Here is a 288358-nt window from a genome sequence, read left to right on the forward strand (position 1 = left end):
GGCTCAGAGGGCTGAAAAACTCACCCAAGTTCTCACATCTGAGAAGCCGCACTAGGAACATTCACTATTGTGACTGGCTCTGGGTGACATGACTAGGGCAGGCAATTTTGAGATTTTACCTACGATTTTTTTCTCTAATTATCCCTCTCCCTCTCCTCCTCATTGACACCAGTGGCTGGTTCTGCAATTTGTGTGTTCAAGGGACGTATGTGGCCAGGCAGAAAGAGCCTGCACATTTTCCCGGGAAACTTAGGTCTTGGGGAAAGGAGATGCCTGGGCCCAATAAGAGTGTCCAAAGAAGGCAGTATGGATAGAGGGACTTCCCACGAACCAGGAAAGGGGTTCCCTGGTGTGGTAGTTAGATTCAGTTGTCAACTTGGCCAGGTGAAGTTACCTAGTTCTGTTGCTGTGAACATGAGCCAGTGGTATGTGAACCTCATCTGTTGCTGATTACATCTGCAGTCAGCTAGGAGGCGTACCTGTTGCAATGAATGATGTTTGATTTAATTGGCTGGTGCTAAAATGAGAGAGCTCAACGTAGCTCAACCCAAGCAGCTCAGCATACCTCATCTTAGCACTCACAGCTCAACCCAGGCTTTTGGATTTTCAGAAAGGAATCACCCCAGGGAGAGTTGTTGGAACCCAGAGGCCTGGAGAGAAGGCCAGCAGAGATCACCCTGTGCCTTCCCACATCAGAAAGAACCTCTCTTGAAAGTTAGCTGCCTTTCCTCTGAAGAACTATACATTAACTAAATAAATCCCCTTTTATTGAAAGCCAATCCATCTCTGGTGTGTTACATTCTGGCAGCTATCAAACTAGAACACCTGGCTTGTGGTGGTGGAGACAGTGACAGAGCTGAGACTGTGCCCAGAGAGAGTGGAGGGCTCCTGGCAGCCATGGGGACAGAGCAAGCTGGGAGAGGGCCGGTTGCTGGGAGAGCCTGCACCAGGGCTTCTCAGATTCTCCAGGCAGACAAAGCACTGGGGGTGTCTGTTACATTTGATTCTGCTCCCATAGGTCTAGGGTGGGACTAAGATCCTGCATTTTTAACAAGTTCTCAGGTCATGCTGGTGATCCCAAGAACATACTTTGATTAAGAGTCAGAGTCAGACAGACAGGACCATGCACAGGTCCCCAAGCCCTGGAAGTGGCTGGAGACAGCACAGCTCCAAAATGGAGGGAGCCAGGGAAACCCAGGGACAGCAAGTGGGTCATCACCTTATGGAGACCAAAGCAGGAGGACCAATAGCTTGGCACTAGGTAAAATCAAGTGTTGTGGGGCAGGGTGTGAGCGGGGCAGGAAGACTAAGCTCCAGTTTTCCACCAGTCCCAACAAAATAGAGCCTTGAAAAAAGGCCTTGTCAAATTCGCTTATAAAACAGAAAGTCTTATTTCTTGCCCACCAGAGTAGGGACCGGACTTTTTACCTCCTTTTCCCTTCCCTCTCCCTCCACACCAAATGAAAGAGCTGGTGGGCAAAGGATCACCTGCTAGTCCAAGTCCCCAGGCCACAGGGCGATGGGCTTCTTTGGCCATGTGCTCCATGGGGCACCTGGCTCTCATCTGGGCCCCAGAGGGGTTGCATGGACTCAACTCTCCAACCGAAGCTTCTGCCAGGGACAGTTCCGACACCCTGCAAAAGGCTTGTTCTGAGACGTGGTCTCTCCCTTCCTGCCAGCTCCCTACAGGTCTGAGAGCCACAGTTCCCAACTCAAGGAAGCCCCTGGCCCTCCCAGCTTAGACACACGGAGCTCAGACACATGGAGCTCCCGTGGACCCCACCTGAGCTTCTGGCCTCGGCCCAGCCTACTTTGGATGCATATGAAATGGGAGGGCCGTGATCCTCTTCCAGGGCCCATTTACAGATGAGCAGACCAAGGGGCAGAAAGATTAAGTTCGGAGTCCAAGGTCCATTAGATCTGAGGACATCAGAGCTAAGGCCCAGGAGATGATCTCATCCAACAACTTCACTTTACAGTCAGGGACAAGAGGCCTGAGGCAAAGATGGGACTTGTCCAAGGCCACTGACTGGTCAATGGCAGAGCTGGGACTGTACCTGAACTCCCTAGAGCAGCCACCGAATCCACTGCAGGCCGCTGGTCCTGGGCCTATGGTGGTCAGCCTGCAGCCAGAGTCCTTCTGTTTGTGCAGCTGGGACTGTACCCCATGGCCCCCACCCCCACCTGGGCTCACCTTGTGCCCATCAACACCTACTTGCCCAGACACAACCCAAGTAGCTGTGACCAAAAATACTCCTGGGGCTTCAGGTAAATCCTATGGAAAGAGCAAAACCCAGCCAAGATTTTGAGGGCAGAGTAGGTATCTCCCCAGGCGGCCCCCTCCAAACCCTCAGCCAGCCTGCCTGCTCAGCCGCATGTCCCAGGACATCACCTTTGTAGGTGCACCCACAGCAGTGGTGCATGGGGCCAAGTCAGACTCCGGTTGTGAGTGAACAGCAGAGACGATCAGAAGTAGAGGGACCCTGGAAACCCTCTCACCCATCCCTCCCACTCTATAGATGGCAAAACTGTGAGGGCCAGAGGGCTCCACAATCAGCAAGCCAACAGTGGAGGTGGGAGGAAAACCAGGCCCTCAGACCAATGCCTGAGCCGCTTCCCCTGCCTTGCAGGATGAGCCGGTGAAGTGTCTCTTGCCCTCAGCTGCAGATTTAAATGTCTCGCTGAAGGGCTTGTCTCCACCCTTCACAATATTTATCCACATGCCCGCCACCCTCATCCCAGCTCTGCCTCTCCGTGTGGGCTGCTTGGTGACCTGCTGGCCCTCCCAGGCTGACTCCGCCACCTTGGGGCAGCCCCGCCTCTGGGGCATCAGCTGTCACCACCTGCAGGCCTAGACCCCACCTTTGGGCCATGATCCAAAGCCTCTTCTGCCCGTGCCAGGGAGCAGCAGGTAGCTTACCACTTCCCTGATGATTCTTTTCTGCCAGTCCTGCCTTATAGACAAGAGAAGAGGACCCAAGGACAGCAGAGATGGCAGGGACCTAAATCTTCTCAGCCTGGGGTGGCACAGATGTGGTTCTCTACCCAGAAACTGACCTGCTGTGTGACCTTGGATCAGTCATTCTTCCTTTTCTCCAGCCTGCCTCTAGCTTGCAGTCACGTCCTTGCCTTTCCGCCCCAGCCTAGCAGCAACCATGGGTTGACCACATACAAACAGCGTGGCTCTGGCAAGTCATTTAACATCTCTGAGCCTCAGTTTCTTCATCTGGAAAATGGGACCTCAAGGGGTGGTGATGAGGGTTAAGTAAAGTCATATATATAGAGGACTTGGCTACCCCAGTGGGGAGTTTGTGTTACCGCCCATGGGAATTGTCCCTAGCAGACTGCTAGGGACTGTATCCCTAGATGTGGCATAGAGTTGGCTTCAGTGAATATTTGTAAAATAAATAAATAAATGAGTGTCGCAGCTAACACATGTGTGACCTGAGATTTAAATGAAAGTCTATCTGACTCTAAATGCTATTAGAGATCCAGAGCAGAAAAATCAGTGGGATAGAACTGAAAGCCCAGAATCAGAGTTCAGAACAAAAGAATTTAATAAATCAATAATCAAGGCGGAAAAAGTTTATTGAACAAGTGATTTGGAACAACAATTTGGAGTAATTTGGAAAGTATAATCTCTGCGGACCTTTGCTTCTCACCAAAATGAATTCAAAATAGTTTTAAAAAAAATTAAATATGACCTTGAAACAAACCACGGAAAATCTCACAAGGATGGAATTGATGATGCATCATATTTGTGGGGGGTACAAAAGGATCAACAGATTTGACAGCACCCCACTCACACATCCTGCCCTTTCCTAAATGCGCAGCTCAGTTCTTCGTTCAAGGCAGGAGGCTAGTGAGGATTCTGGCCTGGGATCAACTACCAGGGCAGTGAGACCTTGAGTAAGTCACTGCCTTCTTAGGCTTGGATTCTCTCAACTGTAAAATCATAAGAAGCTGCTTAGTTCAGTGATGAAGGCCCCTGCATCCCAGGTTGGCTGCTGGTCAAATTCCTTCACCTCTTCTGATCCTCCATTTCTCCCCCTGTAAAACAGTAATATCAGTTCTGGATGTTTTGAGGCTTGATTGAGGCCATCAAAGTACAAGTTTCAGCTTATACCCTGTTGATTTAAGGCACTGGGTTGGAAGGATATTTGTCATTGCAGCAAAACCTGGCCTGTTCTGCCTGAGAAACCATAAGTAATAAGGGCCCAGCAAATGGTTCTGACAGCTCTCGCTTTCCCTGAGGCTGTGAGTCGTGTGTGCTACGCTCTCTGGTGAGTCAATAACTTTCAGCACAGCCTGTCTGATTGTATTCTCATTTGTTCTGTAGCACTGTTCTGAACAAAGAAAGAAGTTTGATCCTGCGAACTGAGTGAGGAATTGGAGTTCAAGAGGGGACTTTGGTTAATGACTGTGAGACACTCTGGTGGCCGTGTGAGTATCTGGAAAGATAACTCAGATGTTCTTTACCGGTGTAACCAAAGGTCTTCCATTATATCAAATATGTTCCCTAAGGAGAAGCTTCAGGCACCATGCAAGGCAAATGATCTCATAATTTTGACAAGGGAAATATAGGAGCCAATTAAGAATCTTTGATCCTGTGCTTATGAGATACCTTCCCAAGCAAGCAAACATTTCTGACACTTTGAAACGTCCTCAGCCAGACATCTCTCTTCCTTTTGGCACCAGCCTCAGTGTTTCAATGTCAAAGAACTGGGCTTTGAAAACAGTCACTTGCCCATAAAAGAATGTACATTTTAAAACAACTACTCACATTTTTAAACTTCAACTTGCAACCAGTATGTTTCCTCTGAGCTGTTCACAATTTAAAAGCATTTTTTAAAATTTATTTATTAATTTAAAAAATTTAAACAAAACAGAAAAGAAAAAAAAAAGATTATACCTACCATACCCCTTACCCCTCACTTTCATTGATCACTAGCATTTCAAACTAAATTTATTTAGCATTTGTTCCCCCTATTATTTATTTTTATTCCATATGTTCTACTCGTTTTTTGACAAGGTAGATAAAAGGAGCATCAGACACAAGGTTTTCACAATCACACAGTCACATTGTGACAGCTGTATCATTATTCAATCATCCTCAAGAAACATGGCTACTGGAACACAGCTCTACATTTTCAGGCAGTTCCCTCCAGCCTCTCCATTACGTCTTGAATAACAAGGTGATATCTACTTAATGCGTAAGAATAACCTCCAGGATAACCTCTATACTCTGGAATCTCTCAGCCGTTGACACTTTGTCTCATTTCACTCTTCCCCCTTTTGGTCGAGAAGATTTTCTCAATCCCTTGATGCTGAGTCCCAGCTCATTCTAGGGTTTTTCTCAATCCCTTGATAAAAGCATTTTTAAGGTAACTTCTTATTTGAGACAAAACATTACTTAACTTTCCCATATCTGTCCTCATTTCTAAGATGTTCAACATTTTTCAAATTCTTCTTCCCAAATCGAGTAAACAAACTTTCATTTTAGACCCAACATCTTTTTACACTGATAGGTAGAGGATTCTCTATAAATAGTTTCTCTGATCATGGAGCGTGGAGGATTCTTTTGTGGTATGGCGATAGCTTTCCAATCTACCATAGCCACCTGTCCTTTGGGGAGGTAGCCAGAAGCCAGGAAGGGGTTCCATGCCCCATCTGTGTGTCCGTGACATCATCCTCTGGCCACAGCCAGGTTTATTGTACTTTCAGGGAAAGTACCTGTCCATTACTGAAAAACCTGATCCACTTGGGGCCACTGGGCAGAGACCAGATCTGACTGAAAGTGGCTTCTCAAGGGCTGGCCACCTGCTTCTTCTACCCTCCTGCCTCTGACTGAGTCCTGGGCACTCGTTCACCAAAACAACTTGAGATCTTGGTGGCAGGAGAAAGCGTCAGGGAGGCCACCAATCCCCACTTATCGAGCCCAGCCAGCCATCAAGAATCTGAGTTTGGTTGTTTCCCATCCCAATTTCAAATGTTTTAGGATCAGCCAGATTGGGCCTAACTTCTATAGGGAACCAGATCTTACTTTGTTTTCAGTTCAAAAGAACAGAAATCATGCGATACCAGGAGCCCTTTACTCCCTGTTAATCAGGGTAGTGGTTTGAAGCTATTATGCACCCCAGAAAAGGGCCTGTTCTTTTAACCCGTTCTGTTGGTGCAGTCCTGTCGGAGGTAGGACCCTTATTAGGTTATTTCAATTGAGATGGGATTCCCATCCCATTCAAGGGAAGTCCTAATCTTTTTTTATAAGAGGATAAAGGACATGGAAAAAGCCCAGAGGAATCAGAGAGAAATACCCAGAAAAATTTAGAGGAAATAAAAAAAGACCCGTAAGAGCTGAGAGAGGAAGCCACTGAAGCCAGAATCTGAAAGCAATGACACCTGGGAGAGACGTACCAGCAGACATCAACTGTATGCCTTCCCATGTGACAAAGGAGTCCCAGATGCCTGTGGCCTTTCTTCAGAGAAGGTTTCATCCTGTAGATGCCTTAATTTGGACATTTTCAGGGGCTTAGGACTGTACATTTGTAAACTAATAAATTCCCGTTGTAAAAGCCCACCCGTTTCTGGTATACTGCATTCCAGCAGCTTTAGCAAACCTAAACAATCACAGTGCAAACTGCTGCACACGTGTTCCTGCCCCCACCTCCTGTCACCTGACAGCATCAGACCCCCAAAGTCTGTATAAATACACTTGGCAAACAAGCCGACAGGGATTGGCTACCCACCACCCACAGCCAAAGCCCCCCTGAAACAGCTAGGCTACTGGGGAGGCTGGGGGCAGGTTCAGTGTCACCCCCTTTCATTGTTTCATTCCAGGTAGAAATTCGGGATCTGGGGTGACATCACAGATAGCAGCATCGCCATTAAACAGAATAGGAAGCCTGACAGCCAAAGAGAGGGGAGTTGATGGAAAACATTTTAACAAACACTGCAGAAGTATCCAACAGAAAGATATTTTCAACAAAGGGCCTTGAGATGACATAATTCTCCTTCCCCATCATAGATCTGAACCAACTTCACGGAATGGGTGCAGCAATCTTTGTTTAAGTTTCTTAAGAACACTAGTCACTGGAAATCTTCCTAATTCCATCTGCTTCCCCTGCGAAAAGAATTGCTTGACAGGGACAGGGGATCTCAGGCTTCCTGGAAGTATTTACTGATCCTCTCTCAGCTTCAGTTGTAGACAAAAGGTGTAGAAAAAAGTTAGCTTTCAGGTAGGTGCTTAAAATCAGAGAAACTTGGATTCCCAGAAGCTAACAGTCAGACTTTCAGAACCAGCGAGAACCTAGGCCCTGAGAGAACAGTCACTCTCCCAAAGCAGAATTCCCTCTCCCGCTTGCCTTCCACATGTTTGTCCAGCTGCCACAATTCACACATTCTCCAAAATGGACAGCTCCCCGCCTTTGGGGCCCACCCTGGGACAGCAGCTCTCACAGAAAGCAGTTTCTTTACTTTAAACTCTCCCTTCTTGTTTCTAGTTCTGTGCTTTGAAGTCACACAGTATACGTACGTCTGGATTCTCTTTCTGTGACAAGCCCCTGATGATGTAAAAATTGTGATTGGGTCCTCCTGAGTCTGCTGTTCTTTAGGGTAAATACCCTGAGTGCATTTCATAGGTGGGAAAACTGAGGTCCAGAGAGAGCCTAAGACTTGCCAGGTCACCACCCCAAATTCACACCTGACAAACTCTACATCCAGGGTCCCTTTGAGTCTGACTAATGACCTATGTCTACTCCAACAGGGATGAGGGAAATCTCCCCCTCACGCAGCATCCAGTCCTGCCTAGGGTTAGGGTTAGGGATCCTGTGGCCAGCTCCCCTTCCCTTTTCTCTTCTTCCCCAGAGGGAGACCTTTAAATCGGTGATATCATCACCATGCCTGTTTTTGTCCTTTTACTACATATGTATGTAGTCATAGACAATACAGACTCTTATTTTTGTGTGTTTCAAATAATTTAACATAAACTGTATCGTACCATATCCACAAGGATGGCAACTTGATTTGGTTCAATCTCTATTGTGCTTTTAAGGTTATCCTTACCGATTCATGTAACTCTATTTAAATTATTTCAAACACTATAGAGTAGTTCTCTGCATAAACTTCAGGTTATTTATCCATCGTCAACTGAATGCTGATTCAGTTTTTTGCACTTTTTTGCTATTATGACAAAGCTACAGTGAGCATCCTTGTAGGTGTCTCCCCACGCACAAGGTCTGGGTTTCCCTGAGGCAAATGCCTATCAGTGGAATTGCTGGATCATAGATATGTTTATCTTCAAGTTTACCAGATTATGCTGGATTGAAAGGATGTATGCCCCCTAGAAAAGCCATGTTTTAATGTAAACCCCATATCACAAAGGCAGAATAATCCCTATTCAATACTTTATGTTTGAAACTGTAATCAGATCATCTCCCTGGAGATGTGATTTAATCAAGAGTGATTGTTAAGCTGGATTAGGTGACGACATGATTCCACCCATTTGGGTGGTCTTAATAAGTTTCTGGAGTCCTATAAAAGAGGAAACATTTCAGAGAACGAGTGATTCAGAGACAGCAGAGCAGAGTGACATAGCCATGAGAAGCCGAGTCCACCAGCCAGCGACCTTTGGAGATGAAGAAGGAAAATGCCTCCCGAGGAGCTTCCTGAAACAGGAAGCCAGGAGAGAACGATAGCAGATGATACTGTGTTCGCCATGTGCCCTTCCAGATGAGAGAGGAACCCTGATTGTGTTCGCCATGTGCCTTCTCACTTGAGAGAGAAACCCTGAACTTCATCGGCCTTCTTGAACCAAGGTATCTTCCCCTGGATGCCTCTGACTGGACATTTCTATAGACTTGTTTTAATTGGGACATTTTCTTGGCCTTAGAACTGTAAACTAGCAACTTATTAAATTCCCCTTTTTAAAAGCGATTCTGTTTCTTGTATATTGCATTCGGGCAGCTAGCAAACTAGAACGAAGATCTTGCCACATTTCCCTCCAAAGTGGTTTTCCCGTATACATTCTGTCAGAAACATGCTCACCAGGAGCTCAGCCTGTCATGTAAGAAAGACAGAAAAAGACACAAGTATCACAATGAAATCCACTACAGCGATGGCTGTGGTGGGTCAGCACTCTCCTTCCCAGTGTGCTGTCCCAGGGCACTGGCAACCAGGACTTAGGGTGTGATTTGGGTTCAGCCAAATTCACTTACACAGATTTGGAAAACAGAAGAGAGGTGGAAGCTGTCTTCCTGTCAGTTTTGACATTTTTCTGCTGGTGGCAGAGTTATGGAGACATTTACTTCTTCTGTGGCACAGTTGGTACAGATATGTTTTCCCCAGTTTAGCGGACATCAAAAATAGGACATAGACATCCATTCATTCTGCTCCCAAGGATTGTGGCAGGGTTGGTCTGGTACAGAGTAGTGACCTCCTGATGTTGGTGCCTTCTGGTTGTAGCAAAGGCGTTATGACTGTGGAGCCAGTGGCTTTCTGATTAGAGCAGCTCTCCTGAAGGTTTGGTTTTGGGAGATGCTGAAAGTCCAACTCAGTGTTTCTTAAGCCCTCCCAATAATTCTTTGAGTCATTTAACCCCCTGACAAATTCCTTCCCATTTGAACTAGTTAGCATGGGCTCTATCCTCTACAACTCAACCCTGGCTGAAACACTGGGTGATAAAGGGATGTAACTGCATTTTTAAAAAGCCTAGGAATGTTACAGAGGGTTCCAAAGATGAGTCAGTGATGGAACTGGATCTTGAAGAAAGAGTAGAGGTTGATAAAACAAATAGTAGCAGCAATAGCATTTATTCTGCACCTAAGATGTGCCAAGCTCAAGTGTTTTAGATACTTTACATGCATTAAAACTGTATGTCAGAATCAAACTCATCATATCTCCTACACACCTGGGCCTCCTCTGCTGTCACTTATCTTGATGAATAACACCACTATTTAAGCCTTTCACAGCCACAAGCCTTGGAGAAGAAGTTCTTGACACACAACTCCCTTGCCCATTTCCAATTCATCAGCCATACCTGTTGATGTCACCTCTAACGTATCTCCATCCATCTGTTTCTCCTTACCTTTACCACCACCCTTGTCCAGGCCACACTGTCTCTTCCAGGACTGCCACATAATCTCCTGCATGTTTCTCTGAATCAGTCCACTCTGCCATCAATCCATTGTCCACAAGGGAGCCAAAGCAAGCATTTCAGAGATTCAACGTGGACTTAAATGTGAAAAGGAAGATGATAAACCTCCCCGAGGAAAAAATAAAAGTATATATTTAGGGCCTTGGGAGAGGCAAAAATTTCTTAAACAGGACCAAATAAGCACCATAAAATAAAAGGTTAACAAATTGGACTTCATTAAAATTAAGAACTGCTACTCATCAGCAAACAGCATTAAGAGAGTGAAAGTTAAGAAAGAGACTAGGAAAAAATATTTGCAAAATATATACCCAACAAAAGACTCACTTCCTGAATAAACCCGACAAATCAGTAGGAAGAGAGACCACCCAATTTTTAAAAATTGGCAACAGAGCTAAACAGGCACTTCATGAAAAAGAATATTCACTTGTCCAATTAGTGTATGAAGCAGCGCCCTACAAGCTTGGTCATCAGGGATGCGCACATTAAGACCACAAGATACCACTACAGTCCTGCTCAGACTTCAGCTCCAGGATCATGTCTTCAAAGAAGCCTGCCATTCCCTTCCAGGCAGACTGCCCTCCTTGTTATAGACGCTCACAGCACTAGGTACCTTTCCATCTTAGCCCTTGATCCATTTACAACTGCACTTGTGTTTGTGCATTGAGTTTTTTTGTTCATCTTCTCCACTGGATCGTCAGGTCCAGGATGGCAAGCATGATTTCCGCTGCTGAGTGGTGCATCCCCAAAGCCTAAAACAAGGCCTGGCATAGGATAGGTGCCCAATACGTAGCTGGTAAATGAATGAATGAGGAAGGTTTTATCACCGCCATTTTATAGATGAGGTAACTGAGTCTCCACATTTTCAAGAAATTTGCTCAAAGCATATGTCATTACATACCTCTTATTCACTAACGCACCTCGAAGTTCATGTCCTACTAATAGATCAGTCATCCTGTGTTGGTTCCTGAATGTTGTAAAGATTCCTAGCTGGGTGTAGGCATCTTGCTAAGACTGTGGTGAATGATCTGAATAGAAAAGCCTGGGAAGTATAATAAGATAAGGTCAGTCACCAGGCTGGTCTGTGTTTGTTCTCCAGGCACAAGCCACATTAGGATTTTGTTGTCGTGACTCAACTCGGAGATGACAAGTACACAGCGCACACCCGGTTTCCTGCCCAGAAGACAGGCTGGTTGCAGCAGGTCCCTCTCTGGACAGCCAGAGGCCAGATGCAGTCTCGTATCAATGTGGGACGTCCACACATTCACAAACACACAATTCTAGATGTGGATGGAGTTAGCCACATTGTGTTTTTTTTGTGGGGTGACTATAAAAAAGAAACACTTCGGTTGGGGATGCATTCTTTATGAGGAGTTCCTCTGGGTGGAAAGATAGAGCTTAGGGAATGGATTCTTGTTCAGGAGGAACTTGCGGAATCCTGGAGAAGAGAAAGCCACAAGAGTAGGATGGTCACTAGAGCGATGAAAGGGACACTGGTTGGCCACTGCTGACATTACTAAGTCCTTTATTCTTTCATACAAATGCCAGTTTTTAGGGCATATGAATTAAATGTTTTTGGAAAGATGAAGGAGAAAGAAGTCACTATAGTTCACAAGCAGATACCTATTTGCGAATGAGCCCTCATCCCTGTTCACATCTTAAATTCCCCACCTTTAATGTAGGTGATCACTGACAAGCTTTCAGATTATGTGCATGAGCTGTCTTTCCGGGAATGCACAGCTAGGCAATAATCTCCCTGAGAACATCAGGAAATCCTCTTAGTTCTACTTCAAAATATATCCAAAATATAACCATTGGATTGTTACAAATATTCAATGAGAATACATTCAAATCATATAGGTAAGTGCTTACTTCATAGATTATACTCAATTGATACTTGTAATTATTATGATTAGTAGACACTACTTAATCCTAAACCCATTTTAGAGATGGAGAAACTGAGGCAAAGAAACGGTGAGCTGACTTGCCCAAGTTCACACAGCTAAAAAGTGGGCGGGGTGGATGAAAGTCAGGCTTGCATAGCTCCAGAGTCCCTGTTCTTTCTGTGACAGAAAGAAGGATACTATACTAACCCAAGTTCTGTCAAGAAAACAAAAGGCACTCCAAGAATTTCAAGTGAAAAGAAATTTAATACAGGGAAATGGGTGCCTGCAAAATGGAATCAGGAGTGAAGTCAGAAGCTGCTACCAGCTTTCAGGGCCACCTCACAATTAGTAGAGTCAGAACGTTGTTGCTGCCACCTGGAGGCAAGAAGCTGTAGCAAATCACGGCCCATGGTGCAGTCAGTGCTGCTCTGCAGTCCTGAGACAGGGGCTGGAGCCATCCAGCCACTGCAAAAACTCACGTGCTTTCCCTGAAGCCCACACATCTATTGCCACAGTCAGAGAAGGAGAATGGCTTCTATCCTTCTTCCACCTTCCAAATGTCACCTAAACCTTGCTAGCAAAAAGAGTCTGGAAAATGTACTCCACAGGCTTCCAGCCCCCATGACGCAGAGAACCCAGAAGGAGGTAGAGTGGCTGCTGGATGCCAACAGTCAAAATCATGCACAGCTTCCAAGGCAAGGTCTGCTTTGTGACCACCCCTGAGCTAAGCACATAGCAAGTGTAGGGTTGTCTGGAGAAACAGAACCAACAGGATATATCCATATGGGATATCCATATACATAGATATATACATATACATACACATATATACACTTGTGCATGTACGTTCACACATGTATATGCTTGCATTTATGTATGTGTGTGTGTGTGTGTGTATCTATCTATCTGTGCTTATGCAATTGTCAGGACCAGCAAATTTGAATACCACAGGGCAGACTGGGTGCTAGAAACTCCAGTAAGTAGGATGTTGAAGTCTTAAGGCTAAATTCAATCAGTCAACTGGTTGTAGATGTTAATCCCATTTACAAAATATCTCTACAGCAACATCTAGCTAGAGTTTGACTAAACAGCTGGACACCATAACCAGACCCTTCACCATCACAGGAAGCTATTCCTTTATTCTTTCAACTAATTATGCCACATTCAAGGTCCTGTGCTGAGCTCTGGGAATAGAGCAGTGAATGAGTCAATGCCCCTGTACTGGATATCCACCATGTCCAAGGGAGACAAAGCGGCCAGAAAGAGCTCATCCAACCTGGTGATTGTACAAATATCCTTTTTAAACCAACAACTCCATTCCTGGCCTCTCCCCTGCACACTAGACTCATATATCCAACTGCCTACTTGATATCATCATCATAATAACATTTATCTAGTACACACTTATACCAGGCACTGTTCTAAGCACTGCACATAGATTAACTCATTTAATCCTCACCAATCCTATCAAGTAGCTACCATCATGCCCATTCTACAGATGATGAAACTGAGGCAGAGAGAATTTAGACGGCTTGCCCATAGTTATATTTATTTATTTATTTATTTATTATTATTATTATTTCAGATGCATAGGCCAGGAAGTGAACGTGGTCCTCCCACTCGGCAGATGAGCGTTCTACTGCTGAACCCAAGCTGGCCAGTCTTAATCCAGAATCCCACTCCAAATGCCACTCTGAATCCCACTCCAGCTATTGCAGTCCAAGCTTGATTACCCCTCTTCTCTGAAACCTTCTTCCCTAGTCTTCCCCGTTGCAATAAATGACATCACATTTAACCCAGTTGCTCACGTCAAAAGCCAGGGTCATCCTTTATTCTTTTTTATTCATACCCTCACATCTATACCTTCAGCAAGTCCTATTGATTTTACCTCCAAAATATTTCCCAGTTCTGATCACAAGGTACCATGCCCACTGTTACTACACTAATCGGTCATCTCCTTCCTGGACCACTGTGGCCACCTCCTAAGTGGTCATTCTGCTCCCCTTCTCACCCACACCCCCACCTCAACAGGCATACACAGTTTCAGAAGCTATGATGGTATCTTAAAACATAAACTGGTTCTCATCGTGCCCCTGCTTAAGGCCTCCAATGGTCTTCAACCATACTTTGAATAAAATCTGACTCCTTACATGGCCGCCAAGGCTCTAAGTGATCTGATCCAGCCTATATCTCTCCTCGCCATGCCCGTACCCCACCTCCTTGCCCCCTTCCTCACTCTCTTCCAGCCACACTGTCCTTCCCAGAGCTCCTCAAACACTCCACGCGCCTTCTGCCACTTACCTTAAATTCTCCTCCCCAGACCTTCACATGGCTGGCTCCATCCCCTTCGGGTCTCATTTCAAATGTCATCCCCTCAAAGAGGCTTCCCTAACTACCCTTGGGCCAGTAGAAATCTTCCCATCACTCTCCATCCCTTTACCCTGTTGTACTTTCGTAGCCCTTTTCACTACCTGAAATTACCTTATTGATTCATTTGTTGACCTGTTTCCTTATATTTACTGAGTGCATACTTTGTGCTACCCTGTGAATGGCTGTAGCTCCAGCATGAAGAACTGAGCCTATCATTTAAACAACCCAAACACATGGAGCCCAGCATGAGAATGAGGGCTCATAATTCTGTATAGCTTAATGTAACACCCAGATACAACCCAGAGTATATTGGGCAAATAAAAGTATTGGCAAAGTCCCTTGAGGGATAGGAGAAAAAAAAAAATGAAACTACCACCGGGGAAACTCTAGATACTGTCCCAAACATTAGGGACCCCCAAGTCAATAGGCCAAGGCCTTGATCTTGAGGCTTGCTCTTGTGAAGCTTATTTCCGTAGTGGAGAAGCTAAGCCTACCTATAGTTATGCCTAAGAATTTCTTCCAGAAAACCTCTCTTGTTGCTTAGATGTGGCTTCTCTCTCCCTAAGCCCAACTCTGCAAGGAAAATCATTACCCTTTCCCTTATGTGGGATGTGACATTCAGGGATGAGCTTGGCCCTGGCACCATGAGATTGAGAATGCCCTCCTGACCAAGAGGGGGAAAAGAAATGTAGCAAAATAAGGTGTCAGTGGCTAAGAGAGTTCAAATAGAATCTAGAGGCTATTCTGGAGGTTACTCTTCACAGGCTTCAGTTAGATGCTGCTATTTTTCATGGTTTGCCAAACCAAAACCAAAACCATTCCTGTTAATCCTAAAGAATACTTAGGGCTCTGTCTGAGATTATACAGAAGTTTCATGCACTAAGTTTACTTTTCAGAAACCTACAACCTCCAGATAGGTTCCTAGGCCAAATAAATCCTGAAACACAGAGGGGCCAGCCTCTCCAGAGCATCAACTAGTTCCATCCCCCTATCCCATATTATGGACACCCTTTTCCAACATGAAAAAGTTAGAATGGGCATAGCCCAAATACCCCTAAAGCTTGGGAGAAGGATCAAAGGAGAAGGAGGAGTTGTAACAAAGAAGACAGGATTTAACAAATACATATGATTGCTGAATCATTGTATTGATATTTCTTTTAGTCTCCAATGTCTTGGAGCAGCTAGAAGGAAAAACCTAAAATTGTGGAACTGTAACCCATACCAAATTCTGATATCTGTTCTATAACTGCTTATTATGATGTACTTTGAAATTTATTGCTTTTTTGTGTATATATTATATGTTACATCAAAAAATGTAAAAAAAAAGTTCATGTAAATTTTTCCCTTTTAATTTTTTCCCTTAAAAGTTCAAGTAATTGGAATTTCTAACATTGTTTTAAAACCACGTTCATTTGGAAAAAGTATTGCCATCTGGAGAGTTTTGTAAGAATTAATTATATTTTCGTGTAAATACGTTGTCCATTAAATTGTTATGTATATTTAAATCAAAGAAAAAGAACACATGGTAATTGCCCCACTAAACATGTGTTAAGGGAGTGTGACTATAATCCAGGCAGAGACCGGACGTTGGCCAAGTCATTCCAGGTGTGGCAACTCTTGGAGACTGGGAAGCACGCAATGAGGGCTCAGTCTAGCCTGGAGCTCAGGACATTTGATCTAAGACCTGATCTTCAGGTGCAGAAACAGAAAGCCCTCTAGCTAGTTTAAACCTGGAGACTTGAAGGAACAATTACAAAGTTAAGCTCTCAGGAGTGACTCCCCAAATCACCCCCACGGAAGTGGGGGGTACCAAGCGTGCTGCCCCGGGTACCGGAACCTCAGCGCCCCTGCTGAAGCTACCAGGGAGCCCGTGCCTCCGTCACTGCAGAACCATGCGCGTCTGCCATGATCTGCACCACCGCGCAAAGCTGGTGCCCAGACCGGGAACTGGCCAGGGGAAAAAAGCAAATGTCCACAGACAATGTTTGTCATCAGAAACTGCAGAGGTAGCAGGTGCAGTCTTTGCCTCTCTTACACCTTCCAAAGGTCATGGAGGTGTCTCCGATTGGCCAAGCCTAAGCCACACCCCGAAAACCCTAGCTCTAACCGAAAGGGAGTCTAACAAATGTGCTTTCAACTTCCTGGCCTCTGCAGCAGGGGAAGCCACCAAGAAGGAGCAGGGAAAATGGATGTTGAGGGACAGTCCGTCACTGTGTATGTGTGTACGTGTTTGTGCATGCGTGGCATGCACTGGCAGCCATGCATATCATGTGTGTGTGTATTTGTGTGTGTGCGTATGTGTGTGTGTGTGTGTGAGATGGGGAAGCAAGAGGAGGGGTCACAGGCTACCAAGACCAGAGGGAAGGAAGCATAATCAAAAAAGACCATCACGTAATGGAGAGGCTGGAGGGAACTGCCTGAAAACGGAGAGCTGTGTTCCAGTAGCCATTGTTGTGGGGCGCACGGACGGAGAGACCACATAATTCAGAACTGCAAGCCAATTTGGAGTCTTTATTAACCGGCTGGCGACTGCCCCAGAAACTTCCAAGGAGGAAGATTCAGAGAGCAGCACCTAGAGGTTTTCAAGGTGTGCTTATAAAGACCAAAATTATGTTGTGGTTTTGCAGTTGCTAGCAAGCAAGTGTATCATAGAAGCAGAAAAATGCCGTTAGCTATTGCCAAAACACATCCCGTTCTCTCAGTTTCTTAACATTGGTTATTGTTTAACTCATGGGGACATTTCCGCCCCAGTGTTGTGGGGACTTTTCCTGCTTGGGCCTGATTAATTGCTCCTGTTTGGGCCTGATTGATTGCTCCTGGCCCTCCACAGCCATGTTTCTTGAAGATGACTGTATAATGACACAGCTTTCACAATGTGACTGTGTGATTGTGAAAACCTTGTGTCTGATGCTCCTTTCATCTACCTTATCAACAGACGAGTAGAATATATGGAATAAAAATAAATAATAGGGGGAACAAATGTTAAAATAAATTTAGTTTGAAATGCTAGTGGTCAATGAAAGGGAGGGGTAAGGGGTATGGTATGTATATATATTTTTTTCTGTTTTCATTTTATTTCTTTTTCTGTTGTCTTTTTCTTTTTCTGAATTGATGCAAATGTTCTAAGAAATGATCATGATAATGAATATACAACTATGTGATGATATTGTGAATTACTGATTATATATGTAGAATGGAATGATCAAAATAGGAATGTTTGTGTTTAATTGGTGCTTTTTTTGTATTTAAAAAATTAAATTAAATTAAATTAAATTAAAAAGACCATCACGAGAGGACATTGTCTCCCGGTGAGGCAGGAATTCAAGCACAGGAAGTCTGGGGATGGCTGGCAGCTGGCAGGAGGATGGTACAGAGTGTGGGGAGAAGGCATCTCCTGGCTGGAGCCTCGATTTTGGACTTTTCCAACCTTGTAACTGACTTGGCTTGGGAGAAAAGGTGGTAGTGAGACCAAATAAACAACTCTTTCAAAATGTCTAATGTGATGATAATGAGGTCAACTAAGGACTGAAGGAAAAGAGAGAATGGCTTTCCAAGACATTTAGAAAGTAGGCTACATGGAGATTTGGAAACATAAGAAAGAAAAGAGTTGAAGACTTTATATAGACAGACTATAATGAAAACTTGCCCTGAGAGGACATGGCTCCTAAAGGACATTCAGCCTCGGGGGGGTGGGGGGGGTGGGGACAGGGTGTACCTCTCAGACAGTCTCGTCCTATGCCCTTACCTACCTAGTGGGGAAGCAAGGCCAGAGGAGTTGTTTTCCCAAGGGCCCACAGCAAGCCAGTGACACTGGCCCAAAGCCCGGGTATGTGCCCCAAGGGCAGAGCCCAGACTTCCACTTGACCAGGTTCCCAGGAAGCGTTTTCTTCCAGGGAATACCCTGAGGTCACCCCAGCGGCCCTGGCCTCCACTGCCCTCTGCCCGCCCAGCAGGACTCGTATGCTGGTGTTTCCTGGTCTTGTGGGACATGTTCTGATGTGCTCTAATTACAGCAAACGTTGACAGACTCCAGGCCTGCTGTTTGCCAAGCCTGGGGAGTGGCATGACCACAGCAGTCAGGATTCTTCTCCTCGAGCAATCCCTGGTCTGGGGGGCGGGGGGTGGGGGGCAGTTAGTGACCTCAGCACAGTCAGGAGGCCAGCAAGGAAGCAGGGGGCGTTGAGGAGCATCCTGCCTGTTATCAATGGGGAAGTGGAGACCCAGAGAGGATGCCTGACCTGCCAAGGTCACACAGCCTGTCAGTGGCTGGGCCCAGAATTTGAACCCTAATATATTTGAATCCAAAACCAAGCTTCTAGAACCTAGGAGACAGCAGAGCAGAATGTGGACTTGAATGCCACATGGACCTGGGTTCAAATCCTAGGTTTGACCCCTTGCCCCTTTACTAGCTGTGTGCTTGGGTGAGTGGTAAACCTCTCCTTGTCTTGTTTTCCTCATCTGTAAAGTGGGACTATGAATATGTCTACCTCACGGAGCAGGTGGAAGGGTTAGATAAGATAACGGATGGGAAAGTTCAAGCTCAGTACCTGGCACATAGCAAGCCCTGGAGTACTGTTTGTTCTGTTCACCTTGAACCTTCAACTTGCCAGTCCCAGACCGCCCAGGCTGTAAAGTATAAGCAGAGGCGGGGGGCTTCTCTGGTGCACCCTCCAAGCGGAGTAGCCCTGTCTCTTTTGCAAGCTGACTGTGGCATGATGAATAACTGAGTGAGTGGGCGAGCTGTCCAGCATGACTCAGAACCAACAGTTAAAGAAGACTTAGCCCAACCCCTGTACTGAGTGCTTTGCATGCACGATGTCACTAAATCCCCCAACAACCCTACAGGGTAAGAACTCCTGGTATCCCATTTTAAGACGAGGAAGTTGAGGCTCTGAGAGGTGAGAAAGAGCGAGGATGGGAAACCAGGTCTGCCTGGCTCCAAACTCAGGTTCTGACCACCATGTGGTATTGCCCCCTCCACCCCACAGGCTAGAATGACGCTAGCCTGGCACCCCTCGGGGAACGGAAAGGTGAGGTCAGGCCGAGCCTGCAGCCCCCGAGGCTTTTCAGAGGAGGGCAGGCAGTCCCAGCCCTTCCCAGTCCTCCCAAGAGGCTCTTGCCTCCACCACACTGCAGCTGAGACGGCTCTGCACCAGGGGATACAAACTCAGATGTCTTCAGGCACCAGGTCACTTCAGTGATGACGTGGCAAATGGAAGCTGGGGAGAAGCACCAGGGACCGGAGTGGATGGAGAATGTACTCCAAAGCAAGGCATCACAATCTTTCATGAGGTTCTTGTTTTAAAGTCAGAGAGGGCCAAACCACACATGCCTTGGGTCTCCAGCCTATGACCCCTGACCCTTCCCACCTCCCCTACCTTAGCCCTCACCATGACCCTCCAGCCCCCCCTCCAGGACCCCTCGCAAGTCCTCAACATGCCATGGCCTCTGCCCATGCCGTTCCCTGCTGGGGCACTCTGCCCCAGCCCTCGGCTCTCTCCTATTCTGCAGCTCTTATTCTTCTGGAAATGTTCCTGTGCCCCTGCATACCTCAGTAAGGGAGCTGAGGCCTCTTGGCCCAGCTCAGGGCTCCTCCCCTCCTACTGCACTATAGGAATCTTCATCCCCAGGCTTTCCCGGGCCTGCCCCAAAGCCAAGAAATATTCATTCAACTAACCTGACTCTTACTGAGAATCTTCTCTCCACCAGATGCTGTTCTAAGCACTTGATAAACAACAAGGGTGGGGAGCTTAGGGGGAATTAGACAACATACTGATAATCACACAAATGGATACATAATTGCAAACAGTGACAAAGGCCACTTGGAGTAAAATAGAGTGCGTGAAGAGAAGCCAGTGGTGGGAGTGGCTGATTTAGACTGGAGGTCAGGAAAGACTAGGGGTCTTCATTCCCCCTATGGATTTGTTTCTCTGGACCAAAGGCTCATCTAGGAATGAGAGCTCCTGATTGGGCAGGATACAGAGGAAGTGCTCAATGAATATTGGCTCCTGTCATCATTTTACCCTCCACCTCTTGCCACCCTTCATTCACACCCACCTCCACAGGGGCAAAGGGCAGGTGTCCCTGAGGTAGAAAGACACCTAAGGTGTCTGCTCTGTTGGCCCAGCTTTCTGTCTCAGGCCCTGAGGACAGGTACAGAGAAAGAAAGGAACCACACACACACACACACACACACACACACACACATTTCTTGCCCAGCATGGTGCCGGGCCCTTTACGGATGAGCTGTTTTTGACTCCGGTGACATTCATTCTTCAGATGAGAAAACTGAGACCCAGAAAGGTCATGGGAACAAGGGGGCAAAGCTGAGATGAGAACTTGGAGTGCAGCCCCGCAAGCTGCTGGAGTAAACACTGCGGCTGGTGGTAGCCTAAGCAAACAAGCACAGAAACACTGAGAACGACAAAGATGCCCATCAAATGAGGATTAAATAAATGATAAATAACTGATAGAATTTATTCGATAGAATCCTATGCTGCTTGAGTTTGAAAAAAAAATAAAGTAGATAAATGCTTTTCATTCTCCTATACTGCTTGTGTTTGTATTTTGTTTTGTTTCGTCTTTTAAAGGAGTTTTAAGTTTTATTTGGGTATATGGGCCGGGAATCAAACCCAGTTCTTCCACATGGGAGGTGACCATTCTACCCACTAAACCACCATGCACCTTGTTTGTGATTTCTAAACCATTAACATGCATTATATCTAAACATTTTTAAGTGGTATGAAGCTCTGTTCATAAATGTACAGAAACACGGCTTCTCTTCATTTTCTTTATAACAACTTTCTTTCCATCCAAACTCCATCACACCAGATTGATAGGAAATCCAAACTCAACCATTCTTCCTTGTCCTCACTGACTGGGATAGTTAGGGTCAGGTGTCAACTTGGCCAGGTGATGGTGCCCAGCTGCAGTGTTGCTGTGGACTTAAATCATCAGCACATGAATTTCATCTGTGGCTGATTACATCCACTATCAGCTAAGGGGGATGACTTCCACAATAAATGAAGTTTAATTTATTCAGCTGGAGGCTTAACTGAAGTCAGAAGAGAGAGAAGCAGCTCAGCACAACTCAGCTCAGTGCTCAGAGGCAACACAGACCCAGATGTTTGGAGATGCAGAAAGGAAATGCCCTGGAAAAAGCTGCCTGAAAACAGAAGAGAGAGAAGGCCAGCAGACATCACCATGTGCCTTCCCATGTGACAGAGGAACCCAGATGAAAGCTAGCTGCCTTTCCTCTGAAGAACTGGAAATTTGTAACTAAATAAATCCCCTTTCTAAAAGCCAATCCATTTCTGGTGTATTGCATTCCAGCAGGTTTAACAAACTAAAGCATCAACTCATACCTGGTCCCCATCAAGATCGTGCAAGAGTCCTGGGTCTACAAGATGTCACAATATAGTGGGCAGAGCAGGAAAGGCTTAGTGTCATTGGACATGCATCCACACTAGCTCCTGCCAAAACACCCATGCGAGCATCTCAGGCAGGCTGGAAACTATGCTTCCATCCCTTTGAGGACTGGCCAGTTCTACTGGCTCAGTGTGGACTCGTACCCTTAACCTGGCTCATAGAACCCACAGACTTGTGCATCCTCTTCCAGTCACAGAGAACTTATTTGGGGTCTGGGAGAAACCCCTCCTCCTTCCTCTCTGAAAAAATTCCTTCAGGGGCTCTCAGTCTTTCCTTTTCCTCCAGGATGCACCTGAGCTTCCTGCACTATAGCATTCTCCCCAACTACCCTGGAGCTCTGCACTCTCTCCCACTACCTGGAGATCCTCAATGGAGTTTAGTTGTTTTTTTTTTTTTTTTTTTTTAACATGGGCAGGCACCAGTAATTGAACCCAGGTCCTCTGGCATGGCAGGTGAGCACTCTGCCTGCTGAGCCACTGTAGCTCACCCTGGATTTTAGGCTTTTGAAAACCAGAGTTAGGAAGTACATTTTACAGGTAACCTTGCTCCTGCTTTCCACCTCTGCACAAAGTTCCCCCAGACAAGGAGGTGAAGGACCATCTTCTTTTGTGTATGTGGCAAAAGAGAGAAAAATTAATATCTCAAAACCTATGCATCACAATTTTTCCTGCTACTAACATACATTATACGTTATATAATGTGCTGGTTTGAAACTATTATGTACCCCAGAAAAGCCATGTTTTAATCCTGATTCAATCTTGTGGAGGCCGTCATTTCTTTTAACCCTGATTCACTACTGTAGGCTGGAAATTCCTGATTAGATTATCTCCACGGAGTTGTGGCACACCCAGCTGTGGGTGGGATCTTTTGATTAGATGGAGATGTGACTCCACCCATCCCAGGTGAGTCTTGAATAGTTTACTGGAGTCCTTTAAAAGAGAACATTTTGGAGAGAGCCAGAAAAGACAGAAATGACAATGCTGACAGAAACTTCAGAGCAGAGCTGACACAGATGCCAGTACTTGGAGAACAAAGACACGGATATTTGCAGATGCTTGGAGCCCAGCAGATGCTGCCATGTGCCTTCTCATGAGATGTTAAGCAAGCCCAGAACCTTCAGAGACCCAAGGGAAGCCAAGAGATGAAAGCCAGCCCCAGAGAAGCAAAGTGAGGAGCCCCCAAAGGAACAGAGGCTGAAAGCAACAAAGCGCAGCAGCAAGAGACCAGCAGATGCCAACTGACAGAAGTGTTCCTGACCCATCAGCCTTCCTTGAATTAAGGTATCTGTCACTGGATGCCTTTGTTTGGACATTTTTATAGGTTTAGAACCATAAGCTTGTAGCTTATTAAATTTCCTTTTTAAAAGCCATTCCATTTCTGGTATATCACATTCCAGAAGCTTGCAAACTAACATCATATAAATATATAGCATACATATTATATATATGAATTCAGATATATAGATACAGACATCCATATACATAGTCATATATTTTTCTACCAACATGCTACACTATTCCTATGGTAAGGTTCATGTGTCAACTTGGCCAGATGATGGTGCCCAGTTTTCTGGTCAAGCAAGCATTGGCCTAACTGTTACTGCAAGGACATTTTGTGGTTGGTTAATAAAATCATCAGCATGTTGGAGGCGTGCGGGTACTTCAGTGGTAAAATTCTCACCTGCCATGTGGGAGACTTGGGTTCAATTCCTGGCCCATGCACTTCCCAAGCAAACAAAGAAACCAACAAATACAAACAAACAAAAAATTCAACAAATGGTGCTGCAATAATGGGGTTCTCGCATACAAAAAAAAAAAATCAGCAGCAAGTTGATCCCATCCATGGCTGTTTACATCTGCAGTGGCCAAGAGGAGTGACATTTCATAATTAGTGATGTTTAATTTAATCAGTTAAAGCCTTTAAAGGAGAAGTCAGAAAAGAGACTCCCTCTCTTTGCTTCAGCCAGCCAACCTCTCCTGGGGGATTCATTGAAGACTTTCATCAGAGCTACCAGCTTGCAGTTTGCCCTACAGAATTTGGACTTGTGCATCCCCACAGTTGTGTGACATTTTATTAAATCTCACATTTAGAGGTATCTCCTGTTGGTTCTGCTTCCCTAAAGAACTCTAACGCAACTATTAACTTAATAGTCCTGAAATATGGGAACAACTTTACTTCTCCATTATTTTTATTATTCTAAAATTAATCCCATCTCACATGTTATATCAGTTAAAAATACATTCAGCTGCAAGGTATATAATATCCAATTATCAGGGACTTTTAAATATATTGGGATTTGTTTTCCTCATATAAGTCTGGAGTCAGTTACTGCAGAGCTGACACAGCAGCTCAAAGGTGCATCAAGAACCCAGACATTTCATTTTCTGTGCTTCCATTCTCACCATATTGGCTTCTTATCCTCATGTTCTTGCCTCATTGTCACAAGATGGCTGCTGCTGCTCAAGGCCTCATGTTTGTGTTCAACTGGAAAAGGGAGAATGAACAGTGGCTTGTAACAGGAAAGCAGAAACTTTCCTATAAATGCTCCTTTGTACCTCCACTTAGACCTAATTAGTCAGAATGTTTTCGTGTGCCCGTTCATAATTCTCAGGGAAGCTGCAAAGTAATCTATTTTTCTAGCATTTGTGATGGAGGCAAGAAAGGGAGAAGGGAACTTGGGAATGTCTGTCACATGAATGCACAGTGCTTTACATTTTACAAAACAGTTCATGTTGTCATTTTACAGAAGATACAACTGAGGCTCAGAGAGAACAACTGACTTGCCTAAGACCATGCAGTGAAACAGTGATGCGGGCACAACTAGAACGGAGTCCAGGGCTCCTTCCAGTACAACACACTGCCTCAGTTTCTCCACACAATCTGCTCAGATATTCACTCCACAACCTGGGTCCAAAGATGTTCAGAATGGGCAGGGCTGAGGTTGCTGCTGGTATCTCTGCAGTGAGAACAGCCGGACCTAGGACGGGGCAACAAGTGTCCAGGGACAGAGCAGAGGTCACAGCCCTTGTCTGCCGGGACCTCCAGGTCAAGGGCAGTCCCTTCCCCAGCAGGGAAGCCCAGCCTGTCGGGGGCTGGCAGACAGGATGAGCAGGTCCACAGACCAAGGACAGAGGGGAGGTGATGAGGGACAGTGAGAGAAGAGAGAGGTGACAAAGAGAGGATGATGGAGAAGTGGAGGTGGAGGGAAAATGGGGGCGACGAAGGAATGGTGGTCAAGAGGCAGAATGTGTGGAAGTCACGATGCAAAGGCAGCAGGAGACAAAGGGGACACCCAGCAGGCAGAGTGGACTGCCCCCGGCGGGCAGCGGGTCAGGCCTGACGTCAGCCCGCACCTCCGCCTCCCCAGAGCCCAGGGGCCTGAGTGTGATCAGTGTCTCACTGGAGGGAAAACCGGGGGCTGAGGGAACCAGAGGGAAGGCCCTGTGGTCTGTCTGAGGGATCAGAGTTGGCTTTTCAGATGAGGTGGCCTCTAAACTCGAATCTGAACTCCTCGTTCTTCTCCACCAGGCCACCCCAGCCCAGGCCCAGGCTCCTCACTCACGCTTAGCCGTGTTTGTTCAATGAGTAATCTGAAAACTAAAGAGCAACAAGGATGCAAAGGCGGGACAGAGCTGCCCACTTTTACAAACGCACAAAAAATGTTACTGAGCAGCACAATGGAGGCTTTTTCTGCAAAAGGTGGAACGGGGGAAAATGAAGTCTGGTGTGTTGGGCAGAAAGATGCTCAGGCTGGGGCTCCTGGGAGAGGGCTCTCCTTAAGCTGAAAGGCTCCAGGGGACAAGGGCATCTGCAGGATCTGTCCAGGCCCCTGCTTCCCTCCTCCATGGGCCCTGGCGCCAACCTCCAGCTGCTCCACCCTCCACTCCATCCAGGGAAATGTTTCTTACATATCATTCTGATCACCTCACCGCCCTGCTCTAAACTTCCAGGGGCTGATCAGTGGATCAGCCTGCGACAATCTGCCTCATAGCCTCTCCCCTGCTCAAAGACCTCCAGGACCCCGTCCGTCCTCAGGGGCCTGCCTAACCCAGGCCTGGCCCATCTCTCCAGGCACCCCCGACCCTCAACACACACGCACGCTCTCTGCACCCCAGCCACCTTCCACATTGGCCCTCAAACCCACCCCCTCTCCTGTTCGTGTGCTCCTTCCTATGCCTTCAGCGGTTTTGTTCCTGCTGACCTGGCTGGCTCCTGCTCCCTCTCCAGGTCTGTTGTGACTCCCGACCTGTGTCAGTGACCCCACAGGCCCCTGTGCTGCCTCCGTCACCGACTCTCCCCCAGGTCCCAGGAGCTCCTGAGAGACAGGGGCCGTATCCCCAGCCCTCGTATTCCCAGCACTCAACCAACCCCCACGACGTTAAGATTTATTTGTTACACCCACAAATAGAGGGGCAAGTGGCCTGCAGATGCCATCACAATGTCCATCTTGCCAGGTGCCTGTCCCTCTTACGTCTCTGTGTGCTTTTGAAAACGGGAGCTGATGTTATTTTTTGAGCGCCTGCTATGCCAGGCACTTTGCAGAGGCTGCTTCGTTCGGTCCTCACGGGAGCCTGGAAGAGTGGTTTTATCCTGCGTGATGAATGAAGAACCTGGGTTTTCTCCTGCGTGATGCATGAAGAACCTGGGCCCAGAGTGGTGAAGGACTTATGGGTGCCCCACAGTTTCCAGGGCCAGCTCAGGTCCACATGAGCCTACCCAGCCCCAGAGCACATGCTGCTTCCCACCGCACCGAGAGGCCCAGGGCTCAGTAGGATTTACATTCGCATTCCCCAGGGCGCCTGGCCATGAAGAGGTACCAATGACTACTGCGGAGGCAGGTGGGGTATGAGCTCCTCAGCATCACCCACTCCTCTCTACCGTGGCTCTGGCCTCTCCACCCCACAGTGGACACTGCTCTGGTCTCCTGCTGGTCCTACTGTCTTTACGTCCCCTATTCCTCCCCTCTCCCGAGGGATCTTTCTAAAGCCCTGGTCTGCCCCTCTCTCCTTATACCACCAACCCTCCCCGCTCACAGCACATGCCCCGTGACCCAGAGAACGGAATCTACGTTCCTCTGCCTCGCCCTCAAGGCCTCTTGTAGTCTGGCCCCAGTGAATTAGCCTCCTTTCCCCTGTCATTCCTGTCCCAGACACAGTGGCCTGGCCCCAGATGGGACGGACCCACCCCCATTCCCCAGGCCCCAGGGTGAGTGGGCACAGAGCATGGAAGGCACACACTGGCTTGTTTATTGAGCAAAGTCCAAGAGACTCAGTAAGGCACAGTCCAGGGAGGGAGTGGGGTGCCCTGGGGGTGGGGTCAGGAATACCCATGCCTCAGTGCCGAGCACCCCAGCATGGCAAGTGCTCCATGTGCCCTGCGGGACCTCTCCTTCAGCCCCTTCTCATGGGGAGCCTGAGGACAAGGACAAGGGGGTCATTTTATCCCAAGAGGGTACTGGCAACCAGGGCAAGAAGGCAGAGGCTCCAGGGGTGTTGGGTTGGGGGAAAGGGAGCTCAGGCCTGAGCCTGACCCTTTTCAATCCAAAAGGCACTAAGAACGGAGGGGCTCAGCCGAGGGCCAAGCCCTGGAGGAGGGGCAGGGCCAGGCTGGTCGAGCAGCATCTCGGGGTAGCTGTCTGTCACTGCACCCTGAGGCATGGGTGAGCAGGCTGCAGGGGGCTGGCTCAGCTGAAGTCGCGGCTGGGCAGGAGGAGGGGGGCTACCAGGGTCCACAGGTAGAGCAGCAGCCCTGCCCAGCTGGCACAGATCTTCACCCACACAGCTGTCCACGTGCTGATCATCTTCCGGGCTTCACCAGGTCTACAACACACCAGCGTCCCCATGAGCCTTGTCCCCAATCTTGTGACCTCAGTCCTATGACCCCAGCTGGGACCCCTGACTTCAATTCCGGCTCTGTAGTCCCCACCTCTGACATTTTTGATCCTCAGTCTTGACACCTGGCTTTGTGACCCCAGACAGCCTTTGACTTTGTACTACAGACCTGACCCTGACCTCAGTTCCAACTTTCACTCCAGTCCTAGCCCGTGACCTTATGACCTCAGTCCTGGTCCCTGAGTCTGTGCCCTAACTCCTGGCCCATACCCTTGTGATTTCAGTTCTATGATCTCATTTGTGATCCCTGATCTTGAGAGTCTGGAGCTCCCGAATTTAGTCCTGACTTCTAGCCTTAATTCTGACCTTTGACCCTATGACCCCAGCCATGACCCCTGACCTTATGACCACAGTTCTGAAACTCAACTCAATTCTGACCCTTGGTCCTGAGATGCCAGTCCTGATCCCTGACCTTGTTACTCTGACCTTATCTTTGACCTTGCCACTTCAATCCTAGCTTCACGGCCTCCTAACCATAATTCCAACCAAATGACCAAATAAATATATGACTCTCTGACCACAAGCCCAACCTCTGATCTCATGACTTCTATCCTTGATACTATGAATTTGATCCTAACCTCTACATCCTAATCCTAGCCCTCCAACCATGAAACCCAAGTCTGACCCTGTGACCCAAATCACCCTCTCTGGTCCTGTAAGCCCAGCCTGTCCTGGACCACCCCACTTCCTGTTGAGCTCCACCTTTCAGGCACTTTATGAAGGGCCAGGAGGTGAGCAGGTAGGGCACCAGCAGGGGGACTGGGGCACAGATGGCACAGGCTCTAGGGAGGGTCTTAGACAGACATCCCCACCCCAAGCCTTGTTGAGATATCAGGAAAAACACAGGGATGGGCCAGAAGAGATGTGGGGCACACGCACCCCAGGCACTCTGGGCTCCATCCTCACCCAGTCCAGCTGCACATACCTGTACCAGTTGGTGAGTGTCATCATGATGTGCAGGGAGGCCAGCACCAGGCAGAAGTGGAAAAAGGAGTAGCTGTAGGTGACGCCATCCTGCTCATTGTCGAAGGCTCGGCCCTCGCAGGCCGCCACCTGCTGCTGCTGCGTGGCCTCCAGCGTGGGCACGCGCTCCTCCGTCTGCATCAGGCTGTTCACCTGCCGGTGGTCGGAGGAGCGCAGGCTGCAGAGGTGGAGGAAGCAGGGAGGGAGGAGGGCAGGCAGTCAGGGCTGTTGCCCCTGGCATGGCCAAGAGGCCAGGAGCAGGGACTTTACGAGCCTCAGGAGTCAGTGACCAGTAGTTAGGCCCTGGGCCAAGGAGGTAACCCAGGTAACCTGGTAACCTGGACTCCCAACTCAACCCCACCTCTCTGTGTGACTTTGGGCAAGACACAACCTCTCTGAGCCCTGATTCCTCATTTATAAAATTATGGAAAATAGAACCTTCCTTATAGCATTGCTGGGAGAACTAAAGGGAAGGGAAATGGAATAATGGAATTAAAACTCTGAGCACTCCAGCCGAGAGAGAAACCCTGACTGTGTTCACCATGTGCCTTCTCACTTGAGAGAGAAACCCTGAACTTCATCGGCCTTCTTGAACCAAGGTATCTTTCTCTGGATGCCTTAGACTGGACATTTCTATAGGCTTGTTTTAATTGGGGCATTTTCTCGGCCTTAGAACTGTAAACTAGCAACTTATTAAATTCCCCCTTTTAAAAGCTAAAAAAAAACCTAAAAAACTCTAAGCACTGTGCCTAGCATAGAGTATAAACCAAATAAGCCATTACTATTAAGATATTCATTTAATAATTCAAGAAATATTTATTGAATATCTACTACTACCAAGCACCACTACTACTACTATTGAATATCTACTACTACCAAGTACATTATTTAATAATGCTAATTAATAATGCTATTTTGGAAGATGCTAATATGGAGGGAGGGGCCAGGATGGCGGCTTAGCAACATGCGCATTTTAGTTCATCCTCCAGAACAACTACTAAATAACCAGAAACAGTACAGAACAGCTCCTGGAACCACGGCAGTGACCAGACACACAGTGTACCCCAGTCTGGACCAGCTGGACTGGCTGCAAGTCTCCCCAGAACCGTGAGTTCCCCAAGCCATGGGCGCCCGGCACCCCTCCCCCACAGGCGGCTTCCCAGAGGGAAAGGAAAGACATTCTAACAGTAGCAGGGACCGAGTCCAACCAAACACCAATTGTGGCATTAATTTAAAAATTCTGACTAAAAATAGGCTCCCAATCAGGCAAAACTGGTCAAGGCGGAGGTCGCTTATTGGGCTAACCGAAAAAGAGGAAAGGGGACGAAACGGAGGTTTTTGTGGCTGTTTCTACGGAGGCTTGGCTGCCTCTAGATTCAGCGGCAGGACTGCTCGGGCTGCAACTGCCCCAGGCATAGGCAGAAGCAGACTGCTTTCAGGGCTGTCTCCCACCTGTGCCTTCCCCAGGGGAAGGGTGAAGCCCAACTCAGGTGGAATCCCTCTCTCAAGGAATTCAGAACCCAGGGCTTGGCAATTTGAAGCCGTTAAAACCAGCCTACAACCTCTCCGCTGTCTCCACCACGCCCCCAGCAGGGAGAGCCTTCCAAGTTAAAGGAGCCACAACATCTTTTGCTGGTGGGACCCGCAGGCAAACAAGCACCACATACTGGGCAGGATAAGAAAAACAGAGCCCAGAGACTTCACAGGAAAGTCTTTTAACCTGCTGGGTCTCACCCTCAGGGAAAACTGACACAGGTGACTCCTTCCCCCGATAGGAGTCCAGTTTAGTCTGGCAAAACCCGGCTGGAGTCTATAATACCTATGTAGACCCTCCAAAGGATGGGGAGGGAAAAGGCACCTTACAAGCAGGGCAAGAAACAAGAAAACAAAAACTGAAAAATTATCCTCTGTTAAACAAAACCTAAGCTAGAGGTCCAGAAAAAGCTGAGCTGAAGGTCAAAGGACAGATAGACAACAAACTCATCTAGCAAGAAAACCCTAGGTAAGATAAGTGGAAGCAATTTCCAGAATAAACTAATTAAGGTAATTAAATGTCTAGACGCCAGCAAAAAATAACAAATCACACCAGGAAAATTGAAGATATGGCCCAGTCAAAGGAACAAACCAATAGTTCAAATGAGATACAGGAGCTGAAACAATTAATTCAGAATATACGAACAGACATGGAAAACCTCATCAAAAACAAAATCAATGAATTGAGGGAGGATATGAAGAAGGCAAGGAATGAACAAAAGGAAGAAATGGAAAGTCTGAAAAAACAAATCACATAACTTATGGGAATGAAACGTACAGCAGAACAGATGAAAAAAACAATGGAAACCTACAATGGTAGATTTCAAGAGACAGAGGTTAGGATTAGTGAACTGGAGGATGGAACATCTGAAATCCAACAAGGAACAGAAACTATAGGGAAAAAAAATGGAAAAATATGAGCAGGGACTCAGGGAATTGAATGATAATATGAAGTGCACAAGTATACGTGTTGTGGGTGTCCCGGAAGAAGAAGAGAAGAGAAAAGGAGGAGAAAAACTAATGGAAGAAATTATCACTAAAAATTTCCCAACTCTTATGAAAGACCTAAAATTACAGATCCAAGAAGTGCAGCTTGCCGCAAAGAGAATAGATCCAAATAGACATTCTCCAAGACACTTACTAGTCAGAATGTCAGAGGTCAAAGAGAAAGAACCTTGAAAGCAGCAAGAGAAAAGCAATCCATCACATACAAGGGAAACCCAATAAGACTATGTGTAGATTTCTCAGCAGAAACCATGGAGGCGAGAAGACAGTGGGATGATATTTTTAAATTACTAAAAGAGAAAAACTGCCAACCAAGAATTCTATATCCAGCAAAATTGTCCTTCAAAAATGAGGGAGAAATTAAAACATTTTCAGACAAAAAATCACTGAGAGAATTTGTGACCAAGAGAGCAGCTCTGCAAGAAATACTAAAGGGAGCACTAGAGACAGACAGGAAAAGACAGAAGAGAGAGGTGTGGAGAAGAGTGTAGAAAGAAGGAAAATTAGATATGACATATAAAATACAAAAGGCAAAATGGTAGAGGAAAGTACTACCCAAACAGTAATAACACTAAATGTTAATGGATTGAACTCCCCAATCAAAAGACATAGACTGGCAGAAGGGATTAAAAAACAGGATCCTTCTATATGCTGTCTACAGGAAACACATCTTAGACCCAAAGATAAACATAGGTTGAAAGTGAAATGTTGGGAAAAGATATTCCATGCAAATAACAACCAGAAAAGAGCAGGAGTAGCTATACTAATATCCAACAAATTAGACTTCAAATGTAAAACAGTTAAAAGAGACAAAGAAGGATAATATGTACTAATAAAAGGAACAATTCAACATGAAGACATAACAATCATAAATATTTATGCACCGAACCAGAATGCCCCAAAATATGTGAGGCAAACACTGCAAACACTGAAAAGGGAAATAGACACATCTACCATAATAGTTGGAGACTTCCAATCTAACTCTCACAATGGACAGAACAACCAGACAGAAGATCAATAAAGAAACAGACAATTTGAATATTACAATAAATGAGCTAGACTTAACAGACATTTTATAAGACATTACACTCCACAACAGCAGGATACACCTTTTTCTCAAGTGCTCAGGGATCATTCTCAAAGACAGACCATATGCTGGGTCACAAAGCAAGTCTCAACAAATTTAAAAAGACTGAAATCATACACAACACTTTCTCAGATCATAAAGGAATGAAGTTGGAAATCAATAATAGGCAGAGCGCCAGAAAATTCACAAATATGCGGAGGCTCAACAACACACTCTTAAACAACCAGTGGGTCAAGGAAGAAATTACAAGAGAAATCAGTAAATATCTCGAGGTGAATGAAAATGAAAACACAACATATCAAAACTTATGGGATGCAGCAAAGGCAGTGCTAAGAGGGAAATTTATTGCCCTAAATGCCTATACAAAAAAGGAGAAAGGGCAAAAATTCAGGAATTAACTGTCCACTTGGAAGAAATGGAGAAAGAACAGCAAACTAACCCCAAAGTAAGAAAAAGGAAAGAAATAACAAAGATTAGGGCAGAAATAAATGAAATTGAGAACATAAAAACAATTGAGAAAATCAATAAAACCAGAAGTTGGTTCTATGAGAAAATCAATAAGATTGATGGGCCCTTAGCAAGACTGACAAAAAGAAGAAGAGAGAGGACGCAAATAAATAATATCAGAAATGGAAGAGGAAACATAACCACAGACCCCACAGAAATGAAGGAGGTAATAACAGGATACTATGAACAACTTTATGCTAATAAATACAACAATGTAGATGAAATGGACAACTTCCTAGAAAGGCATGAACAACCAACTTTGACTCAAGAAGAAATAGATGACCTCAACAAACCAATCACAAGGAAAGAAATTGAATCGGCCATTAAAAAGCTTCCCAAAAAGAAAAGTCCAGGACCAGATGGCTTCTCGTGTGAATTCTACCAAACATTCCAGAAAGAATTAGTACCAACTCTCCTCAAACTCTTCAAAAAAATTGAAGTGGAGGGAAAGCTACCGAATTTACTCTATGAAACCAACATCACCCTCATACCAAAACCAGGCAAAGATATTACAAAAAAAGAAAACTACAGACCAATCTCTCTAATGAATATAGATGCAAAAATCCTCAACAAAATTCTAGCAAATCGAATCCAGCAACACATTAAAAGAATTATACATCATGACCAAGTAGGATTCATCCCAGGTATGCAAGGGTGGTTCAACATAAGAAAGTCAATTAATGTAATGCACCATATCAACAAATCAAAGCAGAAAAATCACATGATCATCTCAATTGATGCAGAGAAGGCATTTGACAAAATTCAACATCCTTTCCTGTTGAAAACACTTCAAAGGATAGGAATACAAGGGAACTTCCTTAAAATGATAGAGGGAATATATGAAAAACCCACAGCTAATATCATCCTCAATGGGGAAAAACTGAAAACTTTCCCCCTAAGATCAGGAACAAGACAAGGATGTCCACTATCACCACTGTTATTCAACATTGTGTTGGAAGTTCTAGCCAGAGCAATTAGACAAGAAAAAGAAATACAAGGCATCAAAATTGGAAAGGAAGAAGTAAAACTATCACTGTTTGCAGATGATATGACACTGTATGTCGAAAACCCTGAAAAATCCACAGCAAAACTACTAGAGCTAATAAACGAGTACAGCAAAGTGGCAGGTTACAAGATCAACGTTCAAAAATCTGTAGTGTTTCTATACACCAGTAATGAACAATCTGAAGGGGAAATCAAGAAACGAATTCCATTTACAATCGCAACTAAAAGAATAAAATACTTAGGAATAAATTTAACTAAAGAGATAAAAGACCTATACAAAGAAAACTACAAGAAACTGTTAAAAGAAATCACAGAAGACCTAAATAGATGGAAGGGCATACCGTGTTCATGGATTGGAAGACTAAATATAGTTGAGATGTCAATTCTACCTAAATTGATTTACAGATTCAACGCAATACCAATCAAAATCCCAACAACTTACTTTTCAGAAAGAGAAAAACCAATAAGCAAATTTATCTGGAAGGGCAGGGTGCCCTGAACTGCTAAAAGTATCTTGAGGAAAAAAAACGAAGCTGGAGGTCTCACGCTGCCTGACTTTAAGGCATATTATGAAGCCACAGTGGTCAAAACAGCATGATACTGGCATAAAGATAGATATATTGACCAATGGAATCGAATAGACTGCTCAGATATAAACCCTCTCATCTATGGACATTTGATCTTTGATAAGACAGTCAGGCCAACTCACCTGGGACAGAACAGTCTCTTCAATAAATGGTGCCTAGAGAACCGGATATCCATATGCAAAAGAATGAAAGAGGACCCGTATCTCATACCCTATACAAAAGTTAACTCAAAATGGATCAAAGATCTAAACATTAAGTCTAAGACCATAAAACAGTTAGAGGAAAATGTAGGGAGATATCTTATAAATCTTATAATTGGAGGCGGTTTTAAAGACCTTACACCTAAAGCAAGAGCACTGAAGAAAGAAAGAAATGGGAGCTCCTCAAAATTAAACACTTTTGTGCATCAAAGAACTTCATCAAGAAAGTAAAAAGACAGCCTACACAATGGGAGACAATATTTGGAAATGACATATCAGATAAAGGTCTAGTATCCAGAATTTATAAAAAGATTGTTCAACTCAACAACAAAAAGACAGCCAATCCAATTACAAAACGGGAAAAAGACTTGAACAGACACTTCTCAGAAGAGGAAATACAAATGGCCAAAAGGCACATGAAGAGATGCTCAACGTCCCTGGCCATTAGAGAAATGCAAATCAAAACCACAATGAGATATCATCTCACACCCACCAGAATGGCCATTATCAACAAAACAGAAAATGACAAGTGCTGGAGAGGATGTAGAGAAAGAGGCACACTTATTCACTGTTGGTGGGAATGTCAAATGGTGCAACCACTGTGGAAGGCAGTTTGGCGGTTCCTCAGGAAGCTGAATATAGAATTGCCATATGACCCAGCAATACCACTGCTAGGTATCTACTCAGAGGACTTAAGTGCAAAGACACAAACGGACACTTGCACACCAATGTTTATAGCAGCATTATTTACAATTGCAAAGAGATGGAAACAGCCAAAATGTCCATCAACAGACAAGTGGCTAAACAAACTGTGGTATATACATACGATGGAATATTATGCAGCTCTAACACAGAAAAAATTTATGAAGTATGTAACAACATGGATGGACCTGGAGAACATTATGCTAAGTGAGACTAGCTAAAAACTAAAGGACAAATACTGTATGGTCTCACTGATATGAACTGACATTAGTGAATAAACTTGGAATATTTCCTTGGTAACAGAGATCATCAGGAGATAGAAACAGGGTAAGATATTGGGTAATTGGAGCTGAAGGGATACAGACCGTGCAACAGGACTGGATACATAAACTCAGAAATGGACAGCACAGTACTACCTAACTGTAATACAATTATGTTAAAACACTGAATGAAGCTGCATGTGAGACTGATAGAGGGAGGAGGGCTGGGGACATAAATGAAATCAGAAAGAAATATAGATGTTAAAGATTGAGATGGTATAATCTAGGAATGCCTAGAGTGTATAATAATAGTGAACTGTACAATGTACAAATTTAAAAAATGTTATTGCATGAGGAAGAACAGAGGAACGTCATTATGGCAGGGTGCTGAAAATAGATGGTAATTAATATTTTGAAATGTCACCTTATGTGTGAGACTAAAGCAAAAAATGTGTATTTGTTACAAAATTTATATTTTGACTAGAGCATTTCCTAATATAACTTATGTAGATAGTTTGATTGAACGTCATAAGTACTTGGAATCAGGTAGCACATGAGATTTTGTTGGTTTGTCCAGAGTGGTGCCCCAATGAATTCCAGGGTGATTTGATCAGTGAGTAGAAAAGTATTTGCAAAGTCCCCATTGGGGAATGGGGAGAATGGGGAGAAATTCAACTTCCCCAAGTTGAATTCTTGATATTCTCACAAGCAGTGTGAACAACCAAAGCTATAGGCTGAGCCCCTAGTCTTGGGGTTTTTTCATATGAAACTTAACCCCACAAAGGATAGGTCAAGTCTACTTAAAATTTAGGCCTAAGAGTCACCCCCAAGAGAGCCTCTTCTGTTGCGCAGATGTGGCCTCTCTCTCCAGCCAACATGACGAGCAGTCTCACCACCCTCCCCCTCTCTGCATGGGACATGACTCCCAGGGGTGTGGATCTTCCTGGCAACGTGGGACAGAGATCCTGGAATGAGTTGAGACTAAGCATCAAGGGATTGAGAAAAACCTTAGAATGAGCTGAGAATTAACATCAAGGGATTGAGAGAACCTTCTCAACCAAAAGGGGGAAGAGTGAAATGAGACAAAGTGTCAATGGCTGAGAGATTCCAAACAGAGTGGAGAGGTTATCCTGGAGGTTATTCTTACGCATTAAGTAGATATCACCTTGTTGTTCAAGAGGTAGTGGAGAGGCTGGAGGGAACTGCCTGAAAATGTAGAGCTGTGTTCTAGTAGCCATGTTTCTTGATGATGACTGAACAATGATATAGCTTTCACAATGTAACTCAGTGAATGTGAAAACCTTGTGTCCAATGCTCCTTTTATCTACCATATCAACAGAAGAGTAGAACATATGGAATAAAAATAAATAATAGGGTGAACAAATGTTAAAATAAATTTAGTTTGAAATGCTAGTGGTAAATGAAAGCGAGGGGTAAGGAGTATGGTATGTACAATCTTTTTTTTCTCTGTTATCGTTTTGTTTTTATTTCTGTTGTCTTTTTATTTCTTTTTCTAAATCAATACAAATGTTCTAAGAAATGATGAATATGCAACTATGTGATGCTATTAAGAATTTCTGATTATATATGTAGAATGGAATGATATCTTAATGTTTTGTTTGTTGTTAATTTTTTTTAATTAATAAAAAATTTTTTAAAAATAATGCTATTTTGCTGTTAATGTTGTCTTCTTCTTTGATCTTTAACCAGCTACCTCCCCTTCCTTCAAGTTTATACTAAAAGCGATAATGATAATAATGATTTTACAGCCCTCTTTTTCTATAATGAGGTCTTAATTAAAACTATTTTAATTTTAATAATTAAAAGTATTAAATAATTAAAGTATTTAATAATTTGAGCCATATGAACAATTTTGAAAATTCAACTTACATTAAAAAAAAGGAAAAATGAAGGAAACCTGGATTCCAGCCCCACCCCATCAAGGTGAGGAATCACCCCTTGCTGAGCCTCAGCTGACCCCTGTGCCAAACGGGCAGAACCATCCCTTCGTGCAGTCACCAAGTATTCTGCCGGCGTCCACTGCCCAGATCCAGATCGAGGTGGTCTAGAGCTGGGGGAACAGCTATCAGTGGGCCCCGCCCATACAGAGCTGCTTCTGCTTCTGCTTTAAGGAGCATAGTTTTAAGAACTGTACTAAGGACAGACAGGCACCCCTGGGCTCTCAGAAGGGCTGCCCAGTGGACATGGCACAGGGAGATAGGAATATGAGAAGCATCAGAAGCATAGCTACCACGCAGGGTCAGGGAGGAGAAGGATGAAGGACAAGGGGTTAAGGCAAAGTGCTGAAGCCCCATGGCCTCTGCTGCTCATGGCCTCGGACATGTGGCTGCTCCTACCTGACTCTCAGTGTTCTCATCTGTAAAATGGAGCTAAGATGAGTCTTTCCAGGTTGAAAAAGGTATCAAGTGAATGACAATGAAGAGAGGTGTTTGTGAACTGCATAGACTTGACTTGGAGAAAATGTTTTGAAAAAGGCCAAAATGAGACAAAAGAAAATGTGAAACAGTCTCAGAATATTCCGACCCAGGGGTCTGGAGGCAGGGGTGCTGCTTTTAGGAAAACAAACAGCATGCAGGATGGCTGAGTAGGGGAGAGTGGAGAAGCAGGGCCAAAATTCTCTCTAGAGAATAAAGGGGAAACAGAGAAAGCGGGACTTGAGGAAATGTTGGGCCCTGAGGAGGCAAACTCCAGATCTGCCAGATTCAGTGTAAACAACAATTATACTGAATATTATGATCAGCAACTCTTAACAAAACAGCCCCTCACATTCACCCAGTTGTACCAATGTCCATGGTAACTTGTATAGCGCCTACTACTTGCCATGTTCCTTTCCAAATGCTTTATACTTATTAACTCATCAACAACCTCCAACAACCCAGTGAGATCGGGGCTATTTTTATCCCCATTTTTCAGATAAGGAAACTGAGGCACAGTATTTATGTGACTTGCCCAAAATCACACTGCTAGTAAGTGACAGTGCCAGATTCGAGCCTAGGCAGCCCAGCTCTAACATCCAACTGATAAACACCCACTAAGATCCCTCTTTAAAAAGAAGCTGCTGTGAACATGAAAAAGTTAGAATGGCCATAGCCCAAATACCCCTAAAGAGTGGGATAGAAAGATCAAAGGTGATGGTGGAGCTATACAGAGAAGGTAGGGTTCAACAAATGAATATGATTGTTGAATCATTAAATTGGTATTTCTTTTAGTTGCCAGTATCTTAGAGCAGCTATAATTAAAAACCTAAAATTGTGGAATGTAACCTATACCAAACTTTGAAATCTGTTATACAACTAATTGTTATGCTGTGTTTTGAAATTATTACTTTTTTGTATATATGTTATTTTTCACACACACACACAAAAGTCAATTGTGATGATAAAAAAATATTTATGCCTTCTAGCCTCCTTATTCTGGAGCAGCTAGGAAGAAAAATCTGAGAGGATGGTATAGTAGCCCATGACAAACTCTGGGATCTGTCCTGTAACTACTTGTTGAAAAGTGCTTCAAAAACTATTGCTTTTTCTTTCTTTGCTTTGTGTGTATATATATATATATATATGTTATATTATACAATTTTAAAAAGTTAAAAAAAAAAGTTTAAAAAAAAAGAAGTTTTTGTGTGATCTGAAGTGTGAGGCTGCCATCTCTCAGGTGACGTTGTGCTGTCACAACCATGCTGGCCAGCGGAGGCTCTGATCTTCCTTTCACGGAGAAGGAAGCTGAAACCCAGAGAGGCTGAGCCTCTTGCCCTGAGGCCACAAATCAGTAAGTAACAAAGCCTAGAACTGCTGGTCCAGGCCAGGAACTGCTGGCTGCAGCTGAGGGTCTTGCCCTGCCCACGCAGCCACAGGCACCCAGCTCAGAGCTTGGCACGGCAACCTGATGGGCAGGAAAGGACCCTGGGCCAGGAAGCAGGGAGGGGTTGACTTCTCGTCCCCCCTCTGCTGTCATTCGCAGTATGCCCTCTGCTGGACTCAGTTTCCCCACCAGCACAGTACAGGAGCTGGGCATGCTTGCTGAGGGCATCTTAGACCTTAGGGACGGACGCCTATGCCCTCCCCTCAATTCCAGCTCTGGGCCTCCTACCATAATCCCACCCCAGAGAGCAGCCCAGGCCATACCTGATGAAGAGGGTGCATAGGATGAAGACGACAAGCCCCACGATGCTTGGTGCATCCCACCACTGGGTCACGTCGGCCTCGGGGCCTGCCAGGACTGTCTCATTGCCCAGGGAGGTCAGCAGATGAGGGTTGCATTCCTGGTCTGGGGATGGGAGCACAGTCACCCTTGGCCCATGCAAGCGAGGTCAAGTTAGCCAGGTAGCCCTGAGTGTGGGCAGAGAGCCAACCCAAGTGGAGGGACAGACACATGCACACACAACTGACAACCCCATCCAGCAACAGACTGTGCTTACTCGACAAAATGACAGGGAGCTTCAGGAACAGACTGGGTCCCACCAACCTGAAGGACTGAGTCTCAAAATGGGCTGGAGCTGGGGGGTCTCTGACACCTGTGAAGGCTCCCAATCCCCTCCCCATCAGGTTGCAATAGCCCAGGATCAAGGTCAGGTCTCATACTCACCTGGGACATTGGACAGGGCCAACCAGGTGACAAACATGGTATACAGCGTGACGGTTGAGGCCTGCAGTAGACCTGAGTTGGGCTGGGCATCCTGGTAAGGGAAGGTTTATAGGTAAGACCCCTGCCAGACCCAATGCCACCCCACCCCTACCCAGCCCACTCACACCCAACCCTAATTTTCTCCTGATTCTGATAAAAACAACAACAACAAAATTGATGGCAACAGCTAACATCTGATTGACATCTATATGTCAGGCACTGTTCAAAGTGCTCTGCAAATACACTCTCAATCCTGAGACCAACTCCAGATAGTAGGTACTATTATCCCCATTTTACTTTTAAGGAGAGACACAGAGAGGTTCAGACACTTTCCCAAAGGCACCCAGCACACATGTGTGCATACCAAGACTCTAACCCAGGGAGGCTGACTCGGAAGCCCCATTCTTAACGCAAGCCTGCATGACTGAACACCCCTGCCCCAAGGTTCCATGGTCCCAGGGGTGGTTTCATACACCAAGGGGGCGGGGCAGGCTCACCTGGATCTTGGGCAGAACGGCAACAATGGAGACACAGACACAGAAGGTCAGGTTGAGGCCGATGAAGACCTTGCCCTCGTAGCAGGCACCAGCCCGGGTGTAGTAGATGAACAGCAGCACCACGGCCGCAACAGACAGAGCGTAGAAGAGGAGGGTGAAGAAAAAGAGGCCTGGGCGGGAGGGTCAGTAGGCAGGTGGGCAGGAGGCTCCCTCAAGGGGGCCTGCCGGGCAGTCCATCCCCCTCTCTGGGACTCAGTTTCCTCCTCTGAGGAATGATATCCGTGTTTCCTAAACTTCTGTCATTCACTGACACCTTGTGATTTGTGCCCCATTCATTTAACTTCTGAACTAAACGGATTTGCTCACTATAAATCAAGTAACCTTAAAAATAAATCCAATGAATACAATACAATTTATTTTAACAAGAAAACTGAGCTTGATAAATGATCTAAGGCCTGCTGTCTCTAGCAAAGATTAAACCAGCACCAGTGGTGCAACAGTGGCTCAGTGGCGGATTTCTCGCCTGCCATGCCGGAGACCCGGGTTCAGTTCCCGAGGCTGCCCATGCAAAAAAAAAAAAACAAAAAAAACCCCAAAAAACTAAGCCAGCACCTAAGTGAGCATTTCTTTTCTATTTATTCTGAACTCAAAGAGAATTGGACAGGTACTTCTGCCATGGGGGTTTCAGTGTCATCTGAAACATGGTCTGGGTACCCTGAAAAGGACCCGACCCCCTGTCTGAACTAACAAGCCCTGCAATGCCTTTCCAGCTCAGCTCTCCCCTGAGTCTGGGCGGGCAGCACTGACCTGCGTACCAGGCCCGCGAGTCACGCTCCTCAGCCTTGCACAGCCACCGCTGGTTCCAGGAATGTGCAAAGTCCACGAGCAGCACCAGCTGGACCAGGATGAAGAGGAAGGAGCCGGCAACACCAAAATAGAACCAGACTGGGTGCGGGGAGAGGGGAGTGAGGCGAAGAGGTTCAGCCATAGCTTAGGGAGTGGGTGGGGGGAGGCCAGCAGGGCCCAGGCCCCCAGGCCTCCTGGGACTGGCACCACCCCCACCCCCCACCCCAGTCTTTCTCACCCACATTTATCCATTTAGCAATTGTTTGCACCATGCCTGGCAGTGGAAACACTGAAAAGAAGCAAAGTCCCTTCCCCATAGGGAGCCCCCAGCCATGCTCAGAGTCACAAATAGTAGGGCAGGGTGTGGTTAGGGACGAGGCTGGCCCACCTCCACACCTCAAATTGCCTAAAGGCCACATGGCCAGCAGCACGGTGCTGTCTCGTGGTGGAGGGTGGGGGCAGCAGCCTGGGGTCTCTGTGTCAGGCAAAGGGCAGCCTCCCACCAGTGCTGGGGACCCCCCTCCCTCCCATAGCCCTGTCCCCTCCCCCTCCCCACAAACCACCTACTGTTGGAGAAAGAGCCATCGGGGATGTAGAAGGCGCCCACGGTGATGCCCACGAGCACCAGGAACTTAAAGAACCAAAACCTACGATGGAGGAAGGAGAGGAAGGGACCAGAGGACTGGGTGACGGGCCGGCCCCCAGGAGCCCCCGAAGAGCAGATGCTGGGTGAGGTGAAGAGGAACTTTCTGTCTGGTGGGTACAAAAGGTCCGATCGGTCCTAAACCCAACCCTGAGGGGCAGTGGGAAGAGCAGTCACCCCGCTTCTTGTCCCCGCTGGGTCACTAACGTGCCCGTGGGCCTCAGGCGAGTCACTGCCTTTTCTGAGCTTTATTTCCTCATTTGAGAAACGGGAAGAACCACATTCCTGGCTGCAGGGCTCCTGCATCTGAGGGTCAGGTCTGGGGCTCCCCAGAAGCAGGCGGAGAAGGGAGGAGCCCCTGGGGGAGGGGCAGGGGCAGGCGGGGCCCCTCCCTCACCCGTTCTGGACGGCGGCCCGGGGGTCCCGGCTGCTGCGCACGCAGACCATGAGCAGCATGAAAAGGAAGAAGAAGGCTGCCGTGGCGAAGCACATGCGGTAGACGGCGCGGTAGCCGAGCAGGGAGCCACAGTCGATGTGGCCCTGCAGGACGACGGGGGTCCCGGACCCCTCCTCACACACCCAGGGCAACTGCAAAGACAGACAGAGCGGCCTGAAGTCCCCGCCCCACGCGGGGTCCCGGTGGCCCCCGAGGAGCCCCCGCTGGCAGGAAGGAGGTGCTCCCAGCAGGGGCTGGGCCGGGCGGGCCACCGGCGCCTCCCCATCCATCTCATGGTGTCCTCGCATCCTGCTGCGATCTGTGTGTTTCCCTTTGGTCCCCACAACCTCAGTACTGACCAAGATTTCCCAAAGTGCTCTCCACCCGTCACCTAGATCAGAAATCACCTGCGATCTTGGAGGAAAACAGATTCCAAGGCCCCTGTCCTACAGAATTAGGTCTTTAAGGTGGGGTCTGAGAATCTACATTCCTAACCAACTCCCCAGGTGATTCATACCTTTATACACTCCAATCCGTGAGAGCCACTGGCCTAAGTCTCCCAGGGGTTTGTGCACAGCTATGAAACACGGAGATAAAGGGAAGAGCTGGAGCCCCAGGCTGGGCTGGAGCATTCAACTGGGGAACTGCACCCAGTGTCTGGGGGCCACGACGAATAACCACACCTTCCAAGGGGACCTTCATTTATGAGACCCACGTGAGGTTGAGGTCCAAGCTCTCCTCTTCACATGAAGAAACATCCCTGGTGCCAACCCTGGGTGCTCAGTGGGCCCAAATCCTCCTGCCCACCCCTTCTTGATTAGCCACGACCCCAAGCCCAGGTCCTCCGGCCTCTAGCAACCTCTCCCTAGAGACCCTGGCCCGTGTGCCCCGCAGCTGCTCACCTTGTAGAGCTGACTCTCCACGCCCGGGCTCAGCATGATGATGGACACCAGCACGCCGAGGAAGAGGAAGGTGGTGAAGATGAGGCGGCTCACCGTGGAGTTGCGGCTGGAGGGGCAGCAGCTGCACAGGACGCAAGGGGCCGAGCCGCAGAGGCAGGACGCCTGGGGCGGGGAGGGGTGGCACCTCTACTCCCTGCCTCCCTTTTCTTCCCCTGCCCGAGATGCAGCACCCACCACATGCCATCCAACGTTTCCAAACCCACCTGCACTGTGCCTGGCACACCTCATCCCCAAAACTTAACCCAACTCTCAAGCCTAGTGGGGAGGGGAGGCTGAGGAAATCAAGCCTCAGAGAGGCTGGGTCACCAAAAGGTACAGAACTGTGTGCAGAAGAATCCAGGTGCAAGCCCAGGTCTATCTCTGGTGTTACTGTGGCTTCAAGGAAAGCAAGTTGGCATCATGCAGTTTCTTATTTGGGGCGGGGGGGGGGGGAGGCAAAGTGGCAAAAAAAAAAAAAAAAAAAATAAGAAGCCAAGCCCAGCCCAGCTCTAGTGCTGGTTAGTTGCGTGACGTTGGACAACTTCCTCAACCTCTCTGAACCTCAGTTTCCTCTTCTAAAACAGGAATGATAAGGACACTTACTTCTCACAGGATGGCTGTGACAATAAAATAAGAATTTTCAATTGTAATCTCCTCAGGCTCCCTGTTCCCCTTCCCAGCTTAGATTCTTTGCATAAAACTTACTGTCATCTGAGAAGCTTTATATTCTACTTGTGTCTGTCACCCATTTCTAGCACTTGGGCTCCATGGGGGCAGGGGTTTTTATCTGTTTTGTTCACTTTAGTATTCCCAGAAATTGGAACAGGACCTGACACCTAGTAGGCGTGCAATAAATATCTGTTGAATGAATATAAAGTGTTTGGCACAATACCAGACACATGCTAAGACCTCGAGACGCAGCAAGTACAAAATAAACATCTGCTGAATGAGTAACAACAAACTGAGTGGCTATCCTCTCCTCACTCTGGGGCTATGCCAGCTTCCGACAGCAGGGGGTGGTCTAACCCTTTCCCTCTCCTGGGCCCTCTGCCCAGCCAGCCCTTAATGGGCTGAAATCATTTAGGGGCTGAGTGCCATTCATTCCCAGAGTCTCCTCTCTGGGAGCAGAGTCCACAGTCCAGCCTTTGAGGAAGGGTACCTGCATCTAACTACATCTGGTAACCTGCTCACCTTCCCCTACAGAGCCCCAACTCCTCGCCCAGGTATTTAAGAGCCTGGCCCATGGCTTTCCTTACGCAGGCGAGAGAGACACTAAAAAAATCATTACACATGCTGTAAATAAGAAAAAGTGCACGCTGCCACGAGGGACCACTGGTGTCCTCATTTCGAAAGGGGAGTGGCGGGCCAGGGAAGACCCTCCTGAAGAAGTGCTTCAGTGTCCACAAGACAAGTTGTCAGGAATCTACAAGAAAGCCTTTGCAGCCACAGCTTCGCGAGCAGGTGGCAAGCAAGGAGGCCAGACAGGCTGGCCCGGGTCAGGCCACACCGGGCCTGGAAGCCACGCACAAGACCCTGCAAGAGTTTTAAGCCAGGAGTGACAGGAATAGCCCCACATTTAAAGACTAGCTTTGCGGAGCGCAGGCTGAAAGGGTCTCTCATTCCTCTGGGACCATCACCCCCAGATATAAGGACAACATGGACGCTAAATGAAAGGCTTGCAGCATGAAATCATTCTTCACAGTCCAAATCATAACAGTTTGCCCCTCCAGCAACTTTCGGTTACATCTTGCAGCCCCCCTACCCCCACCCAAGCCCTGCCTTCCACCCATGGCCACCACTGGGAGGTGAGGAGACAAGCAAATGCCAGATAAGCGTTTTGTAAATCATAAAGAGTACTGTAGTTATCAGAATAGATTTTTATTCACATTTTATAGATGAGGAACTTAAGATCAGAGAGTTTAAGAAACACGTCACACAGCAAATTAATAGTGCTGGGGGTCCAAGTTATAGTGGTAGCTACCAATTACAAAGTTATTCAGTACCCAGTACTATGGTAAGCACTTTATATACATTAAGACTCAGAGAGGTAAACAGACTATGGTCATGCAGAAAGGGAGCTGAGGAGCTAGGATTCAAACTCAGGTCTGTCTGTGCCAAGGCCCAGGCTCTGTCTGCAGAGCTGCAGCCCTTCCCAGCCTGCTGACTCACTGATGGCAGTCTCATTTAATATCAAAACAACCAATGACAAAAATAACCCCTGCAGTGCCAGGGAAAACCAAGGGAGGCCAAGAGACGCTGACCCCAAAAACCAGGTACCCAAGCGTCTGGGTCAGGCCCTGGCTCTGGCTTGTTACATTTCAACTAGGGACATTTGAGACACAGGAAAAGCTGCCCAGCTGCAGTCAGGGAACCTTTTGATTTACTCTGGTTCTTGGAGATCAAAATCCAAGTTTTCCTGATACCTGAAACCTCTGGATTCCCAAGGGCCTGGCCGACAGCCAAAGAGACCAAGTCAGAGAGAGGAAAATACACACCAGCCCCCTGCTATTCTGATTTCAGCAAGGGGCCACGGGGTGGGGGCGGGGAGACGGGGAGTGGCGCATGCTTGGAAACGTCATACACTTTGACCCAGTCACTGCACCTCTGGGGTAGCTCCTACAGGAACTTCTCCCAGGAAACACCAGCCCCGGGAGTAAGAACACATATATACACACATGCACACAGTTTATTGTAATACTGCTAACAATCGGGAAATAACAGGGAAAAATTGAAAATGAGTAAATGCCCATTAGTACACCAAGATGCTCCCGTAATAGGGAATTCTCTGCCGAATGGGGCAGATGTACAGGTAAAACTTAAAGTGGATACATTTTATTGTAAATAAGTAGTATCTTAATAAAGTTGATTTCATAAGTACAAAAAATTAAAGTTTTAAATAAAGAAAAACACTTAAGTAGGCACAAAGCTTGAGGCTTTGTGAGCTCTCAGAATCTCAAAAAAACTGCAAATAACCTAATGCCCAACAACTGGGGGCAGTGGCAGCCCATTCATTCCCTGAAATGGGACTGAGGGAAAGAAACACAGCACTCAGCTGCCATGGAGCAACACGGACTAATGCTTATGACATAAGGTTAGAAGCCAAGGCAGATAAAACCTGCTCTAGCACTACGATGACAATCACCCTCCCTCCCACCTCAGCCCTGGCCCCCAAATGCACCAGGGGGGAAAGGCAGCAAAGGAAAAGTATCAGAATGCTAACAGCGGCTGAATTTCAGCACCAACCCAGATTCGGAGAATGGGGAACTCACTGAACTTACAAGTCCCGGGTCTTACAGTCTTAAACATACAAGGTTCTTCTTGATATTCAGCCAGTCTAGCCTTTCTCCAAGTAAGAAAAGGAAGGCAGCTGGGCATTTCTGCTGCCCGCACACTGCCAGTTACAAGGAGCTCACTACCTCCCAAAGCAAGCTCTGCCACTGCTGGACAGCTCTGGGGTCACGAGTAGTTTGGCATGGTGGGAACGGGCTGTCATGGAGTCATTCACACTCTCCAGGTTGCCCCGAGGGTCAGCGACACATGTTCTTGAACTCATAGGGCAACAGGTGGGTGGGGAGGTAGTGGAGGGCTGGACCACAATTTAGAGTTAGTTACATTTGTTTAGAACAAACTGGGCCCGGTAAGAATGGGATACAACTTGTGACTTTATAAACAAGCCCAGAACTGGCTGAGACACCCTAGGACAAGGCAAAACCCAGCCCCAAACTATTGAATTCATACTTCCCAAGGGCAGAGAACGCACGCCCTGGTCATGGCTCTGCCCCTCACTGGTTATATGACTTGAGGCAAGTCCCTTCTTCCGGCTGCAGGACTCAGTTTCTCATCTGTAAAATGGGCTCCCGGGTCAGGACAGCAAAATGGCTCAGAGACCAGGCTCTGCAGTCCAACAGCCCTACGTTCCACAAGCGTCACCACTTCCTCCACATGGTCGAAAGCAATTTATCACCCTGGGGTGTTTGTAGATGGGCCACACATGCCAGCTTCATGCTAACGTGTGTGCAGTCCCATTTAATCCTTGCAACAGTCTAAGAGGCAGGTCCCACTGGTGTCACCATTTCACATACATGGAGTCAGAGGCTCAGAGGAGAAAGTGCCCACAGTCACATGGCTGAAAAGAGGCCAAGCCAGAACTGGACCCAGAGGCCTCTTGCTCTCCCTGCCATCTGGAAGGCCCTCCCTAAAAGTGTGCTGATGGGCCAGCTCACCACGTGCTAGCTTACCTGGTGACTCAACCAACCTTTGTGGCTTCATCTTATCTCCCCACCCAGGGTGGGACTCACTTGCAGCCAAATATAAGGCTATTCCAGAGGCATGATGGGCCCACCCCTGAGTATGAAAATCTTCCCCAGGAAAGTTTTGGTAATGGATGGTAACGATGGGAGCACCACACTGGAAATGTAACTAGCACCGCTGAACTATATACTAGCAAATAGTTTAAATCGGAAATTTTGTTATATATGTTACCACAATAAAAGTTTAAGAAAAAAAACACAGAACATACGACACAAAGAATGAACTCTAATGAAAACTTTGGATTTGAGTTAAGAATATAAGTAGAATACCAGTTTATCAACTGTAACAAATGTACCTCACTAATGGAAAATGTTAATAATAGGGAAAACTGTTGGGGGGGCTCGACTTGCAGTATGATTTTTCTGTAAACCTACAGGTGCTCTAAAAAAAACAGCCTTCCGCACCAACCTGTGCATCCCAAAATGTTGCCCCTGAAGTTGCCTGGGGAACCCCCATTAAAACGTCACTCTTGCAGGGGCAAATCTTCAAGGAACAGGATGTTATCTATGTCTGGTAAAGCCCAGCTGCACCGCTTACTCCTGTGTGGCCATGGGAAAATCACCGTCCCTCTGACACAGTTTCCTCATCTGTGACATGGAATAATAGTAACTGGCTCTGTGAAGTGGGCTCACTGTGAGGATTAAATGGAAGCATATACGTAGCGCTTTCTATGGGGCTGGGCCTGTGCCAACGCAAATGTAAAAAGTACATTTACAGCGTAAAAAACACACTGTAAAATGTATAAAACTATGTCATGGGGCTGGGGGTGAGATGGCAGGGGTGAAGGACGAAGCACAGTGCCAGGTACACAGTAGGTGCTCAGTAAACGTCAGGGGCCAGAACCCCAATGGGAGGACACAGAAAGGAGGGCAGTTCCTTTGCAGGTATTAGATACTAAATTACTTCCCAAGTCTACCCGGGGCCAACCTTGTCCCTCAGACAACAAGGATGTGGGGACAGGCAGGAAGGCATGGGCAGAAGCCTGCCCCGGAGTCAGATTTTACTCCTGATCCTGCAGTTCCCCTTCCCTTCACTCTGCAGCCACAGGCAAGTCAGCTAACCTCTCTGGTCCGGAGTTTTCTCATCTGTTAAAGGAGGGTTTGGACAGGCTGCTCAGGTGCCTTCTGCTCTCAGCACTGTAGGCTCCTTGTGGGATTCTATGACTCAGCCCAGCTTTGTCTATCTCCAGAGGGAATTCTCCACTCGCCTTTCCTGGATGATGGCAGCAATAGCTCCTGTTTATGAGCACTCACAATGTGCCAGGAAATGTGCTGAGCACGTCACGTGCCTTGTCCCATTGACTCTTCACAACAGCACCATGAGGCGAGGTGCTATTACTGCCCCAACCTATAGATGGGGACACAGGGGTGCTGACAGGCCTCCCCTCAAAGGCCCAGCCCCAGGTCAGCCCACCCAGGGTCTGGGCCTCACCAGAATCAACCAGATAGAAAGTTGATCAACTCAGAGACGGCTCTCCCACCCTCACCAGGAAGCAAACCCTTCCGGCCACGGACCCAGCCCAAACATTGATTTCATCTGGGTGTGGAGGGATCCCAGACACCAGCTTTGACTCCTCCTCCTGTACACACGTGGGCATGTGCATATACACACACACCTCAAAGATGGGAAAGCAGAGGCCCAGAGAGGACGAGAGACTTGTCCAGGAACCCACTCTCCAGCTTCCCCATTCCCAGAAAACAGCTGTTAAGCAATCTCTAGATCCCCAGTTCCCTACCCCCACACTCCACACCCAGACACACACACACACACACACACACACACACACACACACACACACACACACAAATCAGGGACAAAGGAAAGCAAGTCCTGAGGCTCAGCAGCCACCAGGCCCCCCTCTCTCTCTCTGCTCCTCTTTGTGTGGGGCCAGAGGGGGTGGGGAATGGCGGGCTGCCTGAATGAACCTCAGAAAGATTTAATGAGGGGAAGACGGAAAGGAGACCCGACTGGGAGGCTGGGAAAAGGGAAAGGAGAAGGGGCCTCCCAGCCAGGGTCTGGCTAAAGCCCCTCCCCTATGCTGGCAGCAGCCCCCAAACAGAGGTAGGCCTCTTCCCAACCCCCCACTCAGGGTGCCCAGGCACTCCCCAGCTTCCTGACCTCCCCTAATTCCTGTCTCCCAACCAGGGTTTGGCCCAGGTGTTCGCTGGCAACTGGCATCAACCTCACTGGAAGGTGGCTGAGGAAAGCTCGGTGCTCCCCTACCCTGCCCCCATTTCAGCTCTGGGGCCCAGATGGAAAAGGTCTGGGGCTCTCTGGGGAAATGCTCAGAAGTTAACAAGAGCCAGACCGAAGGAGCCAGAGACAAGGACTCGCAGAGACAGAGGATGGACTAACAGAAGGACAGACACATGACAATAGAAGCAGACAATGACAAGCGGAGAGGCCATGGATAGACAAAGACGGGAAGAAACAAACGGACAGAGACGGATGATCTCACAAGTACAAACGGGCAGAACAGAGCGGGAAGAACAGAGGCAGACAGACGGACCGACTGACAGAGACGGTGAAGGACACAGGGCAAGAAGGGAGGGAGACCAGGTAGGCCACACAAAGAGTCCGAGCGCCGGGGAGAAGAGACGCACCCCGAGGACTCCAAAGTTGGGCGAGGTGGGGCCACAGGCGGGGGTGGGGCCCGCAGCGCTCAGCCAGCCGCACCCCGGGACCCGGGCTCTGGGCTTCGGTCTCCCCAATTCTTCGGAGCCCTACGGCGCACCCCAACCCCTCCCCCGCTCAACCCGAGCCCTAGACACCAGCCGCCGGGGAATGGCAGGGAGAGGGTTCGCGGGGCTGCGGAGAGGAGAAGGGGGCGCGAGGAGACGGGGTGCCGGCCGGGAAAGTCAAGTTTGTTGGAAAGAAAAAGAAGAAACTATCTGGAGCGAGAAGGTGAGAACAAAGTGCGGGACCAAAGAAAGCGCAAGCGGCGCGGGCGGGCGGGTACGCCGGAGTCGGGACTCACGCAGCTGAGCAGGGAGCAGGCTCCCAGGCAGGCCCCCATGGCAGCGGCGCGGCGAGCACCCGGCACAGCGCGCCGGCCCGGGGATCCGCGGGACTGTGGGCACCGCGGCCTGGCCCCGCCCCGGCCCCGCCCAGGCCCCGCCCCACCGTCAGAAACCTCTTACGCTTTCCGGCGGCGCTCGGCGCCGCCCCCGGCACACCTGTGGCAGGTGTGCGGGCGGCGCCCGTGGAGGGAGGGGGTTGCCACGCGAGCCGTCCCGTCGCACCCCAATCTGGCCCTGGCTCGCGTCCTGGTCCAAAGCGAAGGTTTGAAATAGTGAGACCTAGGTTCGAGTTCCAGCGAGGCCGTGTCGTGACCTCAAACTGTCACCCCTGGGGGTAGAGGCTGAGAGGTGGTCACCGCTGACTGCTCAGCGCTTGGCGCAGAGCCCGTGCTCCATGCACACAAGTTGAATGATGAATGATTGGATAAAGGACCATGGACAAGTCACTTCACATCCCTGGGCCTCGGTTTCCCCTCCTGTAAAAATGAGGGTATGCTAGTGCCTATCTCCTAAGGCTATTAGAGGGATACGTGGAATAACACACCATGGGAGTGCTAGTTTCTCCTAGGACTCAGGTCTCGCACTTTCAACCTGCCCCCACTCCCGTCCGCCCACCGTTCAAACCCTCCTGACTCCTAGCAACTGTCTTGGGCCACAAGCACCCATAGGTGTGGTTCACCACTCCCCAGGGATGCCTAATTGCTGGCCCCCGGTTAAAGAGATCAGAAGGGGTGCGTGTGGGTCACATTCCTGGCAGATCCAACCCCCCCACCTACCCACCCAGGGGTAGGTGGGAAAGACCTAGAAGAACGGCTCTGTAATTAATCTCAATTCACCCTCCAGCCCTTTCCTCGCCCAACTCTAGGCAGGATAATATTAGAAAAGGAAGTTTGGGTGCCTCACAGAGGGCCTCGGAGCCAAAGATCCAGCCTGACTGCATCCTTGGGTGATTCACTAGGGGCCAGGCTTGGCCAGTAATTGCTGTTCCGCAAGCACAACCTACAGTTTGCCTCCTCCACATCTTCGCCCACAGAATTTCCTCCTCCCAGAAAGTCCTCCCCATTATCCCCCTTTTTACCCTTCCCATCCCATAGCTTCTTGGTAAAGAGAACCTAATAAAACACCCTAACCTACTTACTGACCCCATTATGAATGATATCCTCTTGTTTCCAAAACAATAAGGGTCTCTCTTATGACCTCCCAAATAACCAAGGTTATCATGGAGCTTGAACCTGTAAAAACTCCTACCCCCACAAGCCCTACAACAGCCCTGAGATGTAGGTTAAACCCCCTCCCACCCAATTTACAGATAGCAAAACTGAGGCACTAAGAAGTAAAGTAACTTGCTGTACCAAAACTCAGCACTGAATAAATATTGGCTATGGTTTTTCTAGTCACTGTTGTTGCTCAAAGCCATGCCGCTAGTAGGGGACCAAGCTGGAGGGCCATCTGGTCTGGCCTTGACCTTAGACCCCAAGACCTGTCCTTGACATCTCACTATCTCTATTGGAAAGCTGAGGTCACAATATCTAGGCCCTCCTTTTTCTCTGTCCAGCAGCAGTCCACATTCAGTCCTTCCCTACTCTGGAGCCTTGAGAGACTTTGAGCCTCCCGGGGACGTTCCCTTCATCTCAAGCCCCCACCCCCTGCCCCCGCCCCGGATGCAGAACAGAGCCTGGCACATAGTAGGGCCATGAATGCTTTCTGAATGAACAAGCGTCCGAACTTGTACCACTGACGGGTCTGATCCAACAACAGCCCCTATACCAGTTTCCTCCTATCCAGCCTTTAAGGTTACCCTGTACCTAATATGCGCCGCTGGGTGCACTGCTCTGCCTTAAGGCCTTGTCCCCCTTAGAAATGCAAACTTTTTTGGAAAAATCATGCTTGTGTGAGCTGCTCTCCTTCAAGGTGTGCCCCTCGCAGCCTTTCCTGGGAGCAAGAGGAGGGAGAGAGACAAAGCGATCTTAAGGGCCAACCCAATAGGGAGAAATGACGGCATAGGGAAGCTGGGAAGAGACAGTTGAGCGTGGGTCCCCACTCCCAAGGCCAGCTGCCCAGGAGAACCAGGCGTTTCCCAGCTCGCGTGACTTCAGTGCAAACCAAGCAGTTTGAGGTGAACCCTTCTGACAACCTCCTCGCTCAGAGTCAGTTTCCTTTGTCACTTCTGCCCCAAGGGCCAAGTTTTCCTTCCCATAACCCTTCGCTTTGCCATGACAGCAGAAAGTGCCCAAGACCAAGAGGAGTGGCACTGAGATTCCCGCTCTAGCACAGCCGTCCTGGATGCATGCTTCCCTCTCTACGCCGCCATTCCCTCCTTGGACTGGCTGCCCTGCAGAGCAGCTGTGAGCATCCAAGAAAGCATTCTATGGAATAGCAGCTATCTGGAAGGATGAGGAATATAATGAAGTATAAAGAGACTGCACCTCTGGTTTGGAAATGTCATTTTCCAGTGCAAGATAATGTGCTGCTATTGCCTTGTCCTCATCCCATCCCAAGACCGAGGGGAGCAGGGCTCCTCACGACCCCCTCCTCACCCTACACAGAAGGGTGGACCCACTCTGCAGATAACTCACTGAGTGGCTTTCTTCCGGTGCCCCGTCTTCTCTCAGCCTCATGCTTCTCATCTGTAAAATGGAGATAATCACTTTCGCTCTGGCTGTCTCATGGAGCCAGTGCAGCAATGGAATGAAGAAATAGATGTGAAGAGGCTTCATGTCTTGGTATCCTGACTAGCCCATCAGCCCTTATCCCAGCCTTGAATCTACAGCTCTGGGGCCCAGACAACTCTGTGTCTCCTACCTCCAAGGGCAAAATCGCAGTGGGCAGCTTGGGAACCCACCCAACCTCCCAGCCTCACTGCAGGGTTAGGATTTAGGATTGCCAGAGCTCTTCCAACTAATACCAAGGAAACTATATGGATTGGGAGAAAAATCCAGGGTCATCCCTTCCATCCCCCTGTACCCATCACCCACCCACCCCCAGGCAGATGCTCAATTCTCTGGGTTCCAAAAGAAGCAGGCTCTGGCTTCATGGGTCACTTACCCTGGGGTTCTCTAATCTGATTTCATTGGGCCTCAGTATTCAAATCTGCAATAAGGGAAACAAACCCCTGCCCACCTTACCTGCCTGGCTACCCAGTGTCTCCCAATCCATTCCTGCCCCATCCCTTCTCACCATCCTCCCATCCATGAGGACTCAGATGCACTGGTTTGGAGCCTCCTGTCTCCTGGGCCTCGCTCTCTGCACTGGCCTCCACTTCCTGTTTCTGACCCATTTACAGAGCAAGGCTGAGGCCATCACTTATAAATACGCATGTGGGATAATGAGGGTTTGGGATTGGGGAGCATCTGGGGAGAGGCATTCACCATCCACTCTGTTCTCCCCATATGCGTTCCCCAACTGAAGCTGCTTACCCTCCCAAAAGATACACCAGAATTTGTGATGAAGACTGAAGTAATGACCAAGTAATAACGATAATAATATCCACAGCTACCTTTTTTTAAAAGTTGATATTGTTGACATATATGCAATATAAAATGTTCCACCTTAACCACTTTCAAGTGTACGGTGCAGTGGTATTGAATACATTCACAGTGTTGTGCTACCATTATAACCATCCATTACCAAAACTTTTCCATCACCTCAAACAGAAACTGCACCATTAAGCATTACCAGCTATGATTTTTAAGTGCTTACAACATGCTGGGCACTCAGCTAAGAACATTTCAGGTAAAATGCATTTGAGGTAGGAACTATTCTCTCCATTTAACAGGTAAGGAAATTGATGCTCCCTGAAGTTAAGGAGCTCTCACATGAATCACATACAGAACATGAACAGTGGTCAAGTGCTGAATGAGGAGCTGAGCCCAGAGTTTATCTGACTCTGGAGCTGGTATTCTTAACCTCTGCCACGCAGATGCACAGGACCAACCTCAGAGCTCCGAGCTCATGGTTCTGAGGCAGCATCTGAACCACATCTGAACTCTGTACCTGTGGTCCTCAGGAGATGAACCCACAGTGGCCTTAGGTAGGCAAGGCCTTGGAAAAGGATCCAGAAAGTCCTGGAAGTAACCTCCTCTAGAGAGCGGGGGTAAGCAGGTGGGTATTTGCAAATCTATGCATGTTCGCAAATGTACAGATACACATGTGATGCATATGCTGGCATGCGTGTGTGTTGTACTGTGAGGGCAGCGTCTTGCATATGCACTGTGTGTTGTGTGCACATGGATGTAAACATACGTGCGCGTGTGACAGGTGCCTCTGAAGCCTCCCAGTGTCTGGATCTCTGTGCTGCTTCTGTTCCTCTTTTCAACCAACACTTAGGGCCTGCTGGATGCCAGATGATGGGGATGAAGTACGAACAAGGCCAGAAGAATCCCTGCCCTCCTGGAGTGGACAGTCTGGTGGGCTTTGTTCCCCATTTGCAGTCACACTTCAGAAGGAATCCGTTTCTCTTTGTGGGAACTAGCTGGGAGGTGAGAGAGAAGACCATGGTAAAAGTGGAAGAAGTGGGGACATGCGGGGTGGGGAGGCCCCGGACGTTTGCCAGAAATTAGATATGGGGGCAAAGGAGGAGGACCTGACACAAACTCGGTGAGTCACAGGTCTGAGGATTCCAGAAGTTCTCCAGATGTTTCCCTCACAGGCATCAAGGGTTTGCCACAAATGTACGCATTGGTGGGGGTGGGTGCTTTACACGTGTGTCTACAGGTGATTGTATGTGGAATTTACACACGTGGTTACATGTGGGCATGTGTGTGGAGGGTACATGTGTGAGTTTGGGGACACAGGTAAATCATATGTGGTGCATGCACATATGGGTTTTCTACGTAGGTGTATGTGTGCATGTGTGTGGCAGAGCCTATTACTGTGGGGGAGAAGAAGGAGAGAAGACAGGCTCCTTTGGCCCATGCCTCATTTCACAAGCCTGAAAGTTAGACTAAAAATGCATCACAAAATGAGCATGGATGGGTGGATGGACAGGAGGTGGATAAAGGGACAGATAGATTCATGGTTTGATGAATGAGTGGAGAAAGGGATAGTTTGATAGAAGGATAGATATGTGATAAAGCCAATATTGCAAACGTTAATTGTAGATTCCTGATGCTAGGTTTATGGGTGTTCATGGAGAATTCCTTCAGCCTTTCTCGATGTTTGAAATTTTTTCATATTAAAATGTTGAAAAAATATACACTCAGAGGCACAGCTGGATCTCTAGTTCCAGGGACTCATGGACATGACAGAAAGAACTAAATGTACATCACACAATTTTAAACTTCTAAGCCATCACCAGACCACATGGCAGTCTGAACTCCTATTTTTTGACTCCTATAATGATCTTGTGACCCTCTTAACCACAGTGCATTGGATTTGTGTGTGTGTTTGTTAAAGATACTAATGTCTTTGATTAACAACATGTAAAATATACAATAATCGTGCCATCCTGTTTAGGCATTTCTTCATTTTTAACTTACCAGGAGCCCAGAGAACAGAAGCAGCGTGAGCCTCTCTCAGCCTGGGGTGGGGTGGGATGGGGTAGCGGGGGGTCTGTATGTGCAGCTGCAGGATGTGAGCTCATGTGGGTGATACCCACCCAGGGAACTCAGCCTCCTCCAAGGCCCTGTGAGGCCAGCACTGTTCCTGGGACAAGGGGGATGTCTTGGGATTGAGGAGGGGCGGCCACTAGCCCAGGGCAGTCTTGGGAACCAGAAGCTCTGTCATCTGAGGCTTGGACACGCTCAGACCAAGCGGCGTCCCCTGGCAAGCAGCAAGAGTGTGGGAGGCTGAGACTAGCTGTTTCCTGGAGATGGGTGGAGTAAATAAAGGCTCCTTCCTCTCCATGCATTTATTACCTCCTCTCTGGCCCTTTCTTCTGCCCCTGCCTGGTGCCTGCAGACCCAAGCCATCAGTATCTCCCTTTGTCCATATGTGGAAACCGAGGCTCAAAAGAAGGGAGCTGCCCATGCCATACTGAAAGTCAGGGGCAGAGCCAGGACTGAGATAACCTGAAATCTATTCCTGCACCAAAGGCCTTCCACCTGTGTCCGCTCCCTCAGTCCCATAACCCTGGGCTCGGACCCAAATGGCACTGCAGGAAATGGGTGTCCGTGACTGGGAGGCAGGAACCAGGTTCTAATCCCAGCTCTACTATGGACACTGGCAGTATGACATTGCATAGCTCTCTGCCCTTCTGGGATTAGCTCTCCATCTGCAAAATAGGCAGGCTTAACTATAAGCAGTAGCTTTCACATAATGCTTCTAAGCACAGAAGAGGAGCTGCCCTGGTCCAGGTAGGGTAGGTAGGTGAACCCCGTCCCTCGCCCCCGTTTAGCCCGTCATGCCCTGACCACCAAGAAGCTCACCAAGGAAAGCCCCACAGAACCCAGTGGATAAGAGGTCAGGTTCGGTACCAAACCAGCTCCCAATTCCCTCTGGGCCACTTACCTGGGTGAGGCTCACACCCTGGCCAAGGCTCTCCAAGCCTCAGTTTGCTTGTCTGTAAGATGGAGTGACAATGCCAACCTCCCAGGGCTGTGTAATGATTAAATGAGATAATTCACATTTAGTGCTTGGCACATGCTGAACATATTAAAACTTTAAGCAGTAGTAGCACCCCATCCCCCTACCCCCCAGAACCAAGCATATGTCCTCTGGCTTCACCATGAATTATAGCGATTGTTTCAAAGCAAATGCATTTGGCAGCTGCTACCCCAAATTCCTCAGCCCCACTTGTCCCTGCAGCTGCCTGGGAACAGCTGCACATGGAGGGGCTGCTGAGAGGCCAGGCCTGAGCCCTCGGAGGGGAAGCGTGGGGCTCCCTATAATCAAGCCAGGCTGGCTTCATCTGGACCAAGCCCCGGTCAGGCCATTATTAGCTTCCCACCCCCGGGGCCCCATCCTGACTGATGAAGCTCTGCAGAGAAGGCAGCAGGTATTTAGCAAAAGCCTTTCATTTCCGGGAACCCTCCCCAAACTCCCTTCTTCCTCCCCAGGGTCACGGGTTTCACGTGCCCTGCCTGGTGACACAAGCAGGAGGGAAAGGCTGTCTGAAGGCAGAGCCCCCCATCTGCACCCTGCCAGGCAGCAGGCTGCCCTGCCAGAGGACAGAGAGCCAGCACTGGGAATCCTATAGTGCCAGAACAGAAGGGAGCTCAAAGTCCTTCCAGTGCCTTCTCATTTTACAGATGGGGGCTGAGGCCCAGGCAGGGAAAAGGACTTCCCCGAGTGCACACGATGGGTATGTGTTGAGAGAAGTCCCTGGCTTCCTGCTCCTTCCTAGACAAGGCCTCCCGTGAGCCCCTCGACTGTCCGACTGCTCAATGGCCTACGAACTGGACACCAAGATTCCAGCCCAACCTTGCAGTCCATTGGCACACCCACCAGAGCAAGTTCATTCATCTTTTGAAAACTGATATGATTTCTCTGTTCTGGGTTTTGTTTCTCCACAGTTATGAAATAATACCTTCTCCACAGGAACAGAAACCTCATCTGGTTCACCACAGGATCCCCAGCTCCCAGCTGTCCACCTGCCAGGGGATTGCACAGGCTGGATAAATTACTTTTAGAAAACTGGGAAAATACAGGAATGCTTAAAAAATTCAAGGCATGATGCCACCAGAAAGTTGTACCATGTTGTAATCCCACCAGCCTTGGGGAGAGTTTCCTTTTCATCTTTCTTGCCAATATTATTATTCTTTTATTTTTCTTTTTTGCCAGGGTATTCTGACTGTATTTGTTTTAATTGTTTCATTATTAGGTGATTGAAATTTTTAGTTATTTGCATTGCTGATTTGGTGCCAGAATGATCTTTGTAAAAGAGACATCTGATCATTCCCTTGGTTAGAACTTTAGATGGTATTCATTGTCCACAGAATCAAGACCCAACTTCCTAACAGCCCCCAAGGTCTGCCTGGTTTGACTCCAGCTGCTTCTTGGCCCCTTCTCTCAACACTGTCTTCACAACTTACAGTTTCTGGAAAGAGCTGTGCAGCCTGGCTCCTCCTGGCTTTGGCAATGGTGGATGCCACCTCCTCCCCAGCCATCCCTAGGTTTACCCCTCCATACGCTGCCGTGATGGAGTAGATTGTTTACAGAGCCAACTTCACATGGGGGCCTGTGTTCAGTTTCATCCTCTGCTCTCACCATTTTGAAGTTCTTAATTTATGAACAAGGGGTTCCGCATTTTCATTTTGCACCGGGCCCCACAGATAATATAGCCCCTTCTGCTTATTTACCTTGTGCCACTCACAGAGGATAGTAAATTCATTGCCCTCAAGATCTGTCCCACTATTCCTTGTACCTGCAATGCCTGGCAGATGCCGAATGAATGAATGCACAAAATATGAGTGAAATGAATGAACGGATGAAATAGGAAAATGAATGAATGAAAAGAATGATGTCTGAGCTGTACTTTTTAAAGAATCAAATAGGAGGAATTTTCAATGAAAGCAAGAGTTGAAAGGGCATTCCAAGTGGAGGGAACAGCTTGGGCAAAGGCATCTAAGGGTGAAAATTCACCACAGCAGGACCAAGAGGTCCCAAGGTACCTGGTAAATGTACTTGCACTGGCCTGAGCTGGTTCCCCAGGATCTGGGGCAAGTGGGAGAGGTGGAGCCATGTCTTTTCCTGGAAGGAGCTGTTTCCCTGGCCGGAGCCACAGAGAAAGCCCTGCAATGCAGAAAAGGAGGTACTAATTAGCAAACCACCAGCTTAGTACCTCTCCTATCATTGTGGGATGGCAAGAGGTCAGGCCAGGAAGCCGAAAGTTTCAAGCTTGACTGAGGCTCAGGCCATCATGGCTAGGCGATCCTAATGACCCCAAAGGGCTCTAAACCACTGTCAACCACTCCTGCCTGGCCCTCTGCCACTGAAAGGGCTTTTCTTGGGCCCAGGCCCTCCAACCCAGTCCATGCTCTGGATGGTCACCACGATCCCAGGACCAGTAAGAGATTGGGAACAGCACCTGCAGTGGGTGCCCTGCCGCCTGTAGGGACAAAGTATTTACAGCACAGGGCTTGGCCCTGCCTGACACAGAGCAAGAGGCCCAGGTGCCTGCAAACCCATTGCAAAGTTTTATGCTGCTCACCAGAATGACAGATGTCCTTCATAATCTGGGTCCATCTACTCCTTCCCTCCCCTTCTACCATTCTCTCCCCTTCATTCCTCCCCCCTCAGCCACTGGGGCTTCCTTCCCAGCCCTTGTCCTTGTCAAGTTCATTCCCAGGGTCCTTGCACTTGTTCTCTCTGCCTGCAGTGCTCTCATTCCCCAGCCTCGACATGGCTTCTTATCATCAGGCAGGTCCCAGCTCGCACGGAACCTCCTCATTAAGAAGCACTTCGGTGTCCTTGCCCAGCCAGACGAAGAGCCAGCCCTTCTCTACCCCATGACCTTATTTTCAGGCTGCCTGGGTCAGAATCCTTTATCTATGAGCTCCTAGGTGGGGTAGGTCACTGACCCTCTCTGTGCCTCTATTTCCTCGCCTATTAAATGGGGATAAGCGAAGCACTTCTGTCATTGTGCTGCTTGTTTTAGTTTGCTAAAGCCAACACAATGCAATATACCAGAAAAGTGTTGGTGTTCACAATGGGGATTTATTAGTTTACAAGTTTACGAAGACCATGAAAATGTCCAAACCAAGGCATTAACAATATGATACTTTCTTCCTGAAGAAAGGCTGCTGGCGATCCAAGACTCCTCTGTCACAGGAGAAGGCACATGGGGGTGTGTGCTGGTCCTTCTCTCCCGGTTTTCAGTTTCCTTGCTTTCAGCTTCTGCCTGCTCCATCTGTGGCTTTCTTCCTGAGCTTCTGTGTGTTTCCCTTCCAGCTTCTGTCCCGTATACAGGGCTCCAGTAAGAGGATTAAGACCCACCTTGAATGAGATGGGTCACATCTCAACTTAGGATCCTACTCACCAAAAGATCCTACTAATAATGAGTCCACACCCTGGGAATGGATTAGCTTTAAGAACATGATCTTTTTGGCGGTATGTAGAGCTCTAAACCAACACACTGCCGGAAGGACTAAATGAGATGACACAGGGCCTAGCACATAGTAGGGCTCCATAAGCGATAGACAATATGACCATCACCGTCTGTTCCCTCCTGCCCACTTGAGAGCAGGGGCCATGCCTGCTTGCTCTTAGCTGCCACCTCAGGCCTAGAACAAGCGCTTTGCATATAAAAGATGTTCCTGTTTGCTTCTCTCCTTGTATTTTGCCCTTACTTTCTCCCTCTTCCAATGTAAGCAGGTGGTCTGTTATGTGAACAGGAGACAGGCTTCCCTGGCTGGAAAGGAAAGGGAGGAAGGATGGAGGGAGAGTGCTGAGGGCAGAGACATCCCAGCTCCCAAGTGACTCCTGCACCTACTCCCAGGGCAAAGCCTGGAGACAGTGGCCAGAGCCCAGGGTAGGACCAAGCCATGGTGTGACGCCTGCTCAGCAGAACGATTCCTACACCCTCCAGCTTAACATGGATTGGCTGACACTGGAAGGGCCGTTCAAAGCAAATGGGACAACAGATGTCTTGAAAGTGACTTATGTGGAAACATGACCAGGAAGCACATGGGCCTACCCAAACCTTAGCATCACATAATATTCATCTCCCCTCCCCAACCCCAATTTAGATACAACTCAGGATTGAAGAAAAGTGAGATTGTATTTATTTATTTATTTTTTTTAGAGGTGTGTAAGTTAGCAGAAAAAGCACGCGGAAAGAACAGAGCTCCCATATTACCCCAATCACATCAACAATTATTCCTGTTATTAATAGTTCACATTAGTGAGGTATATTTGTCACAACTGATGAACCAAAATTATTATAATTTTATTATCTAAAGTTCGTAGTTTACATTAGGGTTCCTTCTTTGTGTTGTACAGTTCTATGGTTTTCTTTTTAATTGTTCTTGTAGCAACATACAAACAACATAAAATTTCCCGTTTTAGCCCCTTTCCATATACAATTCAGTGCTATTAATTACATTCACAATTTTGTGCTAAATTCTGTTCCAATGAAGCTGTGGCTCCCCATTCACCACCCTCACCTCTGCCCCTGCCAACTTGTATTCTATTTTCGGACTCTATGAATTTGCATTTTCTGTTATTTCATATTTGTACTTTTGTGTCTGGCCTATTTCCCTCAACCTGATGTCTTCAAGACAACCTGTGTTTAAATGGTAGCATGCATCAGAATGTCATTCCTTTCTATGAATATGCCTTACATTCTATGTATATACCACACTGTTTATACATTCATCTGTTGATGGACACCTGGGTTGTTTCCACATTTTGGCTATTGTGAATATTTGCCATTATGGACATCGGTGTGCAAATATTTGCTGGAGTCCCTGCTTTCGATTCTTTTTGGGATATGCCTCAAAGTGGTATTGCTGGGGCATATATAATTCTACACTTAACTTCCTGAGAAACTGCTAAACTGTCTTCCACAGTGGCTGCACCATTTTACATTCCCACCAACAATGCCTGAGGATTCCTATTTTTCTGTATCCTCACCAACATTTATTTTCCTTTTTTTTTTTCTTTTTAATAATAGCCATTCTAGTGAATGTGAAGTGGTATCTCATTGTGGTTTTAATTTGTATTTCCCTAACGGCTAATGATGTTGAACATCTTTCCACGTGCTTTTGGGCCATTTGAATATCTTGTTTGGAGAAATGTCTACTCAAGTCCTTCGGTTATTTTTTAATTGGGTTGTTTGTCTTTTGTTGTTGAGTTGTAGGAGTTCTTGATAAATTCTGGATATTAAACCTTTATCATACATATGGTTTCCAGATATTTTCTCCCATTCTGTAGATTTTCTTTTATCATATTGTCACATGATAATATCATGTGATACACAAAGTTTTTTTTATTTTGGTATGGTCCAATTTATCTATTTTCTTTTGCTGCTTGTGCTTTGGGTGCAAAGTTCATGAATCTGTTGCCTAATGCAAGGTCCTGAAGATGTCCCTTCTCTTTTCTTATAGGAATATTATAGTTTTAGTTCTTAAATTTAGGCCTTTTATTCATTTTGAGTTCATTTTCATGTATGGTCTGAGGTAGGGGGTCTACTTTCATTCTTTTGCATGTGGTTATCCAGTTTTCCCAACAATATTTGTTGAAGAGGCTATACTATCCGCATTGAGTGGACTTAGCACACTTGTCAAAAATCAATTGGGCATAGATTTGTTTATCTCTGAATTCAGTTTATCTCTGAATTGTCAATTCCATTCCATTTGTCCATATATCTACCTAAAACCCATGGTGTTTTTAATTTCTGCAGCTCCCTAATTTTTTTTTTTTTTTTTGCTTTTTACCAAATGCTTGGTAAAAAGTTTTAAAATTGGGATGTGTGAGTACTCCAACTTTGCTCTTCTTTTCCAAGATGTTTTTGGTTATTTGAGTCCCCTTACCTTTCCATAATAATTTGGTGATTGGCATTGCCATTTCTGCAAAAAAAAAAAGGCTATTGGAATTGCATTGAATCTGTATATTGCTTTAGACAGAATTGACATCTTAGCAATATTTATCCTTCCAATACATGAACTTGGAATGTCCTTCCAGTTATTTAAGTCTTCTTCCATTTCTTTCACGATGTTTTGTAGTTTTCCATGTACAAGTGTGTATTAGTCATGATTCTCCAAAGAAACAGAACTGACAGGATATATATATGTAAATTTATGAAATTTATTATAGGAATTGGCTCACACTTCTATGGGGATTGGCAAGCCCGAATTCCATAGGGCAGGCCTCAAATTGGGAATTCTGATGAATTTTAATGAATCCCCCAAGAGAAACTGGCCCGCTAAATTAGAGATAGAAATTCTTCTTTTTGACTGCTGAATTGTTTGCTGTTTATTCATTGATTAGCAGGAAAGTCCAGGTAAAAGACTTATGAGAATAAATGTGGAATCATTAAAAAGGAGCCTGTCCTGACTGCAGCAAAAGTAATTCCAAAGAAGAGCTAAAGTTAGAAGTCAATGAATACTTTCTTGAAAACTTTATGATGCATTTATTGTAGGTGCTAGTATGTGTGAAAGCACTTTTTACATCTCTCTTATTTTTGTGGATTTTTCATCAGTTCCCCCTTTAAGACCTTCAGGTGCCTGGATGAGACTTCTCTCATTGCTGAAGGTAATCTCTTTTGTTGATTATAGATATAATCAGCCATAGATGCAATCAACTGACTTAATGATTTAAACCACAGAATACCCGTGAAGTAACAATCAGGCCATTCTTGCTTGACCAAACAACTGTATATCATGACCTGGGTTTGTTAACCATCATAAGTCGTTTACATCCATAGTTAAATTTATTCCCAGATACTTTATTCTTTTAGTTGCTGTTATAAATGGATTTTCTCTTTCCTTTTCAGATTGTTTATCTCTAGTAAATAGAAACATCATTGATTTTTGCATGTTCATTGTGGTAGTTAGATTCAGGTGTCAACTTGGCTAGGTGAAGGTGCCTAGTTCCATTGCTGTGAACATGAGCCAATGGCATGTGAAGCTCATCTGTTCCTGATTACATCTGCAGTCAGCTAGGAGGTGTGCCTGCTGCAATGAATGATGTTTGATTTAATTGGCTGGTGCCTAAATGAGAGAGCGCAATGTAGTACAGCCCAAGCAGTTCAGCATACAGCCCAGGCCTTTGGAGATGCAGAAAGGAATCACCCCAGGGAAAGTTGTTGGAACCCAGAGGCCTGGAGGGAAGGCCAGCAGAGATTACCCTGTGCCTTCCCACATAAGAAAGGACCTCAGTTGAAAGTTAGCTGCCTTCCCTCTGACGATCTATACATTAACTAAATAAATCCCCTTTTATTGAAAACCAATCAGTCTCTGGTGTGTTGCATTCCAGCAGCTAGCAAGCTAGAACATCCATCTTGTACCCCAGGACTTTCCTGAAGTTGTTTATTTGTTCTAGTAGCTTTATTGTGGATTTTTCAGGATTTTCTTTATGTAGGATCATGTTATCTACAAATAAAGAAAGTTTTACTTCTTCCTTTCCAATTTGGATGCTTTTTATTTCCTTTTCTTGCCTACTTCCTCTAGCTAGAATTTCTAGTACAAAGTTGAATGGCAGTGGTCAAAGTGGGCATTCCTGTCTTGTTGCTAATCTTAGTTAGAAAGATTTCAGTCATTCACTGCTGAGCATGATATTAGCTGTGGGTTTTTACATATATGGCCTGTTTTAGTTTCCTAGCCTACTCCAGCAAATACCGTGAAATGGTTGGCTAAAACAATGGGAATTTATTACTTTACGTTTTGAGGCCAGGAAAAATGGCCAAATCAAGGCATCTTGTAGGCAATGCTCTCTCCCCAAGACTGTGGTGCTCTGGGGTTGGCTGCTGGTGACAATTGGTCCTTAGCCTAACATATGGCAAGGGACATGGTGATGTCTCCTGGTCTCTTCTTTCTCGTCCAGGTTCTGTCCCAGTTTCTTGCTTCCTATGGTTTTCTGTCCCTCTGTATTAATTCCATTTATAAATGACTCCAGTAATAGAATTAACACCAATCCTGAATAAGGTAGTCTCATCAAAAGTCCTACTTTTAATGAATTCACACTCACAGAAATGGATTCAACTTGAGAACATGTTTTTCTCTATATTTTCTATATACATATAGCTTCAAACCACCACCTTTATCTTATTGAGGAAACTCCCTCCTACTCCTATTTTTCTTAGTATTTTTATCAGGAAAGGATACTGAGTTTTGCCATCTGCCTTTTCTGCATTAATTGAAATGATCATGTGGGTTTTTCTTTTATTCTGTTAATGTGGTATATTACATTGGTTGACTTTCTTATGTTGAACCACCCTGCATTCACAGGATAAACCCCACTGGATTGAATTGTATAAACTTTTTAATATGTTATTGAATTCAAGTTGCTAGTATTTTGTTAAGGAGTTTTGCATCTATATATGGAATATTGGTCTGTAATTTTCTTTTCTTGTGATATCTGGCTTTGGTATTAGGGTGATGCTGGCCTTATAGAATGAGATAGGAAGTGTTCTCTCCTCATCATTTTTGGGAAAGAGTTTAAACAGGATTGGCATAAATTCTTTGGATGTTTTATAAAATTCAACAGTGAAGCCATGTGGTCCTGGATTTTTCTTTGTTGGGAGGTTTTTGTGTGCTTTTTGTTTGTTTGTTTTTTAAACAGTTTTATTCACATAACATACTATCCATCCAAAGTGTGCAATCATTGGTTCTCCATATAATCACACAGCTGTGCTTTCATCACCCCAACCAATTTTGAATATTTTCATTGTTCCAAAAAGAAAAGTCTCACGACCCTTTTATACCCCTATTATTGACACTTAGCTTTGGTATGGTACCTTTATTACCATTGTTGAAGAAATGTCAGAATTTACTGTTAACTATAGTCCATAATTTGCATTAGTTTTTTTTTTCCACATACTACCTGTTCTAGTTTGTAAACTGCCAGAATACCACAAACAGAATGGCATTTTTTTGGGAATTGAACCCAGGTCTCTGGCATGATAGGCAAGAATTCTGCCACTGAGCCACCATCACACCACCCAAGAACAGCTTTTAAAAAAGGGAATTTATTAAGTTGTTAGTGTACGGTTCAAAGGCTGAAAATGTCCAAATTAAGGCAAAGCTATGGAAATAGCCAATCTAAGGCATCCAGGGAAAGATACCTTGGTTTAAGAGGCTGATGATGTCCAGCGTTTCTCTCTCAACTGGAAAGGCACATGGTGAACATGGTAACATCTGCTAGCTTTCTTTCCAAGCTTCTTGTTTCATGAAGATCCCCCGAGGGCGTTTTCCTTCTTCAAACTACAAAGGTCTCTGGCTGGGTGGGCTCTCATGTTTCTTGCTCTAAAATGTTTCCTCTTTTAAAGGAGTCCATTAAACTAATCCAAACCCACCTGGAATGGGTGGAGTCACATCCCCCTCTAATCAAAGGTTAATAACCACAATTGGGCATGTCACATCTCTGTGGAAATAATCTAATCAAGTTTCAGCCTATGGTGCTGATTAGTGATTACAAAATGGATCAAGATTAAAACATGACTTTTCTAGAGTACATCCTTTAAAAACAGCACACTACCCCATTATTAACACTTTGTAATAGTGACATACATTTGTTCTAGGTCATGGAAGAATATTGTTTTATTTGTACTATTAACCACAGTCATCATCCAAAATAGGGTTCACTATGTTATACAGAACCATATTTTATTCTCTAGCTTTCATTCTAGTAACATATGCAACCCTAAACTTCCCCTTTCAACCACAATCACACCCATAATTCAGCGCTCTTAATTACAATCACAATCATGTGCTACCACTACTTCTACCCATTTCCAAACCCTACAATTAACCATATTAAAAATTCTGCGCAAATTAGGTGATCAGCTCTCCATTCTCTACCTTCATTCTTTCTCCTGGTAACCTATAACTCTAGATTTTAACTCCATGAGTTTGCTCATTATAATCAGTTCATATTAGTGAGACCATATAACATTTGTCCTTATGTGTCTGGCTTATTTCACTAAACACAATGTCCTCAAGGTACGTCCATATTGTTGCATACATCATACATAATGCATACATGCATTAACTAGTAGTGGGCTTGCCAGATCATTTTGTAATTCTATAGATAGCTTCCTGAGGAACCAGCAAACCATCCTTCACAATGGCTGCACCATTTTACATTTCCACCAGCAGTGAATAAGTGTTTCTATCTCTCCACATCCTCTCTAACAATTGTAGTTTTCTGGGTTTTTTTCAATAGTAGCCATTCTAGTAACTGTGAAATTATAGCTAGTGATGTTGAGCATCTTTTCGTGTGCATTTAGTCATTTGTATTTCCTTTTTGGGAGTGTCTGTTCAAGTCTTTTGCCCATTTTTAATTGGGTTATTTGCCTTTTTGTTGTTGAGTTGTAGGATTTCTTCATAAGTTCTGGATATTAAACACTTTTGGTTATGTGGTTTCCAAATATTTTCTCCCATTGAGTCAGCTGCCTTTTCACTTTCTTGACAAAGTCCTTTGAAGCCCAGAAGTATTTCATTTTTGAGGAGTTCCCATCTATCTTTTTGTTTTTGTTGTTCCTTGTGCTTTGGCTGTAAAGTCTAAGAAACCACCACCTACCACAAAATCTTGAAGATGCTTCTCTACAAGTCCTTCTAGGAGTTTTATGGTCCTGGCTCTTATATTTAGGTCTTTGATCCATTTAAAAATAATTTTAGTATGAGGTATGAGATAGGGATTCTCTTTCATCTTTTGGATATGGATATCCAGTTCTCCCAGCACCATTTATTGAAGAGACTGTCAAAAATCAATTGACTATATACAATGGGTAATTAGAACTGAAGGGTTACAGACTGTGCAACAGAACTAGATACAAAAACTCAAAAATGGACAGCACAATACTATCTAATTGTAATGTAATTAGGTTAAAACACTGAATGAAGCTGCATCTGAGCTATAGTTTTTGTTTGTTTGTTTGTGTTTTTTGTTTTTTTCCTTTTTTATATACCTTTTAATTTTAATTTTTATTATTATTTTTATTTTTTTCTCTATATTATCATTCTATATCTTTTTCTGTTGTTTTGCTAGTTCTTTTCTGAAATCGATGCAAATATACTAAGAAATGATGATCACGCATCTATGTGATGATATTAAGAATTACTGATTGCATATGTAGAATGGAATGATTTCTAAATGTTGTGTTAGTTAATTTTTTTTAATTAATCAAAAAATCAATTGACTATAAATGTAAGGGTCTATTTATGAACTCCCAGTTTGATTCCATTGATCAATATATCTATCTTTATGACAGTACCATGCTGTTTTTTGTTGTTTTTTTTTTTTGGATGACTTTTTTTATTATTTATTTATTTATTTTTTATTAATTAAAAAAAAATTAACTAACACAACAGTTAGAAATCATTCCATTCTACATATGCAATCAGTAATTCTTAATATCATCACATAGATGTGTGATCATCATTTCTTAGTACATTTGCATCGATTTAGGAAAAGAACTAGCAAAACAACAGAAAAAGATATAGAATGATAATATACAGAAAAAAATAAAAATAATAATAAAAATAAAACATAAAAAATCTATATAAAAAAGAAAAAAAAAGGAAAAAGAAAAAAACAAAAAACACAAACCAACCAACCAACCAACCAACAAACAAACAAAAACCCTATAGCTCAGATGCAGCTTCATTCAGTGTTTTAAACTAATTACATTACAATTAGGTAGTATTGTGCTGTCCATTTTTGAGTTTTTGTATCTAGTACTGTTGCACAGTCTGTATCCCTTCAGCTCCAATTACCCATTATCTTACCCTGTTTCTAACTCCTGCTGGTCTCTGTTACCAATGACATATTCCAAGTTTATTCTCGAATGTCGGTTCACATCAGTGGGACCATACAGTATTTGTCCTTTAGTTTTTGGCTGGACTCACTCAGCATAATGTTCTCTAGGTCCATCCATGTTATTACATACTTCATAAGTTTATTCGGTCTTAAAGCTGCATAATATTCCATCGTATGTATATACCACAGCTTGTTTAGCCACTCGTTTGTTGATGGACATTTTGGCTGTTTCCATCTCTTTGCAATTGTAAATAATGCTGCTATAAACATTGGTGTGCAAATGTCCGTTTGTGTCTTTGCCCTTAAGTCCTTTGAGAAGATACCTAGCAATGGTATTGCTGGGTCGTATGGCAATCCTATATTCAGTTTTTTGAGGAACCGCCAAACTGCCTTCCACAGTGGTTGCACCATTTGACATTCCCACCAACAGTGGATAAGTGAGCCCCTTTCTCCGCATCCTCTCCAGCACTTGTCATTTTCTGTTTTGATGATAATGGCCATTCTGGTGGGTGTGAGATGATATCTCATTGTGGTTTTGATTTGCATTTCTCTAATGGCCAGGGACACTGAGCATCTCTTCATGTGCCTTTTGGCCATTTGTATTTCCTCTTCTGAGAGGTGTCTGTTCAAGTCTTTTTCCCATTTTGTAATTGGGTTGGCTGTCTTTTTGTTGTTGAGTTGAACAATCTCTTTATAAATTCTGGATACTAGACCTTTATCTGATATGTCGTTTCCAAATATTGTCTCCCATTGTGTAGGCTGTCTTTCTACTTTCTTGATGAAGTTCTTTGATGCACAAAAGTGTTTAATTTTGAGGAGCTCCCATTTCTTTCTTTCTTTCTTCAGTGCTCTTGCTTTAGGTTTAAGGTCCATAAAACTGCCTCCAATTGTAAGTTTCATAAGATATCTCCCTACATTTTCCTCTGTTTTGTGGTCTTAGACCTAATGTTTAGATCTTTGATCCATTTTGAGTTAACTTTTGTATAGGGTGTGAGATACGGGTCCTCTTTCATTCTTTTGCATATGGATATCCAGTTCTCTAGGCACCATTTATTGAAGAGACTGTTCTGTCCCAGGTGAGTTGGCCTGACTGCCTTATCAAAGATCAAATGTCCATAGATGAGAGGGTCTATATCTGAGCACCCTATTCGATTCCATTGGTCGATTTATCTATCTTTATGCCAATACCATGCTGTATTGACCACTGTGGCTTCAAAATATGCCTTAAAGTCCGGCAGCGTGAGACCTCCAGCTTCGTTTTTTTTCCTCAAGATACTTTTAGCAATTCGGGGCACCCTGCCCTTCCAGATAAATTTGCTTATTGGTTTTTCTATTTCTGAAAAATAAGTTGTTGGGATTTTGATTGGTATTGCATTGAATCTGTAAATCAATTTAGGTAGGATTGACATCTTAACTATATTTAGTCTTCCAATCCATGAACATGGTATGCCCTTCCATCTATTTAGGTCTTCTGTGATTTCTTTTAACAGTTTTTTGTAGTTTTCTTTGTATAGGTTTTTTGTCTCTTTAGTTAAATTTATTCCTAGGTATTTTATTCTTTTAGTTGCAATTGTAAATGGAATTCGTTTCTTGATTGCCCCCTCAGCTTGTTCATTGCTAGTGTATAGAAATGCTACAGATTTTTGAATGTTGATCTTGTAACCTGCTACTTTGCTGTACTCATTTATTAGCTCTAGTAGTTTTGTTGTGGATTTTTCCGGGTTTTCGATGTATAGTATCATATCGTCTGCAAACAGTGATAGTTCTACTTCTTCCTTTCCAATTTTGATGCCTTGTATTTCTTTTCCTTGTCTAATTGCTCTGGCTAGAACCTCCAACACAATGTTGAATAATAGTGGTGAAAGTGGACATGCTTGTCTTGTTCCTGATCTTAGGGGGAAAGTTTTCAATTTTTCCCCATTGAGGATGATATTAGCTGTGGGTTTTTCATATATTCCCTCTATCATTTTAAGGAAGTTCCCTTGTATTCCTATCTTTTGAAGTGTTTTCAACAGGAAAGGATGTTGAATCTTGTCAAATGCCTTCTCTGCATCAATTGAGATGATCATGTGATTTTTCTGCTTTGATTTGTTGATATGGTGTATTACATTAATTGATTTTCTTATGTTGAACCATCCTTGCATACCTGGGATGAATCCTACTTGGTCATGATGTATAATTCTTTTAATGTGTTGTTGGATTTGATTTGCTAGAATTTTGTTGAGGATTTTTGCATCTATATTCATTAGAGAGATTGGTCTGTAGTTTTCTTTTTTTGTAATATCTTTGCCTGATTTTGGTATGAGGGTGATGTTGGCTTCATAGAATGAATTAGGTAGTTTTCCCTCCACTCTGATTTTTTTGAAGAGTTTGAGCAGGGTTGGTACTAATTTTTTCTGGAATGTTTGGTAGAATTCACATGTGAAGCCGTCTGGTCCTGGACTTTTCTTTTTGGGAAGCTTTTGAATGACCGATTCAATTTCTTTACTTGTGATTGGTTTGTTGAGGTCATCTATTTCTTCCTGAGTCAAAGTTGGTTGTTCATGTCTTTCCAGGAACCCGTCCATTTCATCTAAATTGTTGTATTTATTAGCGTAAAGTTGTTCATAGTATCCTGTTATTACCTCCTTTATTTCTGTGGGGTCAGTGGTTATGTCTCATCTTCCATTTCTGATCTTATTTATTTGCATCCTCTCTCTTCCTCTTTTTGTCAATCTTGCTAAGGGCCCATCAATCTTATTGATTTTCTCATAGAACCAACTTCTGGTCTTATTGATTTTCTCTATTGTTTTCATGTTTTCAATTTCATTTATTTCTGCTCTAATCTTTGTTATTTCTTTCCTTTTGCTTGCTTTGGGGTTAGTTTGCTGTTCTTTCTCCAGTTCTTCCAAGCGGACAGTTAATTCCTGAATTTTTACCTTTTCTTCTTTTCTGATATAGGCATTTAGGGCAATAAATTTCCCTCTTAGCACTGCCTTTGCTGTGTCCCACAGGTTTTGATATGTTGTGCTTTTGTTTTCATTCACCTCGAGATATTTACTAATTTCTCTTGCAATTTCTTCCTTGACCCACTGCTTGTTTAAGAGTGTGTTGTTGAGCCTCCACGTATTTGTGAATTTTCTGGCACTCCGCCTATTATTGATTTCCAACTTCATTCCTTTATGATCCGAGAAAGTGTTGTGTATGATTTCAATCTTTTTAAATTTGTTAAGACTTGCTTTGTGATCCAGCATACGGTCTATCTTTGAGAATGATCCATGAGCACTTGAGAAAAAGGTGTATCCTGCTGTTGTGGGGTGTAATGTCCTATAAATGTCTGTTAAGTCTAGTTCATTTATTGTAATATTCAAATTCTCTATTTCTTTATTGATCCTCTGTCTAGATGTTCTGTCCATTGATGAGAGTGGTGAATTGAAGTCTCCAACTATTATGGTATATGTGTCTCTTTCCCTTTTCAGTGATTGCAGTGTATTCCTCACATATTTTGGGGCATTCTGGTTCGGTGCATAAATATTTATGATTGTTATGTCTTCTTGTTTAATTGTTCCTTTTATTAGTAGATAGTGTCCTTCTTTGTCTCTTTTAACTGTTTTACATTTGAAATCTCATTTGTTGGATATTAGTATAGCTACTCCTGCTCTTTTCTCTTTTCTGGTTGTTGTTTGCATGAAATATCTTCTCCCAACCTTTCACTTTCAACCTATGTTTATCTTTGGGTCTAAGATGTGTTTCCTGTAGACAGCATATAGAAGGATCCTGTTTTTTAATCCGTTCTGCCAGTCTATGTCTTTTGATTGGGGAATTCAGTCCATTAACATTTAGTGTTATTACTGTTTGGATAATATTTTCCTCTACCATTTTGCCTTTTGTATTATATATATCATATCTGATTTTCCTTCTTTCTACACTCTTCTCCATACCTCTCTCTTCTGTCTTTTCGTATCTGACTCTAGTGCTCCCTTTAGTATTTCTTGCAGAGCTGGTCTCTTGGTCACAAATTCTCACAGTGACTTTTTGTCTGAGAATGTTTTGATTTTTCCCTCATTTTTGAAGGACAATTTGCTGGATATAGAATTCTTGGTTGGCAGTTTTTCTCTTTTAGTAATTTAAATATATCATCCCACTGTCTTCTAGCTTCCATGGTTTCTGCTGAGAAATCTACACATAGTCTTATTGGGTTTCCCTTGTATGTGATGGATTGTTTTTCTCTTGCTGCTTTCAAGATCCTCTCTTTCTCTTTGACCTCTGATATTCTAACTAGTAAGTGTCTTGGAGAACGCCTATTTGGGTCTATTCTCTTTGGGGTGCGCTGCACTTCTTGGATCTGTAATTTTAGGTCTTTCATAAGAGTTGGGAAATTTTCAGTGATAATTTCTTCCATTAGTTTTTCTCCTCCTTTTCCCTTCTCTTCTCCTTCTGGGACACCCACAACACGTATATTTGTGCTCTTCATATTATCATTCAGTTCCCTGATCCCCTGCTCAAATTTTTCCATTCTTTTCCCTATAGTTTCTGTTTCTCTTTGGAATTCAGATGTTCCATCCTCCTGTTCACTAATTCTAGCCTCTGTCTCTTTAAATCTATCATTGTATGTATCCATTTTTTTCCCATCTTTTCTACTTTATCCTTCACTTCCATAAGTTCTGTGATTTGTTTTTTCAGTTTTTCTATTTCTTCTTTTTGTTCAGCCCATGTCTTCTTCATGTCCTCCCTCAATTTATCGATTTCGTTTTTGAAGAGGTTTTCCATTTCTGTTCGTATATTCAGAATTAGTTGTCTCAGCTCCTGTATCTCATTTGAACTATGTGGTTTGTTCCTTTGACTGGGCCATATCTTCAATTTTCCTGGCGTGTTCCATTATTTTTTGCTGGCGTCTGTGCATTTAATCAGATTTCCCTGGGTGTGGGACCCAGCAGGTTGAAGATTTTCCTGTGAAATCTCTGGGCTCTGTTTTTCTTATCCTGCCCAGTATGTGGCGCTCGTCTGTCTGCGGGTCCCACCAGTAAAAGATGCTGTGGCTCCTTTAACTTTGGAAGACTCTCGCTGTGGGGGAGGGTCGCCAGCTGAAGCGGCTTGGGGTAGTGCCGATTCAAATCTCCCAGCCGGCCCGGGAATCCACGGGTGGGGGGGGGCACCGGCCTCCGCGGCTTGGGGGAGTGCCGATCCAAATCTCCTAGCCAGCCGGGAAGCCAAGCGTGGTGGGGGGCGCCGGCTGCTGCGGCTTGGGGGAGTGCCGATCCAAAGTTCCCAGCCGGACCAGGAAGCCACGTGTGTGGAAGGGACCCTGGTCGCCGGCCTCCACGGCTTGGGGGACCTCCGCTCCAAATCTCCCAGCCGGCCTGGGAGGCTGCGCGTTGGGGGTGGGGCGCCGGCTGCCACTGGTTGAGGAGACTGCCTGTTCAAATCTCCCAGCTGGCCCGGGAAGGAGGGAGGGAGGGGCTCCGGCTGCCAGCTGCCACGGCCCGGCGAAGCGCGCGCCCCTCAGGGATCTCACTGCAGCGGATTCCCCCAGCCGGTTCAGCCGTTCCAGAATGGGGTACGCTGTCTTTTTGGTCTCTGTCGTGGCTCTGGGAGCTGTTCTGTACCATTTCTGTTTCTTTAGTAGCTGTTCTGGAGGAGGAACTAAGACCCGCGCGTCTTACTAAGCCGCCATCTTCTCCGGAAGTCCTACCATGCTGTTTTGACCACTGTAGCTTTGTAATATTTTTTAAAGTGTGACTCTTCCAACTTTGTTCTTTCTTTTCAGGATGTTTTTGATACTTGGGGCTCCTTACCCTTCCAAATAAATTTGACGATTGGCTTTTCCATTTCTGCAAAGTAGGCTGTTGAAATTTTGAATGGGATTGCATTGAATCAGTAAATCAATTTGGGTAGAGTTGCATCTTAATGATATTTAGTCTTCCAATCCATGAACATGGAATATCCTTCCATTTAGTTAAATATTTTATTTATTTTAGCAATGTCTTGTAGTTTCCTGTGTACAGGTCCTTTACATCCTTGGTTAAATTTATTCCTAGATATTTTATTCTTTTAGTTGCTAGTGTAAATGTAATTTCTTTCTTGATTTCCTCCTCAGATTGCTCAATACAAGCATATAGAAACATTACTGATTTGTGCATTTTGATCGTCCATCCTACCACTTTGCTGAACTCATTTGTTAGCTCTACGTGTTTTATTGTAGTTTGGGGTGAGTTTCTACATATAGGATCATGTAATCTGCAAATAGTGAAAATTTTATTTCTTCCTTTCCAATTTGGATTCTTTTATTTATTTTAATTGCCTGGCTTCTCTGTTTAGAATGTCTAGCACAATGTTAAATACAGTAGTGACAGTGGGATCCTTGCCTCGTTCCCAATCTTAGAAGGAAGCTTTCAGTCTTTATCATTGAGTATGACATTAGCTCTGGATTTTTCATAATTATCCTTTATTATGTTGAGGAAGTTTCCTTCTATTCCTTCCCTTCAAAGTGTTTTTATCAGAAAAGGTTGCTGGATCTTATCAAATGCCCTTTATATGTCAATCAAGATGATCATGTGGGTTTTTTTCCCTTCAATTTTTTAATGTGGTATATTACATTAATTGATTTTCTCATATTGAACCACCCTTGAATACCTGGGACAAAGCCCCCACCTGATCGTGGTGTATAATTCTTTTAATGTGCTGCTGGATTGAATTTGCTAGTATTTTGTTGAGGAGTTTTGCATCTATATAAGGAATATTGGTCTGTAATTTTCTTTTCTTGTGATATCTGGCTTTGGTATTAGGGTGATGCTGGCCTTTAGAATGAGTTAGGAAATGTTCTTTCCTTGTCAATTTTTGGGAAGAGTTAAAACAGGATTGGCATAAATTCTTTGAATGTTTTATAAAATTCAACAGTGAAGCCATCTGGTCCTGGACTTTTCTTTTTGATCACTGATTCAATCCTTTTATTTGTTATTGGTCTGTTCAGGTCTGTTTCTTATTGACTCAGTTTATGTAATTTTTCTGTTTCTAGGAACCATTTCATCTATGTTATCTAATTTGTTGGCATGTGTGCTGGTTTGAAAATATTATGTACCCCAGAAAGAAATCATGTTTTAATCCTGATCAGATCTTGTGGGGGCAGTCATTTCTTTTAACCCTGATTCAATAGGGTAGGAGGCAAACTTTTTATTAGATTATTTCCTCAGAGATGTGGCATGTCCAATTGTGGGTGTAACCTTTTAATTAGTTGGAGATATGACCCCACCCATTCCAGATGGGTCTTGATTAGTTTGCTGGAGTCCTTTAAAAGAGGAAACATTTTGAAGAAAGCAGAGCTGACAGGCAAAGCTGGTGTAGATGCTTGGAGAACAGTTGCTTCAGAGCTGACAGTGACATGGATGTCTGGAAATGCTTAGAGCCCAGCAGACATCACCCTGTGTCTTCCCATGAGATGTTAAGGAAGCCTAGAACCTGAAGAGAGCTGAGGGAAGCCAAGAGATTAAAGCCAGCCCTGGAGAAGCAAAGTGAGGAACCCCCACAGGAACAAAGGTTGAATGCAATGGAGCCCAGGAGCAAGGGATCAGCAGATGCCAGCCACGTGCTTTTCCAGATGACAGAGGGGTTCCAGACCCTTGGCCTTCCTTGAATTGAGCTATTTTTCCTTGGATGCCTTAGTTTGGGTGTTTTTTCAGCACAGAATTATGAACTTATTAGATTCCCTCTTTGGAAGTCATTCCATTTTTGGTATATTGCATTCTGGCAGCTTAACAAACTAATGCAGATTTTGGTACCAGAAGTAGGGTGCTGCTGTGGTTTGCAAATACCAAATATGTTGGAATGGCTTTTTAAATGGATAAAGTGAAGATTCTGGAAGAGTTGTGAGGAGCTTGAAAGAGAAGGCCTAGAATGTTTTGAAGAGGCTGTTGATCGAAATGTGAACTTTAAAGATACCTCTGAAGAGGCCTTAGACAGAAATGAGGAATGTGTCTTTGTGGGTGGAAGGCAGAATTTGAGAGTAACAAATGCAGATATTCAGCAGAAGAAATTTCCAGACTAAATGTGGAAAATGTAGCCTGACTGCTCCTTACAGCCTATAGTAAACTGTGAGAGGAAAGAGATAAGTTAAAAACTGAACTCTTGGGTACAAAGAAAACAGAAATTGATAGTGTAGAAAGTTTTGGGCTTCCAAAAAGTAAGACCCCAGTAAATAAGGCACCATGTGAGGACTTAAACAAACATGGAAGCAGTCAACCAATTCAGAAAAAGCCAGTATTGGAAATGGCATTATCCAGAAAGCATCTGTGGAAAGTCCTATTGTCTGATGGCTTTGATCCTTGTGTACTATACGGAAAATCAACGATTTTTTTTTGTGAGATCTGCATGAATAGACCCACTGCAAGTCCGGATGAAAAGGGACAAATTAAAGGAAAAAGGGCTTCAGAGGAAGAAACATGGAAGGTAAGGTCAGGAGCCAGGAAATCTCAGATGAGGAGAGTGGACCCATCCATACACGTGGATATGGTGAGTTTGCCCCAGAAACAGAGGGCAGGCCTTCTGCTTCATTGCTCAGGAAGAGTTGTGCCACCTCAGGCCTCAGAGAGGGTGGAGCACATAAACTGGGGATTTAGGGGAGCCTGGCTGCCACTCCATTGTTCTGAAGGTTTTGAGCATGTGCCCCAGAGATGGCAGAAATCTCAGGTGTTGCCCTGATGTTTGGATAGTGTGGAGCAGAGAAAAAGGTGGTCCCCCAATGACACTATTGCAACTCACCCCTGCATTTGGAGAGAGAGCAAGAATGCTGTGTCGGTCCAGAAGTAACTAAAGTAGGTCCTTGGAAAGGGTGGGACTGACAGTTTCTAAAGCTCCAAGAATAAATGACTTTTGGACTTTGAAATCCAATGGAGTTTGCCTTGCAGATTTTTGGAACTGTTTGGGTCTTGTTCTAGTTTTCTAGCTTCTGGAATGCTATATACCAGAATGGCCTTTAAAAGGAGGAATTAATTAAGTTGCAAGTTTACAGTTCTAAGGCTGCAAAAATGTCCCAATTAAAGCAAGTCTATAAAAATGTCCAACTTTAAGGCACCAACAAGAGGTTACCTTCACTCAAGAAAGGCTGATGAAGTTCAGGGTTTCTCTCTCAACTGGAAAGGCACATGGCAAACATGGTGATGTCTGCAAGCTTTCTCTCTGGCTGTGTGGGCTCTGATAGTTCTCGTGGCTATCTCATTTCTGTAGGCTCTCGTGTTTCTTGTGGCTCTGAAGCTTCCTCCAAAATGTTTCCTTTTTTAGTTACTTCTGGAGGACCTCTTTTTGTCAGATGTGGTCTCACTCTTTCTAAGTCCAACTCTGCAAGTGAAACCATTGCCCTGCCCCCTACATGGGACATGACATCTAGGGGTGAAAGTCTTCCTGGCAACATGGGAGATGACTCCCATGGATGAATCCAGACAGGAAACATGGGATCAACAATTCCATCCTGACCAAAAAGGGGAAAAGAAGTGTAACTAATAAAGTATCGGTGACTGAGAGAGTTCAAATAGAGTCGAGAAGTTGCTCTTACACAAATTTCAGTTAGACATTGCTACCTATCATAACCTGCCAACCCCCAACCAGGACCATTCCAGCCAATCCTAAAGAACTCGTAGGGCAATATATAAGATTCCACAAGGATTCCATGCACTAGAGTAACTTTCCAGCAACCTACAACCTCCAGATGGGTCCCTGGTCCAGATAAGTCCTGAAACCTGGAGGACCCAGCCTCTCCAGAACATCAGATAGTTCTATCTACCTATCCCATATTCGTGACAGGCCCCTCCAACATGAAAAAGTTAGAATGGCCATAGTCCAAACACCCCTAAAGAGAGGGATAGAAAGATCAAAGTTAATGGTGGAGTTATACAAAGAAGATAGGATTTAAGAAATGAATATGGTTGCTGAATCATTAAACTGATATCACTTCTAGTCTCCAGTATCTTAGAGCAGCTAGAAGTAAAAACCTAAAATTGTGGAATTGTAACCCATGTCAAACTCTGAAAAATGTTCTTCAACTAATTGTGGTGCTGTGTCTTGAAACTTATTTCTTTTTAGTATTTATGTTATTTTTCACAAAAAACGAAAGAAAAAAGTCGATTTTGGTGATAACAAATATTTAAGCCTTTTAGCCTTTTTTATTCTGGAGCAGCTAGAAGGAAAAATCTGAGAGGATAGTATGGTAGCCCATGACAAACTCTGGGATCTGTCCTGTAACTACTTGTTGAAGGGTGCTTTGAATACTGTTGCTTTCTTATTTCTTTGCTTTGTATATAGGTTATATCGTACAATAAAAAAGTTAAAAAATATATATATATTTGTCTGGGGTGTCCAAAGTCTGGTCTTCTTTGTTGATGGTTTCTGAATTTCTATTCTCTTCCTTTGGATGGACCATCATTTCTTGTTTCTTTTTTTGTCTTGTAATCATTCATTGCGCGTTATATATTTTAATGTGTTAACTTGCAATTTTGTCCCTGAGGTGTCTGTTTCTTAAATTTGTATCCAGTTAGTGATATGATAGAGATTTTCTTGAAGGCCAGAAGCTAGGAACAACAAGTAAACAAGTGTAAAAACCACTTCTGACAGTTAGATTGGCTGTGTGTTAGCGGTGCTCTCCTTCAGAACTTAGCCCTCCTACCAAAGATGCTGAAGAATGACCTGACAGATTGAGAAAACCTTCTGGACCAAAAGGGGGAAGAGTGAAATGAGACAAACTGTCAACGGCTGAGAGATTTCAAACAGAGCCGAGAGGTTATCCTGGAGGTTATTCTTATGCATTAAGTAGATATCCCCTTGTTATCCAAGATGTAATGGAGAGACTGGAGGGAACTGCCTGAAAATGTAGAGCTGTGTTCCAGTAGCCATGTTTCTTGATGATGATTGTATAATGATATAGCTTTCACAGTGTGACTGTGTGATTGTGAAAACCTTGTGTCTGATGCTCCTTTTATCTACCTTGTCAACAGATGAGAGGAACATATGGAATAAAAATAAATAATAGGGGGAACAAATGTTAAAATAGATTTAGTTTGAAATGCTAGTTATCAATGAAAGGGATCAGTAAGGGGTATGACCTGTAAAATTTTTTTTTTCTGTTTGTTATATTTTTCTGTTGTCTTTTTATTTCTTTTTCTGAATTGATGCTAATGTTCTGGGAAATGATCATGATGATGAATATGCAACTATGTGATGATATTGTGAATTGCTGAGTGTATGTGTTGGGAATGTTTGTGTTTCTTGTAATTTTTTTTAATTAATAAAAAATTAGGGCGGGCCGCGGTGGCTCAGCGGGCAAAGTGCTTGCCTGCCATGCCGGAGGACCTCGGTTCGATTCCCGGCCCCAGCCCATGTAAAAAACAAACAAACAAACAAAATACAATAAAACAAGAAAATGTTTAAAGATGTTTCCCTTTCTTCCTTCCTTCCTTCCTTCTCTCTGTCTTTCCTTCCCTTCCTCCCTCTTAAAAAAAAAAAAAAAAAAAAAAAAAAAAAAAATTAAAAGAAAAAAAAAAAGAATGACCTGACAGCAAAAGCACAGGGGCTCTCTGGTCTTTCCTGAGTATATGACTGAGCATGGTGAGGAATTCCTTCATTGACAGGGATCCAAATGCCCCTTCTTCTCCCTGTGAAATAGTCTTTCCTCAGGGTTTAAGGCACGCTATTGTTTATCTTAGAGCCTTAAAGCCAATCATCTTTCCCCCCAGGCCACTGTAATTTGATTGTTTCTTATACTGATTTAGCTATCTGCCTGTTGCTTTTGCATGCAGGGCAAGTTCTGGGACAAGGAGCCAGAGATGAGGAACCTGCTTCAGTCCTGCATTGCCACCAAATAGATTGGCACAGACACACATGCAGCCCAGTATGCACATAGAGGTGACTCTGCTCCCTCTGGAAGCAGGACCAGGAACTTGCACTGAGAGCAAAGGCTGGCTCTACACTGAGCCTGGGTGGGTAGAGGGAGCAGCCGGCGAGGGTACCATGAGATTTTTTTTTACCATATTTGTGCTGGTTTGAAAGGATGTATGTACCCTAGAAAAGCCATGTTTTAATCAAAATCTCATTTCGTAAAGGCAGAATAATCCCTATTCAATACTGTATGTTTGACTCTGTAATTAGATCATCTCTCTGGAGATGTAACTCAAGGTTGGTTGTTAAATTGAATTAGGTGGAGACGTGTCTCCAATTTGGGTGGGTCTTGATTAGTTTACTGGAATCTTACAAAAGAGGAAACATTTCAGTGAATGCAAGAGATTCAGAATGAGAGAGATTCAGAGAGAATAGCCACGAGAAGCAGAGTTCACCAGCCAGCGACCTTTGGAGATGAAAAAGGAAAACACCTCCCAGGGAGCTTCATGAAACCGGAAGCCAAGAGAGAAAGCTAGCAGATGTCACCATGTTTGCCACATGCTTTCCAGATGAGAGACAAATCCAGACTGTGTTCACCATGTGCCTTTCCACTTGAGAGAGAAACCCTGAACTTCATCGGCCTTCTTGAACCAAAGTATCTTTCCCTGGATGCCTTAGATTGGATATTTCTACAGATTTGTTTTAATTGGGACATTTTCTCGGCCTTAGAACTGTAAACTAGCAACTTATTAAAGTCCCCTTTTAAAAGCCATTTCGTTTCTGGTATATCGCATTCCAGTAGCTAGCAAACCAGAACAATATTTAAGTGACACTTCTTGATTTGGTACTAGAACCCTTTAACTGTTTTCTGGAGCTCTGAGAAAAGTGGCTCTGACAGTTTTTGCTAGTTGTTCAGAGATTCCTTGGTGGGAGTGGAATCCTGGAGTGTCTCACTCTGCCATATTGATTCTAAAGGTGGGTTTTTTATACCCTTGAGTCAGGGCTTATCAATCCTACCTGGCACCCAAATGTATAAAATAACATTAGTGTTACTTTCTATGTGATCTCTCTGAACTAAGGCATCCAGGAAAAGATATCTTAATTCAAGGAAGGCCGACAGTTTGGAACACCTCTGTCAGCTGGGAAGTCACATGGCTGGCATCAGCTGGTCCCTTGCTCCTGGGCTCCGCTGCTTTCAACCTCTGTTCCTGTGGGGTTCCTCACTTTGCTTCTCCAGGGCAAGCTTTTATTGGCTTCCCTTGGCTCTCTCCGGGTTCTGCTTGTTTAACATCTCATGGCAACATCTGCTGGGCTCCAAGCATCTCCAAATACCTGTGTCTCTGTTCTCCGACTGTCAGCGCTGCTCTGAAGTTTCCACTGACTCTGATGTTTCTGTCTCTTTCCAAACGTTTCCTCTTTTAAAGAATTCTAGTAAACTAATCAAGACTCACCTGGAATGGAGGGTGTCATATCTCCCCATAATCAAAGGTCACACCCACAATTGCGTGTGTCACAACTCTGCAGAGACAATCTAATAAAAAACTACAGTATTGAATTAAGATTAAAAGAAATGGTTGCCCCCCACACACAAGATTGAATCAGGATTAAAACATGGCTTTTCTGGGGTACATAATACTTCCAAACCAGCACAGGGGCTTATCCCATGCCTGGGAAAGGACGGAGAGATGAAGGCATAGCACCTGCCCTGAGCAAGCTTTCCATCTGCGGGAGACAAGATTCCTGCCCCTCAGAGACAAAGACTGGACCCCAGCACCAAGGGGAGACTGCCTTACGCGGAGAGCTCCAAGGAGGGTGGCTCATCCAGCACCCAGTGGGTGAGGGGAGAGGTGGGGAAATAATGCACATTTCTCTAGCACCTCCTGCCGGCCCCATGCTTTCGAGCATGACATAACTTTAGGTTTCTCAGCTTCACCATATGCCAGGTGTTCCCTTCAATCTTCCTGATACGCCTGAAAGGTGAGTGTAATTATCTCCACTTTACTGATTGTGAAATCAGGATCAGAGAATAAAAAATTGGATGAGCACGATTTGAACCCAGTCCATTTGACTCCAGCACCTGCAATTTTCTACCATGTGATGCTCTCAGACTTAAACAGGGCCTGGAGATAAGGGGAATGGGTCCTCCAAAGCTGACTCCAGGCACCTGGGCCACAGATACCTCCCCTCTCCCCATACCTTCAGTTTCTCATTTTCTCTGGTCTTGAATCTTCAGTCTTGCCTCTTTTCCCTGAAGTTGCTTTAACCTCATTTTCTTTACACCCACCCTACTCCAATCCTTCTGAGCCCTTCTCCTTTCCCTCTCACATTAGCTCTCTTACTCATCCTGATTTACCGCCAGCCACCTGGGAAAGGGGCCATAGGTCAAGTGAGGCAGAAAGCAGGACCGGCCAGAGTGGCACAACAGGATGGAGCTGCAATGCTGTCTCTTCCCAGGAGGGGGCGTGCTGTCCTCTGAGGATGAACCAACTACCCTCCAGGGTGTTCAGCCCTGCAGCGAGTGACCCAATTCCAGAGCCAGGACTGACATCTAATCTTCACAGTCACCTGGCAGGGAGGAGGGTAAGTGATGCCCAGCTTCCAGATGGGGAGAGCAAGAGGCACAAAGGGGCAGTGATGGCTGGAGGCCTAAGGTCACACAGCAGCTATGAGGCTGAGCCCTGCCTCAAGTCACCTTGAATTAAAACAAGTCCCTTCCCCCGAGGCCTGGAAGAGCTCCGCCTTGCTATGAGGGGAGGAGGCTCCAGGTTGGGCTCCCTCTGAAGTTCCTCGGCCCAGGGGCTTTGCTTGGGCCACCCATTCTTGTACTCCCTCCAGATTTGACCCTCCTTTCTTTCTCTCCATACCCTTCTTCCAGCATCATCTATATCAGCTAAAACACGGGGTTTGAAGGAGAGGGATAAAAGGGCACAATTCATACTGCTGGCTGCCCTAGTCGGATATCAGCCCCTAAATGGATGCTTCAGCTCACCCAGGCATCATCTGCCCCCAGAACATACCCTTCTCTTTGAAACTGGATTCAGCTTTGGGCCCCACTCTGTGCCACTTGGTATGTGTCAGCTCACTGTACCCCCACATGCGGCAACTGAGGCTCAGTAATTTGCCTGCACAGCTGGTGAGTGGTGGAGCAGGACTTAAACTTAGGAACTCTAATCATAGAGTAAGACTTTTTAACCACTGACAGACCTCTAGTCCCCTGAGATCCATTCTCTCCTTTTCCTAGAGTCTCCCTTGCACTAGGTGTGAACACATAGCTAAGCCCTGGCCAAGAGAGAAGTGATATATACAGGTGCCGGTCATACCTTTAATCAGGAAATGTGTGTCCCCTCCCCTTTCCCCTTCCTGCTGGCCACACCATGGGCCTGGGCAAGCTGCCCTGGACCTTGCAGACTAGTCTTGCTACCACAGACTCCTAAGCAGTCTTCAGTTCAGCTGCCACGCAACAGCCAGAGACCTCTTTGCAAATTATGAATCCTGCCATAGTGACCCCCTGCTCTAAACCCTCCAGGACTCCCAGGTGCCTTCAGAAGAAAGGTCATCCCCCCAAATGACATGCAAGGTCTTTCCCTGTCAGGCCTCAAAGGAACTTTCCATTCTTGTCACTTGCCACTTTTATCCTCTGCCCTCATGTCAGGCCAACCACCAGGGATAGCTCATCTTTCCTCAACTATTCCCCCTTTCTCTGCCTTCCCAATTCTTCTCCCCACACCTAGCAAACACCACCACAACTCTCCCTATACCTCCTTCAAGGCCCAGTCCAAAGGATATCCCTTGTGTGAAGATTTTTCTGGTCCCCCTGGCAGAATGAGTGACTCCCCCCTCTGGGGTTTTCCATGGCAGAGAAACAGCCCTTTGTGACAGTGTTGTCCTTTCTGAATTCTCATTGTCCGTAGATGCTTCCATTTCTCCACCTCAAAGAGGGCAGGGACCAAGTCTAGGTTCTTTATTGGCTGTCAGTACACAGCACGCAGCCAGGCACCAAGCCAATGGCAGTCAAGTTCAATGAGTGAGTGAATGTGTGTGTGTGTGTGTGTGAATGGCTTGGCTGGAACTCCACGCCAAGGAGATGGGGGACATCTAGAAATAGCTCCATCCCCAGGCCCCAGCCCAGACCTGATGCCCAGACAAACTGACCTTGCGAATGGGGTGGGGCCCAGGAAGAAACTAAGGACTGTGGGTCAGGCTGGCTGTGGCCCTGCTGCCTGGGTCATCAGCTCTTTGGGGTCTGTTAGCCAATGCAGGATGGACCCTGCCTGAATGTTGTCTGGAAAGTCCTGGTATTTGGATCTCAGTGACCCTTAGTGACCAGGGAGTATTTCAGGCAAGGGCTGAGCATCAGCTGCTCCCTTGGCCTCACAGCTTATAGGGCAAAGGGGAGCCTGCCAGCCTACCCACTGATGATGGGGCAAGGTTGGGGCAGAGACATTGGAAAATTTTGACCTCTCCTCACTCTGTTCCAACTTGCATACACAGCCCCTTCCTGCCCTCTTCCCCACTTGGAAGGCCCCTCCCTGAACTGCCAACTGCCAGAGCTTGAAGGACTGAAGAGACCATCTGGCCCAACCCCCTACCATGGAGTCTGGGACACTGAAGGGAGGAGACTGACTCAAGGTCACAGAGTGAGGAGGTGTAGAGTAGTGGTTCAGCCAATCTGCCTGGATTAAAATACTGAGTCTCTACCTGTTAAGTGGGAATGGGTACAATAGTACTTGTGTCATTGGGTTGTTGTATTCCACAAGTCAAAAGACAAAAAGGCTAAATTCTGTGCCCGGCACCTGGTAAGTGCTGCATCAATGCTAGCAATAGTTCCTTGCAACACATTTAACCGCATGCAAAGCTTCTCAACACTCGCAGCCTCATTTGGTCCTTCCAACAACTTGGCAAGGTGGAGGTTACAGTCCCCTTCACACAGAGGAGGAAACAGGCACACAGAGATTAGATTGACTCACTCGAGGTCACAGCACTGGTAGCACATGTAGACAACATCAGGTCTCCCAAGTTCCCTGCCAATGTTCTTTTCACCCAGCCGCAGGTCATACATGGGTTCATCATATGGAGAGAAGGTGTATGGTATGAGGGGCATGAGCCAGCCCTCAGCTCCTGAGGCTGCCCTGGGTTCTTCTTACGCCTGCGCTGGAGGACCCCATTCCAGAAATGACAACGTTACTCATCTGACCTCATCCCCATCCTGACCCTGACCCCATCCTGATCCTGACCCCGTCCTTCCAGCATCTTGGTCTCCCAGCTCTAGGAACAGAAATCTCTCACCATGGGCTCCAGTCCTGACCCACCCCGGCCCAGCCAGTCCTTCCTGCAAATGGGGCTCCTCCCTCTCCCTATTCAGTGCCTTTGTTCACTACGGACCCCCATTAGCCTTGAAACTAGTGCAAGGATGCTGACCCACCTTCCACAGCTGACCCCCTGGCTAACTCCCTAGATCCAAGGCCCCTGAAACCCCAAGCAAAGCTGACAGCCTTGGCTTGTACCTGTTTTCTGGACACATCTGCCCCCAGATTCCTGAGGATTACCCCCTAGTAGCCTTCCTGTCAGGACTTGTCAGCTCTCCTCATCTGGGTCACCTGTCCACACCAGCCAGGCTCAGGAGGGCACGTGGAGAGGCCTAAATCCCTCCAGGACCTCAGGCAGGCTGCTCCTGGGATGGAGTGGCCAGGTGGGCAAAAGGCACCCCGCTGAACCACCTGTTTGTACCAGGAAAGGGAATAGGATTCCTCCATACGACACAGCATGTCCCAGAGCTCAGGGAGTAAGGTGCTGGTTTAAAGCATTAGGTTTATCTTTCTAATCATATTTTTGCCTATTCCACATTATACATTATTTATGTTTTTGCAGGTATAAGGTTTTCATTCGACAAAAGAGGAAACTGTAGTTTGGGGAAGGAGGCTGGAGTATCCCCAAAGTCTGGGGCCTGGTTTGATGACTTTCTGGCAAGGACGCAGAATGACCCCAAAGAGAGTCACTGCTGTGACCCAGGCTGCCCCATACACCTCGGAGGGCAATTCTCACCCAGGAGAACTTGGGACCCACTGCATGTTGGAGACGGCCCAGTCGCCTGGCCCTCGGGAATGGAGCGAGAAAGAGGATATAAGACAGGATACTTTGGCAGGAAGAAAGTTGGGAGTAATGGAGAAGGGGTGGAGCAGGACTAGAATTTTCAAACAAAGGAACAGTGAAGAGGACAAGCGGCTTGGCTTTGCTCTAGAGCAGAACTGTTAGTCCACTCCACAGACACTTGCTAAGCTCTGGGGACATGGCTTTGAGCACCCCGGCCTGGTCCCTGCCCTCGCAGAGTGTTCTAGTTTGAAAGATGCTGGAATGCAATATACCAAAAACGGAACAGCTTCTAAAAAGGGGAATTTATTAAGCTACAAGTTTATAGTTCTAAAGCTATGAAAATGTCCAAAATAAAGCAAGACTATAGAAATGTCCAATCCAAGGCACCAACAAGTGGTTACTTTCATTCAAGAAGGCCGATGACGTTCAGGGTTTCTCTCTCAACTAGAAAGGCACATGGCGAACATGGTGACATCTGCTAGCTTTCTCTCCAGGCTTCTTGTTTCAGGAAGCTCTCCCAGGGTTGTTTTCCTTCTTCATCTCCAAAGGTCTCTGGCGGTGTGGGCTCTCATGGCTCTAATGCTTTTTCCAAAATGGTTCCCTTTTAAAAGGCTCCAGTAAGCAACCCCACTTTGAATGGGTGGAGACACATCTCCATGGAACCATCTAATCAAAAGTTACCACCCACAATTGGGGGTCGTATCTCCATGGGAACAATCAAAAAGCTCTCACTCAGCAATACTGAATGAGGATTAAAGGACATGGCTTTTCCGGGGTCAAGCACAGGGTTTTATAGGTCTTATAGGAAAGATGACTTTAAAATGAATGAGGCATTAATTAGAAGAATGTAGGGACTGGAGAGGAAGAGCATTTGAACGAGGCAAACAGCCACAAGCAAGAGAGAAAAAAAAAAGGGATCTTTCCAGGTACAAAAAGTAGTGAGCGTGACTGCAGCATGGAGATCTTTGGGGGTGGAGGGAGGGGGGCACAGAGCCTGGGGGTCATAGGTAGCCAGGGAAGGCTTTCACAGACACATAGGTGTTGAATAGAGAAATCACTGAACTTTCTACAGCGTCCCCAAGGCATCCTACATCAGCTTCCCAGAGCCCTCAGGGGCTGGCTAGAAGGGCATAGTGATGTGCTTTCTGCCTAGGAAGAAACCCATACCCAGTAAGCTCATGACTGGCCCAAGGTCAAGTAGCAGAAGCAGGATTGGAACCCAACTGAGCCTCACTCCAGAAGTCCTACTCTGGAGCAGGAGATTCACTCATTCCCTCCCTCATTCATTCATTCAACATACTAAGCCTTACTATATTTGTCAGGAACAGTTCTTGGAACAGAAATTCAGTAATAAAAATAGACCAACAAACCACATGAGACTAGGCTCGAGAGTTTTGGGCTTTCTTCTGTCAGCCACAGGGAAGACAGCTGTTTTCTGGGAAGGCCAACAGAGTTAGACTGCCCCTCTCACTCTGAGCAGCAATCTCTTGCCCCAGGCAGTGAGGGCTCTTCCTCCTTCTTCCTGGCAGCCATAGGCAGCAGTTTCTCAGGAAGTTGGTGTTGAGTAAACCTCCATCTTCTGCCATCATCTTTTCTCTCAGACCACAGTACTGAGAACTCTTGGGGAACAGGGAAGCAGATTTCCTAGTGTTAGGAAGAACAGTCTATTCCATTCCCGTTGCTGAAATCCCCCAACTCTGTGAGGGCAGAGGCTGCAGCCCTCGTTATGCACAGCGCCTGGGCAGGTGCTCCATGGAGACTGGTGGAGGGATGGGTTCTTGAGAGAGAAAGAGAGAGCAGGCAGAGGGAGAGAGGGAGAGAACGGGAGGGGGAGGGAGGGAGGAAAAGGGAGAGATGAGGAAACTTATCTGCAATATCTGAAAGGAACTCCATTGCTTCATGAGAAGGAGCTAGTCATATAATCAGATCCTTTGCAAATCAGGGTCTCAGAAGTCTTTGGCTCATTCTTCTGCACCTCTGGGACAACTGCTCATAGAAGGAGACCCAGACGAGGGAAGGGAGTGACCATTCACTGAATACTCATGTGCTAGATTTTCTCTATGTTATCTCTAGTAATCCTCACGACAACTCTTGAGGAGTAAATGGCCTTCCTCCATTTGGGAGAAAACCAAGCTCTGAGGGGGAAGGAGCTTGCTCCGGGTCTCTAGCCAGTAAGTGGCAGGCCTGGGATTTATACTTTTTTTTTTTTTTGTATGCTGTATGGAGGGATCACATTTCATTATTTTTCCATGTGAGTATCCCATTATTGCAGCACCTTTTGTTGGATTTCTGTTTATTTGTTTGTTTCTTATTTGTTTTGCTTGTTTGTTTGGTTTTTTGGGAAGTGCATGGACTGGGAATTGAACCCGGGTATCGAACCCAGGTCTCCCAGATGGCAGATAAGAATTCTACCACTGAACTACCCTTACACCCCAGGCCCAGGATTCAGATATACCCGGCACTAACATACAGAAGGTGTGGGGGGAAGGAGTGTCTAAGATTTGATGACTATATGGCAGGCAGACAGTGGAGTCTCACCACCATTACTAGTAAAAGAGAACAATTTCCATTTGCAGGTATTAGAGGCAGTGGGGGGAAGGGGCCCCTGAGGGGAGGGGTCAGCATTCACAGACTTAGTCCCTGAAGGGACAAAAGGTGGGCCTCTCTGTCTCTGGATCAGTGGAGCCTCCAGCCCACCTTTTTTGACCTCTACCTCTTGGATCTCTCCTGGGGCTAGCAGTGAATTTCCTAGCAGAGGCATTGGGGTGGCAGGGAGGGTCTAGGGAGGAGCTAAAGATGCTGAGCAGGCCTTCCTCTTCCCTCCTCCCCATGGTCCCACGGATCACCCGGTGCTGCTGGCCCATCTCATTGGCTCTCTTCTGGTTACTCATCTCTCCTCTTCTCCATCTTCCCAGCCTGTGGTTACCATGGAAACACAGCATGGTGAGCTCACCATAGGGTGAGAGCTGGGGAGATGCTGCTCTTGGCAGAGACTGGTTTTCCTCCCTGCCAGATGTTATATCCACATCTGGATCTGACAAGAGGAGCAGGTAAAGGGACAGGGCTCACAATTCCTTCCTCCTCTCCCTTTTCTCCCAAATGTAGGGAACGTAACTGGGCAGGAAAGATACAGATATTCTGAAGGATGAGGAGAGGACTGTGCATACTTGAAAGGAAGGAGAAAGATGAAAATCAGGCAGAAAGGAGATGGAGGTGTGGCTTAGGAGTCAGTCTTAGTGACTGAGGTCTGAGCATGGTGGGAAAACGGGGGTAGGGAATGAGGACAGTGGGCCTGGGGTTTGTCTGGAGTTCCTCAGAGCATCATGCTGCTCAGTGGAGGTCGGGCTAGTGAGGGAGCAAAGGACTTTGTGGCAGTTTCACTCCAACCCATCTTGCATTTCATGGCTGCAGCCAGTTCTAGTCCAGTCTGTGAAATGAGAAAATTGAGCATCAGAGAAGTGAAACAGAGGTCTTGGGTGACCAAACAGATGAGGAGCAGAGCTGAGACCAGGTCTCAGTGTCCTCCACTGTCCGTGGAGATGAGAACCGTGCAGCTCACACTTATTAAGAAGTCCATTATGCTCAGCATTTTAAATGCATTACTTCATTTGATCCCTGAATACCTCGATGAGGTAAAAACTGTCATTATCTCCATATCAAAGATGGGGAAATTGTGTCTCAGAGTGGCTTAAGTGCAGTAATTGCCCAAAGCCACACAGTTCGTATGCAGTGGTATGAGGAGTGGGGGGCAGAGCTGTCCAGCCTAAGCTCTCCACCACTCCTTTAGAAGAATGGTGCACAGCTCTAGTCCCTGGCTCCCAAGTCACTTGTCCTTGAAAGCAGATGCCCGGTGTCTAAAAGCTGTGCCCTTGAGTCAGAAATCACCCAGCCCACTCCCCTCCCCTGCACCTGCTCCAGCAGTGAGGTCACCAGGGCTCAATGCCCAGCCCTGAGGCCTGTCCCTGTAGCTTTGACAGAAATGGGCTTCTCAGTCTTTTGGCAGCTGGACTTGTCCAAAGGAAGCAAGACCCTCTTGGGGGAGGGGCTCGCCTCTCTGCCCTCATCCCAGAAGAGTCCCTGAAAGGGAGGAAGTGGCTCTCTACTTCCACATGGAGAAGAGGCCCGGGAAGGAATGCCCACCGCACAGCGTGGGGCGCCAGCGCTCCCGTGCTGGCTCCTGCACACCTGTCCTGGACACACCTCTGCCAGCTGAAGTTCAGCTCAGCACCAGCCCCTTCCGTGCAGGGCCTCCTTCTACTCATGGAATTTGCTTACATCTCACCTCCTCTGGGAAGTCTTCCCTGAACCCCAGGTCAGGACCGTTCTCCCGTTTTTGTGTCTGGACCCTATTCCCATGCCTGCATGTCTTGTTCACCACTGTCTCCCCAGTCCAGGGCCCCCACAAAGTGAGTGATTACTCACTACTGAATTCAGAAATGAATGGTCTCCTCTAAGCTTCAGTTTCCTTTTCTGTAAAACAGGGATAACAATACCTACCTCATAGACTTTGTTCTAAAAGTTCAGTGAGACAATGTACCTAAAGCCCTCAGCATGTAATAAAAAAGCAACAGGAGATGGGTCTTACTATTATTTAAAAGTGTTTTATAGGGTGCATGAGTGGTTCAGTGGTAGAATACTCGCCTTTCATGTGGCAAACAGGGGTTCGATTCCTGATCCATGCATCCAAAAAAAAATGCTTTGTAAGCTGTAAAGTGTGAGACATCCACACTGTAGGCTCTTTAAAGGGGTGACTTAAAAGTTCTAAGTGAGCACAGGCTCACTTTGCAGCACAGAAAGCGCAGAGGTTAGAGAAAGGGCTGTAGTTGGGGTGGTAGCAGTAAGAAGGCTGTGGAATAAACTCTGAGCAAAAAGCCCAGGGCTATGTATTTCGGTCAGAAAAGCCTGGAGTACCTGCAGGAGTCGGTGGGGGAGCTGACGGCAGAGATATTCTGCAGGGAGGGGTGAGCATAAAAGGCAGGGACCAGGGGGGTCATACTTTAGCCCAGAGCAGCTCAACTGCGGACACTGCCTATTGTGACTATCCCACTACTGGTTGGAGGGGAGGGAAGGGAGAGAGCAAGATTTGGAGCCAGCTAGACCAGGATTCAATTCACCCCCTTCTACTTTCTCCTTGTGACCTTGTCAATTCCCCACTGAGCCCCTGCTGCTCACCTGCATTAAATTAGGACAATTATACCTGTGCCACAACAAGTCAGCCGGGGGCATCAATCAGTTTAGCTGTTCTGTTTCTTTATTCTCTGGTCTCTGCTCTGACCCCAAGCCCGGGGAGGGACTGGGGATGGAAGATGTCCACGGTGTGCACCCTAGCTTGGGATACCCTGCCCTCAGCCTTTCTTCTCAGGTTCTGACCAGCGCCTTGAGACTAGGAAAGGGTGCAGATCCTGCTAACCAGGGGCAGGGACTTGGAGGTCAAGCACCGACGCCGAGGCAGGCAGGCGGAGTGCCACAGCCAGGACAGCTCCCCCTTGGAGAGCTGGGGGCTGGGAGGCCAGCTCCTCGAGGTTGCGCGTCAGCCTAGGGCTTCCTATTTCGGGAGCCAGGGGCGTGGGCCACATCTCATCATGTGATCCAAATGCTATTTAAAGCTGCAGCGCGGGCAGGGGAGCCGCCGGTCCTGGAGTTGTAGCACGCTTGCTCTCTTCCATCGCTTCTCTCCCTACTAACTCAGCCTCACCATGGTGGACGCTTTCCTGGGCACCTGGAAGCTAGTGGACAGCCAGAAATTCGATGACTACATGAAGTCTCTCGGTGAGCGAGCCTCGGGTCCTGCATTACTGGTACCCTATGCTCAGGCAGCATCCCTTCTGGTCAAGGTTTGGGGGTGGGGGAGGGGTGGAGGACTGTGGCATGCCGTGGCTTATTAGGAGCGGGCTTTCACGGTCCGAACCTGATGACGGAGAGGGACAACTAGGTAGGCTGAGGAAGGAGGCAGATGTGACACGGAGCTGCTTTCTAGGAAGAAGAGTGTAAGCTCTGGAAGTAGAGGGGTGGGGGTTGGACAAAAGGAGAGCAGACCAGAAAGTGGAAGGTTAACTAGGAAAGAAACAAGGAGTGACATGGGTTGTTTAGAAAATCGGAGGAGACTGAATACGGCAAGGGGAATGGGGCAGACAGGGAGTGTACCGCAGCCTAAAGCAGGAAATGCCTAGTACGTGGGAGAGGGAGGAGTAGGGAGTGGTGAGTTGATATGGGGAGGAGGTGATAGGGATTTACCCAGATTAGCAACGGTTTGCCTTTCCATGTTGGATTAGGGATGAAGATTGTTGCTGGAGGATGCTATCTTTCTCACCAGTCAGTCTCTGACCCTGTCCTGCAGTGATTGTAATTAGGCTTTAATCATTGTCAGTGATCTTAGTGGTAGGGTGAGGCCTGTTCACCAACTGGCATTTCTTACATCCCAAGGCCCAGCCATCCCTTGGGGAGGGGTAAAGTGGAGGTAGCCCACAGCAGAGGGTCCCACATAGCATCAAGGCCTGTTAAAGGCAGGGAAGGTCATTGTTCTAGGAGGGTAGGGATAGCTGTATAGTGTTGGGAATGGGTGAGAATAAAGATTCAAAGAATCTTACAGAAGGTGAGGACCTTGGTGGGCTTATATGTTGCCTTGCTCAACAGATGGGGAAACTAAAGGCCAGAGTGATTAGAAACATCTTAACAATTCCCAATAGAAAATGAAAACAGGTTTCTCAGATATGACATCCAGAGTTTTTCCACGTAAGAGTGGTAAAATTGCTTAACTAATGATGGACTTCAGCCCTTCTGCTCCTGTTTTGGGCAGATGGAGAGGGTGACATGCTTTCTCCGAAATCTTTAGGTATGAGATTATCCTAGATCAGGCTGGGGCAAGGGAAAACAGAATGGTGCTCATGGTTAAGAGCCAGGCTCCATGCTTGCTTCCCTGGGCAGAGGACTGGGTTGCTTTAAATGCCCAAAGAACTGGCAGGGGGGATTAGACACCTCATCTCTGCTTCTAGTACTTTTCTGAAACACAAGTGTAGGTCAAAGCTTTCAATTGCTCCTACCCTAATTTGGCACTATGTCCAGAGACTTCATTCTTGGAGAAGCAGGGGCCTTGGCAGCTGTTGGGGAAGTTGGAAAGCCCTAGTTCGTCCTTTCAAGCCTCCCCCCGCCCCGCCCGTGAACACTGGACCCAAAGAGCCAAGTGTTTGAACTGGGCTGCAACATTCTTACCAGTTTTGTCCCCTTATTCTATTTCAATTTGGGTTAGGGGGCTAGTTTCCCTAAAAATATACTGCCTTTGGGCAACTCCTTATGTTAGGGGATTAAGATTCTATCCAGCCTACTCTTCTCATTGTGCAGATAGAAAGGCTGAGGCCCAATACATGGGAAAAGACCCTCCTTAGCAAGTTCAGTAAATAGCTTTACCTTCTTTCTAAGTAGAACTCAGCTTTTCCGAGTCTCTTAAATTCTGTCAGTCCATTTTGTTTTAGTTTCTTTTGGCTCACCCAAAGGTGGTTTCCTTCCTCGAACACTTCACACCTCTGGGTAGGTGCTAGGCAATCACAGCTCCTGGTGTAGGCCTTGCTCTGTGCTGGGGCGTGTGGTTACTGACTCACTTTGAGGCCAGGGGCAAGGCCAAGTCCCTTACTGGCCAAGCAGGGTGGGCTGGCATCAGCACAGCCCTCTCGCTCTAGACCAAAGATTCTCAGGAGCAAAGAAGCTCAGCCTGGCACCAGTGACTGAAAGCACATCTGGTAGGTTTGGTGCCTGGATTATATGCTGGGAGTCAAAATAGCTCAGGGGTAATGGTGAACATTTTAAAGCCAATTAAACCCAGATAATTCACTTACTCTGTTTGACTTCAGGCAAGTCACTTCACTCTCTGAGCCTCATTTTTTAAATAGGGATAATAAAACCTACCCTTCAGGGCTGTTATGAGCACTAAGTAAAACAATCCATGCAAGGGTTGTTTGTTTCCTTAACAAACAGCAAGCACTTACATGGTAGACATTTGGAGACCACACATACCATCTCACCTCTGCTTTAGAGGACAGTTCAGCTTAGGCTGCTGGGGCAGGACAGTAGTTATGATGGGACATTGGTGACCAAAGGACAGATGCCTAGGGAAGCCACAACCTGAAGAGGTAAAGGCTTTGCCTAAAAGGTCTCTTTCTTCCTCACCCAGTGCCAGGTCTCTTAGGACCTTAGCGGAGCCATGCTTGTGTCATAAGGGTCCCCACATGGCAGGGGGCTAGAAATCGGGAGACTTGATGCACTAACTCATTGTCACTATCACTTCACGGCCTCCTAAATACATACAATGGGAAAAAAATCTTTTTGACCTCCTCCCAGGTCATGGAAAAGAGGTTTTGAAAATGCCTTATTATCATGCCTAGGGTCAAGGGCATCAGTGCTTCTTAGGTTTTGGGACAAAAACTTCCAAAGGTGGAAAATACTTGTTCCTAAGGTTCTGATAGGTAAAGTCTGCATTTCTCTTCTTTCTTCATCTTGTGGTGAACGTTGATGTTCACACCACAGGATGCTAACGTGACCTCAAAGGGAATTCCTGTGCTTCAGCCTAGGGAGGCCACAGAACTGAGCAGTTAAGAGAGCTCTAGAGTCAATTCTGGGTTTGAATCCCAGATTTATGACCCCAGACTTCAATACAGTGTTAATGTTTTCATCAGTAAAATGGGGTTGAGTCTCAACCATTCAGAAAGGCTAGAAGAGTTGAATGAGTCAATGCAGGTACAGTTCTTAGCACACAGAAAGCACTCAAAAAATGGTAATTTATTCTAATCCCAGCTCTTCCATGGACTTGCTATGGCATGACTGTTCTTTAGTTTTCTCATCTACTTAATGGGGTCAATAGTATCTGTTCACTGAGCTAAGAGAAAAAGTGAATTTAAAAACATGGCTACACACAGTGAATAAAGAAGTATTTGCAAAATCCCCTTGTGGGAATGAGGAAAAATGGGGCAATATTCAACTTCCCCATTTAGAGAATTTCTGATAGTCTCACAAGCAGTGGGGGCAATCATATCAAGAGGCTGAGCCCTCGATCTTGGGGACCGCCCCTATGAAATTTATTCCTGCAAATGATAGGCTAAGCCTACATAAAATTAAGCCTAAGAGTCACCCCCCAGAGAACCTCTTTTGTTGCTTAGATGTGGCCCCTCTCTCTCTAAGCCAGCTCGGCAGGTGAACTCCCTGCCCTCCCTTCTATGTGGGACATGGCTCCCGGGGTGTAAAGCTCCCTGGCAACATGGGAGAGAAGTTCTAGGATGAGCTGGGACCCGGCATTAAGGGATTGAGAAAGCCTTCTAGACCAAAAGAGGGCAGAAAGAAATGAGACAAAATAAAGTCTCAGTGGCTGAGAGATTTCAAACAGATGAGAGGTTGTCCTGGAGGTTATTCTTATGCATTGTATAGATATCCCTTTTTGGTTTATGGTGTATTGGGATGGGTGGAAGAAGTACCTGAAACTGTTGAGCTGCGCTTCCGTAGCTCTGATTCCTGAAGACAATTGTGTAAAGATACAGCATTTACAATGTGACTGTATTTGTGAAAACCATGTGTCTGATGATCCTTTGGTCCAGGATATGGACAGAGGAGTAGAAAAATATGAATAAATGAATAAATAATAGGAGGGGCAAATGGTAAAATAAATTGGGTAGATGAAAATAGTCGTGGTCAATGAGAGGGAGGGGTGGGGTGTGTGGTAGGTATGAGTTTTTTTTGTTTCTTTTTTTTGGAGTGGTGCAAATGTTCTAAAAGATGATCATCATGATGAACACACAGCTATGTGATGACATTGTAAGGCACTGATTATACACCATGTATGGAATATATGTATGTGAAGATTTCTCAATAAAAATTTTTTTTAAAAAATGACCACACAAAGGCTTTCCACACCCTCTTCTCCACATCCAGTTCTGTTTCTCATTGTACCCACCTAACCACTCCAGCTCATACACTCATAACCTTCTTCCTTCCTCAGGTGTGGGTTTTGCCACCAGACAGATGGCTGCCATGACCAAGCCTACCACAATCATTGAACAGGATGGAGACACTATTACCATAAAGACACAGAGCACCTTCAAGAGCACAGAGATCAGCTTCAAACTAGGGGTGGAGTTTGATGAGACAACAGCAGACGACAGGAAAGTCAAGGTGAGTCAGGGAAGCAGGCATGGAGGCTAAGGGCATTGAGACCCTGAAGAGGAATAGGCTGGTAGTCTCGATGCCTTGTCATGGCATGTGAAGGACAGGCTATTATGAAGGATTTAAATGAAAAAAGTTCCATAAAAAAGCCTGGGCTGGGTTGCAATGTCCATGTCCCAGGTACCTAAACATATATTCTCCTGCCTCTAAGAGTGCTAGGATGAAAATCTTAGCCTTATGGGCAGCAGAGAGTCAGAATGTTGTTCTGACCTGTGTCTACCTCAGCTCCAGCTGGGTGGTGACCTTGTGGAAGGCACACAACAGTTCTGGGTTTCTTTCCCCTTCCATAGATGGGGGAGTTATGTGGGCCATGGCTGTGATCTGAAGTACTTTGGGAATCATGCCCAGAAATATGGGCCTGTCAGAGTGAACAGGTCAATCCTGGCCTGCAGCAATACAGAATGCAGCCAGGACAAGAGACTTAAGATTTAACTTCAATGCTTCCTCCTCTTCAAACCCCAACTCCTGGGCTTGGCCAATGACCCTGTTTCTAATGCTGCCAGCTGACAAGCAGGAAGAGCTAAAGGTTACAGGACAGGACATTCATATTGTCTGGAGTATGTTTGTGTTTCTTTATACCAAGTCTCAGACCCCCTACCTTCTGGTGGGGGGAGGGACAACCTACCCCCCGTCTCAGGGCTCTGTCACCTTGTAGTGGTTCTATGTATCTTGACAGCTTGTCGCAGGCCTCCAGCTCTGGGCCAGGCAGAGAGAGAACAAAGGGAGTTTCAACCTTTACAGGGTGCCCCTACAGGAGTCTTCCCCACCTTCACCCTCTTGTCCAGCACCTATGCTTTTTCTTCTTCCTCAGCAAAGACAGGGTAGAGTCTGGCTCCTTACAGAGGAAGAGAACCCAGAACCCAGCCCAGGATGGCATAGGAGTCTGGCAGCAGAGCCTGGAGATGGTGCCCAAAGCTGGCAGCTGGCTAAAAGTGGCCCCTACCTCCTTGGACCTGCCACCTTCTTGAGGGGCAGGAACCCCAGTAAAACACACTAGTAGTCCTCTGGGGTGCCCAGGCCAAAAATAATCTGCTGTGAGAGGGCAGAAAGCTGGGGGAATGAGAATGAGGAAAGTGGGCATCAGTACCTGAAATAGTCTTCCTGGATTTCCTTACTGAATGCAAATTCAGCCATGGTCCCAGAGCCTGGCTCAGAGCCCCCAAATTCCTCCAGAAGAGAGGCCTGGGAGAGCTGCCAAATGAGAACCAGTTGATGCAGAGTGGCAGAGCCCAGACGACTAAGTGGGCATTGGACCAAGGGATGTGGAACACTTCAAGGGCACTCAGTCCCAGGACCCTGTAATTGCTGCTCACTGGTCAACTGAAGGAGTCATATGGTATAGACAAGAGGGGCAGGAATAAAAGGAGGCAAGTCAAATTTTCCAATACTTCTAATACCAGGGGGAAAACTGTTAGACACTATGTGTGATAACCACAATACTGGAGAGAGATTCTTAGGACTACCACACCTCACCCAGGTTTTCCAGGGATATAGACTGGTACATGGCCACTAAGAGAAATGAGGCTAAGGGACACCCCTGCATATTGGCTAAGTGCCCATCTCAAAAGCTTCTGAGAACCCTGCTGTCTAGCTCCATCACACTGCCTGCCTCTCCCTTACTTGGCCCAACACTTGGCAGCAGTGGAGCAGAGGGTGGAGGTGAATTGGACATCCTGCAGCTAGGTGGGAAGTAGGGTGCTTGAACTCTGGTTCTAACGTCAACTAGCTTGGGTCAGAGGCTGAGTCTTCTGTGGCCCCAGGGTAAGAGACCCATCCTGTCCCCCTGATGACAGCTCAGGCTCCTACCCTCTTTCCACAGTCCACTGTGACACTTGATGGAGGCAAACTTGTCCATGTGCAGAAGTGGGATGGACAAGAGACGACACTTGTACGGGAGATAAAGGATGGGAAACTCATTCTGGTAAGATCAGCAAATTTGGAGCCTCACTAATTGGTTACGACTATTCCCCTTGACCTGGACCTGTTTTAAAAAGCAAAAATTGTAACCTGGAACCAAAAGATGGGACACTGGAGGGGAGAGGCAGGGGCTGGATGGTATTTAAGTGGGAATTTTCTCTGTAGTGGCTTTGGAATCACACAGGCTTAGATTAAAATCTTAGCCTATAAGCTACATGACTTTGGACAAGTCACCTTCTCTGAGTCCAACTATAAAATGGGTAGGGCTGCTGTGATGTCTAAGGGAGACATTTTTGTGCATAGCACAAAGAACCAGCATGGTATCAGGTGCCCTATAACCTCAGATGAGATTCTTCCTTCTATCTTGCTTCCTTGCCTTCGCTCTAGTTAGAGGTAGAAACCAGAGCCAAATCTGACTCCAGACCCTCTAGCAGAGACTCCTACCTCTTATCACAGCATTCCCTTTTCCCTAGGATTGCACTGTCACACGTAAAACCTAGGGAAGGCTGGTGGCTGATCCTCCAGACCCTTTCCTTCCATTGCAGCCCTACCTCCTCAATGCTTTCCATGTGCTGACTACTATAAGTACTTGACTTCAGTCTGGGTAGGAAGTGACACAACCAGGCTGGCAAGTCTTTTTAAAGGACAAGCTTGTTGACTCCACTTGGAGAATGTAGCCTTGACTGAACACCTCTAGATCCTGGGGCAGAAAGAACAGTCACCTGTGGTCTCTGCCTCCTAACCCTGTGGGTTCTAAGCTTTTCACCTCAGCATCTTAACTGTAGACTTCCTTGGGTCAGTAAACACAGCTTACTGCATCCTTGCACTCCCACAGGACAGAAGACCCTACAGAATTAGGAATATTTTGTTGGGGATGTGATCTGCAGTCCCAAATATTCACTTGGTAATTGGACTGTATTTTGACAGGAGGCTATGAATTTGGCTTTAATATACCAGATTAGATGGTGGGGACTTGGGGCTCTAGCTCTGGCACTACCATAAGTTAGAGGAAGAATGAATGGACAGCTGGTGGCTTACCACAGCACTTTCCCACGAATTTTCAGAATACTTTTATTTATCTATTTGTTTACTATGTGCTGGACACAGTCTCAGGCACCAGAGATGAAGTAGAATGGTACAAGAGGCAGAAACACACTCTGGAATCTAGACCAAGTTACAGCTTCTTTCCAGATTCACATTTCCTCATCTCTAAATTGGAGAGTTGGTGTAAGGATCAGAAAAATATATATGTAAAGTACCTGGCCATTGTAGGTACTCAATAAAGATTATTATGAAGGTAGAGAGCTGTCCCCATCATAATGGAGAGTGCTCCCAATACCTCTCTTGCCCCCACACCTGCCCTAATATAACTCTTTCTTTCCTTCCAGACACTCACCTATGGCAGTGTAGTTTGTACTCGCACTTATGAGAAAGGGGCATGACCATGCCTGCTCCATCACTGCCTGCTCCTCTGCCAATCGGCCACCACTGGATTCAGCACCAGATTGACTCATCTTTTCCTCTAAGATTTTGTATAAGTCCACTTCGGTGAATTTTCTTGGGTCAGGTGGCACCAGCCTGGATCCAGTTCCAGTTCCCATTGTATGTTTGTTTTTAACTGCATCTAAAGGGTGCTCTGAGGTCAATAAAGCAAAGCCCAAGGCCACCCGTTTGACTCTTTGCCTTTGGTTGCATGACTCTGAAAATCTTTTTCTCCTGTGTGCTATACTGCAGAAATGACTGCCTAGAGATCACCCAGAGAGAGAAGCACTGGAGAAGAGACTAGAATGAACAGTCTCAGGGATACTGGTAATTAGCACTGAATGGGGAAGGGGAGAGGTCTTTCACTTTTTATTTCCTGTAATTCTGTCCAATTTGATGCCAGTCAATTCACATGGTCAATAATAAAACATCTGTACCTAACACTTGCCTTTACACTGTCCTCTCTGAGTTGGCCCAACTTGGATAAATCAGTGGTGGGGCTTCCTCATGCTTGGATACTGAAAGTGCCTTTACTACACAGAATGCTTGTGGGGTCTGTATAGTCGCTCTTCTCTTGGGATGCTGTGTTGTTCCTTTTCCAGAACACAGGCTCAGGATTTGTTGTCCAGGCTTGTGTTACAGTGTGGTGGAAGAAGAGAATCACTGGCCAAGATGACCATTGAGCTCCCCTCTATGCCCCAGACCACAGTTCATGATTACAAACTCTCTAATCAGTTCTGGGGGAAGAGGTCATTTGATCACTGCAGAAGGGAGGGCTTAAGAGTGATCTCCTAAGAAAGCTGTGACGTGTTAATGTTTCTAGCTTTGTAACTTAGCTGGGCTTCTAGCCAAGGTCTAAGGTAACATTTTAAATGGTTTTTTTTTTGGGGGGGGGCAACTAATGCAGGTTCACTGACTTTTAAGTCTGTAATATTAGCCAACAAGAGGGACTAAAGGAACACAAACTTTCAGAAGGTTTAAAATCAAACACACTGCCATTAAGTGCCAGAAATTTAAACAGAGACTGGAAGTGGAACTGAAAAGACTCACACTAGTAAATCAATGTACAGCAATGATCTTGGATTGGGCTGTCTGGTTCAGTGGTCTGGAGGAATGTCACATATAAGCTTAGTCACTGGATGATTATTTTCTGGTGTGGCCATTAGCTGTTACTTCTATATAGTAGAACCATGTTGGGAGACTGGAAAAAGTGAGCACCACTTCTTAACCATACTCCCCCCTTATGCTACCAAAGAAGGGGCTCTTTCCTCCTATAGTGGATGCAGCAGGGGTGGGGCAATTGCTCTGTTCTGCAACGACTCATGTCCACGGCAGTACCTGTGGCTGTAGCCTGGGAGCCAGTACAGGAGTCCAGCTCCAGCAGTGGCAGCTAGAAATGGCAATGGAACTTCCTGCTGAATGAAGTTGAGTGAACAAATGGGTGAGCTGCAGAGATCACCTGCGAAGGGACCAGGAGTGATAAGGAAACAACAATTCAGGCAGCTGCTCTTAACATCTAACTCTCAAACCTGCCTGCTGCTATCTCCCAAGGGAGAAGAGTCAATGGGGTGGGAGGCCATACTCTTGCTATTGAGTCTTTCCAGGAGCCAGGGCTTCAAGGGATACGGTTCTGGGTACTTTACTTTCTCAACCACCCCTCCACTCTCTACTCTCACTCCTTATGTTTCTTCTTGTGCTTCTTCTTTTTTTTCTTCTTCTTTGCCCCCTTGCTGTCTTTTGATGAATGCCTTGTCCTCTTGCCTGTATCACTTTCAGACTCTGAGCTATCAGAGTCAGATGACTTCCTGTCTCTATGTTTCTTTTTCTTCTTTTCCTGAAAAGAAAATTTAAAAACTAGCATTAAACATGTATATTTACTTTAAAGAATCATGGCACATAATCAATATAGACCATTTAAATAACAAGACTTTTTTGCAATGGAATAAAACATTGTTATTAAACTTAATAAAATAAATCATTAAGTACTAACTATTAATAAATGGCCAAAACAAATTAAATTACAAGTCATATACAGTATATATTGTAGATTTTAGTGCATTTAACATATACATATATATCTATATATTTGTGTACACACAATGTATGCATATATATAAATATATTTATATACCTGTATATGTTCAATATACAGAAAACACTGGAAAGCACACACATCAAATTGGTAACAAGTATTACCTTAGGAATGAACTGAATGGGGAAAGGGAGAGGTCTTCCACTTTTTATTTAGTGTAACTCTGTCCAGTTTGATTTTTTTTTTAACAAACATCTATTACTTTCATTTTTAAAAGCCCAGGATATACAAGCGTAAGGGATCCCTGAGAGATCACCCAGTCTATCTAGAGACAGTGACTTAATCATTTAAGGTCACAGAATAAAAGAGTAATAGATTTAGGACTTGTAACTCCTCAATTGGCTTTGATTAGACACTGCTTCTAGGGAAAATAATTGTTATTAATTAATGAGTCTCTAACTGATACCCTTGAATATTTATTATCATTAACCTTTACACCATCTTACGAGGTTATACACAGGAAGAACAAAGCTCAGAAAGAACTTTTCCCAAAAAACATCCACATAACAGGTAGGCAACCTGAGTTTGAAGGCAGGCGTGTAGACTCCAAAGAGGGATCTTCCCATCATAGCTTGTTCCAAAGTGACAGTAGAAAGAATGGAAGGTAGACTTCGAATCTCCTATGGGGTGTTCAGGGCAGTTTTTAAGCATTACTCAAGCCTTTTCCTTGGACTCCAAATATCTAAATAGGGTTTCTAGGAAGAGGGAGAGCACTGGAGGAGGAAGGGAGAGCACAGAGGATGGCGCGCCTGTTCTTCCTGTGGGCTAACAGTCAGTGCCCTGAGAACCGTGAGTCTGCCCGAGTAATACATGGAGGTCTTCGCAGACGGCTGTGGGAAATGGTGGAAACCCTGGACCAGGTGTCAGGCAGGCCTAGATTTGTGTTCTGGCTCTACCACTTACAATTCTGTAGCTGTCACTTCATTGAGACCTAGACTCGCCAAATATAAAATGGAGAGAAGAAAAATAATACTTGTCTCATAGGTGTGATAAAGATTTAATGAGAGTATAATTTATATTCAGTGAAATTCACATATCCCTTGGCTATTATTAGTTGTTTTAAATCACTAGTCTGCCCCAGGGGCCACAATAAGGGACTCGGGACACGAGAAGGCCTGCACCACCCATACAGTGTGCTCTCTGAACACAATGCCGATGAACTGGAGGTCCTACCTAATTCTGAGAATTTACACACACTTGGTGTTTTGCCACCGAACTGCCATTACCACTGTGAGGTAGAAAACACTATGCCCATCTTACAGTGAACAAACTGTGGTATAGAGAAGTTGAGAACCACATACTCCAGGTGAGGGTTAGGATTTGAATGTAGAACATGTGCTAGAAATCTCCCAAATTGTCCTCTATAGTGCAGGCCCCTCTTCCTATATACCCATGGTAGTCAGAACAACGATTCTGGAATAAGATAAAATAATTCCAATTCAGTCACTTATTAGCTGTGTGACAGAGAACAGTGACTTAACTTTGAACCTCAGTTTTCTTCTCAGTAAACTGGGAATAATAAATACCTACTTCAAAGGAAGCTATAAGAATTAAAGATTAGCACTTACTATAGTGCCCGATACACAGTAGGCTCTCAGAGGAAGCTAAAAGTATTTTTCTCTCATTTTAGGAAAATCCCAGGGTATTCAAGGTATTCTGATAGACTAGTCAAGTATCTATAGCAGAAGAGTCAGTGTTCTGAAAGGAGTTTAAACCAAAATTCTTTCCTGGAGTTTTTATTACTACATTACCAAGTTGTAGGAACCTTGACTAGAAGTGCTGACAGCTGGCAAAATTCCCTGGTTTATGGTGCTGCATCCTCCAGGATGGCAAGCCCCTAAAAGCTCACCACAGGAAATACGGCTCTGGGAGCTTCATGAGGTTCTGCCCCTGAGGGAGGGCAGAGTCCCAGGAAAGTAAACCAACACAGAGTCTGGGACCAATATCCTCTAAGCCTGACCCACCTTGGATAAATAAATAAGGAAGGAGAGTAATACTGTCTCACACCCAAATAGTGCTTTAAATTCTAGAAAGCTTTTTGCATTCCTCATCTTATTATGGTAATAATAAGATAGTTCCTAGTGGAACTAGACCTCTAGCTATCGAGGAAGATTTGAGGATATGGTCTTCTCCTAGACCTCAGTTTTGATACAAAAGAACTTTTGTAGCCTGAACAAAGAAAATCCCATCTCCAGCAGGTGGTATCATTTTTCAGTTTGTATCTAGCCTTGAGCTAAAGACAAAGAACAATAACTTCAGAAGTTGTACTTGAAGAAGAAAGCTGGAAGTAGGGGCTGGGGGAGGAGAAAAACAGCACACAAAGGGTAAAAAAATAACTTAGGGGTTGTGAGCCAACGACAAGATGCCCGAGCAGGCGTGGGAGAAATGCCAGTGCTCTAGCAAAAGCACATAAACCTTGCTAGAGCAGCCACCCAACCCATTTTCTCTGGAGTCCTGAAAGGGGACAACAGCAGCCTAACACAGGAGAAAAACAAAAACCGAGAAAGGAGAGTAACAGTAACTAATACCAGGTACTTTATTTGCTAGTTCCTGGGTTGGGCACTTTGCATACTTATCTGATATAATCTTCACAACAAATCTATTAAGTGGGCACAAGTATCCCTATATCTTCAGGGAAAGAACATTATAATAACCTCAAAGGGATGAAGTGACTCACCCAATATCACAAAGTGATGGAACCTGGATTTGACTCAGATTGGGTCCCAAAGTAGGTGCTCTTTCTAGTCCTGTTTTTATATCAAAGGCAGCACCTTACTTAGCATCTCCCAACAAAAAAGATTTGACCAGAAATCAAGCAAGCATTACTCATTCATTCTTGAGTTCTTGATTCTCTAGGGAAACCTCTGAGATGTGGGATAAAGGCGATTCCAGGCTAGAACTTGCCTGACTAGCTTCCCAAAGTTTGAAAAGGTAAAGGTAAGATTAAAAAAAAAAAATCAACTTACAAATATTTACTGAACTTTACTACCTACAAAGCACTGTGGAGAGCCATGGTTACAATCTTGCTTAGGTGATAAGGACATACAGATTCTTAATGTAATTCAGACGAATAGAAAGCACCCATTAGTAGAAAGCACTACACAGGTGCTAGGGTGATGTAAACATACTCAAATAGTGGTGTCTGTCACCATTCCCTCCAAACCTAAGTCAACTTTATGAAACAAGGGAAAGAATAATACCTTATGACCGTAGAGTACATATATTCAACAAATATTTTAGTATTTTCCATGAGCTAGGAATATCCATTAATTAGTCTTTTGTAATAGTTGAGTAAGGTCAGAAATCAGGGATCATGAGCCTTTAAGGAAGAAATTATCTTCTTGAGGAGAAAGACTAAGATACTAGACAGCCTATGGTATATGGTGTAAGAAAAGTACAAAAAAAGTGCCATGGTATACAAGGGAAAGAAATAAATTTGGTCCAAGGCTGGCTTCACCAAAGATATGAAATGCGTTGTGTTTTTGAAGCATAATGGCTTTGAAGCACAGTATGGTTTTGGCAGGTGGAGCAGTGGTGGTGGTGATGATAGAAGGGAAGTGAGGGCCTGTAAGTCAGATGAGAGAGAGGATAAGGCAAAGGATCAAAAAATCTTTCAGGGAGTGACAAATTATCCTGAGTGGCTTCTTTACTATGCACCGAATCCTATTCCTTCTCTCCTACTCAAAGACATTAGTCCAGGAATTGTCCCCTTTCCTGCATCAATTTTTCCCTCTTTACTGGCTCATTCTTGTCAATAATAAAAAATGCCATAATAGTTCCTATTTACAAAACACCAAATCTTCCTTAAAAATTATAATCAGGTTGTTGCCCCACCACTCTACTGAAATAGCTCTTGTCAAGATTACCAGTGGCCTCCACATAAACAAATTCAGTGCAATTCTTGGGCACCTTCAAACACACTCCACATTCTCTTACTTGTCTGTCTACATCTCTGGTTGCTCTTTTGCTGGTTTATCTCATCTCCATAATCTCTAAAAGCTGAAGCACACTAGGGCTCAGTCCTCAAACCCTTTCTCTCGTCTATGTTCACTCTCCAGGTGATCTCATATAATCTCATAAATTTAAATACCATCTATATGCTATATGTAGAAGACTCCCAAATTTGATCTCTAGCCTGGACTCTCTCTTGAACTCCAAACTATATCTACAACTAACCACCTGGAAATCTAATAGACAGCTCAACTCCTATATCCCAAGTCACCCCCCCCCAACCCCCAATTCTTTCCCATCTTTACAGACAGCAACCCAAACTAAATTCCTGATTGCTCACCACTCTCACATTTACCTTCTTTCACATCTTAATTCAATTACTCCAGCTGCTAAGTTCAGACATCCTGGAATCATTTTCAACTCCTTTCTAGCTCACATCCAAATCCTTAACAAATTCTGTCAGCTCTTTCAAAATCTACACCAACTCTCTTCGTACCTCAACTACTATCATTCTAATCCAAGCCACCATCATTTCTCATCGGGATTACTGAAATGGTCTCTTCACTATCTCGCTGCTTGCTATCCTTGCTCTCTGACAGTCTAGTTTTCAAACTGCAGCCAGAATAATCCTTTTAAAAGGTAAGTCAGATCCTCTACTCAAAACCTTCACTGTTATTCATCTCACTTTAAGTAAAAACATGGCATATGATAAGTGAAAGAGGCCAGCGAAGTGCAGACCCCAGGTTCATGGAAAGGTTACCCAGGCCTTTACTATAAAAACTTCTATTCCTCCTTTACCAATCACTTCATACCCCATTTCCAGGCAAATACAGTTTCTTCTTGTTTTAATTATGCCCAACAAAAATGATGTGCAGTTTTCAGATATTGGGGAGAAAATTATCTTGGGTACTGAATAAGTATATAGAACTAAACTAATGCATACTAGATTTTTGGATAAGGGCATGTATTCAACACATGCCCCTACTCCCCTCATTCTTATTCACCATCAGAGCAAGAGTCAGTCCCTACTACTTTCTAAAATGAGATGTCTCACTGAGTGAAGGAGCCTGATAAGCTACAGATAGAAGGGATTTAAGTCTATCCATTCAAAGGTAGTTAAGTGCACGCCTATTATGTTAGGCATTACTTGGAAAAGGTGACATTCTTTCTCTATCCTGGGCCATTTCCTGGCTCCCCAAGATGCCCAGTACTCCATTTCAGAGGCTCTGCATTAGTCATTCTCTTCCACCATACCACAGAAAGAAATGGGACAGACAAGCAGACTTGTGAAAAAGCAGAGATGAAAGCCGAACAGCCTCAGTTTCTTACTTTCTGGTTTCAATCCTGGTTGGCCGGCTATGCTTTATTGCCTGCTCTTGGATGTTTAGGAGATCCAGTAAGCCCCCTTTTTATTTGGACTAGTTTGAATGAATTTCTGTTCTTTGCTACCAGATACACCTTGGCTGCTTAGCCTTCTCCACAGGCTATTAGCTCCTTGACTGTAGGTGCTGTGACCTTTATTACATGTAAATGTCTATCACGTGAGCCTTCCATACATCAGGTATTCCTGCTACCCACTGAGCAGTGCAAAAACGTGGATTATTGAAGGATTTCCTTTCAGATGAACCTATTCAATTCTACATTCAGCTTCAAGAGCTGACTAGTGTTGGAAAAAATGCCTGAATCTGCTGCTTTCACAATACTCCAAAAAGTCAATCTCAGGTAAAACTTACTACTGGTAAAGAAAGCCAACTTCCTACAGGAATTAAAGATTTACAGGGTGAAAGGAAACAGACTAGAAGCCTGGAGTCTTGGTTTATGGCAGTGAACAGAAACAGATTAATAATAATGTCAGATGGCTGGTAAGGGTAGCTGGTAACAAAGCAAAACTAGCAAAGAAGTGACCTTATGAGTCCTAATAAGTCTAGCACATAAATCTAACACAATGGTAGATATATGAGACATGCAATACACACTTGTTTGTTAATAGAATACTGAAGAACCGAATGAATGGTTGAAGTCTGGTGAACTTTTGGAAAAGAATACTGAATTTGGAATCTGAAATCCTTATTTCTTATTTCGGTACTATTTTTAATAGCTGTTTGACTTCAGGTGAGTCAGTCAATTTCTCTGAATTGTCACTTCCTTCATCTGTAAAATTGTGGGAGAGTAATACTGGCTCTGGCCAGTATTTAATTCATAGGATAGCATAAGGATAAAAGAAAATAAAAAATTTGAAGACATTTTATAAACTGTAAATGCTAAACAAATACAAAGCATAAAAGATAATGAAGGGATTAATAATGAGGTAAAAGGACAACAATGCTAGATTATATCTTGGTAAAAAGATTTTAACTTTTTCAATATCTAGAGAACTTTTTAATCAGAGTTCATGTGAATAGAAAGCTCATATACACAAAAGTAATTTTAAAAGTTTCCCAGGGTGCTCTATCTCTTAACACAAATTAGACAAATATGATAAATGAAATAAAAGTAAAACAGCACTTACCTTCTTTCTTTTCCTAGAATTCTTCATGGGGTCAGGCTTCTCAAACTCTGATGACTTTGACTCTTCCTTCTCCTCTTCCTCATCAGGTATCAGAGAATATTTAGTTCCACCTGGTTGCATAAAACAATCCTTTGCAAAATGGCCTGCAGAAGAGAAGTAGAACAGGTAGAAAGGAAAGAGCAACCAGTCTCTCCTCTCAGCAAGTGGATCTTTCCTACAGGGTCATGAAAGGGGCTAGCTGGTTCGGAAGGAATTACTGAGTTGATTCAGAGCAACTGTTTGATTCTGAGCAGATCTTCTGTCACTTCAAGATGGCAATGCTCACTCAACCAGAGCCAGATTAGCAGCTGGTCCTAGAGCTGTGGGGAACATTTATGCTGCTTAGGAAACGGCAGAGGATGGGAAGATGCAGACTTGGACTGCCCTCTGTTAGCACTGGGGCTTATTAATTTTTAAAGATCTATTTTGGAACATATTCCTGACAACGAAAAAGGCCACTCCAGAGAGAAGAATAATTAACAGAGGGGGCCAAGTGGCAGTGTAGGAAGTTAGCTCTTAGACAACTGGCAGGAACGGGACACTCACATCCAAGCTAACACAGAGAGAGACAGGCAGTCACCTAGGGGCCCTGAACATTCACAGATTGTCAGCTCTGGCAAGGGTCTTAGAGATGATCAAATCAAACACACTCCATTTGCAGAGGATATGATGACCCAGAGTAGAGACGTAGCTCAAGGTTATAGAGAGTTGCAGAACTAAAACTTATCCAAGGTCTCATGCCTCCCTGCCCTGTGCTCTTTCTGTTACACCAAAACCAACTACCTTTGGCATTATCTTTGCTGACTGGGCCAAATTCCATCTTTCAGTCTTCCTCTACTTCAAGTAACACCTGGTGGACAAAGCTGAAGGTAAGAGGACCCCGCCCTCTCTAAGCCTCTAACGTTATTAAGGGGTCCTTTGACAAATACTATGCTCTACAGAGCTGGCTTTCTTTAAGCTTATCGTAGATTCTGCCTCAGGGGCACAGAGTAATTGTATTAGACAATGAAAAAGTTATGTGTAAACTACTTTGCACCTGTGGGTCCAGAAGGTGAATGGTGCCTGGGAAGGGAAATGCAACAAAGAGTTATCTAAATATCTGGAATGCTCCCACAATTCCCCTTAGTTTTTCTCTCTCTCAATTTTATTTTCCCTTCTTCCCTCTACATTAATGATAAACAGGGGCTTAAAACTCCCCAAATTCAACCTGAGCACAAATCTGCTACAACTCATTGTAGAAAAATCAAAAGAACAAGATGAGTAAAAAGCTAGGAAGGAGTGACAAATTTCGGTCACTGAAAATGAGAACTGGCAATCCCTCGCTCATTATAGTTCTAAGAAAGGGAGTCAGGCTGAAACACCTCTTTAATATTTGAGAAAGATCAGAAGAAACCTGAAGAAATAGAGCTAAAAGGGAAATGAATATTCCCTGTTCTTACTACTAAAAGGATTTGTATTCAAAACTCTGAAGTTAAAGAGATGAAAATGATGAAGAAAGGGTTTAACTTGGATCCCTAAGGAATCTATTTTCAAGTTTCTTAATTTTTGCAGCAGAATAATAACAGTCCCAAGAGATAAAATTTAGAGTGTATCATAATCCAATATTCTTACCCCTCCTGGAATAGTAAATGGGGACCTTGCGCAAGGCAAGGCATCAACAGTTGCAGACAGGATGTTGTGGTGATGACAGTGGTGAAGCATCTGGTAGAAATGAAAAAGCATCATGCCATACTTCCGGTGTGAGTCTAGTAGGAATAAATAGGTGAGGCCAATACCTGACTAAAAAACAGGGTAAGCTAAATTCAGACAAGGCTGCCTCCTTCATCCTGTAAACTGGTCTAGCCACAAGGAGAGAAAGCCTGGGATGGCAGAGAATTCACCTTACCTTTACAGCCACACTTCTTGCAGGTAGTGTTCAGGACGGCCTCAAGGGTAATCTTCTGCCCAGTGTAATCCTGGAAGGACCGCCTCCGCCGCTCTTCTTGCCTATAATGAAAAGGATACTGACTGCTGGCTGTCTTAAGAGATGTGGCCAGAAAGATAAAGTAATGCTGTAAGTCAGTTTTCTTGCTTTGTTTTTTGTCAGCAAGAACGGAGAGAAAAACAAAACCGTTGGGCAGGAGACAGGCAATGAAAACAACAACATGAAATAGTCCAACCTTTTCCATTCAGGACAAAGCTCTGAATTAACAATTATGAATGAGAATAGACCTCATCTCACCTATGCACAGGGGATGAATATGTAATTACTCACCTTGCCTGAATCCTTACCTGGATATTCAAGGCCTTTTTCATTCTAATCTATTTTTCTAGCTTTATCTTTACTTTGGTCAAACTTTGGCCAAACCAGACTATTTCACCTGTCCAATGGTTCAATGCTTTTGCTCAGGCTATTCCCTCTTGCAAATGTTCTGCTTGCTCTCTTGACTCCTGCCTCACTACTTCACTACATCCAAACTTCACTACATTCCAAGGCTCTGCTCAGTTACCACCCCTCTTTCCATTGGTTTTCTTCCTTGAGCTCCTCAGCCAGAATTAATCTTTGTTCATGTTCTTATAGCACTTTTTAAAAATTCTAAACTTTTTCCAAAGTAACATAAACACAGAAAAAAGTGTTCATCATAAGTACACAATTTGATCAGTTTCACAGTTTGAACATATCCACGTAGGCAGTACTCAGATTGAGAAACAACATCACCGCACCTCAGAGCCCCTCACTCACTTCCTTCTAGTGAACATGCTTCCCCCAAGGGTAACCACTATTTTGACTTCTAACAATAAAGTTAGTTTCACCTATTTTTGTAAATTATACAAATGGAATCACAGAGTATTGACCATTCTGTGACTGACTTCTTTTGCTTAATATGCTATGTTTGTGATACTCATCCTTACGGTTTTGTGTAGTTGTTGATCATTAATTCTCACTGCTGTATAGTATTTTACTGTTGATGGGTATCTGGGCAATTTCTATTATAAATAGTGCTTTTAAGAATTTTCTAGTATGTCTTTGGATGAATATATGTATGCATTTTTATTGGGTAAATGCCTAGGAGTGGAATTGCTGGCTCTTAAGGCATCAGCTTTATCATATCACATATCTATATCATATCATATACTACCAACCAATTTTCCATGGTTTGTTTTTTTTACCAATTTACACTCCTACCAAGAGTATAAGTCTCCCAGTTGTAACAGCTTTTTTTTTAACCTTTAGTTTAAGACAGAATACCTGCACAGAATATGTACTCAAAAAATGCTTAATTGAAAAGCATCACCCTTGATCACTCTCTCTTTCAAATTCTGTACCCTGAACACACTTCAATCCTAGTACATACACTATTCACTGCACTATATATTTATATATGTATCTTCTCTAGACTGTGAACCCTTTAAGTTACAGTATCTTACTTGGGTTTATTTGCCCAGCACTTAGCCAAGGCTTTGACACAATAATCATAAATATTTGTGGAAATTTGTTTGTTCTTCACCCAAAAATATTTTTTCTTTACCTGACTAACTTTGAAGTCTATCTTCACTTAAGATTTTCAAGCCATTCCTCAGGTTTCTCTAGTCTAGCAAAACAAAAAAGATTCTGCCAAATTAGCCACATTACCCAGAGAAATGCAGGGCAGAAAGATCAAAGGAGAATAAAGCTACCCACTTAGCGTATTTTAGCTAAGAGCTTCATGAGATATGTAGGCTTATGACAGGACAGATACACCATGTTCTGGCCCATCCATTCTTCAAAGTTCCACTCAAATATCATATCCTCTACTAAATGCTCCCAGTTATCACAGGCAAAGTTTACTCTTTTGTGTTTCCATAGCATTTTACCCTCTGGTCATTTTAGTTTGCTATATCTGTTTATAATTTTGCTTCGCTCTCTGCACCTTAAGCAGCACCCTAAAAGTAATGACTATATCTTATCTTCCCTGTACCCTAGCAGGGAGTAACTTTCTGCAATGATGGAAACAGTCTATAAATCTATAATGTACTAACATATGGCTACTGGGGACTTAAAATGTGGCCAGTGTGACTGGTGAATTGTAATTTTATTTAATTTTAATTAATTTAAATTTCAATAGCTAGAAGTGACAAGTGGCTACTCAATTAATGCAGACTAACATATAATTTAAGTTCTGAAAATGTTGGCTCAAATTCCTGGCTTTTGCCTAAAAGAGTCGTACTCAGGGGATAGCCAATCAATTTTCTGGTATGGATCATGGGAGAGAGTCTGTTCAAAACAAAGAGTGAAGCTTGAATAACAAAAAGCAAGGCAGGAACATGGGGACATAACTTGAGCAAAACAAAGTCCATGGCTCTCAAGTGTCCTTATTTGTAAAACTGAGTATCAAATGGTCTGATATGCAGCTTAAACCCTCATTATAATCAACTGTAATATCCTATAGATTCTCAATACACTGCAAACCAATGAACATTTCCCAGCTAACAGTTCAATTCAACATGTGTCACTCACCCATGTCTCCCTTTTTGTGCTGACTGCTATCATGATAGGTCAGGATCCATCATGTTTCATGCAGAGAGTGATAATCCTCTAACTGGTCCCCTTGCCTGCAATTTCAACTCCCTTAATCCATCTGGCACACATTGTCAGGTTAAACTTTCTTATATATCCGTTCAACTAATATTTAAATGACTTTTGGGTGGCAAGCACCAGTTCTAGTACTAGTGCTAGGAGAAAGCATGCAAAAATTAATAGGACATAGGGCTTGTCTTCAAGAAGCTTAAAATCTAGGAATGGTAGGAGACATACAAATGGATAATTATGGTGTGATGACGCAGAAAAATGCTTTCAAACAACTATATTATACTGGCTACAACTAAATGGGATACTGCCTTTAGCCATTTCCATTTACAGATTCACTTATTAGATGTCAGGGAGAAGGGACACAAAGTGTTAACACTTTGGAGTGAGAGAAGATGAAATATAGACTTATCCTAGATTCTGATGGAAAATGAAAGGTTGCTGATTACTGAAGAAGTATAAGAGGGTGAGGCCAGAGAACGGGATACCTGGGGAGATTAATCTAATCAGGAAACTCAACTGCTCAAAAGGCTTTTAAATTCATATTATTTGACTGATATTCAAGACCTGCCATAATCTGACCCCAATATAACTTCCTAGCTTTATATTCTAGTATTTGACCATACCAACCTTACCCTCTTCTTTCATTTAAATTAGACTGCTCAAATATGCCATATGCTTTCCTGCCTCATGTCTCTCATGATACCAGTTCCTTCCCCTGCTCCCTGACAAAATCTTATCCATTCTTCACATCCAGCTCAAATGCATCTCCTCTGTTACCATGGCCCAACATGAACTCTGCCTCTTCAAAGTAATTCCTATAACCCTTTCTTTAAATTATTCTCTTAGTATTTATTGCATGTTGCCTTGTATTAAAGGTACTTGTATAGCTGTCTCATTACCCTAAGCAGTAAGGTCTTTAGGCAGAAACCCTGGTATTGCCGTTATACCTGATAGAGACCATGAACTCAATAAATATTTATTGAATAAAGCATCACATGCATGTACTAACTAAATGACAGCTACACGTCAGACACCATGGGAGATAAGAAAGATAAGACATAGTCCTTGTTTTCATGAGTCCTATTTACTAGTATATACTTTCCAAAAGAAGAGATGTAATAATTTCAAATATTATAGGAAAAACAAAGAGGCGTTTTAAAACAATAACTATAAACTAGCTACTCTATATTAAGTGCCTACTAGACACTGAACAAGGCTCTTTATAAACAAGATTTTAATGACATCATTCCATTGTTTCTAGACATGGATGCTATCATCTCCATTTTATAGTGAGGAAGCTGAGGTTAACATATTAAATAATCTGCTCAAGGTCATATACTAGTTAGGGGTAGAACTAGGACTCTTTCTTACTTAAGTCTAACTCTAAAACCAGTACTCATTCCACTATGCCATGCTTCTTTCCTGGATGCAGCTATATAAATAGTTTATAACAAAAATTATTGTTTCAGCCACTTGGCTATTACTATAGAAATGCAAACAAAGCAATACCTGGGAGCTTAGAACAGAGGTAGCTCTTTTATCCTATCTGTTTTATGCTTTATCTTGTAAGGATGGTTTGGAGAAATTATATTGTTTTTTAATGACTCTGTACAGCATGTATTCTTAGCGCAGAAGCACTTTATTACGATGCAATCAGTAAGTGCCAGATAAAAACAAAATTCCTGAGCTGAGTTATAAAAGATTTTTACCGTAACTGGAAAGTGTTTTATCAATAAAGAACCCTACAAACATGTCAGTATTTAAAGACTAACATCAGAGAGGCCTAGATTTAAATCCCTGCCTCCCTATAACTTGCTATATCACAAGCAAGTGACTTATCACCAAACAAGCTAGAAGCTAGGAATATAAAGTAAAATGGAGAGAACACCTACTTCTCTGGCTGCTTTGACAAACAGATGTACTAATGTATGTAAACTACATTGCATAACCCCTGGCACATAGTATACATTCAATAAATAGCACCTATCTTCCTTAGGTAAAATTCCTTTATGTCCAAAGAAGACTAGGGTTGCCAAACATTTTACCACTGAGATCCTACTCACACAACATCAGTTTTTTTCTCATTTTTAAATTAATCAACAATATAATTGTCACTGAGAGTACCTGACTAGCATGAGATAAACAATGTGACATATAACAGTTGAAAAGTAACAAAACAATGTGATGACTAACCTAAGGATAACTGTATGATTTTTGATCAGCTTTCTGAAATAATGAAAACAGTTCATAACCCCCTAAGACCTGTTCTAGTCCTCTTAGGAGATCAAGAGCCCTGTTTAGAAAACACTGGCATATATTCAAGAAAAACTTTAAGATAGCAAATTCCCTATATCACCAATGCTATCGTCCACAGTAGAAAATTTTCCATTCATAAAAATAACCAATAAAAGAAAGGTTTTATGTTCAGAATACAGTGTATCCCAAGATGTGGGAGTCTAAAACCCAGTGGAGTTGCTCCTAGATCATTCTACCCTCCCACATGGTCTCTACCTTTATTTTAAGCCCCAATCCAAGAATCATTAGGGGAGAGGCAAACAGGTACTGTCTCTGGCAGAAGCAGAAAGAGACCAAGGAAAAGGAAATAAAACCATTAATGTGCTCAAGCCCTTCTAAACTAGGAGTTTTGCAGGTTAACTTATTTTATTCTTAGAACTCTATGTGGTCAAGTATTATTATCTATACTTTACAGCCCTAAAAACCAAAGATCACAAAGTTTAAATAACTCATTAGTATCACAAACTCTACAAATGGTAGTTCCCAGTTTAGTCTGACACATTAGGGCATTCTATAGTTTGGGAAGTAGAAAGATTTTCGCCTTTGCAAACCTTTGACCTACTCAATAATAACATTGTTGGGATCGAGGTCTTTCCCAGTGCCTTGGTTGACAACTTTCATGGAGAGGGATACTTTTATCCTGTCATTTTTCATCTGAAAAAGACAAAAGCAAAGTCACCAAAAGCTCTAAGTACATCTAAGAGACCACTGTCCAAAATTATTTAAGAAGCAAAACCTTTCATCATTCTAACAAACATTTATTGAGCTTCTCTAATGAACAACGTGCTGTACTAGGAACCTTGGGGGTACAAAGAAGCAAAATAGACCCACATTGCGGCAGATATTTAAAGAAATGGTACTCATGGTCATTCTTGTACCTCTGGTAGAATGAGAGAAATGGCTGTTTGGAAATTCAAGGCCTGTGGAGTAAATTCAGCATAGTGATCGGCTCAGAGTTACATAAGCCTAGAAAAGTTTTCAGAACATTCCAGCAGACTAGATCATGTCTTCTGGATGTGGTCTGGAGCTTCTCTAAGAATGAAGATATCTGTTAACTACACCGGTCTTTTTTTGCTTCTCCCCACCAAATGAAGTCCTACCTCACTTCAGAGTCTTTGCACAGACTATTCTCTTTGCCTGGAACGTTCTTATCCTAAATCCTCACATGACTAATTTGTTTTCCTTTGGGTTTCAGCTCATATCCATTTCAGAGAGGTCTTTCTTGTCCATTTTACCTGAATTTACCTCAATATTGTGTGAACCCACCATAGCATTTGTTGAACCTAGTACATAGTAAGCAATCAAATACTGTTGAATAGTCTCTCTTTCGGGCCTGTTTTCCCTGCCTTCCTCTGGTAGAAGAGCAGGTTCAGTGTATGTTCATATTTCTCCTGTGGTTTGTGCATACCCACAGTCTCATGACCACAAGGGAGTTGTTAGTAGGCTCCTTCAGACTCTTCTTAGTCCCCTCATACTGCATGGTAACAAAGATTGGGAGAAATGACTATAAACTCTCTGTGTCCATTTCCATTTTGTCCCAAAATGAAGTATATCTGGCAATATCAGATATTCTTTGAAGTTTGTGATAAGAACTTGTCCCAAAGATGAAATTTTCTCCTTTCTTTTTGGTTCTTTTCTTCCCTCTCATCCACCATTTGGGTGAGCTTTAGAGAAGGAAGTTTTATAAATATGGACACACTCCACCACATTTACTACTGTCCACACCTTTCCTTCTGAGTGTGCAGGACAGTCAACCAGAACGTTGAAGTTCAAGACAGATTATAGCGGCAGGATTAAAAAATAAGATTATCTGCCATAGTTAAGCACATATATACATGATCATAAAACACCAAGAAAATACCAGTTTTTCCTTATTCTTTCTAACTACATGAAAGCTACATAAAACTTTACCTCTCGGCCAATAAGTTTCACCCACACCTTGTCTCCAACATCTACTATCTCGGAGGGCTTATCTACCCGACAGGATGACATGTGAGTTCGATGGACCAAACCTGGGCACAAGAAAGAGAAATAAATTAAGCACAGAGTATGTCTAGAATTTATACTCTAAATGAAGGAGAAGATGAGAGTTGGGAATGCAATTGAAAATTAAATGTTTCACTGAAAATTATTTATTGATCTAAAACTGCAAATTAAAACAATTTGAGATAGCTTTTTACATCTAACCAACTAGCAAACATTCTTTAAAATAAGCTCACTGTCATGAGAGGTGATACAATAAATAAATTCACGTAATACTGGGAGAACTACAAGTTGCTAAAATCCTTTGAAAACAAAGGGCATAAAGATGTTTATATCTTTGATGCAAGAATATCACTTATTGGAACCTTTTCTAAAGAAAATAATTCAATAAAGGCAAAGAAATCTATGGGCATAAAATACAATATTGTACCTATGAAGGTTAAAAAAAAGTAAAGACTATAAATCAACCCAAAAGAACCAATAACTGGAAAATAACTTGGCAAATTATGGTAAATCTATCAAATGGAAGAGTAAGCAGCTGTTTAAATTATAGTTACAAAAAATAATTATAATAGATGTTAAATGAAAAATGGAAATATAAACAAGGTACCATTTTTAATCTATTAAATGAGTAAAATACTTAGAAAATAAATCTCAATGTTGGTTAGAATATAGTAAAATAAGAAATCTTGCTAGAGCTAGTACAAACTTTGGAAATCATTTGGCAATGCATATTAAAAATGATAAAAATATTCAAACCCTTTATAGTAGACATATTGCACAAGGCAGACAGTAAAAGTATGTTTCTTTTGGAGAACCACCTTCATTATATTATATAATAATTTGGTTAGTCCATGTGATTTGATCAGAACTGACCCAACCCCCAACTGTGGGCACATGACACAGGCTAAGGTAATCAAACTACTTTACCCTCTGGCCACAATAATTTACTGGTTCAGGGACACTAGCTAAATCAAACTATCCTTCTCAAGACTTTTGTCAAGATTATAAACTACAAAGTTACCAATATCCATCTTTAGCACCAGGTGGCAAAAGCCTGTCAGAGGGAAGCAAAGAAGAAGACCATTGGTAAACCAAAGACAAAGCCCTGACTGTGTAATTTGAGCACCTAATACAGCCAGGCCAAAGGTAGGACTTCCTAGTGAGATTAGCTAAAACACTTCTCATCTGTGTTTCTGTCCTCTGCAACCAAGACTTTTGACTAATTACAAATTTGACCCATAATCGCTTCTGGAACTCTGCTCTAAGGAAATAATCTTCTGCAAAGGAAAAGCTACATGCAAAAGGAAAAGCCATCTATATAAAAATACTTTATGTTTTTTTTGGTTTGTTTTTGTTTTTGTCATAGGCAGACACCAGGAATCGAGACCGGGTCCCTGGCATGGCAGGCAAGAATTCTGCCACTGAGCCACCGTCCCACCGCCCTGATGTATTTTTAAGACAGAAAAAAATTCAAACAAGCAACAAAAGAGTAACAGTTAAGTCAACTATGGCATAGCCACTGGGCCCATTAAAAATGATGTTCAAAGGCTTATATAAAAACATGTCAGGGCGGGCCATAGTGGCTCAGCAGGTAGAGTTCTTGCTTGCCATGCTGGAGACCCGGGTTCATTTTCTGGTGCCTGTCTATGCAAAAAAAAAAAACATGTCAATAATTCGTTTCAGTGAATACAGTATTACACTTTTACTTTTTCTTTTACTCTCAAATATTTTAGTAACAGAGAAAATTATTTCTATTCTGGAGAAAATAAACAATTATTTGAATGAACATAAACCAGGAATCTACCTAAAGAAAAAAATCAATAAGGCAAACAAAGATTTATGTTTAAAATAACTGCCCTTCTTGAAGATGCCTGGGAGAATTACTAACCTTTATTCTCTCTCTCTCTATCTCCTACATAGCATACGCATGCCCACAGATGTCCACACACACCAGCAACTCAAAGTACCTGTCCTATTCATTTGGAGCTCCTATTGGAAGCCATCGCTTTCTCCATCTATGGTCACTGGGTCTCTGAGACCTACTTCATGACAGCCTTTCTCTTTGTATAACTCCAGGGCCTCCAAAGTGTTTTATATATATCACGAAACCTATGTTTTATGTTAGAACATCACATAATCTCCAAATTGGGTAAAATTCATGCAGTATCCCCCCCATCCCCAATGATTATGTAATGAGCAGACTAGCCTAATTAGAAAGTTTGGAGAGGAAAGTTTCCCCTGAAGGGAAGGGAAACCCTTCACTAACATTTTTGGGCTGCAACTGTCCTCTAATGATTAGAATCTGCCTCATTTCTCTACTGCTAATGGAAATTGTAGAGGAAATCAATGTTAAACCTAATATAGTTCGGAGAACATTTTTTTCTTTTCTGAAATAAAAGGTCTATTTATTGGCGTATCACAAAAACAAAATGCAATCAATCACTTGATCCCAAAGTAGGATTTTTTTTAGGTATAGGCATCTCTTTTCTGGATAAATATGGCATTTCTCAGAGCATTAATAGCAAAAAACTGGAAACAACTTAAAATGATTATGTGGTACATCTGAATAATAGAATGAAGCCATTTGTTCTAGTTTGCTAGCTGCCACAATGTAATATACCAGAAATGGAATGGCTTTTAAAAAGGGGAATTTAATAAGTTGCTAGTTTATGGTTCTAAGGCCAAAAAAATGTCCCAATTACAAGTCTACAGAAATGTCCAATCAAAGGCATCCAGGGAAAGATACCTTGGTTTAAGAAAGCCGATGATGTTCAGGGTTTCTCTCTAATTCTGGAAAGGCACATGGTGAACACAGTCACAGTTCTCTCATCTGGAAGGGCACATGGTGAACATGGCGTCATCTGCTAGCTTCTTCTCCTAGCTTCATGTTTCTTGAAGCTCCCCAGGAGGCATTTTCCTTCTTCATCTCCAAAGGTCGCTGGCTGGTGGACTCTCTGCTTCGTGGTGCTGCAGCATTCTCTGTTCTCTCCGAATCTCCTTCATTCTCCAAAATGTTTCCTCTTTTATAGGATTCCAGAAACTTCTCAAGACCCACCCAAATGGGTGGAGACATGTCATCATCTAATCCAGTTTTAACAACCACTCTCGATTACATCACATCTCCAGGGAGATGATCTAATTACAGTTTCAAACATACAATGCTGAATAAGGATTAGAAGAAACGGCTGCCTTTACAAAATGGGATTAGGATTAAAACATGGCTTTTCTAGGGTATATACATCATTTCAAACCAGCACACCATTTAAATATTTGCAAAAAGTATTTGAAAATAAGATGGAACTGTTTAAAGTTCATTAAGTGTAAAAAGCTCCATAATTTACAAAAAAGATATCTTAAACTCAACATTTTACATTTGATACAAAAACATGACAATAAAGAAATACACTAAAATGTTAACAGTGCCTATCTCTATGCATTAGTAATATTATAATAATTTTCCTTGTTTTTCTATAAGCACATATTTTTAATAAAAAATTTTAAAGAGAAATATGTACATTAAGATTGCAATTATGTAAAGTTATGTCTCATGTGGACCAAGAACAAAAGGAATCTGAAAATAGTCATACTAGGGTACAAGATTTTTAGAGAAGATGGTAATGACTTGTTATCAAAAGCTCTACCTTACAGAGTGAATTAAACAAGGGGCATGGTCTAGTCCTCAGTCTTGAATGCAAATGTTATATAGGCAGTGGGATATGTAAGTCTATAATGTATCAATGTGGGAGTTATCAGCTTACAGATGTTTGTACACTAAACCAGGCTGTCAGCTCAGGGATAGACTCAAGACACTACAATTTATTAATTTACAATGGAAAATATACTTTTCTTATACCTGGAAGGTTACCAGTTCTCATCTAGGTAAATGACCTGTCATCCCTCAGTGTCAAATACTTGAAAAATTAAATTAGCAATCAGAAATTGCTTCGACATGGAATCAGAATAAAAGCAGAACAAATGTTTTGAATATTCTTCCGTTCCATGAAGGTTTAACAGACTATCACTTTCTCCCAAAAGAACCCATCTCTCCAGCTCCTATCATCCAGATTCATCTCTACCCTAGAAAAGGAATGGTAAACTGTCAACTTCAAGCTCTCAGGCTTTCTTTTACTATATTCCAGGGTGATAATGTGTTCCCCTTTCACATATTGTTCTTGAAACAGAGTATGATAAATCATTTAAATTTCTGTCTCTTTAGATGATAATTTCATGCCAATTCCTTTTCTCTACGTTTACATCCACATTATTTTGTTGGATTCTTGGGTATTCCCATCTCTTCAGTCCCATACTTACAGATAATTACCTCGTTTATTTCAATCTATGATTAATTCCACACTCTCAGTGTTTCACTAGTTTCATTCTTTTTTTTTTTTTATATTTACCAATGTCATTATCTTTACCAGAATCTTTATTTATGCATGTGGCTTCATTCATTTGTCTACTGTCCTTTTCTTTCATTCTTTTCTTATTAATTAATTAAAGAAAAAAAAGAAATTAACACATTTAGAAATCATTCCATTCTACATATGCAATCAGTAATTCTTAACATCATCACATAGATGCATGATCATCATTTCTTAGTACATTTGCATCGATTTAGGAAAAGAACTAGCAAAACAACAGAAAAAGATATAGAATGTTAATATAGAGAAAAAAATAAAAATAATAATAGTAAAAAAAAAAGGAAAAAGAAAAAAAAGACACAGACAGACCAAAAGAAAAACCTATAGCTCAGATGCAGCTTCATTCAGTGTTTTAACATGATTACTTTACAATTAGGTATTATTGTGCTGTCCATTTTTGAGTTTTTGTATCTAGTCCTGTTGCACAGTCTGTATCCCTTCAGCTTCAATTACCCATTGTCTTACCCTGTTTCTAACTCCTGCTGAACTCTGTTACCAATGACATATTTCAAGTTTATTCTCGAATGTCCGTTCACATCAGTGGGACCATACAGTATTTGTCCTTTAGTTTTTGGCTAGACTCACTCAGCATAATGTTCTCTAGGTCCATCCATGTTATTACATGCTTCATAAGTTTATTCTGTCTTAAAGCTGCATAATATTCCATCGTATGTATATGCCACAGTTTGTTTAGCCACTCGTCTGTTGATGGACATTTTGGCTGCTTCCATCTCTTTGCAATTGTAAATAACGCTGCTATAAACAGTGGTGTGCAAATGTCCGTTTGTGTCTTTGCCCTTAAGTCCTTTGAGTAGATACCTAGCAATGGTATTGCTGGGTCATATGGCAATTCTATATTCAGCTTTTTGAGGAACTGCCAAACTGCCTTCCACAGTGGTTGCACCATTTGACATTCCCACCAACAGTGGATAAGTGTGCCTCTTTCTCCGCATCCTCTCCAGCACTTGTCATTTTCTGTTTTGTTGATAATGGCCATTCTGGTGGGTGTGAGATGATATCTCATTGTGGTTTTGATTTGCATTTCTCTAATGGCCAGGGACACTGAGCATCTCTTCATGTGCCTTTTGGCCATTTGTATTTCCTCTTCTGAGAGGTGTCTGTTCAAATCTTTTTCCCATTTTGTAATTGGGTTGGCTATCTTTTTGTTGTTGAGTTGGACAATCTCTTTATAAATTCTGGATACTAGACCTTTATCTGATATGTCATTTCCAAATATTGTCTCCCATGGTGTAGGCTGTCTTTCTACTTTCTTGATGAAGTTCTTTGATGCACAAAAGTGTTTAATTTTGAGGAGTTCCCATTTATTTATTTCCTTCTTCAGTGCTCTTGCTTTAGGTTTAAAGTCCATAAAACCGCCTCCAATTGTATATCTCCCTACATTTTCCTCTAACTGTTTTATGGTCTTAGACCTAATGTTTAGATCTTTGATCCATTTTGAGTTAACTTTTGTATAGGGTGTGAGATACGGGTCTTCTTTCATTCTTCTGCATATGGATATCCAGTTTTCTAGGCACCATTTATTGAAGAGACTGTTCTGTCCCAGGTGAGTTGGCTTGACTGCCTTATCAAAGATCAAATGTCCATAGATGAGAGGGTCTATATCTGAGCACTCTATTCGATTCCATTGGTCGATATATCTATCTTCATGCCATTACCATGCTGTTTTGACCACTGTGGCTTCATAATATGCCTTAAAGTCCGGCATCGCGAGACCTCCAGCTTCGTTTTTTTTCCTCAAGATGTTTTTAGCAATTCGGGGCACCCTGCCCTTCCAGATAAATTTGCTTATTGGTTTTTCTATTTCTGAAAAATAAGTTGTTGGGATTTTTATTGGTATTGCATTGAATCTGTAAGTCAATTTAGGTAGGATTGACATCTTAACTATATTTAGTCTTCCAATCCATGAACACGGTATGCCCTTCCATCTATTTAGGTCTTCTGTGATTTCTTTTAACAGTTTTTTGTAGTTTTCTTTGTATAGGTTTTTTGTCTCTTTAGTTAAATTTATTCCTAGGTATTTTATTCTTTTAGTTGCAATTGTAAATGGGATTCGTTTCTTGATTTCCCCCTCTGCTTGTTCATTGCTAGTGTATAGAAATGCTACAGATTTTTGAATGTTGATCTTGTAACCTGCTACTTTACTGTACTCATTTATTAGCTCTAGGAGTTTTGTTGTGGATTTTTTCGGGTTTTCGATGTATAGTATCATTTCGTCTGCAAACAGTGATAGTTTTACTTCTTCCTTTCCAATTTTGATGCCTTGTATTTCTTTTTCTTGTCTAATTGCTCTGGCTAGAACCTCCAACACAATGTTGAATAATAGTGGTGATAATGGACATCCCTGCCTTGTTCCTGATCTTAGGGGGAAAGTTTTCAATTTTTCCCCATTGAGGATGATATTAGCTGTCGGTTTTTCATATATTCCCTCTATCATTTTAAGGAAGTTCCCTTGTATTCCTATCTTTTGAAGTGTTTTCAACAGGAAAGGATGTTGAATCTTGTCAAATGCCTTCTCTGCATCAATTGAGATGATCATGTGATTTTTCTGCTTTGATTTGTTGATATGGTGTATTACATTAATTGATTTTATGTTGAACCATCCTTGCATACCTGGGATGAATCCTACTTGGTCATGATGTATAATTCTTTTAATGTGTTGTTGGATACGATTTGCTAGAATTTTATTGAGGATTTTTGCATCTGTATTCATTAGAGAGATTGGCCTGTAGTTTTCTTTTTTTGTAATATCTTTGCCTGGTTTTGGTATGAGGGTGATGTTGGCTTCATAGAATGAATTAGGTAGTTTCCCCTCCACTTCGATTTTTTTGAAGAGTTTGAGGAGAGTTGGTACTAATTCTTTCTGGAATGTTTGATAGAATTCACATGTGAAGCCGTCTGGTCCTGGACTTTTCTTTTTAGGAAGCTTTTGAATGACTGATTCAATTTCTTTACTTGTGATTGGTTTGTTGAGGTCATCTATTTCTTCTTGAGTCAAAGTTGGTTGTTCATGTCTTTGCAGGAACCCGTCCATTTCACCTAAATTGTTGTATTTATTAGCGTAAAGTTGTTCATAGTATCCTGTTATTACCTCCTTTATTTCTGTGAGGTCAGTGGTTATGTCTCCTCTTCCATTTCTGATCTTATTTATTTGCATCCTCTCTCCTCTTCTTTTTGTCAATCTTGCTAAGGGCCCATCAATCTTATTGATTTTCTCATAGAACCAACTTCTGGTTTTATTGATTTTCTCTATTGTTTTCATGTTTTCAATTTCATTTATTTCTGCTCTAATCTTTGTTATTTCTTTCCTTTTGCTTGCTTTGGGATTAGTTTGTTGTTCTTTCTCCAGTTCTTCCAAGTGGACAGTTAATTCCTGAATTTTTGCCTTTTCTTCTTTTCTGATATAGGCATTTAGGGCAATAAATTTCCCTCTTAGCACTGCCTTTGCTGAGTCCCATAGGTTTTGATATGTTGTGTTTTCGTTTTCATTCACCTCGAGGTATTTGCTAATTTCTCTAGCAATTTCTTCTTTGACCCAGTCGTTGTTTAGGAGTGTGTTGTTGAGCCTCCACGTATTTGTGAATTTTCTGGCACTCCGCCTATTATTGATTTCCAACTTCATTCCTTTATGATCCGAGAAAGTGTTGTGTATGATTTCAATCTTTTTAAATTTGTTAAGACTTGCTTTGTGACCCAGCATATGGTCTATCTTTGAGAATGATCCATGAGCACTTGAGAAAAAGGTGTATCCTGCTGTTGTGGGATGTAATGTCCTATAAATGTCTGTTAAGTCTAGCTCATTTATAGTAATATTCAGATTCTCTATTTCTTTATTGATCCTCTGTCTAGATGTTCTGTCCATTGATGAGAGTGGTGAATTGAAGTCTCCAACTATTATGGTATATGTGTCTATTTCCCTTTTCAGTGTTTACAGTGTATTCCTCACGTATTTAGGGGCATTCCGGTTCGGTGCATAAATATTTATGATTGTTATGTCTTCTTGTTTAATTGTTCCTTTTATTAGTAGATAGTGTCCTTCTTTGTCTCTTTTAACTGTTTTACATTTGAAGTCTAATTTGTTGGATATTAGTATAGCTACTCCTGCTCTTTTCTGGTTGTTATTTGCATGAAATATCTTTTCCCAACCTTTCACTTTCAACCTATGTTTATCTTTGGGTCTAAGATGTGTTTCCTGTAGACAGCATATAGAAGGATCCTGTTTTTTAATCCATTCTGCCAATCTATGTCTTTTGATTGGGGAATTCAGTCCATTAACTTTTAGTGTTATTACTGTTTGGATAATATTTTCCTCTACCATTCTGCCTTTTGTATTATGTACATCATATCTGATTTTCCTTCTTTCTACACTCTTCTCCATACCTCTCTCTTCTGTCTTTTCGTATCTGACTCTAGTGCTCCCTTTAGTATTTCTTGCAGAGCTGGTCTTTTGGTCACAAATTCTCTCAGTGACTTTTTGTCTGAGAATGTTTTAATTTCTCCCTCAGTTTTGAAGGACAATTTTGCTGGATATAGGAGTCTTGGTTGGCAGTTTTTCTCTTTTAGTAATTTAAATATATCATCCCACTGTCTTCTAGCTTCCATGGTTTCTGCTGAGAAATCTACACATAGTCTTATTGGGTTTCCCTTGTATATGATGGATTGTTTTTCTCTTGCTGCTTTCAAGATCCTCTCTTTCTCTTTGACCTCTGACATTCTAATTAGTAAGTGTCTTGGAGAACGCCTATTTGGGTCTATTCTCTTTGGGGTGCGCTGCACTTCTTGGATCTGTAATTTTAGGTCTTTCATAAGAGTTGGGAAATTTTCAGTGATAATTTCTTCCATTAGTTTTTCTCCTCCTTTTCCCTTCTCTTCTCCTTCTGGGACACCCACAACACGTATATTTCTGCGCTTCATATTGTCCTTCAGTTCCCTGATCCCCTGTTCAAATTTTTCCATTCTTTTCCCTATAGTTTCTGTTTCTTTTTGGAATTCAGATGTTCCATCCTCCAATTCACTAATTCTATTTTCTGTCTCTTTAAATCTATCATTGTAGGTATCCATTGTTTTTTCCATCTTTTCTACTTTGTCCTTCACATCCATAAGTTCTGTGATTTGTTTTTTCAGTTTTTCTCTTTCTTCTTTTTGTTCTGCCCATGTCTTCTTCATGTCCTCCCTCAATTTATCGATTTGGTTTTTGAAGAGGTTTTCCATTTCTGTTCATATATTCAGCATTAGTTGTCTCAGCTCCTGTATCTCATTTGAACTATTGGTTTGTTCCTTTGACTGAGCCATATTTTCAATTTTCTGAGCGTGATCCGTTATCTTCTGCTGGCGTCTGGGCATTTAGTCAGATTTCCCTGGGTATTGGACCCAACAGGTTGAAAGATTTTTCTGTGAAATCTCTGGGTTCTGTTTTTCTTATCTTGTCCAGTAGGTGGCGCTCGTGGTGCTCATTTGTCTGTGGGTCCCACCAGTAAAAGGTGCTGTGGGTCCTTTAACTTTGGGAAACTTTTGCCATGGGGGAGGTTCGCCAGCCGAAGCTGCTTGGAAGAGTGCCAATCCGAATCTCCCAGCCGGCCGCCGTAGCCTGGGAGAACGGCCGTCCAAATCTCCTAGCCGGCCCGGGGCACCAAGTGTGGCGGGATGGCGCCAGCCGCCGTGGCCCAGGGGAGTGCACCGTTCCCAGCCGGACCGGGAAGCCACGTGTTTGGAAGGGACCTCGGTCACCGATCTCCGCGGCCTGGGGATCTCCGATCCTATTCTCCCAGCTGGTCCGGGGGGCCGCGCGTCGCGGGGGCGCCAGCCGCCGCGGCTTGAGGGGACCGCCTGTCCAATTCTCCCAGCCGGCCCGGGAAGGAGGGAGAGAGGGACTCTGGCCGCCTGCTGCCCCGGCCCGGGGAAGCCCGCGCCCCTTGGCGATCCCACCAGAGCGGGTTCTCCCAGCCAGTCAGCCGTTCCAGAATGGGGTACGCTGTCTTCTTGATCTCTGTCGTGGCTCCGGGAGCTGTTCCGTATCGTTTCTACTCCCCTAGTAGCTGTTCTGGAGGAGGAACTAAAACCCGCGCGTCTTACGAAGCCACCATCTTCTCCGGAAGTCAGTTTCATTCTTTTAATTGGCACTTCACAGTCACTCCCACACACTACCAACTGCTGAATTAAATGTATAGAGCAGAAGGCACAAAATAAGACATTTGAGGACCCCTCATTCTGTGCGGAGTATCTCGTTAGATACCTTAAATCCAGCAATTTGTTTAGTCCTTAAATCAATATAGGTTCACATCTCCATTTTGCAGATGAGAAAATATTCGAGAAGCAAACTGCCCAATGTCAGAAACTGATAAATAACAGAATTGCAATACAAATGAATGTCACATATCATACATCATACTAATATTTCCCAATTTTTAATTATTGATCTTATGTTTTCTTTTTATTAAAAAGAGAAAAAGGTGATCTCCCCTACAGGTATAAAAACATCTAATTCTGTTGTAGCATATGCTCTAAAATGGAACAGAAACCAATCAACAAAAAATGCTTTGTTCAGCATGCCACATAGAACCTATGTTCTTCAGAGCAGTTTGTGCTTGGATTTCTGACATCAAGGGGTACATTCCGTTAATTCCATCATCAAGTTAAATAAACATAACAAAGTTTAACAGAATGAGTCCCATCTGAGTGTTAGCTGGTAAAAACGAACTAAAAGAAAATTCTGGCTCGTTGGAGAGGATTACACCTCCTCATCACCATATGAGACAGAGTGAGCTTATTATAGTCCCCTTAAAATTGTTCTCCCAACTGTGCTAAGTTCAACATTAATTTCTTTCACAATTTCCACTGGCAATAAAGAGGGGAAAATTTCAAATGATTAGAGACAGCCGCAGCAAAAAAAAAAAAAAAAAAAAAAAAAGCGAATGACTACTTGTGGGAGATGTGAATTCTTTCTCCAGACTTTTCAAGTAAGTTCGCCCCCAAAATGGTAAATGACAATAATGTAAGTCATGAGTTGAAGTGTTTTCACATCCTTTATCTTGTTTATCTTATGGGTTCATTTAAACTCTTTTTTTAAACACATTATATTTCAGGTAAGGATCAGAGAATGAATAAAGCATGATCCTTTCGGCAAGAAACTCAGTCTAAAATGCACATATTCCCATCACCTAGCTGAGGAAGCTAAAGCTCAAATGTTTAAGCAACTTGCTCAAGTCAAGAAGCTAATAAATGGTGGAGGTCGGGCTAAATTCATAATAAAATTTGCTGATAATCCACTATGCCTCAAGCTTTGTATTAGGCCCTGCTTCATTCAAATAGTCCAAGTACGTCATAGTTCAGTGGATTAAGTGTAACTTGACTCATTTTTATTATACTACATTGTAACTTATTTACATTTCTAGACCATGAACAATCTGAGGACAACAGGGACTATGGTTTTCTGATCTCTAACAGTGACCAGAAAATAGAAATATTTGCTAAACCGGATTCACTGCTAAAAATATTTGAGCTTCTACCATGAGCAAAGTAGTATTCTAGGCATTCTAGAAGTATAATGTTGAACAAGCAATCTCTGCTCGTACAATTTCATAGTTTATTGCTGGTGGGCAGAGGATAGTAGCAAAGAATAGGGCTGAACAATAGTCACTAGCCACATGTAGCTGTTTTAAGTTTAAATTAATTAAAATAAATAAAATAAAAAATTCAGTGACTTCTGTGTTGGATAAATATAGAACATTTTCATCATCACAGAACTTCCCTCGACAGTGCTATGAGAGGAGAAAGAAAATCTAGATTAAAAGATCTGGCTTCCCCAGAATATTTAGGAAGGGATTTTGTGCTCAGTAGTGGTTAAAGAATTCTGAGAATACAAGTCTCAGAAAACTAACTCAAATTAGCATCTCCCTTTCTGAATCAATGTTAAGATCTCAGACAAGAGTTATTTCATAACACAGTCCTTTCAAGATGGGATTTAATATTTAATAATCTTTCCCATTGCAGGCAGAAAACCTATGCTACACTGTAGGGAAGTCAGCTGTTCAAGTTATCCAATAAACCTACATAAGACCCCAGGATCAGAATGCACAGTTTCCACCTAATTGCTTCGCTCCCTGAGTTCTCCCTCCAAGGCTTCTCTGAGCACAGCCGTCAGGCTGACAGATTTATCTGTAAACTGTCAGTCACAATCAGGGGCATCCCTTGACAGGGTATGGACAAAAGTGAGATGAAGACTGACTGATATAAGGTGGCAGGCCTTTAATCCCCACATTGTCCCCACAGTGTTAAATATGCACCCAATAAGGATAAAACTTTCAAGCAATAGAAAGCCATGGCAAATATACTAACAATAATCTTGTCTTTATACCAAAAAAGGAGCGGACTCTATAGGAGTAGGGATGAGTTCTACCTCATTAAATTCCAGCCACCAACAAAAATCGAGGTGCTTTTATTATGGATTGCTAATTGCCTACACCAGGAAACAACTGGTAAGCCGCTTCTAACGCAAAATGCAATTTGCACCATACTAATCTCCAATGTGGGTTGTTTCCATTTTGTTGCCATTGTGGATAAATTTCTATGAACATTGGTGTACAAATTTCTGTGTAGATATGTTTTCATTTTTCTTGAGCATATACCTAGGAGTGGGGGTCACAGAGTAACTCTATGTTTAACATTTTGAGATATTACCAAACTTTTTCCCAAACTGGCCGCACCATTTTAATTCCCACTAGCAGTGGGCAAGGGTTCCAACTTATCCACATTCTTACCAATGCTTGAATATAGCTATCCTAATGGGTAAAAATTAGAATTCCTAATGGTTAATGTTGCTGCATCTTTTCACGTGCTTACTGACCATTTGTATATCTTCTTTACAGAAATATAATTCAAATCCTTAGCCCATTTTTTAAAATACAATTTTATTGAGATATAGTCACACTTCATGCAAACCATCCAAAGTATACAATCAATGGCTCACAATATCAACACATAATTGTGCATTCATCACCACAATCAATTTAAAATTTTCATTACTCAAATAAAACAAAACAAAATAAAACAAAAGACCACACCCCATATCCCTCCCTACTGAAGGTTAGCATTGGGGAGGCACATTTGTTACTGTTGATTAAAGAATATTAAAATGTTACTGTTAACTATAGTCCATAATTTGCAATAGGTGCATTTTCCCCATACACCATTCCATTATTAGCTCCTTATAATAATGACGTACATTTGTTCTAATTAATGAAAGAATTCTTTTTATATCTGTACTGTTAATCACAATGATTGTCCACCACAAGATTCACTGTGCTATACAGTCCCTTGTTCCAACCTCTACTGTTTCTTCTAGTCATACACATGACTCTAAACTTCCCCTTTCAAACACATGCACACACAACTCAGCACTGTTAATTGTATTCACAATAGAATACCATCACTTCTATCTATTTCCAAACACTCAAATTCAACCTAGTTAAAAATTCTTCACATATGAAGCATCTGCTCTCCATTCTCTAGCTTCATTCTATCTCCTGGTAACCTATATTCTGTATTTTATTTCTGTGAGTTCACATAATATAAATAGTTCATTTTTGTGAAATTGTACAATATTTGTCCTGTGTCTGGCTTATTTCAATCAACATAATGTCCTCCAGATTCATCCATGTTATGTGCTTCAGGACTTTATTCTTTATAAGTGAATAATATTCCATCATATGTATATAACAAATTTTGTTTATCCATTCATTGGTTGATAGATACTGGGTTGTTTCCATCTTTTGGCAATTGTGAATAATGCTGTTATGAACACTGGTGTGCAAATGTCTTTTTGTGTCCTTGCTTTCAGTTCTTCTGAGTATGTATAAGTAGCAGGATTGCTGGAACATAAGGTAACTCTATACTTAGTTTTCTGAGGAACCATTAAACCATTTTCCACAATGGCTGTACCATTTTATATTCCCACAGCAATGAATAAGTATTCCTGTTTCTCCACATCCTCTCCAACACTTGTAGTTTCCTGTGTGTCTAATAGCAGCCATTCTATCAGGTGTGAAATGATATCTCCTTGTGGTTTTGATTTGCATTTCCCTAATAGCTAGTGAAGATGAACATCTTCTTCTCATGCTTTAGCCATTTGTATTTTCTCTTTGGAAAAATGTTTATTCATGTATTTTGCCCATTTTTTAATTGGGTTGTTGTCTTTTTATTTTTAAGTTGTAGTGTTTTTAAATATATTCTGGATATTAAACCCTTATCAGAAATATGATTTCCAAATATTTTCTCCTGTTGAGCCAACTGCCTTTTCACTTTCTTGACAACGACTTCTGAAGCACAGAAGTATTCAATTTTAAGGAGGTACCATTTATTTATTCTGTCGTTTCTTGTGCTTTGGGCTTAAAGTCTAAGAAAACACCACCTATCACCAGATCTTGAAGTATCTTGAAGATACTTCCCTTTACATTTCCTTCTAGGAGTTTATCGTTGTGGCTTTAGGTCTTTTAGGTCTTTGATGCACTTTGAGTTAATTTTTGTGTAGAGTATGACATAGGGTCCACTTTCATTCTTTTCGATATGAATATTCAGTTCTCTCAACACAATTTATTGAAGAGACTGGTCTGTCCCACTTCAGTGAACTTGGGAGCCTTGTCAAATATAAATTGGCCATAGACCTAAGTGTTTATTTCTGAACTCTCAATTCAATTTCATTGATCAATATGTCTCTCTTTATGCCAGTACCATGGCTGTTCTGACAACTGTAGCTTTATAAAATACATTAGTCAGGAGGCATGAGTCATCCCACTTCATTCTTCCTTTTCAAGATGTTTTTAGCTATTTGAGGCCCCTAACCTTCTAATTAAATTTGATAATTACCTTTTCCAGTTCTGCAAAGTAGGCTGTTGGTTGATATCGCATTGAATCTGTAGATCAATTTGGGCTGAACTGACATCTTAACAAAACTAGCCTTCTAAGCCATAAACATGGAATGTATTTCCATTTATTCAAGTTTTTTATTTCTTTTAAGAACATTTTGTAGTTTTCTGTGTACAAAAAATAACAAAATTTTTGGTTAAGTTTATCCGTAGACACTTGATTCTCTTAGTTACTACTGTAAATGGATTTTTTTTTCACAATATCCCCCTCAGACAGCTTATTACTAGTATATAGAAACACTACCGATTTTTGAGTGTTGATCTTGAATCTACCACTTTGCTGGACTTGTTTATTAGTTCTAGTAAATTTGTTTTAATTTCTTCAGGACTTCCTAAATATAAGATCATGTCATCTGCAAATAGCAAAAGTTTTACTTCTTCCTTTCTGATTTCTTTTTATTGCCTAACTGCTCTGGTTAGAACTTCTGGCACAATGCTGAAGAAGAGTGATGACAAGTGGGGTCCCTGTCTTGTTACCAATCTTAGAAGGAAAGCTTTCAGTCGCTCACTGCTCAATACGATGTTAGCTGTGGGTTTTTCATATATGCCCTTTATCATGCTGAGGAAATTTCCTTCAACTCCTACCTTTCAAAGTGTTTTTATCAAGAAAGGATGCTAGGCTTCCGGGAAGATGGTGGAATAGGATAGGCTGAGTTCACCCCTGCTGCAAGGAACAGCTAAAGAAGTGAAAAAAACTGACCAGGACTGTGATTCCAGTATGAGAGTGATCTGAGAGAGTCTTCTAGACTACATAGGGAGGTTGCGGATGAAAAAGCTGAGGAACTGAGGTGTGGTGAAGAGTGAGTGGGCTCCATTGGGACTCCACCAGGGACAAGAAACCATGCCCAGGAAAGTGCCTGCCAATGCACATAGCTTGGGATATCAGCCCCTTCAGCTCTGTAGGCTGGAGCGCCCCTGGGGAAACCAGTAAACTAGCTTTTCAGTAAACTAGCTTTCCCTGCTGATAGAAACATCCAACTACTGCACAGAACCAAACACGGCCCTTTCAAATGAAAGCCCAGAGCCCAAAGGAGTGCAGGGACAGGGAAATGGGCACAAGAAAGCAAGCCAAGCTGTGTGCCCTGACCGCCTATGCATACCACCCCTCCACTCACGCCCTGCTTCCTGAACGCCACACCCCTCCATGCCCAGCCCCCGTGCCATGGCCCACTATGTCCTGCCCATCTAGTACTGACTTATGCATCCATCCTTCCCACTGCACCTGAGCTATCCTCCCACCCCCATGTCCTGCCCCCCACTCCCTGCTCACCAAGCAATTGTGCCAGAATCCCAGACCCCCTGACATCTGCAACCCATCCTCCCATTCCCTGAGCCACCCCCATGACCCCAAACAATGCTCCCCTTGCCCCCAGATACCCATGAATTGCCTCACCCCACATGTAGTCCTGCACCCTACTCTGTGTCTCATGCATTGTGCTCCCACCCCCAAGTAGTGTGCCCCATGCCACACCAGTAAGGGTAACTTAAAGGATAAAAAGAGAAAGAGAGGAAAAGAATATATAGATCTGACAAATTAAAACCACAAGACAGGACGATGGCAAAATAGGATGGGCAGAATTCACCCCTGCTCTAAAAGCAGCTAGAAAGTGAAATAAAAATAACAGGACAGCAATTCCTGGGTGTGAATGACCTGAGAGGGTCTGGAAGAAAGAGGTGAGGAACTGAGATGCAGGGAACCAGGTGAGTGGGCCCCACTGGGACTCCACCAGGGACAAGAGGCCATGCTCAGGAAAGTACTTGCCGCTGCAGCTAGCTTAGGCTATCAGCCGCCTCGAGCATCCCGGAGTTCCCTTGGGGAACCCAGAAACCAGTAAACAAGTTTACCTGTCATAGAGACATCCAACTAGTGCACTAAGCCTACTGAGCCCCTTTCCAAACAAAGGCCTGGAGGTGACAGGACTGCATGGACAGGGAGGTGGGAATGAGGAAGCAAGTCAAATTGTGCCCCTTGATGACCCTATGCCCATGTGCCCAACCCACCCGAGTCTGGCTTCCCAGTCCCCAAGCACCTGTGCCCCATGTACCCAAGTACCACCTTTCCCACGCCCCAAGCACCTGCGTGCCAATTACCTGTACCTGCTCCCTGCACACATGCACTCCTGCCCCACTCCCATCCCTCCGCCCCACCCCCTGCTCTCTGACCCCCACAGCGACCTGAGACCTGCCCTCCCCACCACTGCATCCCATGCAATCTTCCAAATGATGCAAAATTTCTCAACAAAATACTAGCTAATCAAATCCAACGACATATTAAAAGAAATATATAACACGACCAACTGGGGTTTATACCAGGAATGCAAGAGTGGTTCAACACAAGAAAATCAATCAATATAATGCTGCACATTAACCAACGGAACAGGAAAACACTTGACCATCTCAACTGATGGTGAAAAAGCATTTGATAAAATTCAGCTTCCTTTTCTGATAGAAACACTTCAAAAAGCAGGCATCAAAGGAGACTTCCTCAACGTGATAAAGGGCATGTATGAAAAACCCATAGTCAGCATCGTACTCAGCGGTAACAGACTGAAAACCTTCCTCCTATGATTGGGAAGGAGAAAAGGATGCCGTCTGTCACCACTATTATTCAACATTGTACTAGAAGATCTAGCAAGAGAAACAGGCAGGAAAAAGAAATAAAAGGCATCCAAATCAGAAAGGAAGAAGTAAAACTTGTATTATTTACAGATGACATGATACTATACTTGGATAATCCTAAAAAATCTATGACAAAACTTCTTCAGCTAATAAACAAAATCAGCAAAGTGATGGGATACAACATTAATGTACAAAAATCAGTAATGTTCTATAATCAAGCAATGACCTAACTGGGGAGACAATTAAGGAAAAAAACTTCATTCAAAATAACAACTAAAAGAATCAAGTATCTAGGAATAAACTTAACCAGGAATGTAAAGAACCTGTATACAGAAAACTACAAAGGTGGCTAAAAGAAATCAAAGGCCTAATAAGGTGGAAAGATATTCCCTGCTCATGGATAGAAAGGTTAAATGTAGTTAAGATGTCAATTCTACCCAAATTGATCTACAAATTCAATGCAATACCAATCAAAATTCCAACAACCTACTTTGAAGGCTTGGAAAAGCTAGTTATAAGCTAGTTATCAAATTCATTCGGAAGGGAAAGAGACCTCAAATAGCTAAAAAATATCCTAAAAAAAGAAAGTGGAAGGATTAACACTTCCTGATATTAAAGTTTATTATAAAGCCACAAACAGAATGGTACTGGCACAAAGACAGAAGTACTGACCAATGGAATAGAACTGAGAATGCAGACACAGACCACCAAATTTATGGTTAACTGATCTTCAACAAAGTCCCCAAATCCACTGAACTGGGACAGACAGTCTTTTTAATAAATGGCCATGGGAGAACTGGATATCAATAGCTAAAAGAATGAAAGAGGACCCTTAACTCATACCCTATATAAAAATTAACTCAAAGTGGATCAAACACCTAAATATTAAAGCCAGTACCATAAAGCTCCTAGAATAAAATATAGGGAAACATCTTCAAGGCCTAGTAATGAGAGGTACCTTCCTAAATTTTACACCCAAAGCACAAGTAATGAAAGTAGATAAAAGGGAACTCCTCAAAATCAAATGCTTTTGTGCCTCTAAAGACTTTGCCAAAAAGATGAAGAGGCAGCCAACTTAATGGGAGAAAATATTTGGAAATCACACATGAGATAAAGGTTTGATATTCTGCATACATAAAGAAATCATACAACAACCAACCCAATTATAAAATGGGCTAAAGATATGAATAGACATTTTTCTGAAGAGGAAACACAGATGGCTAAAAAGCACATGCAGAAATGCTCATTCTCATTGGCCATAAGGGAAATGCAGATCAAGACTAGAGATACTACTTCTTACCTGTAAGAATGGTTGCTGTTAAACAAATAGGAAACTACAAATGTTGGAGGAGATGTGGAGAAATAAGGACACTTATGCACTGCTGGTGGGAATGTATAATGGTACAGCCACTATAGAAGACAGTTTGGCGGTTTCTCAGAAAACTAAATATCGAGTTGCCCTATACACAGAAGAGCTGAAAGCAGTGACAAAAGCAGAGATATGCACAGCAATGTTCACAGCAGTTGAACAATTGCCAAAAATGGAAACAATCCAAGTGCCCATCAACAGATGAGTACATTAACAAAATGTGGTATATACATACAACGGAATATTATGCAACAGTAAGACAAAATGATGTTCTGAAGCACATGACAAGAGGACATAATGCTGAGTGAAATAAGAGAGACAAAAAAAGATGGATACTATATGATTCCACTTTTATGACCATGGTAAAAGTAAAATCTGAGGCTTATAATACAGAATTTAGGAGGCCTACAAACACATACAAGCTTGAGATGGGTGAACAGTTAGCTAATGAGGTTGAACTTAATTGTAAGGGAATAGATAGAAGTGAAGGCAGTTCACTAGTGGGTCTACATGTAATATTACCATATTGAAGGCGAACATGATTGAAAGGGGTTGTACAGACTCATATATCCCACTGATTAACACTACAAATATAAGTAAGTTCTTGCATGAACTACTGCAAAAGTATGAATCTTGTATAAAGAGTGTATAATTTCAGGGTGTTGGGGGAAACTACTATTGCATACTATGGGCTATGGCTTTTTTCCCTACTCCTCTATGGGCTATGTTTAACAGGAAAACATCAATAATACTGCAGCAATGTCAGGGGTACATAATGGGGGAGGAACAAGAGATAGTAGGAGGTTTGGATTTTCTATTTGGTGAGGGTGTGTTTATTGGTTATCTTTCTCTTGGGAACAATGAAATTATATAAAATTGAGAGTAATGATGGACTTTTTTTGGACGTTATGCATGAGGCTCAGTAGATGGAAGTGGCTGAAAGATGCACTGATTGAGAAGTAGATTGGCAAATGGTGTATACATATGATTGAACATTGTGCTGCTACAAAAAGGAATGAAGTTGTGAGGCATGCAATGATGTGAATAACCTGTGGGACATTTGGTGAGGCAAAATAAGCCAGAAACAAAAGAGCAAATATCACATGATCTCATATAAGAAAACTAGGGCCTAGATTATAAACTCTTATAGCAGTCACATTTAGTCTGGAGCAGTAATTGTTATTTCTGCTGTTTTATATATGTATAACCTGGTATTTAGAGATAAGAATGAAGCTGATAAGGCCAGGATTAATGGAATTCAGAATACAGGGGTAAGGAAGACAATGTCTATATTTTAGAACTTCACCTACTCTTTGAGACCAGAACCTAAGTTTTCTGTAGAATATAATCTAACTCAACCTGTCTGGATAAATCATTTAAACAATCCAAACACAGGGAGCCCAGAATACGAATGAGGACCTTTAATCCTGTATAGCTTAATATAAAGTCCCTTGAGAGATGGGAGAAAAAATATGGAACAATTAAACTTTACCACCAGGGAAGCCCTAGATACTGTATCAAACATTACGGTCATCCAAATCAATAGGCCAAGCCCTTAATCTTGAGGCTTGCTCTTCTGAAGCTTATGTAGGTAGCAGAGAAGCTATGTCTACCTATCGTTATGCCTAAGAGTTACTTCCAGAGGACCTCTTTTGTTGTTCAGATGTGGCCTCTCCCTCACTAAGCCCAACTATGTAGGTGAAATTATTACTCTCCCCCCTACATGGGACATGACACCCAGGTGTAAAAGACTCCCTGGCAACGTGGGATATGATTCCAAAGGTTGAGCCTGGCCCTTGGACCATGGGATCGATAATATCTTCCAGACCAAAAATGGGAAAAGAAGTGTAACAAGCTATCAGTGGCTAAGCGAGTTCAAACAGAGTTGAGAGGTTACTCTGGAGGCTACTCTTACACACGCTTGAACTAGATACTGCTATTTACCATGGTTCGCCAAACCTCAAACAAAACCATTCCTGCCAACCCTAAAGAACACCCAGGGCTTTATATGAGCATCCACAAATGTTCCATGCACTATGATTATGTTCCAGAAACCTACAATCTCCAGGTGGGCTCTGTATTAGCTAGGGTTCTCTAGAGAAACAGAATCAGCAGGATATTATAAAAGTGTCTCACGTAACCGTGGGGATGTAGAGTCCAAGATCTGTAGGGCAGGCCGCAAGCTTGCAGCTCCAAAGAAGGTCCTCAATGAACTCTCAGAAGCTGGCTGGCTGAAGCAGGAAGGGTGATTGTCTCTTCTGTTTACCTTAAAAGCCTTCAGGTGATTAGATTAAGAATCACTCATTGGAGGAGACACTTGCCTTAGCTGAAATGCAGTCAGATGTGGATGCTGCCAATGTAGTCATGATTTAAGCACATGAAATGTCCTCATAGCAACACACAGGCCAGCACTTGCCTAACCAGATAGCCAGGCACCACCACACCTGGCCAAGTTGAAACATGAACCTGACCATGACAGGTTCCTAGGGTAGATAAATCCTGAAACTCAGTGGAGCCAACCTTTCCAGACCACCAACTCATTCCATCCCTCCATCCTGCATTATCAACAGCACTTTCCAACATGAAAAAGTTAGAATGGGCATAGCCCAAATACCCCTAAAGACTGGGAGAAAGATCAAAGGAGAAGGTGGAGTTATAACACAGAAGATAGGATTTAACATATGAGTATGATTGCTGAGTCATTATTTTCATTTTCCTTTTTAGTCTTCGGTATCTTGGAGCAGCTAGAAGTAAAAACTTTAAATTGGGGAATTTTAACCCACACCAAACTCTGAAATCTGTTCTGTAACTGCTTGTTAAAATTGTGCTTTAACATGATAGAAGTAAAAATACTAAAATTGTGGCTTTTTAACCCATACAAAACTCTGAAATCCGTTCTACAGCTAATTGTCACAGTGCGTTTTGAAATGTATTGCTTTTTTGTATATATGTTATCTTAATAAAAAAAATTTTAACAACAAAAATATATTAACAGTTTGTCTGAAATTAATATAGCTACCCCAGAATTTTTTTCAGTTATTGTTTGCATAGAATATCTTCTTCAAGCCTTTCACTTTCAACCTATTGGTTTCACTGAGTCTAAAATGAGTCTCTTGCAAATAGCATATAGATGGATCATATTTTTTCGTTTTCCTTTTGTTACCCTTACTGATACTCCTCATTTCTACACTCTCATGCAGTCCTCTCTTGCTTTTCTTTTCTGCCAGTAGAACTCCCTTCAGTATTTCTTATAGGGCAAGTCTCTTGTTACCAAATCCTCTCAGCTTCTGTTTATCTGTGAATATTTTAAACTCCCCTTATTTCTGAAGGCCAGCTTTGCTAGATAAGGAATTCTTGGCTCACAATGTTTTTCTTTCAGTATTTTAAACATATTGTACACTGCTTTCTCGCTTCCATGGTTTTGAGAAGTCAGCATTAAGTCTTATTTGGTTTCCTTGTATGAGAAGAGTGGCTTTTCTCTGGCTGCTTTCAGAATTTTCTCTTTCTGTTTGGCATCTGACAGTCTGATTACTATGTCTTGGAGTGCCTAACTGGATTTATTCTGTTTGGAGAATACTGGGCTTCTTGGATTTGTAACGTTTTATAAGGGTTGGAAATTTTTTACCCATTTGTGCTGGTTTGAAAGGATGTATGTACCCTAGAAAAGCCATGTTTTAATCTTAATCCCATTTTGCAAAGACAGCCGTTTTCTCCTAATCCCTATTTAGTACTTGTCATGGTCAGGTTCATGTGTCAACTTGGCCAAGTTATGGTACCTGTTTGGTTGGGCAAGTGCTGGCCTGCCTGTTGCAATGAGGACATTTCATATAATTAAATCATGATCATATCAGCTGCATCTGCAGCTGATTCCATTTGTAATCAGCCAAGGAGGGTATCTTCTGCAATGAGTGATGCTCAATCTAATCACTGGAAGCCTTTTCAGGAAGATTCAGAAGAGACAGGCTCTATTCCTGCTTCGGCTGGTAAACCTCTCCTGTGGAGTTTGTCTAGACCCTCCATCGGAGTCGTTGGCTTCACAGCCTGCCCTGCAGATTTTGGATCTGCATTCCCATGGTCACATGAGACAATTTTATAAATTTTATATTTATGAGTGTTCCCTGTTGATTCTGTTTCTCTAGAGAACCCTAACTAATACAGTACTGTATGTTTGAAACTGTAATTAGATCATCTCCCAGGAGATGTGACTTAATCAAGAGTGGTTGTTAAACTGGATTAGGTGGACATATGTCTCCACCCATTCAGGTGGGTCTTGATTAGTTTACTGGAATCCTATAAAAGAGGAGACATTTTGGAGAAAAGGAGATTCTGAGAGAGCAGAGAATGACATAGCCATGAGAAGCAGAGAGTCCACCAGCCAGCAACCTTTGGAGATGAAGAAGGAAAATGCCTCCCAGGGAGCTTCATGAAACAGGAAGCCAGGAGAAAAAGCTAGCAGATGATGCTGTGTTTGCCACGTGCCTTTCTACTTGAGAGAGAAAACCTGAACTTCATCGGCCTTCTTGAACCAATGTATCTTTCCCTGGATGCCTTAGATTGGACATTTTTATAGACTTGCTCTAATTTTAATGGCCTAAAAACTGTTAATTTACAACTTATTAAATTCCCCTTTTTAAAAGCCATTCTGCTAGAACACCATTATTTCCTCAAATATTTTTCCTAGCCCTTTTCACTTCTCCTTTTGGAACACCCTTGATGGTATTTTGCATGCTTTGTGTTGTTATTCATTTACCTGAGACCCTGCTCAAATTTTTCATTTTTTTCTCTACTTATTCTTTTGTCTATATGAATTCAGATGCTCTTCTAGATTGGTCATCCTTTATATTGCCTCTTCAGCTTGCTGCTGTGTCTCTAGTGCATTTTAAATTTCATCTATAGCATCTTTCATTTCTATAACATATTATTTTTCTGGGCATTCTTTCAAGTTCTTCTTTATGTTCCCTCAATGTCTTTTTAATACCTCTTATATTTTTAGCCACCGTGTTGAATTTGTTTAGATTTGTTTGAACATCTTTGATTGGTTGTTTCAAATTCTGTATCTTCTCCTACTTTTTAATTTCTTCCTTTGACTGGGACATATCTTCCTGCATTTTAGTATTCCATTTTTGCTGATTATCTGGTCATCTGAGCATGCTGACAGGTTTATTCTGAAGATCAATTTCTCTCTCTTGTCTAGGATTTTGTTGTCAATTCAGTTTGTATTAAGGCTGTTCTTTGATAGTTGTATCATCAGTATTCCACAGACAAAATGGCTGGGTGCCTGTGCAGCAGGCGTAGACCAGATCCAGTAGGTCCTGTGAGAGGGTCCTGAAAGATTCCAAAAAGGCCTTTTTTTCCCCTGCACTTTCCAACCTACTCAGCAGAAGGCACTCTTTGGTTACCTATTCCCCTCAGCCCTAGGAAGATAGGCTTTTGCCAAACCTACCTCTGAAGCAGTTGAAATATGGTGCCTGAAGGTACTTGACTGGAGGAGCTGAAACTTCAGGGATCCCGTGTTCTCACTCTGCTGGTCAATATCCGGCTTAGTTTTGGGCTATGTCTACCTGTGTACTTGGGGCAGTTGACTCCCACAGCCATCCCAGTTCTCAGCCATTTCCAGGTCATGATCAGGCCATCCGCTGCTGCTTCCCTCAGGGGGTGGAAGGGTGGGCACCAGAAGCCATGGTCAGAATTACTGAGTCTCTGACTGTGTTTCTCAGTCTCTTTGTCCCACACTTACCTGGGTGCTATACTGACCTCCCATGGTCCCTTGGTCCCCAAACAGTTGATCCAGACAGTTGCTTGCTACTTTTGGGAGAGAAGGAGATTCTGCCATTACCTCCCTAATCTTCCATTTTGGAAGCTCTCCCCATTTTTAAATTGGGTTATTTGTCTTATTATTGTTGAGGTGTAAGGGTTCTTTGTATATTCTGGATGATATTCCCTTATCAGATTTGTAAACAGCTTATCTAACCTTCTTGAACTGACAGATTAGTGGTTGACAGGGATTAAGGACAGGAAAGGGGTGTGGGAGGGAAATAATTTGAAGGATACTTGTGCTAATGGAATTGTTCTATATCTTCACTGCAATGAACCAACACATGTAACAAAACTACACAGAATTAAATATATACACACACAAACAAAAATGAGCAAGTAAAACTCAGAAATCTGAACAAGAATGGTGAATTATATCAATATCAACATTGTGGTTATGATAGTGTACTACAGTTTTGTGAAACACTACCACTGTAGTAATCTAAGGTAAAAGTTACACAGAATCTCTCTGTATTATTTCTTATTATTGCATGTGAATCTACAACTCTCTCAAAACCAAAAAAAAAAAAAAAAAAAATTAAGGCAACTTTCATGCAACCTGATTCTATACAGATCCATCCAGGTCATTCTCATTCCTTTTTATTCTGAGTAGTTTCGGATAACAATGATGTGCCAGTTTAATTTACTTTTTCATCAGTAATGAGAGTGAGCATCTTTCAATATATTTTCTAATCAACTGATCTTTTTCTTTCTGTGAGTTGTCTTCATATCCACAGCTTCTTTTCCTACTTACCTGTTTCCTTTTTTTAGCCCTTTGTCATATGTATTGTGAACTCTTTCTCCCAAATTAATTTTATGATTAATTTTGCAATAAAGTTTTTTTATGTAGTCAAATATTCATCTATATTTTCCTCTAATAATAATAATATAAAATGTTTACATTTTTTTACAGTAAAATCTTCAATAAATCTTTAACTTATTTTAGCATAAGGAGTTAACTAGTCGAGTCTTGGGATCCATTAGCAGTGTTGTATAGTAGAAAGCCCACTGGGCTAGGAATCCAGACAAAGACAATTGGAGATGCTAAGAGATGAAACCCAGTGTTTTCCCCCAAAGAAGCAAAGTGAGGGCCCACAGATGCTCAGAGTGAAGGCCACTGGAATCAGGAGCCAAAAGCAACAAAACCTGGGAGCAATGGGCCAGCAGACATAGCCATGTACCTTTCCATGTGACAGAGAAACCCTGCACATGATCAGCCTTTGTGAGTGAAAGCACTCTCTTGTTGATGCCTTAATGTGGACGTATTCATGGCTTCAAAACTGTAAACATGTAACTTAATAAATCCTCTTTGTAAAAAAAAAGCCAATCTATTTCCAGTATATTGTATTCCAGCAGCTTTAGCAAACTAAAACACCAAACAAACAAACTCCTGACTGATAAATGTAGAGCCTGTAATGAGGATGTAGTGCAGATGACAATAAAGAATATAGGTAGAAAGAATAGAATGAGAGGCATGAATTATAAGTTATAGGCTCACCTTGCTTCCGACAGCCTGGGATTTTGATAAATGCTCCATAATCTGTCACCATAGCAACCTATAAAGGAAAAAATTTAGTGTCATACAAATGAAAATCTCTGGCATTTAACCTAGTCTCCCTAAATTTCTACTTGGTAATGACTGCCTGTTTCTTCTGCAAAATTACCTAAAAGTGATGTTCCATCAAACATTCTTTATGTTCATTTTGAACTCAGACTGAGAAGTAACATTTAAACACTGGTGAGAATGGTCTGCTTTCAGATGATATGACCGTACCTAGGAAAGTCCTAATGCCATACTTAACAAAATCCCCAAAGGATGCACATGAACAGGAACAAACATCAGAAAATCACATGATAATGCTACACTTGACATTAGCGAGGGCTAGGATCCTCATATCCCAATAAAGGAACATTAATAAGTTGTGATGGATCATATAGGAGATACCTTTGTGCTAAACTTCAAATCAAACCTGAGAATAGAGCCTGATCTTTTTCACTTCAAACCTGATGGGTTTTCTCAAGACAATTAAAGCAAAAGCCAATATGCAGACTCAGAACTCGTGGAGTACTTGAGCCACGTGCAATATTGGAGCTGACTTCTGGAGAAGATGGCAGCATTGTAAGACGCGCGGGTCTTAGTTCCTGCTCCAGAACAGCTACTAGAGAAGTAGAAATGATACAGAACAGCTCCCGGAGCCATGACAGAGACCGAGAAGACAGCGTACCCCATTCTGGAACGGCTGACTGGCTGGGAGAATCCGCTCCGGTGAGATTGCCGAGGGGAGTGGGCTTCTCCGGGCCGGGGCGGCAGGCGGCCAGAGTCCCTCCCTCCCTCCTTCCCAGGCCGGCTGGGAGAATTTGATCGGAGATCCCCAAGCCGCGGAGAATGGCGACCGGGGTCCCTTCCAAACACGTGGCTTCCCGGTCTGGCTGGGAATGGTGGATAGGCACTCCCCCAAGCCGCGGCGGCTGGCACGCCCCAGCCAGGATTGGCGCCCCAGGCCGGCTGGGAAATTTGGACAGGCGCTCCCCCAAGCCGCGGAGGCCAGCGACCCTCCCGGCACGCAGATCCCCGGGCCGGCTGGGAGATTCGGATTGGCACTCCCTCAAGCCGCTTCGGCTGGCGACCCACCCCACAGCGAGAGTTTTCCAAAGTTAAAGGAGCCACAGCATCTTTTACTGGTGGGACCCGCAGACAGATGAGCGCCACGAGCGACACCTAGTGGGCAGGATAAGAAAAACAGAGCCCAGAGATTTCACAGAAAAATCTTTCAACCTGCGGGGTCTTACACCCAGGGAAATCTGATTAAATGCCCAGACGCCAGCAGAAGATAACGGATCACGCTCAGAAAATTGAAAATACAGCCCAGTCAAAGGAACAAACCAATAGTTCAAATGAGATACAGGAGCTGAGACAACTAATGCTGAATATATGAACAGAAGTGGAAAACCTCTTCAAAAACCAAATTGATAAATTGAGGGAGGACATGAAGAAGACATAGGCTGAACAAAAACAAGAAATAGAAAAACTGAAAAAATAAATCACAGAACTTATGGGAGTGAAGGACAAAGAAGAAAAGATGGAAAAAACAATGGATACCTACAATGGTAGATTTAAAGAGACAGAAGCTAGAATTAGTGAATTGGAGGATGGAACATCTGAATTCCAAAAAGAAACAGAAACTATAGGGAAAAGAATGGAAAAATTTGAACAGGGGATCAGGGAACTGAACGACAATATGAAGCGCAGAAATATACGTGTTGTGGGTGTCCCAGAAGGAAAAGAGAAGGGAAAAGGAGGAGAAAAACTAATGGAAGAAATTATCACTGAAAATTTCCCAACTCTTATGAAGGACCTAAAATGACAGATCCAAGAAGTGCAGCGCACCCCAAAGAGAATAGACCCAAATAGGCGTTCTCCAAGACACTTACTAATTAGAATGTCAGAGGTCAAAGAGAAAGAGAGGATCTTGAAAGCAGCAAGAGAAAAACAATCCATCATATACAAGGGAAACCCAATAAGACTATGTGTAGATTTCTCAGCAGAAACCATGGAAGCTAGAAGACAGTGGGATGATATATTTAAGTTACTAAAAGAGAAAAACTGCCAACCAAGACTCCTATATCCAGTAAAATTGTCCTTCAAAAATGAGGGAGAAATTAAAACATTCTCAGACAAAAAGTCACTGAGAGAATTTGTGACCAAAAGACCAGCTCTGCAAGAAATACTAAAGGGAGCACTAGAGTCAGATACGAAAAGACAGAAGAGAGAGGTATGGAGAAGAGTGTAGAAAGAAGGAAAATCAGATATGATGTACATAATACAAAAGGCAAAATGTTAGAGGAAAATATTATCCAAACAGTAATAACACTAAATGTGAGTGGACTGAATTCCCCAATCAAAAGACATAGATTGGCAGAATGGATTAAAAAACAGGATCCTTCTATATGCTGTCTACAGGAAACACATCTTAGACCCAAAGATAAACATAGGTTGAAAGTGAAAGGTTGGGAAAAGATATTTCATGCAAATAACAACCAGAAAAGAGCAGGAGTAGCTATACTAATATCCAACAAATTAGACTTCAAATGTAAAACAGTTAAAAGAGACAAAGAAGGACACTATCTACTAATAAAAGGAACAATTAAACAAGAAGACATAACAATCATAAATATTTATGCACCGAACCGGAATGCCCCTAAATACGTGAGGAATACACTGTAAACACTGAAAAGGGAAATAGACACATATACCATAATAGTTGGAGACTTCAATTCACCACTCTCATCAATGGACAGAACATCTAGACAGAGGATCAATAAAGAAATAGAGAATCTGAATATTACTATAAATGAGCTAGACTTAACAGACATTTATAGGACATTACATCCCACAACAGCAGGATACACCTTTTTCTCAAGTGCTCATGGATCATTCTCAAAGATAGACCATATGCTGGGTCACAAAGCAAGTCTTAACAAATTTAAAAAGATTGAAATCATACACAACACTTTCTCGGATCATAAAGGAATGAAGTTGGAAATCAATAATAGGCGGAGTGCCAGAAAATTCACAAATACGTGGAGGCTCAACAACACACTCCTAAACAACGACTGGGTCAAAGAAGAAATTGCTAGAGAAATTAGCAAATACCTCGAGGTGAATGAAAACAAAAACACAACATATCAAAACTTATGGGACACAGCAAAGGCAGTGCTAAGAGGGAAATTTATTGCCCTAAATGCCTATATCAGAAAAGAAGAAAAGGCAAAAATTCAGGAATTAACTATCCATTTGGAAGAACTGGAGAAAGAACAGCAAACTAATTCCAAAGCAAGCAAAAGGAAAGAAATAACAAAGATTAGAGCAGAAATAAATGAAATTGAAAACATGAAAACAATACAGAAAATCAATAAGGCCAGAAGTTGGTTCTATGAGAAAATCAGTAAGATTGATGGGCCCTTAGCAAGACTGACAAAAAGAAGAGGAGAGAGGATACAAATAAATAAGATCAGAAATGGAAGAGGAGGCATAACTACTGACCTCACAGAAATAAAGGAGGTAATAACAGGATACTATGAACAACTTTACGCTAATAAATACTACAATTTAGATGAAATGGACAGGTTCCTGGAAAGACATGAACAACCAACTTTGACTCAAGAAGAAATAGACGACCTCAACAAACCAATCACAAGTAAAGAGATTGAATTAGTTATTCAAAAGCTCCCTAAAAAGAAAAGTCCAGGACCAGACGGCTTCACATGTGAATTCTATCAAACATTCCAGAAAGAATTAGTACCTACTCTCCTCAAACTCTTCAACATAATCGAAGTGGAGGGAAAACTACCTAATTCATTCTATGAAGCCAACATCACCCTCATACCAAAACCAGGCAAAGATATTACAAAAAAAAGAAAACTACAGGCCATATCTCTCTAATGAATATAAATGCAAAAATCCTCAACAAAATTCTAGCAAATCGTATCCAACAACACATTAAAAGAATTATACATCATGACCAAGTAGGATTCATCCCAGGTATGCAAGGATGGTTCAACATAAGAAAATCAATTAATGTAATACACCATATCAACAAATCAAAGCAGAAAAATCACATGATCATCTCAATTGATGCAGAGAAGGCATTTGACAAGATTCAACATCTTTTCCTGTTGGAAACACTTCAAAAGATAGGAATACAAGGGAACTTCCTTAAAATGATAGAGGGAATATATGAAAAACCCACAGCTAATATCATCCTCAATGGGGAAAAATTGAAAACTTTCCCCCTAAGATCAGGAACAAGGCAGGGATGTCCATTATCACCACTATTATTCAACATCGTGTTGGAGGTTCTAGCCAGAGCAATTAGACAAGAAAAAGAAATACAAGGCATCAAAATTGGAAAGGAAGTAAAACTATCACTGTTTGCAGACGATATGATACTATACGTCGAAAACCCGGAAAAATCCACAACAAAACTCCTAGAGCTAATAAATGAGTACAGTAAAGTAGCAGGTTACAAGATCAACATTCAAAAATCTGTAGCATTTCTATACACTAGCAATGAACAAGCTGAGGGGGCAATCAAGAAACGAATCCCATTTACAATTGCAACTAAAAGAATACCTAGGAATAAATTTAACTAAAGAGACAAAAAACCTATACAAAGAAAACTAAAAAAAACTGTTAAAAGAAATCACAGAAGACCTAAATAGATGGAAGGGCATACCGTGTTCATGGATTGGAAGACTAAATATAGTTAAGATGTCAATCCTACCTAAATTGATTTACAGATTCAATGCAATACCAATCAAAATCCCAACAACTTATTTTTCAGAAATAGAAAAACCAATAAGCAAATTTATCTGGAAGGGCAGGTTGCCCCGAATTGCTAAAAGTATCTTGAGGAAAAAAAACAAAGTTGGAGGTCTCACGCTGCCAGACTTTAAGGCATATTATGAAGCCACAGTGGTCAAAACAGCATGGTATTGGCATAAAGATAGATATATCGACCAATGGAATCGAATAGAGTGCTCAGATATAGACCCTCTCATCTATGGACATTTGATCTTTGATAAGGCAGTCAAGCCAACTTACCTGGGACAGAACAGTCTCTTCAATAAATGGTGCCTAGAGAACTGGATATCCATATGCAAAAGAATGAAAGAGGACCCGTATCTCACACCCTATACAAAAGTTAACTCAAAATGGATCAAAGATCTAAACATTAGGTCTAAGACCATAAAACAGTTAGAGGAAAATGTAGGGAGATATCTTATGAAACTTACAATTGGAGGCGGTTTTATGGACCTTAAACCTAAAGCAAGAGCACTGAAGAAAGAAAGAAAGAAATGGGAGCTCCTCAAAATTAAACACTTTTGTGCATCAAAGAACTTCACCAAGAAAGTAGAAAGACAGCCTACACAATGGGAGACAATATTTGGAAATGACATATCAGATAAAGGTCTAGTATCCAGAATTTATAAAGAGATTGTCCAACTCAACAACAAAAAGACAGCCAACCCAATTACAAAATGGGAAAAAGACTTGAACAGACACCTCTCAGGGGAGGAAATACAAATGGCCAAAAGTCACATGAAGAGATGCTCAATGTCCCTGGCCATTAGAGAAATGCAAATCAAAACCACAATGAGATATCATCTCACACCCACCAGAATGGCCATTATCAACAAAACAGAAAATGACAAGTGCTGGAGAGGATGCGGAGAAAGAGGCACACTTATCCACTGTTGGTGGGAATGTCAAATGGTGCAACCACTGTGGAAGGCAGTTTGGCGGTTCCTCAAAAAGCTGAATATAGAATTGCCATATGACCCAACAATACCACTGCTAGGTATCTACTCAAAGGACTTAAGGGCAAAGACACAAATGGACATTTGCACACCAATGTTTATAGCAGCGTTATTTACAATTGCAAAGAGATGGAAACAGCCAAAATGTCCATCAACAGACGAGTGGCTAAACAAACTGTGGTATATACATACGATGGAATATTATGCAGCTTTAAGACAGAATAAACTTATGAAGCATGTAATAACATGGATGGACCTAGAGAACATTATGCTGAGTGAGTCTTGGCAAAAACTAAAAGACAAATACTGTATGGTCCCACTGATGTGAACCGACATTCGAGAATAAACTTGGAATATGTCATTGGTAACAGAGACCAGCAGGAGTTAGAAACAGGGGGTAAGATAATGGGTAATTGGAGCTGAAGGGATACAGACTGTGCAACAGGACTAGATAAAAAAACTCAAAAATGGACAGCACAATAATACCTAATTGTAAAGTAATCATGTTAAAACACTGAATGAAGCTGCATCTGAGCTATGTTTTTTTTGTTTGTTTGTGTCTTTTTTTTTACTATTATTATTTTTTTCTCTATATTAACATTCTATATCTTTTTCTGTTGTTTTGCTAGTTCTTTTCCTAAATCGATGCAAATGTACTAAGAAATGATGATCATGCATCTATGTGATGATATTAAGAATTACTGATTGCATATGTAGAATGGAATGATTTCTAAATGTTGTGTTAATTTCTTTTTTTCTTTAATTAATAAAAAAAAAACCTAGAAAAAAAAATATGCAGACTCAGAGAGAAAAAACATTCTTCAGACTCTGTGAGAGAAAAAGATTTATCCCCAAGTCTTTTGCAGAGCTGATCCAACATGAAGAATTAGAGGCTTGATCGGTCTATCTAACAAGCAATCAATAAAATATTAGTGATGAAAGACCCAGAGTCCTTGCCAGATGAACGACTCACTATCCCAGCATCTACCTCTCTCTTTGGCCCCTTTTCTTTAGCCTAGTTTCACATCTGTGGAATACTATTAAAGTTATCACTACATAGTATATTTATTGCTAAATTCATTAAAATATTCCATGCAGGCTTACACAAAGAAACTTTATCCTTTTCAGTGTCTTTAATTAGTTGTTTCATCTTGGGGAATCATAACTAATATTATCATATGATGTATGGTACTATTATTATCCCCATTCTACAGGTGGCAACACAGATCCATTAAGAGATGAAGTTACTGACCAAAGTCCAAAGTAGTAACAGAGCTCGGATTTGAGGCCATGGAGTCTTTACACCAAAGCTGCTCATAGGTTCCTTTTAACTGTAAAATTTTAAAGGCCAAAGTCAATGTAACATTAGATATAGTATCTGCTACTGGGAACCACCTAAGGAAGTATATATGATAGGTTTTTATGGTGTAGAACTGTAATTATAGTAAAAGCACAGGCTTTGGAGGAAAAGAGGTATAGCTTCTTATCTGAACTCAATCACTTACTGCCTGTGGCATTTTTTCTTTTTTAAATGTATTTTTATTTATTGTGGTAGAACATATATAAAACTTTATAACTATTTCTAAATTTACAATTCAGTGGTGTTAATTAACAATATTGTGCTACCAGTACCACCATCTACTACTGAAACTTCTCCATCATCCCAAAGAGAAACCCTGTACCCATTATGCATTTATTCCCCAGACCCTGCTTCTGGAAACCTGCAGTCTTCCTGTCTCTAAAAACTTTCATGTTCCTGTTATTTCATATAAGTAAAATTGTACAGTATGTGTCCTTTTGTTTCTGGATCATTTCATTTAACATGATGTCTTCAAGGTTCATCCATATTGTAGTATACATCAGAATTTTGTTCCTTTTATGGCTCAATAATGTTCTACTGCATGGACATACCACATTTGGTTTATTCATTTATCTTCCGATGGAGACTTGGATTATTTCCACCTTTTGGGTATTGTGAACATTGTTATGAATATTGCTGAACAAGTATCTGATTCCCTGTTTTCAATTTTTTGGGGTTTGGATTGGAATTGCCAGGTCATTATGATAATTCTATGCTTAACTTTTTTGAGGAATTGCCAAACTGTCTTCCACAGTGGCTGCGCCAATTTATATTTCCACCAGTAACACACATGGGTTCCAATTTCTCTACATCCTTGGCAACAGTTGTTATTTTCCATTTTTTAAATAATAGCCATCCTAGTGTGAGTGAAATGGGATCTCACTGAGGTTCTTTCTACCTGTGGGATCTTGACTTGCCTTTCAAGACCTAAGTTCCCATTTGTACTCACTTTGCTACAACAGATAACAGATGTACATCAAGTACCTAGCACTAGTATCTGCCACCTAATGTATATCCAATGAATTGCAGCTATTAAAAAATAATTAAGACTGATGCTGGTGGGAGGGAGAGGAAATGGAATTCCCTAGCATGCTGACAGAGCCAGAAAGGGACAAAATCTAATAAAGAAATCAGGTAAATACCTAGGAGAGGGTTTCTGGTCATGAAGACAGGTGTGAGTCACTTCCACTGAAGCTTTAAGTACCAAATGAACTGCCAGAATCATCTTTCTCAAAGCTCCAGAAAACAGTGCTGTAGTAACTAAGGCACACAAGTAACTTAGACATAAACTACGGACAGAACTTCGGTCTCAACTCCTGGCCAGTGCCTTCTATTTCACCAAGTATCAACATTGCTCACTTCAATTTTTGGATGGAAATAGATAAAAACTTTCAAACTTTCATTCTCCCCATTTTTAACCGGGATATTGGGAAAAGAGCACGTTAATTAGTACTTCCAAGATAATACAACATTAAAAATGGGTTAATGAATGAAGCTGCATTTGAGCTATAGGTTTTTGTTTTTTTTGTTTCTTTGTTTTTTGTTTTTGTCCGTCTGGTTGTTTGTTTGTCTTTTTTTTTTTTTTACTATTATTACTTTTATTTTTTTCTCTATATTAACATTCTATATCTTTTTCTGTTGTGTTGCTAGTTCTTCTAAACCAATGCAAATGTACTAAGAAACGATGATCATGCATCTATATGATGATGTTAAGAATTACTGATTGCATATGTAGAATGGTATGATTTCTAAATGTTGGGTTAATTTCTTTTTTTCTGTTAATTAATAAAAAAAAAAATGGGTTAAGACCAGAAAGAAAAATATAGCATAAAGACTGAGACGGTATAATGTAGGATGCCTAGAGTGTACAATGATGGTGATTACTTGTACAAATTTAAAAAGATCTTGCATGAGGAAGAAAAAAGGAATGTCAGTATTGCAGGGTATTGAAAATAGATGGTATATGGGAAAAAGTTCAATCAGTGTAAACTAGGGTCTGTAGCCAACAGTAACACTGTAGTATGTTTCCACTGAATGTAACAAAAGCATTATGCCAAAACTAAATGTAAACAGGCTGGGGGGGGGGGGGGATTGGGGAAGGGGCATAGATTCTTTGTGGAAGAAAAGGAAACGTCTTCAGATAAAGTGTGGTAGTGAAGGCACATCTACACACTTAGGCTGGATTGTATGATATGTGAATAAAACTGCTTAAAAAAACGAACAGAAACTGTTGCATGAAACAGGGACAAGACTGGAAGCGTCCCAGAATGTTATGTAGAAACAGAACAAACCTGGGCCGGGGCTCTGAATTCTCAGGAAGTAGGTTTTATTGTCTATGGCCATAGGTCTTAGTCTAGTAGTCTCTGAAAGTCTGAGCCCTGAACAAAAGGTTAACATCAGTTTTTGTAGACAGGATGACATGCGAAAGACAAGGTAAACAATTGGCTGATTTAAATCGGGAAGTGCACAAAGTTGGGTTTACAGAAGCAGATGAGTGGTTGGGGGGAGGGGGCTTGACAGGGACTTCTCTTATCCTGTCTATTGACCATCCTCGGTGCCTGGGAGATTTTTCAATAGGGAATGGCCTGAGTAAACAGGGGCAAGCCTGCTGCAAGGTGGCTTTAACAAACAGGGGCTGCCTGCAACAAAACACGTGCTAGAGAAAAGGCAGAGAAAAAGATGTACCTTTTCACTGTCGGTAGGGAAATGAGAGGTGCAGCCCCTTGAAGGGGAGTGTGGTGGTTCCATGGGAGGCTAGCGGTGCGTTTGCCATATGATCCTGAACTATGGTATATACAAACAATGGACTACTGAGCAGCCCAAGAAGGAATGAAGTTGTAAGGCATGAAACTAGATGAATGAACCTTAAAAGCTGCATGTTGAATGAAATGTCAGAAACAAAAAGACAAACATTATCATGCCTCAATCATATGGACTAACTATAACATAAAAATTCGGTGAACTAAAGTAGAGAGCATGGGTTATCAGGTTAGGGTTTACTGTAAAGGGTCCTAGATTAAGCTCTTACAGCAGTCATATATATTCAGGAGGTGTAACTCGTAATTCTAAATTCTGAGATACTGAGTTATTTGTATATAACATGGTCTTTCCCAGAAACTTCAGGTATTTATGTGACACATGAAACTCAAGAGTTAGAGCTCTGAAACTAAGAAAGCCAGCAGTACCCTATTCAGGAACTGTTTAAAAAGTTGAAAAAGTGATCAGACATCAAGCAGAGATGGACAGGACTAAGTTATACCAGAAGATTGGTAAAGGCCGATAGAGTCCATATTTTAAAACTTTAACTTCTGTGTGAAACCAAAGGGAGAGATGTTTATTTGGTGCAAATTTATAGTTTGGGTAGTACATTTCCTAATTTAACTTGTATGGTCAGTTCAGCTGAACATCATAAGTAAATGGAATCTTGAATAGAGCATGAGATTTTTCTGGTTTGTTCAGGTTAGTGTGATGGGATGAATAAATCCCAGGGTGATCTGAACAGTGAATAAAGAAGTAGTTACATAGTCCCCCTTGGGGAAATGGGAAGAAAGGGGGAAATATTCAATTTCCCCATTTGGAGAACTTCTGATATTCTCACAAGCAATGGGGACAACCAAATTAATAGCCCAAGCCCTTGATCTTGGGGTTCACCCCTATGAAACTTATTCCTGCAAGATAGGCTAAGCCTACTTAAAATTAGGCCTAAGATTCATCCCCAGAGAACCTTTTTTGTTATTCAGATGTGGTCCCTTTCTCTAAGCCAGCTCTGCAGGTGAAATCACTGCCTCCCACCCTACATGGGACATGACTCTCAGGGGTGTAAATCTCCCTGGCAATAAGGGACAGAAAACCTGGTGTCAGCCAGGACCGAGCATCAAGGGACTGAGAAAACCTTCTTGACCAAAAGGGGGAAGAGAGAAATGAGAAAAAATCATGTGTCAGTGGCTGAGAGATTTCAAATAGAGTCAAGAGGTTATCCTGGAGGTTACTTTTATGCATTATATAGATATCCCTTTTTAGTTTATGGTGTATTGGAGTGGCTAAAGGGAAGTACCTGAAACCGTAGAGCTGTGTTTCACTAGCCTTGTTTCTTGAAGATGATTGTATAATGATATAGCTTTTTATAATGTGACTGTGTGATGATGAAAACCTTGTGTCTGATGCTACTTTTATCTAGGGTATGGACAGATGAGTAAAAAATACGGATAAAAAATAAACAATAGGGGAGACAAAGGTTAAAATAAATTGGGTAGATGGAAATAATAGTGGTCAAAGAGAGGGATGGGTAAAGGGTATGGTATATATGAGTTTTCTCTTTTTTTTTTCTTTCTTTTTCTGGAGTTCTGCAAATATTCTAAAAAATGATCATGATGATGAATTCACAACTATGTGATGATATTGTGAGCCACTGACTATACACCATGTATGGAATGTTTGTATGTTAAGAATGTTTGTACGTTAAGTTTCATCAATAAAAATATATATTTTTAAATGGATTAAGAAGAAAAGGACTGTGGAAAGATGGTGGAATGGGAAGTTTCAGGAATCAATTCCTCCACTAAAACTACTATTGAACTAGCAGGAACTGTCTGAATCAACTATTTCAAAACTCTGGAGTCTAGTGGAACAATGTGCAGCATCCAAGGAAGAGATGGAGGAAGACTGCTAAATTGAAGTAACTATCGGTGAATTTCACCCTCTGAGAAGTAGCTACCATTCAACTAGTGGGGACTGCAGCCTGGGCTGGTGTAGATTGCTGGTGTCATAGTGGGCTAAAAGGACTCAGATCTCCAATATTTGGGTGTGTGTGACAGTTTTTGATCAGCTATTTCAGACAGCTGTGGGGGCTGGCTCTGAGGGTGGCCACTGTTCTATTCCTACTCAGGTAAAAATAGCAGATGAGTCAAAGAGGATGTATCTATTTTGTTTGTTTGTTTTTTTTTTTCCTTTTTTCTCTTTCCATTCCCTGTTTGGGAGCAAAAATAGTTTAGAAAAGTCACAAACTGACACCTTCAACAAATAGCAACAATAACAACAAAACAACCTGGCAATCTTAGAGGAGCAATAGAACTAGATTTCCAGGGTTATAAAAGCATAACATTCAAAATAACCAGTTCTCAACAAAAAAATTTCATAACATATAAAGAAACAGGAAAGTATACCCCAATCACCAGAATAAAGGAATTTGCCAGAAAACCATTCCTAAGGAAGTTCATACATTGTAACTATTAGTTCAAGACTTAACACTGTCTGAATGGAAATTATAAAAAAGAAATCAAATAGAAATTTTGGAGCTGAAAGGTACAGTAATTGAAATTTAAAAAGTACAGTAATTGAATTGAAATGAAAAACTCACTAGACAAATTCAACAGCAGATTTGAACAGGCAGAAGAAAGGATCAGTGAGCCTGAAGACAAGACAACTGAAATTATCCAGTGGGAGAGCAAAAAGAAGAAAAATGAACAGAGCCCAACGGACCTGTGGTACACCATCATCCATACCAACATACGTATCATTGGAATCCCTGAGGGACAAGAGAGAGGAAGAGACAGAAAAAGTCTTTGAGGAAGAGACAGAAAAAGTATTTGAAGAAATAATGGATGAAAACTTCCCAAATCTGATGAAAGACAGGAATATATACACCCAGAATGCACAATGAACCCCAAGCAGATATAAGAGATTTAATTAAGACACATTATAGTGAAATTGTCAAAATTCAAAGACAAAGAGATTTTTTTCATGTAATTTTATTGAGATATCTTCACACACCATACAATTCATCCAAAGTATACAACAAATGGTTCACAATATTATCACATAGTTGTGTATTCATCCTCATGATCATTTTTAGACCATTTACATTACTTCAGAAAAAGAAAGAAAAATAAAAACCCTTTACAACCATACCCCTTACCATTGTAATCTACCCAATTTTAAGACATACAGCAGAGGTAGGCAAACTAAGACAGGGTGTATATAACAGAAGAATAAAACAAAACATCCAGGAGCAGACACATACAAACACGGGGAACTGACTTTTTTCCCCCCAATATAATTATACAATCATTATCAAAGATAGTACTACTGAATTACAGTTCAACTACATCAGGCATTTCAGGTATTTCTTTCTGGGTATTCTAAAACACTTGACTCTAAGAAGAAATATCTATATAATGAGTCAATAGTCACAGCCATTTGTTAAATCCTAATTTCTCAGTTACACCTCTTTCCTCTCATTTGATCTTTGTCTTAGTTTACAGGGATATTTGGGCAATGACCATTTTAACTTCTTCATGCTAAAAATAGTGCCGGCATTGTGGAGTAGAGGAATTACTAAAATAACTAAAAAATACAGAGAAAAGGAAAGAAGGAATCAAAATCGTACATTACAAAAAGCAACTAAATACAAAAAAAGAGAGACAGTAATGGATTAATTACAGTGGATTTTTAGAGTTTACACAAAAAGTACTGAAACAAAAGAAAAAAAGAGTTAAAATGGATTTCATCAAAATTAAAAACCTTTGTGCATCAAAGGACAGTATCAAGAAATATAAAAGACAATCTACAGAAAAAAAAGACAATCTATAGAATGGGAGAAAATATTTGGAAACCACATATTAGATAGGTTTTTAATAAACAGAATATATAAAGAACTCCTACAACTGAACAAAAAGATAAACAATCCAGTTAAAAAAAAAAGGGGGAATGAGCTGAGACTCAGCATCAAAGGACTGAGAAAAACCCTAGAATGAGCTGAGAATTAACATCAAGAGACTGAGAGAACCTTCTTGACCAAAAGGGGGAAGAGTAAAATGAGACAAAGTGTCAACGGCTGAGAGATTCCAGAGTCCAGAGGTTATCCTGGAGGTTATTCTTACGCATTAAGTAGATATCACCTTGTTGTTCAAGATGTAGTGGAGAGGCTGGAGGGAATTGCCTGAAAATGTAGTGCTGTGTTCCAGTAGCCATGTTTCTTAAGGATGATTGAACAATGATATAGCTTTCACAATGAGACTCTGTGAATGTGAAAACCTTATGTCTGATGCTCCTTTTAGCTACTATATCAACAGAAGAGTAGAACATATGGAATAAAAATAAATAATAGGGGGAACAAATGTTAAAATAAATTCAGTTTGAAATAGTGGTAAATGAAAGCGAGGGGTAAGGGGTATGGTACGTATAGTCTTTTTTTCTCTATTATCATTTTATTTCTTTTTCTGTTGTCCTTTTCCTTCTTTTTCTAAATCGATGCAAATGTACTAAGAAATGATGAATATGCAACTATGTGATGATATTAAGAATTACTGATTGTATATGTAGAATGGAATGATATTTAAATGTTTTGTTTGCTAATTTTTTTTAATTAATAAAAAAAAGTTTAAAAAAAAAGGGCCAAAGATTTGAATAGCCTTTCTCCAAAGAAGACATTTAAATGGTCAATATAAGTATTATTAAAAGATGTTCAAAATCCATCAGCCATTAAAGAAATGCAAATTAAAACTATTAAGGTGCAATTTTGCATCCACTTGGATGGTTATTATTTAAAAAAAACTGAAAATAAATGTTGAGAAGGAGGTGGAGAAATAGGAACCGTTGCACATTGTTGGCGGCAGGGTAAAATGGTATAGCCTGTGTGAAAACCGTTTTGTGGTTCCACAGAAGGTTACAGAATTACACATGACCCAGCAATTCCAGTCCTGGGTATATACCCCAAAGAGCTGAAAGGAGGAACTTGAACAGATATTTGTACACCAGTGTTCACTGCAGCATTATTCACAATAGTTAAAAAGTAGAAGCAACCCAAGTACCCATCAACAGATGACTAGAAAAACAGAGAGGGGTATATCCACACAATAGAGTATTATTCAGCTGAAATAGAAGTCAAAGTGTTGCCACATATTAACATGGATGAACCTTGTAGATATAATGTTGAGTGATATAAACTAGACAAAAGGACAAATACTGCATGATTTATCTTACATGAAATAGTCAGAATAAACAAATTTAGAGACAGAAAGCAGGGATGGGAGGAGGAAGAGAATAGAGAATTATTATCAAATGGGTTTGGGTTGATGAAAATAGTTTGGAAACAGTGGTAAAAGTTACACAATATTGTCGATGTATTTAATACCAAATAAGTGTCCACTTAAAATGGTTAATATGATTATTTTATGTATATTTTACCAAGATTAAAAATAAATATTAAATAAAATTTTAAAATTTTAAAGGAAAAAATATATAAGATGAGAACCAAAAACTCTAAATGCCTGTTTTATACTGAGTGACATCTCAATGCTGGGGGAAGCATCAGACAGGCCTAAAAATACAGTACATCATCAGACAGCCACTGGTACTTATTAAGGCATGGTTAAGCTGGAGGAAGGACTTTAAATTAGCAAGCCCAATTCTGTTCAAATGTGGAAACCAAAGAACAGAGACACAAAGTGCTTACCCAAGTTCATGAAGCAATTTGCTCTCTATAAAATAGGGCCTTATCGATAAAGAAGGTAAAACTTTCCATTTTTAATTACAATAAAATCAAATTGCTGCTTCTTTCTAGGTCAAGTGAAGACACTTTGACTTGCTTTTGCTACAAGTTCTAGAAAAAGGGCTGAGAATTTCATATTGTGTAACAGCATTATTAAAGGGTGTAATTATCTAACAAATATAAAAGTAGCATCTGGAAGTTGTAACCCAAATCACTTTGCTGCCATAAATTAAGACAAGCTCACTTTTTAATCCTGAAGCTCCAGTGACACTTTATGGTCTTTAGAGGAAATATCATAAAAGACCTCAATTTTCCTTTTTCCAAAAGGAAAAGCTAAAATATGCTCCAGAATGGATGCACTCAACTGTTCAATTAGGAAAAGGCATTCTGGCCTATTTCCAGCACCAGATGTTTCCACCACTGTGTTTCCTAGGGTACAGTCAGAGGTGAAATTAACAGGATGGTACCTGCCATAGATGATTACACAGTCTGTCTAGTATCCCAAGAATAATTAGTCAAACAGCTCAGGGAAAAACATTCAATAATTATCTCAACTGTTCTTAAGGTTTAGGTAAAATGAATTTGCCATTTTCAGATTAAAGGTTGCATTAGCTTGAAACTAGTTATCCCTATAAAGCAAATAAAGAATTTGAGGATCAGAGACATTAAGTTACTTGCCCAAAGTTATAAACCTAGAAAGTAGCAAGGCCAGATGTAGAATAAAAGTTTTCTGATTTCTTGTCCCAGTGCTATTTCTACCTTACCAACACCAGTTTCCTCTCAGCATTTATTTGGCTATGGCAAGACTGGGCCAAATCCCAATTTCCACTGCTATGTTCATATGCCCCACCATGCTTAAAATGGACTCTAGCACCATTAGACTTACAATTTTTTTTAATGTGACCTAGTCTTCTTTGCAAATAGGTATTAGTTAAATGTTTGCTGAATGAATATTCTAAAAATAGTTTCTCCTTCAAATTTGTTGAAAATTCCAAATGAAATTTCTAGTTCCCTAATTTCAGTCACTTCTAAACCATAATTTTTCAAAAAATGCTCCTAAAATTCTAAACCAGAACTATAAAGTTCTGACAACATTCCTCATCCCAGCCTTACCTGATAGTAAAATGAAACCTAAAACCTACACTACAATTCAAGCCCCTTCTCATAAAGGAAAACATCTATAGGTTAGAAGCCACCTTACTAGAACCCTGAGTCAGTGCGTGGAGAGCAGAGTGCTCCTCTTTCCCTTTTGTGCAGCACCTACAAGTGAGAGTTTCATGATCAAAGGAATCAATTTTACCTCCAGCGCTACCACTTCATTTTTCTGAGCCCTGATATTTCTGCACCCTTAGGGACACAACAGGCCTTCAAAACAGAAGACAGAGGCCATGAAAAGCAGAGTTGTTTGCTATTTGTTAGTGCTGTTATCCTTTGTCTCTTGGCTGTCACATTACAAGTTAGGATCAACTTAGAAGCCAGAGCCACAATTATTTATAACCACCTGATAATCGCAAAGTCTGTCCTCAGAGACTTCACTCTATTAGATGAAACTTTTGTCAACCATAAAGTATGAATGAGATAGGAATGATAAAAGTTAAAATACCCCAGACACTCAAAAGACACTGAAAACAATTTTTTGCTACATGTTTTTTCTGGAGGAGAGGTGTGTGGTCTGGAAATGGCTTCACTTCTGATTTAAGAAAAGGGAGATAAATTGAAAAAACTACTACTATGTCTCAGGAACCATGCTTTTATAGATGACAACTTGTTTAAACATCAAAGCACTGCTATAGAAGTTATTATTCTCTTCATTTAACAAATGAGAAAACTGAAGCTCAAAGAAATTAAGTGATGGACTCAAGTATCACACAGTAAGTAAAAGAGCTGGGACTGGAACCAGCCATACTCATGGCTCTGCCCTCAAGGAGTTTAGCGTGATGTGAGGAAGAACATTAAACAAGTAAATAAATAAATACCAGGTGTACATATTTAAGTAGGGTGAAAAAGAAAGACCTCTGAGGAGAAGACATTATGGCTGAGACCTATAAGCTGAAGAAAAGTTGGTGGGAGTGACTGATAGATTAGTATGTGCAAAAGTCCTAAGGAGGAAATGAGCCTAGAGTGCTCAGAGGTGTAAGGAAGCTGGAGTATGGGTGGAGTAGAATAAACCATCACTGCCAAAGAAGACAGAAGTTTAGTCATGTAAGAGCCGTGAAAACAAGTCTGGATGTATTTAAGTATGAGAAATCACTGGAGAACTGTGAGCAAAAAGCAGTATGTCTGCCATATAAAGAACAAATTAGAGAGGCTACAAAAGAAGCAGGGACCCAAGTAAAGAGACTACTGTAGTAGATCAGACACAAGATGGACAGCTTGAACTAATGGGGTATCAAGGAGATAAAGAAGTATACAAACTGGAGATATATTTAGGAGATAGAAATGATAGAACTTACTGATGTACTGGGGGTGGAGAGGGGATGGAAATGAAGATTGAATCAATAATGCCCAGATTTCTAGCTTGGGTTGAATGGAACAGACTCAAGAGGAACAGATTTGGTAAGAAAATCATTAATTCAGTTTAAAATCTAATTTTGAAATGCTATGAGGTATCCAAATGAAGAAGTCAAGTATGCAGTTAGAAGTATGGAGCTTAAAGGAGGCACATGTGGAAGCCAGATGCTGCAATAATCCTTCCCATTTAACCTGTAATATTCAAGATATTCTCAAATGGCAACTCCAAAGCTTGCAAACCTAGCTGCTTTTCACCCTTAAGCTATACTTAATATTAGGTTTTCAAAGCATAAAAGGATGTACCTCTCCCTGAAAAATAGTGTAGAGAGCAGGCAGGTTTTCCATGGTTTCGGGTCTTCCTGAATTCATCCTTACTGTTCTAGGGTTCCTCCATTTTTCTTCAGCTAAAGCTAATTCAAGTGTCCTGTCACAAAAAAAGAAGACAAACAATTAAAGAGACATTCGCATTAAAGAAGAAATGAATGAGCAGACAGTTCACAGCTATTCTCTACAAAATACCATTAGACTTCATACCATGCACTTTTTAACATTTTTTGTGAAATATAATATATAAAAAAAGCAATATATTTTGAAGTACATTATAACAAGTAGTTATAGAACAGATTTCAAATTTTGATATGGGTTACAGTTCCACAATTTCAGGTTTTTCCTTGTAGCTGCTCCAAGACACTGGAGACTAAAAAAAATTATATCAATATGATTCAGCAGTTATGTGCATTTGTTAAATCCTATCTTCTCTGCTACACTCCTTTTCCTTTGATCCTTCTCTCAATCTTTAGGGGTATTCGGGCTATGCCCATCCTAACTTTTTCGTGTTGGAAAAGGGTGTCGACAATATGGGATTAGTTGGAATTAGCTGATGTTTCTGGAGAGGCTGGACCCCCTGGCTTCAGGATTTATCTGCCCTAGGAACCATCTGGAAGTTGTAGGTTTCTGGAAAGTAATATCAGTGCATAAAACTTTTGTATAATCTCAGATAGAGACCTAGGTGTCCTTTAAGGTTAACCAGAATGGTGTTGGTTGGGGTTTGGCACACTGTGGTAATTAGCGCTATCTAGGTGAAGCTTCCAAAAGAGTAGCCTTCAGAACAGCCTCTCAACTCTATTTGAACTTTCTCAGCCACTGATATGTTATTAAATTTCTTCTTCTCCTTTTCGTCTGGAAAGCATTATCAATCCCACGGTGCCAGGGCCAGGCTCATCCCTAGGAGTCATAGCCCACATTGCCAGGAAGACTTATCACTCCTGGATATTATGTCCCATGTAGAGGGAAGGGTAATGGTTATCCTTGCAGAGTTGGGCTTAGAGAGAGAGGCCACATTTGAGCAACAAAAGAGGTCCTCTGGAAGTAACTCTCAGGCATAGCTATGGGCAGGCTTAGTTTCTTCACTACAGAAGTAAGTTTCACAAGAGCAAGCCTCAAGATCAAAGGTTTGGCCTATTAACTTGATATTTGAGACAGTATCAAGGGTTTCCTGGTGGCAAAACTTAATAGTTTCATATTTTTTTTCCTATTCCTCAACGGACTTTGTCAATACTTAGTTGTAAATCATCAACACTCTCAATTTTAGACAATTTTCACTGCTCCAAAGAGAAAAATAACAGATAAACACTTCACCAAACAGAAAATCCAAACCTCCCCTTAACTCTTGTCCTTCCCCGCCCTGTTATTTACCCCTGGTATTGCTGTGGTACTGTTGATGTCTTCCTGTTAAATATAGGCCACAGCATACAATAGTAGTTTCCCCACTATAACCCTCTATCATTGACTTTTTGTACAAGATTTATAACTTTGAAATAGTTTATGCAAGCACTTATTTATATTTGTAGTTTTAATCAGTGGGATACAACCCCTTTCAATCATGTCCACCTTCAATATGGCAATATTACTTGTAAACCAACTAATGAACTGCCTTCACTTCTATCCATTCCCTCACATTTAAGTTCAACCTCATTAGCTAACCATTCAGCCATTTCTAGCTTCAGTGTATCTCTAGGTTCCTGAGTTTACATGTACCAAGATCATAATAGTGAAATCATACAGTATCTATCCTTTTAATACCATGTACTGTTATTCAAATTGTGTTCTTAGAGTCAACTCTAATCCTAGGGAGTTTTAGAGACTGGGATCTTATTTCCTTTAATTTTGATATGTACAAATTGTCTAGTATTGCTATTTTTACTTTTTTTTTTCCATTCCTCATAGCACATTTATTTCAGTAATCCCATTGTGTTGGTTCTTAGCATGAGCATAGTGTTACACAATTTCCGTACATATAATCACATCCAAAACAAGTTCTAAAATTTAAATTGTAAACATTCTCATCATATGTAGAAATATTTCAAATGGTGTATTAAGTTTTGCTAACTGATCAAATTTGGAAGAGAATATGAGAAAACCTATTCTAAATTGTGTAGTGAGCATCATTTATTAATTACATTTCTACAATGTTAAATAAAGAGGCAAACCTGTCCTGTAAGCATGTCAAATGTTAGGTAAAACATTAAAAAGAAACAAATTTGTTAACAAAAAGATGTCTTGCAATAAAGAACATTAGATTTTTAAAATCTATTATGATATAAAAATGTAAAGGGTAATAGCATCTTTGTTGACAAAACAGGAGGTAGCATAGATGCACCACTTTGTCTGAGAAATGCAACTGGAGTAAAGAATATTTCCTTACCACAAATAATTTCCAGGACTATGTATATATTTCTTTTAGAAATATTTGTTTAAACAAATCTCCCTCCTCTTTTTAGTATAAAAAAAACCGTTTCATGTGATTTTAAAAAAACACTTACACATCTAGATAGAATAGTACTCATTGCCTTATTTGAGTGAACAGTCTCAAACTATGATGTACATGATATTTAATGCCCTAAATTGAGTAAATTTAGTTAGAGTTTCCTGGTATTATACAAAACACCAAATATATACAAACAAAATATAATACCTTATTTTTCTATGCAAGTCTTGTGGGGAATAAACAGAGCCTTGATTCTGGTAACATTGCAGAAAACATAATTTTCCAATAGTCTGTCTATAAGTACCCATGTGCAACAGTTTATAAATGGCTGTTTACATGTAATGATCTTTTGAGTAAACAGTTAACCAACAAAACTTAGCAAACCTTAAAAACACATCTTCCACTATATATAAAATATATACTGTTTTAAGTATTTAATTTGCTCTGATGTCACTATTATTCAATTCTCCCCCATTTTCCTGCTTCAACCACATTTCCAAAGAACTCTGCTTTAAAACAAGATGTAAAGCGAACATTTGGAGCCACCTCACAGTCAAGTAATTTTTCAAAATTCCATAAACGGCCACATAGAATTCAAAAAGCTTGGAAAAGCATCACCCAGTCAGGTGTAAATGTGTGCAATCAAAGCAGTTCTCCTCACAAGACTTTTATGAGTAAAAGCAGCACTCACCAAAAACCGAAGTATTTTCCTCAAGCAGCAAAAGAAAAATCTAATGTCAAGATGAATAGCAACTATTCATACAAACACAAATATGAAAACTACAGGTTAAAAAAATCAGGTGAATCATATCCTCTGCATTTCAAAAAAGAAGTCAGTTCATTAAATTCTTTACATCTATATTCATCATCAAGTGATTCTCAATAACAGTTATAGTGCAGCTTCTAATAACCCTGACACCAAAAGGCCAGAAAACTTCAAAGACCACAGGCACGTAGCTATAAAAAGAGTAGTTAAGGAATCTAAGAAGGAAAGTTCAGTTGGAGGAGAAGACTTGGATAGCTATCCTGATTTTTTGCATAAAATGACTGTTGTTGTTTTACAGAAACTTAATTCTGCTGATAAGAAAGATAGCTATTAAACAGAAGATGAAAGTTCCTGGGATAATGTTGAACTAGGTGATTACACTACACAGGCAGTAGAAGATGAAACGTATAATGATATTAATCAAGAACATGTGAACTTAATTTCTTTTATTTAAAAGCAAGATGGAAGGTCAGGAGCCTGGAGAAGATACTACCCTTAGTTATGATCAAAATGATGGCTTTTATTTTGAATATTATGAAGATGCTGGAACTAATAACTTTTTGCATGAAATACATGATCCTCAGCATTTAGAAAATGCAGTAACTTCATTGTCAAAGCATAATTCTGTTTTTCATTGGACTGATTTGTCTCTTGAGAAGAAATCTTGTCCTTATTGTCCAGCAACATTTGAAACAGGTGTTGGATTGTCAAATCATGTCAGGGGCATCTTCACAGAGCAGGATTAAGTTACGAAGCCTGTCATGTTGTTTCTCCAGAACAAATAGCCACAAGTGACAAAATGCAGCATTTTAAAAGAACTGGCACAGGGACTGTTAAGTGGGTTAGAAAAGCTACAGAGAAGTCTGAAGCCACTTCTGAACACACTTGTCAACTGTGTGGCGTTTGGTTTGTTACTAAAATTGGATTATCAAATCATGTTAGAGGCCACCTGAAAAGATTTGGAAAAACCAAATGGGGTGCTCAAAAGTTTCCAATCTGTATATTGAATGAGATGATGCAAAATGAAGAAAAATATGAAAAGATCTTAAAGGCATTAAACAGTCGTTGTATTATTCCCAGACCATTTGTAGCTCAAAAACTTGCATCAAGTGATGACTTTTTATCTGAAAATGTTGTATCTCTTGAAGCATACCATAATGGTCTAAAGACTGAAGCTGTATCAGTGTCTGCATCAGAGATAAAAGGAGTTTCCTAAATGAATGTGATGAAACAAAACCAGAACTGTCCAGTGGGGAAAAAAAAAAGTCTCTTACACTGACAGAATTTCTTAAAAACAAAAGAATGGGAGAAGAAAGGAATTCTGCTGTTTCTCCTCAAAAGACCCATAATCAAACCGCAAGAAAGAGATTTGTTAAAAAATGTGTTCTTCCATTAAATGAAGACAGTCCGTTGATGTATCAGCCACAAAAAATGGACTTGACTATGCACTCAGCCTTAGATTGCAAGCAAAAGAAATCAAGGTCAAGATCTAGGAGCAAGAAGAAAATGTTAACATTACCTCATGGTGCTGACAAGGTTTACATTCTCCGATGCAGGTTTTGTGGCCTAGTTTTTCGAGGACCATTGTCTGTTCAGGAAGAACAGCATTTACAAAGCATTTACAGCAACACATTGTAAACGCTAATCTTCCATGGACTGAAGCTGGCATGGTTGAAGTCACATCACCACTTTAAAAGCCAGCCTCCATTACAGAAACTTCATTTTCTCTACTAATGGCAGAAACAATTTCATAGAACGAGGAAACCTTTTAAATGGCAAGTTTGAATTGGATGTAAATTTGAAATTCTTTGTCTTTTTTCAAAAGCCACATTAAATTTGGTAGTTGAAGAGGACTACCAAATAAATCAACGCATGATGGTGAATGTTAAGTATTTCATGTGTTTTTTTAAAATACTTCCAGCTGAAGTAGTAAAAGGACACATCTTACATATATAGGTAGTTGTTTTTTTTTTTTTTTTTTTTTTTTTTTTTTTTTTAAAGGAAAGACAGAGAGAAGGAAGGAAGGAAGGAAGAAAGGGAAACATTTTTAAACATTTTCTTGTTTTATTGTATTCTGTTTCTCCGTTTTTTTTGTTACATGGGCTGGGGCCGGGAATCGAACCGAGGTCCTCCGGCATAGCAGGCAAGCACTTTGCCCGCTGAGCCACCGCGGCCCGCCCGGTAGTTGTTTTTTTGATGACCCTGTAACAGAGTCTTTAATGAAAGTCTTTTTTTGTGGTTTTCTCTGAGATACATCAGAAATGACCACAGGGCATTTTACCACTGCTCCATGGGCAATGCCTCGATGGCATTCCAACTTATTTTCTGTCACTGCCATGAAATGACACTCTTCACAGCAGTAGTACCTTTTATCTTTTCCATGGGTTTTAGCATGTTGCACAAATGTTTTAGGGCAATTGGTACCAAATACACACTGAGAACACTGTAACCGTGCACTTCTCCCTTCATCCAGTAGTTCTTTCAGTTCACGAATTTCCTCCATCAACTTCTGCCTTCTTTCTTGGTGAATAATCATATGCTTGAGAAGTAAGTTGCGATCTCGAAATGTCCATCCGCATTCTCTACAAGCATATGGCCTTGGGACATTAAGACGGCGAAAGTGACTATTTTCATCTAAATGACACATCATATGCCTGTGGAGGTGATTTTTCTCCCTAAAATTCACATTGCACTTTGTACAGGGGTCGAATTGCTGGCTCTTCCTTCAGTGCTGAAAGTGCAGGTGACTCAGAATCGCTCTCTTCACATTTCTTTTTTAAGGTATTTGAAAGAAAAGTGTTAGTATGAACAGGTAAACTGTCTTCTCCACACTTACCTGAGTTATAAATTAGATGTTGAAAAGCATCCACAGATTCCAAGTTTTCATCAGTTGATTCAGGCTTCACTTTTGATAATGCATATTCCTGCAAGTCTACTGCTTGTAGTTCTTCACTCTATTCCAAAAAGTTTACTTCTAGCATTTTTTATTTACTGGGTAGACAATTAGAATCACTAAAGCAATCCTCAGTATAACGGGTTATCTTGCTTACATCCATTTTCCGCTTTCTCTTTTTTTCTTGACCTCCTTTAGAGTGAACTGGAGCTTTATCCACACTGTCTTCATTAGTCATAAGAAACTGAATGAACTCTTTTTGGGGATCCCAGTTTGTATCATTTTTTTACCTAAATTCATCTGTACCTAAGGAAATTCCTGTTAATGTGTTGACACAATCATCTTTTACCAATACATCTTCACTATCTTTACCCACCTCTACTTGATTTACTGAAGTGCCATCTGATTTTATATTACCCTCTACAGAATTCTGAATGTCACAACCAACCAAAGCAGGGGTAGGTAGTTTTTTAATGGAATGGGTTGGATTCTTAGCATGTGCTACATCTGATAACAAAAATAAAACTTGGTATTGACCTGCTTTCTGGGGTGTAGATAGCTGAAGATCAACTATTACCTTTAAGGTTGAACAAGATTCGGCTGTTGGCTGATCCACAGACTGTCAGTGGTTAATGAAACACTGCCTTTATTCATATTGGAAGTCTTAGTTAAGGAGGAGTGTGAAACTGGTCCATCAACAGCAACTCCTTTAGGCAAGATAAAGTTTTCACTACAATCAGTAGGAGCACCAGCATGTATAGAGTACACTGGCTTCTGCTTAAGGCTTTTTCAAATTCGTCCTTTAACAATTCTTCAGGCAGAGTCAACGTATTGTTTTTCCGAAATGATGGCTGACAATCTTTTGGTTTATGAACTCCACTCTCCTTTTCTGAGATAAAATTGTCATCTAGGAGTTCTTCTTTAGCACCAGTAGTATCTGTGTTTATCTTCAAATCATCCATATTGTTGGCAAGCCCATTTAACACATTTAGTCTTGGTTTTGTTTTATTAACATCTTGCTGCAAGAACAAACTCATCCGAAATAAAATCAAACCTGCTTTCCTCTGGCAGAGATTAAGCTTCCAGGGACACAAAGGCCAGGGAATCAGACAGCATGGTGCCATGTGTGTCAAACCACGGCGACGTTGGGAGTGCGCGGCGTCCCCCAGTCACATGCAGCTCTGTACGCTACTGGGCTCCAATGGCCCCACTCCGCTCCCGGCTTTTCGCCTTCGGCCCGGATTCCCATGGCGCAGGAGCGTTGCTTTCCGGCCTCTGCCGGGCTGCGGGCTGTGGACTGCGGGCTGCGGGGGTGGCCCGCGAGGAGCTCCTGGGTAGCTTCGCACTGATCGAGTGTTGCTTGTAACCCGGTCTAAGTTTCAGTTCTTATCCACGTCACATTCCACTGCAGTCACTGGGAAGGAGAGAGGAGGCCTCTAAGCAGTTAGTCAGGGACCTAAGCTCTTTCCATCATTTGGTTGGTTAGTCAGGGACCTAAGCGCTTTCCATCATTTGGTTTTGGCATCCCCTGCAGATCCTCTTGTAATATTAATACTGTACACAGTCATTTTCCTCCAGAGTATGACTCTTAGTTTTGCAAGGTGAGAATTAGTTCAAGCAGAGTTGATGAAATTCAGATGGATGAAACTTAGAAGAGATGTCTAAGATCAAAAGCTATATCAAGCTGGTTGCTGACGCTGAGGAACTGAGAGGCAGACGGCTTGAGCCTGGCATGGAGATGCTGAGCAGCGGAGCCCGCAGGAGTGCACCGATGGGTACACGGTACTGCCCCACGCCCCCACCCCAAGTGCAGCCCAACGCACCTTTCCTGCACTCCTCCCAAGCACTACCTCCCCCTCCCTGTTTCCTGCCGACTACTGCCAACACATAAAGGTTGTGGGTACTAACTGCCATACCTAGACTACCCCCATACCTAGTGTTGCTATTTTTTTTTTGCCAGGGGAAAGGTTTGTGTGTGCACGTATGGATCTCAAAAAACAACAACAACAACAAAAGAGAATAATAATAGTAATAAGAATTAACATTTATCAAGCACATCCAGGAACTGTACTAAGTAATGGATGTCCAGTAATATCTTATTTAATCCCCCAAACTCTCAAAATACAGGTACTATTATTACATTATACAGATAAGAAAACCAAGGCTTCCAGAGATTAAATTACTAGGCCTATGTCAAAAAGCCAGCAAACGGTGCAAACTCTAGATGACCCAGAGTCTATCTCTTAACCACTATGCTAGGTATTAAATCTGAAGTGATTATGGAAGCAGATAGCTTAGTATTTTCTTGACAAAATTAACACACGCATGTTCATTTTAGACTTAGTTTTTGCACATAACCTTGCGTAGTCTTGCAACAGAAGCCAGCCACATAAAATATGTATCTAGACTCTCTTGTATTATAGAATTTTTCTTCTTCTGAACATTATTAACATTTCAGCTGAAAAAACAAACTGGTATTTCAGATTCTGTTTTCTGAAATCTTCTAAGCTAAAATCACATGCTAAAATTGACTTTGCACCTTCTACCCATAAATACTTCACAGTGAACTTACTAAAAGGAAGAAAAGACAGCTACTAGGGGAGTAGAAACGATACAGAACAGCTCCCAAAGCCACGACAGAGATAAAAAAGACAGCGTACCCCATCCTGGAACGGCTGGCTGGCTGAGAGAATCCGCTCTGGTGAGATCGCCGAGGGGCGCGGGCTTCACTGGGCGGGGCGGCAAGCGGCCGGAGTCACTCCCTTCCCCCATCCCGGGCTGGCTGGGAGAATTGGACTGCCACGGCGGCTGGCGCCCACACCACGCACGGCCCCCTGGACCAACTGAGAGAATTGGATCGGAAATCCCCAGGCCATGGAGAACGGTGACGGGGGGGGGGTGGCACTTCCAAACCCGTGACTCCCCGGGAACGTGCACTTTCCCGGGCGGGCCGCTGTGGCTGGCGCCCTCCTGCCACCGGGTCGACTAGGAAATTCGGACGGGCGCTTTCCCAGGCTGCAGCGGCCAGCGACCCTCCGGGCGTTCGGACCCCGAGCCGGCTGGCACTCTTCCAAGCCACTTCGGCTAGCGAACCTCCCGGACGGCGAGAGTTTTCCAAAGTTAAAGGACCCACAGCACCTTTTACTAGTGGGACCCGCAGACAAACGTGTGCCACGAGCGCCACCAACTGGGCAGGATAAGAAAAACAGAAACCAGAGATTTCACAGAAAAATCTTACAACCTTGTTGGGTCCGACACCCACGGAAATCTGACTAAATGCCCAGACGCCAGCAGCAGAAGATAACTGTCCATGCTCAGAAGATTGAGGATATGGCCCAGTCAAAGGAACAAACAAATAGTTCAAATGAGATACAAGAGCTGAGACAACTAATGCTGAATATACGAACAGAAATGGAAAACCTCTTCAAAAATGAAATTGATAAATTGAGGGAGGACATGAAGAAGACATGGGATGAACATGAAGAAGAAACAGAAAAATTGAAAAAACAAATCACAGAACTTATGGAACTGAAGGATAAAGTAGAAAAGATGGAAAAAACAATGAATACCTACAATGATAGATTTAAAGACAGAAGATAGAATTAGTGATTTGGAGGATGGAACATCTGAATTCCAAAAAGAAACAGAAACTATAGGGAAAAGAATGGAAAAATTTGAACAGGGGATCAGGGAACTGAAGGACAATATGAACCGCACAAATATACGTGTTGTAGGTGTCCCAGAAGGAGAAGAGAAGGGAAAAGGAGGAGAAAAACTAATGGAAGAAATTATCACTGAAAATTTCCCAACTCTTATGAAAGACCTAAAATTACAGATCCAAGAAGGGCAGCGCACCCCAAAGAGATTAGACCCAAATAGGCATTCTCCAAGACACTTACTAATTAGAATGTCAGAGGTCAAAGAGAAAGAGAGGATCTTGAAAGCAGCAAGAGAAAAACAATCCATCATATACAAGGGAAAGCCAATAAGACTATGTGTAGATTTCTCAGCAGAAACCATGGAAGCTAGAAGACAGTGGGATGATATATTTAAATTACTAAAAGAGAAAAACTGCCAACCAAGACTCCTATATCCAGTAAAATTATCCTTCAAAAATGAGGGAGAAATTAAAACATTCTCAGACAAAAATACACTGCAAACACTGAAAAGGGAAATAGACTCATATACCATAATAGTTGGAGACTTCAATTCACCATTCTCATCAATGGACAGAACATCTAGACAGAGGATCAATAAAGAAATAGGGAATCTGAATATTACTATAAATGAGCTAGACTTAACAGACATTTATAGGACATTACATCCCACAACAGCAGGATACACCCTTTTCTCAAGTGCTCATGAATCATTCTCAAAGATAGACCATATGCTGGGTCACAAAGCAAGTCTTAACAAATTTAAAAAGATTGAAATCATACACAACACTTTCTCGGATCATAAAGAATGAAGTTGGAAATCAATAATAGGCGGAGTGCCAGAAAATTCACAAATACATGGAGGCTCAACAACACACTCCTAAACAACGACTGGGTCAAAGAAGAAATTGCTAGAGAAATTAGCAAATACCTCGAGGTGAATGAAAATGAAAACACAACATATCAAAACTTATGGGACACAGCAAAGGCAGTGCTAAGAGGGAAATTTATTGCCCTAAATGCCTATATCAGAAAAGAAGAAAAGGCAAAAATTCAGGAATTAACTATCCATTTGGAAGAACTGGAGAAAGAACAGCAAACTAATTCCAAAGCAAGCAAAAGGAAAGAAATAACAAAGATTAGAGCAGAAATAAATGAAATTGAAAACATGAAAACAATACAGAAAATCAATAAGGCCAGAAGTTGGTTCTATGAGAAAATCAGTAAGATTGATGGGCCCTTAGCAAGACTGACAAAAAGAAGAGGAGAGAGGATACAAATAAATAAGATCAGAAATGGAAGAGGAGGCATAACTACTGACCTCACAGAAATAAAGGAGGTAATAACAGGATACTATGAACAACTTTACGCTAATAAATACAACAATTTAGAGGAAATGGACGGGTTCCTGGAAAGACATGAACAACCAACTTTGACTCAAGAAGAAATAGATGACCTCAACAAACCAATCACAAGTAAAGAAATTGAATCAATCATTCAAAAGCTTCCTAAAAAGAAAAGTCCAGGACCAGACGGCTTCACATGTGAATTCTATCAAACATTCCAGAAAGAATTAGTACCAACTCTCCTCAAACTCTTCAAAAAAATCGAAGCGGAGGGAAAACTACCTAATTCATTCTATGAAGCCAACATCACCCTCATACCAAAACCAGGCAAAGATATTACAAAAAAAGAAAACTACAGGCCAATCTCTCTAACGAATATAGATGCAAAAATCCTCAATAAAATTCTAGCAAATCGTATCCAACAACACATTAAAAGAATTATACATCATGACCAAGTAGGATTCATCCCAGGTATGCAAGGATGGTTCAACATAAGAATATCAATTAATGTAATACACCATATCAACAAATCAAAGCAGAAAAATCACATGATCATCTCAATTGATGCAGAGAAGGCATTTGACAAGATTCAACACCCTTTCCTGTTGAAAACACTTCAAAGGATAGGAATACAAGGGAACTTCCTTAAAATGATAGAGGGGATATATGAAAAACCCACAGCTAATATCATCCTCAATGGGGAAAAATTGAAAACTTTCCCCCTAAGATCAGGAACAAGAAAGCATGTCCACTTTCACCACTATTATTCAACATTGTGTTGGAGGTTCTAGCCAGAGCAATTAGACAAGAAAAAGAAATACAAGGCATGAAAATAGGAAAGGAAGAAGTAAAACTATCACTGTTTGCAGACGATATGATACTATACATCGAAAATCCGGAAAAATCCACAACAAAACTACTAGAGATAATAAATGAGTACAGCAAAGTAGCAGGTTACAAGATCAACATTCAAAAATCTGTAGCATTTCTATACACTAGCAATGAACAAGCGGAGGGGGAAATCAAGAAACGAATCCCATTTACAATTGCAACTAAAAGAATAAAATACCTAGGAATAAATTTAATTAAAGAGACAAAAAACCTATATAAAGAAAACTACAAAAAACTGTTAAAAGAAATCACAGAAGACCTAAATAGATGGAAGGGCATACCGTGTTCATGGACTGGAAGACTAAATATAGTTAAGATGTCAATCCTACCTAAATTGATTTACAGATTCAATGCAATACCAGTCAAAATCCCAACAACTTATTTTTCAGAAATAGAAAAACCAATAAGCAAATTTATCTGGAAGGGCAGGTTGCCCCGAATTGCTAAAAACATCTTGAGGAAAAAAAACAAAGCTGGAGGTCTTGCACTGCCTGACTTTAAGGCGTATTATGAAGCCACAGTGGTCAAAACAGCATGGTATTGGCATAAAGATAGATATATCGACCAATGGAATCGAATAGAGTGCTCAGATATAGACCCTCTCATCTATGGACATTTGATCTTTGATAAGGCAGTCAAGCCAACTCACCTGGGACAGAACAGTCTCTTCAACAAATGGTGCCTAGAGAACTGGATATCCATATGCAAAAGAATGAAAGAAGACCCATATCTCACACCCTACACAAAAGTTAACTCAAAATGGATCAAAGATCTAAACATTAGATCTAAGACCATAAAACAGTTAGAGGAAAATGTAGGGAGATATCTTATGAATCTTACAATTGGAGGCGGTTTTATGGACCTTAAACCTAAAGCAAGAGCACTGAAGAAGGAAATAAATAAATGGGAACTCCTCAAAATTAAACACTTTTGTACATCAAAGAACTTCATCAAGAAAGTAGAAAGACAGCCTACACAATGGGAATCAATATTTGGAAATGACATATCAGATAAAGGTCTAGTATCCAGAATTATAAAGAGATTGTTCAACTCAACAACAAAAAGACAGCCAACCCAATTACAAAATGGGAAAAAGACTTGAACAGACACCTCTCAGGGGAGGAAATACAAATGGCCAAAAGTCACATGAAGAGATGCTCAATGTCCCTGGCCATTAGAGAAATGCAAATCAAAACCACAATGAGATATCATCTCACACCCACCAGAATGGCCATTATCAACAAAACAGAAAATGACAAGTGCTGGAGAGGATGCGGAGAAAGAGGCACACTTATCCACTGTTGGTGGGAATGTCAAATGGTGCAACCACTGTGGAAGGCAGTTTGGCGGTTCCTCAAAAAGGTGAATATAGAATTGCCATACGACCCAGCAATACCATTGCTGGGAATCTACTCAAAGGAATTAAGGGCAAAAACTCAAACGGACATTTGCACACCACTGTTTATAGCAGCGTTATTTACAATTGCAAAGAGATGGAAACAGCCAAAATGTCCATCAACAGACGAGTGGCTAAACAAACTATGGTATATACATACGATGGAATATTATGCAGCTTTAAGGCAGGATAAACTTATGAAGCATGTAATAACATGGATGGACCTAGAGAACATTATGCTGAGTGAGTCTAGCCAAAAACTAAGACAAATACTGTATGGTCCCAATGATGTGAATCGACACTCAAGAATAAACTTGGAATATGTCATTGGTAACAGAGTTCAGCAGGAGTTAGAAACAGGGTAAGATAATGGGTAATTGGAGCTGATGGGATACAGACTGTGCAATAGGACTAGATACAAAAACTCAAAAATGGACAGCACAATAATACCTAATTGTAAAGTAATCATGTTAAAACACTGAATGAAGCTGCATCCGAGCTATAGGTTTTTGTTTTGTTTTGTTTTGTTCTTACTATTATTACTTTTATTTTTTTTCTCTATATTAACATTCTATATCTTTTTCGGTTATATTGCTAGTTCTTCTAAACCGATGCAAATGTACTAAGAAACGATGATCATGCATCTATGTGATGATGTTAAGAATTACTGATTGCATATGTAGAATGGTATGATTTCTAAAAAAAAAAAAAATGGACAGCACAATACTACCTAATTTCTACCTAATTGTAATGTAATTATGTTAAAACACTGAATGAAGCTGCATCTGAGCTATAGTTTTTTGTTTTTTTTCTTATTTTTTATTTTTTATTTTTATTTTTATTTTTTCTCTATATCATCATTTTATTTCTTTTTCTGTTGTCTTGCTATTTCTTTTTCTAAATCGATGTATATGTACTAAGAAATGATGATCATACATCTATGTGATGATATTAAGAATTACTGATTGCATATGTAGAATGAAATGATTTCTAAATGTTGTGTTAATTTTTTTTAATTAATTAAAAAAAATGACTTTGCAGCTAATTCTGACACCTTTTAAATCTGTATAAAAGTGTGCCGTGTCGAAGCAACAAACCTTCAGTGAGTGCTGCGTTTGAGATATTTAGTTTTATCTTTAAAAACCACCCGGTGTATTCATTTATACCATCTAAATATGAAATATGAAACACTGTTGTATGTATAATTTTGTGATCTTTATTTACTATGTAGTCATTTTAAGCATCTAAACAGATTACTGTATTGTGCTTAGTGTAAAAAAAAAGTACAGAATATACATTAAAGTAGAAAAAAAAATCATCCGTAATTCAATTTGGTTTATAACCTTACAGACTTTATATGTAGCAGTTTTTAATGGACTTGTTAATCATTAATTTACAATCATCTTGTTACTTAATATATTATAGCAATTCATACACACAGCCATCTTCTTAAATGCACACATAAGAATACACTGCAAAAAAAAGATCTATTTCCTTATTAATCAACATTTAAGTTTCCAGCTTCTACTACCATAAATACAGCAATAAGTGCCTGGCATACTTTTGAGCATTTTTTTCCTTCTTTATTGGTGCAGCTTAAATAATGATGATGAAAATGATAATGCTGACATTTATCACACATTTACTTTGTGCTAAGAACTATGCTATACACATGAATTTTCCCATTTAAACCTCACAGCAAATCTGTTCACTCTGTTTCACAGATGAAGATACCAAGGCACAGAAAACTTACATAATTTGTCCAAAGTCATACAGCTAATAAGGGATAAGAACTGGAATGTGAAACTGATTCCAGTGTTCTGATTTCAAACACTTAATCACTATGCAGTATGACCAATACTGAAATTAGTTGGGTTTTCCCCTTTTCCCTGGCAAAATCTCCAACACTAGGACTCTACCACAAGTCCCAATTTTATAGAGCAAGAAGTCTATACCCAGTGAGGTCTGGGGGTAAAATGCCACTGATGCATTCCTAAAGACCTTCAAGGCTGTTTTCCATCCCTACTTCCATACCTTACAAACACAATCTGGTAACCCTGCCCCTTTACTCTGCTGGATAAATCACTGTCAGAGAAAAATCTAATGGCACAGTCCACAGTTCTCTTTTTCTTTTTTACACACCTGACACCAAAAATTGGCTGATTTACATAACCAAGTATTTCCCTATCTCCTCAATCCTCAGCCCACACCCTCACTTTCAGATGATGACTTTGTGTCCTCCTTTTGTAATGACTTCTGATTACAACGCCCATCCATTCATTAACTGAACCCTCATCTGGAAAAGAAATGAGAAAATTCTGCCAGCCTCCCAAACCCTTGATATGGTATCATCCCAAGATCCAGGAACATCTCTGTCCTTGAGTCCCATAAGACAACTTTGTATCCTGTGATAAACTTGCCTTTTCCTGCTTAAGCCAGCCAGAACTGGTTTTATTATTTTACTAAAAGCACACAGAGGGCGGTGAGATGGTGACTCAGTGGCAGAGTTCTCACCTGCCACACAAGAGACCTGGGTTCAATTCCCGGTGCCTGTCCACATAAAAAAAAAAAATTAGAAAAGCACATGGATAGAATAGAGGCAGCTTTGCTAGTTCTTGCGAAATGGATGGTAAACAGGTTAAGTCCAACATATAGTGAATATAACATGCAAACTGCAGGTATCATAGCCTGGATGAATCCAGCCTCTTCCACTTACTAGCCAGACAGTCTCATCTCTAGCCCTTCCCTTCCCTCTGCCCAGCCCTAGAACAGGGTTTATTACTGGAGATTAATGGTTCCATCAAGAGACCGTAATACTCAACATTAGTGAGGTACAGAATCTGTAGAAGCATCAGCAGCTGAGGTATCTAAATTGAGCTCAAATGTCTTAGTCTATCACCTGTTCCTCTTCATACACAAATGTCATGGAAAGTTCAATAAAAGTGGAAATGATCTTACAGATTTCTGCTGTGACAAGTGTGAACAGCTGAGTTTAAAGCTCTCCTACCTGTTCTTCCTTGTACAATAGTAGCCTGAGAAACCAAATGTAATTTTTCAAGAAAGAAACTAGCATGCACTTTTTGAGGGAAAGCCGGGTACTATAACAGTAGCAAATTTACAGTAAAGGATTAGGTCGCCGTTTAAAAAAAATGGGATTTAAAAACATTTCAAATTGCATTCTGTGGAACCCTAGGGTCCATGGACATTATTTAGACGCTCCTTGTTAAGTCAAGTTTACTTTTGAAAAGTCAAGTCTGAAATATATAGGTCACCAGAGAATTCAAGAAGACTGGAAGAGGCAGGACTCTAGGCTAAGTAACTGGAAGTGGAGTTCTCAAACAATTAGGGGGAGTAGAACCCCAAAGAAACCAGAATTGGGGGGTCTCACCCAGAGCAGTTGGGAGAGAGAGGCCTCTTTTTGTTAATTACGCAGACAGTGATGGCTAAATTGCTCTCCCAGTCTTGGGGTGAGCCATGGTTGTAAGGGGAGAGGAGGTAACTGGAGGAAGGCTTTCTTTAATAGACGATTCGGCTTGATTCAGTTAATGCATAAAAGCTTCTGCATAAAATTCCATTTGGAAAAAAAAGCTGTTGTTTTAAAGTTTAAAAAACAGTGAGATGAGCATAGTTCAATCAGACATGACCACATGTATACACTTACTAAAAGCAAGTAAATTGACAAGGATTAAAGTTGCACTATTGTCTTGCAATACTTTTGGAAGCAGAAAACCTTTCCTAAGTGCTTCATTTCACTTGAATATTTTAAACAATTGGGAGGGAGCAGGGACCCAGCTACTGGGTACTAACATCCCAAAGCAAGAAAGAGTAAGAAACAAGGGTGGAAGGGAGTGGTGGCAAGGGAATAGTGATTCAGAGCAGTATCAGAGTCTATGTTGGATGAAGAGGGAATTTGTAAAGAGGAGAAACCTAGTGTGGGGAAGTGTAGGATGATGAGGGCATCCATACATTAGCACAGACCAGAACAGGAATTCAGAGTCCTAGCATGGAGAGACAGAGCCTGAGGACTAGGGGTAATCAGCAATTTTAATATGTTAATTTTCTGATTTTGATAGTTCTATTGTGATTATGTAGGAGACTGTCCTTGTTCGTAGAGGAAAAAAATGTATTCAGGACTGATAGGGCACCAGGTCAGCTACTTGACTCTCAAATAGTTCAGAAAAAAACATTACTTGTACTGTACCTCCATAATTTTGTGATTATTTCAAAGTTCTTTTAAAAAATGTGCATGAAGCCCCCTTCGGGGAATGGTGAGAGTGGGGAAAAATTCAACTTTCCCAAGTTTAATTCTTGATATTCTCACAAGCAGTGTGGACAACCAAAGCTATAAGCTGAGCCCCCAGTCTTGGGGTTTGTTCACATAAAACTTAACCCCACAAAGGGTAGGTCAAGTCTACTTAAAATTTAGGCCTAAGAGTCACCCCCAAGAGAGCCTCTTTTGTTGCTCAGAAGTGGCCTCTCTCTCCAGCCAATATGATGAGCAGTCTCACCACTCTCCCCCTCTCTGCGTGGGACATGAATCCCAGGGGTGTGGACCTTCCTGGCAACATGGGATAAAGATCCTGGAATGAGCTGAGACTCAGCATCTAAGGACTGAGAAAAACCCTAGAATGAGCTGAGAATTAACATCAAGAGACTGAGAGAACCTTCTCAACCAAAAGGGGGAAGAGTAAAATGAGACAAAGTGTCAACGGCTGAGAGATTCCAGAGTCCAGAGGTTATCCTGGAGGTTATTCTTACGCATTAAGTAGATATCACCTTGTTGTTCAAGATGTAGTGGAGAGGCTGGAGGGAATTGCCTGAAAATGTAGTGCTGTGTTCCAGTAGCCATGTTTCTTGAGGATGATTGAACAATGATATAGCTTTCACAATGAGACTCTGTGAATGTGAAAACCTTATGTCTGATGCTCCTTTTAGCTACTATATCAACAGAAGAGTAGAACATATGGAATAAAAATAAATAATAGGGGGAACAAATGTTAAAATAAATTCAGTTTGAAATAGTGGTAAATGAAAACGAGGGGTAAGGGGTATGGTACGTATAGTCTTTTTATTCTCTATTATCATTTTATTTCTTTTTCCATTGTCTTATTTCTTTTTCTAAATCGATGCAAATGTACTAAGAAATGATGAATATGCAACTATGTGATGATATTAAGAATTACTGATTATATATAGAGAATGGAATGATTTCTAAAAAAAAATGTGCATGCTCCTTTTATCTACCTTGTCAACAGATGAGTAGAACATATGGAATAAAAATAAATAATAGGGGGAACAAAAATTAAAATAAATTTAGTTTGAAATGCTAGTGATCAATGAAAGGGAGGGGTAAGGAGTATGGTATGTAATTTTTTTTTTCAGTTTTCGTTTTATTTTTCTGTTGTCTTTTTATTTCTTTTTCTGAATTGATGCAAATGTGCTAAGAAATTATCATGATGATGAATATGCAACTATGGGATGATACTGTGAATTATTGATTATATATGTAGAACGGAATGAGCATATATTAAGAATGTGTTTCTTGTAATTTTTTTTAATTAATAAAAAATTTTTTAAATATATTCAAAAAATAAAAAATGTGCATACAATTGGGTAAAAAACCCACCTCTATCCTCCCTTCCCTTAAGCAGTATGGAGTTCACTGAACAATATTCAATTGGTAAGATACTCTATAGTCTCTTTGGAACAATTCATGTATTATCTGACTGGCCTGGTCAAGATTTTTGTTGTTGTCATTGTTTTAAAGTTTGTTTGGATTTAGATTTTTTTGTTGCTGCTATTTCATAGCATTACTAATTGACTAGAACCCTGAGGGAATTAAAAGCACTGTAATTTATCATTAATCTATGTATACAAATTAAGAGGAGATTTGGCTAAGAAGTAAAACTATTGTTATATGAATAAAGGCATCGTAACTCCAGAGCCTATATTCTTGGCCATTATGTTAAACTGCCTCAAAAAGAATACACACTTTAAGGTATATACCCCAAAGAACTGAAAACAAATCAAACACTTGTACACCAATGTTTACAGCAGCCTTATTCATAGCAGCCAAAAGGGAGAAACAACCTGAGTGTCCAACAACAAATGAACAGATAAAGTGTGATTTATTTTGTTGGCATATTACTCAGCTATAAAAAGGAATGAAGTATTGTTATATGATACAACATATATGAACTTTGAAAACATGATGCTAAATGAAATGTCAGACACAAAAGGACAAACAGTATATGATTCCACTTATATGAATAACTACAATAGGGAAATTAATAGGGACAGAAAGCAAACAGAAATTACCAGGGCTGGGGGTAGGGAAGAATGGAGATTTATTGCTTAAAGGAATATAAGGGTTTGATTGGGGTGATGAAAAAGTTTTGGAAATAAAGAGCGGTGATGGTTACACAACACCGTGATTTGTAGTTATGGCAGTGTATCACAGACTTAAAAATGGTTGAAGTGATCAATATATATAGCAGCACAATTTTTTTTAAAAAGTAGTAACAAAGAAAAAAATATCAGACCATGTCTAAATTTTGTAAAGACAGCTCTAAGACTAACTTCAAGATCAGAGGAATCACTGAAGAGTCACGAGCAGGACATCATTCATGAGGGAGGCTAAGATGAGGAGGGTCTGGATTAATTTATTCAAACATGAAATCGAGGATCATTTCTTATATGATTTTGTATTCCCAGTGCCAAATACAGTAGGTACTCAAAGTTTTCTCGAATGAATAAATAGAGCCTTACTATGTGCCCAGCAGAGGTGGAGAAAGGAGGAAAGCATTCTAATATCTAAAGGATGTAGAGTAGAAAGAACTGGAGTCTGGAAAGGTATAGTTTCAGACAAAAGAACCCACTCCAGCTAGGTTAGGCAAAAAGGAATTTATATCTAGGTATTACATGACTTACAAAATTAATGGAAGGGCTATAGGAGCAGGCCCTGGCAGAACTTCCCAACTCCTAAGCCACAAAATAATATCATGTTTGCCATGATCAAAAAGGTATGGCCATCACTGCAGAAAGTCACCAAAGCAGGTGGCTGTTGACTGGAAAACTCATTGCCTCTGCTATATTTTTCAGCAAAACCTGATGCCTCTAAACGAAATCACAAAGAAAGACAGATGATAAAGATTGAGATGGTATAATCTAGGAACGCCTAGAGTGTATAATGATAATGACTAAATGTACAAATTTTAAAAATGTTTTTGCATGAGGAAGAACAAAGGAATGTCATTACTGCAGGGTGCTGAAAACAGATGGTAATTAATATTTTTAAATTTCAACTTATGTGTGAGACTAAAGCAAAAAATGTTTATTTGGTACAAAATTTATATTTTGACTAGTGCATTTCCTAATACAACATATGTAGATAGTTGGTTGAACATAAGTACGTGAAACCTTGGGTAGGACATGAGATTTTGCTGGTTTGTCCAGAGTGATGCCCCAATGAATCCCAGAGTGATTTGATCAGTGAATGGAAAAGTATTTGCAAAGTCCCCTTCCGGGAATGGTGAGAACGGGAGAAAATTCAACCTCCCCCAATTGAATTCTTGATATTCTCATAAGCAGTGTGAACAACCAAAGCTATAGGCTGAGCCCCCAGTCTTGGGGCTTGTTCATATGAAACTTAACCCCACAAAGGATAGGTCAAGCCTACTTAAAATTAGGCCTGAGTCACCCCCAAGAGAACCTCTTTTGTTGTTCAAATGTGGCCTCTCTCCAGCCAACACAACAAGCAAACTCACCACCCTCCCCCTGTCTACGTGGGACATGACTCCCAGGGGTGTGGACCTTCCTGGCAACATGGGTCAGAAAACCTAGAATGAGCTGAGACCCAGCATTAAGGGATTGAGAAAATCTCTGGACCAAAAGGGGAAGAGTGAAATGAGACAAAGTGTCAATGGCTGAGAGATTCCAAACACAGTGGAGGGGTTATCCTGGAGGTTATTCTTATGCATTAAGTAGATATCACCTTGTTATTCAAGATGTAGTGGAGAGGCTGGAGGGAATGGCCTGAAAATGTAGAGCTGTGTTCCAGTAGCCATGTTTCTTGATGATGATTGTATAATGATATAGCTTTCCCAATGTGACTGTGATCGTGAAAACCTTGTGTCTGATGCTCCTTTTATCTACCTTGTCGACAGACAAGTAGAACATATGGAATAAAAATAAATAGGGGGAACAAATGTTAAAATAAATTCAGTTTGAAATACTAGTGATCAATGAAAGGGAGGGGTATGGGGTATGGTATGCATAATTTCTTTTTGTTTTCATTTTCTTTTTTTGTTGTCTTTTTATTTCTTTTTCTGAACTGATGCAAATGTTCTAAGAAATGATCATGATGATGAATATACAACTATGTGATGATATTGTGAATTACTGATTAAATATGTAGAATGGAATGAGCATATGTTAAGAAGGTTTGAGTTTCTTTCTTATAATTTTTTTTTAATTAAAAAAAAAAAACCTGATGCCTCACATTCAGCTTCTCTCCACAATTAATCCAGTTCCAAATTCAATTCTTAGGAAAGAATTGGAATAGTTTTTCGCTTTCTAGCCTCTTCCGTAAGAGAAGGCACACTAGAAGCAGGAACGTGTTTTGAGCCAGCCAAATCCACAATATTTGCCAAACTTGTACTAAACAGCCTAGTGTTGCTGGGGGAAAAAAAAGTATAATCTCCAATCTCCAATGGGTCCTTAACTCTGCCTGGTAATCCTACATTTCTCTAGTAAACACATTCTCCCACACTCTACAATGACTTTCAAATCTTCTTCAATCTACTCAAACCTCTAACCTACTCTCACTCTAAGCATAAAATTCCACCTCTCACTTTACAAAGAAAATAAAAGCCATGAGAAAACAATTCATCTTACCAGTACCAAACATACAATCTCTATCTATACCTTCATTTCCTCCTTCCCTTCTGTTAAATGGATAATGAATCCATCTTCCTAAGGCTGCTTTCTCCACCTATACTTTGGATCCCATCCCCTCCCACCTTCTCAGAAATTTTACGCTATTGGTGACCCAATTTCTCTCTTGAATATTCAACTCTGTCCTCTCAATTGGATCCTTGGTAACTCCTCATCCCCTTTAGCTACCACATCCTCTCTAAAATAATGTCTAGATTGATTGCCTGGATCCTTGTCTCATATCTGGCTTCCATCACAAAATAACTCTTGCCAAGGTTACCAAGAACTTCATAATAAAGACAACAGACTTTTTTTGATCCTCATGCTATTTAAATTCTGACACAGATCATTCCCTTACTTCTAAAAGAATATTCCTCTCGTTCTCTTGTAGGTTCATCCTCCTGTTCTTGGCCACTAAATGTTGGAACTTCCCAAGGCTCTGACCCATGTGATCTTACCCACACATACTACTTAATTATCACCTAGATTACTCCCAAATCTACTATGTTCAACACAAGCATGGCTTCTGCGCTCCAAAGTTCAACTGCCTCCTAGATGTCACAAATGAATCCCTCCATAAAAAACCCAAGGAACAAAACTAACAAACTAGTTTCTAGTCATTTTCTAGCGTTCCATTGAACACTACAAGATATTCTAATGCCTCACTGAATGGTACTGCTACGTATTCAGCTGCATGAGAAACCTAGGGCTTATCTTTGCTTCCTCTCTCTTAAGTTTCAGGAATCCAACCCATCACCAGTCCTAACCATTTTACCTCCTATATATCTCTAGAATCTGTTCAATTCTCCACAGGTCCACCAAGATATGTCAGTCCTCATTGCCAATTATCTCTCACCAGGACCACTGCAGAACCTAAGTCGTCTATCTGAATTCACTACGGCTCACCTTCAATCTGTTCACACCACTGAGACAAAGGGGTCAAGCCACCGCCCCTTCCACACATACAGCCCCCCCCACCCACCCAAAAAACCAACCCTCAGTGATTCCCATCTCATCTTAAGATAAAAGCTACAGATCTCTGCAGGGCCTAACCTTCTAACCGCCTCCAATTTCATCTTGTACCACTCTCCCCTCGTTATCTTTGAAGCAGTCACACTGGCCTCTTTGTGCCTTTTGTCAGTCACCCATGTAATGCTGTGGCTTCCTCTCTTCACCTAATTATTTGGAATTCAGCTCAGGCATCTCTTTCTCAGAAAAGGCTTCCTGCATATTTAAGCACTCAAAGCGTCAGATAGCTGTCCGAGGTAGCACTTATTTTACATTAACTAAAGAGATGTTAGATTGTTTAACATCTGTTTTCTCCACCAGACTCAATCTCCCTGACGTCAGGGACTATTTGATTCACAACGTCTCCCAAACGCACAATAAATATTAGTTGAATGATTGAGAAGAGGACCTAGTTCACAGATGTGAGTCTCAAGCTTCTCAATATAACTGCGCTCTCGAGAAGCAGAAGGCGGATATTTTCTTCATCTGTCTCTCTCAGCGGCATAGGGGAGACTCTAATGAAAGACTGTACAGTCAGTTGCAGAAACAAGCCTCACCTCCTCAGACAGGGAGTCTAGGAGACAGGCCTTATCTTCCTGGGAGCGCCCCACACATGACTGGACACAAGTGGGCGATTATCCAAGTCAGTCGTCGAGGTCCCTCCAACACCCCACCCGGCAGCTACAGGGTCTGGGTCCTGCCGCCAGACAGCCCAAACCTCGGCTCCCGCCAGGAAGGAGAGCCCATGCTACTACTTACCAGGGATAGAAATCAGGACCCTCAACTGAGAAGGGCCATGCTCAAACCCCACAACCAAAACGCTGCCTCCAGACTCGGGTAGCCACCCCCTAGCTTCCTTATACTTACTCGGCGTCAAGTAGAAGACAGCCAGCCACGCCATTGCGCGAAAAGCCGAACCCAGTCGGCGCGTTTATACCCACAAGACACAGCGCGCGTAGGCGGGACTCCAGGTTCATCCGCCAACCCTGAAGTCGGGCATTCGTGATGTTAGGAAGAGCTGCCCAATAACAAGAGACTATCCCGAAAGCGACGCAGCCTATTGGGAGATGATTGGGTTCTCCAAGCCGGAAGTTCTAAAGGAAAGGCTAAGTTCGAGCCAATCGCGCTGTGTGGAAGCGTGCCGCCTCGGTCCCTACTGGCACTGAGAGGAGCGGCTGCCGCCATGATAGAACAGCAGAAGCGCAAGGGCCCTGAGTTACCACTTGTCCCAGTCAAGCGGCAGCGGCATGAGTTGCTTTTGGGAGCGGCGGGGTCGGGCCCCGGAACCGGGCAGCAGCAGACGACGCCAGGAGCTTTGCTGCAAGCGGTAAGAAAAGGAACAGGTGGCCTTCGCTGCTCGGCTTCTCTTGCTCTCTCCTCAGAGCGCCACACCGAGTGATGCCGCATTGCGGGAGAGGAACGAGAATATTGACCTGGAGTTAAACTCTTTAAAAGCGCCCTATACCCTACAGATGCTCGATACGTGTTCCCGCGTTTGATGCCCTTTTTCAGCATCTCGACCGCCCTGGAGGTGGCAGTAGAATTGGAATGAAGAGCCATAGGCTCATAGCTGGCCTCAGGGCCGCGGCTTAGGCTTCCAAAGTTTTCCAGGGATCCGGGATAGAATAAACATTTGGTAGAAATTTGTAGAGTGAATAAATGCGTGAGTGAGTGAAGGGAGAATGCGATGAAATGAATGTTATTGGCTCCCTTAGGGACCGGGCAAGTTGGTTTCCCTCTTTCAGCTTCCCTTTATTTCTCTGTACTAATATTATGAACTGGATAGTACAGTTAGTATTCATGGAGCCCTTGTGCTGAGTGCCTTGTGTATGTGATATCCATTCATCTTGGTAACAGCCTAGGAGTTAGGAACTATTATCCCATTTTGCAAATGGAACAACAAACTCTTATCAAATAAAGTGATGGAAATAGATCTTGAACCCAGGCAGTCTGACTCCACAATCCATGCTCTTAACTGCTCTTGTAACGTGAAGAAGTAGTGGCCACTTCTCCTCTGCTGCTGTGAGAATCAGATGAAAGAATATATGTACTCTCTTTTTTTTTTTTTTCAAACCCTCAACCAACCCATCAGCGAATCCTGCCAGAATTGCTATTTCTATCATCTCTATTGCTTCCTCTTGGTCTAAGCTATTATTTGTCTCATCTGAGATTTTGCAGTATGGTCCTAATCAGTCTTGACTGTTTCAGCTCCTGCTTTCTACAATCTGTTCTCAGTCCAGCTTTCCATTTCACTCAGAGTAAAAACCAAAAACTTCACAATCTTTTGCCCACTTTTCCCTCTACCTCTCTGATACATCAATCTTCTTTCCTTGCTCTGGTCTCTATGCTCCTGCCTCAGTGCCTTTGCATTTGCTCATCCCTTTGTCAGCATGTTCTTCTAAATGCTTGCATGGTTTACACTCTCAGCTCTTCAGTTTTGTGTAAATATCACTTTTTCCGTGAGTTCTTTCCCGACCACAGTATTTTAAATTGCAATATCCCATACTCTCTATCCCACATTCCTCCTGTTTTTCCCTATTGTACATACCATTGTATGTAATATATATATATTTTAAACTTTTCTCTTTCCCATTCCACCAGAATGTAAACTCTATTGATTTTATTCACAGATGTTTTTGCAGTTCCTGGGCACATATTTTTTTTAATGAATAAATAAGCTGGAAACCACTGAAGAGATGTGGAGATTATTGTTAGTGTGCCTGTTCTTCCTACCAACAAATTAGAGCATCAGCCCAGGTTTAGAAAGTGAATTGCTCAAGCCTAGGCTTTGTGTCCAGGGCCATAATCAAATCCTACTTTCTGCAGGAGTCCCTACCCTGCAGGGTTGTTGTTAAGCTCAGTTCTGTCGTTCACTCATTAAATGCACCAGACATTGGGAAAAGATTGTTGAATGACACAGGCAAAGTCCCTGCAGTCATGGAGCTACTGTTCTAGTGTGAGAAGCAGACGAAATATATAAACAAATATATGAGAAAGGTAATTTCAGATGGTGATTAAGGAATATGGATGTGTGTGTGTGTGTGTGTGTGTGTGTGTGTGTGTGTGTGTGTATGGAATATATATATAAGGAATCACCTTATATTAATATATAAAGTGGTATGTACTGTATGAAGTACAGTAGGTGATTGGAATACAGGTGGGGAAGAGTCAGGGGAAACTACAAATGCAAAGATCCTGCAACAGAAATAAGTTTAATGTTTGAATAATAGAAATGTTGGCTATGGGACAGCAGCAGAGGGAGGGAGAGAAAGAATTAATGTAGCAGGTGATCATTGGAATGTTCAACAGAAGAGTATCGTATTGAGACATGACAAACCATGAACCAAGTATAAAAAAGTTTTTTGCAGCAAAAAAAAAAAAAAAGAGGCATGCATGATGTGAAAAGAGCTGAAATCCATTCCATCCATCGTTTTCTCTTCTCCCTCTCTCTCTCTTCCTACTCCCCGCCACCACCCTCAAATTTTTCAGCCTCCTTTGCTTATATACAGTGAGTACTCTGTGTTTCTGTCTTTTGTTTAGGGGCCTCCAAGGTGTTCCTCTCTTCAAGCCCCAATCATGCTGCTCTCCGGACATGAAGGGGAAGTGTATTGTTGCAAGTTTCACCCCAATGGATCCACTTTAGCATCTGCAGGATTTGATCGACTGATATGTAAGACAGTTTTTGAATCTGATGTAATTGCACTCTACCATGTAGTGATTATTTTTTATCTGTGATCAGTGTAGATTGATTATCTCTGAAAATGAGGAAACATGACAAACTACATTGCTAACAAACTAAAGTGAGGTTGTGAGAATTCTAAATGATCTTGGGTATAGAACTTGGGGTATGTGTGGTAAATACAGAAGAGATTATATTACTAATTGGAAAGTAAGTTCTGGTTTGGGAATACCTTCCTCATATAGGCAAGTGTTGAGCTGATTTAGCAAGACGAGATCTCCAACTTTTTGTAATGAGGACAGAGAAAAGTTCTTTTCCCAAAGTTGTGAGGCCCTCCTGGGGATCCATACTCACAGTCCTAGCAAATAGGAAGGAAAGGGGATTCTAGAATAGCAACTGCCTTAGATATTATTAAGATCTATTGCCAGATTCTTAACTACCAGTCAGGAATACCCATTTTGGAAGAATAAGTAGAAATAAATCACTTTGAGGGGTCATGTGAAAAGCATAGAGAAGATAATCGAGCATTTTTTTCTTCTCTGTATTTACCCCATTATGAAATGAAATTAGTCCCTTGGCTCTTTTAGTAACTATGCATCAGGGTGGATGTTATCTGTTTTCACTGCCCATTTTGATTTAGATACTCCAGTTCTGTCATCTTTAAACTTATTGATGGCCAAGCAACTGGAAGGCATGAGATTCTGTGCACAGCATCCTTAAATTTTTTATTTAATTTCATTAAAAAAAAAATTTGTAGGGCGGGCCACAGTGGCTCAGTGGGCAGAGTTCTTACCTGCCATGCCAGAAACCCGAGTTTGATTCCCGGTGCCTGCCCATATGTTTTTTTCAAAAAAAAAAAATATGTAGTAGTTTTATCAGCAAAAAAATTTCTATTGTGTACCTTATTATGTATATAGGTGCTCCTTAATGACACTTATCAAAACTTCTGTCCATGCTAGACCAAGCTCCCTGAGAAAAGGAGCTGTGTCTATCTCCTTTACTCTAGCCACCATGCCTGCCATGTAGTAGGTGTTCAGTATATGCGGAATGAGTAGATTTAGTATAAAGCCATTGCTCTGTGACCTTGAAGTCAGTTGTGGCTTCCCAGATTTCCCAGAAGTGCCATCATTTTGCAGTCTACTTGTTCTCATAGAGTGAATGCATCTTAAAAAAAAAATTACAGGGTAAAACTGAGATTTAAAAATTATATCCATTAACTTTTTTACTTTGTGTATTATGAAAATATTGCCATTATTTTTATGTTATGGTCTGGAAAATTGGTCTAGCTGCTAGAACCAGTAGTGTCCCAAGGAAATACAATTTGAGGCCTTTTATTTTGGTGAATTCATAAGTAATCTTTTCATGTTCAGTAATGGATTTTCTTTTGCCTAGTAATTCTTATAGACCCCTGTGTCCCCAACAGTATTGTGGAATGTCTATGGTGACTGTGATAATTATGCCACACTGAAGGGACACAGTGGAGCAGTGATGGAACTGCATTATAACACAGATGGCAGGTGAGTATTCTACATAATGAAATGGCAACTGCTTTTCATACTAATTATTCTTAGCATCGTTTTACCTTTCACCCTTGAGTTTGTTCTCTCCTAGATTTTGGGTGACTACCTTATCCCAGTCACTGTCACCCCAAGTAAGGTGTTTATTGTTACATGTGTACAACTGTTAACTCTATCATTTCTCTCATCTAACATATCAACAGCCCAGACAAATCTTTTTCTTTTTAAAACATAAAGCAAAGTATAGTTTTCATATGCAGAAATTCTTTCCAATGTAAAAGTAATATATTTAAATATAAATGAAAATGTTTATATAAAATATTTTGAAAAAAAACAAAGAAGCAGAAAGAAACCTACATTCCTACCACTCCAAAGATAATCATTTATTACTATGATACATTTCCCTCAAGCCGTTTTTCTACCCAAAATAGTTTGGTTTTTAAATATTTGTTAGAGCACTATATACAATTTTATCTGCTGTTTTTTTCCCTTAACTTTATTCACCTAACATCTCTGTTTTCACAGCATTATTTTAATGACTGTATAATTATAGAATACCTATAGATAATATAAAAATGTGGTTATAGACAGTTAATTAATCCTGTCATAGAGTATTTTATTAAACATTCATTTATTTACATCTCTGGCCTGGAGAATATTAGTATGCCCTGAATCATCTGGTATAGAACCTGGCATACATGTTTCCTATTAAAAAGAAAGCATTATTAGGAAAAGTCTTAAAGAGAGAATAAAAGCTTTGGATTTTGGGGAGAGGGTAGAAGTTAAACAGATGTGAGGGCAGCATTTGCCGCAGTCTTTCTTATCTCTGCAGCAGCAAGGAATAATTAGACATTTCCAGATAGAATGTGTCTTATGTGTAAAGTATTAACTTATCACAAACGTAAAACTGCTATATTAGAAATATAGTATGTCATAAAAACTCAGAGAAGGGAAATTTTTAAAACTTCCTAGGGTAGACCTTGTAATTGGGTCTAAAACAAACGTAAAATTTTGGTAAGTAGGGTTTAGGCATTCTAAGCAGAGATAGCATCGTACAGAACTGTCAGAACACAGTGTGTCAGGAAAAGTAGCGATTTGGAGCATTTTTGCAAGTGGGAAAGAAAGATTACTATTGTTTGTCTTCACTTATTTTTTTTTTATTCTTTCTATTACTTTCTAGTATGCTTTTTTCAGCATCCACAGATAAAACTGTAGCTGTGTGGGATAGCGAAACAGGCGAGAGAGTTAAAAGATTGAAGGGACATACTTCCTTTGTGAATTCTTGTTATCCAGCCAGAAGAGGCCCCCAGCTTGTCTGCACTGGCAGTGATGATGGTACAGTTAAGGTGGGTGCTGCTGTCATCTGTATATTGTAGTTTCTGAGGTGACATAATATGACTTATTTTTTGCCTTCCCACCTGTGCTATCCTCTTCTCCATAATTTTATCTTAGCAATCATTTCCCAAAAAGACAATTGAAATTCTTCTCTTTTTAAAAATACACTTTAAAGAATAGGTAGTTTTAAATACCCTACAGAATGAGGAACCATAGAATAAATTATTTGGGATAAATGTACAACTAAATTGGATTCTTGGCTTAGTTGTTTACTTAATTGTATGAAGTTGGTTGGTTCACCTTTCTAAGTCATAGAATTTAATCTTTAGAACAGTGACAGTAATATACATGTCTTATAAGACTGTTGTGAGATAGAAAATATATTAAAAGCTCTATAAATGATGTTAACACAGGATGGAACTTAAGGATCTTTTGGTTCAGTGATTTCCAACCTGTCTTTGTATCAGAATTACCTGAAGAACCTGTTACCTGAAGACTCTGGTTCAGCAGGTCTAGAATAAAAATCTGAATTTTTAAAAAAATTTTTATTAATAAAACAACATACGAACGTTCTTAACATATAAACATTCCATACATGGTATACCGTCAGTGGCTTACAATATCATCACATAGTTGTGTATTTATCGCCATGATCAAAATTCAGAATTTTTAATGTTACTGCAGTGATTTGATATAGTATGTCCAGCATTTGGAAACCACTAATCTCATCCAGCACCTTCATTTTACAAATGAGGACAGTGAGGCCTAGAAATAGTAACTTATCTCAGGGGTACACAAAGACATACTGCTTTATAGTGCAAACCATTTTATTCTTTCTACAGCACTAATTTTGGACTCCCAAGTGGTATTTTAATGACTAAACAGTAAGAGTGCCAACCCGTGCTAAACTTGTGAATGTTGCTTTTTTAAATGAATGTGATGCTTTTTCATAATTAAGATGGTAAAAACAACATACTAGGTTATCTCCTTTGAGAGGTTTTTCTACTGGATGGTCTTTATGTCTGAATACTTGGGGCCCCTTCATGGTTGGCTGGGAACAGAATCTAGCTTAGGAATGTTTCCAAAGCTCTTAACCTAGGTGTACTGTAGTGAGAGAGTCTTAATAGTAACTGATGTGCTAATGATATATATATCATTCCCCTTCCTGAACAATTCAGTCCTAAAGGCATTACATAGGTTAGAGCAAGGTATGTGTTCAGGTTGAAGGTGGGATGGGCTGAAGTGGCCTGGAGCCCAAATGAGGTGAGGCGAATATTGGCATCAGGTGGGGCAGTCCAGTGTAGGATTCAGTGTGGGGAGGGCATCTACACAAGATAGAGTAGATAGCCTGCTTTGGGAAATAGAAGGCCTAGGAGAGCATCCACATAGGGTGGGGCTGCTCATTATGGGGAATTGGTGCCCTAGAGGGGTGAAAAGGTCATCTGTATAGGGAGTGGAGGTAAGGGGGCAGTATGGATGTCAAAGCCTGAGCTGGGGGTATCCCAACAGGGTGGGAGAAGTTCAGTATAGGGAGTTTTGAGATTGAACAGTAAGAGAATGGCATCCCTGGTGAAGGGTTTTAGAGTCAGAGCAGAGGGAGCAGGGTGTTCACATGGAGGGGTGACTCAAGTGAAATGAAGAGAGGGTCCACATAGGGTCTTCCCAGAATGGGTAATCTAACAGATAAAAGAGGATACCCCTGTAGGAGAAGAGCAGCAGAGCATAAATGGGAGGTTGGTCTCATACAGGAAGCTTGATCAAATAAGGAAATATATTACGGATAATGGGAGACAGATTTCTTACTGCCAAAGAAAGTAGTTACCAATACAGAAAGAGACGACTTGAATCTTATAGTGTTAGATTCCTATAGGAAGTGTTGGTATGAACTCTTTCTTGGCTTTCAATACATAAATACATACAGAAAAAAATAGATGTACATGTATAGGTGTGTGTGTGTAGTCATGTTTCACCTCACTGTTCACTGAGAGGGTATAGGAGCAACAAGCTCCACAGTATCAGTGAACATACTACTGCCTATGACTTGGCCTTTAAATACCATTTTCCACTGAAAGAAACCAGGACTCTTTATTTCTTGAATGGTATAGGGAATGCACATGATGAGCCTGCAGCACACTGTGCAAGAAGACAAGAATGTGCTCACAGAATGATGGGATGTGTCAGAGGGATATTTTAATGAAATGATCAAACTGAACAGGACAAAGCAGAATATTGAGCAACTTGATAGGCTACAGTGACAGTGCAGAATCATATACATAGAAATAAATTTAACCAAGGAGTCAGAAGAGTTATATGCTAAAAACTGTAAGCATTGTTGAAAGAAAGTAAAGAAGACCTAAATGAATAGGAAGATATACTGTGTTCCTGTATTAGAAGACTTGCTATTATTAATATGAGAATACTACCCAGCTTGATATACAGATTTTATCAGTGCAATCCCTATCAAAATTTCAACAGCAGTTTTTACAGAAATGGAAAAGCAGGTCCTAAAATTCGTATGGAATTTCAAGGAACCCAGAATAGCCAAAACAATCTTGGCAAACAACATAATTGGAAGACTCACACTTACCTATTTCAAAACTTAGTACAAAATACAGTAATCAAAACTGTGTGGTACTGGCATAAGACTAGACATATAGACTATGGAATAAAATTGGAATCCCAGATTAAGCCCTCACTTATTTGGTCACTTGATTTTCAGCAAGTGTGGACACGATTCAACGGGAAAGAATAGTCTCTTCGACAAATGGTACCATGAAACTGCATATCTACATGCTAAATAATGAAGAATGGCGAGGGAGAAGTGAGTTAATATTGCTTAATGGGTACAGCATTTCCATTTGGGATGATGACAGATATTTTGGAAATAGAGGTGATGGTTGCACAACATTGTGAATGTAATCTGTATTTTTAAGTGAATTGTGCACATAGAGATACATATGGCTTTCCATGTTACCCAAAGAGAGAGGTCCATGTGGCATTTACGTGGGTTCCTTTTTATTTTTTTATTCCCCGTATTTATTTATTTTAAATCCATATGTTTTACTCATCTGTTGATAAGGTAGATAAAAGGAGCATGAGACACAAGGTTTTCACAATCACACAGTCACATTGCAAAAACTTTATCATTATACAATCATCTTCAAGATGTGTGGCTACTGGAACACAGCTCTACATTTTCAGGCACTTCCCTCCAGCCTCTCAGTGATGCCTTAACTAAAAAGGTGCTATCTATATAATGCGTCAGAATAACCTCCAGGATAGCCTCTTGACTCTGTTTGAAATCTCTCAGCCATTGACACTTTATTTTGTCTCATTTCTCTCTACCCCCTTTGGTCAAGAAGGTTTCTCAGTTCCTTGATGCTGAGTCCCAGCTCATTCTAGAATTTCTGTCCCATGTTGCCAAGAAGGTTCGCACCCCTGGGAGTCATGTCCCAGGTAGAGAGGGGGAGGGCAGTGAGTTTGCTTGTCGTGTTGGCTGAGAGAAATATAGGCCACATCTGAGCAACAAAAGAGGTTCTTTGGGGGTGATTCTTAGGCCTAATTTTAAGTAGGCTTAGCCTGTCCTTTGTGGGGTTAAGTTTCATATGAACAAACCCCAAGATTGGGGGCTCAGCCTATTGCTTTGGTTGTCCCCACTGCCTGTGAGAATATCAAGAATTCTCCACTTGGGAAAGTTGAATTTTCCCCCTTTCTACCATTCTCCCAAGGGGACTTTGCAAATACTTTTTTATTCACTGTTAAATCACTCTGAGATCTATTGGGGCATCACTCTGGAAAAACCTACAAAAAACCTACAAAATCTTATGCCCTATTCAAGGTCCCATGTCCTGTGGTGTTCAATTAAGCTGTACCTGGGTTCCTTTTCTAACTTAAAGAAAATAATATCTCGAGTTGACAATGTCTGGAGCCCTTGATGTCCTACAGATGAAGGAGGAAGATGTCTTCAAATTATTTAGCAGGGACTCACTTGGGTGTCACCAACTTTGACTTTCAGATGGAATGGTAATCTGTAAAAGGTAAAGTGATGGCATTGACATCATAAATTTGAAGAGGATGTGGGAGAAGTTTCTGCTAATGGCTTGTGCCATTGTTGTCATTTTAAACCTGACTGATGTCAGTCATAACCTCCAGGGATACCAGCCTGCTGGGTACTTTCACCCCTGGAACCATCACTAACCAGATCCAGGCAGCCTGGAAGCTGTGTGTTCTGCTGATTACTGATCCCAGGGCTGATCACCAGTATTATTGCTCTGTGTAACAGAGATTCTCCTTTGTGTTGTATTCATTGTCATGCCGTGCAACAAGGAAACTCACTCTGTGGGTCTGAATTAATGGATGATGACTTGGGAAGTTCTGCACGTATGTGATACTGCTTCCCATGAGCACCCATGGAAGGTCATACCTGATCTCTACTTATACAGAGACCCTGAAGATATTTAAAAGAAGAGTAGGCTGCTGCTGAAAGACTGACCAGGGAGGAATTTCAGGGCGAATTTTCTGTTACTCAACCTGAGGTTGCAGAATGGTCTAAAGGTGTGCAGGTACACTCTGAACCCAGTCAGCAGTTTCCTACTGAAAACTGGAGTATTCAGCCTGAAGCTAAAGGCTATTCTGTAACTCCCACTGCTCAGGCCACTGAAGGAGTTGGAACAATAACTGAGTGTTCCTAGGCTGGTCTTGCACAGGCTCTTAAAACAGAAAATGGAAATAAGGTTGATGGAAAATAAATACCAGTTTCTGTGTTTGAAAAATGCTTAAAATGGTAAAGTTTATGTTGTATGTATTTTACCATAATTTTTAAAATGCAGTATAGCGATATGTGTCAAACGGGCATACTTGAATTAATCATAGGGAAACAAGCATCAGACAAGCCCAAGTTATGGGACATTGTACGAAATAATTATCCTGTGATCATCAAAGGTGTCATGGTCATGAAATTCAGGGAAAGACTGAGGAATTCTTTCTGTCTTAAAGAGACTAAAGAGAATGACAGCTAAATTCAACACATGGTTCTGAACTAAGTCCTTTTGTTCTAAGACATTAAAGGACAAGTGGTAAAACTGAAGTGGAATCTGAAGACTAGATAATTATGTAGAATTGTTAATTCTTGATTTTGATTACTTGAAATTCTGTAGGAGAACATCCTTGTTTTAGGAAAAACATTGATCTATCAGGAGTGATGGGGCATTTGGTCAGCAACTTACTATGAATATTTTAGGCAAAAAAAAGACTGTTTACAGCTTTTGTGTAAATTTGTGATTTTTTTTGATTTTCAAAAATATTTTTATTGTAAACAAACAAACATAAACATTCTTGACATGGTTGCAATCAGTAACTCACAATATTGTCACATCGTTGTGTATTCATCACCATGATCTTTTTTTTTAACATTTGCATCTCTCCAACAAAAGAAATAGAAAAGAAAAAACTCATACATGCTATACCCCTTACACCTCCCTCTCACTGACCGCTAGTATTTCAATCTACTCAATTTATTTTAATCTTTGTTCCCCCTATTTTTTATTTCTTATCCATGTTTTTTACTCATCTGTCCATATCCTAGATAAAAAGAGCATCAGACACAAGGTTTTATTTGTGATTATTTGTAAATGAAATCATTTATCCATTATCAATGGCCAATTCATATCCGGTAACAGTGCTAGGAAAACTGGGGAGCCATATGCAAAAGAATGAAGTTGGACCCCTATCTCATACCAAAAAATAAGTCAAAATAGATAAATAATATTAAATGTAAGAGTTAAAAATCTCTTCATGACCTTGAATTTGGCACCAAATTCATATCTAGATATGTCACCAAAAGCACAAGCAGCAAAAGAAAAAAGTTTTCCCAACACTGTTATTCTCAACGTGTTTAGTCATTGGGGAAATGCTCCCTCTCATGGTGAAACGCTATACCAGGAATGTGGCTTTCTGTCATCAAAGCTACCCTACCCCCATTCCTGAGCTAGGGAGAAAGGATGGAGCCAGGGTAAGTTAAAAGGCCACAAATTACCAAGTAAAGTGTTATTTCACTAATGATCCCTCCTCTAGAATTATTTTATTTTTAATATAGTCCATTGATGAGTTGGAATCTGTAGTTTGAAAAACACTAGTTAATACCCTTGCTGTGTCAACTAAGCAGATAGAGGGACTGCCACTATATGGACATGTTGACTAACTGTTCAATCAAACATTAGCAAAAGAAATAAAACCAAAGTGATTTGTTCCATCAGTCTTCAAAAATGTTGGCAAAAATGGCCACTTCTTACCATGTGTGTTACCAGGGTATTCAGAAAAATTTCTGGACAGGGCTCCTATTAGAGATGTACTCACCTCCACAAAGGCTTTGGACTTACGGGTATACTGTACAGTATTTCTCAGCGTTCTGTTACCAAGAAACTCTCCTGTTCCTCTGTTTCAGCTGTGGGATATCCGAAAGAAAGCAGCCATCCAAACATTTCAGAATACCTACCAGGTGTTAGCTGTAACCTTCAATGACACAAGTGATCAGATTATTTCTGGTGGCATAGACAATGATATCAAGGTATGTTTGATGTTTAATCATTCCCTTTCACCTTTGTCCATTCACAGAGGTGAATCTTTTCAGCCTTCTGAAATTATGGTAGCTTTGTACTTAATATAGTTGGAAGAAAGATAGAAATTTGGAACGTATTTTCTTTCTCTATACTTCTCACTGGCTTCCTAAATCAAGAGTTGCATTGCAGCTCACATAAATGCCTTCCGAGGTCAGGCAGGTAATGTAAAATCCCTGGTCATGGACTTTGTGGAAAATCAAGAGTACATTCCCTGCCTAAAGATATTATTATTATTATTGTTTTAACTTTATTGGCCTTGTGAGACACCTGATGTCAGTGAATCATTATGAATCCCTACCCCTGTCTTTCCGTTGGTCTGTTTTTGTGAGTAAGAAGTTTGGGGAGTATATAACTAAGAATGAGAGGTTTTCTAAAGCTGCCAGAATGCAATATACCAGAAATGGATTGACTTTTCAGAGGGGATTTATTAAGTTACAAGATACAATTCTAAGGCCTTGAAAATGTCCAAATTAAGGCACCAACAAGGGGATACCTTCTCAGAGGAAAGACTGCTGGTATATGGGGTTCCTTTGTTACATGGGAAGTTACGTGGTGACATCTGATTGTTTCCTTAGAGTAGATTTCCAAGTGAAAATTAATGTTAACAAGTGTATAGATATTTCAGATTTTGGGTACAGGTTACCTGATTGTTTGGGGGCAGTAGTTAATACATTATTTGAAAGCAGGTTGCTCTAATTCTCTGACCTCACTTTCCTTCTATATAACTAAAGGGTATTAAGATAGGGAGATGTGAGATGTAAAATTGAAAGAAGAATTTCAGTTTTCTCCCTGAACTGTCTTCACCCTGTTCTTATATGCTTTGGGAGGGTAACTGCCATTGGACCCAGAAGGACTCTAATGTTCTTTAAAAATGTAAGAGAGCCCATTTTTCAATCAGAATAGGCTCAGAAGATGTTGTCAGACTTGGAAGGGACCTTAGACATCTTCTAGTTTGTCCTTATTTTACAGGTGACTAAAATTAGGCCTAAAACTCTTGATTTAGGAAGCCATTGGGAAGTGAGGAGAAAGAAAATATGTTCCAAGTTTCTATCTTCCTTCCAACTAAGAGGTCAAGTGATGTGGTCGAAGTCATAGTTGATCACTCAGTCAGTAGGCCAATATTTCCACTTTGTCAGTTAACAAATACCTTTTAAGTACATGTGGGCGTACCAGTCTTGAGCACTTGCTTGACAAATCACTACACTGCTTCACCATATAAGGAGAAAGAGCCTCTTTTTGGTTTACATTAGTTTGGTTTGCTGCCTGTTCTAAGAAAGGAAAACAGATGGGGAATGGGGGCCCTTTTAAAATCTAGGTGAATACTTTCTTTATATGATTGTGAAGCAAATATGCTGTTCCTACCAACCTCTTGGGACTTGATTCCTGAAGGTAGGATTGGGGAGTCAGAAGAAATTGAAGAAAGAAGGAAATATGCAGTTGTTGATGGCTTGAAAGTCTGGCTCTGGCTGACAGTTCCTTGATATTTCTTGTAATCCTGAGTTCTAGTCACATTGGGAGTTTGGTTGGTAATTGTTTTCTTTTAAATGTAGTGGGTAAGGGGATCGAATAGATTCTCATTGAATTCCCAGGCTCTGGTTTCATCCCTTCAATTATCCAGGCAATAAAGATCAATCTAGAATGCACATCTGACCAATGTATTCCCCTACTTTAAACCTTTCTGTGGCTCCCCAGGGAAGGTAAGTTAAATTCCAAGCTCTTTAGCCACACATTCAGAATATTTCATGACCTATACCCTTCTCCTGTGTCTAAGTGGAATATGTCTCTTCCTTTCTCCAGACCCTGTTCAGGTGTATCATTCCCTCTTTAACTTCTATTCCAAGGCAAAATTAACCCTTCTGCCTTCTTTGCTACTGTATATTGTGCAGGTCTTTTGTCATTTGATTACATGTCTGTTTCTGTGCTAGACTGAAAGCTCCTTGAGAGCAGGGAATTTGACATTCATCTTCAAAAGCACCTACCTCTAGTCAGATGCTGAAAACATCCATCGAATAGCTGATTAGGACTTTTGCGAAATAGTTTGTTTAAATTAGTACCATACTCATTCTTTCTGTGGCAAATCCCAGGTATGTTTTCTGCCTTCATAAACAAGGTGTATAGGACTGAAGAAGGAAAGTCTGGAAATCGCTCACAAGTGCTGTGGGGGGTGACAGATTGCCTTTTCTCCTAATTGTTGCAGAACTAAAGATTTTAACAATGCCTCCTGTGTTAGTTTGTTAGCTGCTGGAATGCGATATACTAGAACTGGAAAGGCTTTTGCAAAAGGGGAATTTAATAAGTTACAGGTTTATAGTTCTAAACTGTGGAAATGTCCAAAGTAAGGGATCAAGAGAAAGATACCTTAATTCAAGAAAGTCTGATGCATCTGGAACATCTCTGTCAACTGGAAGGGCATGGTGGTCCCTTGCTCTTGGCTCCGTTACTTTCATCCTCTATTCCTATGGGGATTCCTCACTTTGCTTCTGTGGGGCTGGCTTTCATCTCTTTGCTTCCCTTGTCTCTCCAGGTTCTGGCTTGCTTAACATCTCATGGCAATGCCTGCTGGGCTCCAAGCATCTCCACACGTCTCTGTCTCTGCTCTCTTTGTCGGCTCTGAAATTTCTGTTGGCTGTCTCTGTCAGCTTTGTCGTGTCTCTCTCTGAGGCTTCTGTCATTTCTGTCAGCTCTAACTCTCTCTAAAATACTTCGTCTTTTAAAGGATTTCCGTAAACTCATCAAGACCCACCCAGAATGGGTGGAGTCGCATCTTCGTCTAATCAGAAATTAATACCCACAATTGGGTGTGTCATATCACTATGGAAATAATTGAATCAAAAGATTCCAACCTACAGTGCATGGGTGGTTCGATGGTAGAATGCTCGCCTTCTACACGGGAGACCCGGGTTTGATTCCTGGACCATGCACCTAAAAAAAAAAAAAAAGATTCCAACCTACATTATTAAATCATGATTAAAAGAAACAGCTGCCTCTACAAAGTGGAATCAGGATTAAAACATGGCTTTTGGGGGTACGTAATACTTTCAAACCAGCACACCTCCTCTAAAGAGGAGAAACAACAGCTTGAACAAAATGTCAGTCATTTCAAGTTTTCCTGATTACTGAGGCAGTAAACATCCTTGACACAAAAATGATTGTGTATAAAGTGTGTTGAGCTCCACACATGAATGAGTTATTGATGGGGAAAATGGAGTTACCTGCCTTATGTATTGCTTTGACAGACAACACCTCACTCATTTCTGGATGAAGGAAATTGCCTTGCTTGAAGGGACAGCAAAAAAAAAAAATTCAGGAAAACTACATGACAATATTAAATAACATTTTGGGGAAATTTTATATAATACCAGTGATCTTAACAAAATTGCTATTCATTTTCCTTAATGCATTCCAGATTATTTCTGTCAGCTTTAGTATCTGTTTCAGTTTGCTAATGCTGTGGGAATACAGTATACCAGAAATGGATTGGCTTTTACAAAGGGAACTTATTAGGTTGCAAATCTACAGTTCTAAGGCCATGAAAGTGTACAGTTTAGGCATTAACAAGAGGATACCTTCACTCAAGCCAGGCCGATCATGTCTGGGTTTCTCTGTCACACGGGAAGGCACTTAGCAACGTCTACTGTTGTCCTCTCCCAGTGTTTGGTGTCAAATGGCTCAGCTTCTGGCATCTCCTAGGGTACTCTCCTTCTGTATCTCCAAGCATCTGTGTCCTGGTTTCATCTCTCTGCTCTCTCTGTCGGCTCTGAGCTCTATATTTTTTGCCTTTTATTCTCTTCATACAGGGCTCCATGAAAGGATTAAAGATCCACATTGAATGGGTGGGGTCATATCGCCATCTAATCGAAAGGTCCCACCTGCAGTTGTGTGTGTCACATTTCCATGGAAACAACCTAATCAAAGCTTTCACCCTGAATAATGGGTCTGCCGCTAGGAGATTGGATTCAGATTAAGAAAGCGTGGCTTTTCTGGGGTACATGACAATTTCAAACCACTGTGGTGTCTATTGTTACTTAGTCACAGTCTATGTAGATATAAATATAAATACTGTTTTGTATTTCCCTTTTAATAGCCTATTATATAACATTTTTGCATTTGGTTTTCAGTGTTATTTTTGGGAACTGCTTCATAATAGCAAGTAATTATTGAGGGCTCCCCCAGGCATTTGCTAAGCATTCTCTTTGTAATCCTCACAGTAACCTTAAGAACTAAATACTGTTATCCCCATCTTCCAGATGAGGAAAAGGGCTCAGAAAGGTTGAGGGCCCCATGACTCACAGCTGTAAATGGCAGAGACTGTTAGTCTGACCCTAAAGCCCACTCTTTCCATTTTGCGGTGCTGTAACTAGCCTGGAAACTTACAGTGTTACAATGTGTTTATGAACCATAGCTTACTGAACCATTGATTTTACTCATTTTATATCAAAGAGATTTCAAGATGAAATGTTTATCTTACCTTTCCTATGTAGGCAACAGTGAATCAGCAGTTTATTTTTCTTTTAGTAAATAAATGCACCATATAGGTGCATATACACATAATGGCTATATATATATACACACACTAACGTAACATTGAAAGAAAATATTTGATTTGGGTTTGTTGTAGAGTTTACACTAAGACTTTGTATTAAGGTTTCATGCACTGGGTTTGCCTTCTTGGAACATAATTCCCAGAGGCTTCCTAGGTCATATAAATCCTGGAACCCAGAGGGATCAGCCTCTCCAGGATTATCAGTTAATTACATCCCCCTGTCCTTTAGTCTGGATACACCTTCTCAATGTGAAAAGGTCAGAACAGGCATTGCCCAAAGATACCCTATAGATTGGGAGAAGGATCAAAAGAGAAGGAAGAGGTATAACAGGAAATGAGATTGAACAAGTATGGTTGCTGAGTCACTATATTTGTCCTTGCTGCCAGTGTTTTGGAGCAGCTAGAAGGAAAAATCTGAGGTGATGGAATGGTAGCCCATGACTACCATTCCATTTCAGTCAGCTACTGATTTGAAATATTTGAAATTTGTTGCTTTTTTATTTCTTTGCTTTGTGTATATGTTATATTTTACAGTAGGAAAACATTTAAAATGTTTAAAAATAAGAAAATATTTAAGCATTGATATTTTTGTATATTGCCTTGTAATTGTCCATATGTATACACATTTTATATGTAATCATAATGCTTTTTTCAAATGACATTTACTTGTTATATATTTCTAATAATTTATTTTTAGTTGCTAGCAATCATAGTTCAAGCATTTTAAGTGCTAGTTTTCTCTTTAATGCCTAGTATAGTTTGTTAGATTTGAAAATAACCTCCATTCTATTTTTTCATTCCATTTTTTTGTTAAACTGTATCTTAATGTTTGACATTCATCAGTTCTTAACTTTGTAGTCAAACAATAGCTTTGACTCCCTTTTTAGAAAAGCAAGAGTGTTCTTTTTGACAGAAAAGTCCTATATTTTGTGGTAAAGTAATAATTGTCCCAGAACCACAGTAAGGAAGGATACTGTTCTAGTTTGCCAGCTTCCAGAATGCAACACACCAGAGACGGATTGGCTTTTAATAAAAGGGGATTTATTTTGTTAGTTCTTCAGAGGAAAGGCAGCTAACTTTCCACAGGTTCTTTCTTACATGGAAGGCACAGAATGGTCTCTGCTGGTCTTCTCTCCAGGCCCCTGGGTTCTAAGAACTTTCCCCGGGGTAACTTCTTTCTGCATCTCCAAAGGCCTGGGCTGAGCTGCAAGTGCTGAGATGAGGAATGCCGAGGTGCTAGGCTGTGCTACCATGCTCTCTCATTTAAGCACCAGCCAATTAAGTCAAACGTCATTCATTGCAGCAGACACGCCTCCTAACTGACTGCAGGTGTAATTAGCAACAGTTGAGGTTCACATACCATTGGCTTATGTCCGCGGCAACAAGACTAGCTATGCTCACCTGGCCAAGTTGACAACTGAATCTAACTAACACAGATTCCAATTTCTCCAGGCAATTATTGAGTAACTGTATTTTTCTGCTATTCTCAATTTGATACCTGGGAGCACCTTTTTTGTTTTTACAGGTCTGGGACCTGCGCCAAAACAAGCTAACATACACCATGCGAGGTCATGCAGATTCAGTGACTGGCCTGAGTTTAAGTTCTGAAGGCTCTTATCTCCTGTCCAATGCAATGGACAACACAGGTAACTTTGGAAAAAAAAGCTTTCCCAGTGCTAGTCATCATAGACCCTAAAGAAAGTGGTCATTGGGTGGTAGCACTGTCTGCATAGATAAATGGGGTTCTAGAAAAGAGTCAAAGATGGCTCAGAGTTTTCCATCTGGGCAATTTGGACAATACATTAGAATGGAAAAAAGCTTTAGACCAGGTTAAAAAAAAAAGCCCAGAGTCTAATTTCATAACTGCTATCTAGTCCCTGAGCAACTGTGTACACAGTTCTGCTCTCTGGACATCAGTTTCTACAGTGATAAAATAAGAGAGCTGGACTTTTAAGGTCCATTTTAGCTTTGGCATGCTATGAATATGAGACTATGGATCCGACCAGGATACAAAACCTCTTGGCACATAGTTTATAGAGAAAGTTGAGAATCTGGAGATAAAATCCAAGAAATTCCCAAGCATTTTCAAAGAACTCCAAGTTTGGGTGATCAACAGACCTAATGATAGCTCAGGTGTGCTCAATTTATCATAGTTTATTCCCTCCCCACACCAGAAGAATTGGTGTGAGAAGAGACCCTTGTTAAAACATCTCAACATTCTGGGTTTACACAAACATACGCAGTGATCTTTCATCACTGGTTTTGAGTTATAGAGCAGAAGGATGGGTTTATTATAACAAAAAAGAAAGGTGGCTTGTTGGAATATGTGCCTAGATTGGGGGCGTTTGGGAGTTCTTGGTATAAAAATTCACAGGCTGGTCAGGAACTAAAATGCATTCCTGGCTTTTTTTTTTTTTTAATCCCTACGTTTTACTCATCTGTCCATGCCATAGATAAAAGGAGCATCAGACACAAGGTTTTCACAATCACACAGTCACATTGCAAAAGCTATATCATTATACAATCATCTTCAAGATGTGTGGCTACTGGAACACAGCTCTACATTTTCAGGCACTTCCCTCTAGCCCCTCAATGGCACCTTAACTAAAAAGGTGGTATCTATATAATGCATAAGAATAACCTCCAGGATAGCCTCTTAACTCTGTTTGAAATCTCTCAGCCATTGACATTTTATTTTATCTCTCTTCCCCATTTTAGTCTAGAAGGTTTTCTCAGTCCCTTGATGCTGAGTCCCAGCTCATTCTAGGATTTCTGTCCCACATTGCCAGGAAGGTTACACCCCTGGCATCATGTCCCAGGTAAAGAGGGGGAGGGCAATGAGTTTGCTTATCGTGTTGGCTGAGAGAGATATAGGCCACATCTGAGCAACAAAAGAGATTCTTTGGAGGTGACTCTTTGGCCTGATTTTAAGTAGGCTTAACCTGTCCTTTGTGGGGATAAGTTTCATAATAACAAACCCCAAGATTGAGGGCTCAGTCTGTTGCTTTGGTTTTCCCCACTGCTTGTGAGAATATCAGGAATTCTCCACATGGGGACCTGGCATTTTTTTTTTAAACAAAAACACTGCCTGGCATTCAATGGGTGCTCAATAAATACTTGTTAAATGAATGAACATTCATTATTATTGTTTATTCCCAATTTTTAGTGCCCTTTCACATACTCTCATTTGATCTTTAAAATACTCCTGTGAAAAAAAGAAAAGCAGGTGATATTCTCCCCATTTTACAGAGGAAGAAACCAAGACAAAAAGGAGCCTTACTGTTTACCTGAGATCACCCATATATACAGCAGGGCAAGAACCAGTGCTCTTTTAATAAATTTGATTTGGTTCAAGTTTAGACTGTCAGGTGCCAATATAAGCAAAATTAGGAGCAGTTAATGTTATATTGGATTTTTATAAATTCATCTTCACAATATAGTGTTATTGGTGTTTATATTGTCATATCAAAGCTTTGCTGGATGTAGGCAAAGGAGTTGACAGATGAATCATTTGCAAAATATTTTGCTGAAATTAGTGTCACACTCAAATAATTTCTGTTGCAAATCCCCAGCAAAATGTTTGACATTTCCCTTTCCTATTCCCTCAGCTTTCCTCTGTGTCATTAGTTCCTATTAATGGGACTTGAATGCATTCCATTCCCACTAGAAAAAGAAAACAACCTTAGCAGGTAGCAGGTACCTCATGTGCCATGTTGAACCTCTTCTACCCAGGAAATAGCATCTGATACTGATTTTTCCTGGATTCTCATGAGTCTCATGATTGATAGCTATTTAAGTTTGTTTGGATTTGTTTTGCAGTACGGGTCTGGGATGTCCGGCCATTTGCCCCAAAAGAGAGATGTGTGAAGATATTTCAGGGAAATGTGCACAACTTTGAAAAGGTGGGTTCTTCATGACAAAGGAGCTTTCTCCATCTCTTTCAAATAGACATTTAACGTGGTGCTAAAGGTAAAGAGCAGTAGCTCTGCTAAGAAGAGGCTGCCCTCCAGAAACAATGTTCTGAATGTTCTCTTTTCCCTAGGAAACAGTTTCTTTGTGGTCCAGGGCACTGCACTCTTTATGCCCTACAGCCAGCGATATCTTGCCCCACTTGGCACAAATTGACTGCTATCCCACAGCATTCTGTAGGAGAGTTCTCTGAGCTCCTCTACAGGTAGGGCATGCTCTGGGACAGCATGTCCTTCGGCCCACCACCAGACAGATTGGACCTGACATACATGCTCCCAATATGTGTAAGGGGGTTAGTCTGCTCTCTTTGGAACTTGGATGAGGGATGTGCACTATGAGGGAGAGCAATAGGCAAGAGGTGGGAAAGTAGCCAGCCAGGGCACCGGGGGATCCTGCTGCTTTTAAGTATCCTTTTTCTTGATTCAGTAGTCGTTCCATTCTTGATGTTGTTTAAGGCTTCTGTTGGGAGATGGAACCCAGAAGCCATTTTGAATGGGTGAGGCTTACCACCTTTTAACATTTTGTCACTTTTGTTGTATAATCCAATCAGTCTATTATCAAAGTTGTTCTTGCCAAGGATAAAGTTAATAGAGACAGAGGGAGGAAGGCAAGCACATAGATAGTGGTGGGGCCAACCTTCAACCTGAGGACTTTTGACCTCAGTCCATCCTCAACTGAATACTTCTATGCTTTTAATTCCAGTGAATAGCTATTAGAACCATCCTTACTAGAATACATCCTTCCCCTAGATATTTATATGCTGTAAAGTAAAGTATGCTGTTTTGGGCAACAAAATATAAGATAATTGTTGGTCATCTTTCTGGGAAGAAAAATAAAGACTCTACTTAATGAAAATTAAGGTCCCTTGGTGATTCTGTAGTCTACCAAGGAGGAATTTTCATGCATTGCTGTATTCAGTGTATTCCTGGTTATTTGTTTTGCAGAATCTTCTGAGATGTTCTTGGTCACCTGATGGAAGCAAAATAGCAGCTGGTTCAGCAGACAGGTAAGGATTACTAGATGTGAGGTAAAGAATGATATAACCATGCAGGTAATTCTCATGTTTGTTTGTTCTTGTATGGGCAGGCAGTTCTCATGTTTAATACATGAAGTACAGATACAGCGCTAGAGCACATGTTGGGTTATAGCTGTATTCAAGAGATGAGGCTGTGTACAGTATGAAGGCCTTTAAGATCATATTCATCATTTCTGTCCTCTTGACACATTTTATACCCCAAGGGTAAACATTTTCTTTGATTCTGTTGGATTCCTTTTGCCGTGAAAAATAAAATTCAGACTCATAATCTGGTTCCCAGTCCTGTATCAGATTCTTCTCCGTATTTCAGTTTCTGTAAATGCATATTTAATACTCAGCTCCCCCACTAGTACCAGAATGTTTCACTAGCATGGAACTTTCCACAATCCAACCTTCCTTTTGCATCCTCTAGGCTTTCTCTTGTATTGCTTCTTCTCCAATACCCAAACTCCTATGTCTGTCTTCTAAAGACCTCAATGTTGTGTTTATAAAGTTTCCCTGACCCTCTCTCCTCCCTACCTCTTGGCTATATCTGATTGCTCTTTGCTGTAATCACTCTTCATACATTAACCTTTATTAACTTTTGTTACATCTTACAGTCAGCAAACATTGTGGGACACTCACTAAAGTTATTTGCTCCTAGAAGTCTAGGAGCTAGGTCTTAGTTATCTCTATGAATCCAGGGCAGGGCTTGACAGTGCTAAACATCTAGGCACTTGGTAGATAACTATTACATAAATGAATTCTTAGCTCAAGGATGGCAGTAAAGCTTAACCTTGCCTATTGGTTTGGCTGCCTGTATTGAGGATGAATTTAGAGCTTGCTCTGGGTTCAGTGAGATAAGTGCCATGATTGCTTGATAAGGGGCATGGCAGCATGTGGGTAGGTATTTTCCAACCATAAGCTGAATTAAGAGTCTTTGAGTGTTTCTTAAATGTGAATTTAAACTGGCTCAGGCATTCTGTGATGAATTATAAACAAAAGGGAGAAAATTCTTCTGTCAGATGCTGTTGTTTTTGGTTTGTCTATGGTAACCTGTACCTGGGCAGGAGTTGAAGGTTGAATAGGCATGTCACAGTGCCAAGGCTTATTGGCTGCATATGAGGGATGTTAAAGAATAATGAGGCTCTATGATGGCAACCCTGGGTTTAGCTCCCACTGGGAAATGTTGTGAACCTTTTTGTTTTAGCTTAACCATATGCTTCCTCCCTTTTGAGATTCTCCTGTTACCCACCCCACCCCCACACCCAAAACAAGCACAATTCTATATATAGGAAGCCTTTCTGAGATATCCAAGTCTTTTAGCATGTTTTATGGTTTTCCTCTATTTGTGATCAAGCTAACATACCTGAAGATTCTGGATTGTACTTTTCTGTTTTTTTTTTCCTGACCTGTTTTATGGCAGGAAAAAATGGAGAAGTATTCAGGTATGTTCTGGAAGAGGTCCCAGTTGTCAGTGCTCCGTTGTTGGCTTGAATCCTGATGGGTTAAGAGAACTGCCTTGAAAATCAAAGGGATGTTCACTTATCAGATTACTAAAGACACCTTAAGAAAGAGGTCCACAGACTAAGAAGTCTTGCATTCAGGTAGAGTAAGAACCATTCAAAATATTTTTAAATGTTTTCAGCAGGGATTATGTCTCATTCCTGTATAATTAAGCTTTAAATTATATTTGCATAAGAGTGTTTTTTTGACTTTTTTATTTTGAGATAGACATATAAAAAAGCAATAATTTTCAAAGTACGTTGTAACTAGTAGTTATAGGACACATTTTAGAGTTTGATATGGCTTACTTCTCACAATTTTAGGTTTTTCCTTCTAGCTGCTCCAAGATACTGGAGACTAAAAGAAATATCAATGAAATTTAGCAGTCATACTTATTTGTTAAATCCTATCTTTTCTGTTATAACTTCTCCACCTCCTTTGATCCTTCTCCCAGTCTTTAGGGGTTTTAGGGCTCTGCTCGTTCTAACTTTTTCATGTTGGAAAGGGGTGTCGATAACATGGGATAGGGGGGTGGAAGTAGTTGATGTGTTTGAAGAGGCTGACCCCTGTGGGTTTTAGGACTTATCTGACCTAGGAACCCATCTGGAGGTTGTAGGTTTCTGGAAATAACCTTAGTATGTGAACCTTTTGTAGAGTCTCAGATAGCACTGTATGTGTTCTTTAGGGTTGACGGAAATGGTGTTGGTTAAGGTTTGGCATACCATGGTAATTAGCAATATCTACCTAAAACTTGCGTGAGAGTAGCCCCCAGAATAGCCCCTCAACTCTATTTGAATTCTCTTAGCCACTGATACATTATTTTGTTACGTTTCTTTTCCCACTTTTCTTTTACGTTTCTTTTCCCATCAGGAACACATTGTCGATCCCATGGTGCCAGGGCCAGGCTCATCCCGCAGAGTCATGTCCCACAATGCCAGGGAGATTTTCACTCCTGTATATCAAGTCCCACGTAGGGGAGAGGGTAATGATTTTACTTGCAGAGTTGGACTTAGAGAGAGAGGCCACATGTGAGTAACAAGACATTTTCTGGAAGTAACTCTTAAGACATAACCATAGGTAGGCTTAGGTTCTCCACTACATAAAAAAGCTTCACAAAAGCAAGAGTTAAGATCAAGGGCCTAGCCTGTTGACCTGGGAGTCCATAATACCTGAGACAGTATCAAGGGTTTCCCCGGTGGTAAAATTTAATTGTTCTGTATTTTTTATCCTGTCCTCAAGGGACTTTGCCAATACTTTTTAATTAACTGCCCAACATATTCTGGGATGTATCTGGGTATTACCTTAAGCTATATAAATTGCAAGCCCTCATTCCCATTCTGTGTTTGGGTTGTTTAAGTGAGCTATCCAGACAGGTTGATAGATTATGTGCTACAGAAAATGTAGGTTTTAGATGAAATAAACCTCTCTTCCTTTGGTCTCATACGCTATGTGAAGTTCTAAAATACAAACAATGTCATCCTTACTCTTGTATTCTGATTTACCTTAGTCCCAACCTAGTCAGCTTCATTCATATCTCACGAAGCCTAATCTCTTTTTCAGTTTCTTTAGCAGTTCTTGCATGTAGCAGTGCTGACTTTCAGAGCTGGAGAACTCCAACTCTGCATCTTAGGTGTCACATAGGTAGCCAGAAGTTCCAGGGAGATAACCAGGTTAAACATACATAGCACAGCATCTCAAAATCTAGTAATAACATAGGCTCTGGACTAAATGTGACTGCCAAAAGAGCTGACAATGTAGGCCCCAATTTTCTTACAGGTATTTTCTAAAAGAGACCAAGAGACCAAACAGTATTTGTCCTTCTGTTTCTGGCCTGTTTTGCACCACATAATGTCCCCAAGGATTTGTAGTGTTAATTGTATAGATACATGGCTCTATACAACCCCTTTCCATCATATTGCCTTTCAGTATGGTGTTACTTATCAACTCACTAATAAAGTGCCTTCACTTCTATCCATTTCCTTACATTTAAGTTCATCCTCACTAGGTAACCATTCATCCATCTCTAGCTTCTGTGTATCTCTAAGTCCCCTATTTGCTATATTATAAGCCTCTTGAGTTTATGTTTACCAAAGTCATAATAGCAAAATCATGCAGTATGTATCTTTTTATATCTGGCTTATTTCACTCAGCATTATGTCTTCAAGGTTCATCCATGTTGTCATATGCTTTCAGGATCTCATTTCGTCTTACTGCTGCATAATATTCCATCATATGTAAATACCACATTTTGTTTATTCACTCATCTGTTGAGGGCACTCGTATTGTTTCCATCTTTTGGCAATTGTGAATAATGCTGCTAATGAACATTGCTGTGCAAATGTCTGTCTCACTGTTTTCAGCTCTTCTAAGTATATACCGAGTAGTGGTATTGCCAGTTCATAGGGCAACTTGAAATTTAGTTTTCTTTGGAACCACCAAACTGTCTTCCAAAGCGGCAGTTCCATTATACATTCCCACTAGCTGTGCATAAGTTTTCCCATTTCTCCACATCCTCACCAACATTCCATTTTGTTTAATAGCAACCATTCTTATATATGTGGGGTGGTATCTCGTTGTAGTCTTGATCTGTATTTCTCTAATAGCTAATGAAAATGAGCATCTCTTCATGTGCTTTTTTGCCATCTATATTTACTCCAGAAAAATTTCTATTCTTATCTTTAGCTCATTTTAGAATTGGGTTGTTTGCTCTTTTGTTGTTCAGTTATATGGTCTCTTTGTGTGTACAGGATATCAAATCTTTGTCCAATAAATGATTTCCAAATATTTTCTCCCATTGCATTGGCTGCCTCTTCATCTTTTTGGCAGAGTCTTCTGAGGCACAAAAGCATTTGATTTCGAGGAATTCCCATTTACCTATTTTTTCTTTTGTTGCTTGTGCTTTGGATGTAAAGTTTAGGAAGCTACCTTCTATTATTAGGTCTTGAAGATGTTTCTCTACATTTTCTTCTAGGAGCATTATGGCACTAGCTCTTATATTTAGGTGTTTGATCGACTTTGAGTTAATTTTTATATTGGGTGTAAGTTAAGGGTCCTCTTTTGTTCTTTTGGCTATTGATATCCAGTTCTCCCATGCCCATTTATAGAAAGAATTTTGTTGAATTCTTTTTTGGCATCAGTGGAAATGATATGTAATTTTTCCCTTTCAGTTTGTTAATGTGCTGTATTACATCGATTTTATTGTATTGAACCATCCTTGCATTCCTATTATAAATCGCACTTGGTCATGCTGTATAATTCTTTTAATATGTCATTGGATTCAGTTTACTGGTATTTTGTTGAGAATTTTTGCATCTTATATTCATTAGGAAAATTGGCCTGTTGTTTCCTTTCTTGTAGCATCTTTACCCCGTTTGGGTATTTGTGTAATGTTAGCTTCATAAAATGAGTTAGGTAGGTTTTCCTCAGTTTTGGGGAAGAGTTTGACAGGATTGGTATTAGTTCTTTTTGGAATGTTTGATAAAATTCCCCTTTGAAGCCATCTGGTCCTGGACTTGTCTTTATAGAAAGGTTTTTGATGACTTGATTGAATCTCTTTGCTTATGATTGGTTTGTTGAGATCTTCTATTTCTTTTCGTATCAGTGTAGGTTGTTCTTATGTTTCTGGGAATTAGTCCATTTCATCTAAGTTGTCTGGTTCATTAGTGTATTCATTGTTCATCGTATCCTATTATGATTTTTTTTTCTTGAGTGTTCGTGGTAACAGATCCCCCCTTTCATTTCTGATTCTGCTTCTTTGCATCCTCTCTTTTTTTTCTTTGTCAGCCTAGCTGGGGATCCATCAGTTTTGATTCTTTCTAATGTTTTTTTGTTCTCCAGTTGATTTTTTTCAGCTTTAATCTTTGTTATTTCTCTTCTTATATTTGCTTTGGGGTTAGTTTACTGTTCTTTCTCTAGTTCCTCCAGGTGAGCTAAATAGTTCTCAATTTTTGCTCTTTCTTTTTTTTTAAATAGGCATGTAGGGCAATAAATTTCCCTCTCAGCACTGCCTTTGCCACATCCCATAAGTTCTGATATGTTGTATCCTCATTTTCATTCATCTCCATATGGTTACTTATTTCTCTAGCAATTTCTTCTATGACTCACTGATTATTTAAGAGTGCATTATTTAATGTCCATGTATTTGTGAAAGTTCTCTTTCTTTGGTGATTGTTGATTTCCAGCTTCATTCTGTTGTGATCAGAGAAAATGCTTTAAATAATTTCAATCTTTCTAAATTTATAAAAACCTGCTTTGTATCCTAGCATATGATCTATCCTGGAGAACATTCCATGAGCACTAGAGAAGAATGTATATCTTGGTGTTTTGGCTGTAATGATCTATATATGTCTATTAGGTCTAATTAATTTATTAAATTGTTCAAGTTCTGTTTCCTTGTTGATCCTCTGTCTGGTTGTTCTATCTATAGAGCTGAGTGTTTTATTGAAGTCTCCCTCTATCATTGTTGAATTTCTGTTTCTCCCTTCAGTTTTGTCAATGTTTGTCTTGCGTACTTTGGAGCTCCTTTATTGAGAGCATTGTTTGCATAAGATATTAAGATTTTTTTCTGAACAAGAGCAGTTGGTTTCTGCCATTGACCTTTTCTGATTTACAGTGCCCTTTTTCACCTTCCCCACTGTTCCTTTAAACTTTATATGTGGAAGCATGGCTTTGGTCTAGAGATAGCCTGCCTCTCTCTGCCTGCTGGGCATTGACCAGATTTCACAGGCTACCTCTCCAGTTAGCCCCAAGTCAGCATGCAGCTTTATTTCAGGAGCCTGCTTCCTGCCAAAGGTTGCCATGCCAAAGTAAGAAGAAGACAAGGAACCCCTCTAAATTTAGCATCTAATTGGCAGCCTTTGAGACTGAGACTTTAAAGTAAACCTTTGGAATGCTAGGTGTCACTGGCTTTCATGTGCCTGGGAAATGTACCCTTCTCAGAAAGCTGCCTTTCAGCTTGGCCTTGATTTGGCAAATTCCCCTTCTCTGCTTTCAAATCACTTCGTGTTCACACTTAAACCCTTCAACAGTCCTACCAGGAACTACAGGAAGACTGTTCAGTCACTCTGCTGTTAGTAGTTTATTCAGCTTATTGACTTATTGTGATTCTGTTTTGATAACCAATCTATTCATCATAACAATTGGTACCATTAATTCTATGTGCTGGACACTTTACATACATTATCTTATTTCTTCCAACAAAGTTATGAGATCATTATTGTCTCATCATTATAATTAAGGAAAGAGAAGCTCAGAGAAGTTAGATTTTCTAAGATTACTTAGCTAATGAATGGCTGCACTAAGATTTGAACCCAAATTTTTCTGACTTCAGAGCTTACACTCTTACCATGCCACATTGCCCTAGCTGGATTAATGAGATCCAGTTATTTGTGCATGGTAGGAAAGAAGAGCATTAGACCCAAAGAGTCTATAGACAGATGGGGCTTCTGCTACTCTTCCATCTTGCTTGGAACTTTTACTTAATTCCTATGAAGCCTAGCCCTTAAGAGCTAAATAGTATTAAGAAACTCTTATTTGCTTACATGTTAGACCAAAGATATAATATCAGATCAGAACTAGGCATTTTATAATTAGTGTATCCCTCTCAAGTGTTGACTGAATAATACATAAATGTAAATATTTTTTATAACCTGCTTGGAAACCCAATAGCCTTTTAAAATTACCAGCAGATTCTTTTTGCGTGATCATATGAAGCTAATGCTGCTTAATTTTACCCTTCAGCTAAAGCTAAAATGATTCAAGCAGGATTGAGGGTCAAAGAAACTTTTTTGATGTAAGGTGGCAGGGCAGGGGGGTTGATGATTGTTTGAGGGTGGTAAGAGAAAGGAGAATACTGTAATATATTGAGACTTCTAATTTTAGTTCTGCTACTGATGGACTGTGTCACTTTGGAAAAGTCATTGACTTCTCAGTTTTCTTCTCTGTAAAATGAGAAACTTAGAATAGATTATTTCTGTTGGCCCTTTCCCATTCTAGAAGTCTTTGTCCTTTCTGCCAGTGAATTCACTATAAGATTTGGCTCAAGTGACTATGTGAAGATTTGGATCATGTTTATGTAGCAGAAATTCCCTGAACCTTCTCTAAGCTATATGGTTTGAGTATGAGACTAAGCTAATTCAACTGGATCATGCAATGAGCTGGGTTACCTTTAAGACATTCCTGCATGAAAATGAGGTTAACTACAGCCTAAGTATACATTATGTTCTTTAAAGAAGGTTTAAATGTGGGGTCCATAGGACAAACTTACTTTCTCCTCTCCATATTTCTTAGTTCAAAGCTTCTGTTTGAAAATACCACTGATGTTTATGCTTTTAGCTTTTCCTATTTCCCCACTCCGTTTTTTAAGGACAGACTCCATGTCTCATTCACATTCTGTGTTCCTTGTGTCTAAAAGCAGAGCACAGCTCAGTAAATACAGTGCTAATAAATAAATTGTTCCTTTATTTCCCTTAAAAAGCTGTGCCTCTGCCCTATCCACAGTCTTTGGGGGCCTTACTCTTGGTTTTTTTTTTTCTTTTTTTTCATGATAACCTTGCAGGTTTGTGTATGTATGGGATACCACAAGCAGGAGGATTCTTTATAAGCTGCCTGGACATGCTGGCTCCATCAATGAAGTGGCTTTCCACCCCGATGAGCCCATCAGTAAGTCTGTCCTGGGTTTGGGGAGGGAAGCTGTTTAACTCTCACCAGAGGAGCCCTAGGAATACAGAGACAGAGACGGACATCTGTTTTATGGACGTTTCAATACAGACACACTCCACAACAGTCTTGCCATTGTTGTCCCAAGTGGTGAGAGTAACAGCCATATTCTGTTTTTTTCCCTCCATCTCAGTGGGAGGTTAGTCCTTTCTATTTCAAGTTGTTCTGAGTTTATTTGCTTCAGAGATACATTTGGGAAGAAGAATGATGCTTCTTAATATTTAAATATAAATTGCAGATTAACTTAAATTTTATTGGCTAGCTAAACCAAATAATGGGCTTTGGATTAAAGGAAAACATGTAACTTTCTCCAGGGCTAAATGTAACAAAGAAAACACACTTACAAAATGACTATAAAACACACTTACAAAATGACTGGCACAAACACCAATTTCTCTCTTCTAGAATGACTTGAGGTGGTCTTTTTATTTTTTTAGGGCTGACTGACAAAGGACATCAGAAATGCCTGATAATCTATTTTCCATACCACAGTCCCCTTCATGGCTTCATGAAGGCTTGGATTGAAAAGCCAGGCTGCAGTTTCCTGTGACTGGTGTTTAGAAGGAGGGGGATTCAAGCTAAATCTAATTTTTTCTATACCAAAATTTGCTCTGGACTCAAGAGCCCTTGAGCACCAAGTGTCCTTGATCCTTCATTAGTTCCAGTTATCTTCTCTGTTCTTCTCACCTCAGTTCTCTCAGCATCGAGTGACAAGAGACTATATATGGGGGAGATTCAGTGAAGATGTGGAATGGAATGCTCCAAAGCAGATTGACATTGTGACTTCAGACTTGCATATGTGGCATTGAGTAGTGCCCAGGCCAGCGTCCTCCTTTCAGATGAAGACCATTACTGTCCAGAAACAGAGAAAGAAATGGACATATTCCAATGACAGCATGTATCCCATTTCACCAGGAAAATTAAGGCAAGCTACCAGTGGCCTCTAAAAACACCTGCCAGACTTCAGAGACTGTTTTTTTTCTTTCTTTCTTTAAATAGAACTTCAAAGCAATTGACTTGTTGGTTTTTAGTTTCCTGTTTTTTTATCCAGGCTGAAGACAGGCAATATGACTAAAATTTGTTGGCTTTTTTTGTTTGGTATTGTTTTGGTTTTTTGATTCAGTAACTGGCTTGTATTCTTTCTGTTTCTCTGAGATTTTTGTAGTAAAAGCCAAATAGATGCCTTTTTACAAGAGCCATGTGGATTGGATTTATTGCTCTTTTCTTTGATGTTTGCTCACTATAAATCTAAGCAAAGCATGTTGTGGCCAGGAGATACAATCCATCTAAACTTCTGAGAAGCTGTTTTCTTGGGATTTCCCTTTTCTTTGTTTTACGTTTATTCCTGTGAAAATAACATGATATTTATAAGTAAGAAATACTTTTCTCCTACTAGAAGAAGAGCAGCCAAGAGGTGATAAGTTCTAAAAAAATAACTGATTCTTATGGACTTGCACATGATCTTTAATGAACAGAGTTTATGACTCCTCCGCCTCCTGCCAAAAGCACTTTTCTGAGCAGCAACCCCCACTCAGGGTTCCTGAAGTGGGCAGATTTGTTTGGGGCAGTCTCAGCTGATAGAAATGAAATTGGCTGGAATGCTGCAAACTCAACTTCAAAGGAAATATGAGAAAGTTTAGGTGGAGTCAGACCATGACACTATCTGAGACATTTTTATGGTTCTATTTGGTCTGTCTTAGGCTAAACTGATAGGACATTTAAAAATTCTATCAGTTGCCACCTTTCACCTAAAACAGGTTACTTTATCCCTCGATCACTGGGTGACTGTTGAGCATGCAAACAGGTGCTCCTGTCTGGCACTGGGGCAGTTGAGTGTATCTTTTCTGAATCACATATCTCAGAACCAAGGGGTCTTCACCACTTCAACCTGGTCTAAACATGCCTGGTTTCATGCTTTTAGCTCACAAACCTGAATTGTGTATTTTTTCTTGAGTTGTAAGAGAAGAGTTTTGGTAACAATATTTCAGCAAACATTCCAACCCCTATTATTTGGCAGACATGATAGTTGTTACCAGGGGTAGAGATAAATAAGGCACTGTCCTTGCCATTTCAGGAAGTGCACAGATAAGTAGAAAAGACCATCTCAAATCATTTCCTTTTTTTTTTTTAAGTGAGTACATATCAAAGATTTATTTAGCTCATTAATGGAGGAACCAACAGGTTGGTAAAGCTGTCAGTTTACGTTTTTTGTTTTTTGTGTGTGTGTTTTTTAATTGCCAAATCTTCACACATACAGTCCATACATGGTGTACAATCAATGGCTCACAATGTCATCACATAGTTGTGCATTCATCACCATGATCATTTTTTAGGACACTTTCATCACTCCAGAAAAAGAAATAAAAAGAGAAAAGGAAAAACATACATCCCATACTCTTTAGTCCTCCCTCTCACTGATCACTAATATTTCAATCTACTCAATTTATCTTTCCCCTTATCCCCCTATATTAGCTTGTGTTCTCTAGAGAGACACAATCAGCAGGAAATATCCATAGATATAAAATTTATAAAAATGTCTCATGTAACTGTGAGAACATAGAGTCCAAAATCCGTCAGGCAGGATATGAAGGTGACGACTCCGATGAAGGGTCTGGATGAACTCCACAGGAGAGGCTCGACGGCCGAAGCAGAAAAAGAAACTGTTTCTTCTGAATCCTCCTTAAAAGCCTTCCAGTGATTAGATTAAGCATCACTCATTGCAGAAGACGCTCCTCTTGGCTGATTATAAATGCAATCAACTATGGATGCAGCCAATGTGATCATGATTTAGTTCTATGAAATGTCCTCATAGCAACAGACAGGCCAGCACTTGCCCAACCAGACAAATGTGCACCACCACCTGGCCAAGATGACACATGAACTTGACCATGACATCCCCCATATATATATTTTTTAATCTGTATTTTTTTACTTGTCTCTCCACACCCTGGATAAAAGTGACATCAGACACAAGGCTTTCACTATCATATTGTAAAAATTGTATCTTTATATAATCATCTTTCAAGAATAAAGGTGACTATGATCATGGTGATGAATATACAACTATGTGATAATATTGTGAGCCATTGTACACCAAGTATGGAATGTTCATATGTTAAGAATGTTTGTGTTTATTGTTTTGTCAATAAAAATTAAAAAAAGAATCAAGGCTGTTGGAGCACAGTTCAACAGTTTCAGGTACTTCCCTCCAGCCATTCCAATACATCATAAACTAAAAAGGAATATTTATATAATGTATAAGAATAACCTCCAAGATAACCTCTCAACTATTTGAAATCTCTCAGCCACTGAAACTTTGTTTTGTCTCATTTCTGTCTTCCCCCTTTTGATCAGGAAGGCTTTCTCAATCCCTTGATACCAGTTCCTGGTAAATTCGGGATTTCTGTCCCAAGTTACCAGAGAGATTTACACCCCTGGGAGTAATGTCCCACATAGGGGGAGGGCAGTGAGTTCACCTGTCAAGCTGGCTTCAAGAGACAGGTCAGATCTTAGCAACAGAAGAGGTTCTCTGGGGGTGACTCTTAGGCATAATTATAATTAGGCTCAACCTATCCTTTGCAGGAATAAGTTTCATAGGAGTGAACCCCAAGATTGAGGGCTCAGCCTATTGATATGGTTGTCCCCACTACATGCAGGAATATCAGAAATTCTCCAAATGGGAAGTTGAATATTTCCTCTTTTCTCCCCAGTCCCCCAAGAGGACTTGACAAATAATTCTCCATTCACTGCCATATCAGTCTGGGAAACATCAGGGTACCACACCAACCCATACAAACCAACAAAGATCTCATGCCCCATTCAAGAGTCCATGTACTTATGGTGTCCAACTAAATTGAACATATAAGCCAAACCAGGCAATGCATCACCCAAAATACAAATTTTGCACCAAATAAACGTCTCTCCCCTTGGTCTCACACAGAATCCGAGGTTTTAAAATATGGATATCATCCTTTACCCAGTACTCTGATCTTTGTCCCATCCAGATCAGCTTCATATTTCTAGTAAACCAATTACTTTTAATACAGTGAATGAAGTTTGAACAAAGTATCCTGGGAACACAAAAGGAAACAATTTATTATGCCTGGGAGGGTTAAGGAAGTTTCACCTAAGTGATTTATGCTTAGATTGGTACTTAGAGAATGATAGTACTTAGCCAAGTAAACAAAGAACATGTTCGTTCTAAGAAACAGCCTGGCGTTTTCCAAGAGCCCAAAGAACTTTGCTGTGGTTAGGGGTGGGGAGAAGCAGATGGTAAATTTGAAGAATTGAGTAGGGGCTAAATCCTGATGAGCTTGTACTTCATGCACTTGATCCTATAGGTTGAGTTTCCTGAAGTGTGTTCCACAGAACATTTTTCCAAGTGTTAGATATTTGAGGAAATAAAGATCCCATACTCAAATAAATTTAATAGGAAAGACTAGGTTAAAGTGAAACTGATTTCTTTACTGTAGGACTGATCAGAGCTTTTTAATATACAGAGCATAATGGGATTACTGTAGTAGTAGTACCTCTCAGATTTCTGGCCTGAGCAGTTATGCTCCTCAGCACTTTCGCAGGTGACTCCCTAATCCCTTTAAACACCAGGTCCACATACCTCAAAATGAGTCATCCTCTTCATCCGCCCCCATCTTTTCTTGACTTGAAAAAAAAAACAAGGCTTGAACCCTGACACTACACTCTTAATTGGCAGTAACTGGCAGGAAGCAAAGCCCCAGAGATTGTGAGGGCCTTCCTCTAACCTTAGCCTCTTCAGTCCTCCCAAGTGTCTTCTTCAGAAGACTTGTTAGGGGCCATTAGAGGGAAATAGTAGCACCACTTAGAATTTAAAGGAAGTTGAGGTCCTGGGCCAGGGGAATAAAGATTTGAGTGTAAAACATCCCTAGAGGTGCAAATTGTCTTCTCACTTTGGGAGAGACATGTTGCTCCCAAATCAGTAATGGCATCTCTGGTTTTCAGTTAATTTCACTTTATGACTTCCACAGTCTCTAGCACTTAATACTATTGAAATTAGAGAGCCAAATTTCTTTTTCTCCAAGTAGTTGAGTTTTGTATCCTGAATTGTCAAGCAGGTGGATTTTCAAGCCATTTTTCTATGTGGGTTTTGGCCTCCCTGATAAATTTTTTTTTCTCCTAGGCCTGTAGCCCTGATCCCATCTAGTCCTGAACCCCTAAACACTTTATTTACAAGCCAACTGATCAAAACACAATTTGGTGCTCTCTTCCTTCACCTAATTCCCCTGATTGTGTAGATATGGTTGACCCCTTTTCAGCTGGAAGAAACTAATCCCTTGAGACCCTCATGACCTCATGGAGTTGGGCAAAGATGAAACTTGGAGGGAGCCAGATGCAGCTTTCGAGACCACTGCACTGCTCCAAGGAAATCAATAATAGGCATAGTTGCTTGTTTCAGACACAAGAATAGTTGTGACCAGGGACTGAGGTCTAATTACTGTCTAGAAAGGACAGGTTAGGGCTCTTGTCAGTTACTTCTCAGAGCAAAACTACAGAGTATCACTTTCCACTGATTGACCTAGAGTCTGCTGCTTGTCAATATCTCAACGTGGGTGGATGGGAAACAGGTAAAAGAGAAGAAGCTGTTAGTTGAGCCTTAGGAAAAGATATTCAGGTTCTTTAGCTTAGGACAGAATCATTCCTTCTAAGAGAACTTGGGAATTGAAAACTGAGAGAGAGGGTGTAGCCAGACTTAAAAGAGATATCCCTGGTCCCATGGAACCAAGCGAAGTCAAATCTGAGCATTGAGCCATCTCTCTGGTCCAGTGTCTGTAGCCTAGACCCATAATGACCCTTCTCTGAAAAAACACTGGGTAGGCATCCATCGTCTCTGCATCAAACCCTTTCAAAATCAAAACTGAACTTGCCTCTTCCGGGCTTCAACTTCTTTGCCTCATTTAACTTCTGCAACCCACCTGGACTCTTGCATTCTTCTTTAACTTATATTTTCTGGAGCTGTGTTTTTCAACCTTAGGCAATTGTCACAGCTGGAGGGGTGCTACTGGCATCTAGTAGATAGAAGCCAGGAATGCTCAAATAATTAGCTGCTCCAAAATGTCATTATTGCCACTGTTTAGAAACCCTACTCTAGAGCAGTACTTCTTAAGGTATGGTCCAGACCAGCAACATCAGCATCATCTGAGAATGCACCAGAAATGTAAACTCTTGAGCCTCATTCTAGAGCTTCTGAATCTTGTTGTGGGGGGCAGGGGAGGAGTATTTTAACAAGTCCTCCAGATGATTCTGCTGCAAGTTTGAGAACCACTGCTCTAGAACCCAGGAAGTGTAATCTTTCCTGGAGAGCCAAAGACTTCTCCTATTTACTCATTAATAATTGTTCTTAACCATTGGCAGTTCTTTTTGACTTAGTACTGTATATGCATTATATCACTTGATTCTTACATGAAATAACATGTTTGAAGAAGAAAAATAACTTGCCCAAGATCAACCAGATGGTAAGTGGCAAAACCAGGATCTGAACCCAGCTGGAGCTCTTACCTCAACACCTCAGTGTACTGGGGTGGCTTTTAACCTTGACTACATATTAGAATCATCAAAGGGCCTTTTAAAATCCAGAGGATTAGACCATGTTTCTGACCAGTGAAATCATAATATTTCGTGTAAGCACTGGGATTTTTTAAAGCTTCCTTGGTCACTCCAATGTGTGACCAAGGTTGAGGACCCTGGTTTTGGTCATGGCTATAACTATAGCCTAGAGGCAATATCAAGGCAAATTGACTTCCCCTGTCACTCTTTGGCTCTCCAGAAAACTACCTGCTCTTACATATACTCCGTGTGAGCTTCAAAACACTTCTCCCAAAGCCCATGCCTAGGCTCAAGCTTCTAGTTGGTTGGTCAGAGAGCAGGGGTTGATCCATTGCATTCATCTCCGCTTGTTGGGACTATAGGGCTTTGAGTAGGAAAAAAGGCCTCTGACCTTCCTTTAACGCCCCAAAATAACATCCAGAGGTGCTGGAGATGAAAGGGACCTTGTAGAGCCTTAGGTCATCTAGTGCAACCTCATTTTACAGGAGGGGAATCCTGTTCCTTTAGGAAAATAAATTTTCCCAAGCTCTTATGCATGTAACGTTATTTTTTTTTCCATTCATGTTTCATTTTATTAACATCCTTCTGTGTAAGGGCTGTGTTAGGCTCCGAGAATATAGAGATGACAGAGTTAGCCTCTTTAGGGGCCTCACAGACTGGGGGACGTTGGGCAGAAGGGAGAAGAGAGAAAAAATCAGGGCTTATCAAAATTTTCACAGTAAGTGTCTTAATGGCAGAGGAGAATAAACTGGGGCAGAAGGAGGGAATCCTGAAATTAATTACCTTGAAGTCTTGCCTCAAAAGCAGAAAACATAATCCCCCACCCAACTTTTTATTTTAAAAAATTTCAAATCTAAATTTGAAAGATTAATACAATGAACATTTTTGTTCTAGTTTGCTAGCTGCCAGAATGCAATATACCAGAAACTGAATGGCTTTTAAAACAGGGGAATTTAATAAGTTACTAGTTTACAGTTCTAAGGCTGAGAAAATGTGTCCCAATTAAAACAAGTCTATAGAAATGCCTAATTTAAGGCATCTGGGGAAAGATGCCTTGGTTCAAGAAGGCCAATGACGTTCAATGTTTCTCAGTTGGAAGGGCACATGGTGAACAAGGCAGCGTCTGCTGGCTTTCTCGTGGCTCTACCAAAAAAGGGACTGTCTCCAAAATCTTTCCTCTTTTAAAGGATTCCAGCAAGCAACTCCACCTTCAATGGGTGGAGACACACCTCCAGAGAAATCATCTAATCAAAAGTTACCACCCACAGTTGGGTGGGTCACTTCTCCGTGGGAACAATCAAAATGCTCCCCCCCAGCAATATTGAATGAAGATTAAAGGACATGGCTTTTCTGGGGTCCATCCTAGATTCAAACCAGCACAATGTTGTATATACATTCCACCTAAATTCAACAGTTCAACTCTCTTTGTGCATGTGTATGTGTATACATATGCACACAGTTTCCAATGCCATTGAAAGTAAGATAATACAATTCATTACTCCCAAATACTGGTAAATACTCTAGTAAGCATCTGATAATATTCTCCTTCATAACCGCAGTACCATTACCACACCTAAGAACATTCACAGTAATAACATAATATCATCTAATTAAAATTTTCCTAGTCTCAAAAATGTCTTTCGTAATTATTTTTTCAAACTGAAATCCCATCAAGTTTCATGCGTTTGGGAACTTCTCTCTAGTCTGTTAATCTAGAACCATCCCTCCTACCTTTTTCCCAGTGAAAATGTATGTGATTTTTGTGTGCTGCTTTGCTTGTTTTACTTTAATAATCTTTTAAACAAATGAGCACAAAGTAAAATTTACAGTCCAGAAAGAGATACTAACTACACTTATCCCATGCTTTCTATACTCATGTATATGTTTTTGAAACTTATAAATAAGCAATTCCGATTACAACCTAATACATGCTGTCAGAGGCATACTTACCAACTAGGAGATAGTGCCAAGTGAGTGTCAGGAAAAGTTTTACTGAGGAATTGGCATTTAAGGTTGATCTTAAAGGATGACCAGAAATTGGGAAGAAGGGAAGGGTTGGGAGTCTATGTAGTGGAAAAAACACGGACAGAAGCACAGGCACTAAGGAAGAGAGATGAGCACTGTCTTCAAACATTCAGAAGGATACGTTTGAAAACAGAGAATTATTTTGCTTATTTTGGAAGGCCTCAAAATGTAAAGCCAAGACAAAATTCATTATGGGAAGGAAGGTTTCTACTCAAGAAAAGAAAGTAACTGAATCAGATCTGCCTATGGGTAGAATATTAAGGAGTTCGTCATCCCTGGAGGTGTTCAAGCAGAAGCTGGGTGACCGTTTGATAGGAATACCTATGTCATATTGATTCAGAGGATCAGAGTTGTTCATCAGAATCCCCAGGGAGTGTATTAAAGATTCCTATAATTGGCAAAAGAATGAAAGAGGACCCGTATCTCACACCCTATACAAAAGTTAACTCAAAATGGATCAAAGATCTAAACATTAGGTCTAAGACCATAAAACAGATAGAGGAAAATGTAGGGAGATATCTTATAAATCTTTTAATTGGAGGAGGTTTTATAGACCTTACACCTAAAGCAAGAGCACTGAAGAAAGAAAGAAAGAAAGAAATGGGAACTCCTCAAAATTCAACACTTTTGTGCATCAAAGAACTTCATCAAGAAAGTAAAAAGACAGCCTACACAATGGGAGACAATATTTGGAAATGACATATCAGATAAAGGTCTAGTATCCAGACTTTATAAAGAGATTGTTCAACTCAACAACAAAAAGACAGCCAATCCAATTACAAAATGGGAAAAAGACTTGAACAGACACCTCTCAGAAGAGGAAATACAAATGGCCAAAAGGCACATGAAGAGATGCTCAACGTCCCTGGCCATTAGAGAAATGCAAATCAAAACCACAATGAGATATCATCTCACACCCACCAGAATGGCCATTATCAACAAAACAGAAAATGACGAGTGCTGGAGATGATGTGGAGAAAGAGGCACACTTATTCACTGTTGGTGGGAATGTCAAATGGTGCGACCACTGTGGAAGGCAGTTTGGCGGTTCCTCAAAAAGCTGAACAGAGAATTGCCGTACGACCCAGCAATACCACTGCTAGGTATCTAATCAGAGGACTTAAGGGCAAAGACACAAACGGACACTTGCACACCAATGTTTATAGCAGCATTATTTACAATTGCAAAGAGATGGAAACAGCCAAAATGTCCATCAACAGACGAGTGGCTAAACAAACTGTGGTATATACATAACGATGGAATATTATGCAGCTTTAAGACAGAATAAATTTATGAAGCATGTAATAACATGGATGGACCTTGAGAACATTATGCTGAGTGAGACTAGCCAAAAACTAAAGGACAAATACTGTATGGTCTCACTGATATGAACTGACATTAGTGAATAAACTTGGAATATTTCCTTGGTAACAGAGACCATCAGCAGATAGAAATAGGGTAAGATATTGGGTAATTGGAGCTGAAGGGATACAGACTGTGCAACAGGACTGGATACAAAAACTCAGAAATGGACAGCACAATACTACCTAACTGTAATATAACTATGTTAAAACACTGAATGAAGCTGCATGGGAGAATGATAGAGGGAGGAGGTCTGGGGACATAAATGAAATCAGAAAGAAAGATAGATGTTAAAGAATGAGATGGTATAATCTAGGAATGCCTAGAGTGTATAACAATAGTGAAATGTACAATGTACAAATTTTAAAAATGTTTTTGCATGAGGAAGAATAAAGGAATGTCATTATTGCAGGGTGCTGAAAATAGATGGTAATTAATATTTTAAAATGTCACCTTATATGTGAGACTAAAACAAAAAATGTTTATTAGTTACAAAATTTATATTTTGACTAGTGCATTTCCTAATATAACTTATGTAGATAGTTTGATTGAATGTCATAAGTACTTGGAATCTCAGGTAGGACATGAGATTTTGTTGGTTTGTCTAGGGTGATACCCCGATGAATCCCAGAGTGATTTGATCAGTGAGTGGAAAAATATTTGCAAGCCCCCTTTGGGGAATGGTGAGAGCAGGGAGAAATTCAACCTCCCCAAGTTGAATTCTTGATATTCTCACAAGCAGTGTGGACAACCAAAGCTACAAGCTAAGCCCCCAGTCTTGGGGTTTGTTCATATGAAACTTAACCCCACAAAGGATAGTTCAAGTTACTTGAAATTTAGGCCTAAGAGTCACCCCCAAGAGAGCCTCTTTTGATGCTCAGATGTGGCCTCTCCCTCCATCCAACATGATGAGCACTCTCACCACCCTCGCCCTCTCTGCGTGGGACATGACTCCCAGGGGTGTGGTCCTTCCTGGCAATGGGACAGAGATCCTGGAATGAGCTGAGACTCAGCATCAAGGGACTGAGAAAAACCCTAGAATGAGCTGAGAATTAACATCAAGGGATTGAGAGAACCTTCTTGACCAAAAGGGGGAAGAGTGAAATGAGACTAAGTGTCAATGGCTGAGAGATTCCAAACAGAGTCCAGAGGTTATCTGGAGGTTATTCTTACGCATTAAGTACATATCACCTTGTTGTTCAAGATGTAGTGGAGAGGCTGGAGGGAATTGCCCGAAAATCTAGAGCTGTGTTCCAGTAGCCATGTTTCTTGATGATGATTGAACAATGATATAGCTTTCACAATGAGACTCTGTGAATGTGAAAACCTTATGTCTGATGCTCCTTTTAGCTACTATATCAACAGAAGAGTAGAACATATGGAATAAAAATAAATAATAGGGGGAACAAATGTTAAAATTAATTTAGTTTGAAATGCTAGTGGTAAATGAAAGCAAGGGGTAAGGGGTATGGTATGTATAACTTTTTTTTCTCTATTATCGTTTTATTTCTTTTTCTGTTGTTTTTTTATTTCTTTTTCTAAATTGATGCAAATGTACTAAGAAATGATGAATATGCAACTATGTGATGATATTAAGAATTACTGATTATATATGTAGAATGGAATGATATCTTATTGTTTTCTTTGTTTGTTAATTTTTTTTAATTAATTGAAAAAAAAAGATTCCTATAATCAGATCTGATCCCCAGAGATTTTGCTAGAATTTGTCTGGTATGGGCCCTGATACAGAGGCAAATGGTCTATTCAGTAGCATTTGAGAATCACTCAATTAGAAGACCTCTAAGGTTCTTTCCAATACTGATCTATGATTTTAAGATGCCATTTTCCTAATTTTCTAAAATGCTAATTTTAGGAACCTACAAACTGTTTGCTGAGAAGGGACAGTGGATGAGGGTTTGGGAAGAATTGACAAGGGATAGGACCAGCAGGGGGTTGAGAAGCCTATCAGGGCCTTTGGGACCTGCTAGAGGGGCCAGGCCTGTGCTGACACCATTTAACTTCCTATTCCCAGCTGGTTATCAGACAAGCCCTCTACAGCATAATGAAGACCCCAGTGAAGTATGGGACTGATTGGAGAGAGTCCCTTGCCATCTCACTGTCCCCAGCTCAGCTGGACTGAGGGCAGACTAACTGAAAGCCCATGTGCCCTCCAAAGTTTAGTAGAAGTGAGAACCTGGCTTGGCTGTCAGCAGATTCTGTGCTTAAGAATTCTGGGCCCCAGACCCTAGACAAGTAGAGAAGAATTCTCTACAAACTTTGATGGCTATCAGAGCTGTTTAAGGTTTCCTGACAAACCTTGCCCACTCTTTTTTTTTTTTATTAACAGAAAGAAAGAAAAAAAAAAAGAAATTAACACAACATTTAGAAATCATACCGTTCTACATATGCACTCAGTAATTCTTAACATCATCACATAGATGCATGATCATCGTTTCTTAGTACATTTGCATCAGTTTAGAGGAACTAGCAACACAACAGAAAAAGATATAAAATGTTAATATAGAGAAAAGAAATAAAAGTAATAATAATAGTAAAAAACAAAACAAAAAAAACCCCTATAGCTCAGATGCAGCTTCATTCAGTGTTTTAACATGATTACTTTACAATTAGGTATTATTGTGCTGTCCATTTTTGAGTTTTTGTATCTAGTCCTGTTGCACAGTCTGTATCCCTTCCGCTCCAATTACCCATTATCTTACCCTGTTTCTAACTCCTGCTGGACTCTGTTACCAATGACATATTTCAAGTTTATTCTCGAATGTCCGTTCACATCAGTGGGACCATACAGTATTTGTCCTTTAGTTTTTGGCTGGACTCACTCAGCATAATATTCTCTAGGTCCATCCATGTTATTACATGCTTCATAAGTTTATCTTGTCTTAAAGCTGCATAATATTCCATCATATGTATATACCACAGTTTATTTAGCCATTCTTCTGTTGATGGACATTTTGGCTGTTTCCATCTCTTTGCAATTGTAAATAACGCTGCTATAAACATTGGTGTGCAAATGTCCGTTTGTGTCTTTGCCCTTAAGTCCTTTGAGTAGATACCTAGCAATGGTATTGCTGGGTCATATGGCAATTCTATATTCAGCTTTTTGAGGAACTGCCAAACTGCCTTCCACAGTGGTTGCACCATTTGACATTCCCACCAACGGTGGGTAAGTGTGCCTCTTTCTCCACATCCTCTCCAGCACTTGTCATTTTCTGTTTTGTTGATAATGGCCATTCTGGTGGGTGTGAGATGATATCTCATTGTGGTTTTGATTTGCATTTCTCTAATGGCCAGGGACATTGAGCATCTCTTCATGTGCCTCTTGACCATCCCTATTTCCTCTTCTGGTAGGTGTCTGTTCAAGTCTTTTTCCCATTTTGTAATTGGGTTGGCTGTCTTTTTGTTGCTGAGTTGAACAATCTCTTTATATATTCTGGATACTAGACCTTTATCTGATATGTCATTTCCAAATATTATCTCCCATTGTGTAGGCTGTCTTTCTACTTTCTTGATGAAGTTCTTTGATGCACAAAAGTGTTTAATTTTGAGGAGCTCCCATTTATTTCTTTCTTTCTTCAGTGCTCTTGCTTTAGGTTTAAGGTCCATAAAACCACCTCCAGTTGTAAGATTCATAAGATATCTCCCTCCATTTTCCTCTGTTTTATGGTCTTAGACCTAATGTTTAGATCTTTGATCCATTTTGAGTTAACTTTTGTATAAGGTGTGAGATGCGGGTCTTCTTTCATTCTTTTACATATGGATATCCAGTTCTCTAGGCACCATTTATTGAAGAGACTGTTCTGTCCCAGGTGAGTGGGCTTGACTGCCTTATCAAAGATCAAATGTCCATAGATGAGAGGGTCTATATCTGAGCACTCTATTCGATTCCATTGGTCAATATATCTATCTTTATGCCAATACCATGCTGTTTTGATCACTGCGGCTTCATAATATGCCTTAAAGTCCGGCATCGCGAGACCTCCAGCTTCGTTTTTTTTCCTCACGATGCTTTTAGCAATTCAGGGCAACCTGCCCTTCCAGATAAATTTGCTTATTGGTTTTTCTAATTCTGAAAAATAAGTTGTTGGGATTTTTATTGGTATTGCATTGAATCTGTAGATCAGTTTAGGTAGGATTGACATCTTAATTATATTTAGTCTTCCAATCCATGAACACGGGATGCCCTTCCATCTATTTAGGTCTTCTGTGATTTATTTTAGCAGTTTTTTATAGTTTTCTTTATATAGGTTTTTTGTCTCTTTAGTTAAATTTATTCCTAGGTATTTTATTCTTTTAGTTGTGATTGTAAATGGGATTCGTTTCTTGATTTCCCCCTCAGCTTGTTCATTACTAGTGTATAGAAAAGCTACAGATTTTTGAATGTTGATCTTGTAACCTGCTACTTTGCTGTACTCATTTATTAGCTCTAGTAATTTTGTGGTGGATTTTTCTGGGTTTTCTACGTATAGTATCATATCGTCTGCAAACAGTGATAGTTTTACTTCTTCCTTTCCAACTTTGATGCCTTGTATTTCTTTTTCTTGTCTAATTGCTTTGGCTAGAACTTCCAACACAGTGTTGAATAATAGTGGTGATAGTGGACATCCTTGTGTTGTTCCTTATCTTAGGGGGAAAGTTTTCAATTTTTCCCCATTGAGGATGATATTAGCTGTGGGTTTTTCATATATTCCCTCTATCATTTTAAGGAAGTTCCCTTGTATTCCTATCTTTTGAAGTGTTTTCAACAGGAAAGGATGTTGAATCTTGTCAAATGCCTTCTCTGCATCAATTGAGATGATCATGTGATTTTTCTGCTTTGATTTGTTGATGTGGTGTATTACATTAATTGATTTTCTTATGTTGAACCATCCTTGCATACCTGGGATGAATCCTACTTGGTCATGATGTATAATTCTTTTAATGTGTTGTTGGATACGATTTGCTAGAATTTTATTGAGGATTTTTGCATCTATATTCATTAGAGAGATTGGTCTGTAGTTTTCTTTTTTTGTAATATCTTTCCCTGGTTTTGGTATGAGGGTAATGTTGGCTTCATAGAATGAATTAGGTAGTTTTCCCTCCACTTCGATTATTTTGAAGAGTTTGAGGAGAGTTGGTACTAATTCTTTCTGGAATATTTGATAGAATTCACATGTGAAGCCATCTGCTCCTGGACTTTTCTTTTTAGGGAGCTTTTGAATGACTAATTCAATCTCTTGTGATTGGTTTGTTGAGGTCATCTATTTCTTCTTGAGTCAAAGTTGGTTGTTCATGTCTTCCCAGGAACCCGTCCATTTCATCTAAATTGTTGTATTTATTAGCGTAAAGTTGTTCATAGTATCCTGTTATTACCTCCTTTATTTCTGTGAGGTCAGTAGTTATGTCTCCTCTTCCATTTCTGATCTTATTTATTTGCATCCTCTCTCTTCTTCTTTTTGTCAATCTTGCTAAGGGCCCATCAATCTTATTGATTTTCTCATAGAACCAACTTCTGGTCTTATTGATTTTCTCTATTGCTTTCATGTTTTCAATTTCATTTATTTCTGCTCTAATCTTTGTTATTTCTTTCCTTTTGCTTGCTTTGGGATTAGTTTGCTGTTCTTTCTCCAGTTCTTCCAAATGGATAGTTAATTCCTGAATTTTTGCCTTTTCTTCTTTTCTGATAAAGGCATTTAGGGCAATAAATTTCCCTCTTAGCACTGCCTTTGCTGCGTCCCATAATTTTTGATATGTTGTGTTTTCATTTTCATTCGCCTCTAGGTATTTACTAATTTCTCTTGCAATTTCTTCTTTGACCCACTTGTTGTTTAAGAGTGTGTTGTTGAGCCTCCACGTATTGTGAATTTTCTGGCACTCCGCCTATTATTGATTTCCAACTTCATTCCTTTATGATCCGAGAAAGTGTTGTGTATGATTTCAATCTTTTTAAATTTGTTAAGACTTGCTTTGTGACCCAGCATATGGTCTATCTTTGAGAATGATCCATGAGCACTTGAAAAAAAGGTGTATCCTGCTGTTGTGGGATGTAATGTCCTATAAATGTCTGTTAAGTCTAGCTCATTTATAGTAATATTCAGATTCTCTATTTCTTTATTGATCCTCTGTCTAGATGTTCTGTCCATTGATGAAAGTGGTGAATTGAAGTCTCCAACTATTATGGTATATGTGTCTATTTCCCTTTTCAGTGTTTGCAGTGTATTCCTCATGTATTTTGGGGCATTCTGGTTCGGTGCATAAATATTTATGATTGTTATGTCTTCTTGTTTAATTGTTCCTTTTATTTGCATATAGTGTCCTTCTTTGTCTCTTTTAACTGTTTTACATTTGAAGTCTAATTTGTTGGATATTAGTATAGCCACTCCTGCTCTTTTCTGGTTGTTATTTGCATGAAATATCTTTTCCAAGCCTCTCACTTTCAACCTATATTTATCTTTGGGTCTAAGATGTGTTTCCTGTAGACAGCATATAGAAGGATCCTGTTTTTTAATCCATTCTGCCAGTCTGTGTCTTTTGATTGGGGAATTCAGTCCATTAACATTTAGAGTTATTACTGTTTGGATAATATTTTCCTCTACCATTTTTCCTTTTGTATTATATATATCATATGTGACTTTCCTTCTTTCTACACTCTTCTCCATGCCTCTCTCTTCTGTCTTTTTGTATCTGACCCTAGTGCTCCCTTTAGTATTTCTTGCAGAGCTGGTCTCTTGGTCACAAATTCTCTCAGTGACTTTTTGTCTGAGAATGTTTTAATTTCTCCCTCATTTTTGAAAGACAATTTTGCTGGATATAGGAGTCTTGGTTGGCAGTTTTTCTCTTTTAGTAATTTAAATATATCATCCCACTGTCTTCTAGCTTCCATGGTTTCTGCTGAGAAATCTACACATAGTCTTATTGGGTTTCCCTTGTATGTGATGGATTGTTTTTCTCTTGCTGCTTTCAAGATCCTCTCTTTCTCTTTGACCTCTGACATTCTAACTAGTAAGTGTCTTGGAGAACGCCTATTTGGGTCTAATCTCTTTGGGGTGCGCTGCACTTCTTGGATCTGTAATTTTAGGTCTTTCATAAGAGTTGGGAAATTTTCAGTGATAATTTCTTCCATTAGTTTTTCTCCTCCTTTTCCCTTCTCTTCTCCTTCTGGGACACCCACAACACGTATATTTGTGCGGTTCATATTGTCCTTGAGTTCCCTGATACCCTGTTCGAATTTTTCCATTCTTTTCTGGATAGTTTCTGTTTGTTTTTGGAATTCAGATGTTCCATCCTCCAAATCACTAATTCTATCTTCTGTCTCTTTGAATCTATCATTGTAGGTATCCATTGTTTTTTCCATCTTTTCTACTTTATCCTTCACTTCCACAAGCTCTGTGATTTGTTTTTTCAGTTTTTCTATTTCTTCTTTTTGATCAGCCCATGTCTTCTTCATGTCCTCCCTCAATTTATCGATTTCGTTTTTGAAGAGGTTTTCCATTTCTGTTCGTATATTCAGCATTAGTTGTTTCAGCTCCTGTAACTCATTTGAACTATTGGTTTGTTCCTTTGACTGGGCCACATTTTCAATTTTCTGAGCGTGATCCGTTATCTTCTGCTGGCGTCTGGGCATTTAGTCAGATTTCGCTGAGTGTTGGACCCCACAGGTTGAAAGATTTTTCTGTGAAATCTCTGGGTTCTGTTTTTCTTATCCTGCCCAGTAGGTGGCGCTCGTGGCACACGTTTTTCTTCGGGATCCACCAGTAAAAGTTGCTGTGCGTCCTTTAACTCTGGAAAACTCTCGCCATAGGGGAGGTTCGGCAGCCGAAGCATCTTGGAAGAGTGCCAGCCGGCTCGGGGGTCCGAACACGGGGAGGGTCGCCGGCCGCTGCAGCACATGAGAGCGCCCGACCAAATTTCCTAGTCGGCCCGGGGCGCCAAGCGTGGCAGAAGGGCGCCAGCTGTCGCAGCCCGGGAGAGTGCACTGTTCCCAGCCGGACCGGGGAGTCACGTGTTTGGAAGGGACCCCCTGGTCACCGTTCTCCACAGTCTGGGGATTTCCGACCCAACTCTCTCAGTTGGTCCGGGGGGCCTCGCGTGGTGGGGACGCCAGCCGCTGCAGCCCAAGGGGACCGCCTGCCCAATTCTGCCAGCTGGCCTGGGAAGGAGGAAGGGAGGGACTCCGGCCGCTTGCCGTCCCGCCCAGGAAAGCCCGCGTCCCTCCATGATCTCACTGGAGCTGGTTCTCCCAGACAGTCAGCCGTTCCAGGATGGGGTACGCTGTCCCTTTGATCGCTGTCATGGCTCCGGGAGCTGCTCTGTATTGTCTCCGCTCCCCCAGTAGCTGTTCTGGAGGAGGAAAGGTGAGGGTGGCAAGGCTGTCAAGACTGGTGGCGGAGGAGCCGGTGCAGGCGGAAGAGAGCACCGTGGTGGTTGGAGAGCCGCCGGAGCAGGAGGGGGAAGAGGGGAGAGGAGGGTGGGCGGGTCGGCTGCTGCGGGGCGTGGGCACCGCGCCCCAATTCATACTCTTGCTATCTTGCTGTGTGTAACAAGATAACCTGCAGCTCTCTGTAAGTTCCCCTAACATACACTAAAGAACCGATCACCTGGCATATAGTACCGCTTTCTTCAGAATCTAAACAGGCCCCATTGTGGGGTGGATTGGGGCAGTCATGGCTGGATCTCCCCCTTTTTCTTCTTTTGGGTAATTCCTGCTGCTGCTCTGTCAAGATGTAACAGGTATAATTAGCAGGCGTGTTTAATCTTCTAACTTGGAAGAAAGGGGAATTATCAGGTGTAACATTTGGCTGTATTGAATGAACATTCTCAGAAGGCTTCAGTGTTTTAACCTAGAGAGGGACTAATGGTGGGAGTTTCAGACACTGATTAGCCTTGGTTTGGGGTAGGGGAGAAACTTCCTAATACCACATAAATCTCGTTACTTCAGCAGCTCCTACCATGCCCCTCCCTCGGGCTGATCATGACCCTGCTTCTTGTTTGGGAAGCCTATGTTTTAGTAATCTCTGCCCTTTTCTCTTTCTAAATCTTGCTTCATTTCCCCTACAATCTTTCTCTAGTCCCAGGGTTAGTCATCCTTCATGTTGACTTTTGCAAACCCCTCCTGACATCACCCCCCAGTCCTTGCTTCACCACCTTCCAGTCAAGGATGTTTCCATCTGTTCCTACAATTATATTGCCTTCCCCCTTCAAATCCTAGGCTTCCAGGTGATAAGAAGAGCACAAAGGTATTCTGGGGCTCGGCCAAGGCCGTGAGGACAGGAGTGATACTTGATCATTACTTCAGCACACATTTACTGACTCCTGCTATGTTGCAAGCCCTGTGAGATACAGAGATAATTTATGACACCATCGTTGTCCCCACGTAGCTCACAGTCTGTTGAGGGAAACTAAATCAGACAATCACAGTAAATCCCAATAAAAGCTTTGATGGAGGTAACACAGACCACTCTGAGCACAAAGAGGGGGCACCTCACCCAGGTGGCAGAGTGTCAGGAATGCCTCCTGGAGGGAGTGGCAGCTGAGCTGAAGATTAATAGGAGTTTCCCAGGCTAAGAATTTGGATAGGAGATGCAGTCCAGGCAGAAAGAACAACGTTCACAGGGCCTAGAAGTGAGAGACTGCCTAGTATGTGTGTGGACTCATCAGCATCGGGACTTGTCTAAGCGGAATGACCCAGGGCCATAGGCTAGTTCTGCTGAGAGCAAACAGGCCATTCCAGACTCCGTAGGACAAACAAGTACGTAAGTCAGACCTTGGAACAGAGTGTCTCAAGCATGCAATGATACAGTCAAGAACCTAGCAAGGTGTCAGAGCCTTTCCTAAGCCTGTAAAAATGAGCCCCTCTGATCTCCAAAGGTGTCACAGAGGCTTGTGTGATCACGGGGACCCCATTACATGGATTTTGTATTTTCCTCACATCTTTTATAATTTTTTAAGTGAGATGTATCATACTTACTAAAGAGTGTATTTAAATGGTTGCGTGTAGATTTGAAAATAATAAAGTGCACCCCTACATGCTCACCCCATCCCCCAGCCTGAGAAATACACCTTGGTCAAGACCTTTGAAAATCCCTTCTACCCCTCCCCAGTTCCGTCCCCCTCTGTCCACTCAGAGGAAACCACTTTCCTAAGAGTGTCCTTTTCTTTCTAGTTTAACCACGTATATAGATACCACATACAAAAAGAAAAAAAAGATCTAGCAAGGGTGAATATGTTACTAGAATGAAAATATAAAAGGAAATACCATAGGACTGTATGACACAGTGAACCCTAAAGTAAGCTATGGACTGTGGTTAACGGTATAGTTATATTGATGTTTTGTCAGTTGTACCAGGATGTCTCTTGGGCACAAAGTGACAAGGGGGAGGACTGTGTGTGAGGAGGATATATGGGAACGCTGTAATTTCTGCATGAATTTTCTGTAAACCTGTAACTTCTCTAATATAAAAAATGTGTTTTAAAATATCGTATAAAGTTAGAATAACATGAGAAATACATATGCTATTTGAAAAAAAACAACCTAGCAAAGGCTGGTCAGAGCCCGGGCAGAATCCACTGTTGTTATAACGACTAAATATGATTATGTATGTCCAGTGCCTGGCTCAGAGTAAGCACGTGATAAGTGGTAGCTATTATAATAATAGTAATTATATGGTTGTTATTATTATTATTATTGAACGGCATTGTTAGCATTACACCTGGCAGGGGCTGTATCTGGAAGAGGCCCTGCAGAGGATCTACTGGAGAACTTTTAACATCTGGACTTAGTTTTTGTAGGGTGGTTCTTAATGTTTTGTGGAAAATGGACTCTTTGGAGAATCTAATGAAAGCTGTGGACCCTCTCCCCAGAAAAAGAGACATCTGCTCAGTTGAAGCTTTCCATATTATTTTAGTTACTTCACAGACTCCTGGAAGCCTGTGTGTTCATGGAATCTCGTTGAGTACAGCTGTTTCTTGCTGAAGTACGGCTGAAAAAAAGTTCCCACAGTTATCTTAGTTTATTGTACCAAGTGAAAAACCTCAGCACATATAGTTTCAATCCTGAGAACATCCTGTGTGTTTTAGGATACAAAGTGGCAGGCTGAGGAATGGATGGAGGAAGGAGACCAAGGAGAAGTCAGGGTCTGGCTTCATGGGCTGTGTCAGACCTCCACATTTGCACAGAACCATGCGCCTGGTTTAATGTTCTGCTGAGGTAGCATCTAGAAATTCTTTGTTTAACAAGGAGCCCACACTTTCATTTTGTCCCTGACCCCAGAAATTATGTAGCAGGTCCTGGGAGAAGAAGATAATCCTCACTAACTACCATTGTAGTGCTTAAGTATTGTTAGCGCTTATTATGTAAGCAGCAACCGGCAATGCTGGAACTGAAACTGAGGCTGTTTGAGCCCAGAACCCTGGTGTATTCGTTTGCCAAAGCTGTCGGAATGCAATATACCAGAAATGGAACAGCAATTAAAAAAGGAATTTGATAAGTACAAGTTTACAGTTCTAAGGCCATAAAAATGTCCAAACTAAGGCATCGGGCCAAAGATACCTTGGCTCAAGGAAGGCTGATCTAGGAAGGCCATGTGGCTGGCATCTGCTGGTCCTTGTTCCCAGTTCCATTGCTTCCAGCTTCTGATGTTAGTGGTTTCCTCTCTAAGGGTCTATGGGCCTTCACTTAGCTCCTCCGGGACACAACTCTGGGTTCTGGCTTGCTTAACATCTCATGGGAAGGTATCATGGCAATGTCTCTCTCTGCCCACGTTTTAGAACCTGTTCTCTTTGTCAGCACTCCAGGAGTCTCCAAACATGGTGTCTCTGTCAGCTCTGAAGCAACTGTTCTCCAAGTGTCTGCATCTGAGGTTTCTCCAGAATGTTTCCCCTTTTAAGGGATTCTTTATTAGAAAACTAATCAAGACCCACCTTAAATGGGTGGTGTCACATCTCCATCAATCAAAAGGCTACACCCACAATTGGGCAGGGCAGGTCTTCCTGGATATAGTCTAATCAAAAGTTTCTGTTCTAGAATGTTGAATGAGGATTAAAAGAAACAGCTGCCCCCACAAGATAGGATGAGGGTTAAAACATGACTTTTATGGGTTACGTAATAGTTTCAAACTAGTTTCAAACCGGCACACCTGGGTCTTAACTACTACATCATACTGCCTTCTGAGTCCAGAGAGGACGGGGAAAATGGGAACCTCGTGCTTCTTCTGAAAGAGCCCTCTACTCCATTCCTCTGCCCCTCCTACCTCCTATTGTCCTCTCAGCATGTGTCACTTCCTTGAGGAGGGGTTTCCTACATCTGTATACCTAAATTATGCCTCTCTTATTCTCTCTTACACCCTTAACTCCAAGGCACTGTTCAGAATTTGTAATTATGCATTTGTGTTTAATGACAGTCCTTACCTAGACTGTTCACAGGCTGAAACTGCCTGTCTGGTTCATACCCTTATCTCCAACTGAGAGCCTGGCACGTAGCAGGCATTTCATAAAATTAGTTGGAAGGTATAGTTGATAGGCCATGATTATGGATCAGATGGGATGAAGAGACCCTGAGAATGATCCACGGGTTCCCTCTTGGATGATGTTAATTGCCAAGATGAATATGGAAATTGGGGTGGGACTTAGATAATTAAATGGATTGAGGATGTGTCCAGTTTGAGTTCTTTAGGGTTGTGGTTTGCTGAAGGAAGTCCTCTGCCGGCAAGCATTTACTGTCTCCCTCTACACTACAGCCTGGGTTAGGACTGGCCAAGCCCCCTGGGCAGACCTCCCCATCACCCTTCTCACGGTGTGCTCTTGGAAGCCTATCCTCTTCCTGTGCTCTGAAGCTCCATAGGACCTGGAACAGCTTAAACTGAAGGAGTCATCTCTGATTCCCAGAGCTTCCAGGAGTGTGGAGGCATTTGCAGCTCAATAAATGCCAGGAGGAGGAAAGAGGGAAGGAATAAAATGTGGTCAGGCACTCAGGAGGGAGGCTCCAGTGGGAAACAGATCTGGGAACAGAAGTGCCCAAGGTTAGAACTCTGAGGCCCTAGAGTCAGGGTGGGCAGAGGAGTGTTGCAGCAGTGTCAGGATGCCAGGCATAGGGCTAAGCCCTTTATTCACGTGACTACATTTCAACTTTGCATCCGCATTCAAGAAGGCATTACTATTCCTACTTTGTTAATGAGAAAACAGGCTCAGAGAGGTGCCGTGATTTGCCCACGGTCACACAGCGAGTGAGCAGCAAAGTCTGAGTTTGATCCAGTCCTGTCAGCCTTCCATCCTGCACTCTATCCTCTTCACTCCTTGACTCTCCTCCAACGACCCCGCCCCCCTGGCCCTCCCAGGGCCGCGCTGCCACGCCCCTCCCTCCGCTCTGCTCCCTTGGTTTCGGTGGCGGCGGCGGCAAAGCCGCGTGGTGGGACTGGGAAGCCGCGGCCGCCAAGCGCCGGGGCTACTGCCCCAACTGGGCACTGCTGCTGTGCGCTGCGCTGCGCTCCGTGCTTGCGCTCCACACTCCGCTTTCCCCGCCAGCAGCCCCGGGGCAGGAGGCGCGCCTGGCGGCCGGCGGGCCAGACAAAGGAGACGCGGCGCAGCCGACCCTGCGCGCGGGCGGACGAACCATGGACTCAGTGCGCGGGTGGCCGACCCTAGCCCTAGGGACCTGGCGCTCCCGGTCCCGGCCCTAGGTGCCCGGACCCGCCGCCCGGGACACCCAGCGGGAAAGACGCGGAACCCGCGCGGCGCGGATCAGGCGGCGGCCGCCGAGAAGGAGGGAGCGCCGCGGCAGGCGGCCGGCGCGGCCCCGGGAGCCATGGGCAAGTGCAGTGGGCGCTGCACGCTTGTCGCCTTCTGCTGCCTGCAGCTGGTGAGCGCCGCGCGCCGGGCCGCCAGGGCAGGGTGGGGCGCGGCGGGGCGGGGTCCGGAACGTGCGGGTGGAATCGTGTGTCTTGTGGGTGGGTGTGCCTGGTGCCAGTGCCCCGGGTTGGGGGGGTGGACTGGACTCCGGGAGGGGACGGGCGGAGCCTGCTCCTGTTGGCCGGACTGTCTCTTTGTGTGCGCTTCTTGCGGCTGTGCCTGGCGCTCTCCGGGTCCCCTAGTGCGTCTTCTGCGCGAGTCCCCGGCCCGGCCCGCGCCTGAGGGTCCGCACGTCTGCCTCGTGCGGTGCGAGTGGCCTTCGGTTTGGGGGTGCGCTGTGGGTCTGTGGCTCTCTGGAGCTGGGGGTGTGTCCGAAGCTGGTCTTAGGATGTGTTGAGGTTCCTGCCAGTGCATTTCCCTCCGGATTGCTTCTTTGCGTGGGTCTCCTCTGGGTTTCTGCCCCTGGTTTTTACCCGTGTGAGTATTTCTCACAAAGTCTTTGCTCCTCTGTGTCCCTCTCACTAGGTTTCTCCTTGGTGTGTGTCTCCAGGTCTCTGACCATTTTAGGTTCCTTTACACCGTGTATGTGGGGATCTCACCCTCCTTTGTGCTTGCTTCCTCCTTTCGCCCTTTCTCCCCACACCCCCACTCCCCCACACCTCCCCACCCCCAACTGGGTAGGCATGGGAGTGGAGAGGCATCTCTCTGGAGAGGGTCACGAGCAGCTGCCTGATCCTTAGCGGGTCTAACTCGCGCGCTGGCACTAGAACTTCCTCCCCGCTTTGGCTCTGGTCGCTGTGGCCATGGGCGTTCCACTAGAGCTAGCTGGAGTGAGGACAGGCAGCTCCTCTGCCTGGGTGGCTCAGGTGCCCTGGGGAGGATCGGAGCAGCTGGGGACATGAGGCCTGCGCCAAGTTAGGGAACACAGGACCTTGTCTCCGGGAGACCATTGGAATGCATTGGGGGGCTTCAGGTCAGGTCTTGGCAGGTGAATTTGGGAGGGCGCTTAAGGAGAAACCAGGGTCTCCTGCCTACCCTGGCTGAGGATTTTGACCCTGCTCCCAGCCGGGCTCCCAGCAGGGGGTTTCCCCCTGGCCTTGGCCTGCCTATCTGTAAAATGGGCATCCCTGAGGGGTCTAGAGGGGGTCTGGGAGCACCAGAAGAGCAGAGATGGTCTGTTTTGTTCCCTGCTAAGTTCTCAGCAGCTGAAACATTGCCTGGCTTTCTGTTAATATTTGTAGAATAAGCGAATGAATCAGTTATTTGGCAGCCTGAGGCTCATAGTAGAAACGCCCTTCTTTATCTACTTTGAGGAACATAAAATGGCAGGAAATGTTAAATCCTTACACGTTCTTTTTCTGTGTTTGTTAGTTTTTAAATTTTAAACTATTTTAAAAGAGAAATAGTATACATAAATGGTAAATAATCCAGCAGAGCAGGAGATGCAAGTAAGTTCCCTTCCCTTTATGCCAGTCCTGTCTTCCAGGAGCAAGAACCACTAACAGTTTGTTCCCAGGCTCGTTCTCTGTTGATATAGTAACAATGGGAGCACTTACTAGGTGCCAGCTACTCTCTTAACTACTTTTCCATGTATTCATTTAATCCTCATAATGTAGTATTATTATTTACATTTTATAGAAGAGGTGAAGTAACTTGCTCCCGTGGTTCTATAGCTAGGAGCCAGGCTTTGGATCTAGGCAACTGGCCTGCATTCTCTAGTGCCTTCTTAATTGTAGAATAAGGAGTTCTAGCCCTTGTAGGTCAGGGGTCCCTTGGGGGGGGCTTACCTCTCTGCAGAGTGAGGCTGGTGGTGGACGTGGTCACCCTGCCCCCTCCCAGCTAAGCTATACCCGCGCTTCATTGAGGGGATTTCACTAGCACCAGTGGCTCTGGAGTCAGATAAGATCTGGCTGGGATTCTGGCTAGATGACTTTGGGGCAGCTTATGAAGGAGATAAGATCATTTGGGGAGGTGCTCCAAGGAAGAAATTGAAAGTTGACTTCTTGGTTCAGTTGTTCTGTCTGGGCTGATTGCGGAGTGGGTCCCTTCAGCTGTGGCGGAGCCCCAGGAGCCCCTGCTCCTGTCACCTACCATGGCTGTAATGTGCTCCCGGGATGCTGAAATTCACCATTCTGAGGCTAAGAGGGAGCCTTAGTTTTCTCATCGAACTGAAAGAGATGGGTAAGGAAGAGGCTGTTAAATGTTTTCCAGCTGAATACTTAAAAAGAGGAAGAACTGTGCCGTTTTTTTAATGGGGTTTAATCGTTTCAATAAAACTGGCCAATTCTAAACACTTCTGTAATTGGGATAGACTTGCTTTGTGTAGAGTAGGTGTGAAGGAGTGCTGGGGGGTGGGCAAAGCAGGTGGGGGGTCATGCCATTCAGGTGGGGAAGTGGAGGAAAGTAGTCAAGTCTCTGGAGTCTGACAGATCAGAATGGATCTGGCTTCAAGTGCCAGCTCTGTCACTTTCTAGCTGTGTCATATCGGACAATTGGACAAGTTGCTTATCACACCCCCACCCCCACCCCAAACCACAGTTTTGTCATCTGCTAAGTAGACAATAAAAATAGTTCCTAAATCTTGGGGTTGTTATGTGGATTAAATATGAAAAATGAACTTAGCACTGTGCCAGCCAGAGCATGAGCACCCAACAAACTATAGTTTCTTATTGTTACCATCTTAATGATTTATACTGTGGGATGTTTCTGTGGAATTGTGGCCCAGATCTATCCCACTACCCTCCCCCCACCCCCAACTCTCCTTTGTGGGAAGGAGCAGGTATTTGGGCACTGGGCTGAGACTCAGGAGGCCTCCATGCAAGGCCAGCTCTGCCACTGACTTCCTGCACACTTGGGCAAGTCTCTTCCTTGCTGAAGGCCTCGTGTTTTTCATCTGTGAAATGGGAAGAACCACTGGTCTGGCTCTCTTAAGTTTTACCAGCTCTGCCCATGCAGGACTCTGGGGTGTTAGCTGGGCTGATGTGGAGGTTTTGCTTCTTCTGTGTCTGGTTCTGTTCTGTAGAATATCTGGAGTCCCTTGCTTCCCCAGGTTCTATTTGGCATGTTTTATTGATGATGCTATTAACCCTCTTCTCTCACTGATTGGTGTGCATTTTCCTTTTCCTTTTCCCACCCAAACCCTGGCCTTCCTTCCTAATCCAACCTCTTTCCTGAAATCTTACAGGCCACTCTATTCTTCCTCTAGGATGACGTACAGGGAGGTTCGCCCTAGGGAACCATCATCAATTTCTTCATCATCATCATTATCACTCCCATTTCTGGAGTCCTGTGCTAAGCACTTTATATGCATTACCTCATTTAACCAAATGAGCTTACATATGTAGAGTGCTTGGCAAAGTGCCTGGTACATGTTAAATGATCAGTAAATGTTAGCTCTTTTACTGTTTTTCCTCACTCTTCATCTTATTGTTATTCCACACAATGGGACAGATGGTTTTATCTCCCTTTTCGGATGGGGAAACCGAGGCTCAGAAGGGTGACAGGGTCTGCCTAGGTCACTGAATCAGTGATGGAACCAGGATGCCAGCATTCTTCTGCCTGAGCAGAGATCTGCTGTATGCTGCTCACGTTTAATCAGTGTGTGACCTTACATGTCTGTTTGCTGCTCTAAACCTCAGCTTCCTCTTCTTGGAAATGGAAATAATCTTCCAATGAGCTCATGTGCAGGGCCTGGCATGTAGTGCATGCATCACTGCTGTGATTATTCTCTTCCCAGTTCTTCATTGACCTGGGATACATGCCATCACTCCTGGACCCCAGTGTCTTCCTCTGCAAAAGAGAGAGTCGTCCCTGCCTCACGAGGTCATAGAACAAACTTAGCTGCGTGCCTGGCACTTAGTAGGTACTTAGAAAAGATGGGTTTCATTCTCTTCCCTTCTGGAAAGCTCTTTGCTTTCTGCAAGGTGATGGGTGAGTGGGGGAAATGTGTAGCTTCTTGCTGAGCGGCGAGTAATGGTGTGAAACATGGTCAACCTGATTGATGTCGTTATTAGCTTTAGTGATGGTGAGGACTGGAGGGAGATGGGCTCCAGCAGGGACCTGCGCTCTGAAGCAGCTGTGGCTGCCAGTTCCTGGCTTCCTCAGCAGGTCTGGCTCTGCCCTGGGTGGTTAAGATCTTTGGGCCAGGCTTCAGAGTCAGGATCCTGAAACTGGCCAAGGTTTTTTTGATCCTCATGCCTCACACCGCTTTGGTCAAAGTGGAGCTGGGGTGGTCAGTTCTCTTTTGCAGATGAACAGACCGAAGTCAGACAGCCCTCAAGGCTCTTACGAGATGGGCGGAGCAAGGCGGGGTGAAGAAGTGGGCCTCCGGGAGCAAGGGCAGGGTGAGGGCCATGGTTCTGCTCTTTGCGGGGGGTGGGGGGGAATATATTGAGGTAAGCACCCCATAAATGGCAACTGCTCTGAAATGCCGCACAGGGGCTGGACGCGCTGGAGTCAGACAGACATTGCTGCTTTGCTTTGTGACTTCCAGAAAGCCCCTTACCCTCTCTGATTCTCCACATCCTTTTCTGTAAAGTAATCAGAACAACAACCCCAACTGCATCGCCGTTAGCTATTTGCCTTGAGACTTGGACACTCACTTCTAATAACTTCCTCTCGTTTGGGGACTGCTATGAGCCAGGCACTGTCCAGGCACTGTATCTTGTCCCTTGATACCAGTGAGTCCACAGCCACATAAATAGTAAATGCAGAATGAAGACCCCACAGCCTTCTGCCTTCACCCTGCATGCCACACTGCTCCCCACACAGGGGGAGCTGAACATGGAAGCAGGTCAAGAAATCCAGAGCTTCCCTCAGCCAGAAGGGGTTGTTGCTAAAATGCCAGGTCTGAACTGCTTGCTTAAGCCCACTGCTATCTCTACCCCCAATTTCTCCCCCCTCCAAACCCTATTATTGAGCTTAAGGAAGCCATGAAATTGGTTTAGAAAAAGATACCCAGGAAAGAAACTAATCTGTATTGAGGACTTATCAACCCTCGTAGCCGTTTTATGAGACAGCTTTGGTTTTTACACCCATTTACTATGGGCACAGACTGAGGTTTAGAGGAGGGAAATGACTTGTCATCAAGGAAACAGGAGATACAGTCTGGGCTTCGGAAGAGTGCTCAAGGAGAGATTTGAGAATAGTTGTAAAATCTGGACCAAGGAGATGTAGTCAGCTCTGATCATTGGAATGTGTCTCTCCTCTAGTTTCAGGGAAAGGTAGGTGACGGGAAGGCAGACTGAAACCAGAGATGGGGGGGCGTTGTTGTTTCTTTCCTTTTTAAATTTTATTATGGTAACATATGTATGACATAAAATTAGCCATTTTAACCATCTTTAAGTATATAATTTGGTATCATCGTTACATTTTCAATGTTGTGTTACCATTACCATAATCCATTGCCAGAATTTTTTCATCACCCCAGACAAGAATTCTGTACCCATTAAACAATAACTCTCCATTCCTCTCCCTGGCTCCTGGTGACCTCTCAATCTACCTTCTGCCTCCATGTATTTGCATATTCTAGATATTATATGTAAGTGAAATCGTACCATATTTGTCCTTTTGTGTCTAGCTTTTTTCACTTAGTATAATGCTTTCTAGGTTCATCCATGTTGTGACATGGATCAGAATGTCACTCCTTTTTATGGTTGAATAATGTTCCATTGTATGGATACACCACATTTTGTTTATCTAGCTATCTGCGGCTGGATGCTTGGATTGTTAACACGTTTTGGCTATTGTGAATAATGCTCCTCAGAGATGTGTTTTTTAAAGTTAATTCCAGGCCAGGGAGTAACTCTGGGCCCAAGTTGTCCAGTCCCAGTGCCCTGACATAGAGAGGGATGGTGATTTGGGGACAGGGGGAGCCTCAGGCAGCAAGCAAACCTCCCTGATAAACAGGCTCCTGCCTGGGGACAGGAGAATGAGCACCTGGGTTTTAGAAGAGTTAACTGTGGTTGCACGTTTTAATGGTTGGCCTCCTGGCCCCTGCCTCTCAAAACAGCTGACAAAACAAGAGCCAGGAAAGTGGGGTGGAAAGAGCTTGGGCTTTGGAGTCAGCTTGGGGTTTGAGTTCCAGCACTGCTTCTCTGTCAACTGAATGACTTTGGGCAATGCTCTAGACCTCTGTGAGCTTCCCCTGGTGCGTGTCTGTAATGTGCCCCCAGAGTTGTTAGGAGGCTCCTTTGAGATAAGATGTGCAGAGTAGGAGCTCACTAAGGGTTCATAACCTTGAAGGCCTTGAAATGGTACAGCAGGTTCTGTGACTCCTGAACACAGTGAAGTAGGAAAGGGGACGTCACCTCACCTTTCTGAACTAGTGGAAGGCCGAGTTGGAGCAGTGGTTCTGCTTCATCTGTGGGACCTTGGCCTCGCTGTGCTTGCATCTTGTCTTCAGTAAAATGGGTATAATAATAGCCCTCACCTCATGGGACTGACCTGAGCACAGAGCCTGGCACAAAAAGAGCCACAGGGCCTGGCATCAGAGAGGAAGACTTGGTTCTCTCTGGGCCTCAGTGTCAGCTCTGGGTCAGCAAGAGCTCTCTACACCTTTTTCAAAAGGTGGAGAGCAGAGTTGCTGCCATGTTTACCTATTTTGGTGCTTGCGATTATGACTGATGGGAGTTATCAGGGCCTGGGGAGAGGAGGAGACCCCTGCCTCCAGTGGTCTGCTCAAGATTTTACACCTGGTATCAGGTTGTCAGGGACATAGGTGTCTAGTCTGTTTTTCTGCCTAAGTGTCCTTACTGACCCCATCCCAGATGCCCACATGGCATATTTGGTTGTATAATCAAGACACACCCCATGGGGATTCAGAGCCAGGAGGTTCTCACCCATCGCTAACCTTGGCCTACCAGAGGTTAGCACTCTGGGGTTCCTGACCTCCAGAAAGATGAAATCCTCTGGGGACAGAGTATAAGGATTGCCGCAGCTAACCCCACCCAGAGTTGCATCGAAGAATTGTTTGTGACACGCCCAGAAAGTGATGAGCACGGATTTAGGAGCTGAGTCACCTTGGGGTACCAAATATGCCCTCAGCTGCCAGTCGGAATCCCAGGGTTCTAGGAATCACTGTGCAGCTTTGGGCTGGTCTTGGCCCTCCAGCCTCACTTTCCCCAGTCTGTGAAACTGAGGGGTAGGGGAGGGTGTTGGACTCTTATCAGTGGTTTTCAAAATATCTACAGAGGATCTGCAGGGCAAGGCAGAAATCCCTTTCCCTGACTGTGATTAAGAATTTATGCATAGGTTGGGTGACCACTTGGACGTGTTATGAGTTTAATGATGTTCCAAGTTCCCAGGGACCTGGAAACCACGATGTGCAGTTCCAGGTCTTGAGAGGACAGCAAATAACAAAAAAATGCTGCCTATTATGAGTAAGTAAAATGATTAGCATTTTTGAGCACTTACTTGTACCAGGCCCAGTGCCTAGTCTTAGGTACTCTTAATGATCTCCATTTTATAGGTGAGGAAACTGAGGCAAACATTCACTCAAGTTCAAACATCTGGCAAGCAGCAGAACCATGAGTCAGCCTACCTGATTCTATGCCAGTACTGACCTCGTAGCCCAGCCCTAGTGCTCCCAAAATGCTACATGACTTTGGTCCAGGCCCCTCCTGGTCTCAAGGACTCCCTCTCATGGAAGAGTCAATGTATAGCCCTTCCAGAGCCAGTCTTCCAAGAGCTGTCATCCTTTGCTTTAAGCATGCCCTTTCCTGCCCCCACCCCAAATGCCAGAGCGTGGCTGAGCTTCTGACACAGAAGTGGGAGAATTGAGAGTCTAAAGGCATTTGATCCCCTCGCCTGCTCGTGCCACTCTTGCTCTAGAAGGGAAGGGATTTTCAGGGTAGGGGCTGGCTCCTAAGCCTATTTTTTTAGGTGATGGGCGGAGCTGGGGGGTGGGGGTGGGGGCAAGTTCTGCAGCCCCAGCCTGAACCAGAGAGATGTGGGTTTTCAATTACACAATTAAGTGCACAATTAGGCATAATTACCAGTGCTCAGAGCCCGAGACTGTTCATAATAGGCGTGTAATCTACTGCAGCCTCTGTTTATACTACTCGGGTGCGCTCCCTAATGATGCCAGGATGCCTTCACACTGCACTGTTGCCATGGAGACAAGCCCGCCACCACCGTGCAGGGCTGACAAACGGTGTTCTGGTCCCGGGCTCCTGGGTTGCTTCTGCGGCCCCTGCAGCCAGTCCTGGAGTGGGTCAAACCCTCCCTGGCCCCAGGCACACCCCACTGAGAAGTCCCACTGGGTCAGGCCAGCCTTGGAGCCACCAGGTAGAACAGAGGAGGGGATTTTCAGCCCCTACCCCCTGCCCCAAGGTCCTCAAGACATGAGCAGGATGGTAGTGAATCCGTGAAAGTTCTCGTGGTTATCCATTCAAGCATCCCATACTGCTGGGGAAGCTGCGGCCTAGAGCAGGGGCCCTGGGGACACCTGGCTTCCGGATAGGCCCAGCCCTGCATGAACCGGCTCCGTGATCTTGGGCAAGTCCCAGCCCCTCTTGGAGCTTGTTTCCCCATGTGTAAAATGGACCACAGGGTCTCTGCATGTGGTATAGTCTAATAGGGAGGATTTATTGAGCACTTAGGACATGCCTCATACTGTTGAAACTGCTTTACCTACAGTAGCTCGTTCATCCCCACTATCCCTCGCCGTGGTGGGTACAGTTTTCATCTCCGTTTTACAGAAGTAGAACCTGAGGCTGAGCGTGGTTACATCGGGCAGTGGCAGAGGTGGGATACAAACCCAGGCTGTCTGAGTCCAGGGCTCTCCATTCTTAATCTCCGTGCTTCACATGTGCCATCTCAGCTCATCTTCACAATAGCCCAAGAAGTAGGACGTCTTATCCCCGTTTCCTCAATGAGGATCTGGAAGCCCAGAGAACTGAAGTCATTTCCCGAAGTCACACAGCAAGGCAGTGACAGAGCAGGGTCTAGCTGATGCCAGAAGCCTCATGAAGTGGTAAAAGGATTTCTTTCAATGGCTTGTACCAAGGATCCCCATCATCCCTACTCATCATTGGGGGCACCGTGGTGCCAGGCAGTGAGGAGACAAGGAGGCCCTGGGGTCCCTCGGACCCAGCCCTTCCCTTTGACCTTGCAGGGGATCTTGGTCCAGTTCTTCCTCCATCAGCCCATCTCCAACAGGCCACAGTCCTGTTTCCATTCTCATTTTTTGCTCTATTTCTCTGTCATGGAGCACGTTATGTATGGACGCCTGCTGTGTGCTAGCCCCTGAGAAAACATGAGTCAGACTTAGTGGTGAAGCAAGACCTGAGAACAGAGGCTCCAGGTTTAGAGGAGGCTGGTCCTCGGACAACTTGCTTGCCCTCTCCATGCCTTGGTTTCTTCAGCTGTAATGAAAGCAAAAGTCTGTACATTGCAGAGTTGTTGGAAATATTAAAAATAATAATGATCACAACCACCATTTATCACACATTTGCTAACTATGTGCCAGATACTTGGCTAAAGCTTTTTTTTTTTTTTTGTATGCTGTATGGTGGGTTCACATGTCATTATTTTTCCATGTGAGTATCCCATTGTTGCAGCACCATTTGTTGAATTTTGTTTGTTTGTTTGTTTTGCTTGTTTCTTTGTTTTTGGGGGAAGTGCGTGGACCAGGAATCGAACCCGGGTGTCCTGCGTGGCAGGTGAGAATTCTACCACGGAACTACCCTTCACCCCCCTGGCTAAAGCTATTATGTCCCCTGGGTGAATCTTCAGGACACATAATCTGCGATTCCCATTTAACAGATGAAGTCATTGAGGCTTAAGAAATTTAAATATCTTGCTGAGGGCCTCATAGCTGGCGAATGGCAGAGCAGACATCGTACTCCAGAGCCCCTGCTCTTCACCAGCAGGTGTCCCCTCAGCAAGGAGATGTCACTCAACTACAGGTGTTCAGCACCACTACTGTGGAGCCTCCAGCTGCTTGGCGAATTAGGCATCTGGATGGAGGGGACAGTGCCCACTGGGCATAGCCCACAGCTCTGTCTAGCTGGATGGTTCCCCATTGACATGCTAAAAGTCTGGGTTCTCCAAGTGGGGCTGTCAGACATCACCTCCATCCTCACATTATAGGTGGGATAACTGAAGCCCGGAAGTGGTCTATGACTTGCTCACGTTGCAAGTTAAGGGCAGAGGCAGGGCAAGGACCCAATGCCAACTTAGGACGCTTCTTGTTACCTTCCGTTTATATCCCTACTGGTCTGTTAGAGAGCGATGTTTGAGGGCTGTGGGGTGTGTTTTTGTGTTTTTATGTATGTATGCAAAAGTGCACACAGATGCATGCCCAAGCATTTGTAGGACACTGACAGGTAGAGATTTGTGGATCAATAAACATCCCTTCCTGCTTCCTCCCTCTTCATTTATTCATGAACTCTGAACTCCTTGGCTCCAGAGAAACTGCCTGGAGGAAAGCAATTAGAACATAATTAGAACCTCCTATTATCAGTTCTCAGCAGGAGGGAAGGGAGGATGCTAGGGCATGGGGGCAGGGGGGTGGCCCTGGGAGTTCCCTGTAGCTCTATCTTCTGCAGATGCCCATTCAGCTTCTGCCCACCCCAGGGAGCTCAGCCTCCCCGGAGTCCTGGACGCTGGTCCACCCTGGGCAGGAATTGAGCACCTCTTCACTAGAAGCATTCAAGCGCTTGGTAAAGCTAGGGAGGAGAACCTTCTGCCTTGCATACTAAGTCAGAGTACATGATTTCCACAGCCCATCCATGATAAGATTCTTGGGTGCTCCCTGCAAGGGACTGGGCCAGGCATTGCCGGAAACAAAACAGCACAACATGGTTCTTGCTTTCTAGAAAGCATCCCATTAGCAGATTGAAGTGAATGTGGAGTAAAGGACAATAGGAAATGTAAATTATCTGGAGGAAGCAATTTACCAGGCAGGACTCCATTGCCAGACAATGAATAGTAATCATAACACACCGTCCATCAGTGTTCATGGTTGTTTTTGACCCCAGAGCCACTGCTCATCCCCACTAGGTGTCCTGTGGGCAAGGAGAGTCCCCCCAGGAGTGAGCATTTCCCCATCCCCTTGGACAAAATGCAGAGTAGTGCCAGACACTGTGCTTCTTACTTCAAATGTAATTCCTCACTTAACCTTTACTGTCACTCTTAGAGGTAGATGCTATTCTCCAATTTGCAGATGAAAAAGGAGACTTCAGAAGTGATAAAATTCAAGATAACTCAGTGTTGATACAGAACTCACACCCAGACCTTTGGGACTCCAGAGCCCTTTGCACTTTGCATTCTCCCAGGTTTGAGGGTACACTTTACTCTTGTCTTCCCCTCTCCTGAGCTTCAAGGTAGGCCCTAGTTGCTCTTAACTTCCTTGTTTGGACTCTTTGATAGGCTGTTTAATGTGCCCTTCTGCATGGGTCTCCTAGTTGAAGCTTACAAATTGCATCCTCCTAGTTCTCCTGCTCCCACCCTGTGCCAGCTGAAGAGAGAGTGGGAGAGCCCTGCCACTGGCCTGGGTCACTAACCCCAGACCCAGCCTTGGCAAAAGAATGTGCAGGTCTTGCAGCTTAGGGCCTCTAGAGGGAAGGTCACCATGGATACAGGAGCCCAGACTGTAACCTAGGAGACAGCCCCCCAACCCTTAGGCTGTGACAAGGAGAGTGGCTTCATGATCCAGAGGGGAGAAAGCTGCCACTTGGGGCCCAAATAGACATAGGATGGGATGATGGACTAGTTGGGGTCAGAAGAGCGTCTTGGGGCTGTGGGATCAGTGGTGCTCCCTCCTGGTTTGGGGTGCCTGGAGACCACCAAGCTCTCCTTATTTGCTAACTTTGCCCCACCCGAAGGCATGTTGCCATGGCAATCAAGGTCCCCTTCTTTGACCCTCTGTAGGGCTGTGTCCCCTTCCTTTGAGTGACAGGTGTTCACCTTGGCAACAGGCTCTGTGCCCAGCAGGGGTCTTGGACTTCTCAGTGGTCCCTTCCCTCTCACATATGAAGATAGATTCTTCTCCTGCGGCATACAGCAGCTCTGTCCAGCTGGCGGTGAGGGTCCACATGGGGCCAACTTTCAGATGTAGGCCTTTTAGCAGCCTCTCACTAGACCGCCTGGATCCATCCTCCTGCTGGATCATCACCTACTGATGAGTGATCTTAATAAAGTGCAGTCTCATCCTGCCTCCCCTTTGTTTAAAACCTGTCCGTGGCTCCTCACTACCTATGGGATGAAGCAGTGGTTCTCAAACTGTAGAGTGTATCAGAATTTCTTGGAAGGTTTGTTAAAATACAATTTTCTGGACCTCACCTTCAGAGTTATTTAGTAGGTCTGGGATGAGGCCTGAGAATTTGCATTTCTAAGCAAATCTCAGTTGATTCTTATTCACATTGAGAATTGCCTGTCTGCACTAGTGGGACACTGAAAGCCTGCCAGGGTTTGCTGGTCAACCCCAACTCTTACCACTTCCACATCCCTATGCTATGGCCATATTGATAAAAGCACGCTAGGACTTTCCACATCTCCCTGCCTGTGCATTTGCTGTTCCTGCATCTGGAAGTCCTTTCCAGCTAATCCGTCATTTTCCTGCACAACCACATCCCCACTACAAACTGACTTCCTCCTCTGGCTTCTGACGACACCTTGTCCCCACATATCTCCTTGCGGTGGGTGTCGCACTGTTGCGGTTCTCGTCCTATTTCCACATCTCATCTCTCGCCGTGGACAGCGAGCTTGTAGAGGTCTGGAAAGTTCCTGAGCCATCTCGACCTGGGAACCTGGCGCTGAGTCTGGCCCTTAGAAGACGCTCAGTAGAGCTGTGATGTGAACAGATGGAAAGTACGGGTGAATGGTAATAAACTTAACATTTTATTCAGCCAAATAGACATCAGGTGTTTGCTCAGTGCCAGGCACCATGCTGGGCGCTGAGGAGACGGAGGTGTGGGTGGCCAAGCCCCTGCCCACCCAGGGCTCACATGAGACAATAAGCACATTACGTTGGGATGCAGCGAGTGCTATACAGAGAAAAAAGACGGTGAGAGATCGGGGGTGGCGGAGAGGGCTTCTTCAAGATGTGGTCAGGGTAGAGTTGAACAATTTGCAAAAGCAAGACACAAACTTTTTCACACACCTCAATGCATTTACTCCCCATGACAACCCTTCCAGGCACAAACCATCATCCCTATTTTACAGGTGAGGAAAGGGATCCTGGAGGGGGTATCGCTGGTCCCCGGGTATAGCGGACACGTGGCAGAGCTGGGACTTCTTGATGCTACAGCTCAAGCACTCTCCATCCCCCAGCTGCTCCTGTGTGGCCTCAGACTCGCCTTTGGGAACATGTCTCCAGTGAGGATTTACCAGTTTGCTCATGACAGGCAGTGCAGTCCCTTGCAGGGGACCTGGGCAGTGCCAGAGGCTTAGATAGCCTTGCACTGGCCTTCCTCTGGCCATGCCCCTCCCCAGGCGATGCCCCCCCCACAGGGCAAGGAGTCCACAGAGCCAGGGCACATGCCCACCAGGAACCTATTCCTACCATCATCCTCGACCCCCTTCCAGATACTCAGGACCCCAGCGTGTCCCATCTGAACAGCTCAAGCCCACTTCTGGAACCTGCGAGGCCCTGTACAGGGGACAGCCTGCACAGCTGTGTGTGCATCCCCAAGGTCCCAGGGATAGACAAGCGCCAGCTGTGTGAAGGAGAGGACGATGTAGCTATTGCTTACACATGTGTCCCAGGGTGTCCACACCTCTGTATGGGGTTCCTGCACAGAAGAGCCAGAAATGGAAAGAGAAGGGAGGTGGGCCGCCAGCTGGAGCCAACTCTCCTACGCTACTTCCTTCCAGAACAGAACTCCAAGAAGTCAGAGAATTTTAAATTCAAGTCTGGCCTTCCAGACCGTTATGTCTAGGTAGAAAGACAGAACATATTTTATTTAAGAGTTTGTCAGCTTGGTTTGTACTTGGTACTGTTTAGACACATGGTGTGGAGGCCTCTATTTGGACTCTTGCCCTGGTTGCTAAGGCCCCAAACATTAGAGAAGGTTCTGGGCTTGGGGTGGGGTGCAAGATCTGCCTCGAGGACGATGCCAGCTGCTTCAGCCTGTCACTGCCTGTCTGCCAGTCAGCAGCTCCGCGAGTAGGCTGCCATCCCCAAGCTGCCACTAGCTGTCATCTCCAAGACATGCCACCAGGGGCACGGAGCTTTGGCTGAAGCAAGAGTCTCTTTGGGCCCCAACCTGGGAACCTCACCATGTGTGTTGGCGGTGACAGGCTGGGCTGGTCGGCACCCAGGGCCTGAAAGGGAGGTGTGGAACTGCAGGCCAGCTACGGCCAAATGCTTACATGCATCACTGACCCTCACGCCCCCCACCCCCCACGAGCTGCACCAGGTCCTGGTGAGATTTCCTCTCATTGTACAGAAGAGGAAACTGAGGGGGGTTGGAGTCCTGCTTCTGCTGCCCCCTGGGAGTGTGTGTACAGGCAAATTGCTCAGCCTCTCTAAGCCTAGTTTCTTCATTTGTAAAATGGAGATAATCCCACCTGACTCCTAGGGCTACCATGCAAATTCAGCGAAAGAATCCATGAAAAGCATTCAGCACAGCACCTGGCACTCAGTTAATGCTTCAGAATGGTAGATGTTGTAATGATGGTTAACACGAATCACTATGGGGCTCCTGGTGGGCAGGTGGGTCTGAAAGGTAGGCAGCAGGCATCCTGAATCCTGGGGCTCTGGGGCAGGAGGTTCCCCAGAAGCATCTTTACCACCCTTTCTTTGTTCAGATGTGTACAGGGAAGTGGGGGGACCTCGTGAGTTCCAAACCCTGTCTCCTTTCCTGACTGCCCCAGGGGAGGACAGTACACCTGGCGGTTAGCAGTCCTGAGCTAACTGCTTCCTGGAAGTGGGCAGATACCATTTCTGGGAAGGATTGCAGTTGGGTGTGTGATTCCAGTTGCCACCAAACAAAAATAAGCTCCCTCAGGTAGGCAGAAGCGGTGGGTTCTCTCTACTCTGTCCTGGGCTGCTGTGGGCCAGGGTACATCAAATGAGAGCCTTTCCCGATGGTCTTGATGTTTCCAAGCAGCCCCCACCCTCATTCTGGGGTCATCTGGGTGCGGGGGGCTGGGAGGCTGGTGGGCAGCAGTGGCACAGGCACCCATTTTTCCTCTGGGGAATGGGACGCTGCCTCTCTGGGCAGTGTAGTGAGCCAGTTAAATGCATAGCCCCTGGAGCCAAAGGATCTGGATTCGAATCCATAACAGTGTATGGGACTTCAGCGAGTTAATTTTCTTTGTGCCTCCATTTTCCCACAAATGAAGCAGCGGGTTTCTGTGAGGGTTAAATGAATCGAGCAGGTCAAAACTTCGAATGATACCTGGCATGTAATAAATGTTGGTTGTTGACACCTGTAAAGCCCATGCTGTGCACATGCATATAGTAGGCACCCTTCCTTCCTGGGCCTGGAGATAGGGGTGGCCTACCGCAGGAGGGGCCCCTATCCATCCTTGCACCCTGTGCTGGCAGATCCCCTCTTCCTCCAGCAGGTTCCACCAGCTGCCCTTGGCCCAGGGCCAGGCAGTGATCGCAGGACGCGGCCCCTCTCCTTTCCCCACGCTCCTCTACCCTCCTCTTTAATTTCCAAGGCCTGCCTGGGGGAGGGCCCCGTAGGTATCTGTTTAAGAACAGGGCCTCAGGGCTGAGACCCACAGGGGTCTACACCCTCGTTCCCTCTGCGGCTATGAGAGTCTTGACACAAAGCCTGGCACACACAGAACACTCACCTTTGTTAGTGATAATTGCATAGAATTTCAGAGCCCGGCATTTGGAAGTGAAGAGTCCTTCAGCCCCATCCTCTGGGAGGGAGCCCCCCTCCCCCCCGCCATGGGACCATGGGAACTGGGCCCCCCCCCCCACAGGCCTCCGCAGTGGTTCCCTCTGACCAGGCCAGCTCACAGCCCCCAGAGGACCCCCTGCAGAGCCCTTCCCTTGGGCCAGACCAGAATGGAGCTCCTCACCCCCCAAACCAGAAGATTACTAGGAAAGGGAGTGGTGGTGGGCTAGAGGGACACTCTCCATCCCTTTATTCCTTCCTGCCTCCATCATTCCCTGAGACCTGCTCCTCCCACCCCTGGAGTCTTAGAGATGAATCCGAGCAGGGGATCTGTGCAGAGAAACAGACCATAGCCAGACGTGAACGTAAGGATAGTGCCTGGGGTGGGGTGGGGCTGGGCTCTAGGCTGGGTGGGCCGAACCCCCTCCCTCCACCGCCCTGAGCCTTAGTGTCCTCACCTGTCCAGCAAGGCTAACAATCCCTCTTTACAGGGCGGTGCATAAATCATAATCAAGCAGCGAAGGGCTGTCCAGATGTTGGCAGCTGCTGGATTCTCCCCTGGCAGGAGAGGGAGGGAAGCTGGGATGGGAGCCAGGGCTGAGCTGACAGTGGAAAAGGGGAATCCCGAAGCTGCGGAGGGAGTTGGGGTGGGAGTGGGTGTGCTGCTCTGCACCTTTGCCCACTGGCTCCTGACACCCAGCGCTGTTGCTAGGCAGACTCCCCCACCTGGCTCTGAGATGGAAGGGGTTAAGTCAGAAGTGGCTGTTGTTGCCATAGCAGTGAGGCTGGTTTTATTCAGTATTTCCTTCTTAGGAGCATCAGTACTGGAGGTGCCACTAAATAAGTCAGGGATGGGATTTTTCCTTCCTTCCATTGGGTCACATGAAGAATGACTTCAGCTGGGAGAAATGCCATCCCTGTTACTTCGCTACCTTCCAGATATTGGCCGGCAGCACTTACAGGGGCCCAAAGGGGCCTGGTGCCCTTTCCCCAGTCCCAAGATGCCTCCCTGCTCAGCCTCAGACCCTGCCACATTGGCTTCAGCCAGGGGACTCAAGAGCCCTTCCAGGCTTTCCCTTTGGTGCCCCACTCCCCTTCACTTCCTCTGCTCTAGCCGCCAGGGTCTTTTCCTGCCCCTTCTACTCATCCAGCTCTCTGCCACCATAGGGACTTCACGTGTGCGTCCCTTTTCTGAACCTGCTTCCCTCTTCTCCTTACCTTTTTAAGCCCTCAATCCTTCAGATGTCTGCTTAAGCACCACTTCCCCAGGGAAGTCATCCCTGGCCACTCCCATCATAGGCTCTCATTCATGGCACCTCTCCTTCAGAGAATACAGTGGTCATTTTGCTGTGTGCACTTGTACTCGTGTGTGCCCAAGTGTTTGGTCACTATTTGATTAGTATTATCTTCCCACCACTTAATGTAAGCTCCATAAGAACAAGGACTGTGTCTGGAGTTTTTCCCCTTTAAAAAAAAAAGTGGGATATAATTCACATGCTATGAAATCTATCACATGCAATTCAGTGATTTTTGCTATATTTCATGAGTTTGTGCAGCCATCACCACATCCCAGAATGTTTTCATCACCCCTAAAAGAAACCCCGTTCCCATTAGCATTCACTCTACATTTCCCCTGTCCCCCTGTCCCTGGCAAACACTAATCTGCTTCTTCCCCCTGAACATTTCTTATAACTGGAATCATACAACGTGCAGTCCTTCATGATTGGTTTATTTTGCTTAGCATCGTGTTTTCAAGGTTCATCCATGTAGCATCTATCAGTGCTTCATTCCTTTTTATGGTTGAATAATATGCCATTGATGAATATGCCATATTTCATCCATTTTTCGGTTGGTGGACATTTATTTGGGTTGCTTCCGCTTGTTGGCTATTGATAATGCTCCCATGAACATTTGTGTACCAGCTTTGTGTGGATATACATTTCCAGGTCTTTTGGGTGTATACCTAGGAGTAGAATTGCTGAGATATATGGAAACTCTAGGCTTGGCTTTTTTTTTTTTTGTATGCCTTATGGTGGGGGTCCCGTTTCATTCTTTTTCCGTGTGAGGATTGTGTTGTTGCAGCACCATTTGTTTAGTTTTGTGTGTGTGGGGGGGGATGAGGGTAGTGCCTGGGCCGGGAGTTGAACCCAGGTCTCCCACATGGCAGGTGGGAATTCTACACTGAGCTACCCTTGCACCTCCTTGGGCTTAGCTTTTTGAGGAACTGCCCAACTGTTTTCCACAGCAGCTGCACCATTTTTACACTCCCACCGGCAATACATGAAGGTTCCAATTTCTCTGCATCGTCACCAAATATGATTATAGCCATCTTAGTGGCTATGAAGTGGTGTCTCTTTGTGGTTTTTATTTGCATTTCCCTACTGACTAATGATGTTAAGCATCTTTTCATGTGATTATGGGCCACCTGTCTATCTTTGGAGAAATAGCTATTCAAGTTCATGGCCCATTTTTGAAATTGGATTATTTATCTTTTCATTGTTGAGTGGTAAGAGGTTTTTTTTTAATAAATTCTGCATATTAGTTCTTTATCAGATAAATGATTTGCAAATATTTTCTCCCACTTTTTTCTTTTCATTTATTATTATTATGATTATTTTGAATAATACAGTGGGCTTCACATTATTATGGTGGTTTTCACAGTAATAAGGTGAGTTTTACATTTCATTCTTTTTCCATGTGACTCTACTGTCATTGCAGCACCGTTTGTGGAATTTTTTTGGAAATGTGTGGGCCAGGAATCCTTTTCACGTTCTTGGTAGTGTCCTTATACATACAGAACACAAACATTGTTTATTTTGAGGAAGCCCAATTTATCTATTTTTTCTCTGGTTTCCTGTGTTTGGGTTTCATATTTAAGAAACCATTCTCTAATCTACACTCACACAAATTTACATCTATGTTTCCTTCTAAGAACAAATGGTGCTGCAGTAAAGTAACAGGAGAGTCACATGGAAAAAGAATGAAATGTGAAACCCACCTTATTACTGTGAAAACCACCATAATATTAATATTAATTAAAACCACCATTTATAGTTTGAGCTCTTACATTTAGGTCTTTGATCCATTTTGAGTTTGTTTTTGTATAAAAAGTGATTCCCAGTACTATTTGTTAAAAAGGCTACTCTTTCCTCATTGAATGATGTTGGCCCCCTTCTCAAAAATCAATTGACCATAGCCTTGCGGGTTTATTTCTGCTTTCAATTCTATTCCATTGATCTCTATGTCTGTTCTCATACAGTAACACTGTCTTGCTTACTGTAGCTTTGTAGTACATTTTGAAATTAAGAAGTGTGAATTTTCCAACTTTGTTCTTTGGTTTCAAGATTATTTTTAGCTATTCTGGGTCCCTTGCATTTCCATGTGAATTTTAGGGCTAATTTATCCATTTCTGCAGAAAAGGCAGATGGAATTTAGTCAGGGATTGCATTAAATTTGTAAATCATTTTGGGAAATATTGCCATCTTAACAATACTAAGCCCTACAATTTATGAACACAGAATGACTTTCCATTTATTTAGGTCTTAAATTTCTTTCAGCAATGTTTTATAGTTTTCCGTACTTGTACCTCTTTCGTTAAATCTATTCTTAAGTATTGTATTTTTAACTGCTATTGTAAATGGAATTGTCTTCTTAATTTATTTTCCTATTGTTCATTAACCAGTGTATAGAAATGCCATGAATCAGTTTTTTGTATACTGATCCTGTATCTTGCAACCTTGTTGAACTCTTAGCTCTAATAGATATTTTGTGGATTCTATAGTATTTTTTCTGTATAAGATCTTGTCATCTGTGAATAGAGATAGTTTTAGTTCTTCCTTCCCAATGTAATAGCTTTTATTTCTTTTTCTAATTGCCCTGGCAAGAACTTCAAGTGATGGAATAGAAGTGTCCAGAATAGACATCCTTGTCTTGTTCCTGATCTTAGAGGGAACGCTTTCAGTCTTTCACTATTAAGAATGATGTTAGCTATGGGTTTTTTGGACATGCCCTTTTCAGACTGAGAAAGTTCCCTTCTATTCTTACCCCGCTGAGTGTTTATATTATGAAAGGTACTGTGTCTGTTTTTGCTTGCCACTTTATCCCTGTCTAGCATTGGGCCCTCCATTCAGTAAATATTTATTGGCTGAACAAATAAGGTGAGAGGGGGAAGAGCTAATAATGGTTGATCAGAGCCCAGCCTTCCCAAGACACTTCCTACAACAACTCAAACTGTCCACATGCCCGACTTTCTCCTCACTCAATCATCTCGGCTTTAACCCTGGCCTGACCTACAGACTTGGGTTCTGGCTTAATTTATCCTCATTTTCAGATAATTAAGAATCAGCTTCAGCTCCTTTGAGTGACCTGTGAGTAATGGTGGAGTCAAAATTCGCACCCAGCCCAGCTGGCTTCTCAGACTGAGGTTCCGGTACTGCCTGTGTGCCGAGGCTAAAGATGTGATACATCTCTGCAGAGCATCAGTTCCTACAGACTTCGCGGGGGGGAGGGGTGTAGAACTAAGGAGGAGACCTGATTTCAGATAGAACGTCAGATGCAGAGTCTTTTAAGATAAAACTGACTCCCAAGGGATACCTCTCCTCCTGTCAAGGCTGTCACATCTGTAGAGCTTGATGGTTCCCAGGATCTACCCTACCACGCGGGAGGCAAGAAGGCTCGAGTTCGCAATTCCCTTTTTACAGAGGAGGAAGCCGGGGCCTTGAAAGGCCATGCAGTTTGCCCAGGGTCTCAACATCATAATTCTCTGAGTCGGATGTCAAAGATCCATGACAACGCCTGGTAAGGAAGAGGCTCAGCCAGTGCCAGGAGGCGGCGCTGAGAGCTAGAAGGAGTTTGTACGGCTGCCTCCTGTCTGGTGTTTGTTGAAGCAACTCTGACGGAGAGAAAGGCTGACCGCTCTTCAAAGCCAGGTCAGCTGGTCTCCCATGGCGGTAGGTTGGCTCCACGGGGGCACTGCAGGCACCTCGCAGTTCTGTTAACATCGGCGGTTTCCTGGGCCCCCCACAAAAGTCTGTGGGTGAGCCTCGGATTAACGGGGCTGTGAGCTTTGGTGTCTGTCTGTCTGGGGCTCTCGCCCTGGGAGTATTGTCAAAGCAGGCAGGCTTCTCTGCTTAAGGAGATGATGAAGAGTTACAGCAAGTTCTTTCTACATCTTGTCTTATTTATTACCAAGGAAGAAAGGCCACTAGAGAAATAAAAAAAAACCTTCACACAAGGCAGCCGGGAATGAGAAAGAACACTTCAGGGGAAGCTGAGCTAGATAAGGACACGCGTCCAGAAATGGGGTGGGGTGTGGACAGAAGATTGGGTTCAGAGGAGACGGGATGGCATTTATTGGGTGCTTCTTCTATGCCAGGCATCGTGCTTTGTGTCCTGTGATTTCACATCTCCAAGAGGTCGGTTTCATTCTTTTCCTTTTCATAGATGAGGAAACTGAAGCTTGGTGGGGGTTTAGACACTTGCTGGATGTCACACGGCTAGTAAATGATGGAGTCAGGATTTGAGCAGAACACATCACAGCTGTCACTGATGGCACTAGTGGACCCCGCAGGAGGGTTGCCCGTGTTGGCAATGCAGGGAGTCAGGCCCCATTGGTGGTGCCATGGGGACACGGCGGCCTTTCTTGGACCACATATAGGGAAGCATCGTGGGAAAGGGTGGGGAGAGGCAGGCTCTGGAGTCGGGTAGGTCTGTGTTTGTGTCCTGGCCCTGCCGATTACTTGCCCTGTGACTTGGGGTCTGCTAATTCATCTCCCTGGATCTCAGTTTCCACATGTGTAAAATGACACTTTGCCTCGAGTTAAGAGAAGCAGATGAAGAATGGACATAAAACAGCTGGTGCATGGCAGGCTGAGTGTAAGTGCCAGTGGGTGGTCAATGTCAGTTCCTGTCCTTGTTCTTTACTCTGGACTCACAACATGGATACTTGAAGTCAGGCATCTGTGTCCACTGAAATGGGAGCCCCCTGAGGGGAGGGCAGCAGCTATCCCTGTGCACCCAGCACAGGCCTGGCACAGGAGAACAAGGATGAACAAGGGGCTGGGCTGGGCCAGGCAGCTGCTGAAATGGATGGGGAGGGGTGGGGAAAAGCGCTGCCTGGCCTCAAGTGATCCTGCACATCACGACAACTGTACCCCTTCTCCTTCAGGCCATAGGTAACACATCACAGATACCATTATACAGCAGGGCCAGGCAGTGAGCATTTTACACATATTCACTCATTTAATCCTCATAACCACTCTCTGAGATACGTACTGTGATCATCAACCCCACTTTACAGCTGGCGAAACTAAAGCACATAGAGGTTAAGCAATTTGCTGAAGGTCACACAGCTAACGGGACTTAAAGCCAAGATTCAAATACAGCTTTGGGCGGGCGATGGTGGTTCAGTGGCAGAGTTCTTGTCTACCATGCCGGAGATCCGGGTTTGATTCCCCGTGCCTGCCCATGCAAAGAAAAAAAACAAATACAGTTTTAATTTAATTTAAACCACTACCCTGTACAGCCTCTCAGGAAAAGAGCAGCAAGAATTTGACCTTGGTATGAAACCAAGGACTTAATAATTATCCTAATAGTGACTGATGTGGGCACAGTTTAAAAGGACATTATTGTATCTAAAGTGCTTTCATGGTTGTGATCTCATTTTATCCTCCAACTTCTCTGTGAGGAAAGTAGGACATTATTATCCTCTTTTTGCTGGTGAGAAATTAAGGTCCAAAGAGGGAAGGTGACTTGCCTAATCAATGTTCATTTATTGAGCACTTACTGTATACAAAGTCCTTTACTCACATTACCTATTGAATATACTTCCTGCAACCCCAGGAAGTAGGTATTACTGTTATTCCCATTTTCCAGATGAGGAAACTGAGGCTCCGAGAGGCAACTTTCCCAGATCCCATAGCTTATAAGTGAGAGTTGGAACTCAATCCCTGGTCTGCCTGACTCTAGAGCCTGAGCTGACAACCACTGGGCTCTCTGGCCTTAGTCACGTGCAGGGCAGATGTTAACTCCAGGTTGTTTTTGTCAACCTCCTGGTCCTTCCCACCCCACTTCCATCCTTTGAGCCATTCCTGAAGTTCTTAACACAGCCTTAATTAATTCTTCCCGCCTAAGTGCCCACTCCATTAAAAGTGCTTTCTGCCATGAGTTTTTGGCTTAATTATACAGCTTTGTTCACTGTGCTTAATTGAGGAATCTGATTAATCACCATTTTATTTATCCAAATGCTCATTTGTCTGTAGCCAGAGTCTCCTGGGAGAGCCCTGTTTTGCTGAGTTTTTCCCTGCCAGGATTATCTTGTGCCTTGCCCCTGTTTTAAGACTCCTCTTTGGCGGGCAATCCTTGTCACAGGCCTTCACTGCCCACTCCAGAGCCTGGTGGGGGTCCTGGGATCTGAGGATGGTACTGGGGGTGGCCCAGCTGTTTGGACATGGAGACCTGAGCCGAGGCAGAGTGGTCATTGCTAGGAAGAGAGGAGTCCTGAGAGAGTAGGCCCTGTCCTTAGCCTGCTAAGACCTCAGCATCTGCACCTGCCTCCAGCCCATCCTCCTTACCTACCTAGAGAGCACTGTGCCCAACGTGCCCAGCTCCCGTGTCGCCTGCTCAAATCTTCCCTAGTTCCTAGAAGCCAGCAGGATACAGTCCTGCTGCTCAGGCCCTGCATCTTTCCCCAGGCTGCCACCCTCTCTTCATCCATTCAGAGCTGCTCCCAGGCACCCACGCCTTTCATACTTTCATAGTCAGGGAGAGTACCAGACTTGTTCCAGTTTGCCTAGGACTTTCTCGAGTTTTGCACTGACAGTCCATGACCTGGGACCTCAGTCAGGGCCAATCCAGGACATCTGGTCACCCTACCCACACCCAGGGTTCCTCGCCATGCTGACCCAGCTCATGTCACCTAGTGATTTAATATTCATCCTTCACGGGCCATTTTCTTCTTCTTTTAATGTCTCTATATTTTTTTCTATCTAAGTATTTATTCCTCAATGTAAAAACATTACAGATAAATATATCTGGTCAAATCTCAAAGTTCCTCTTAGTATACTCCCCAGTTAATTTGATGATTCTTTTTTCTTCTTCACAGAAATAAGATCATACAGATGCAAGGGGCACATAGTTTGGTCCTCTTTCCACATCACATTGTAATGGCTGCATTGCATTCCAAGGTGTGGAGGAGACTGTGTCCCCTGCAGAGAAACATGCAGAGTGTTTCTAGTGCCTCCTGATTATAGGCAATTCAGGGCCATATTTAAATATCACCTCTTCTATGAAGCCTGCCTTGATCCTCCAAGTGGTCTGTTTTTTTTTTTTCTTTTCTCATTACTACCATTATTTTAATAATAATAGCTAACATTTATGGAGCACTCACTATGCCAGACACTTGACATATATTGTCTCATTTAATTTCCACAACACCTCTGGAATTTTTACAATTGAGGGAAACAGGATCATAAGGAAAATAAACCCAAAATCACATGACAGACGAGTCAAAGAGCCAAGACCTAAACCCAGGCAGTCTGACTCCAGAGAACATCCTGTGACTGCCACCCTAAACCACCTCCCATGATTTTCCAAATGGCGGACGGGAATGGAGGGTGCTGGGGGCCAGGCCAGCTCAGATGCCCTCTGCACCCAATGATGCACCGCACAAGGACAGAGCACATAGGAGGTGTCGTCAATAAAAAGTCAAATATGCAAAGCTGGTAGCCTCTAGCCTCTAAGCTACTTCTGCCAGACCCCAGAAATTAGGGAGGGGAAGGCCTGCTGGGAAGCACATGGCACAGTAGCCCCAGATCTGAGGAGCAGGCTCCACGGGGCTCCTGTGGGCTTCCATGGACCTATGAGAGAGGACTGCTCCGCAGGCAAAAGTTAAAAAATGGCTCTCCAGGAGTGGAGCTAGAGAGGCTGCCGAGGCCTGGGCTTGGGCAAGTCCTCCGCACTGCTGGGAGGTAGGTACCCCGCCCCCATTCTTCACAGAAGGGAAGTGGTCACAGCCACTGGCCGGAAGGCCTTGCTCTGTGCTGCCCAACCCTGCGGCCGCTGGTGGGTTTGGCCCAGATGGTTGATGGGGAGACCTGCTCCATGGGATGGAAGGACCCTTGGATTTTTTTCAGACTTCCCCTCTTCGTAGCACACTGGGCTGTTTGGCAAGGTTTATGCAAATTGATGTAGATGTATGCTAATTAGACCCATACCCGGCATTGTTCTGATGGAGCTGCCAGCCTGAGGTGTAGTAGGATAGATTTGCCCAGAAGGGGCCTGAAGAACCCCCAGCTGGGAAAGGGGTGGGGACGGGTCAGTGGTTGCTGAAATGAGGGGGTGGGGTTGTCATGGAGACAGAGGCCAGACCCAGAAGCTGCCTCTTGACAGGACCAGGGATGGCCTGGATGGGCTCGCTGAGATGGCCTCTGGCCTAACAACCACAAGCATGGTCTCTGAGGGCCAATTATGCAGAAAGCAATGACCAGCTGCTCCCTGGCTCCCCCCAGCCCCGCCAAGGCCATAAGGGCAGATGTCCTCATGGGGAAGTCTAAGGGACAGATGGATCTGGGGCCCTGATTGTCCTGAGGAAGAGGAGATTGCCACTCCAGAGCAGAAGGCATTTTCCTTTGGGGCTGTAAGGGGTGAGACCCCCAAATGCCGGTCATGCAAACCGACTCAGCAGCCCAGACTCAGAGATCAGTGCGGGGGTAAGGTAGGGAAGGGCGAGGGTGCAACTCCCAAACGAATGGGTTGGAGTCTCAGTTCTGTGTCCCTGTGGGCAAGCCCCTTCACTTCTCTGGGCCGCCATTTTTTCCTCTCATCAGTGGGGATTGAATTAAGAAATATGAGTTGAATACTTGAATTAACATGCAATAGGTGCTCAATAAGTGATTCAAAAACCCTATACTCATGAGAGGTTATTAACCTCCTTCTGGGGGGATGTGTTTTGTTCTTAATGGGAAAGAACTTTCCCTCTCTTGTCACTCTTCCTGGACCTGGCTCTCTGGGCTGGGATGGATATTCCTGGGTCAGCACTGTAGGGACAGGAACTGGGTCCACTGTACTCAGCCCTGACTTCTCAGCACTTAGGACACAAAAGGTACTAGGTGAATGTTTGTAGAATGAATGGTCGATGTTAAGTACTCAGACCAGCGCCTGGCATGTAACAGATGAACAAAGGTTAGCTGTTCCAGCACTGCCGGCAGGACGTTGGGCTGGGGCACTTGGAGAGTCCAGAGCAGGCTCTGCTCCCCACCCCACCACCCCCACCCCCATCCCCACCCCCACCTCCGCTCTGTCCTGCCTTCCTCCCCTGTCTGTCTGGGTGAGATGTCTGGTTCGTGGGAGGAGCAGTGGGGTATAGAGGCCAGGACCAAGACCCTAGCTCTGTCACTTCCAGCCTGGGTGACTTCAGGAGGCTCGGGTGGCTGCCCTGAGCCTCCTCTGAAAAGGGGGAGCCTTCAGATGGAGACCGTGGGGAGAGGGAGCCCTTGGCTGGCAAGGCCTGGAGGTGCTGGATTTGGGTGTTGTTGGGTAGGAGGGAGGAAACAGGCCCGTGACCACCCAGGCCAGACCAGAAACCGGTAGAATGGGGGCATGCGGAAAAGTGGCCGCGAGGCCCTTGGCTGAGGTCTAGGGACTCCGAGGCCAGTTGGCTGGCAGCTGCGGCAGCACCGGGCCAAGGTGAAGGTTTGGAGCTACAGAGGCCTTCCTTGTACAAATGAGAACCCTCAGGCCCGGAGGAGAGAATTGCCCAGGGCCCCGCGGCACCCATAGAGAGGAGGAGACCTCCCATCCCTTAAGCCTTGCAAGACCACGCTAGGAACCAAAACGTTAAAATATTTTCTCTTCACTTTTAAGAAATACGACAAATGTGTCAAAAATTTCAGAAATACAGAAGCATGTGTATTTAAAGTAAATGTCTCCTGTTCCCACTCCCCAGAGAGAGCTTCTCATAACCATTTGTTTTGTTTCACGGGCACTTTATTCTGCATTTATACTCACACATACTTGGTGTCTTTTTTTGGTTTTTGTTTTTTTTTTTTTTTTACAAAAATGGAATCATATTGTTCTGCAGCTTGCTTTTTTTTCACCTAGCAGTGAGAGCCTTGGCCATTTTTCTGAATCAGTACATGTGGATCATAAATCACTCACTCATTCATTCATTCATTCATTCTTCTTTCCTTCTTTTCAGTATACAGTTATTTGGCATCAACTGCATCCCAGGTCTAGTTGCTCAAAGAACTATAGGAGGAGATGCCCCAGGGGGATACTGATGGGAAACACATCTACATAGTGGGATCTGCACTGGCATGGAGGAGGCAGGGGTCTGCAGAAGACCTGGAAGAGAGGGAGGGAGGGAGCGTGTGTGTGTGTGTCTGTGTGTGTGTGTGTGTGTGTGTGTGTGTGTGCTAATGTGTTCCGGCCAGGGAGGCATTTCCACTGGCCACTGCACACAGTGGGTTGGAAACCTGGCAGAGACGTCCTTGTCATCAGCCCCCAGGGGACCACAGTCTGTGCCCAGACTTGAGCTCCTTGAGGCAGGAGACATACCAGCTTGTTCACCACCACATCCACTGCGCCTAGCCCAGGGCCTGGCACACAGTAGGTGTTCGATGGATTGAGCCCCTACTAGGTTTGTCTTCCTTGACTGGACCAGAGACTCCCAAGTCTCTGTGTGCTCCTTTTTTTTTTTTTTAAGCAGTTTTATTGAGATCAATTCAAATACTCTTCGATCCTTCTAAAGTATACAATTGCTCCTTTTAATCTCTCATTGGGTGTTGATTTCTCTCCTGCTCTGAAGGCATTGAGGTGGGGTGGAGCTCCGGGAGGGTAGCAGGATCCTCCCCTTTGGCAAGTCACTGCCCCTGTTTGCTGTCAGTTTGCTCGCCTCCCTAATGAGGGGGTTGGGCCGGTTGATCTCCAGGGGCCCTGCCCGCCCTGCTGTCTGTGGCTTCGGTCCCACTGCCTCATTTCATGGATGAGGAGCTGAGTCGAGTTTAATTTTGTCAGCTGCCTCAGAAATCCATTGGGGAAAGGGGACCTTGAGCCTGGGGGTGCAAAAAAGGCCATTTTCTGAGCACCAACTGTATCCCAGGTGCCCAGCTGAGGGATTGACATGCTCTGTCTGAATCCTCAGGACATTTTACCAGGAAGGAAACTGAGGCTCAGCAAGGGGGAGTCACTTGCCTAAGTTCACACAGTGAATCAGTGACTGTGCTGGGGAGCCCCCACCACCTCCCACCTCTGAACTAACATCAGTAAGAGAGAGAGGACCAGGCTGGACTAAACCTTCTCTGGAAACTTAAGGCGCGCCTCCCTCATCATTCCCCAGACAGCCTGACTTTGGTGTCTAAGGCCTCTGGCGACATGGCTGGAATTTTGGCCAGGGAAGTAGTTGACTTGCAGAATTGGCTGGCAAAGGCTTAGGCACTAGAGGCTTCTGATGGGTTCAGTGGCCCTGAGCCCAGCCCTTCCCCCACCCCAGCCCCTCCCCCACCCCCCAGCCGGCTTCCTGGAGCTGGGGTGAGCCCATCTGCATTATTCATCCCTTGCACCACCACCCCCGGCCCCCACCTGGTGTTGGGCTCCTGGGGTTGGCGTCTAGACAGACAAGAGCGTCCTACTGAGAACAGAAGCAGCCCTGACTTGGGGCTGAAGGTTCCCATGGCAACCGCATCCCCCTCAGCTGGCAGCTACCCGATAAATAAATAATCAGGGATGGGGGCGGGGAACTAAGGAGGAGGGGCAGCAGGGGAGCCTCAGGGAGGCCTCTGGAGAGGAGGGAGATGGCGTAGGTTGGAGGTAAGCTGGGGACAGGGGAACTGGTATTTCATTGGGCCTGGTGAGAGAAGAAGGTGGATGGAGAGAAGTGGCCAGATGTGAAAGAGATTTTAAAAGATCAAAAAGCCAGGTTCTTGATGGCAGGCTAGGCATGGAAAGCAGGGAGCAGGAAGGAGAGCAGGATCTAAAGTTGAGGTTTTCTAGCTCATGCAGCTGGACAGATCCTAGGGCTCAAAACACTGGAAATGACCAAGTTCGGACATACTGAGTTCACAGCATCCAATGTGAGCCATCCAGTGGGCAGCTGGTTAAAAGGGGAGGCTGAAATCTGAGCAGATAGTCGAATTTCCTAAGATGCGCTGCCTGGGATGAGTGAAACTTGGAGAGGGACCGAGATGTGCAGCCTTGAGTAGCTCCAACAAGAGGGTGAGGTGCACTGGTGTCAGAGTGGCCAGGGAGGGCAGAGAATGGATTGAATTTTGAGCTCCTGTATTGTACCAGACCCTGCTCTCGCCCCAGAAAGTACGGCGGTGGACAGCATAGGCAGAAATCCCTGCCCTCAGGGAGCTTGCCTTCTAATGCCTGAGACAGATGGTATGTAGGAATGGACAGAATGTTAGTCAGTGATGAGTGTCATAGGAAAAATAGAGCAGGGGTGTGGGGGGTGGGGGCACAAGGGGCTCTGTAGGGGAATATAATTTTAAATAATACTGATTCCTCCCAACCCTATGAGGGCTGTACTGTGAGTCCCCTCCTTTGTGTTGGCAGAAAAAAACTGAGGCACAGAGAAGTAAAGTGATTTGCCCAGAGGTGTGTGATCACCCGTACCACCAGGATTCTAACCTAGGCATGGACTCTCGCCTGCTCTCTGCCCCTGACCCCTAGACTGCCCTGCTCCTGGGGCAGGGCCATAGCGCAGAAACCAGAGAAAAGGATGTCGCTGTCAGGAGAGTGGGCACTTGAGGTGAGGAGAGATGAGGATGATGAGAACTATAATTCATCTCAGTAAAACCCTTCCAGTGGCCTGTCATTGGAGTGGGCAGTGGAGTGAGTGGAAGGGCGGGCACGGAAGGCTTTTAAACAATATTTGTTGCAAGAGTGTTAAGAGGGAGAAGGCATTCGCTGGAGGCGAATGAGGGGAGAGGCCTGAGAGTGATTTTTAGGAGCCGGTGGGGAGGATACCAGGGACAAGGAACAGTTGTGTTGCCCCAAGAGAAGGATGCAGATGGTGGTGGCTGAGAAGACAGGAGATGGGCTCCAGGGTGCAAGCAGAGGGATTGTCTTAGGTGGGAGGAGGGATAGCACCTTGAGAAGAGTGCGCAGGAGGGCGAGAGGTCATTGTTGGGACTAAGAGTGCAGGGGCTTTCAGGAAGGTCGAGGGCAGTGGGAAGATGTGAAAGTTATCTGGGGAAGTGAGTTCACCAGAGAGACACCATCAGATTGTGGGACAATATCAGGGACCCTGTTGAAGTCCAGGTCTGTAACTGCAGTGGGCCCAGCCTGCCCCATGTACTGACTCACTCCAGCAGAGCTTGGCTGCTTTGCAGGCACTAAGACAAGAAGCAATTTGGTTTACCTAGCTGTGGGTATTTCCCAGCAGATGTGAAAGAAAAGCAGAGGAGCGAGGGAGGGAGACTGGACTATGGGAAAAGCTGATTTTGCAATAAGGGATTGTGGAATCCCACCAGGTGAACTGGGTTACAGCGAGAGGAGAGAGCTTCAGAATGGGAGAGAAGAGGGCCCGGGGAATGGGAGACCTGATGACCAGACCAGTCACCATGAAAGGGCACAAGCTAGAGTGGTCAGAGAGGGGCCTGTCCAGTGGGTGACTCTGGAGGCAGGGTTGTTACCGGTGATGATGACACAGTTCAAGGGGTAGCCTTGGTTAGGAAATGTTGAGGGGAAGGTCAGGGGAGAGAAGGCATTTGACAGACTGTAAGGTCAAAGTGCTGGATGCGGTGGCCCCCGGATGTCAGAGTCAACCAAAATGATGCAGAAGCCAAACTCATTTGCAAAGAAGCATGACCTGAGGCCAGCAGATGACAAGGCCAGCCATGGAAGAAGGTGGCAGGACCACAGGACTGAGCCTCAGGGGCACAGGGTTATACAGTTCTGCAAGCAGCAGATCCCAGAGGGCCCGAGGAATATGGGATGGAGGAAAAGTAGCAGATTCAGTTGAGAGGACTGCAGGGAAAGCAGCATCCCTGCAAGATGTAAGGGGTGAAGGGACCCTCAGGGAAGGGGCTATGGATATAGGGGTATTTGCTGGTTTGAGGGGCATTGCAGGGGATGGGGGGATAGCTGGCCTGGGGAAAGCAGTGCTAAGGGCTGTGGAGATCCAGAGTAGAGGATTGATGGGCAGATATGCAGAACTATGGGTGTTGACAGTTAAAAGACAGGCCTGCGAGGCTTGGATGACTTGTTGTCATCTGTCCCTCTGAGGAGGTGGTTCCTGGGGTTAACAGTCAAGAGACTCGCTCTTTGTGTCTAGAGTGTTGACAGGCCCGAGGTTGGGGCCTTTCCCAAACTCTCTAGGATGTGTTCATGACAGAGTGAATGTAAAGTGATAAATTTGGCTTCCATATAGAAGTCTGGCCTTGGTCATGGCTCCTAGGGAAATAACCTCTAAATCTTTGGAACTTCCCCTGATAAAAGTATCTTTGTCTGTCCTTGGTGAGCCCCAACCACCCTGTAGCCTTAGGGTGGTGGCTGGCAACACCAGAAAGACCAACCATGTGATAAGGGGGTCTGGACTTTGAGCCAGGTCAGGGCCGTCCAACCTCCTGCCCTCTGGGAGGGGAAGGGGCTGCCACTGGAGCCCACCCCCTGGGCATTGAGTCCACCAGTCATGCCTAGGCGATGGAACCCCATAGAAACTCCGGACACCCCATGGTTGATAAAACACATGCTGTTTTGGGATGGGGGCTGTAGGCGAAGAGGACAGGGGAATTTGCATTTTGAGACCCCCTCCCAGACCTTGCCCTATTGATACCGATCAAATGGGGTTCTCTGTCCAGTGTGCACAACAGCCAATCTATAACACCAAGATTTCAAAGCCAGAGAGGGTTTATTGCCATATGAAGCAAGGACAGATGACCTATGGGCCTGAAATCCATCTCCCCAAATCGAAGGAGTTTAGGGTTTTAATGGATACAAAAACGCAAAGGTAGAGTTGTTGCCATTACAATAATAATAAACAATTGCAATATTCAAAATTGTAAAGGAGTAGAGCTCAGTAAAGTAACCACTACAGTAACTGTTATACAGTTATACAATAGTATAAACACTGTAGTCAGCAGTTAGTTCTGGGCTGACTCAAGTTCCTTCATTAATAAACATTAGGGGGTTGTCTTTGAAGTCTTAAGACTAATTCTTGTAACCCTTGGGGATTTTTACAATGACGAGATAAAGTTTATATAGTTATACGATCGTTATCAAAGATCAAGGCCTCTGGGTTACAAGTCAGTGGGTTTCAGTAATTTCAAGTATTTCTTTTGGCTGTTCTAAGAAAAAGGCATCAATATAATGATTCGGTCATCCTAATTATTTGTTAATTCTTACTTTCATTACTCTTTTAATGGCTTCTGCTTATTTTATCCTTTTACTTTAATATGACTATAATATTAAGCATAGTGCTTTTAGCGAGTTCTAGGAGGTGTTCTAGTGAATTATCGAACCTAGGAGGGTGATGGGGACCTCCAGATTTGTAGCCAGTGGGTCAGAAATGCAGGCAGCCTGGGCCTCCGAACTTGCAACTGGAGAGTGAAGGGCAGTTTGGTAGAGGGTGAGCCTGAACCCCGGGGAGCCTGCCTAACTCTGCTGAGTCAGAGTCAGAACTGAATTGAACTGCATAGTAGTTGCTGATCATAGCCATTAGAATGACCCAGTGAGATTTGTATTTTGGAAGAAGCACCCCTTCTCTACCAGGGGGAGGCTGGACGCTGCAAAGTCAGACAGGAAGCTGCAGCAGTTACCCACAGGACTTCCATTCTGGCCCATTTAGGATAAAGGGTCAAGAAGCTAGCTTAACCTGGCTTGCAGGCTGTACCCAGGTAAAATTATCTCCTAAGTTGGCTCTTTTCTCAATGCATATGAAATTTTTGCAGAGGAATAATAGGTTGCTGTTGCCGCTACACCATTCCTCCCAGCAACACAACAAAGACACACCAAAGCCAGTTATGATTCACAATCAGCACAGCTCTCAGAACAACATTTCTGCACTGGGCCAACCAGATGGGGAAGACATTTCTCCTATTTTGTTCTTTTCATTGTTAATTACCTGCATATCACTGCTGCACAAGTGGAAGTCCTGGGATGTTTGACTTGCTTTTCTAACTGAAAATAGCAATAACTTTAAAATTCAGAATATTTATAAGATGCTGAATTTCTTTTGTTCTTTTAGGTTGCTGAATTTCAGTTTTAAGAAAAGATGCAATTAAATCTATCTCTGCAGTCACCACTGGAGGGAGAGATGCCATCATTCTGGCCTGGGTTGTAGAATTGCTACAAACATGGGTTTGTAACTGTCCAGTTTCCCATCCATCTCTTCTTACAGAATCTAAGTTCCCAAAGGGCAGGGATCACGACTCACTCACTTCTGTACCCTGATGCCCAGCACAGGGCCTCACACAGACTAAACATTCTACAAATAAATAGACGATATATTTATTGGATGAATGAATGTTGATGAATGGCTAAGAGGATGGGGTGGAGATGAATGGGTAAATGATTGCTGGATGGGAGGTTGGAGGGAGGATGGATGGCTGCTCGATATACCCTGAGAGAGACCAGAAGAGCCAGTGTTCTATGTTCAGTGGAAGGAGACATCCCTTTGGGACAGAGCATTCAGGAAGGTCTTCCTAGAAAGGGGGAAAAGCAAGCTGTACTTTAAAGACCAAAGAGGACTTGAGAAAGGGAAAGTGAGACTTCAAGTGTTGTTTCAGTCGCTTGGGGCAGGAGCTGATGGGGAATAAAGGATTGACCCAGATCTTACCCAGCTTTCAATGCCAGACCAAGAAGCTTAGACTTTGTCTTCTATTAATTAGCGACCATTAATGAAGTCTAATTGTCTACAACATATGTGATATCACCATGTCCTCACAACAACTTTTCAGGGGAGGGATTTTCTTCCCTATTTATAGTTGCAGAAATAAGCTCAGAGAAGGAAAGTGACCTGCCCCAAGTCACATAGCAAGCTGGAATTTGAACTCCTTTAAGTGACTCCAGAGCTTCATTTTCTTTTTAAAACTACCCCAGGCTGCTCACTCTATCATTGAGGTCATGGGGAACACAGGAGTTTAGAGCGGAGGCCAGGGTGGTGGTGGGGTGGTAATATCATGGATCAGGTGGATGTGCCTTGGCAGGGTGTCTCCCGAGCTCCCCAGAGTCTGGGCATCTCTGTCACAGCCTCCTTCTCTGTCCATCCTCTGATGGGGACTTCCTTCCCTAGGAGCAAGTGCCAGCCGAGCCAAGGGCATCAAGCTGGACACCAAACCACCGGTACTCCTGTGGCTTTACGGCCTGACGGAGTCAGGAGAAGGAGTGAAGCATAGAAGTTGGAGAGGAGCTTTCAGGAGTAGGAGCTGCAGAGGCTGTGGCAGTTAGCCCTGGGCAAGCCTAGGCAGTTTCTCCCCCTGGGTCAGCAGACCACTGAAGTCAGACCTGGAAGGGCCCTTAGAATTCACCTAGTCCAGTGCCCTCTATGAACGGAAGAGGAACCAAACACCCAGGGGGGAAGGTGGCCTCCCAAGGACATCCAGGAGTCAACTCAAGATCTCCACCAGAACCGACCAGTGCTGCTTGGAAAGTATAGTATGTCTGTGCCAAGATGAGACAGGTGGTAGAGAAAAACAGAACAGCTGCTGGCTTTGCCACCAACCTGCTGTGTGACTTTGGACAATTCACTTCCCCTCTCTGAGCTTCACGTTCTCTTCAAAACAAGATAATGATCCCAGCCCTGCCTTTCTGCCAAGGAGTATCCAGTGAGAGATGAACTTGGAAAGCTCTTTACAATCTGCATAGCCTGGGAGGGGAGCCACTAGCAAGAAGCAGGTTAGTGCCAGGTGGGACGGTGCCAGAGTTAGGCCTGGCACCACCAGGCTCCCTTAACAACTCCCTTGCCCAAGCCTGCAGCTTCTTTGATGTCTGCCCAAGCTTTGCCATCTGTGTGACAATATCAACTCCCTCTCCTCCTGCCTCTCTGTCAGGAAAGAGGCTTCTGGAATTTACTCACTATATCAGAATCTTCCCTCTCCCTCTTCAGCAAGACCCTCTTCTTTCTCCTTCTATTTTAGACAGATCTCTTGGTTGCAAGTAATAGAAATCAGAAGTACAAGGAGAGGGAAATAGCTTTAAGCATGGCTAGATTCATGACCTATGATGTCATTAAGATTTTTCCCTTACTTATTCATTCTTATTCTCTCATTCTCTTCTTGCTCTCAGTTGTAGCTTCCCTCTCAGACAGGCTGTACCCTCAAGGTGGCAGAGTCAGACACCAGCAGCTCCAAGCTGACACCCATTTAGATATGCTGGCAGATGGCAACTCTTTCCAAACTACTTAGGAAATATCCAGGACAGCTCTCAGGGCCAGGGCACAGGGCGAGTGCCCATATCTGAACCATCACTGTATCCGTGGTTATTTGGCTAGTCCTGAGTCTTGCACCCACCCCAGAAACAAGAAGTGGGGTCAGCCCCACCCAAACCACAAGGACAGCGTGTGTGGGAGGTACTTCTCTAAACAAAGGGATGGATTCCATCACCCAAAGAAGGGAACAGTCAAACAATAGGTTTCCTCGGCACCTTTGTTTATAAGTGCATCAGCTGAAAGATCAGACCCAGGGGCTGCTGGGAAGAGGGTGTTGGTTGATCCCTGTATCTGTTATCTTTTGTAGCATAACGAATCACTCCAAAATTTAGGAGTTTAAAACAACAACCATTTAATTTAGCGCAGGATTCTGTGAGTCAGCTGGGAGAGTCCTCTGGTCTGGGGTCTCCTGTGTCTGTGGTCAGCTGCCATGTTGGTTAGGAGCCAGATGATCCAGGATGATCTCACTCAGATGGTAAACGGTTGATGGTTGACGGGCTGCCAGCTGGGATGCCTCAGTTCTCCTCCCCTTTGCCTCTCGGCTCCTTCACAAGGAGGTCTGTGGGTTACAAGTGAAGTGGGCAAGCTCCAGTGCACACGCGTTATCCAAGCCTTCACGTGCATCGTGTTTGCTGAAGTCCCATTGCAACTCAAGTCACATAGCCAAGTACAGAGGTGGTATGGGAGACACTACAAAGACAGGGAAAGGAAGAATTCGAGGCCAGCTCCCTTGGGGAAGGGGAGTGAAGGAAATCCCTTTCTCTATGGCCCATGGGTCCTGGAAGGGATTTGTGGCCAGAGAAACCTCCAGATAGGGGTCCTTGGAACAGGAGACTTGGGCGTGGGGACTTCCCTGGGTCCTCGAGGGCCATGGTTCAGCCCTTCCCTGAACCCTGGAGACAGTGTCTTGGTCTTAGTCCCACAGAGCTGGGGAAGGTGCGGGAGCTTGAGCTGGTAGTAAAGGAGGGCCTCCTTGGTAGAGAGGAAAATGTTCTGAACCCTGGCTCCCACCTCCCCTCATCCCACCCCAACGCGATAATCAGGGCCCATCCCCACTCCTCCCCCCAGACCTGCCCCCATCTCCCATCATCCTGTTGGTACTGTGGGGCTGGGATGGCCTTAAGACTTGTGCACAGTCGGACCACAGTGCTCATCACCATGGTAACCGGTGTCTTCCACTCCACGGGGTCAGAGAAGCGTCCCTGTCTTTTTAGGCACGACTGTGGCCTCAGCCTGCTCTCTCCCGACAGGTGGCTGCACTGGAGCGGCAGATCTTTGACTTCCTGGGCTACCAGTGGGCTCCCATCCTGGCCAACTTCCTACACATCATGGCCGTCATCCTGGGCATCTTTGGCACGGTGCAGTACCGCTCCCGGTACCTCATCCTGGTAAGGCTCCCCCCAGCCCCTCGCTGGATCATCCCTGTCCCCCAGCTTCTCTCTCTCTGCCCTGCCCATGCTTCCCTGCTCCTTTAGCCAGAGCCGCACCCCCATCCGCGCACCCAGACCCCTGCTCTGTCTCGGCTCCAGCCCGGCTGGCGGAATGGATGCCCAAACCCCAGTCCTTCTCTGTCCAGCGGACACAAGGTTAGTATTTCTCCTAAAGAACTTCCTAGGGAAACAGTCCAGATATGAACAAGTGGTATCATTTAGTGAGTGCCTGCCATGTGTCAGGCACGCTGCCCAGGGTCTCACATGCTTTATTTCATCTTTATGACAGCCCTATGAGCTGTATGTTGCCATCTCCATTTTCCAGATGAGGAAACTGAGGCTCAGAATGGTTACAAAGCTTCCTAAGGTCACACAGCTAATAAGTGGCAGAGCCAGGATCAGAGCCTCAGATCCGAAGTGGAGGCTCCTGCCACGTCACCATGCTGCCTCAGTGAGCCCGGGGAAGGTTGAGGGATGGACAGACCTCATCTTCTTTAGTGTCTCTGAAGCATCCTGTCTGTTGGTTGCCATGATCTCACTCCTTCGGGGTCCCTGCTGACTGATGTTCATTGAAGATATGTTCCAGAGTGGCTGGTATGGCTTTGAGGTCAGCACCCACCTGCACTCCAGGCCCAGGAATTCCTCCTCCTTCTTCCTCGTAGGATCCCTGCTCCCTGGTGGTCTCAGTCATTGCCTGTTTTCAGCCAGATTCCCCCATGTCTCCTGCTATTTACTAGTGACCCACCCACATGTCTCTCTTGAGGTAAAAGGCTTTTCGGTGGATTTACTACATAAATGCTTAGCACCTACAGTCGTGACAGCATACATTCCATGCTGCCACCCAGCCCACTTGAACTCATTCTAGGATTTCTTTCTGTTTCCCACGGCTCAGCCCCTAGCGACCAGTAAGCAGGGCTTCCAAAACCCCTCACCTAAGATCGGAGAATTCACTCTCCGGTTCTCAGAAAAGTCCTAAGCCCCACTATAAGCACCACTGTCTACCACTGTCAAGTGGCAGCCACTGGAATTGCAGACTTAGCTGGAAACAGCCAGCTCCCAGACCTACTTTAACCTCAGCCTCTCTAGCTTTTTGCCGAGGAAGGGGTGCTGTTCTCCCCCAGAAGTGGCCACATCTGGGATGCTGGAGAAATGAGAGGCCAAGTGGTCCTGGCACTATCCTCACAGTGCTGCTCCCACACCCGCCCCCAGCCCCGCCCTCTCCCTCCAACCAGATGGAGGGATTGCTGGAGCTGCAGCCAACGGTCACTTGGGTGTGGTTTACAGAGCAAGAAGGGAAGGGAGAGGAGTGACAAAGTGAGAGCTCCCAGGACCCAGTCTGTGCTCCCTTTCCATCCTTGGGGCCTCACCCTCCCACCCGCTGAAAAATTCCAATCCTCTGCCTCAGACCTTCTGACATCCCACTTCTAATTAAAGGCTGGGGTTTAACCTTCCTATAAGGCACTTCCTTTAGTTGGTGACTGATTCCCCCATTGAGCACCTGCTGTGTGCTGGGTACTGTCATTGCCCTGGTGAATAGGGCTAGCAAGGTCCTTGCCCTCTAGTGGCTTACTACCTGGAACATGTTTATAAAACTGTCATCCAAGATCCCAATCCCCTAGGGATTGTTTAAAAAGCTCCCAAGCTCCATCACTGGTGATTCATGATCAGTAGGTATGCAGGTGGGACCCAAGAACCTATGTCTTTAACAAACTCCCCACGCGATTCCAATACATTCCAGAGACTTCTGGTCTAGTGGATTTGTTCTCTGAAGAGTGGATAGAATTAGCAATCAGAGGACTGGGGTTTAAGTGCCAGCTCTCCCTCTTCTTAACTGTGTGATCTTGAAAACTTAATCTCTCTGGGCTTTAAAATTAGTGATCTCTAAAGAGAGGATGGTGCCTGCCTTGCAGCACTGTTGTAGGACTGAATGGACGTAAAAGTGATTTGTAAACCACAGTGTCCCCCTACAAAGGTCTTCTCAGTCTTTAAGCTCAGTCTGCATTGACACACCCCACTGTCATGCTCCCAGACCTCACCTTGATTCCTCCTCTGCTTTCCCCAGTATGCAGCCTGGTTGGTGCTCTGGGTTGGCTGGAATGCGTTTATCATCTGCTTCTACCTGGAAGTTGGACAGCTGTCCCAGGTAAGCCTCAGGCCTAGGAGTGCCATAGGACACTATCCCGAGGGTTCTTGGTATAACGTGGTTCTAGGGCATTATGTCTTGGAGATACCTCCCTCTACAAACCCAAATAATCTGGGCTCCCCACATTTTGTTCTGGCTTCCTCCACACTTCTCAGAAACAAATGATGGTGAAGATAAGTCCAAAGAGCAACCAGTGAGAAAGAAGGTGGGCTGAGGGTCCCAATTGCTCACAAGTTCAGTAGAAACCAACAGAATATGGTGGCCCAGAAAAGGGTATTAAGGTCCCATTAATAGAAATAGAGTGTTCAGAGCAAGGGAGGTGCCGTGGCACTTTGTTGTGCTTAGACTACAGAGAGTTGGGTCCAGTTTTGATCATTACTTTTCAAAAGGGAAAGAGACTAGTTAGAGTTTGTTCAGGAAAAATTGAGGGAACAATGCTATCTGCAGAACTATCAAAGAACGTGGGTGCATTTAGCTTGGAGAAGAGCAAGCCCAAAGGGGCTCAAATTCCATTTACAGATAAGGCAAAATTTTGTGAATAAGACCACTGGCTTTGTAGTTCCACCCTGCTAGATTCAAATCCTGGCTTCAGGATTTCTTAGCTGTGTGACCCTGGGCAAGTGGCTGAACCTCTCCGAGCTTCTGTTTCCTCATCCATTAAGTGGAGATAATTGCAACCTCAACTTCATGTGGTTGCTAAGGGGATGAAACGAGATCATGCATCTAAGTGCTTGACACCTGATTAGCATGCAGGGAATGTTTGTTGGCCGCCTGAATGAATGAATGGATCAATGCATACATGTATGCCTACCCCTGTTTAAGAACTTCTGATCTAGCCCAGACCATTCTCCCTTTAACAGATGAGAATACCAAGGACCAAAGAGAGGTTTGCCCAGAATCACACACAGGGGGAACAGTAGAGAGGCCAAATAGGCTGAGAAGGGGCCTGTATTGAGGAGCTCATCAGTCAGTGGGAAGTTGGACCTGGTCACTGTTAATGTCCCTTACAGCTCTGAAATTCCCAGGCTCCTGTGGGTCAGCACCAGCCCCTTCCAGCTCCTTGATGGAAGAGTGAGGCCTACACGGGCTTCAAGCGCCACCTATTGGCCAAATATGGACTTGCAGTTGCAGACTCCCTCCATTACCTTCACAAATCAAGCCTGGAGCGAAGGCTGCTACTACAGTCCAGGTGTGAAATAGGCCTTATATGAGGTCCCCTGAAGCCTGGGGAGTCTCTCCCTCTCCTCCGATTCAGTATCCCAGGCCCCTCTGCCCCCAGGACCGGGATTTCATCATGACCTTCAACACGTCCCTCCACCGCTCCTGGTGGATGGAGAACGGGCCAGGCTGCCTGGTGACACCTGTCTTGAACTCCCGCCTGGCCCTGGAGGACCACCATGTCATCTCCGTCACTGGCTGCCTGCTTGACTATCCTTACATCGAGGCACTCAGCAGTGCCCTGCAGATCTTCCTGGCAGTGAGTCTTCCTGTCCCCTCACCCCCATCTTACACACGCTCCCAGAGGTGAAAATCTCCATTCCAGCCCCTTTATCTAGCCCTGCTAGGAGGGGATGGACCTAGGTCTTCCAGCCTGCCTGTCCTCTGCCTGTTCCATATCTTGTACCACCTCCCTTCACCCCTGCCCCTGCTGCAATGAGGGAAGTAAGCCAGTTTAATGAAAAGTATGAGATATCAGACTATAAGTCAGTCTGGCTGGGCTTGAATCTCCAGTGTATCTGCTGCGTGACTCTCGACAAGCCACTTGCCCTAGCCAAGCTTACTTCCTTATTTACAGAGAGGAGTGTTGTAAGAATAAAATAAGAGAGTAGCTGGCAAAGTGCCTAATGATACAGAAATGGCTCCAAAATAGCAATAGGTCTTATTTCTAGAAGGGCCAGCTCTCTTCCAGGCACTTTGCATACAGACACCTAGTACGATGTTGTCCATATCCACTTGGGGAAACAGAGACTCAAAAGATGTAAAGTAATGACTTGTCCAAAGTCTCCCTCCCAGAACACAGAATGGAACTAGATGTGTTTGACTTTAAGGCACAGTCATTTAATTTGTGGTTGTTACGAGTTTGCCTTTCTCCTAACCTCCAAGCTGGGGCAAGCAGGGGTGAGGAGGGGCTTCCCTCTCCTTCCCTCTCTGATGTACCACTCCCTCCTCCAGCTGTTCGGCTTCGTCTTTGCCTGCTACGTGAGCAAAGTGTTCTTGGAGGAGGAGGACAGCTGTGAGTAAGGGGCCCTTGGGGAATTGGGGAAGCCTGGCCACGCACCACTCCGCCCCTTCAGCACCCTGGACAGAGGCCCACACGAGACGGCGGGGAGGGGGGCCCTCTGGGAGGGGTGGGGGAGTCTGCCTAGCCAGCCCTGTCCATGGCCCTAGCACCAACCCTCTAACGACCCTACTTAGGCCCTGCACCTCGGAGGGGCCCCACAAGCCCACCTCTCCCTGGCAGCAGGATGAATCTTAAGATTTCATTTCCCTTCACCCACCCCCCTGGGAGTCCTGCCTCTTAAGTGTCGTCAGCCCCGCTCCCTAAAGCCTTCTACCTTTTGTGACCGCTTTGCCCCTCCGGCTGTACCTTTTCAGGGTGTTGAAACAATCTTGGGCAGTCTCCCCGCGTCCGAACCCTTATATGCCCATCCTTCCTTATCCGGCAGAGCCCCGCCCCTTAGCCCCTCTCCCCTCCCCAGCCCCTTCCCCGGCTTTTCGGGCTCTGCTTCCTGCCCCTCAAATTCTTCCCTTTCAGGACCCAGCCCCTTTAACTCGTCCCCGACCTGCACACTCCTAATCTGTCCCTCCCCGACCCCCGCAGTTGACTTCATCGGTGGTTTTGACTCCTACGGTTACCAGGCGCCCCAGAAGACGTCGCATTTACAACTGCAGCCTCTGTACACGTGAGTCCTGGCGCCGAACCGGGTGGGGTTGGGGGCCGGGACGTTAACTGTTGTGGGAAAGAAGGGGAAGGGGATGCAGGGCAGCCGTGTGTCTCCATCTGCATTCTTTGGGGCCCACTTCCCTAACCTACCTTTGTTTCCGCCAGATCGGGGTAGCTTCTGCCCCGCGCCCACCCCGGCGTCCCACCCTTGGCGGCAGGACTGACAGCCACAGAGGCCAGGTCGGGCCTAGATAGACAAGCGCGCCCCCTGGCGGCTTGCGGACCAACTGCAGCCTGCGCCGGCTCCACCTGAGTTTGCAGCCTCGGACTTGGCCCTTCGGACTTGGCCCTTCGTAGCCGGACTTAAGGAGCGGGGCGGGGTGGGGCGGGAGCGGGGTGGTTCTCGGGGGTTTGTATTTTTTTTATCTCAGCCTTGGCGTGCTCTGGGGCCTCCCTTCCTTCCCCTCCAGCCTCTCGGTCTTGCTCTTCATCCAGCACTCTGTCCCCTGTACAAAGACAAACAGCTGAAGGGACAGACTCACCACAACTCATCCCACACACATATACCAGCTCTGGGGAAAGATACCGCCAATTGGGAGTAGGAGTCGTGGGTTCTGATCGCAGTTCCAGCACTGACTGAAATCTGGCAGAGCCCTTGCCCTCCGTGGGCTGCAGCCTCCCCACCTCCAGTTACTAATTCCTTAGCAGGTGGAGTTCTTTTTAGCCTTCCCATTTGATTAATGCCCTGGGCTAGGCTAAGATTAAAATGCCCACTTTGCAGCTGTGGAAACTGAGGCCCAAAGATGTGGGGTGATTTGCTTGAGGCCACACAGCTAGGCTTCTGATAGGGCCAGGCCTTGAATCACAGTGCACTTTCTGTAGTGTCAGACTCCAAAAACCAGGGGCTGGTCTCTGAGTTCCATTTCCAAGCCCCCTTCCAGCTTGGGCCTTGAGAAACCATGTGCTCTCTGGCACATGCTCACCCCACTCCCCCCCCCCATTCCCCCCACCCCTGCCACCATCCTTGCCAGCGTCTCTCTTAAAGCAATATACATGTTTTCTTATTGGGAACCAAACAGATAAGCCCAGAGCCCTGAATTCTGCCTGACTCACAGGGGAGCCTTCCTAGGCTCATCCTCTGTCCACCCACCCTTGGCAAACTCTCACTCTCTTCTCCAATAAAGGGGTGCCTCAGCTCAACCATTCCACCTCCTTCCGGGTCCCTGAGGTTGGGTCTGCTATACCCATGATCCCCGAGCCCTTCAGCAACTCCACCAGCCCTTCAAGGGTCTATTTACCTCACCAGTTGGAAGACTGGTGGTTCTGGAATGAAAGAGGGCAAGTCAGCATTGCCCCATCACCAACGTGTACAGATCACCAGCATCTGCTACCACTCCAGCATTCAGAGGCAGTCTCCAAAAATCTGAGGTGCTCTGAAGGGGCATGATGGGGGTAGGGGTAATGAGGAGAGCTTGGGAGGGCCAGCAAATGTGAACTTGTTCTCCCCACTTCTCTCCACATCTACCACTGAGGATCCTGTGTTCTCTGCACTGTCCCCAGGCAGGCGGATCAGGCCTCTTCATCCCTGTCTGAAGTAGAAGTGGCCCTGGATTATGAAGGAGAATTTGAGATGGAGGGAAGCCCAGGTGGTACAGATGGTTTGCTCACCTGAGCCCAAGTACAGGGACCACTCTACTCCTTGTTCTCCAACCTCAGATCTAGCATTCTCCACTTTCTAAGGCCAAATGTCCTGGGCCTAGGATGGCACCCCCACATCCACCTGCCCATCTGCAGTGCTTTGCCAGGGAGCTAGCTCCATGAGTTCCTTTGGCCACCAGAGGCACTGAGGTCCCAGAAATCTGTCCAGCCAACCCAAGAGGGGGACAGTTCCCTTCAGACTGGGTCAGTTCCTCCCTTCAGCCCCTCTCCACCCCCAGCCAGCTTTCATCTTTTCCCATCCTCACACCCCCACCTCCTTTCTACTCAACGGGTTTAGCCACTAGTGCTTTGAAGCCTTTTGTTTTTATAAGACAGTTTTTGCAAAGAGGCCAGGTTGTCTTCTCACTGGAACCTTGCAAGGTGGGGAGTGCTCCCCTGGTTTCTGTGCAGGTGATTGATTAAAGATGGTGTTTTCTTCTCTATCTCCTTGTCTTTCCCCATGAGTCAGCAGGGTGGGCAAGGCTGGGGATCAATGTCATCATCATCATCAAACTCCTGGGCCACTGGCCTATGTCTGATTAGCTGTATGGCTTTGGGCAAGTCACTCATTCCTCATCCAAAAGACGCAGGTTGGACTAAATTAGTGGGTTCCTAAATCTAGTGGCACAGTCCTTTGGAGAGCTTGCAATTTATTTCTCTGGTTAAGTGCATTTTAAGTTACTGATTCCAAATATCTTTTGCATCTTGATTCTACCCTCTTCCTGATAATTCAGCTTCCTGGCATTGAATGAGTTGGCAGAAAGTGCTTGAGATATGGATTCCTGCATCCCACCCAGGACACACTGGATCTTTTCTCACAAGTGCATCCCAGGAATCAGCATTTTAAATGATTTTACCTATTTTTGTGAACAAGCACTTTATATAATACAGAATTCAGAAGGTACCTAGGGGGTTATATACTCTTACCTAAATTTAATATCTTTCTAAAGACAGTCAACTCTTCTAAAAGTTATGCAAATACTCTTTTTTTCTTTTTCACGCAAATGGCAACATATTCTACTTGCTGTTCTACCCCCTTGCCTTTTTTCACTTAACCCTGAGACTTGGAAATCATCCCCTAATATTACCTATAGAGCTGCCTCCTGTTCTTCCACCTCCTGGCAACTTGGAATTGGGATGTTTGTCAAGATCCCCAAGTGGTCCGAATGCAGCTAGGGTAAGAACCAGCTGTTCTTACATAAAGATGTCCCAGGTCTGTTATGAGAACCCCGTGGGCTACTGGCCTTGAAGAACACATGCATCTGGATCCAGAGGAAAATAAGCCACAGACACTGCCCTCATGCAGCTCATGGTTTTCTGGGGAGCCCACAAGATGGGCAGACAGCAGGGTAAATGCTGACTCCAGGCAGGCGATGCTGCAGACACAGCGTACAGCGAAAAAGCAAGGATCTTGGAAGAGAAAGAGGATCTGAATATCCTGGGCAGGGTCAACAACATGAGGAGAGGTATAGAGGTAGGAAAGCACAAGGTATTTGTGGTAAGAAAAGCAAGAGAAAATAGGTTGTATATATGTTACCACAATTTTTTTATTAATTTTTAAATTTTTTTAAAAAATATTATAAGAAACACAAACATTCTTAACATATGATCATTCCGTTCTACATGTATAATCAGTAATTTACATCATCACATAGTTGCATATTCATCATCATAATCATTTCTTAGACTATTTGCATCAGTTCAGAAAAAGAAAGAAAAAGACAACAGAAAAAGAAATAAAATGAAAACAGAAAAAAAAATTATACATACCATACCCCTTACCCCTCCTTTTCATTGATCTCCAGTAAGAGAAAATATGTTGTATATATGCTACCACAGTTTAAAAAAATTTTTTTCAACTAGGGAAAAAAAATAGCAGGAGATTACTTGGTTGGAGTGGGTTTCTATGGGGATTGTATTCGTTTCCCGTTGCTGCCGTAACAAACACAACTCTAGGTGACTTAAAATAGTACAAATTTATCATATGGCTAAACTTGATGTCAGTAAGACTCTAGGGGAGAATCTGTCTCCTTACCCTTTTCCAGCTTCTAGAGAGCTCCCATATCCCTTGGCTAGTGGTCTCCTTCCTCCATCTTCAAAGCCAGCAACCTCACATCTCAGGCTTTTCTTCCATTCCCACATCTCTAACCGCAGCCAGGAATGGTTCTCTTCTTTGAAACACTGGTGTGATTATATTGGCCCCATGCAGCTAATCCAGGACACTCTCCACATCTCAAGGTCCTTAACTAAATTACATCTGCAAAATCCCTTTTACCTCATAACACAGATTCTAGTGATTAGGACTTGGTCACCTTTGAGGTCCATCACTCTGCCTACCACGGGGAAGGAGTTGTGACCAGCTTATAGCAGCTCTCAATGTCAGCCTGGTATGATGACAAAAGGAGGGGGTGGGTATTAAGGAATTTGAACACTACTCAGGGTTGTCCTTCAGAGAGGACTGGTGGGGCATGGAAGAATGCATTAGGAGGAAGGCAGGAAGCGCTATTGTGTCTGGAAGAGGCCTACGGTTTGGAGATGCATGTGTGACCATGTGGCCAAGAGCCCAACCATGCTTCATTTCAGCTCTGTGTGTGTTGGAGAGTGTATTAGGGTTCTCTAGAGAAACAGAACCAATAGGAGATATCTATAAATGCGAGATTTATAAAAGAGTCTCACAGAACTGTGGGGATGCAAGAGTCCAAAATACATAAGGCAGGTTGTGAGACTAGCAACTCCAATGAAGTTCCTCAGTGAACTCTAGGTGACGCTAGCTGGCTCAAGAAGTGAAAATTCTCTCTTCTCTCTTAAAAGTCTTGAACTGATCGAATCAAATCCAACTGATTGGATTCTCTCATTTGCAGAAGACACACCCTTAGTTTATCATAGATGTAATCAGCCACAGATGCAATCAACTGACTGATGATTTAATGAACTAGCCTTCTGATTTATCAACCAGCCACAAAATACCTTTGTGGTAATGGTTAGGCCTGTGCTTGCCTGACCAGACCACTGGGCACAATCACCTGGCCAAGTTGATACCTGAACCCAACCATCACAGCCCAACCCTTGTCAACTTGGCAGGTACACACATCACCTTAAACCATACTTAATCTCTAAACAGAACATAATAACAGACATGTTTCGCCTAACCATACTCAGCTATAACATGAACAATATAATTTATGGCGTATGACGAGAAGAAAACAAGATATATGCTTTATGTACAAATACAAGCATACTCATAACAAAACATGGAGAAAATATTCATACCATTACAGTCCTTGATTCTGTAACTAGTCACATGGCCATAGTTCTAATTTATCACTACCTGCTTCCACTACCCATTCCATATTCCCTTAATCCTCAGAAAGCACTTCAGCTGTCTGTGGTTCTTTACCAGGTAGGATGACCTAAACCTTCATTCCTGAGGTTTCTGGGCCATGAGTAGTGCTACCTGGATTGGGTTGTTGCAGTTTCCCATCAGCTTTAATCACAGGGCATGGTGGTATCAAGAGACGTCCTAGGGGAATCTCCTGTATTCCAGGAAAACGCTTTACCTCCATTGTGTAGTTGCAGTCCTTATTCCCCTTGATAGTTAGGATCAATCATCCATACACA

General features: G+C 43.1%; 5 protein-coding genes and 1 pseudogene across 5 annotated transcripts; 4 read left to right on the forward strand and 2 right to left on the reverse strand.

Moving 5' to 3' along the window:
* Positions 1-27065: 27065 nt before the first annotated feature.
* Positions 27066-50975, reverse strand: SERINC2 (serine incorporator 2). Its single transcript, XM_077150516.1, has 10 exons — positions 50867-50975; positions 43540-43701; positions 42599-42789; positions 42126-42205; positions 41520-41657; positions 40713-40882; positions 40177-40267; positions 39717-39858; positions 28648-28863; positions 27066-27650 (listed from the first exon to the last, which is right to left on the reverse strand). Exons 1-10 carry the CDS (start codon positions 50903-50905, stop codon positions 27515-27517), a joined length of 1365 nt encoding a protein of 454 aa, XP_077006631.1. The 5' UTR covers positions 50906-50975; the 3' UTR covers positions 27066-27514.
* Positions 50976-92811: 41836 nt separating this feature from the next.
* Positions 92812-101262, forward strand: FABP3 (fatty acid binding protein 3). The gene is made up of 4 exons (XM_077150518.1): positions 92812-92963; positions 97174-97346; positions 99217-99318; positions 100703-101262. The coding sequence occupies exons 1-4, from the start codon at positions 92891-92893 to the stop codon at positions 100754-100756; spliced, it is 402 nt and encodes a 133-aa protein (XP_077006633.1). The 5' UTR covers positions 92812-92890; the 3' UTR covers positions 100757-101262.
* Positions 100361-187661, reverse strand: ZCCHC17 (zinc finger CCHC-type containing 17). The gene is made up of 8 exons (XM_077150517.1): positions 187581-187661; positions 163360-163480; positions 144876-144933; positions 118143-118243; positions 116794-116885; positions 111273-111373; positions 109349-109491; positions 100361-102630 (listed from the first exon to the last, which is right to left on the reverse strand). Exons 2-8 carry the CDS (start codon positions 163423-163425, stop codon positions 102469-102471), a joined length of 723 nt encoding a protein of 240 aa, XP_077006632.1. The 5' UTR covers positions 163426-163480; positions 187581-187661; the 3' UTR covers positions 100361-102468.
* LOC143663942 (zinc finger protein 644 pseudogene) lies at positions 166314-168343 on the forward strand (annotated as a pseudogene).
* A 172-nt stretch (positions 187662-187833) lies between the features above and the next one.
* SNRNP40 (small nuclear ribonucleoprotein U5 subunit 40) lies at positions 187834-218806 on the forward strand. The gene is made up of 10 exons (XM_077150519.1): positions 187834-188040; positions 190254-190383; positions 191816-191909; positions 193090-193255; positions 199687-199809; positions 205930-206050; positions 208224-208306; positions 209318-209379; positions 217451-217554; positions 218304-218806. The coding sequence occupies exons 1-10, from the start codon at positions 187897-187899 to the stop codon at positions 218351-218353; spliced, it is 1077 nt and encodes a 358-aa protein (XP_077006634.1). The 5' UTR covers positions 187834-187896; the 3' UTR covers positions 218354-218806.
* A 22528-nt stretch (positions 218807-241334) lies between these two features.
* On the forward strand, positions 241335-285165 carry NKAIN1 (sodium/potassium transporting ATPase interacting 1). The gene is made up of 7 exons (XM_077137344.1): positions 241335-241426; positions 277836-277973; positions 280078-280158; positions 281438-281635; positions 282331-282391; positions 282980-283061; positions 283208-285165. Exons 1-7 carry the CDS (start codon positions 241373-241375, stop codon positions 283215-283217), a joined length of 624 nt encoding a protein of 207 aa, XP_076993459.1. The 5' UTR covers positions 241335-241372; the 3' UTR covers positions 283218-285165.
* Positions 285166-288358: the final 3193 nt, after the last annotated feature.

This window comes from Tamandua tetradactyla, chromosome 2 (assembly GCF_023851605.1).
Source record: "Tamandua tetradactyla isolate mTamTet1 chromosome 2, mTamTet1.pri, whole genome shotgun sequence".
Lineage (NCBI taxonomy): Eukaryota > Metazoa > Chordata > Mammalia > Pilosa > Myrmecophagidae > Tamandua > Tamandua tetradactyla.

Excerpts from the sequence above, each read along its gene's own strand:
- SERINC2 (XM_077150516.1), bottom strand. The coding sequence starts at position 50,905 with ATGGGGGCCTGCCTGGGAGCCTGCTCCCTGCTCAGCTGC. Across the intron at positions 40,883-41,519 it reads CTCGCGGGCCTGGTACGCAG|GCCTCTTTTTCTTCACCCTC; the intron begins GTCAGTGCTGCC and ends CCTCCCGCCCAG. Across the intron at positions 40,268-40,712 it reads CCGTTCTGCCCAAGATCCAG|GATGCCCAGCCCAACTCAGG; the intron begins GTGAGCCTGCCC and ends TTCCCTTACCAG.
- FABP3 (XM_077150518.1), top strand. The coding sequence starts at position 92,891 with ATGGTGGACGCTTTCCTGGGCACCTGGAAGCTAGTGGACAGCCAGAAA. Across the intron at positions 97,347-99,216 it reads CAGACGACAGGAAAGTCAAG|TCCACTGTGACACTTGATGG; the intron begins GTGAGTCAGGGA and ends CTCTTTCCACAG. Across the intron at positions 99,319-100,702 it reads AGGATGGGAAACTCATTCTG|ACACTCACCTATGGCAGTGT; the intron begins GTAAGATCAGCA and ends CTTTCCTTCCAG.
- ZCCHC17 (XM_077150517.1), bottom strand. The coding sequence starts at position 163,425 with ATGAATTCAGGAAGACCCGAAACCATGGAAAACCTGCCTGCTCTCTAC. Across the intron at positions 144,934-163,359 it reads ACACTATTTTTCAGGGAGAG|GTTGCTATGGTGACAGATTA; the intron begins GTACATCCTTTT and ends TTTCCTTTATAG. Across the intron at positions 118,244-144,875 it reads CCCAGGCTGTCGGAAGCAAG|GTTTGGTCCATCGAACTCAC; the intron begins GTGAGCCTATAA and ends TCTTGTGCCCAG.
- SNRNP40 (XM_077150519.1), top strand. The coding sequence starts at position 187,897 with ATGATAGAACAGCAGAAGCGCAAGGGCCCTGAGTTACCACTTGTCCCA. Across the intron at positions 199,810-205,929 it reads GCATAGACAATGATATCAAG|GTCTGGGACCTGCGCCAAAA; the intron begins GTATGTTTGATG and ends TTGTTTTTACAG. Across the intron at positions 217,555-218,303 it reads CCACCCCGATGAGCCCATCA|TTCTCTCAGCATCGAGTGAC; the intron begins GTAAGTCTGTCC and ends TTCTCACCTCAG.
- NKAIN1 (XM_077137344.1), top strand. The coding sequence starts at position 241,373 with ATGGGCAAGTGCAGTGGGCGCTGCACGCTTGTCGCCTTCTGCTGCCTG. Across the intron at positions 241,427-277,835 it reads CCTTCTGCTGCCTGCAGCTG|GTGGCTGCACTGGAGCGGCA; the intron begins GTGAGCGCCGCG and ends CTCTCCCGACAG. Across the intron at positions 280,159-281,437 it reads AAGTTGGACAGCTGTCCCAG|GACCGGGATTTCATCATGAC; the intron begins GTAAGCCTCAGG and ends CTCTGCCCCCAG.